This window comes from Giraffa tippelskirchi, chromosome 3 (genome assembly GCF_054371585.1).
Source record: "Giraffa tippelskirchi isolate mGirTip1 chromosome 3, T2T-mGirTip1v1.2.pri, whole genome shotgun sequence".
Classification (NCBI taxonomy): Eukaryota; Metazoa; Chordata; class Mammalia; order Artiodactyla; family Giraffidae; genus Giraffa; species Giraffa tippelskirchi.
In genome coordinates, this window is record NC_137277.1 from 11,765,210 (window position 1) to 11,995,306 (window position 230,097).

General features: G+C 52.4%; 12 protein-coding genes, 3 long non-coding RNA genes and 1 pseudogene across 90 annotated transcripts; 8 read left to right on the top strand and 8 right to left on the bottom strand.

Annotated features, from left to right (window-relative positions):
• Positions 1–37,029: 37,029 nt before the first annotated feature.
• On the bottom strand, positions 37,030–39,876 carry ACTG1 (actin gamma 1). 7 transcript variants are annotated; one of them, XR_014078715.1, is made up of 6 exons: positions 39,787–39,876; positions 39,002–39,370; positions 38,284–38,722; positions 37,995–38,176; positions 37,550–37,906; positions 37,030–37,396 (listed from the first exon to the last, which is right to left on the bottom strand). XR_014078715.1 is itself a non-coding variant. In XM_081576212.1 (5 exons), the coding sequence occupies exons 2-5, from the start codon at positions 39,362–39,364 to the stop codon at positions 37,763–37,765; spliced, it is 1,128 nt and encodes a 375-aa protein (XP_081432338.1). In that variant the 5' UTR covers positions 39,365–39,370; positions 39,787–39,876; the 3' UTR covers positions 37,030–37,762. The 7 variants fall into 7 exon arrangements, 4 of the variants coding, with proteins under 4 accessions (XP_081432338.1, XP_081432340.1, XP_081432341.1 ...); XR_014078717.1 differs by having other exon boundaries at positions 39,655–39,876; XR_014078716.1 differs by having other exon boundaries at positions 39,650–39,876.
• Positions 39,877–40,138: 262 nt separating this feature from the next.
• Positions 40,139–56,803, top strand: LOC145541015 (uncharacterized). Its single transcript, XR_014078718.1, has 2 exons — positions 40,139–42,597; positions 50,019–56,803. It is a non-coding gene; the product is annotated as an uncharacterized LOC145541015 (long non-coding RNA).
• A 251-nt stretch (positions 56,804–57,054) lies between these two features.
• Positions 57,055–63,270, top strand: FSCN2 (fascin actin-bundling protein 2, retinal). 2 transcript variants are annotated; one of them, XM_081576218.1, is made up of 5 exons: positions 57,055–58,232; positions 61,734–61,890; positions 62,274–62,395; positions 62,742–62,909; positions 63,027–63,270. In XM_081576218.1, exons 1-5 carry the CDS (start codon positions 57,407–57,409, stop codon positions 63,230–63,232), a joined length of 1,479 nt encoding a protein of 492 aa, XP_081432344.1. In that variant the 5' UTR covers positions 57,055–57,406; the 3' UTR covers positions 63,233–63,270. The 2 variants fall into 2 exon arrangements, with proteins under 2 accessions (XP_081432344.1, XP_081432343.1); XM_081576217.1 differs by having other exon boundaries at positions 57,407–58,232; positions 62,274–62,436; positions 62,714–62,909.
• A 1,939-nt stretch (positions 63,271–65,209) lies between these two features.
• FAAP100 (FA core complex associated protein 100) lies at positions 65,210–74,879 on the bottom strand. 4 transcript variants are annotated; one of them, XM_081576221.1, is made up of 10 exons: positions 74,659–74,879; positions 74,338–74,456; positions 72,889–73,850; positions 71,516–71,672; positions 70,206–70,969; positions 69,976–70,112; positions 68,639–68,755; positions 66,741–66,770; positions 66,224–66,361; positions 65,210–65,872 (listed from the first exon to the last, which is right to left on the bottom strand). In XM_081576221.1, exons 1-9 carry the CDS (start codon positions 74,821–74,823, stop codon positions 66,230–66,232), a joined length of 2,583 nt encoding a protein of 860 aa, XP_081432347.1. In that variant the 5' UTR covers positions 74,824–74,879; the 3' UTR covers positions 65,210–65,872; positions 66,224–66,229. The 4 variants fall into 4 exon arrangements, with proteins under 4 accessions (XP_081432347.1, XP_081432348.1, XP_081432345.1 ...); XM_081576222.1 differs by having other exon boundaries at positions 65,210–65,875; XM_081576219.1 differs by having other exon boundaries at positions 66,741–66,827.
• Positions 74,880–77,623: 2,744 nt separating this feature from the next.
• Positions 77,624–131,587, bottom strand: NPLOC4 (NPL4 homolog, ubiquitin recognition factor). 2 transcript variants are annotated; one of them, XM_081576277.1, is made up of 17 exons: positions 131,403–131,587; positions 127,594–127,674; positions 121,490–121,602; positions 117,204–117,380; positions 115,695–115,743; positions 114,887–114,981; positions 113,095–113,218; positions 112,050–112,229; positions 109,249–109,335; positions 107,223–107,294; positions 103,180–103,306; positions 98,866–99,026; positions 88,818–88,889; positions 86,026–86,121; positions 84,795–84,911; positions 83,319–83,421; positions 77,624–79,938 (listed from the first exon to the last, which is right to left on the bottom strand). In XM_081576277.1, exons 1-17 carry the CDS (start codon positions 131,415–131,417, stop codon positions 79,781–79,783), a joined length of 1,827 nt encoding a protein of 608 aa, XP_081432403.1. In that variant the 5' UTR covers positions 131,418–131,587; the 3' UTR covers positions 77,624–79,780. The 2 variants fall into 2 exon arrangements, with proteins under 2 accessions (XP_081432403.1, XP_081432402.1); XM_081576276.1 differs by having other exon boundaries at positions 98,866–99,041.
• A 115-nt stretch (positions 131,588–131,702) lies between these two features.
• On the top strand, positions 131,703–133,981 carry LOC145541032 (uncharacterized). The gene is made up of 3 exons (XR_014078725.1): positions 131,703–131,799; positions 132,146–132,312; positions 132,413–133,981. It is a non-coding gene; the product is annotated as an uncharacterized LOC145541032 (long non-coding RNA).
• Positions 133,982–136,674: 2,693 nt separating this feature from the next.
• On the top strand, positions 136,675–141,955 carry TSPAN10 (tetraspanin 10). Its single transcript, XM_081576278.1, has 3 exons — positions 136,675–137,121; positions 138,309–138,901; positions 140,984–141,955. The coding sequence occupies exons 1-3, from the start codon at positions 137,086–137,088 to the stop codon at positions 141,444–141,446; spliced, it is 1,092 nt and encodes a 363-aa protein (XP_081432404.1). The 5' UTR covers positions 136,675–137,085; the 3' UTR covers positions 141,447–141,955.
• A 673-nt stretch (positions 141,956–142,628) lies between these two features.
• On the bottom strand, positions 142,629–148,034 carry PDE6G (phosphodiesterase 6G). 5 transcript variants are annotated; one of them, XM_081576300.1, is made up of 4 exons: positions 147,924–148,034; positions 144,169–144,412; positions 143,675–143,715; positions 142,629–143,214 (listed from the first exon to the last, which is right to left on the bottom strand). In XM_081576300.1, exons 2-4 carry the CDS (start codon positions 144,312–144,314, stop codon positions 143,138–143,140), a joined length of 264 nt encoding a protein of 87 aa, XP_081432426.1. In that variant the 5' UTR covers positions 144,315–144,412; positions 147,924–148,034; the 3' UTR covers positions 142,629–143,137. The 5 variants fall into 5 exon arrangements, with proteins under 5 accessions (XP_081432426.1, XP_081432425.1, XP_081432423.1 ...); XM_081576299.1 differs by having other exon boundaries at positions 144,169–144,429; XM_081576297.1 differs by lacking the exon at positions 147,924–148,034 and adding an exon at positions 145,837–146,573 and having other exon boundaries at positions 144,169–144,429.
• OXLD1 (oxidoreductase like domain containing 1) lies at positions 147,461–148,921 on the bottom strand. The gene is made up of 2 exons (XM_081576294.1): positions 148,845–148,921; positions 147,461–148,034 (listed from the first exon to the last, which is right to left on the bottom strand). The coding sequence occupies exons 1-2, from the start codon at positions 148,902–148,904 to the stop codon at positions 147,633–147,635; spliced, it is 462 nt and encodes a 153-aa protein (XP_081432420.1). The 5' UTR covers positions 148,905–148,921; the 3' UTR covers positions 147,461–147,632.
• A 125-nt stretch (positions 148,922–149,046) lies between these two features.
• Positions 149,047–158,299, top strand: CCDC137 (coiled-coil domain containing 137). The gene is made up of 6 exons (XM_081576279.1): positions 149,047–149,224; positions 149,614–149,747; positions 151,340–151,559; positions 156,509–156,591; positions 156,712–156,791; positions 156,967–158,299. The coding sequence occupies exons 1-6, from the start codon at positions 149,088–149,090 to the stop codon at positions 157,186–157,188; spliced, it is 876 nt and encodes a 291-aa protein (XP_081432405.1). The 5' UTR covers positions 149,047–149,087; the 3' UTR covers positions 157,189–158,299.
• An 8,337-nt stretch (positions 158,300–166,636) lies between these two features.
• Positions 166,637–173,571, bottom strand: ARL16 (ARF like GTPase 16). Of its 9 annotated transcripts, none has more exons than XM_081576293.1 (5): positions 173,153–173,571; positions 172,428–172,543; positions 169,402–169,515; positions 168,710–168,825; positions 166,637–168,550 (listed from the first exon to the last, which is right to left on the bottom strand). In XM_081576293.1, exons 3-5 carry the CDS (start codon positions 169,447–169,449, stop codon positions 168,379–168,381), a joined length of 336 nt encoding a protein of 111 aa, XP_081432419.1. In that variant the 5' UTR covers positions 169,450–169,515; positions 172,428–172,543; positions 173,153–173,571; the 3' UTR covers positions 166,637–168,378. The 9 variants fall into 9 exon arrangements, with proteins under 9 accessions (XP_081432419.1, XP_081432413.1, XP_081432412.1 ...); XM_081576287.1 differs by adding an exon at positions 169,980–170,036 and having other exon boundaries at positions 170,338–173,571; XM_081576286.1 differs by adding an exon at positions 169,980–170,036 and having other exon boundaries at positions 168,695–168,825; positions 170,338–173,571.
• On the top strand, positions 170,516–183,749 carry HGS (hepatocyte growth factor-regulated tyrosine kinase substrate). Of its 50 annotated transcripts, none has more exons than XM_081576223.1 (22): positions 170,516–170,629; positions 172,142–172,226; positions 172,551–172,626; positions 172,983–173,075; positions 174,691–174,814; positions 175,926–175,978; positions 176,369–176,437; positions 177,092–177,216; positions 178,160–178,238; positions 178,305–178,403; positions 178,490–178,632; positions 179,142–179,226; positions 179,304–179,444; positions 179,539–179,598; positions 180,066–180,276; positions 180,665–180,837; positions 180,914–181,054; positions 181,137–181,314; positions 182,008–182,141; positions 182,217–182,336; positions 182,518–182,607; positions 183,062–183,749. In XM_081576223.1, exons 1-22 carry the CDS (start codon positions 170,593–170,595, stop codon positions 183,170–183,172), a joined length of 2,427 nt encoding a protein of 808 aa, XP_081432349.1. In that variant the 5' UTR covers positions 170,516–170,592; the 3' UTR covers positions 183,173–183,749. The 50 variants fall into 50 exon arrangements, with proteins under 50 accessions (XP_081432349.1, XP_081432357.1, XP_081432363.1 ...); XM_081576231.1 differs by having other exon boundaries at positions 178,490–178,585; positions 179,188–179,226; positions 180,063–180,276; positions 180,914–181,058; XM_081576237.1 differs by having other exon boundaries at positions 178,490–178,585; positions 179,188–179,226; positions 180,063–180,276; positions 180,914–181,058; positions 182,232–182,336.
• LOC145541031 (uncharacterized) lies at positions 176,816–185,090 on the bottom strand. Of its 2 annotated transcripts, none has more exons than XR_014078724.1 (2): positions 184,856–185,090; positions 176,816–181,894 (listed from the first exon to the last, which is right to left on the bottom strand). It is a non-coding gene; the product is annotated as an uncharacterized LOC145541031 (long non-coding RNA). The 2 variants fall into 2 exon arrangements; XR_014078723.1 differs by having other exon boundaries at positions 181,377–181,894; positions 184,895–185,090.
• On the top strand, positions 185,073–189,026 carry MRPL12 (mitochondrial ribosomal protein L12). Its single transcript, XM_081576284.1, has 5 exons — positions 185,073–185,277; positions 185,883–186,069; positions 186,243–186,326; positions 188,402–188,536; positions 188,634–189,026. Exons 1-5 carry the CDS (start codon positions 185,204–185,206, stop codon positions 188,748–188,750), a joined length of 597 nt encoding a protein of 198 aa, XP_081432410.1. The 5' UTR covers positions 185,073–185,203; the 3' UTR covers positions 188,751–189,026.
• A 3,156-nt stretch (positions 189,027–192,182) lies between these two features.
• On the top strand, positions 192,183–199,342 carry SLC25A10 (solute carrier family 25 member 10). Of its 3 annotated transcripts, XM_081576283.1 has the most exons (12): positions 192,183–192,478; positions 192,613–192,805; positions 194,384–194,503; positions 195,049–195,163; positions 195,243–195,291; positions 195,524–195,565; positions 196,416–196,459; positions 196,601–196,671; positions 196,919–197,011; positions 197,295–197,372; positions 197,916–197,972; positions 198,063–199,342. In XM_081576283.1, the coding sequence occupies exons 2-12, from the start codon at positions 192,722–192,724 to the stop codon at positions 198,162–198,164; spliced, it is 855 nt and encodes a 284-aa protein (XP_081432409.1). In that variant the 5' UTR covers positions 192,183–192,478; positions 192,613–192,721; the 3' UTR covers positions 198,165–199,342. The 3 variants fall into 3 exon arrangements, with proteins under 3 accessions (XP_081432409.1, XP_081432406.1, XP_081432408.1); XM_081576280.1 differs by lacking the exon at positions 192,613–192,805 and having other exon boundaries at positions 196,919–197,030; positions 197,287–197,372; XM_081576282.1 differs by lacking the exon at positions 192,613–192,805.
• Positions 199,077–218,478, bottom strand: LOC145542945 (large ribosomal subunit protein uL1 pseudogene; annotated as a pseudogene).
• Between the last annotated feature and the right edge of the window lie 11,619 nt (positions 218,479–230,097).

Below are 230,097 nucleotides of genomic sequence, written 5' to 3' on the forward strand. Positions count from 1 at the left end.
GTACAGGCATGGGAGAAAAGGTGGTCCCCAAAGTGGAGAGGAGGGGTCTGGGCAGACCGGACAGCAGACGCTCTCCTCGTGGAAGGCATGAATTTACTCATTTGACAAATATTTTCAGCTATGCAGGAGTTACACTCAAACAGCAGTCCTGATTGTTCAATGGATGGTTGGCCACCATCAGGGCCTGGAGGATGTTGGGCAAGGGTACATCTCAATGTGCACCACCACCACCACCCCCACCCCGACCCAGAGAGCTCCGCTCAGTGAGGCTGCAGCCCTGAGGGCCCCCAGGAACCCTACCTAGGGGGTGCTGTTTTCCCTCCAACTCTAAGACCTCCTGGGGAGGACCCCTTCAGCTGAAACTGGGACCCCGATGAGGGGAGCTCAGGTCAGGGCAGAGAAGTGTGGGTAGTGGGGCTGTGACCCCCTCAGGGGTGTCAGGAGCTGCGGGCCATTCGCACAAGTGCACACACACACTGCCAGCCCATCCACTCTGGGGCTACCCCAGGCCAGCCCTGATCACGCCCTGTTCCCCTTTCTCATTTCCTCCACTGGATGATTCAGTCAGAGAGAGCAGACCCCTCCCTGGGGTGCAGAAGGCCCAAGGCCGCGTGACCAGCCAGGTGTGACAGGTGAGGCCTGACAAGTTCTTCCCTCGGGCTGGTCCAAGCCCATCAAGGAAGGTGATGAGAACAGGGCTCCTGAGCAGGAGGCCTGGGGCCACAAGAAGTTGGGACAATCAGTCCGAGCTCCTGGCTCAGCCATGCCTGAAGGCAGACAACCTAGCCCTTAGATTCACCGAGTACATGAGTCAGCAGCCCCTACTCTGTGCAGGGGCAGGTTTCCAGCTGCTCAGGAGGGAAGCCCAATTCCAAGGGCTGCAGCAGGGAGAGGAGAGGGCAAGCCCAGAGGAGGCCTTGGGGACCAGGATGAGCAGCAAAAGGGGTCTGAGCAGGGGAGTGCTAGCTGCTCACGGTTTCTGGCTTAGAGACCCTCCATAGTCGGGGGAAGGGGGGACTGGGGGAAGCAGGCAGAGACTCCTGTGGGCCTGAAAGTGCCTTTGGTTATGTGCTGGGGCAGAGTCCAGGCAGGACCATGGCAGGGAACAGGGAGGTGAGGAACATGGCTGGCTGGTGGCCAGGAGGTACAGAGGGGCAGAAGGAATAGCTGGACTGTGGCCAAGGCCAGAGCCTGAGTGCAGGACAGGTCTGCACTGTCTGCTGGACGATGGGACACACAGAAGTCTCTAGGCAGAGTCCGAAATCAGATTGAGACCCCTCCCTCTGCAACCCCACAGTCAGAGAGACTCAACCAGCACCTGGGGGAGACACCAGCAACCTGGAGAAAGACTCTAAGGGACTGGGGCTGGGACAGGAGTTCAGGCTTGGGCTAGAGGGTGAGGGGGCCCTGAAGACCCGAAACCTGGGAGGGCTGCCAATGGGCACAGGAACATGGGCCGGTGGGGGTGAGCTGGGAGGCAGGTGACTATGGCGACATAGGTGAGGACCACAGCGGACTAGGTGAGCCCCCGAGGGTCCGTCCCCAGCAGCCCTACTTTCTTCTCCCCTCCCCCAACCCCTCCCTCTTCCTGCCTTAACTCCGTGCGGCTCTTGCCTTCTAGAACCTCCTGCCCTCCAGAACAGGACCTGGCAAGGGACGGGGTGGGGGTGGGGGCACATGAGGGGCTGCAGAGCCCCAAGGGTTAAACATGCGAGACTGCACTTGGATCAAGACAAACGAGCCATTATGTGAAATGCTGAAGCAAGATAAGTGATGGCACTGGGTGAGTGAGATCAATAAAAGTGATGTTTTATCAGGTAGAAATGACAACCCAGCTGATCACAATTTGTTTTTAATACCACAAACTAATTGGGGACAGGTGCTTTAATTGTTCTTGCCCAGCTGGGGCAAGGTGGCTGGGGGCTGGGTGGGGAGCAGACCCAGGCCAGGGACAGGGGAGCTCGGCTCTGTGGCCTAGCCATCGAGGGATCATCCAGGCACTCAGCCAGCCAGAGGCCAGTGGCCCGTCAGGCTCTTAGAGGCCTCCCGAGTCTGTGCAGCTTCGAGAGGCCCTGCCAGGCGTGGAGGGACCCACCCCTGGGGCCCCTGGGTGAGGAAGTGGACCAAGGCGGCACCAAGAAGGGTGACCCTAAGGGCTCCCTTGGCTCCCAGAGAGAAGCTGGGGTCTTGACCTCCATCCTTCCTGCCACCCACCCTCTGGCGCCACCCCCTCCCCTTCCCCAGCACTCCCCATGATAAGCCAGCACCTCTCCCAAGCCATTTCTGCTCTGAAAGTCAGGCCACCTGCTGCGACCCAGGACAGTGACAGGAACAGGGCTGCTGGTGCACAAGCTCCAGGCAGACAGGCTGGGGATCATCAAGGTGAGCCCCCACCCAGTGCCCCCGGGGCCAGAGGGCGACCCGCAGGGGCACTCAGAGGCCAGAGTGGCTCAGGCCTCCGGAGAGAAGGATGAGTGGAGGTGGGCCAGGCGGGGTGGCCGGTGGGAGTGCAGCCCAGGACCGCAGAGTCCTCGTCTGTGAAACGGCGTCCCAGACTCTTGCCAACTGAGGAGCTCGGGGGGGGGGGGTTGGCGGGGGCTGGCGAGGGATGTCTGGACCCACAGGTGGGCCAGGGTCGTTTCCATGGGCCACACGCCACTGCCCAGGTAGGAAGGGACTGACCGACAGAGCCCTGGGCTGAGCTCCTCACACTGCGCAGCATGCCTCCACCTCTACACCCTCCCTGCTAGAAGTGAAAGGGCTCCGAATGTGGGGACACGCACAGGCCCAGGCTGGACACGGTGGAGAGGGATTCCACGCCCCTGTCTGCCTCAGGGGCCTGGCTTTGCCCTGCCTGGCGATGCCTCAGGACCTAGGAAGCTGCCCCAGCTTCTCCATCCAGGGGGCCCCTGGCCTGCCCAGCGGCTCAGCTGGGCATTGATGAGGCTTCCTGCTGGGTACACTGGGGGTGCTACCTGCCCTTCCCCAACAAATATTCACGGGGCCACCTAGGTGTCAAGTATGTATCCCCCTGCTGCCCCAGAGGGGATGTCAGGTGGGTCCCCAAAGCCACACCTCCCTCCCTCCACACTAGCCTGGGGCCCTAGGGCCCCCATGCAGCCCCTGGCCCAGCCCTGAGGATGGGAGGAGTGTGGAGCTGCTGGGGCCAGCGCTCTCGGACAGAGGACCCGAGGAAGAGAACTGGGGTGAGCAGAGGAGGGTGTTCTAAGTAGTGTCCTGGGGCAGGGGTGGCAATATTCCTCCTTCCCTTCTGCCCCTCTTCCCCCTATTAGCTGCCCCTTCCCCAAGCCCCAGCTCCCAGAACTGAGCCAGTCAGGAGTGTGGCTCATCCGTCAAGCTCTGTGTCCTCCTGAGGCCAGCCCAGGCCCCCAGGAAAGTCTCCACCAGGCCTGCCGGGGTCTAGCCCATGGGAGCTATGGGGCTGGATGGGGTGCCGTGGGCCCTGATGGACAGTGCTGGAGCCCCTCCCTTCACCCTCCTCACCAGGAGCCCAGACCAGCTCTGGTGGGAACAGAACAGTTACTCAAGGCACAGAAGAGTCGGCCACACCTAGCCAGCCTGGTCAGCACGGCGAGAGGCCACTGCAAAACACGGGAATCAAGGCCGTACACCGAACCGTCCGGGGTGGGCAGGCCACGGTTCCATGACTGCACATTCTGCTATTTTGACACCCCTTCCTCAGAGGCTCCCATCCCCACTTCACACCCTTAAGAGACCTAGGAGGGCCCAATTCGGGCATCAAGAGGACAGGCTGGCCTCCAAACTGCCCTCTTGTGTGTCGTGCCATATTGAAGAGATAGAGCCTGGAGCCAACGCTCTCTGGGCATTTACATCAATTCTGAAGTTCAGACACATTTCAACTACTATTCAGCCTACTCAAATCTCCAGGGCTGGGGACAAGGCCCTCCCCAGCATTTAGACAGAAAGAGCAGCCAAAGAACTGTTCTGTTACTTTGCTGAAGGAGAATGAGTCTCTCAGAGCCCAGAGAAAGGCTTGGAACAAGCTCACCACACAGCTGTGGGCACCTGACGCCACTGCAGAGCTTGGAAAAGCTTTTCTTAGGTTCAAGCCTGGAAAAGATTTTATTTTCTTAGGTTCCGAGTTCCCCTAACAGTGTCCTTTGCCCCCTTCCACTGCTTAGACTGAGCTTTCAGGCGCCCTCTATCTCAAGCCACCCCAACCTCAGGGTCAGCGGGGCCTACTCGAATGAGTATTTCCAGCCTGACTCTGCGGGACTCCCTAGGCAGACTGCATCCATCTTCAGAGAAAAAACAGGACTGACCCAGCACCCTAGGCTTGCCAGGCCAACACCTACTGTTCAGGGAAAACCTTCACCAGTCCTATCTCCCTCAGCGGAGAAGGACAAGGGCTCCTGGTGACACAGAGCTGGCAGGGAAGGAGGCAATGCCTCCCGCCCTTCCCAAACATCCTAGAATCTTCCATCCCACCCATCAGAGAAGGACACGGCCTACATCTTTTCTCACCTCCCGCAGATGTGATCTGTTCCTGGCAGGAACACAACTTGTTTCCATTTGTCTGCTTACCCAACCATCCGTCTATTATTTCAACAAGTATGTGCTGAAGGCCTACTGCGTGCTGGGCAGTGTGCCAGGCACCACGATACAACATGGAGGGGATGACACAAAGTGCTCGCCCTCTGAGAGCTTGAGCCAGGCGGGAAGAAGGCTGGCACAGAAACCATGGCATCCAGCAAACCCAGAAGCTGTGCACAGGGCACCAGGCGGGGAGCACAAAGCAGCTGCAGGCTGAAAAATCCAGGTCAAGGACCTGATGGGAGGGAGGGGAGCTCCTCTCCCAGGAAACCCAGTCCCTGACAGAAGCACTTCTAGGGGCATCCACAGCTGCTTCCTTTAACTGGTTTAATCTGAAGAAAAATGTTTCAGCTGAAGAAGCTTTCAGAGGAAGGCTGAACTAGGGCTTTGCTGGGTAGGAACCATCTTCCACTGGCCTCACCTTGAAAAACAGCAATGCGGAGAACAACTCGAGACCTGAGTTCTCAGCCCTGGGGCAGACTGGCCCTGAGGCCAGCAGGAACTCGGCTCTTTCTGAGCCTGGGAGTGAAGACTGGGGCTCCACTGAGAAAAACTGCTCCAGATGCCAGTGGGGTGAGCTAAACCTGAGGCCTTCCACAGCCCCTCTGCCCTAAGGTTCCCAGCAGTCGGGAGCCTCAAGCTCCCCAACCCTTCCCGCAGTGATGGAATGGTCCAGAGGCCTCCTCAACAATTTGGTTTGCTGAGAGGGGAAAGTCAAAACCACCCTTTTTATTTGGGAGGTTTTGAACAAGTTTAAGATCTTGCCCCTTGTCAGGAAATCTGTTTTCACTTATAAGAAACAGACTCAGGGGCCGGCGGTAAGCAGTGGAGTGTCAGGAGACTCCGCACTGACAGGGTAATTATATTTTTCTCTACTGGGCCTTCAGACGACCCCTCAGATCCTGGGCAAAACACCCCAGGCCTGGGGTTCCCCGAGGTCCCTGCAGTGGCTCCCTTCTTGGTGCCTGCTGGAAGCGGGTGTGGAGGGACTCTGCCGGAAGAGGACACGAGCCCAACGCCAAGGACAAGACAGCACCGGAGCAGCCTCTGCTGAGGCCATCAAAATTTCCGTGGGATCAGCAGGGAAACCACACCACCCCAGCCCTGCGGGACTCCCTCCTAAGGCCTCCCTCCTTTGGCCAAAGTGGAAATGCCAAAGCCCTTGAAGCCTGCCCAAGGCCAATGTCCCGGTGCTCCAGAAGCCACTGACCCAGCAGAAAGAGCCTCCTCTATAGTACATGACCAAGACGACCCAACCAGGGAAAGCCACAGCCGGAAGAAGCCATACTGGCAGCCAGGCCTTACTCTAGTCATATAACCTCAGCCTAGCCAATCAGAGTGCCTCTCCCACAGTGATTGGTTTTGGAGTGTGCATGTGACCCAAGCTGAGCCAATCAGGGCCTGCTCCTGGGATTCTCAGGAGAGCTGGAGATGTGAGCATAGCCTTGCTTTAAAAGCTAGGTTGGGGGGGGGCGGGGGGGAGGAAAAAATAAAATAAAAGCTAGGTGGGATGCATGAGCTGCAGGTGAAGGTGAACCCTGTATCTCCTGGCCTGGATCTGCTCACCAGATAACATACAGGACGCCCAGTTTAATTCGACTTTCGGATAAACAACAAATAATTTTTAGTGTAAGTATGGTCCATGGTAATAGGGATATACTAAAAATTATTCAGTGTCTGAGATTTAAATTTAACCTAATATCCTGGGACTCCCCTGGCAGTCCAGTGGTTAAAACTCCACGCTTTCTCTGCAAGAGGGGAGATTTCAATCTCTGGTCAGCAAACTAAGATCCACATGCCATGTGGGATATAATAAAATAAAATAATAAATTTAACCCAACATCCTATATTTATTTGCTACTGTGGGGCGATGGTTTGAACTTGAAACCCAACTGGTGCTCCCAACACAAACTGGGTGCTCCCCAGCCCACCTGGCCATAAACAGGTGTATCCAGCAGCTTTTTATCATGGGACAGGAAGGGTACACACTGAAGAGGCCAAGCAAACCCTGAAGGCACAGAAAGCCACTGGAGCCTGCTCCTGCTGAAAACCTAGTTCTGGCTTGGAGCAGGGGGAAGGGCAGGAAACTGCTCTCCAGCCCAAATGAGGGGCTGATGCCAGGGTTGGGGGGTGTGCTGGAACTAAGAGGGCCAGCTCTCAGGTCCTCTCCTTTCTGCCTGTGTTCCTATCCAACACCAAGGGTACACTGATCATCCAGAGCTTGGCCACCTGCCTCCGGTCCTGCCTTGCCTCCTATGCCCTGAGAAGATGGCGTCTGGAGGGAGGGTGGTTATGGCTGCTCCTGTGTCCTGCTTAACAATTAGGAAGACAGCCTTGGGCATTTCAAAGAAGGGAGTGATGGGGGCTTCATGGTCTTGAGCCTCCTTCACCAGATGGTGGAAATCTGGAAAGTTCTCAGCAGGGTCTGCTTCTCTTGGCCTATCTCCCAACTACAAGTCCTTGGATAAGCCACTTGCCTCCCTGAGACCTAGGTTCCCTGTCTGTGAAAATAAGATGAAATGTGAGGACAGTTCATTGGTAGAGACTCCAGCATGTTCTGTGTACCCCATGGCCTCTGAGCTGCTGGGCCTAAGCAATGACACTATTTACAGAGAAGGACAGAGACAAAAGGTCATTTGTTGCCTTCAGCATCATCTCTTCGTTTCCAGTTACCAACAGGGGCAGAGAATGTGTTGCCCCAATATGTCTTCCCCTTTTTCCTCAGTAATAGAACCACAACTTATAACTGACCACCTGACTATCCAGAGTTAAGATCGCATTTCCCAGCTTCCCTTGCAGCTATTCCAAGTTCTGGCCAGTGAGTGTGAACAGCAACATCATGTGCAATGGGAAGTGTCCTTAACACAGGGGCTGTGCTCTTCTTTGTCCCTTCTCCTATCCTGCTTGTTAGAATGTACATGATGGCTGGTGCTTGAGCAGCCATCTTGGATCATGAGGAAGATTCCATATTTGAGAATAGTAGAGCAACAAGACAGGAGAAGGAGCCTGGGTTCCTGATGACTGTGGAGCCTCCAAAGCTGCTCTGGAGGCTTTTTGTAAAATGTTTCTCTTGTTTAAGTCACTGTTATTTTGGAGTTTCTGTGGACATTAAATCTAATCCTCACTGAGTGTTGGATCTTGCTCCGTCTACCCCCAGTCTCTCAGGCTCTCCTTTCCTTGCTGCTTGTCTGTCGTTGTTGAGGACTTCCACTTTCACCTCCTGCCATTCTGCTGGGACACCTCTTTTAAGAGTCCCTGGAGCAATGTGACCTCTAATGTGGTTCATTCTCAGTCCTGATGTCACTGCCAGGTCAGGCCCTCTCACAACACAAAGCGCTCATCACAGTCTACAATTATGTATTTATTGTGGATTTCCTTGATTGCCTGCTTCCCAGGACTGTCATTAATGTGAGAGCAGGATCCCTGCCTGTGTGGGTTTACCATTATGTCCCTGCACCAGCTCAGGGCCTGGGCACAGGTGTGCACCAGTTGGGTGCTGGCCCTGCTGACACCACTGTGCCCCCCAATCCTCCTCCTCGGCTCCACAGCCCCTCCTTCTCCCCACCCTCCTCCTTTGCCCTCCATAGCTTTCCTTGCTCTGCACAGTCCTGACCTCCAAGGCACAGGGCCTTCCAGCTATCCACACCACCACATTTCAGTTTCTGAGTTCTGGTTTCAGACGTGAGGAAAGAATTGACTCTAGAACCCCAGAAGCAGCTCCAGGGCTTGCTGGCCATGCAGCTTCACTTCTCAGACCCTCCGCCCACTCCTGTCCCGTAAATGAGGATAACACCACCCCCACCCAGGTAAGCATCCTATTCACAGGGACATTAGGAAGATTGGGAGGTGGGACGTGTTCCTCCAGCCCCCAATGGCTAACGGTAAAAGACAGACAATCTTAAATGCTGATACAGGCATGGGGCCACCAGAACTCACCCACACTGCCAATAAGAAAAGCAGTCAGAATTGCCATTTGGAGAACTAGTGGTATCTACTAAAGCTAACATTGCCTCTTCAGCAACCCGACTGCCAGGCACAAACTCAGAAGACATGCACTAGAATGTCTGTGGTGGCACTCTGTAAATTTTGGAGATAACTTGCACGTCCATTAACAGGACACTGCGTGAATAAACTGGCATGCCCATACAACAGAATACAACCAGGTGATGCTAAAGAACACAGCTCAGACATATGTAGCAAGGGAGGAATCACACAGCTTATGTTAGGAAAGAGGACAGCCTCAGGAGAGGCAGTGTGGCTCCATTAATAGGAATGTAAAGATCAGGCAAAAGTAATCTCTAGGGAGACGTTTCTGGGGTCTGGGATGAGAGGTGGCACCAGGGAGACACTGCAGGGGCGATTATCTGGGTGGGATGGTGGCTGCATGGTGAACACAAATGGAAACTCCATCCACCTTTAAACCTGAGATCGGTGCTCTGCCTCAGGATTTTTAGATGATTCTTTCTTTTGGCTGCATCACTCAACATAAACAACTTCCCCAACCAGAGATCGAACCTGTGCCACCTGCAGTGGAAGCATGGAGTCTTAACCATTGGCTCAACAGGGAAATCCATAGATGAACTTTTAAAACAAGGAGGTGTGGTCCAGGGACACAGAACATGGGTTCACAGGAAAGTCTTGTCACTGAAACCCCAGACCAGCTCTTGTTGCTCCTCCTCTCTCCCTATTTCTGTTCAGGACTCACTGGCCTCCTGCCCTCTGGGCTCTGCCAATTCCCCAGCCAAACCCCACACTCCCTGCAGCCATGTGCTTCTGTGCTCTCACACTCCTTCTGATTCATTCTCTCTCTTTGACCTTGACAGGCACCACCACCCTGGCCTCCCTGGCCTTCAGTCAGAACTGTTCTGACAGCGCTAAGGGCACCTGCACATCCCAACCCTGCAAGCCAGAAGGTGCTCTTAAGGATACGTCCTCCCCACCCCTGAGTAGCATTCCGTCCACCTGCCCTGGATTCCTTCCTTCCTCCCCCTCTGGAGGGAGGATCCAGGTCTGAAATTGGCACTCTTGATTCCAGGCCATCACATCCCAACTTCTGATCTCGGCCGAGTCAGGGATGGGAAATTGGTCATCTTATGTGCCAGCTGCAATTGATTAGAGGATTGCCTGGAGAATGTACTGAGAAGGATTCTGAGGCCACCTTGGGCTCTGCAGGAAAGAGTGGTTGATGGATGAATGACACCTACTACATGTGATGGAAGAACGCAAGGCCACCTTGCTTCCCTGAGGGCCACCTTCACTCTACAACCCCCACGGCCCCCAGACAGGCTCCCCAAATCCCGCCAAACCCAATGCCACCTCCCTGACTACAACGAATGATTATAATGACAGCTCACGTGTATTTATTGAGCCCATAATTACCACGTGCAAGACTGTGCTAAGCACATCACATACAGTCTCTTTCAACCTGCCCAATAATCCTGTTATTACCACCATATGACAGGTGGGGAACTGAGGTGGGGTACCTGGCCCAGGCCCCCTGACTCCCATGTAGTGGGGTGCACACACAGCCAGACTTCCCAGAACCACATCCTTGGATCCTGAAGTTTCACCTCTGTGCCCTTTGCCTTTTTTCACCTTCTACAGTGCTCCAACGCCTACCTGTCCTTCCAAGCCACCTAAAGCGCCACCTCCTTCCCTCATCTCCCCTCCCCAAACTTTTCAGGGGTCCTTGGCTCAGGCTGCCTCATCCTGAACTTGTTCTGGCTGTACTTGTTGGACCACGAACTTCACACCTGGAACACATCCTTCCCTCCTTGGAGCCTCCTGGGGCTGAGACCTGGCCAGGCAGAGAAAGGCCCCCTGAAAAGATGTGTTAAGTGAGTAAACACCCCTTGTCTCAGAGCAAAGCCTGTCAGACCATGCCAAGACAAAATGCAAAGGTCTGTCCACCCTCACTAGAGGGTGTGCTGAGCACTGTGGATGGAGGCAGGCATATGAAGAGACAACAGTGAGCAAGACCAGTCCCTGACCCTGGGACTTATGGTCCCAACGGTGCCCTGTGACAGCCGCTTAATGAAAAGAGAGCATCAGGGAGGGCTTCCTGAAGGAGGCACTTGAACTGTGTGGCCCACGTGCACGGACAAGCATGCTCTGCACCCACTGTTCTGCCCCTGTGTTCGACTCACTGCTTGCATATTGCTTCCCACTCCTGAAGAAGCTTGGACTGCACCAGAGAGGAAGGCCGAACCCCGCCCCACTCATTTCTCAACAACCTCAGCATAGGAGTGTGCAAGGGTTTCACTTACATCCTATGTCACTGACTACAAAACAAAACAGCAGTGTTTCTGAGATGCTTTTATTCACACTTCCCAACAGGTGCTGGACACCTCTCCATTTCCCTGCCCCAGCTGCCCTGCCTTGTGGCCTGAGGCTGACCTGTGAGTGCCCGTGTTAATTGGAATTCAGCCAAAAAAGAGCCTGCAGATGAGAGGCGCAGGCAGGAGGAAAGTGAGGTCAGTATGTATATCACCTGGCTCTTCCCAGCCAGTCGCTGTGTCCCTCCCTCCAAGGTCGGAGCTCCTACTGGATGGGCCTCTCCTGTGGCTACAGCTCCCCTTTGTTGCTGGCCTTGGGCGGCACCATCTCTCCTTTAATTCATTCATTTTCCATTTATTCAACTCTCCTCAAATACTCTGTCTGAGGGTGCCATAAAAATGTAAGACCACGTCAATTGCCCATAAAGAACATTCCTGTATGTTCCACTTGGAGTAGCTTGGAGGGGAGACTAATGGAAACTAGGGGGAGGCTAGCCTCCAAGCCTCCCCTGGGGCCACCAATGTTCGTGTCCCCAGGATAACAGTAGAAGGTGTCAATAACTGACTCAATCGATATGTGAATTGATCCCGCCTGGCCCCTCCACCACCCAACAGCAGATTGCCTATTCCTTCCTTCCATCCGATCCGCTTCAGCCTCCACGGCCAAGCCCAGATGGCATGCTTCTTCCTTCTTCGTCCCCTGAGGTCAGGAGAGTACAGCGGTGAGTGGCTCAAGCCCCCAGGGAAGGTGAGGACCTGCGGCCGAGCAGCGGAGTCAGAAAACCGGGTCTCCAGGGGCTTCCGCCCTAACAGGCTAGGTGGCTTTGAAGCTGTCACTTCACTCCACGTGTGCAAAGGGGGCAACCACGACCCTAACCCTGCACAGCAGATGACCTAGAAGATGGTACAGCGCTTTGCGTGCAAAGGGCACTCGGGGACCCTCGGGGCGGTGGGGGTCCTCAGGGTTGGGGTCCTTGAGACGGCGCCAGTCGCTGTACGGTCTCCCCGTCACACCCAACTATAAGTACGCAGCCCGCCGCGGCCAGAGTACAGCGGCGCACGCCGCCCCACGTGGGGCCGCACGGGCTCGCGGCCCCGGCGCCCGATTGGTCTTCGTGCAGCCAATCAGAGGGCGTCGTTGACAGAGGCCTCGCCAATTGGCTGCGGGGAGTCGGCCAGGGAGGGGCGGGGCCTCCTTTTGTTCTTTCCTCCGCTGCACCGCGAGCCCCGCCTTCTGGGCCCCGCCTCCGGGGTCCCCTACCGCTCGCCTTCCACCGTTGCGCGTACCCCTACCGCAGGGCGCAGGTTGGGGCCACTGGGGAGCTGCAGGCTGCGGCCGAAGACCCTACGAAGTGGCTGCTCCCGGGCCGGCCCCCCCTCCAGTCCCCTTTCCAACCACCCTCCCCCCAACTTGCTCACACACAGGAGAAAGAACCCTCAGCCTGAAACGCGGCCTGGCCTGCGCTGGGGCTGACCTTGGACAAGCCCTTTCAGTTCTATCCCTCAGTTCCCTTACCCTTGCTTTCTCCCTGTATCCTAGGTCTTGTGGACAAGAAGAACCCATAAAAAAATGAGCTCAGGCTCCTTCTAAAATATACCCAGTGAGTGATAGAAAGTCTCTTGATTTTTCCTGAGGGGAAGTTTGCCGAGGAGAGGAGACCAAGTGTCCGGATGTTGCTAACCTGAGACCGTTTTCAGAGTGACAGTCTTCTCCTAATCAGAGGGGATGGGTGGGGGATGGGGCAAAAGCCCCTGCCTCAGCCTGGCCAGCTGTGCAAACTCTCCCTAAATCATCTCCCTCTTCCATCACTTCACAGTGGCCTCCCTCTGGGGTGGAAAGTGGTGGCCCCAGGAGCCAGAGGCCCTTGCAGGGAGAGAGGGCTCTGGGCTGGGTTTAGGGGTCAGGGGTCCAGGTCTGGTCCTTTTCCCTCCCAGCCCACCACCTTCCCCCAGAAACTCCCTGGAGGCATTTCCCAGTGAGATGGTGGCTACATACAAATCTCAGAAGGTAGTCAGGCTGCAGTACTGGCCTGGCTATGGACACAGGGCTCCCAAGCTCTAGACTCCCTCCCACTCGGAGATCCCCTGTGCCCCTTCCCCACCCACTGGGAACCCAGAGTCTCAGCTCCTTTCCTTCCATGAGGTCAACCAAGAAGACCACTGAGACAACAGGAAGTACAGGGCCCCTGCAAGGGAGGAAGTCAGGCCCCAGGGACTCCTCAGCACCCACTCCAACCCCCATTGACCTGGAAAAGCCCCCAAACCACTGCTGATGGAGCCCTAATCGTAGCTCAGGGACAGCAGCTTGACAAACACAGGAGTCACCTCTGAGATCACCTGCCTAGACCTAGGAGCCTGTAAAAAATGTAATTCCCTGAGACAGACTGGAATCTGATCCGTGTTCAGAATGCCTCCACATGTCATCAGTGGAGGAGCCCCTCAGCTATCGTGTGTGACTCCTTGGTTCTGGTGTGCTGGGCCAACCACTCCAGCTCCCAGCAAGCATCATGGGGTTCAGAGGCCTCCCCTGCAGCCTGGCTGTAGTGGCCCTGGAAGGACTTCCAGTCTCAGGGCCTTGGCAGGTGTCTGCTGGCTCCCTGGGGGTGGGGTGCTGGGAGCCTGACATCTGCGGAGTGTTTTTACTGTTGGACAAATTGAATCAATTAAACAGGCCCCATCAGGGTGGCCGGGAGCCCAGTGAATGGGAAGGAGCGGGGAGCAGAGCCAAGGGGGCAACACAGCCTGTCTGTGGGAGCATCTCGCCAGCAAGGTTCACGGTGAAGAGGCAGGTGGAACGTACCCCATTCCTGGCTGTTTGGGGGCAGGGACCCTCTATGCTGACCACAGAGAAGGAAGGTCCTGGGGCAAAAGCCAGCCAGGGGTGCTGGGGCAATTTACAAGGGGTGACCCATTTCTCTGCCCAGAATGCAGACCTTCTGGGCTTCTCAGCCATCTGCCCTACAGATCCTTGGGGGCACCTCCTCAACATCGCAGACTCCTTTCAGTGGCATTTTGTTGCACTCACATGGAGGCCTGCGGAAGCTGGAGGCTCCACCCAAGAAAGAGGAGGATGCCTAGGGAGGTTGGAGGAGCCAGCGGAGGGAAAAGGAAACAGACTTTGGAGGTGATAGCGAGGACCAGTCATCCACCTGGAGCGGAAACCTCCCCTTGGGCAGGCCCAGAATGATTTAGGGGCTGGCTGCTTTGTGACCCAACTGACCCAGGGCTGGCCACTGCTTGGGAGGCCAAGCAGCTGCCGGAGCATCCCACTACCAGCCCTGCATCCAGTTCCTCGACTCTAGCCACCTTCTCAAATGCCCTTCCCCCCGAGTCCTGAGTCCTGGGGCAGTGGTGTCTCCTGAGGCTGCAGCTGCAGGGTGGTGACAGGGTTTCTGTGAGTTGGGCCAAGATTTCCCTCCCTCCCCCAGCTGCCACCCTGGCACAGGCTCTCTCCAGAGTACCTTTGCTCTGCTCTTAGATGCCATGGTGGTGATGATGTCACTATCACCCTGGACAGCCAGACGTCTGTCCCTTGATGTCAAATGACTGTTATTGGGCCACCTGAGGCAGACGGCGTCTCATCAGCAGCTTCCATGGAAGACAGAGCGGTTAGCGGGAGACCTCCATGGGGCAGAGGCTGAGAAAGGACACTGACCAGTGTCTGGGCCGGGGACTGGCTGAGGGTCCCACTTCCAGAAGTTACCCTGGGACCAGGGTCATTTCACTGGGAAATGAAGAGGAGACCCTTGCAGCTGCCACAGCCCCAGGCCAGGGCCACCAGTGTGATAATTTCACTGTGGATGCTGTCCTTTCCTGGCGAGGCCACTGGGACCCAGTCTGAATCCCCAGGAGTTGTTCTAACCAGAAGTCCTGCCAGGGGAGGAGACACAGGGAGGGCCGGGAGAGGGCGGCAGTCCATGTCTTGGTTCTTGCTTTCATGTCACCTGCTGAGGACCCCCAGACTCAGACCCCCCACCTCCCTCATGGGTCGAGTTTTGAGGCATGGAGGTGTTGAGTATGGGCCACAGGGACCCCAGAGGGATGCCAGGTCTTGGTCATCTAGTGCCTTGTCTTAAGGGAAGTGAGTGTTCAGATTATCTGGCAGGCACCCCCTTCAGGAGGTGGGATTAGTGCAGGTTTGCTTGCAGAGGAGCAGCTAACAGGCAGGCACGGGGTCCTGAGAGGAAGGAACTGCGTTTGCTTTCTCCACTGAGCCTTTGCGGCATTTTCGCCCCCGACCTTCACCAGCTGCAGTGCAGTCTCAGAGCGGGAAGTCGCCGCCCGCCCGCTCCCAGCCTTGGTTCTACCGTCCTGACGTGAACCAGGAGATCAACCTCCTTCGCCGCCGAGGGCTCAGTGGTGGAGGGAGGGGGAAGCCAGCGGCCGGCAGGAGCGATGCTGGGGCGCCCTCCAGCGGCTGCGGCAGGGACGACGGCAGGCCTGTGGACCCGAAGAGCAGGCGGGGGGGCGGGGGGGCGCACCGGTTGTAGGGGATCCAGCCTGAATCCAGCCTGGGGACCCTCTCGGGGCCCCGTATTCTTGACTGGATCTCAGATACCTTAGGAACCAAAAAGGGAGCTGCCCCGTGAGACACTCTGCTCCTCGCAGCTCACCAGGTGGAGTGAATAGTAGCACACACACCAGGTAAAGCATCGGGTATTAGCCACACCCACCTCCTCAGGAGTAATCAATACCTCCAAACTCAAATCCTGCCACACCCAGGCCCAGAGCACTTTGAGAGCAGAGATGGCAGATACTGTTTCGAATATAACTCGCAGACCCCATACAATTTGCCCCTTTAAAGTGTACAATTCCATAGTTTGGGGATATTACCTCATTAATTTTTTAAATTGTGGTAAATATATATAACAAGATCTGTCATTTTAAAACCATTATCAAGTATACAGGTCAATGGCATTTAGTACATTCTCAGTGTTCTGTAACCACCACCACCATCCATTTCCTGAGCTTTCGCATTATCCCAGAGAGAAACTCTGTACCAACTAAGCAATAACTCTTCATTCTTCCCTATCTCATAATCTCTAATCTACTGTCTGCCTCTCTGAATTTGCCAAGATTAGGTGTTTCATGTGACTTAAGTCATACAATACTTGTGCTTTTATGTCTGGCTTGAGTCACTTCCCTGATGGCTCAGATGGTAAAGAATCGGCCTGCAATGCAGGAGACCTAGGTTCGATCCCTATTCTGGAAGATCCCCCGAAGAAGAGAATGGCTGCCCACTCCAGTATTCTTGCCTGGAGAATTTCCATGGACAGAAGAGCCTGGTGGGCTACAGTCCATGGGGTCACAAAGAGTCGAACAGAACTGAGCGACTTTCACATACTATTCAGTATGTCACTCAGCATAATGTCTTCAATATCCATCCATGTTCCATGTCCATCCAGTGTGTGTCAGAACTTCATTCCTTCTCATGGCTGAATAGTATTCCTTTATATGGATAAACCATATTATATCCATTCATTTGTTGATGGACCTTTTCCCTACTGTGATCATGTTACAAGGTACATTGACTTACAAGTATTTGTTCGAGCCACTGCTCAAGAGGAGTGTGTACCTAGAAGTGAAAGGAAATCTATCTTTAGCTCTTTGAGGATGTACAAATTGTTTTACCTAAGGCTGCACCAGCACTGTACGAGGGCTCAAATTTCTCTACAATCTCACCAACACTTGTTACTTTCATCATCATTAAACGAATTTTTTAAAGTAATATTTTCTTCTTTAAAATTATTTATCTTTGGTTGCACTGAATCTTCATTGCTGCACTCCAGCTTTCTCTAGTTCTGGAGAGTGGGGACTACTCTCTAGTTGTGGTGCATGGGCTTCTCATTGTGGTGGCTTCTTATTGCAGAGCATGAGTTCTAGGGGCACGGGCTTCAGTAGCTGCAGCACAGGGGCTCAGTAGTTATGGCTCTCAGGCCTAGAGTGTGTAGGCTTCAGTAGTTGTAGCATGCAGGCTCTGTAGTTGTGGTGCGTGGGCTTAATTGATCCTCAATATGTGGAATCTTCCCGCACCAGGGATCAAACCCATGTCCCCTGCATTGGCAAGCGGATTATTATCCACTGCGCCACCAGTAAAGTCCTAAAGTAACATTTTCAATACAAAACATATCTGTTGAAACTAACTTATAAGCCGGCTTCCCAGGTCGCTCAGTGGTAAAGAATCCCCCTGCCGATGCCAGTTCAAACCCTGGGTCAGGAAGATTCCCCTGGAGAAGAAAATGTCAATCCACTCTAATATTCTTGCCTGGGAAATCTCATAGACAGACGAGCCTGGCAGATTAAACAATTTATAAGCTACAGAGAAGAAAAAGTTTGTATTCATCTCCAACTCCACCACCTAGAAAAGACCGGGTAATCTGTGGTGACACTGTTGGTTTTTGGAAATATCTCGTCTACTAATTTTCTAAGGCCCAGGGCAACCCCCGGGCAGCAGTGGGTGGGGCGGGGGCTTCACGTTGAGCAGATTTCGGTTCTGTGCACAGGTCCATTATTTGCGGGGGGGGTGGGGGGGCGACAAGAATCGCGGGCTCGCTCGCAGCCTCACTTCCCTTACTGAAGGGCGGCAGAGGAAGGTTAACGAGAGACCCCAGGAACCACGCAGCAGGCCCCAATCAGACCCGCCACCCGGGCCCTACCGCCATCCCCCCAGCGGCTGGGCGCTCCGAGAGCCGAGCGCCCATTGGCCAAGAGCGCGGTCGCCCGGGCCAATCACAGAGGCGGTTTCCCGGCGCCCAATGCAAGCGCACTGCAGCGGGCGCATGCGCGCTGGGCCTTGCGCGCGGCCCCGCCCCCGCCGCTCGGGGGCTCGCCGCAGTGAGCCCCTGGGTTCTGGGGGGGTGCTTCTCGCGCCTCGTGCGAACGAGTTCTCCCTCCCGGCTTTGGTCCCGGGGAGCGCCAGCAGGGAATCCCGCAGATGCGCCGTCCCTCCCCAGTCGTGCGGAGCCCCTGCCCTGACCGATGGTCGGTGCTCGCCCGCCCTCTCCGAGGCCCCGTAACCCACGCATCCCCCGGTGCCTCCAACTAGGACCGGGAAGTGAAAGCCCCTATTGCCGCAGAACTGTCGTTATTGTAAGAGAATAAACGCTTCAGTACAAAAGGGAGACGCAGAATTTATGAGATGGCCCCCTCAGAGCCCGTGGGCGACATCTGGCTGCGAGAGGGGTCCCTTTATCCGTAGACAAAGGAGCCCCTGGGCCCGCGAGGCCGCAGCGGCGGGGGTCCCTGTCAGCCCTGCGTGCGGTCGCAGGGAGGCCGCACTTGGGAGTGGCGAGGGCTCTCGGTGGCCGATCGCGTCCCAGCACCCCCGTCCCGACTTCAGGCGGGCCTTCCCCCACCCCCGCGTCGGGCTGCCCCTCCTGCCCTTTCCCCCTTCTCCCCTCCTCCCTTTCCTCCCTCCCCTCGCCCTGCCCCGCAGCAGAGGGGCAAGGTTAAAAGAAAAGGCTTCAGGAGAATTTTCATTAAGTCATCTCTGCTTCGGGGAATAACTAATAGAATCAAGGACGGCCGCGACCCCGCCTCTCTTCTGGGGAGATAACTTATCACGGGTTCTGAAGGGCCTTAGGGGGAATCAGGGCTCTTCCTGGACAGAATCTTGTCCCTTCCCTGGGGGAGCCTGGCCCCTGGACGACCCCCGCCCCCTCCCTACCCGTCTGGCCGGATCGCTCAGCGGGACGGACGGAGGGTGCTGCAGCTTCCGCCCCAGGCCAGCGCAGGTGGCCGAGGCGGGGCTCTGCACAAAGGCCGCAGGGATCGAAGGCCTCAGCCCCTCGCATGTGACCGGCCCCTAGATGACCGAGATTGAGGCCCCAGCGCAGCCCCCAGGAGGCAGGCCAGGCCTGCAGCATCTCCAGAAAGGAGAATGGGCTGAATGACAGGGCTGGTGAGCAGGTGCTGTCCCCCACTCCCTCCTGGGAACAGACAGGGGTGGCAGGGCTGGCAGCAACTCGCCCCTGTGCACAGTGCCCCCCACCCCCCAGCTGCAAGGACATGTGACTGGGTAAAACCCATCACCGCCATCTCCCTACCCTTCCTGTCACCAGGCATGGGCCTTTGCTCCCCAAGAGCTTCCTGGGTATGGATCAGAAACCCCAACTCCCAGAGAGGAGGGAGAACAGAGCAGACCAGGAGGTCCTCCCAAGGGCCTGTGGACCCAGTGCTGGGTGAGATCTGCCTCAATCTCCTTAGACCCCTCTAAGTCACTCTGTTTTCAGCTGTCCACTCAGCCCTGAGAGAACCGGCTGCCCTGCTAATCTGAACTCCCTGCTGAGTCCATCAGCATCTCATGACCCCAGACTCCCGATAATTTCTCCCTATAGTTCCTGGAATTCACCAAGGCCTGCACTCACCCCCAAGGCCTTCGCACTGTCCATCTCTCTTTGCCTCTCCATCTCCTCCTTTTAATCTTTGTTCAAATGTTGTCTCCTCAGAGGGCTCTCCTCTAACCCCCTACTTAAAATTTTCACCTCCACCCCAGTCCCTGTGCCCTCTGTCCCAGTCCCAGCTTTGCTTCTCTGTAGCTAGCGTCTGCCTCCAATGCACGACAGTTTCCTTGTTTTAAGAGTGTGTTTCTCCCTACTAGAATGTGAGTTCTTTCTGCCATTGTGTTTCCAGCTATATCCTGCCTGGCCCCCAGGAGGCCCTCTCTAAGTATTCGTTGACAATAAAATAGTGAATATAAATCCAAAAAATCTGCAGACCACCTTTCAGATCAAGGCTGACCCTCCTCCAGCTACACATCAGAGCTGTGGCAATAGGCCAGGCCACTGTGTATTACATACTTGAAGAAACATTAGCGATAACATTCTCGACACAGCAGAGAGTCTTTATTAACCATCGAGGAGAAACAGCAGTATTTCAATGGAAAATAGGCAACAGTTATGATAAAGACATTCCACGAAGGCCCCAACAAATGAAAAGAAGCTTCAACCCTCCAAAAATTAGACATGCACATTCAAACAGCCAGGAGGTGTCATTTTTCACCTACCAGACTGGCCAACATTTCAGCATTTCAGGGTGGTCGTATGTAGCTGGTGTTGATGGGATGTGGGGGGGGGGGGGTTGGGGGAAGCCCACAGTAGGAAGGAGGAGGAAGGAGCTGTGCTCAGGCCCCAAAGAGTAACCACACAGGAGAGTCTGGCCTGGCCGCAGGGTAGCCAGTGAGACCTTCCCCAGGACAGAAGGGCATCCACCGCTTACTCCTTCTCATCTCTTCCCCAGTGACATTGTATTTGATGTTCCCAGACACCGGCTGGAAGGACACACGCCTCTTGGCCTGGCCAGTAGATGCCAAGACTGAGTGTTGGCTGTGTTCACAACCTCAGTGAAGGGACCCCCGGGCACCATGTGGTTGGTGTGAGGCTGCCAGAACAGCCCTAGAAATGCTTATTAAAGAGCCTATAAATCACACGGCTCCATCCACCTCCCCACTCCCTCCCTTCCATGTTGCTGCCTGACATTTTTTATATTGATGCATTTAATTTATCTTTAAAAATGGGCCAGACTGCTTGTTTGATTTCCACAGAGGCCTTGTGGGGCAGAGAGCAGACAAATTATCTCCTGACCCTGGATGTCTGATGTAATGCGTCCCGGGCACTGAACGCTCAGTCCCCTTCTCCTGCATGCTCCTCACTTTGGCTCTGAGCTACTCCCCATGCTTTGACATCAGAGCCGGTGCTGTCCTTGGCAGCTGGCTCATTCCCCCATAGCTGTGGACACCTATAAAGTTCAGGAGACCCCTGCCAGGTGGCAGTCCTGGCCCAGGCCTCTCTTGTCCATGCCTCCCAGGGATATGGGAACTCGAAGCCAGGGAAGGGCTGGCGAGTGCTGACCCCTCCTTGGGCCTGACAAGGCTGCAGGGACACTTTGGATTATTCCTTTGCCTGAATCATCAAGACAGACTAGATCCATGAGCATCACAAAAAGGGATTTGTGTGCAGCCAATGAATATTTTCAGCAAAAAGAAATCTAGAGAAGGAATCCAAGGAAATTCTTTGTCAACGCTGGACAGGCTGAGGCCATCTGAGCCTGTAGAATGTCCCAAGAAAGGATTCCGGAAGAAAGCCAGCAGAAAAGCCTCAACCTGTTTCAGGTGGACTAAAGACATCTTAAGAATAAAGCTGGCTGGTTAGCTTTTTACATAAACACATAGGGAATTCCCTGTGGTCCAGTGGCTAGGACTCCACACTTCCACTGGAGAACTAAGATCCCACAAGCTGCGTGGTGTGGCCAAAAAAAAAACCAAAACAACAAAACAAAACTCATAGATGGGCAGACACGTAACAGCAGCTGTGACTGCCTCCATGGCCCCACCTCCAGGTCCTCAAGCCCCCAGCCCCCGCTCAGACTGGACCAGGGCGGGTCTTGTGGCCAGCAGAGGAGGGCAGAGCAACGGCACTTCTGAGAGCAGGTTGTGAGACCATGGCTCTCTCCATCACCTCCCCCTTCCAGCAAGGAACACAGGCTCTTGCCAACAGCCACGTGAGCCAGTTCCCGTTGAGTCTTCAGAAACCATGATCCCAGCCCACAGCTTGGCCACAACCTTGTGGGAGACCCTGAGTCAGGACCACCCAAGGAGGCTGCTTCCTGACCTTCGGATATGGTTGTTTTAAGATGCCGAGTTTTGGGACAGTTGGTTACACAAGAGAGAGGACCCACCTGCCCCCAAAAGCAGCAGACGGGACAGACAGAGCCTAGCATCCTTGATGAGCTGGTTATGAAAACAGAAGAGGAGGGAAGGGAAGCCTGTAGCTACACGGTTTTCCTTTCCTGACAAAGGACAGAGGGTATAGCCTGGATTTGGGGTCAGAGCCCTGGCTGGAGCCCTGCAAGTCCCCATCCCTGGGGGCTACTGGGCAGCTCTATGGTCAGCTCTCCATCCTGGCATTCTTGCACATGGAGTTCCTTCCGCCCAGAAAGTTCTCAGCCTTCCTGTGCCCTGCAAGTCCCTGCCCCTGCCCACCTTCCAGGGAGGTCATACCTGCACAGGCATTCCCTCCCCACCGTGGAGTCAGGCACCCCCTGCAGCAGGCATTACCCAAGTTCAAGGACCTGCTTGAACCGAACCAGGCATCCAGTGGGTGCTTAATAAATGTTACTGACTCGGGGCAGGCAGCCTCAATTTTCAGTCTGTTTTACATCAGAAGGAGAGGGTGTTGAAGGGGATAATAGCACTTAAACAGGTTAGCACAATAGTCCCCACAGCACTGCAAGGTAGGTACTCCAACGCTACCATAGAGACTGAGGCTCAGAGAGGCCTAGGAACTCACCTAAGATCACACAGCTGGCTCAGAGCTGGGATTCAGGTACTCAGACTGGCACTGAAGCCATGCTCCTAACTCCTGCCTTTGCTGCTTCCTGCCTGTTGGGGTGGCCTCCCACCATCTGTGGCCCCCACATTAGCCACCATGCATTTAGGGCTCAGGTTCAGCCCGGTGATTTCAGGTTAGGTAATCTCTCTCTCTAGGATGGTAGTCAGAGTGATGGGGAAGCACTAACACACGTGTCATCACGATGGGGTAGATTATAACCACAACCGGTGGCATCAACCACCTTTTCCAAAGAGGAGAATATGTGAATCCTGGCCCAGTCATCCCTACAAAGAACATTTAATAATCTAGGGAGATGCTTAGGTTAAAATGGTAAATGAAAAGAGCAGATAAGCCTGTGGTTGTCTTGGCAAAGTCTGATAAAGTATTATTTACTGAAATCAAGAAACCAGCTACACAGGCCTGCCTGATTTGCCCCCACATTTTTTTTTTTTTGGCAACAAAGCATGTGAGATCTTAATTCCCTGATCAGTGATCAAACCCAAGGCCACTGCATTGGGAGCATGGAATCTTAACCACTGGACTGTCAGGGAAATCCCAAGACTTGCCCGATTGAACTTAGTTGGCAGAATGATTTGGAAATTTGGAAGAGTCTCCACATTTTTTCTTTGTATTTATTCTTTTTTTTAAATCCAGGTGTAGTTGCTTTACAATATTGTGTTCGTACAATGAAGCGATTGGGAAAGACTGAAGGCAGGAGGAGAAGGGGATGACAGAGGATGAGATGGTTGGATGGCATCACTGACTCAATGGACATGAGTTTGAGAAAACTCCAGGCGTTGGTGAAGGACAGGAAAGCCTGGCCTGTTGCAGTCCATGGGGTCTCAAAGAGTCGCACACCACTGAACGACTGAACAACAATGAAGCGAATCAGCTATATGTATACTTACACTCCCTCCCTCTTGGACCTTCCCTGTCAACTAAGTCTCCAGATTTAAACAGAAATTTCCCCATGAAAATTAGGGAAAGTCTTAAAATGCAAATACCCTTGAAGAAAGCTCGAGGTTGGTTGGCCAAGAGCTTTGAGGAAGTGAGCATTTCCAGACAAGTTCACAATGATGCATAAATAAGAAAGCCCATCACTGTGTTATGTGAATTAGTAAGATCTTAAAGCCACCTCAGTAGCCATCAGTAGAGAGGTAGTTCAGTTCAGTTAAGTCGCTCAGTCGTGTCCGACTCTTTGCAACCCCAGGCTTCCCTGTCCATCATCAACTCCTGGAGTTTTGTCAAACTCATGTCCATCGAGTTGGTGATGCCATTCAACCATCTCATCCTCTGTCGTCCCCTTCTCCTCCCGTCTTCAATCTTTCCCAGCATCAGGGTCTTTTCCAATGAGTCAGTTCTTCGCATCAGGTGGCCAAAGTGTTGCACTTTCAGCTTCAGCATCAGTCCTTCCAATGAATGTTCAAGACTGATTTCCTTTAGGATTGACTGGTTGGATCTCCTTGCAGTCCAAGGGACTTTCAAGAGTCTTCTCCAACACCACAGTTCAAAAGCATCAATTCTTCGGCCAGCACTCAGCTTTCTTTATAGTCCAACTCTCACATCCATACATGACTACTGGAAAAACCATAACCTTGACTAGACAGACTTTTGTTGGCAAAGTAATGTCTCTGCTTTTTAATATGCTGTCGAGGTTGGTCATAGCTTTTCTTCCAAAGAGCAAGCATCTTTTAATTTCAAGCCTGCAATCACCACCTGCAGTGATTTTGGAGCCCCCCAAAATAAGGCCTCTCACTGTTTCCACTGTTTCCCCATCTATTTGCCATGAAGTGATGGGACTGGATGCCATGATCTTAGTTTTTTGAATGTTGAGTTTAAGTCAGCTTTTTCACTCTCCTCTTTCATTTTCATCAAGAGGCTCTTTAGTTCTTCTTCCCTTTCTGCCATAAGGGTGGTGTCATCTGCATATCTGAGGTTATTGATATTTCTCTTGGCAATCTTGATTCCAGATTGTGCTTCATCCAGCTCAGCATTTCACATGATGTACTCTGCATATAAATTAAATAAGTAGGGTGACAATATATAGCCTCGACCTACTCCTTTCCTGATTTGGAACCAGTCTATTGTTCCATGTCCAGTTCTAACTGCTTCCTGACCTGCATACAGATTTCTCAGGAGGCAGGTGAGGTGTTCTAGCATTTCCATCTCTTGAAGAATTTTCCACAGTTTGTTGTGATCCACACAGTCAAAGGCTTTGGCATAGTCAATAAAGGAGAAGTAGATGTTTTTCTGGAACTCTCTTGCTTTTTTGATGATCCAGCGGATGTTGGCAATTTGATCTCTGGTTCCTCTGCCTTTTGTAAATCCAGGTTGAACATCTGGAATTTCATGGTTCACGTACAGTTGAAGCCTGGCTTGGAGAATTTTGAGCATTACTTTGCTAGCCTGTGAGATGAGTCTAATTGTGCAGTAGTTTGAACATTCAGTGCCAAACAATGCCAAAGAGAGGTTGTTAACTAATGATAAATTTCCACAGAAGAATACTACATAGCCATGAAGAAGGTACATTCAAACATATAGACGTGGAAAGATGTCACTAGCATGTCAGTAAAAGAAAAATCAGATCATGGAAGAATATAACCTTTATGCATAAAAATATGTCAATATATATATTATAAAACATAGGATAGACTTCTACTTTTGGCTATCATGGGATAATTTGGTATGGGATTTGCTCTTCTGCCATAAATGACTAGAAAACTGGAAAGAAAAAATATGAGGCAACTATTTTTAGACATTGGACAGTAGGCATTCCAGGACTGTGATCCCTAAGGGAAGAGAAACATCAGATGTGAGCCCTACAATTATCTTGTCTTTCTGTCTAGAGGTACTTTCTGGACTGAGGCACACAACACAGAGGTCATATGAGCTGAGACCCAGAGACTGGAGTTTGGAGCTGCTGAAATGTTTGGCATTTGCAAAGCAGAGTGTCTAAGGAGGTGGCTGCGCAGAGAACGAGCTCTGGAAATCTACATAGGGGTCCTCTTAATTATAAATTTTAAACTGTGCATGTGGACTGGAAACCCCATGAGACTCAGCAAAGAACAGCTCCCAGAGAGCTGTGAAGCTGAACCATTCCCAGAGCTCCAGACCAAGACACATGTGGGTTCCCAACAGACCTCATTAAGCATCCAAGGCACTTCACAGAGATCCTGTAAGAGTTACACCAGGAGTAGCGCTAAACCAGAATCAAAGGCTAATCTAGATTCAGCCTAACAAAGCTTTAAAATTGCCTCCAAAAGATCAAACTTCTCTGCAAGTAAGTCAACTTCCTATGGGAATAAAATTCAACACTCTAAAAAAAAAGGACAATAAAATCCAGAGATTCAATAATGTAACACTTACGATGTCTAACATTGGATGAAAAACCACTAGACATGTAGAAGCAGGGAAATGTGATGCATACCAGAGAAAAATCAGTCAACAGAAACAGGCCGAGATATGAGATGGCAGAATTAGCAGACAGGGGTTTTAAAATAGATGTTACCTATTCGTTCACAAATGTAAAACAAAACATGAACATAATACAGAGAATGAGATGATCTAAAAGAAACCAAATGGAACTTCTAAGGCTGAAAACTACAGTATTTAAAATTAAGAATGAATCCCATGGGAACTTCCCTGGGGGTCCAGTGGCTACAACTCAGTGCTCCCCATGCTGGGGGCCCAGATTCAATCCCTAGTCAGGGAACTAGATCCCACAGGTCACAACTAAGACCCAGTGCAGCCAAATAAATAAAATGAAATTTAAAAAAAAAGAAGAATGAATCACATGGACTTAACAGCAGATAAACAAAACAAAATACCAAAGACCTGGAGGATACAATAGGAACTATCCAAACTAAATCACAGAGAGGGAAAAACACAATATATCAACATTTTGGGGATGCAGCTAAAATAGTGATTAGAGGATATATATAGTTTTAAATGTTTATATTTTTAAAAGAAGTCCCCAAATCAATGATCTTTGCTTTTGTCTTAAAACATAGAAAAGAGAAGATTAAATCTGAAATGGAAGGACAAAGAAAATAGGAAAAATCAATGAAAATGACATAGAAAATGAATATCCAGGAGAGAAAAATCACTGAAAGCAAAAACTAGTTCTTTGGGGACTTCCGTGGTGGTCCAGTGGTCAAGAATCCGCCTGCCGGTGCAGTGGACACAAGTTCAATTCCCGATCTGGGAAGATCCCACAAACTGCAGGGGAACTAAGCCTGTGTGCCACAACTACTGAAGCCTGTGCGCCCGAGATGCCATGCTCCACCAAAGAGAAGCCGTCGCAGTGAGAAGCCAGCCTACTCCAACCAAGAGCAGCCCCTGCTTACCGAAACTAAAAAAAGACCATGGATAGCAACAAAGACCCAGGGCAGCCGAAAATAAATAAAAATTTAAAAAGCTTTTTAAAAAGCTAGTTCTTTGAGAACTTTAATAACTTTGATAAAACTTAAGCTATCCTATTAAGGGCTGAATTGTGTCCCCCCACAAATTCATCTATTGAAGTCCTAACCCCTAAGACTTCAGCATGTGATTGTATTTGGAAATAAGGAGCTTTAAAGAGCTCATTTAACTTATATGCAGAGTACATCGTGAGAAACGCTGGGCTGGATGAAGCACAAGCTGGAATCAAGATTGCTGGGAGAAATAACAATAACTTCAGATATGCAGATGACACCACCCTTATGGCAGAAAGGGAAGAAGAACTAAAGAGCCTCTTGATGAAAGTGAAAGTGGAGAGTGAAAAAGTTGGTTTAAAGCCCAACATTCAGAAAACAAAGATCATGGCATCTGGTCCCATCACTTCATGGCAAATAGATGGAGAAACAGTGAGAGACTTTATCTTTTGGGGTTCCAAAATCACTGCAGATGGTGACTGCAGCCATGAAATAAAAATACACTTACTCCTTGGAAGAAAAGTTATGATCGACCTCGACAGCATATTAAAAAGCAGAGACATTACTTTGCCAACAAAGGTCCATCTAGTCAAAGCTATGGTTTTTCCAGTAGTCATGTATGGATATGAGAGTTGGACTATAAAGAAATCTGAGTGCTGGCCGAAGAATTGATGCTTTTGAACTGTGGTGTTGGAGAAGACTCTTGAAAGTCCCTTGGACTGCAGGCAGATCCAACCAGTCAATCCTAAAAGAAATCAGTCCTGAATATTCATTGGAAGGACTGATGTTGAAACTGAAACTCTAATACTTTGGCCACCTGATGTGAAGAGCTGACTCATTTGAAAAGACCCTGATGCTGGGAAAGATTGAAGATGGGAGGAGAAGGGGATGACAGAGGATGATGGTTGGATGGCATCACTGACTCAATGGACATCAGTTTGAGTAGGCTCCAGGAGTTGGTGATGGACAGGGAGGCCTGGCGTGCTGCAGTCCATGGGGTTGAAAAGAGTCGGACACGACTGAGCGACTGAACTGAACTGAACTGAAAGAGGTAGTTTAGCTAAAATTAGGTCATGTAGACGGGCCCTAATCCAACATGACTGGTGTCCTTATGAGAAGAGATAAAGACAGACACACCTACAAAGGACAATCCAGTGAGGACACAGGGAGGGAAAGGACCATCTACTCACCTAAGAGAGTGGCCTCCGGAGAAACAGCCCTGCCAGCACCCTGATCTCATTCTGTTAGCCTCCCGAATTGTGAAAAAAGAAATATTTGTTGGTTAAGCCCCGTGGTCTGTGGTATCATGTTATGGCAGTCCTAACAAATTAATAAAAGTGATCAAGAAAAAAAAAAGAAAAATCACAAACCCTGACACCAAAAGTTGGTAAAGATACTACAAGAAAAGAATACTGCATACACACAAATATCACTTAAAAACACAGATGTAGAAACACTTAACATACTAGCAAACTAAATCAACAATATACAGAAGAATCATGACAAAGTAGGGTTTATGCCCAGGAATACAAGATTGGTTTAACACTCAACAATCAATCACTGTAATTCACCATGATAACAGAATAAAGGGGAAAAACAGAAGATCTCAATGAGGCAGAAGCATCATTTGACAAAATTCAACACCCACTTCTGATTTAAAAAAAAAAATCATGGGACTTCCCTGGTGAGCCAGTGGTTAATATTTCATGCTCTCAATACAGGGGGCATGGTTTGACCCCTAGTTGGGGAACTAAGACTCTGCAAGACATACAGTGCAGCCTAAAAAAAAAAAAAAGCCTCGTATCAAAATAAAAATAGAAGGGAAATTCCTGAACCTGATAAAGAGTATCTGTGAAAAACCCACAGCTGACCACACTGAATGACGAAAGACTGAGAGCTTTCTCTCTAAGATAAGGAGCTATTCTTATCACGCCTGTTCAGTCTGTTGAATTATCATACTGGAGATGCTAGCCAGTACAATCAGACAAAAAAAAAAATCATTAAAAGCAAAAATATCTGAAAGCAAAAATAAATAAATAAAGCGTTCCTTATTTATGACCAGAATCTGGTCATGTGTGTAGGACACCTACTTCTGGAATTAACAAGAGAATTAGCAAGATCTCAGGATGCCAGACCAGATGCAAAAATCATTTGTCACTGTTTCTCTCACTAGCGGTGAGCAACTGGAAAGTGAAAAGAACCAGATCATTCACAAGTATAGCCCAGAACATCAAATACCTAAGAGTAAATTAGAGCTATGTAATACCCATCAACTGAAAACTATAAAATCTTACTGAGAGAAATAAAAGAAGACCTAAATAGATGGAGGGAAAGAAAACACTATTTGGAGGACTCAGTATTGTTAAGATGTTGATTCTTCTCAAACTGAACTATAGATTTAATGCAGCCCTAATCAAAATCCCAGAAGGCTTTTGTTTATAGAAAATGACAACCTGATTCTAAAATGGATATGGAATGCAAAGAACTTAGAGCAGCCAAAGCAATTTTAAGAAAAAAGAATGAGGTTGGAGGACATACACCACTTGATTTCAAGACAATGTAAAGCTGAAGTAATCAAGAGAGTTTGCTCCAAGGAGGATGTATGTATAGGTCAGTGGGACAAGGTAAAGAGGTCAGAAGTAGACCCACCCAGATAGTCAGTTGATTTCTGACACATATCAAGAGAATTTAATAAAGAAAGGAAAATCCTTTCAACAAATGGTGCTGGAACAACTGGATATCTCTGAGGGAAAAAATGAACTCTTGCCTTACATCATTCACCAGTGATCAACATTTTTTTTTTCCCCCCACAGCATGGCTTGCAGGAACTTAATTCCCTGACCAGGGATGGAACCTCAGGCCATGGCAGTGAAAGCACCGAGTTCCAACTAATGGACTGCCAGAGAATTCCCACACAATAATCAACTTTATATGAATCATAGATCTCAATGTAAAAGTTAGAACCGTAGAACTGCTGGGGAAAAAAAAGTAGAAAAAAATCTTGATGGCCTTACAGTAGGATGTAAAAAACACTAATGATAAAAGGAAAATTGGTAGAAGCTCCTTGGTGGCCTAGTGGTTATGAGTCTGGGCTTTCACTGCCGTGGCCCGAGTTCAATCCCTGATTGGGAACTGAGATCCTGCAAGTCACACAGTGCAGCTAAAAATGAAAAAGGAAAAATGGGTAATAAGATGTCAACAAAACTTGAGCGTTCTATTCTTCAAAGTACACTGTTAAAAAATGAAACAGCAAGTTATAGAATGAGATAAAGTACTTGCAACATATGCATCTGATAAATTATTAGTGTCCAAATAGACAAAGAACCCTTACCACTCAATAATAATAAAAAGACCAACAACTCAATAAATATGGGCAAAAGAATAGACTATATACTTCAGAAGAGAAGACATAGAATAGGCCAATAAACACATAAAGAGATGCTCAACATTATTATTTATTAGGAAAATGCAAATTAAGACCACATTATGAGACCACTAACATCTAACAAATGACTAAAATTTGAAAACATTGACAACACCGAATGCTGGCGAGCATGTGGAGCAACAGAAATTCTCTTTCATTGCCAGCAGGAAATTCAGAATGGTACAGCCACTTTGGGAAACAAGTTGGCCATTTCTTACAAGGACTTCCCTGATAGCTCAGTTGGTAAAGAATCCGCCTGCAATTCAGGAGACCCTGGTTCGATTCCTGGGTCAGGAAGATCCACTGGAGAAGGGATAGGCTACCCACTCCAGTATTCTTGGGCTTCCCTTGTGGCTCAGCTGGTAAAGAATCTGCCTGCAATTCAGGAGACCTGGGATCAGTCCCTGGGTTGGGAAGATACTCTGGAGAAGGGAAAGGCTATGAGCTCCGGTGTTCTGGCCTGGAGAATTCCATGGACTGTATAGCCCATGGGGTCGTAAAGAGCTGGACATGACTGAGCAACTTTCATTTCACTTTGGTTCATTTCTTACAGAGATAAACACAATCTTAACATACAATCCAGCAGTTATACTCCTAGGATTTTTGCCCAATGGATCTGAAAACTTATGTCCACACAAAAATCTCCAAAAAAAATGTTTATTGCAGCTTTATTCATAATTACCAAAATCTGGAAACAAGCAAGATGTCTTTCAATAGGGGAATGGAAGTCTTCCCTGGTGGCTCAATGGTAAAGAATCTGCCTGCCAAAACAGGAGACACGGATTCAATCCCTGATCCAGGAAGATCCCACATGCCTTGGAGCAACTAAGCCCCAGAGCCACAGCTGTTAAGCCTGTGCTCTAGAGTCTGGGAGCTGCAACTACTGAGCCCATGGGCCACAACTACTGAAGCCCTTGAGCCCGAGCTCTGCAACAAGAGAAGCCACCACTAGAGAGTGGCCCCACTGGCCACAATTAGAGAAAAGCTGGCACAGCAGTGAAGACCCAGCACAGCCAAAAATAAATATATAAATAAGCAAATTAATAAAATTATTTTTAAAAAACATTTAGGAAATCAAGGGACCCCAGGAAGGCAGGCAGAATGCGCCAAAAGAAGGTAACTATTACAAATGAATGAAACTGACTCACTAAAGCGGGTGGGGGAAAGGTACTGACCTAAGTAACTCTGGGAATGTGAGGATCCCTAAGACTAAAGGCAAAAGAACAGTACATAGCCCCATACTGTAGTTGGTAAAGTCGTTTCGTGCTGGTACTGGTTAATTCTGAAATGCTGTACAGCAAGACCTATTTTTTTGAGCTTCAGTTTATTGCACAGTTTTTAGAAATCAAAGGTTTGTGGCAATTCTACCTTGAGCAAGTCTGTTGGCCCCACTTTCCCAACAGCATTTGCTCCCTTCATGTCTCTGTGTCACATTTTGGTAATTCTCATGATATTTCAAACTTTTTCATTATTATCATATGTGTTACAGTGACCTATGATCTTTGATCATATGTGTTACATTTGTGTTACAGTGACCTATGATCTTGTGATCTACTACAACTCACTAACGGCTCAAATGATAGTTAGCATTTTTTAGCAATAAAGTATTATTTTAATTGAGGTACATACATTTTTTTTTTAGACAATGCTATTGCACACTTAAGACTTCCCTGGTGGCTCAGATGGTAAAGAATATGCCTGCAGTGCAGGAGACCTGGGTTCAATCTCTAGGTCGGGAAGATCCCTGGAGATGGGAATGACTACCCACTCCAGTATACTTGCCTGGAGAATTCCATGGACAGAGGAGTCTGGCGGGCAGAGTCGGATAAGACTGAGTGACTAACATATTTCACACTTAATAACTACAGTATAATGTAAACATGTTTTTAAAGATGTTTTTGATGTGGGCCATTTTTTAAGTCTTTATTGAATTTGTTACAATATTGCTTCTTTTTTAAGTTTTGTTTTTTTGGCCATGAGGCATGTGGGATCTTAGCTCTCCAACCAGGGATTGAACATGTACCCCTGTACTGGAAGGCAAAGTCTTAACCACTGGACTGCTAGGGAAGTCCTAAACATAACTATTATATGCACCAGGAAAAAAAAAATTCATGTGACTGACTTTATTGCAATATTCGCTTTATTTGGTGGCCTGGACCTGTGATATCTCCGTTCTGCCTATACATAAACACTGGAATTGATGATTAAATGAATGTATGGTGGATGCTGGGGCTTCCCTGGTAGCTCAGCTGGTAAAGAATCCGCCTGCAATGCAGGAGACCCCGGTTTGATTTTGGGGTCAGGAAGATCCCCTGGAGAAGGGATAGGCTACCCACTCCAGTATTCTTGGGCTTCCCTGGTGGCTCAGATGGTAAAGAATCCATCAGCAATGTGGGAGACCTGGATTTGATCCCTGGGTTGGGAAGATCCCCTGGAGGAGGGCTTGGCAACCCACTCCAGTATTCTTACCTGGAGAAACCCCTGGACAGAGGAGCCTGGTGGGCTACGGTCCATGGGGTCACAAAGAGTTGGACACGACTGAGCAGTCGCTCCGACTAAGCACAGCACAGCATGATGGATGCTGGAATCCAGGTTTCTCATTGTTAGAGTAACAGTTTACAGATAAATGAAGGCAGAAGAGTAGACTGATCCAATGGTAATGATTCGAGTTGGAGACATCGGTAGGAACTCATGCTTAACTTAACATAGATACAGATGGTTTTATATATATTACGTGTGCACACCAAATCCAGTGTCATGAAGCTTTTGGCCTGTTCTTTTTTTAATTAATTTATTTTAATTGGAGGCTAATTACTTCACAATATTGTAGAGTGGTTTTTGCCATACACCGACAAGAATCAGCCATGGGTATACATGTGTTCCCCATGCTGAACCCCCCTCCCACCTCACTCCCCATCCCATCCCTCAGCATCATCCCAGTGCACCAGCCCTGAGCACCCTGTCTCATGCATAGAACCTGGGCTGGTGATCTGTTTCACATATGTGTCCTGTTCTCTCCTAAGAGTTGTGTAGTTTTAGGTTTTACATGTAGGTTCTTAATCCATTTTGAGTTAATCTTTGTATATGGTGTGAGGAAAGGGTCCAACTTCATTCTGTTGCATGTGAAGATCCTGTTTTCACAGCACCATTTGTTGAAAGGAATATACTTTCTCCATTGAATGGTCTTAGCAACCCTGTCGAAAATCATTTGGCCATATATGGGAGGATAGATTTCTGGGCTCTTCCCATTGGTTTATGTCTGTCTTTATGCATGCCAGGACCAACCACACTGTTTTGATTACTTGTGCTTTGTAGTTAAGTTTGGAAACCAGAAAGTATTTATCCTCCAGCTCTGTGCTTTTTCAGGATTGTTTTGGCTATGCAAGGTGCTTGAGATTCTATGCTAATTTTAGGATGGATTTTTCTATTTCTTAAAAAAAAATGTCATTGGGATTTTGGTAGGAATTGCATTGAATCTGTAGATTGTTTTGGGTAATATTGACAATTTAACAGTATTGTCTTCCAATCCATGAACATGGGATGTTTTTGTGTCTTCTTTCATTTCTTTAAGCAATGTTTAGTAGCTTTCATTGGACACATCTTTCATCTCCTTGGGGAAAGCAATTCCTAAGTATTTTATTCTTTTTAGTGCTATTGTAAAAAGGATAAATTTTATATATTGTGTATATTTACCATCATTTAAAAACAAAAACACCTCACAGACCAGCGGGAGAGACAGATAACACAGGCATTGAAGTGGTAGGATAGGTGTACAAGGGGTGGGACAGGGCTGTGCAGGGATATCATGGTACAGATGCACAGGTCGTGCACTGCACACCTCTAGGGGTAGCCACTCATATATACAGTGATGCTGTATCAGACAGCTGAGGCTTCATTATTCTGCATAACCAGCGATTCTGTAATTTTACCAACTTACAGCAATAAGGATTTGTTTCTTGCTCAAGCTCTATGTCCGAACATGTTAGTGCTAATGATGTCTCTCAGGCCTCCAGGCTGATGCAGAAGACCCTCTTTGGAACACTGTGGTCCCAGAGCAGAGGGAAAAGAGAGCAGGTCCACCCTACATAGGTTCCTCCAGTCCCTTCACTATTTCATTGTCTAAAAACGTGTCCATGGTCAAACTCACCATCAGCGGGGTAGGAAGTGGAACAGATCCCAGAGAAGGGCAGCCTCTGAACCCTACACTGAGACAGGTACCCCTGGAGGGCACCCCCTAAGGCCTCAGCAAGAAGCTGAAAGAGGAAAGGGAACTTCCATCAGGAAAAAAATCTGAATGGCCACTGGTCTACAGGGGTGGAGTCTGCAGACCAGCAGAGCTGTGAGGGGCTGTGGGGCCCCAGGGGCTCTGTGTGCAGCAGGCAGCCCGAGCCGGGTGGCTCACGTGCCTCTCTGGAAGAACACCCCATGGAGAGTTCTCCAGGGCCGAAGTTTGGTGCCTCTAACCAGAAAAGGGTCCTGGTAAGCCACAATCTCTAAGTCATCAGAGACTAGTCTTTCCAGTGTGAATCCTTCCAGTTCCCTCCTTAAAACATTTTCTGTCCTCTACTCAAATACTGACCATTCATGATAAAAGGGCCTCGAACTTGAAATTGCTCCAACAAACACAACATCCACCTCTTGCTGGGGGATGCTAATTTTGAGTGGGCGTCATCACTGACCGTCCACCAGGCACATGGACAGGCTCCTCGCACCGCAAGAAGGCTGGGCACCCACAAACCTCCTGCGTCACTTGGTGTCCTCCCCCTGTCTCAGCATCAGGACACCAGGGGCCCTGGGGAAGAAGAGCCCCAAGGGTTCAGCTCACAGATTTCCCCAGGACATGTGTTTCTCTGAGGAGGCAGCCCTTCCAGAGGCTTCCATTCATTAAGCTAACTGGCATTAAGGCATCAGTCTTTGAGGTTTTCTTGCCTTCCCTAAGTGGCCCATCTGAATGCTTTTCTGCATTCTGCATCTGCAGTCCTTCCGTGGTCTGGATATTTATATATATACACATATATATATATTTTTAATTAGCCTTTATGTCTTTTTAAATATTTATTTGGCTGCATCTGGTCTTAGCTGTGGCTTGCAGGTTCAGTAGCTTCGTGGCATGTAGGACCTTAGTTTCCAGACCAGGGATCAAACCCCCATCCCCTACATTGGCCTGCAGATCTGTGCTCTGCAGATTTATCCTGTTTTCCACTTCCAAGATGCTGCATCCCAAGTGTCTGCTGGCTTTGTTAATGACGGTTTCCCTTGAAGAGCTCCTTTTTCTTTCTGTAGAAGTGGGGAGAGCTGGGACTTCCCTGGCAGTCCAGTGGTTAAGAATCTGCCTTCCAGTGGAGGGGATGCGGGCTCAATCCCTGGCCAGGGAACTAAGATCCCACATGCCAAGGGGTAACTAAGACCATGCACCGCAACTAGAGGGAAGCCCATGTGACACAACTAAAACCTGATGCAGCCAAAAAAAGAGACAGAGACGGAGAAGTGAGCAGAGCTGTCCACCTCTTGCTTTGGTTTGAGCAAATTGTGTCAAAAGTCATAGTGACTAGTTGATCTTTTCCTCCAGCTTCCTCTCCTGTGCAAAGCGTAGCATTTTGCTGTACTCTGTAGGCAGAGCTGACAAAGGTGAGATTTTCCAGAGGCTGGAGGAGGGCCTCCCTCTGGCGTGAAGTCTCTTTTCACAGACGGCACCGTGCTGAGCTCTCCAACAGGTCCAGCCAGACAACTGCACCAGAGGCCAAACTCTCCCGCCATGCTCCTTCCTCCAGTGGGTAGTGATTGGGTTTGACATCCGGTAGCGTCCCCAGAGTGCCACAAAGAAAGGCCAGTGTCTTCTGTGCTGCAGAAATCTTGCTATACTCCTCAAGAGCAGAAGGGCAGGCTGACATGTGCCCCTTCCATGCATGGGGATGGTGGCTGGCCTCCACGTGGAGCAAGCACTGTTTTCCAGTTTGTGGAGAGGACGGAGACTGGGAGTGGAGAGCCATGTTCACTGGGCCCAATGCAAGGAAGGGTTTATGGAGCTGGGATTGTGGTCACCCAGGCAGCCACCTTTCTCCTCCCCCACTCACCTGAGTCTGGTCTATCCTGTTCCCTGAATCCAATCAGGCTTCAAATCAGATTCTCTTGTTTTTAAAGTGGAATGCTGCCCAGGGCAAAAGCAAGTAATTTCTGACCCATCACTGTGTTCCATGAGTGGTCACAGGGTTGCTGTAAGCAAGCGGATAGGAGCCAAGCAGTTGGAGGTCTGGGCTTGGCAGGGTCCACATTGTTTCCAAAAAAAGCCTTATCTCCTTCAGTCATTTGTCCTTAGGGCCCGTTGCTCCTGACCCAGTCTAACAAGGCCTCCCTCCCCCGGACCTGGAAGCCCCTCCCCAACTAAGCTAGAAAACCCTACCAGCCCCCATGCGTTGAAACTTGCTTCCCAACAGCCAAGGCATGAGATCTCCTGATACCTAAACCATGTTCTTCCAAACCCTTAGCTTTTCCTATCTAGTGAAGTTTAGGTCTGATGCAACTTGCCAAGTTTGAAAATCTGAAATAGCTGTGGAAGACTCTGCCTACCCTTAGGGAAAACTTTGGAACGTTAAGTCAAGGAATCTCGAGCCTGTGAGTCAAGTTCACCCGACCAGGTGACCCTTATCAGCAGATTGAAGGTCCCACAGCTCAGCCATCAGGCTCTAATCAACCCCATGGCTGCTTCACTAACAAGAGCACACACCACCACCCCACCACTACCTGTGTGCCGAGAAAGCCACGCCCTTCATGCCTCTATGGCAGCACAACTTTTATACCAAAGTATAAGACGCCCTCCTCCCAGCCCCCTTGGGGGCTAGTCCCATTCAAGCCTTCCTTTCCTTGGAAGCCCAATCTGACGCAGACTCTAGATGCTCACTAGGGTTCCTGTTCACCTCTCCTTCGGGAGAAACCAGTTTTTGTTGCCCAATTTGAGCTTGAGAATGTTACACCCCCACACAACGCACAACTCCCCATTGATCAAACAGAAGGCACTGTTTACTGTAGCACTTTTATTTCCTCACAATGACGCGTTGCTGGGGCCTAATGTTCTCACATGACAGTAGAAAATCAAAGTCTGTTGTCATCTCTTAAAAGAATTGAGAATTGCGTACAAAAACCTTACATAAATTAAAAGGATGAATAAATTTACAGGTGTGAACGCAAACTGTTTCCAACTCAAGGCAAGTAACAACCCACGGTGTTCCGGTGGGAAATCTTCAGTAAGAAAGGAATGCAGGTCCTAAGGCTTGGACCTTCCCAACCCCGTGTTAAGACCGGCCAAGACAGAAATGACAACTGTTTCAGGACTCTTGCCAGCCTCTAGAGAAATCCTGGAATAGGCAGCTCTGACACATTAATACCCTGCACAGACTGAGAGACTCGCCGTCTCCTAGATTCTTATCAAGCCATTGGATTTCTCTTCCATAAACATTCTCACCTCAGCTACAAAGGTGAGAGCGCCACATGTAACTAGGGGTTTAAATCAAAGATATGCACAGGGTATTAAACATATACCAAGGTAAGAGTTAACTTGAATACAAGGTCAAAATCAGCAACAAGTTCTATAATCCAGTGCTGATATCAGATACAAGCTTCAAGGACAAATTTCTTTTCAAAGGCTTATTCCAGTTTCATGAGGCTAGCATGAGGTGTATACATTTGCCAGGGCAAATTTATACTTCTGAATTAACTCATGCAGCAAATGCTACGCATCTGCTCGCAGTCCGTTTAGAAGCATTTGCGGTGGACAATGGAGGGGCCAGACTCGTCGTACTCCTGCTTGCTGATCCACATCTGCTGGAAGGTGGACAGGGAGGCCAGGATGGAGCCTCCGATCCACACCGAGTACTTGCGCTCGGGAGGAGCAATGATCTGCAACGACAAAAACGGGGCTTTAGTGGGTGACACCAGCTTAGCCGCAAGGCCCCTGGGCCCAAGGCCACAGCTGCCTCTGCCTCACCTTGATCTTCATCGTGCTTGGAGCCAGCGCAGTGATCTCCTTCTGCATCCTGTCAGCGATGCCAGGGTACATGGTGGTCCCACCAGACAGCACCGTGTTGGCATACAGGTCCTTTCGGATGTCCACGTCACACTTCATGATGGAGTTGAAGGTGGTCTCGTGGATGCCACAGGACTCCATACCTAAGAGACAAAGTTCACCCTCAGAGATCGCACGTGCAAGGTGAAAAGCACCTTGACCCTCGACAGCCTCAAAGAGAAGAAAGTCATGCTGCCTGCTGGACACCTACCCAGGAAGGACGGCTGGAAGAGCGCCTCGGGACACCGGAACCGCTCGTTGCCAATGGTGATCACCTGACCATCGGGCAGCTCATAGCTCTTCTCCAAGGAGGAGGAGGACGCAGCAGTAGCCATCTCCTGCTCGAAGTCCAGGGCGACGTAGCAGAGCTTCTCCTTGATGTCACGCACAATTTCCCGCTCGGCTGTGGTGGTAAAGCTGTAACCACGTTCCGTGAGGATCTTCATGAGGTAGTCTGTCAGGTCCCGGCCAGCCAGGTCCAGACGCAAGATGGCGTGGGGGAGGGCGTACCCCTCGTAGATGGGCACTGTGTGGGTGACCCCGTCCCCAGAGTCCATGACAATACCAGTGGTGCGGCCAGAGGCGTACAGAGACAGCACAGCCTGGATGGCCACATACATGGCAGGAGTGTTGAAAGTCTCAAACATGATCTGCAGGAGACAAAAGACTCCTTAGTCAAAGGAAGGGACTCGGGGCCACCCCATGCTCTCACACCATGCCAGCATGCCACAAATGTGATGTGTGGAGAAAAGAAAAGGAAGCAGGCAGAAACACAAATAAGAAACCTTGAGACTTCAGGGAGGAAATGCCAGGAGAAGAACAGAACCCTAGAAATATTGAAAGAAATACTTGAATTTCAGAAAACAAAACTGAACATGAAATGACTTGTGAAATAGATGCAATGGCTCAACCCACCCGGCTGTGCTTACCTGGGTCATCTTCTCACGGTTGGCCTTAGGGTTCAGAGGGGCCTCCGTCAGCAGCACGGGGTGCTCCTCGGGGGCCACACGCAGCTCGTTGTAGAAGGTGTGGTGCCAGATCTTCTCCATGTCGTCCCAGTTGGTGACGATGCCGTGCTCGATGGGGTACTTCAGGGTCAGGATGCCACGCTTGCTCTGGGCCTCGTCACCCACGTAGCTGTCCTTCTGCCCCATGCCCACCATCACGCCCTGGTGTCGGGGACGCCCAACGATGGACGGGAACACGGCCCGGGGGGCGTCATCCCCAGCAAAGCCAGCTTTGCACATGCCAGAACCATTGTCGATGACGAGGGCGGCAATTTCTTCTTCCATGGCGATCTATTCAAAGATGGGACCCACTCAGGCGCGCCCTGACGCTCAGAGAACGGCCCCGGCAAAGGCCCTCCCCGCGAGGCGTTCCACCTCCCCCGACCCGGCTGTAGAGTAACCGCCTGGAACCGCGGCCGGCTTTTATGTAACGCCCCCTCCCCCGTCGCTCCGCAGAGGGGAGACCGAGGGCTCGCAATACTGCCGCCCGGACTCGCCCAGCCCCCTCATCCAGCAGCACACCCGCTGCGCCCTCCGAGAACCAGCTGGGGCGCCTCCCAGCCCACTTACCCCACCCCGCCCCGCCCGACCACCCTTTGTTCCCGGGGTCGGGTTGGCCGGGCCTCGGGGGCCGGGAGTTGAAAAAGGAACTGCGAAGGGGTGCGGGAGCCCAGATACGGGCAGGCCGCCTCGGCCTGGTCGCTTACCGACGGAGGAAACGGGCCGCGGGGCGCGGAAGAGCGAGCAAAGAAAAGCGGGAGGACACGGAACGCGGGCCGGCTGCGGCGAGTGAGACCTTCCGCGGCCTCCCCCGCCAGTATTTAAGCGAAGCGGGGCGCGCGCGCGAGCCGGTGGCGCGCGCGGCCCCAGAACATGTCCATATATGGCGATCTTTCCGAACGCCGGGCGCCCATTGGCCCGCCCGAGAGGGGCACGTGGGGCCCTGCGCCCGGTCCCGCCCCCCGCCCGCACCGCCCCCAACCGCCCCGCCCGCGCTGCCCCCGGGCGCCCGAGACCCCCAGAATGAGACCCCGCGCTGACCGGCGCGCGGGCGGAATGGGTGGGGTGGGCCCCCCCGGGGGGCTGCAGGGGTGGTCGCAGAGGAGGCCGGGGAGCTGACCTGGGGGCCCCGCCCCGGGACTGTCGCGCGCCGTGGGGGAGGGCCCGGCTGCACCCCGAAACTGCCGGGCCCGGGACTGGGCGGCACCCGGAGCAGGGTGTGGACCCGCGGCCTGGCCGCGCCGGTGGGCTTTACTCCCCGCGCCCCCTTTAATCTTCCCCTCCTAGGCTCTGCAGGCTATCAAGGCGGGTTCCCGGCACCGGGCTGGGGGAGGGGAGGGTGGTGGTCCTGGCCGGCCTCCCTTGCGGCACTGTGGGCCCCGTGTTCCAGGGGAGTCCTGGGGAGCCGTGACCTCGACCCTGCCTGGATGGGACGGAGCCGCTCGTCCCCCACCGCAGCCACGACCGCGTAGGCCTCAGCGCCGGAGTTGGGGCGCCATGGTCCCTGACAGTACAGAGACTGGCCCGGTTCTACCACACCCAACGCATCCTGCCCCTCAAACCGCAGGCCCTATTGTCCCCAGGCGGGGGCTCCACTCTGGGTTTGGGGTCACCCTGTCCCCTCTGGGGAGGGGGTGGAGCTTTGTTTCATTTTAGTGACCTTTGAGCGTTGTAGGGAAACTGAGGCAGGGAAGAAGTCTTGACTGCCTAACCGGTCAAATCCCCCGCTAAACTTGAAGGTGGCATCCTCTCTTCTGTTTAAGTGTGTGTGTGTGTGTGTGTGTGTGAAGTGTGTGCATCCTCTCTTCTGTTTAAGTGTGTGTGTGTGAAGTGTGTGTGTGTGTGTGTACAGTCGCTCAGTCGTGTCCCACTGCTGGACCCCTGCTGCCCTGGGGCTGTGGTTTTCCCGGGTACAGGGCGCGCCCTTTCTCCCAGGAGCTGGCACTTGTCACCTCTGGCAGGGTCCTGATGACCACCTCTGCCGCCAGTATTTGGGTTATGTCCAGAGGGAACTAGGTGCCATGGTTTCCTTGGACTTGTAAGTTTCAGGATTGCTCAGTAATGAATGAAAACATCACAGGAGACATGGGGAAGAGCACTGGCCAAGAGGGATGGCAATGGTGCCAGGCAGAGTGAGTCTGGGGACTCGTCCAAGGTCCAGGTGCTCTGGGCTGGTGTCTGATGAGGGGTGGGGCCGAGCGCCCCAAAGAGCTGGGCAAGGTCTGGTGTCTAGCTGGTGTCCACATCTACCTTTGCGCTAGGCAGGTAAAGCAGTCACCCAGATGCCAAAGCTATGCTTATGGCCACCCTTGCTGCCAGGCCTAGCTGGATTCCCGACTCCCGAGACTTTGCAGGGGCGCAGGGCAAGGCTGCTTTCCATCAGGTGTGTGTTCCACCCAAGGGAGAACCTGGGCTAAGTCTCCCTCCAGAAAAACCCACCCTTACAGGCGCCCCTGGGCACAACCACGGGGCCTTCAATCCCCAGGTGGGGGAGTAAGTGTGTGAAGATGACTGCAATACTTGGGGGGGGGGCATCCCAAGATGTCACACATGGCAAGTGGGAAGTTTCCAGTAACGTCCAAGGCGTCGCGCCCAGTGTCCGCCTACCCTGCATTCCAGTCAGGCTCTCTGGTCTGCGGGGGCCTACCCTCCCCAGACTCCAGTTCCCTCCGGCACTCCTTTGTCTGGTGCGCCCGGGCTGCTTCGTAGGACAGATGGAGAGGGGGCGGAGGCCGTTGGAACTCTGTCCCCTTTCCCCCGCTGCCATCTTCCCCACTTTGCAAGGGCGCTGGATGCACAAGCCTTTGGTCGTGGGGGGAAGTGGGGCCGGGCCTGGGTTCCCGGGGGCTCCCACCCTAGGCAGCCAGCCCCCCACCCGCAGGGCAGGCCGGCGGCGGAGGGGAAGGAGCGCTCTCAGCCGGCCTGGCGCGGGGTGGGATGAGCTGGGGGAGCAGCTTCCACTTCCGCGGCTGTGTCACCCGGCGCGGGGGTGGGGGGGGTCAAGGTGCGGCCGCAGGTGCGCAGGTGGGGGGACGGCGGCGCGCAGCGCGGCCATATTTGGCCATTTCGGCGCCGCCGGAGCCCCGCCCGCCGCCCGGGAAGCCGCAGCCCGGGCAGCCCCGTCCCCGCCCGCCGCCGGCCCTGAGTCACCGGCCGGGCGGGGGGCGGAAGTAACGGACTAGGGGCTCCGGGCGCGCTCCTCGCCTTATTTAGTCAAGGAGGCCGCGGATTGGCCGGCGAGACAAAGGGGCGGTGGCGGGCGGCCGGGGCGGAGGCGAGGCGGCCCCGGCGCCTTCGAGGGGGCGGAGAGGGGGGCCCGCCGCCGCTCCCACTCTGTCCGCGGGTGCGCGAGACCCCGCCGCCCCGCATCACACCCGGCCGCGAGAGTGAAGGCTGAGGGTGCGCGTGTCCCCAGAGGTCAGGTGGCGGGAGTGGGGGGTGGGGAAGCGGAGCTGGAGATTTGGCAATGTGTAGAGGAGGCGACCCCTCGCCTGGGAAGCACCCCCCCGGAACCAGGAGTAAGTGGACGCTGCGGGTCCAGGGACCGAGCCCCCCAAAAAGAGAGACCTCCAAGCCCTGCGCAGGGGGTTGGGGAACGCCGCATTCTGTGCTGTGATTTTTCTGTTTTGCAACTGTCAGTGCGAGGCCTCGCCCAAGGTCATCTCAGGGCTGTGCTCATGGAATCGCAAGGCCGCCCCCTCCTCCCTCAAGATGGAGAGGCCCAGGAATCCCTTGGGAGGGGACCACACGAATGTGGCAGTCCCTGGCTCGGGTGAGCAGGGAGGCCCTGGGAGGAGCGAGAGACAGCAGCTGCACTTCTGCCCAGAAACGGGTGTGTCCTTACATCGTGAGGAAAGAAGGGGGGGGGGGGTCAGAGAAATGATGTGATTTTTTTTTTTTTTTAATTCGGTGCTGGGTTTGGTGGATTTATCGTGTGCTTGCTGCATCTCGTATCATCTTGCGGCCATTTAACAGCTGAGAAGACACTGGTGCAGGGAGGTGGCATCACCTTGCAAGGAAGTGTGGCCTGACTGACTTAGCCCCAGGCCTCCCCAGCCCAGGGGCACTGCCAGGCAACCCCAGCTCAGGGTTCTTTTCCTTCCCCCTGACAGCCACACCAGCCTGTCAGTCTCTCTGCTCCAGCCTCCAGGGATCCTTCGCAGGATCAGGGTCACCTCTGCACCTGATAGCCTGACCTGCAGCCCATCAGCCCACCCCTGCCTCCCGCCTCTCGCCATCTCCCACTAGCCAGTTACTTGCCAGGCAGTGTAGGGACTTGGTAATGAGTCCCCCTTTCTGCCTTTTTCTCTGCCACTCCACCTGCCAGGAATGCCTTTCTTTCCCTTCCCCCCAAATGCAACGTGGGATCCTGAGTTGGATCCTTGAACAGAAAAAAAGAAGACAGTAGTGGAAGAACCGGTGAAATCTGAGCAAAGTCTGAAGTTTAATGAATTAAGTACCAGTCAATCTCTCAGTACGACAGTTGTACCATGACTTGTGTAAGATGTTAACATTAGGGGAAACCAGGTGGAAAGTCTGCAGAAATGCTAATACTGACTTTGGGGCATCTGTGTCAGTCTAAAATTATCTCATAATAAGAACTTCATGTTTAAAATGCCAAGGAGGACTTCCCTGGTGGTCCAATGGTTAAGACTCTGCTTCCACTGAAGGGGGCACAAGTTCAATCCCTGGACAGGACACGTAGGGAAGTTCTGCATGCCGCAGTGTGGCCAAAAAAAAATCCAAGGAAAACCACAGAGTTTCCCTACCCTCAGCTCACTGTCCTGTTCTCCTAGGCTTGTGGGTCAAATGCAAGATCAGTGTTCTATCTCATAAAGCCTTCTCTCCAGGGTGTTGAGCTGGCTCCCACGGCAGCAGGCACAGCCCCTGGAGTGGTTCTGTCTGTTTGGAACAAGGGTCCCCAGACTGCCCTGGTAAGCAAAGTCAGGTTCCTGTTGGCTTGGCCTGCCTACCTCTGAGTTTCAGATCAATGAACAGAGTCAGGCCACATACTTCTGTCTCTGGTCTAGGTGTCTAGAGGGGTTTGTTCTCCTCCTGGCACTTTACAGACAGGCACGGAAAGTCCAGCTGTCCCAAGGCACCCCAGGAGCCTGGGGCTCCAGCCCCAAGCCCTGTGAAGCCTCCATGGTGGCCAAATGCTTGGGCATTCAGGCATTGGTGAGTTGTCAGGTGCTGTATGCTCAGCCCTGCCGTTTGTCCTGTGCCAGGATGCAATGGGCCAGGCCTCTTCATGTGTCATCCAGTCATTGCTACATGAGGCAGGTAAACTTAGGGTCACAGGGTGTTCCCCCCCCCGGTGAACTTGGGGGGTCAGGTACACAGAGACACCAGGCCAGGGCTTCACTGCTCTGGCAGTGGAGAGCTCCAGGTATCTTACAGGCCCTGCTGGAGTTTCTGCGAGGTTCCCATCTCACTATGATGCAATGGGAACCAAGGAGGCCCTTAGAAGAGTACAGGGCTGGGAGTCAGGACCTGAGTTCTGGGTCTCAATTTCTGTAGAGAAGATGGGCCAGTCGATGTGGGTGATGTGTGACCCACCAGAGGCTCTGAGCCTGGTGGCCCTCCTGCACTGGACATAGGTCTGGGAACAGGATGCCCCTAGATGGCCCAGTGAACTTTCCCCAAGCCTCACCACTGAGGTTTTCCAGACCTCTGGCCTTGATGTCCCCAGGCATTCAGTTTTCTTTGATGAGTAAGATGTACTCACTCAGCACCTCCATGTGTCAGAGCTGAGATTTCCCGGAGCAGCGGTCTCCACACTCTGCTTCCAACGGCACACCCCCAGGCCTCACTCCCCTGGGCCTCCAGGGCCAGTGACACCGCTCTCTACACCACTGAGCAACCTACTGGCCTGGCATGGAGGTCCAAAAATGGTCACAGTCTGCTCTTCACCTTTGCTTGCACACACACCAAGAGCACACTTTGCCCACCCGTGTGAACTCTGCTCACTGTGGTTAGGGCTTTTCATGCCTGCACAGTTCTTACTCTTGGTGAGCTGTGTCCACAGATTGCCAAAAGGAACCGAGGATTATAAGAATTCTGGGCTTCCAGCTGCTTCATGATAGCCCTACCTCAACATGTGGCTAAAGACAGAAACCAGAGTGCCTGCCAGACCATAGCACTCTGCACATCCCGATCCTGTGTCTGTCCAGTCCGGCTGCCAGCCTTCTGCTTCCCTCCAATTAATGTTATAAATCTCATCACCCTGCCCCCCATGCTACTCACTGCCTGGAGATAGAAATTCAGCCCCTTACCCTGTTGCTGGGGGCTCTCATGGTAAGCTCTGGTTGACCCCTCCACCCCCTCACCTCACACACCTCTCACTCACAGCCCTCCAGCCCAGGATCAGCATCTGCCCAGAAGGATTCTCCCATTGGCTGCTGCCTCTGCAGGCCTCGAGGTCATCCCCTGGCGTGGGGACAAGTCCCCACCTCCCACCTGAATGCTTGTTATTCAGTTTGTCCCCGCCCTTGGCCCCAGAGTGTGATTCTCCTGGCAAGGTGCAGCCCGTGTCCCCTGGTTCCTATACATGGGAGGGAAGAAGGAATGGAGGGGGAGGGTTTCCAGCCAGCCCTGCCGGAGGGAAGGGCCTTCCCTGAGAGTCAGAAGGGGGACAGGGGAGCGGCTGTTCAAGATATGGCTCTAGAGCTGAGAGGGAAGGGAGACCCAATGCCTCACTGCCCCCAGGAACCCTCTTCCAGCACCGCAGCTGGTAGGCGCATGGGGCTGCTGGCAACAAGGGTGGGGCCCGTCTCCTGCACTTCTCGCTCTGGTCCCAGGCTGCGGGGAGCTCGCCCAGCCAGCCGAATTCTCTTGAGCTGGACTAGGTCAGAACTGTCGCGACAGGTGTCCCCGCCCCCGGGACACCTGGCGCCACAAGGAAGACCGGGAGACGGATCAGGGCAAAACACAGGGAGGAGGCCGCTGCTCTGGTGCTGTCTGCTCCCCGCCACTGCTCCAAAGGCTGCAGCTGGGGTGCGCAGAGTGGCGCGGGGCGAGGCCAGGGCCGAGGTCGAGTCGGTTCCGGACAGGTCACCCGGGCCTTCGCTGCACCCCCCTTCCTAGGCTCGGACTTCCCAGGGAAGCCGCGCTCCGGGGGCGGGGCCTATAGAGCTCAGCCCCGCCCAGTCCGGGCTCTCGCTGGCCGGGCCCAGGGCCGCTTGTCCTAATTTGGTCTCGGGGCGGTTCCCAGGCCTCGAGTCCTAGCGTGCCCCTCGCCGTCCCCCGGCTCGCCTCCACCTCCGGAAGCCTGACCCCAGCCCCAGCACCGGCTTTCCCTGGGCCCTTTGGGGTCAGCGCCGGAGTCCTGGGAGAAGCTAGGTCCAGCGGGCGGCGGAGAGAGTGCGGAAGAGGCTGCCGCCGAAGCAGCGCCAACTGGGCCCGGAAGCCTGGGGCGCCCTGCCACCCACGGCCATTCTGCGCCCCGTCTGTTCGCGGGTTTCAGATCTGGGGCCTCCCCTTCACCGCTCAACCCGCATCTCCACAACGGGTTGCGAGAAGGGCACCGCACGCAGGGCCCTGCAGACTGGAGAGGTGGGCGCAGTGCCCGCACGCAACACGCACCTCTCTCGATCAGGCACCGGCTGGGTGCGGGTCATCCCCTGTAAGCGGCGAGTTTGGAGGCTTGGGCCAGGAGATGGCGCTCTGGCCGGTCGCGGCGGCACGGAGCGTCCAGCTCTAAAGCGGGCCACTGTCATTCCCAGGTGGGCCGCCAGGTGGATCCCGCTATCGCGGCTAAGTGTCCCGGGTCGGGCGAGGAGTCGGCGAGTCGGGGCCGCACCTGTCAGCCCCACCCCAACCCTCCACCGGGCTGGCTCGGGCCTCCTGCACAACCCCGGCAGCCATTGACCTGGGCTGGGGAGGTCGCTGTCGGTGGCGGCTGAGTCACTGCCGCCCGAGGGTGACAGGGAGCGGCTTGGGAGTGGCCGGTGACCTCAGTTGGTACTGACGCAGGGAGACAAGGTGGGATTGGGGTCAGCCTGCACCCAGGGCAACAGAAGAAGGGAGGGCCAGGGCCACCCCTATGTCCCTGTACCTTCTGTTCAGGGAGCAGACAGCACCCACAGAGGAACCCCAAAGCTAGGGCAGACCCTGGGCCTGAGTATGTCTGTTGAATACACAGCTGGTTTAGATGGCAGCTGCCATACTGACTGCTCACTGGACATGCTGGGTTATTTCAGCAGCTAGGCCACCTAGGCAGATGGCCATAGATAACCAGTTCAGAGAGAAGGAGGAGGCTCAGAGAGGCTGACGTTGGTTTGAGGACACAGCAGGATTGGAGGGATGGGACTCTGAGCCCCTCCCTCAACTACACACATCTTGCTGGCATGGGCAGACCAGGATTGGGGGGCGAAGGGGTGTGTGTTCAAACCACTTCTCCAGAAGCCAGGCAAGGGCTGTCAGCTCTGGGGCTAGGTCATTTGGGGTTAGGTTAGCCCCAGGAAGGTGGGAATGGGAGCTGATGGAGGTGCAGCCTCTAGAGAACCTGGAGTGCCACGCCAGGGCAACTGCAAGACCCAGAATGCCCTAGGGTGGGTGGGTGGGTGGGTAGGGAGTCAAGGGCAGACTCACGAGGTCTCCCTGAAAGTGGATAGGTGGAGGGCAGAGAGAGCCAGGTTGGGGTCAGGTCATTCCTGGAGAAGGACAGAGGATGCCCATGGGCAGGTGGCCAGAGTGGCACCTCTGCCTCCCTGGGTGGCAGGTGAGTCACCCTACCTGTGTGTCCACCAGGGCCTGTGTGAGTGAATTGTCTCAGGAAGCCAGCCCCCAGAAACAGCCTTGACCCACAGGAGCCGGCCAAGTTTAGCAGTACTGAGCAGGCTCATAGACCCACTCCTGCTCACAGCATTTTCTTCCCCACTTTGCCCAGACACAGACTGAGTGTGGGGCTGGGAAGGGGCAGGCCTGGGGCCTGTAAGTAGGAGCAAGTTGGCATATCTGCAGGTGCCTGTGTCTTACCTACCTGGGAAAAAGGGAGGGAGTTTCAAGATGAAAATGTTTCCTCAGATTTTTTGGATGAACGCTCAGCATGCAGGATCTTAGTTACCTGTTAGTTGCTCAGTCAGGTCTGATTCTTTGTAACCTCACAGACTGTAGCCCGCCAGGCTCCTCTGTTCATGGAATTCTCCAGGCAAGAATACTGGAGTGGGTTGCCATTCCCTTCTCCAGGGGATCTTCCCAATCCAGAGATCAAACCCAGGTCTCCCGTATTGCAGGCAGATTCTTTACCACCTGAGCCACAAGGGAAGCCCAAGAATACTAGAGTGGTTTGCCATGACCTTCTCCAGGGGATCTTCCTGAACCAGAGATCGAACCCACATCTCTTATATTTCCTGTATTGGCAAGTGGGTTCTTTACCACTTTTCCACCTGGGAAGCCCTAGTTCCCTGACTAGGGATCAAGCCCGCGCCCCCTGCATGAAAGGACGGACTCTTTTCCACTGGATGGCCAGGGAAGTGCTGTGTTCCTTTAGGCTTTGAAGGCTTGACTCCCTGGCTCTTCCTACTACTGCTCTTGGGATATGGTTGTCATTTGAGCCCCAACCCAGAGTCCATGGTTTTTTGTGTTTCTCCACAAGAGTTTGTTGGGCTTCCCAGGTGGCACTAGTGGTAAAGAACCTCCCCGCCAATGCAGGAGACTAAGAAACATGGGTTCGATCCCTGGGTCAGAAAGATCCCCTGGAGGAGGGCATGGCAACCCACTCCAGTATTCTTGCTTGGAGAATCCCATGAACAGAGAAGCCTGGGAGCCTGGTGGGTAGCAAAGAGTAGAACACGACTGAAGTAGCTTAGCATGCATGCACAAGAGTTTAGGCTTTCCCCTTTTTTCCAGCTGGTCTGAGATTTCTGGGGTACTGGTACTGAAGACTTCTCTTTTTTGTCTTGGCCATTACTAAGCCCTAGGCCCTCAGCGTCCTTCAGTTCTTGGGAATTTTCTCATGTTATTTCTTTCATATTTTCCTTCTTTCCTGTTTTATTTTTTCTTTTCTTTGGTTTGGGGTTTTCTATTAATAGGCTGGTCATACCTCCTGGTTGAATCTTTTAATAGTCCTATTTTTTCTTCTATCTCTTTATTCTTTTTAACTTCCTGTAATGTTTTTTTTCATTGGAAAAGACCCTAATGCTGGGAAGGATTGGGGGCAGGAGGAGAAGGGGACGACAGAAGATGAGATGGCTGGATGGCATCACCGACTCGATGGACATGGGTTTGGGTAGCCTCCGGGAGTTGGTGATAGACAGGGAGGCCTGGAGTGCTGCGATTCGTGGGGTGGCAAAGAGTCGGACACGACTGAGCAACTGAACTGAACTGAACTGAATGTTTTTTTTTACTTCTTCTGACCCTGCAGTGGAATTTAATTTTATTTATTTATTTTAGTTACACTGTACAGCATTTGGATCTTAGTTCCCTGACCAGGCATTGAACCCATGCCCCCTGCAGTGGAAGCGTGAATTCTTAACCACTGGACCTCCAGGGAAGTCCCTACAGTGGATTTAAAATCAGTTATTGTGGTTTAAAAAAATTTTTTGAGACACTTTCAGACTTACTAATTTTTTTTTTTACCATTTGTCACACTTGTCTTATTTTCTTTTTATTTTTCTCTTTTAATTTCTAAACTATTTGGGAGTTGGTCTTGAACATTCTGACATTTACTCCTTAATATTTCAGTTTCTTTTTCCTAACAACAGGGACATTGTCTTATATAACCACAGTACAGCAGCCAAAATCAGGCAGTTTCACATCAATATGACACAGTTCATCTAATCTGCAATCTAAATTTCAGTGATGACAGTTGTCCCAATAATGTCCTACACAGAATTTTTTCCTGACCTAATCCAGGATCTGTATTGCATTTAGTTATCCTACTTTATGACACACTTAATCCCCAGGGCCTCACTCCTGTTCTCTGTACCATTTATAGCATATCACCTATAGGTGAGAAGATTTTTATCAGAAGCAGACCAGCACTAATGCCTTGAGCTGAGTGGCGTGGCACGGTCCCCATGGGAACCATTTGATGAAGGTGCCCATGTGCAGAGCCTGTTTGACTGTAGGACCAGGCAATGAACCATTTCTGCTTTGGCCCAGAAGTCAGAGATGGAGTTTAGTCCTTTTTGGATCCCCAGCAAGGTTTCTGGCACACAGTAGGTACTTAATAAGTGCCTGTGATTGTTGGACATGAAGTGTCTGATTCTTTCATGATGGCCTGAGCCTCTGCAGATAGATTTGGCCTTGGCATGGGTGTTTGGCTGAGAAAAGAAGAGAAGCTAAAGGCAAAGGAGAAAAGGAAAGATACCCCCATTTGAATGCAGAGTTCCAAAGAATAGCAAGGAGAGATAAGAAAGTCTTCCTCAGTAATCAATGCAAAGAAATACAGGGAAACAATAGAATGGGAAAGTCTAGAGATCTGTTCAAGAAGATAGAGATACCAATGGAACATTTCACGCAAAGATGGGCACAGTAAAGGACAGAAATGGTATGGACCTAAACAGAAGCAGAAAATATTACAAAGATGTGGCAAGAATTCACAGAAGAACTATACAAAAAAGATCTTCATGACCAGATAACCATGATGGTGTGATCAGTCACCTAGAGCCAGACATCCTGGAATGTGAAGTCAAGTGGGCCTTAGGAAGCATCATTACGAACAAAGGTAATGGAGGTGATGGAATTCCAGTTGAGCTATTTTAAATCCTAAAAGATGATGCTGTCAAAGTGTTGCACTCAATATGCCAACAAATTTGGAAAACTCAGCAGTGACCACAGGACTGGAAAAGTTTTCATTTTTCATTCCAATCCCAAAGAAAGGCAATGCTAAAGAATGTTCAAACTACCGCACAACTGCACTCATCTCACACACTAGCAAACTAATGCTTAAAATTCTCCAAGCCAGCCTTCACCAGTACGTGAACCGTGAACTTCCAGATGTTCAAGCTGGTTTTAGAAAAGGCAGAGGAACCAGAGATCATATTGCCAACATTTGTTGGATCATTGAAAAAGCAAGAGAGTTCCAGAAAAACATCTACTTCTGCTTTATTGACTCCGCCAAAGCCTTTGACAGTGTGGGTCACAACAAACTGTGGAAAATTCTTCAAGAGATGGGAATACCAGACCACCTGACCTGCCTCCTGAGAAATCTGTATGCAGGTCAAGAAGCAACAGTTAGAATTGGACATGGAACAACAGACTGGTTCCAAATAGGAAAAGGAGTACGTCAAGGCTGTATATTGTCACCCTGCTTATTTAACTTATATGCAGAGCACATCATGAGAAACGCTGGGCTGGATGAAGCACAAGCTGGAATCAAGATTGCCGGGAGAAGTATCAATAACCTTAGATATGCAGATGACACCACCCTTATGGCAGAAAGCGAAGAAGAACAAAAGAGCCTCTTGATGAAAATGAAAGAGGAGAGTGAAAAAGCTGGCTTAAAACTCAACATTCAGAAAACCAAAATCATGGCATCTGGTCCATCACTTCATGGCAAATAGATAGGGAAACAATGGAAACAGTGAGAGACTTTATTTTTTGGGCTCCGAAATCACTGCAGATGGTGAGTGCAGCCATGAAATTAAAAGATGCTTGCTCCTGGAAGAAAAGCTATGACCAACATGGACAGCATATTAAAAAGTAGAGACATTACTTTGCCAACAAAGGTCCATCTAGTCAAAGCTATGGTTTTTCCAGTAGTCATGTATGGATGTGAGAGTTGGACTATAAAGAAAGCTGAGCACCAAAGAATTGATGCTTTTGAATTGTGGTATTGGAGAAGACTCTTGAGTCCCTTGGACTGCAGAGAGATCCAACCAGTCCATCCTAAAGGAAATCGGTCCTGAATATTCATTGGAAGGACTGATGCTGAAGCTGAAACTCCAATACTTTGGCCACTGATGCAAAGAACTGACTCATTTGAAAAGACCCTGATGCTGGGAAAGATTGAAGGCAGGAGAAGGGTATGACAGAGGATGAGCTGATTGGATGGCATCACCGACTCGATGGATATGAGTTTGAGCAAGCTCCAGGAGTTGGTGATCGACAGGGAAGCCTGGTGTGCTGCAGTCCGTGGGGTCGCAAAGAGTCAGACACAACCGAGCGACTGAACTGAACTGAACTGGGTGTCTGTGTGTCTGTCTGTGTGCAGGCATCTGTGTGTGTTTTTGTGTGAAGGTGCACCCAGGCAGAGTCTGGGCAGAGGCTTCTGTGGTCACCTGCAGAATTGGGAGCTCCTAACTGTCCATGCCAAGTATTGACACACCTTGGGCACCGGTGTGTCTGGAAGCCCAAGTGGCCAGTAAGTAGTCATATTTTGATGAAGCTGACCTGGTCCTCACTCAGTCCCATACAGCCAGGACTCACTCAGATAATGTGAGTGCTCCTCTTATCCCAAGAATGTGCAAAGGTCCTGAGGTGTGGGTGCTGGAAGATCGCCCAGTGGTCATTGCCTTCAATCCTGTCCTTGTGGTCCCTTCGGAAACTTTTGGCCTTGCTGGAGCCCAGAGGCCTCTGGTCTCTCCTTCCCCTCTCCTGCCAGATATAGCCCTCATCTCTCCTCTCCCCAGCCCCCCACCTTATGGCTTTACAAGAGATAAAAGCCAGGAGATTCACCAACTTCGTACCCTGACAGCCCCAAGTGGGGGGTCTCCCCAGCCCAGCCAGTAGGTCTCTGCTTCAAGTGGAACTGTCACGATGGTGTGTGTGTGGGTGCATGTACGTGTGTGTGTTTGTGTGTATGTAGATGAGGGTCTTGGGAGGAGGGGTCGGTGGGGGAGGTGAGGGGTCTTGAGAGATGGTGGTGGGTAGAGCAGGCCAGGCAACCCTAGTGTTTGCTTTACGTGGAACAGGCTGGGCACCCCCAGTGTTTGCCCACACAGTGCAGTCTGAGATGAGGGCGCCCCCTCCCTTCTGCCCTGCTGAGGGGAGCTGTCACCCTAAACCGCCAGCAGGCCTCCAGTAAACCAACCTAGGCCCCCGCCCGCCCGTGTAAGTGGAACTGCAGGCCAGCGGAGAGCTCCGCCATGAAAAAATCATGAGGACACCAAGCTGTGGGCCTGTTTCAGGAACAATGTAGGAGGCTGGGCCCTGGGCGCCTGCCAAGCTGGACCCCGGAAGCAGGTGATGGGCCCAGGAGTAAGGAAATCAAGGCCTCAGGCTGTGCCCAGTGCCACCTGGACCACCAGGGCGGCTCTCACCTTGCGGGGCCAAGGAGTCTGGGGCAGAGGGTTAAGGAGGGATGGCAGGGGCCTGGCCATGGGAGGGATGGTGTCCTTGGGGTGGGGTGGGACAAGAACACCACCCAGGACATCGGCTGGTCAAGGCCTGGGGCTGAGGCTCTGGGGTCAGGTGTCGGGCATCTCCTCTGTTCCCAGAGACTCACTGCCCTGTGGGAACGGGCCTCCTGCCATTGCTCAGTGCAGGGGGCCAAGATCTGATTTGGGAAAAGTGTGACTGTGGAGGTCCCTCAGCCGGTGGGGCTGCCCTGGCCTCCATCCTGGGCCATTTCGCAGTTTCCAGGGCTCCAGGCCAGCTGAGGCAGGGAGGGCCCCCTCCCTCAGCCTGCACACACACAGCACCTGTGCCAGCTCACACCACCAGCATCAGCGTTGCCCGGGCACCGAGCCTGGTGCACGCGCTGGTTGCCATGGCAGCAGGCAGCGTGCTGGCAGGAACCTAAGCTGGGCTCTAGCATCGAGGGCTGGCTGTCTAGACGTGCAGAGGTGGGGGTGCTTTCCCTGGTAGCCCCAGAGGGGCCTGACTGGGGGGAATGGGAAGGGGGTTCCTCCAAATGGCCAGGACTGCCCAATCCCCAGCATTCCAGGAAAGGAACAGTTTCCTGAGAGCTGCAGGGTGGATGTTAGGGGTCTAGGGGGCTTCAAGGCCCTCTCTGCTCCTGGTCCCACCTGGACACTAAGGGAGGCAGGAGGCCAAGGATCGGCCCCACCCTTGTCTGCTGGGGGCGTCTGACAGCTGAGGCCACTCCCACCTTCCGGGCCCAGCTGTGGCCCAAAGGGCCCATCTGGCTGTGTCCATCCACAAATGGCCACTCCCAGTAGTAGGAGCCAGAGGCATAGCTCGTCTCAGGAAACGGCGCCTCCTCCAGTCAAACATATTAAAGTTGGTGTGTTAGGTGGCCTGACATCTATGCCCAGGCCTGGTTGCAGTTGCAGATGCCAGCTCAGGGCGGTGGGCACACATTGGGTTCATGCCTCCAACCCCTGGGAAGGGACGGGTTCAGGTTCAGAAGTGAGCAGGGCAAGTGAATGGGGCTCCCAGAGTGGCAGGGACCTTGGATGTCCTAGAACGCAGGCTGGACAGGGCAGTGGTGGGCACATTTATGGGTGGCTGTGTGGACAAGTTCTGGCAGGGGGCATGGGGTTCTGTGGGAAGGGTGCTCCTCATTGCCTGCGGATGCTGCCACGGTGTGAGAGGCGCACCTGAAACAAACTCCCTTATGCCACGCACAGTCTGGTCACCCTGCTGGGCAGCCCCAAGGGGGTTCTGAGGCTGGGATCCAGAGTAGCGTCTCCAGGCTGGGGCTGACCCAGCGGGTGGCCATGGCTCACTCTGCCCAATTCCTGCCTGTGTGTACTTACACACACACACACACACACACACACACACAGGCCCAGACTTGCAGGCATCCTGCCCCACCTATCAGCAGATGCTGGGCCCATCACACAGGAACCCCCACATCAAACATTCACAGGCACTTATTAAGTACCTACTGTGTGCCAGAGCCTTACAGGGGATCCAGAAAGGAACCATGACCCTAGCAGGCAGCTGGGCGAGGCCCTGAGATCCTGAGGCGGGGAGGGAGGGAGGGAGGAGGGACCATCTGTGCAACCCCCCTCCCTCCAAGGAAGCCTGTGCTGGAAGGCTCGCCTCTCAGAGCCCACCGGCCGCCCCCCACAAGGCCTGAAACGCCACCCGGTGGCTCACGCCCCTGGATCAGTGCCGGGGAGGCCCACCCACCCTACTTGGGGCTGTGGGGCCCGAGAATTGAGAGGCCACGGGCACTTCTGGCTCTGCTGCTGAGAGGCTGCCTGGCGGCTGGGCGTCCTCCCACAGGGCACGTGATGCCCATGAGCGCCCTGCCAGCACCAGTCAGCGCTAATGAGGCCGTCATGCTAATCGGGCCCATCCGGGCTCCTTCAGAAGGCTGGCTGGGAGTTGGGAGTGCAAGGAGAGAACAGTGCCCATGCCTGCGGTGTTCACAGGAACTGAAGTGCAGACAGCTTCACGGCTGGTACCTCCAAACCAGGACATTTCCCTGGCATCAAGCAATGGGCAATGCAGTCCCCTGGGAACGGGGGGGGGATTTTGTGTGGGCATCATCTCTACGGAGGGGGTGCAACCCCACACTGCATCTCCCTACCGTGGGGTGCCTGGCACACAGTCAGTCGGTGTCCCATAAACCCCTGTGGACCACAGAGGTGGACAACACTAGCCAAGACCAGTTCCTCGCTCAGTATGCACCATGCTGGTCATACCAGGTCAGGTCTCCTGGTCTCTTGCTCAGTGTCTGCACGTGCCGGGGGAGGTCACTGCCCGGGATCGGGAGCATGGAGGAATGACTCCCGAGCCGTGTGCCCATCCGCCCCACCCACCTCCTGGGACCTCCGCATGCCCAACCCAAGGCCCCTTCATTCTGTTGGACCCCCACATGGCCTTGAAAGGGATGGAGGGGTGATGCCTGGAGCATCAAGGGCAAGACTGGGGAGGCCAAGGCTGGAAGTGCCCTGTGGTGCTCATTCCTGGTCCCCAGGGAGGCCTGAGGGTCACACGCTGTGATGAGGAAGAAGACACCAAGGCTGGCCCGGGCCCAGGGCAGGTGGCTCTGGTTTCACTACTTGGCTCCTGGCCCTTGAGGCAGGTGCAAGAGACAGACAGGCAGGGCAAAGCTGAGCAGGCCCACCACAGCCCCCTAAGACAGCCTCCTCAGGCTCAGGGTTTGGGGAGGTACAACAGGGTGGGACCCCAGAGACTGAGCTGGGAGGTACCGGGGTCAGAGGTAGCCAGCTGTGGCTTCTCCTAGCCTGCTGCCCTCATCCTTCTGCTGGGAAGGCTTTGCCCTATGTGATCGTGGGACCCCATAAAGACCCCACAGTCAGGCCAGTCACTCTATGCAGTGTGAGTGGCAGTTCAGGGGTCCCCAGGGCCACCCATCAAGGCTGGCTTCACCAGAGCCCACCCATGGCAGACAGAGCAACCTCATGGACCCTAAGAGTTGCTCAGGGTACAGGAGTCGGGTCCGAGCCTGGCCCTGTGACCCCAAGTCCAACGGCCTGCCACCTCCTCTTGCTCCCTGGGATGACGCCTGCTCCACATGTGTGCTCCCAGGTCACCCTCCTGCTGTGCAGCCCGTGAGGCAGGCGTGACTGTCTCCATCACACAGCTGCCACCTCAGCCCAAACCGAGGGCCCTTCCCCCAGGGCCTAGCAAAGCCAGGCTGCCTGGCCAGTGTGAATCCGGCTGAGCAGCTGCCTCTTCACACCTGGCTGCAATCTGGGTGCCATGAGCACCAGGATAGGGGGGTTGCCTGGCCCGCCCACTGGCACTGACAGCCCTGCCTGCCACTTTCCCAGCTACAGGTCACCCTTGGGAAGCACCAGACTTAGGGCTGCAGGCTGTGACCCAGGGGCTGCTGAGGAGGACAGTGCAAGGCTCGGCCGCAGCCGCCCCTGTAGCAGCAAGGAATCAGAGAAGCGGTAACTGGATCTGGCGGCCAAGGGTGGAGGGCTGCGATCGGGTTGCGGCCACATGCAAGTTTTCCACCAGGCAGCTTTCTCTACCTTGGGAAAGAGCTGGGCTGGGCTGGCGAGTCTGTGCAGTGGGTCTGGGGGCCCGGAGGTGGGGGGCAAGGAGAGAGGCCAAGACGTGGGGCTGGGTGTCCAGAGGGCGGGGCACAGTACCGGAGCCAGGCCCAGGCAGCCACCAGCGAGCACAAGGAGGTGGTCAGCCCTGCGGCGAGTGGCTCTCTCCAGCCCCGCCGGCCCTGGGCTCTGGCCCCTGGGCAGTCCGGGAGTGGCTGAAATCCAAGCTGGGGTAACGAAAGGCTGCCGCTGTTCCTAAGCCGGCACGGCTCTGATCCGCCCTCCCACCCGCCCTCTGCTGCCCGCTGGCCATGTAAGAGCTGCCCGGGCCCGCCACTGCTGGTCAGAGGCAGCATCTGAGCGGGCAGCGGGTCCATGACGCCAGCCGGGCCTCGAGGCCGCGGGCCAAAGACGAGCCGGGCCTCTAGGAGACCTCAGGGGCCGTGAGCACAGAGAGAGCTTCCTGGGCCCCTCTCGGGGACCTCAGCCAGGCCCAAAGATGCCCACCAATGGCCTGCACCAGGTGCTGAAAATCCAGTTTGGCCTCGTCAATGACACTGACCGCTACCTGACGGCCGAGAGCTTTGGCTTCAAGGTCAACGCCTCGGCACCCAGCCTCAAGCGGAAGCAGATGTGGGTGCTAGAGCCGGACCCAGGGGAGGGCACTGCTGTGCTGTTTCGCAGCAGCCACCTGGGCCGTTACCTGTCGGCTGAGGAGGACGGGCGTGTGGCCTGCGAGGCGGAGCGGCCGGGTCGTGACTGCCGCTTCTTGGTCCTGCCGCAGCCCGACGGGCGCTGGGTGCTGCAGTCAGAGCCGCACGGCCGCTTCTTCGGCGGCACCGAGGACCAGCTGTCCTGCTTCGCCACGGCCATCACCCCAGCCGAGTTGTGGACGGTGCACCTGGCCATCCACCCGCAGGCCCACCTGCTGAGCGTGAGCCGGAGGCGCTATGCACACCTGTGCCCGCAGGAGGACGAGATCGCAACGGACAGCAACACACCGTGGGGTGTGGACGCGCTCATCACACTCATCTTCCAGAACCGGCAGTACTGCCTCAAGTCCTGCGACAGCCGCTACCTGCGCAGCGACGGCCGCCTCGTCTGGGAGCCCGAGGCTCGCACCCGCTACACACTCGAGTTCAAGGAGGGCAAGCTGGCCTTCAAGGACTGCGATGGCCGCTACCTGGCACCCGTGGGCCCCGCGGGCACGCTCAGGGCAGGCCGCAACACACGGCCTGGCAAGGACGAGCTCTTCGACCTGGAGGAGAGTCACCCGCAGGTGGTGCTGGTGGCCGCCAACCACCGCTACGTGTCCGTGCGGCAAGGTAACGGGGGTGTGGGGCCAGTCACGCTGTGCGTGCGTGTGTGTGTGTGTGTGTGTGTGTGTGTGTGGAGGGTCCTGTAGTGAGTGGCTCTGGGTTGAGGGGTGAGAATACGCTTGTAGTAGCACACAGTGTGAGTGAGTGGACTGTAAGCCATGTATGGGGTACTTGCTGAGCCTTGGGCCTGCTGGACAGCTGCTGAATGCAGGATGGGCAGCACCCAGCTGGAGGTGGTTGAGGCCCAGGCTCGCTGCAATGAGGGGCAGAAGGGCAGGCCCCATCCACACCGGGCTGCCCTCTGCCCGCCCTTCCCCTTTTCTTCCATCACCCCACTTCTGAACTTTAAAGGAAATTGGGGCTGTGACCAAGGGCAGGGAAAGCAGGCAGCAGGAATGGAGTGGGGAGGGGTCCTGGGGGCCCTTCCAGTCCAGGGAGATGCAAGCGGTCCCTCCAGGGCCTGGACTCCTTGGTGGGGAGACACTCTCTCTGCTCAGCAGGTGTCGCGTGGCTCCCCCCAAGTCCCCGATCATTGGTCACCTGCTTCATGTGACCAGCGGGCCCTTCTATACATGATCACCTGCCTGTGGGGTGAACATGGGCAGCTCCTACTTCCCCTTGAGGAAAGTGAGGTCCCAGAGTGGCTCCATGCTGCTTGGGTTCCTGGCTCTGTGCACCCAGAAGGGGTGGGTGTACCCGGACCTGGCTCACTGCCACCACCTGGTCCCAGCCCTGAGCACATAGGGGGGTGGCCCAGCTGTGGCTCCAGCGGCCTGTCGTTTGGATCTTCAAGGCCAGTGCAGAGTAGGGACTGGCATTCAGCAAACACCCCTGAGCCCTTGTGGCGTGTGGTTGGGTCCTGGGGCGTGAGGGAGGACAGACAGCCCCTGTCTTTCCCATCACAGGTCCTACTGTCCGGCCACACCGCTTTCTGGCCTTGACTGAGGCCCATATGCTTGGTTTGCCAGTAAAAGGCAGGCAGCATTGGGGAAAGCTTTCTCTGTGAGTCAAAGGAGATGCTGGATACAAAGCATTTGTCCATGTTCAGCTTGTGAGTGAGACAAGTGGTAGTGGGGATGGTGGTGATGCTGGTGGTGGTAGAAGTGGTGGTGGTGATGGTAAGGGTGCCATGGTGACAGAGATGGTGCTGGTGGTCCTGCTAGTGATGGTGATGGTATCAGTGGTGATGGAGATGATGACAGTGATGGTGATGATGATGGTGGTGGTGAGCGGGGGATGGTAGCTGTATAAACCATTTTTCATTCTCTGGATTACCCTGCATCTGACCTGATCCTTTTGATGGGGGAATTCCCCCACAGAGGAACAGATGCACCCCTGCCCCGCTGTGAGGCCAGAGGTACCCACACTCACCTCCCTGCTTTCCTTGCAATAAGCCTGAGGGCATCAGACCTGGCCCTGAGATGTTCCGATGTTGACTTTGGTAACCAATGATTCAAGGAAGCGGAATGTGGCATCTTAAGCTGAGGGAGCAGGGGGATGTTGCCACTAGGTTTTGAGGCAGCTGGAGTGGCAGCTTCTGTGGAGTGGACTGGTGGTCCCTTGGTCCCTGTCATTTTGCTGGCCAGGCAGCCCCCAAACTTGTCTCCTTCCCCCAGGGTGTTTGTGAGCAAATTGGCTTCTCCTGCTGATTTTTTTCTTCTTCCCCAACCTCCATCAGCCAGAGTCTGCTTGTTTCTGCTATGCCCACTGCCAGCCCTCACTGATGTGGCATTGCTGCCAGGTTGCCCAACAAGCAGTGTTTGGTGCTGCAAGTAACAATGGCTGCTTATTGGCTTAAGCCACGAGGACGCTAATATCTTGCCTAAGTGGAGTTCTGGAGGCACAGGGGTGGTGGGGTCCCAAGCAGGCATCACATCCAGCTCAGTGGCATCACCAAAGTCCTCCGCTCTTTCCTCTTCGAGGAACTACTCTCCCAGGACAGCTCTGACCTCAGACTGGTGCCCCTGTGGTCACAAGACGGCTGCTGCTATTCTGGACCTCACATCCAAACGGAACAAAGTCCAAAGGAAAGAGGGGCACTGGCTCTTCTTGTGGCTTTGCAGAAGTTGAGAATAGGTCTCCTATAAATGCTCTCAGACACCCCTTCTTGCTCACACATCCACCACTTGATCAGTCCCTCCTGGGACAGTAGGGTCCATGCTCTTTGCCGGCACCAGCCAGGACTCCATGAGACCCTGCTGCTGCAAGATTGGGGTCCCAGGAGCAGCTGGCTGTGTGAGACGGAGCCTCTGGGCTGTATCCTGTCTGGAGGGGGTGTGTGGAAGGTGATGCTGGGGACACCAAGAGGCTTGATTTTGGAGATGGGGGTGGAAAACTTGCAGCCACAGCCTCAGACCCCTGGCTTCCCTCCTCCCTTTAGTACCTGTCAGATGGCTCCCTCACCTTCTCAGGTCCTGCTTCAGGAAGGCCGTCCCTGGCCAAAACCCCAGCAACCATGGGCACTGGACATACCAGTTTTGTTGTCCACCGCTCCCCATGGGCCAGTGTCTGGAGAACAAGAGCCACTGTTTTGTTACTGCTGATCACAGGCTGGGGGCAGCAGGAGCTCACTTTGTGCAGTACTGCTGATGGGATGGTGGGGTTGGCAAGGAGAAGGGGTCATTTTCTTGGGGTCTGAGCAGTGATCTGTGTAAGAAGGGAGACAAACTCCAGTCTGGGGGACAAAGAGGACAAAGCCATGGGCCCCCCCTCTCCAGTCTGGGCCCTGCCTGCTGCCCCACTTCCTTCCCAGGGGGCGGGGCAGGACAGGATGTGGCCCTGACCCTTCAGCCCTGATGGGGGTATGCTCCACTCCCTTCTGCTCTGCTCGCTGGAGCTGTTGGGGCTCAGCCTCAGGAGAACTCTGTGATCTGCCAGTTGCAATGGAACAAGGACATGGTTTATGGGAAGATACCAGGGAAACTCCACTGCCTTACTGCTCCTCCCCACCCTGGTCACAGATGCCCCATTCATCTCCCTCCCAAGCAAAGTCCCAAGTAGCTTTGCCCTCCCTCTGGGGTCCTGGGAGACCACACACATGTGCATGAGGGGCTGAGGAGGTGACAGGGGGCCAGTCCCTGCTCAGTGCCCAGGAGCAGACCCCAGGCCCCCTGTGTCCTGAGCCATGCTAGGGAAGGACAGGGACCCTGCTGTGTCCACCCAGCGGCTTAGGAAGGAGTTATAAATAGAGGCTGCTGTAAGTCCTGGGTCCAGAGAGCAGGAGCAAGCAGATTACCTGCTGATTAGCTGAGGCAAGGGATTTGGCCGCACGGAAGCGCCTGGCTCTTCGGGCTCTGTTGGGAACCCGGCCTCTAGGAAGCGGTGTGTGTGTGTCCACAATGCGCCTGCACGGCGCTGGGGCAGAACTCCAAATCTTCTCAAGTGCAAAGGGTTCTAGATGAGACCCCTTCTGACTTCAGGGATGCCCCAAGAGCATGCCTCCCCATCCCTCTGCTCCCCACCCCACCCAGGGTGAGGCGTGAGGGGCTTCCCATCTCCTCCCTCCAGGGGTCAATGTCTCAGCCAACCAAGATGAAGAACTGGATCACGAGACCTTCCTGATGCAAATTGACCAGGAGACAAAGAAGTGCACCTTCTATTCCAGCACTGGGGGCTACTGGACCCTGGTCACCCATGGGGGCATCCAGGCCACAGCTACACAAGTGTGAGTGCACCATCCTCACCTCTGTGACCCCCTTCATCTCCACTAACACCAGCATCGCCACGTCCACCATTACCATCACCTCCTCTACATGCACCACCTCCATTGCCGTCACCACCACCTCCTCCACCATCACCACCACCATCATCATCTCCATTTCCACTACCACCTGCATCACCACCTCCACCTCAACCATGGGGACCACATAGCCGTCCAACCAGGGAAGAAGGCTGCTAGCACGCGGGGCAGCTCTTCATGGTGATGGGCGTAGCAGTGGAAGTCAAGTGTCTTGGGTGGGTGGTACTGGACTTGAAGGGGGTGGGGAGGTCTGACCCTGAGTCCCCATGTCCTGCTCCTCTGAGGGGACCTTGACCTGCCCCTTCCAGTTCTGAGAACACCATGTTTGAGATGGAGTGGCGGGGCCGACGAGTGGCCCTCAAGGCCAGTAATGGGCGTTATGTGTGCATGAAGAAGAATGGGCAGCTGGCGGCCATCAGCGATTTTGTGGGTGAGCACACCCCTCCTGCCCTGGGGAGCCTGGGGCTGGGTGCTCTGCCTGGGGACAGTGCCAGCTCAGAGCCCCTGTCTCCACCCAGGGCTGGGCCCTCTCCCTCCCCATGGAGCTGCTGCTGTCCACGCGACAAGAGTCATACTCGCTAGTCTAGGCCATTGCTCTTGACATGGGTGGGGTGGGGGGGCTCAGATCCAGAGCACCCCGATCACTGCTGCACTTCTGGGCAACCAGGGGCTCACATAAGCGGTGGGGAGATCCAGGCGCACAAGCGGGGCGGGTCCCGGCCTGGCGCTCTCGCGGGGCTGCGGGAAGGCCCCTCAAGCCCCTGACTCGCCAGCAGGGGAGGACGAGGAGTTCACGCTCAAGCTCATCAACCGGCCCATCCTGGTCCTGCGCGGCCTGGACGGCTTCGTCTGCCACCGGCGTGGCTCCAACCAGCTGGACACCAACCGCTCGGTCTACGACGTGTTCCACCTGAGCTTCAGCGACGGCGCCTACCAGATCCGAGGTGCGGGGGGACGGGGCTGGGGCGCAGCGGGAGGGGCGGGGGCCCAGAGAGAGTGTGCTGTGCCGAGCCCGGATGGGGGAGCGAATCGCCCGCCGACCCCTCTCTGCCCCACCCCAGGCCGCAGCGGCGGGTTCTGGCACACGGGCAGCCACGGCAGCGTGTGCAGCGACGGCGAGCGCGCCGAGGACTTCCTGTTTGAGTTCCGGGAGCGCGGCCGCCTGGCCATCCGGGCCCGGAGCGGCAAGTACCTGCGCGGCGGCGCCTCGGGGCTGCTGCGCGCGGACGCGGACGCGCCGGCCGGGGTCGCGCTCTGGGAATACTGAGCACCGCCCGTCTGTCCCCTATTAAACCGTGTCTGTGACCAGCGGCTCGCGGGTCAGTGGCGCCGCTAGGGGTGGGTGGGGAAGGGTTCGCACCGGCCCGCCGCAGGCTCGCTGGGCCTTGGGATTCCTGCGATGGTCACTCGACACTCCGCCATCCCTTATGCCCAGAAAATCCAAGGTTGGCGCTTGTCCAGCCAATTGAACGTCCCAAGACCCCTTCCTGGACTGCCAGTCCCCGGCCGGACTTCTTTTGTCTGCATCACTCCTTTGCACATATCTCCTCCCCGAGCTCAGGGGTGGGGGATGGGGGTGGGGGGTGGGGGAAGAGGACCCCCACTCTACCGACGGGGATGGGAGTGGGACAGTTGGGAGGAGCCTCCTCCCAGGCCCCATTAAGTCAGGTAAGTTAGAGGGTCTTCACGGTCTTCACAGAGCACATCACTGCTCCCTTCCCCAGGGGCAGGGTCTTAGGGAATCCTGGAAGCACCCTATGGGAGAAGTGCCCTCCACCCCTCCCAGACAGGGTTATGTGCAGCCAGCTCCGGGGCAGAGGGCTCTTCTCAGCCTGTGCTCTCGCCTGCTGCCACCCAGCCCCACCCAGTGTAGGAAGGGTGGACCACCAGGACAAGGCCCATGGTTCACCCACAGGTCTCCCCAACCCAGCTGGCACCCAAAACACCCCAGTCGCCAAGGACCCCCACCCAGGCCAATGCTTTTTGGAGGTGCTGGGTAACCTGGACCGCGGGAGGCGGGAGTGGGGTGGGAGGCGTGCCCCCTGGGATTGGCCTAGGCCTTGAGGACTGGGGTGATGGAGGGCTGGGGGGACAGCCTGAGCAAAAGTAGGGGGAGTCCACAGACCTCACCGACCCTTCCCCTCAACCCACACCCTCTCCCACCCTGGGCAGCCCCCACTCTTGTCGGGGGCCTGAAGTGCCCCTTCCAGTGACTCTGGCCAGTGTGAGGCGCTTTGGGAAAGGGGGGCAGGTGGGACTCCTCTCCAGGGCCCCCCTTTGGCTGGCTCCCTGCCTCACTGCTTCCCCTCACCTTAGGGATGAAGAGCTGGGTCCCAAGGGGGCCAATAGGTCAAGGTGGGCTCTGACAGATACTGGCCCAGAGGGGACGAGGGGACTGCCCTGCATGCGGTCTGCACTGCCCCCTGGTGGTGTGGGGGACAGGAGGGTTGCCTGCTGGGCACCCTTGGCACCCACGTTCAAGTGCTCTAGTGGGTGCCAAGGAGGGTCTCCTGTTTGCTGACCTTGGTCGGACAGGGTACATGGCCTCAGACACGCTGAATGGAGTCTGTGTAGCCCAGGGCAGTGGCTGGAAACGGGAGGCAGGGAAGAGGGCTAGGGGGTCCCTGTGGGCTGGCCTGCCCACTTCCTTCTCCCCTGGGAGGTGACAGGAAGATGACCCTCAGAAACAGCCACTAAGGGGTGCAGGCCCTTCCCTGGTTGGGCCACAGCTCCCCTCCAGGCTGCGTAAGGACCACCCAAGCCAGCAGGGGCAGGAGGCCAACTGCTTGCTCATCCTTAAAGGCAACTGTTACACTACTCCCAGCACACAGGGGGACAGGAGGAACAGGACAGTACTAGGTGGGCGGACCCCCCTCCCCGTCCTCCCTCCTGCCCTTCTGGAAGAACACTCCAGTGCTGGGTCTGTGTGATGACCCCAGACCCCAACTTGGAGCACACCACTGCCCCCTCCCTCAATGGAGGATGATGAGGAGGTGGCTGTGGTCCTCCTGGGGAGGGGCCCTCATGACCTGAATGGCCCTGCAGGGACCACTTCACCCCAGTGTCTGAGGATTCCCACTGGCCTGGGGGCCCCAGAGAGGCCAGTTCAAGGCTCATCTGGGGAGTGCAGTGGCCACCAGCCTTGGCGGGGGCTTGGAGCTGTGGTGAGCCCAGGAATCCAGGTCAAAGCTGCCACCAGACCAAAGGGGGGGGAGGCATAAAAAACAGCCCAGGACAAGGCAGAGCAACAGAAGGGGTCATTTTTTGAGGCGAGGTGCCTCGCAGGCCCTGTATGCACAGCAGGAGAGCACCGTGTGAAGTCCAGGGGGAGAGCCACCCTCCCCCAAAGCACCGGAGCCACCCCGGGGCTGCTGTCTGCCCCGAGGGACTCTTGGAAACAACGCACAGTGCTGGGCGCTGGGTGTGGCCCCGGCCAGAGGCACCTAGTTGTTGAGTGTTGTGGCCACAGGGCACCTGCAGGAAAACCCCCCCGCCACCCCGAGTCTTTGTGCTTTGGTCACAGGGAGCACCCTCCCACCTGGTGACCCCAGTAACTGCAGAGAAGCAGAACCAAGGCACCCAGAGCGGGTCAGCTGTGCAGGCGTGGACAGTGCTGGACAAGAGGTCTGTGGGAAGGCGAGTGGTGCTGCTAAGAGGGGCAGCCCCAGGCTCTGGGCACCGTGGTGGGAGCCAGACAACCGCTGAAATGCACCCGCCTAAGTCTCAACCCCAAAGCCCCGTCTGTGGGGCCCCCGCAGACTGCGAGGGCAGCAGCGATCCTGCTCTGGAGTCTAGACCCCACGGCCAGGCCTGACTTCTGAGCGGAGTGACGTCGATGATCCAGCCCCGACGTTCTGGGTGGGTAGCGGCCCAGCGGTGTTGAGGTTGAATGTGGAGGCCGTGGCAGCTGCTGGAAGAAAGGAAGGAGTGATGTGGGAGGCCGAGCAGGCCCCCACCCAGCGGGGTCACGGATCGCCTGGCTATCCTGACACAGCAGCTACATGACCCGCCTCCTCTGAGCACACCCACCCTGGGGGGCATCGGGCGGCCATGTTGGGGGGCCGGCTGCATTCACCCCAGACCTTCCCCAGCTGTAACCAGGCCCAGAGTGCCTCCTAGGTCAGGAGCCAGGTTTTCTCCATAAAACCACGGAGGTACTTTGAGCTGTCAAGGGTTCAGAGGCCGGGAAGGCCCTGGGAAGGGTGGGGTGGGGGTTTGGGGAGGGGGCTCCCAGTGTCCCGGGCAGGGCAGGGCCCACCTGGCATCACAGCAGGAGGAGGCTGGGGCTGCGGAGTCGCCTGTACACCTGCAGCAGCCTCTGGGCGGTGGCGCAGGAGCTGGCTTCGTCCTCCGTGCACAGCCGGTCCCGCAGCGTCTGCACCTCCCGCAGCAGCGTCTACAGGAAGGGACAGGTGGCGACAAGCTAGGGGCCACCTTCCTACCAGGCATGTCAGCGGGCCCCTCCGAGGCGGAGGGACACCCACCACTCAGATCCCACCCAGGCTGTGTGATGACCCCTCGGGACAGGAGGCGTGGCTGGGCTGAGGGGAGACCCCATCTCCAGGGGACAGGAATGTCCTGGCCAAGGTGGGACAGCGTGATCGTGCCCACTCTGCTCTCACCTCGCCCCTGCAACAGGAGCCCAGAACCGACTCTGGGCTGAGCGGACTGGGAAGTGCCGCCAAGCTGGGCAACACCCAGGTGCTTGTGTGTGTGACCCCAGTGGAGCCCCAACGGGTGGAAGGTTCAGGGCACTGACCCCTGAAGGGCCTCACCTCATGGTTGGCCTGCATCTGGTGGAGATACTGCAGGCGGAGATCAGGCGGGCTGGAGCCCCGGGCGGCCTGCTCCACCACCAGCCTCTGGGGGGATACAAGGGGTAAGTGGCTGGAGAGGGCGCCCCTCCCGTGTGTCCCCAGAGCCCAAGGCTCCTGGCACCAGCCCGCAGAGCCAGGCAGCCCTCCCTGCTCACTGAGACATCCATCAGGCCTCCCTGCCTCACCCCCAGTTAATCTCTGCTCCACTCGAGCCCCAGCCTGATTCCCAGGGAGGATGCTCCCAGATGGATCCACGCAGCAAGGCCCCCACTGGTCTCTGGGGCAAAACACTGAGAAGAGACCCCAACACCCTGAGAGGCAGCAGCAAGTGCCACCAGAAGCAGAAACTACACATCTGACAAGGTCTCCCAAATTCTGAGCAGCCAAGTGAGTGAAGAACATCCTGTCATAGGTGCACGATGCGGCAGACAGAGGGCAGAGGTCTGCAGCCCACGAGAAGATTCCCATCAGGGGAGTGCCCGCAGCACTCCATTAGGGGCTGACTCATGCCTCCCAGATTCACACACGCAAGGTCCAGCCCCCAGCACCTTAGGTGATGGTGTTTGGAGAGAGAGGATCTTCACAGATAATCAGGTTAAAATAAGATCAGGTGGGTGGGCCTTAATCCCACAGGACTGGTGTCCTTCTAAAAAGAGATTGGGACACGGACATGCCAAGGGATGACCCCATGAGGACCTGGGAAGGAGTCGGCTGTCCACACACCCAGGAGAGAGGCCTTGGAAAGAATCACCCTGCAGACACCTGGATCCCGGCCTCCGAACTGAACTCACTGTGTCCCGTCCGTGGCACCTGGTCACTTGGTCCTGGCAGCCCTGGGACACTAACTCCCCTTCTTGCGGGAAGTCTGGTCAGCACGCTCCCCACACCCCCAGTTTCTCACTAACTGTCCACCTCTCAGCTGCTGCGCTCAGCAGGTCTGCAGATGGCCCTGCACGTTTCAGGCCCGGGGAGAGCAACTACGTGGCACCCTCTAGGATGGAGGGGTGGGAGCTCCACTCTGGGGACAGGAGGACAGACTCCTGAGCCCGGGCGTGAAGCTATGGCTGCAGCCACGGCAGGGCCGTCACATCACGGCTGAGGGGGACCTCTGGTCAGGGCTTGGCCCCCAGGCTTGCCTGGGCACACCGTTGGGTCTATTAATTGAACAGCAGCCTCTGATCCCTGCTGGAACTCGGACTGCAGCTCTCCGACTCGCGGGGTCTGGGGTGGGGCCTGGGCATGCGCACTGGTAGGTTCTCAGGTGAGGCTGACACAGAGCCCACACGTAAGGAAAAGCGTGGGAATCGGCTGATAGCTGCCAACCCAGACCGCTCTGTGCAGCCGAGGCCACGCACACACTCAAAACAGGCAGGAGAGGGGCCACCCGGCCCTGGGCCCACCCAAGGGCACCAGCTCACAGATTGGCGGGCACAAAGACCTCCGCTCAGATCCTGGAGTCGCGGCCCCAGTAGCCCCACAAATCATCGAAGCAGCAGTGAGTGGCCCCCAGGGTTGTGTGTGTGTGAGGGGCTGGCTGCCAACTCTCGCTTTCTTGGCAAAGACATGGAGGCCCCGACGAGCAGACACCTTATCTCAGGACCCGAGCTGGACCTCTCCACACTACTGAATAGAGGAGATTTCATGCTGACAAGTCACAGGTGGACGGTCTCCCTATAACCACGTGTGCTCACGGGCCACTGGGGGCTACTGCCAGGAGGGTGAGAGACAAGTCCCCCACCACCTCCCAACTGGCCACAGCTCATCTGCAACCCCAGGCAGGAAGCCAAGCCACCAGGGTCCTGTGTCCCCACCACCCCAGAGAGACTTCCCAGGCAAGCCCATGAGGGCCAACAGACCTGCAAACGCCCGACGATGGCGTGGTGTGCCCTGCACATGTTGGCTAGAGAGGAGCTCTCCACCTGTATCTCCATGGCCTGGATGGGGCCCGCTGGGCACAGGTCGGTGACGGTCACCTGCAACACACAAGGAGCCCCATTGGCTGTCTATAGCCTTGCCTGGCCCAAGGGCAGCTTGGCCTGTGGGAACATCTGAGCTGGCTGAGGCACGTGAGGCCTGGGCTGCCCCTCCACATCTCATCGTGGGCAAAGCTCGATCTCCACAGCCAGCATGAGTTTCCACCTGAAGAACGAGCTAGCCAAGCAACACCAAAGCTGCTCATCTGGAAACATCCGTTCAAGAAGAGCCCTGTTCCCTCTGCGTCCAGGTGTGTGGCACTCATGCCAGAGGCAGTGATGGCTGCGGCTGCACCACCAAGGAGAGCCCATGCCCCAACCCCTCCAGGGCCCACCCTATGCATCCCGAGTCACCCGACAGGTTGTTAAAAAACAGGGAGGGGAAAAAACCAAACAAACAAACAAACAGGGAGGGGGCTGGGCAACGGAGATCTCTGCCCAGTGCCCTCCAGCCAAAGATAAAACCTGGCAAAGATGGGTGACAGCAAGGCAAGACCCCAGGGACCTTAGGAAGGATGCTGTCCCTGGAAGCTCTTCCTTCTGGGACTGTGGGATGGCTGGGCACCCTGTCCTCTCCACCACCAGGTCCCCAGGATACCCGACCTTGATGCTGCCTAGCCTGGGTGGACCTGAAAGGGCCGTCTAGTGGGCAGCCTCCACCCACCACCCTCAGAGGGGTGTGCCGGGTCACACAGGATGCTCTGCCACAGCCACCAATGCTGCGGCACGAGGGTCAGCTGGATGTGACCCCGAGGCCGCCAGGAGGGTCTCCAGAAGGACGGTGTGTGCAATGTGGCCAGAGGACTAAGCCCCACTTCAGTGTCTCAGCGGCCCCTGGCCAGGGTGTCTGTGACAGGGCCCAGCACCCTGGGGCTCTGGGGGCTGCATGGCTCAGGGGCTGGAGGGCTTGTGCTGCTGCTGGGGGTACAAGTGAGTTTTTCAGGCCACTGTGAACTCCAGCTGGAGGCAGGGCCAGGGCCACGTGTGGGGAGCGCTGGACAGGGTGGCCCTCATGGAGACCTGGCTGGGAGGCCATTGCAGCTTCCAGCCCTACGAAGGCTGCCCCATCACAGCCCGCCTCTCGGATGTGGGTGCGTCAGACTCCTCCGGAAGGTGGGCCCCAGAATCGATTCCTCTCCAGTGGCCCAGACGCCCCACTCAGAACTGCTGCTGTCGAGGCCAACGTCCCCCCCAGGGCAGGAGAGCTGACCCCTGCTTGCCTCTCGGATGATGAGGTGGACATCGGTGCCATCGGGGGCCACTCCCTGGACAGAGGACAGTGCCTGGGCCCTCACGATGTCCGCAGCAGTGTTCTCGGCGAGGAGCCACTGCAGGGTGGCACAGCCCAGGGACACGCCTGGAGGAGAGAGGTGCGCCAGTGAGGCTGGCCAGATTCCAGGGGAGGGAGGAAGGGCCCTGAGGCTGCCCGAAGCCAGTCAGTGCCACCAACCTGCGTGACTGTCCCCTAAAGCAGCCCTGAGCAGCTCTGCCGACACCTTGATGGTGGCCACCGATGGGGGCAGGTACTTGGCCCGCAGGGACTCGGGTCCTGCCGGCTGGCTGCCTGGCACGCGGCAAGTTCCCAGGAAGGTGTGGATGGGGTCCCTGGCAGGGCCCAGGGCCTGTGTGTGGGGCACGCCCAGGCTGGGGAAGCGCAGGCCCTGCAGCATGTCCACCGTGTGCTCACTCAGGGGCAGGCACACGCCATCCTGCTCGGGCAGGACAACGGGGGTGCACTCGGCCGAAGGGGGGTCCTTGAAAGGGTCCCGGGGGGCAAGGGCCCTGCCCACAACCTCCCGGAGGCTGTAGAAGAGCGCGCAAGACACGGTCACGGGCAGGTCGAGGGCACCGTCCTCGCTGGGGCCCAGGGGCAGCGTCACCTCGCGCCGACCGCCGGGGCCGAGCTGGTCCACGGGGATGGTGTAGGTGACAGCTGAGCCAGCTGAGTCCAGGTCTAAGGCCTGGGAGCTGCGGAGCACCTGGACACACAGGGCCCAGCCCCGGTCCAGGCTGAAGCCGCTGCTGTTCTCCAGCAGGCAGGTGGCCATCAGCACGTCCTGCAGCTGCAGGCGGCTCCAGGCGGTGCTGATGGTGCAGGAGATGGGCCGAGGACCCTCCCGGCTCGACAGCAGGGCGCAGCTCACGTTCATGGCTTCATTGAGGCAGGTCAGGGCCTTGTCCCGCTGGTCAACTGCCTTCTTCAGAGAAGACACTCTGGAAACAGACGTGGCTGCTAAGACCCAGACCTCACTCCTCCTTAGCATAAGGTGAGAAGCCTATGCCTCAGGAGCTCCCATCCTCACGCGACTGTCTAACCCAACCCTTCTCTCCAGCAATGAGAGAAGAGAGGGTGGAGGATGGAGCTGGGGCAGCCTGGACTTGGTGGCCTGGCCTCGCCTCCTGGGCTCACAGAGCCTGAACACCCATCCTGGCCACTAGGCCAGGAGGTGCCCATGGTGGGGCTGGCCACCCCTGCTGTGCTCCCTGACGTGTTCCAAGTTGGCCTAGATGCTCCTCTGCAGAGCCACCGTGGACAGCCCAGAGGGTGGCATGCACCCCGGAAATGGTCCTAAACCACAGGGGCCTGGCATCCGCGCTGGTCTTTAGTATCACCTTTGACCAGGCACCGCGACGTCTGGGGCAATCTTGGGGGTCAGAGGCAAAGTCACAGGCCCTGTCCGGACCAGTACCAGTGCCAACACCTTGGACACCTCCCAGACGCCATGCCAGCCTCAGCCCGGGCCGCAGCCCACTGCTCACCTCTCAGACACGGTGCCAATTCCAGACAACAGCTGCTTAATTTTCTGGCCAGCCTTTGCCGAGGTCACTCTGGAGGACTGAGGTGCCTCAGCATGTGGGTCCAGGCGGCAGATCATCAGCCGGCCTTTGGCAGACAGGGCCAGGAGCTCGGCACCCCCTGCAGAAGACACGCAGGGCCTGGGTGGCGGGCAGGGAGGGGCACACAGCTGGGAACATTCAGCAATTTCCGGACTCAGATACGTGTTGGCAGAACACCAATGCACCCATGAGGAAAAGAGGGTCCTAGGGATATCCTCGAGGAGCCCGCGGTGCATCCTGGGCTGGGCTCATGCTGTGAGGGGCCTCCCTGGGAGGGGGTCAGCCAGCAGAGGCGTCACCTTGTACATGGACTAAAAGGGACCAGATGAGGGCTGTTGAATTAGCAGGGTGCATGCCCCCTTCAACAGCCTCTGCCCTGAACAGAGCTGCTCTGAGATTTTCTAAGAGAAGTGAGTGCTACGCAGGCCCAGGCCTCTTCCACTGACCAGTCTGCACTTGCCGGGGCCTTTCTGGAAGCCTGCTGCCTCCCCAGCAGCGTTCTGCCTCCATTCCCACTCCTGGGCACCAGGAGCTCCCTGGGAAACAGGTTCCATCTCCTGCGACCCACTGGTTCTGCAGGTCCAGTACCACTGAGGCCCTGAGCTCTGCCCAGAGGTGTGGCTCCCCCATTCCCTGCTACAGGCAGTCCTCTTTCCCTGTGGGAGACAGCAGTTTCTTCCCTTCGAAAGCATTTCTTTCCCGTCGAGTATAGTCCACGGCGGGCCTTACAGTGCACTCATGGGCCATCTTAAGGGGAATATACGGTGGGGGGAGGGCGGCTGTACCCCTGCCCCCAGCACTGGGCAGACACGGCTGAAACCCTCTCCAGCTCTGTCTGGGGAGAACACACACATTAGAGCTCAGGGATGCCCCCTCCCTGCCCCCCCGCCTTCAGTGCAGAGTGGGCTCCTTGGAGGCCACTTGGTAAGTGGAACAAACGTTTTCCAGCCTTCAGGAGAAACATAAAGGTTTGACCTGAACCAGTTTGAGTTTCCCTTGGACAACCTGCCACGTGAGACCTGTCATGGGAAAATGCTCTTACCAGGGGGCGCCCAGGGGCAGACTCTACCCAGGCAGAGGAGCAGAAATCCCACCCCCAAACCCACACAGGACCCCAAGACCAGCATCAACCATGAGGCTGTGCCGGCGGAGGGTCGGGCTGCCTGGGGCAGTTTTAAGGAGAGTAGGAATGAGGCAGGGAGAGGAAGACGGCCAGTTCACAGGGAGGAGATGCCAGGGTGGGGGCTCCACACACCCCGCGGCTTTGGTTTTGAGCTTTCGGCCGTGGCTCATACCTTCAGGCGCACTCGATGACACACAGAGAGTGACGAGGCTGCAGACACCCAAATTGTCTGGATACAGTAGAGGGGGCAGGCTTCCTGGGGCCCCATCACGCTCCGTGGGGTCCAAGGGGGAACCCTCCTGAGCCAGGTCGACTACGCGGAGGCCCGCGGAGGTGCTGTGGTACACGTGGCTGCTCTTGTCGCAGGCCGCACAGAGCACGGGCCCCGGGACGCTGTACTCCCGCAGCTCAGGCACCAGGTGCCCTGCCTCGTCCCAGCTGGCCTTGATGGCCAGCGTCCGGCCGTGGTGACCAAGGGCCACCAGGCAGTCGCACTGTACGTCTTCCATGTCCTCGGCCAGCGGCTCTGTCCTCAAGGCGCCAATGAAGACGACAGGCTCCTCCAGGTGATGGAGGATCTTGACAAGGGCTTTCGGATCACCCGGGGCTGATGCGGAGGTGACCAGGGTCTTGATGATCACACAGCAGAGCTGGCCATCGGGAAGCCCACAGAGGACCACGGGTGACTCCAGGAGGGCGGCATCGGCTCCAAAGAGTAGCCCAAAGAGGGCCCCCTCCAGTGTGACACCCCCAGAGCTCCATGAGTGGCCGAGTGGATTCCTGGAGCCTGGTGGTGATGCACAGCACAGCACTGGGAGGAAGCGGGGGGCTGCAGGCTCCCCCCGGCTCCCAGCTGGGGGGGTGCAGGTGGACAACTCCACCTCACCAATCTGGCTTCCGGGCCTGGGGTCCTCCCCTGGAGAGGGACGCTCAAACAGCTGCATCTTCCACTGGCTGGGGCCCAGTGCCAAGGTGACGAGCGCGTCATCAAGGACGGTGAAGGCATGCAGCGAGGCGTCCGGGAGCACACAGGAGTCTGGGTCCACGGGGATCACAGGGACAGGGGGCTCACCGACCTGCCCATCCTCACTGTCCTGGTCGTCCCCGCCATCCTCCTCGTCTCGGCTCACAGACCTTCAAGAACCCAGGGAACTGTCGGTTACAGTGCTCACAGGCTCCCTTCAGGACAGCCTGCCACCGACATGACTGGTGTGGGGTCTGCACAGGGAGCGATCTCAGAGGCCACCACCAGGGAGCAGCTGGCATGCCACAGTGCCTCCCACCTGCTCCAGGGAATGCTCTGCTTCCCCCACCCCGGTCACCCAGGGACACATGCATAATAGCATGTATCAAGGCTTCCAGAAATGGGGTTTGGACAGAAAATTCTCATCAATGCGGAACTGTCAGGCCCCCGAGTCCTCACCTGTGGTGAGTGCTCATTCTGAACCCAGTCCAGAGGTGACCAGACCATATAGGTCACAGGGGCAGTGTTTGAGGACGATAGGGAAGTACTACCACTCAGAGACAGTGACAAGCCCATCTGAGGACATGTCAGCCTCAACCCAGGAGAGGCCAGTGAGCGCCCAACCCAAAGGAGTGCCCGCCAGCGACCAAGCCTCACCTGGTCATCTGGTCCAAAGACAAGCAATAGATGCCGCTCCGGGCGCACAGGACATAGAGCACCTTACGAAGGGCCAGGAGCTCCAGGTGCCACACCTGACCGGGAAACTTGTACACGGCCTGGACGACCGGGGAGAAGGGCAGCGTTGGGTCAGGGGCGTGGGGGCTCAGGCGAAGTAGAGGACAAACTCCTCAAATACGCCGGCCGCTCCGAACATCCACGCCCGGCCCCGCCCCCTCCAAGGCCCCGGACCCCATCCCGCCCCAGCCCCCATCCCCCAGCCCCCAGTCCCGGCCCCTCCCCGGTGTGCCCGGTGCTCACGATCAGCAGCCGCCCCTCCCGGTCATAGACGTAGACCAGCTCGCTCCCGGTGGACAGGAAGATCTCCGCCCCGTGGCACAGCACGCGAGGCTTGCCCGCCGCCAGGCCCCCGAGAGGGCAGCAGAAGCCCGCCAGGTATTCGACCTGCGGCCTGGGGCCGGCCATCGTGAGATCGTCCTGGAGCCCTGCCACCGGCGGGGGCTCGGCCTCGCGGCGCGGGAGCCGGGGGGCGGGGCCCTGCGCTTTACGGCCGCCCAGGTCGTAGCGCGGCCTCCGCCGTACGGCGGGGGCGGGGGCGGTGCGGGGGCGGTGCGGGGCGGGGCCGGGGGCGGGGCCGCTGCGCGCTGAGTTTCGGGGGCGTCTCAGCGGGAGCCGGGCCCTCACGCCGCTGGGATAAAGCTATCGCAGACAGAGCAGTATGGCAAAGGGCCAACGTGTTTAAAGCCAAACGCGGGAAGCACAAGGGCCTGGCCTCTTCACTCCTCTCCACTCGGGGGCTCCACTGGACCCGCCTGAAGTCGAAGGGCCGGGCAGGCTTCCGAACCCGGGCTAGTACATGGGCTCCCCCAGGGCGACCAACCCTCAGAGCACGTCTTCTCCCAGCGGACAGTCTGCTCCTAACTAAAGCGACTGTCTAGCATTTTGGGGTTGGGTCTGTGAAGTCCAGGAGGGGGCGGGCAGCGCCAGGTCTTGACCCTTTCGCAGCCGGGGTCTCTTCCTTCTGAGCTACTGAGCCACATCCACGCCTAACCCGTTCCCAGGACACTGCCGCCTCTGAACCTAACAGGGACAGAAGGGTCTCTTCCTTCAATGCTTGAACTCTCTGTGGATGTGTTGGTTTGACTGGACAGTGGGGAAAAGGGGTAAGCCAGAGGAATTCTGGGTTGAGGGCATAAGACCATAAAGAAAAAAAAAAAGAAAAAAAAAAAAGACCATAAAGAAAATCACTGGTTAGGCCTTGGGGCGGGGGGGGCGGTACAGCTCACCAGCAGTCCATCCTGGTGGTCAGGGTGAAGACAGGGCAAGACACCTTCTCCCTAACCCTATCCTCCACGGCTTTGGGGAAAGGTCTGATCAGATGGCCCAAGAGTTCTCTGAATAGAGACTGAGATCAGAGTGACACTGAAAGATGCCTACAGATAGGTCAGTTACACTCCTCTCAAGGCCAAACATCTATGAATGAAAGAGGCATCTGCATGGGGCGGGGGGCGGGGGGGGCGGCCAGGTGTGGCCCGACAGGCCAAGTTGAAGGGGCCCAGCAGCCAAGTGTTTTCTAGGCTTGAGTTAAGCCGACCTCACCAAGGCTGGTGTACCTACCGAAACAAGAAACCAGTGGCACAAGTTCTAATCCCCCTTGCTGAGGTTGGTGCTCAACCCCCGGGGCAGTGGACAGCCACTGTGCTTCTGGGTTGGACCCAGCATGAGTGCACCATCTGCAGTCTGTCCTTTGCCCTAAGACCAGCTCCTGCTTGGCTTTTGGAATTAGAAGTGAGATGTTCCTCTCCACATACCACTCTGAATTCCTCCTCTACCCACCCCCCCAACCCCCACCCGAGTGCAACGTCTTCTTGGCTTGTGTTATGACCACCAATCCTTGTGGGTGATGTGCCCATACCAATTGCTACTCTGATCCTCCCAGACTTCCAACACCAAGGGAACTACACTGAGATTGTCCCAGAGAAAATGACCATGTGGGCAAGTGGACTGCGAGGAGATGGGCTAAGCCAGCCAGGCCCCACCACCCTGCTTCAGCCCCAACTGGCCAGGCACTGTGAAGTTGGTCACTGCTCTGCCCCACTCCCTTCGGCTCTGGGGGGCTAGCAGGCTTCTGGCCCCAAACCCAGGCAAACCCCACACTCTTGTGATGCAAGGATTTATGGCCATCAACAGTATATCCTGAACAGTGAGGGGTCCCTAAATGCTGATCGCCCTGGAGGGTAGACATGAGCAAGGGGCTTAGCCAGCTCAGGGGTGATGCAGAGGCAGAGGCCCCTCATGTGGGTGTCCCCGGAAGGCCTGTGGCAGGAGGTGAGACAGCAGAGCATGCTGTGGACAGTCAGTGGTCTCTATGCCACCTGTGGACGTTGTATCATCTTCCAAGGACAAACTACTGAGAGACAGCATTGTGGGTGGGGAGAGACAGGACACAGCATGTACAGGTAGTGCCAATCACTTCTCATAGCAACACAGAATGCCATGTTGAACGTGCCAAGAAAGGGGGTGGCAGGACCCTGAGTTCTATTTCCAAGCAGTACCCTCCATTTGCTTGATTTTGAGGGGAGGGGGATATTCCAGAACCTCATCACTTCATAGAACCAACAAGGTCAGCAGCCTGAGCCATGCAGAGGGCAGGACACTACTAGTAAAAGCAGGCAAACTCAGGGACAGGACTGGAGCTGGGAGCTGAGGCCACTCACCCCAGTCCAGAAGCTAAGCTGGGCCTGCCTCACCCTAGGGCCCCTTGGACATCAGTGGTGGCGTTTCTTATATACGTGTTCAAGGAACAGTGAGACAGTGGCCAAAGAACAGCTGGCTGTAAGGCGTGTGTGAAGGCTGTCACTCCACAAGTAATTCAGGCCAGGCAGCATATCCCCTCCAAGCCTTGCTCCCCCCGCATCTGTGCAAGTTCGCAGGCTTCTGGGCTTTGTCATTCACCTGCTGCCTGGCTGCCTGCACCTGACCCACCAAAGGCCAGGAGCAGCCACATGGCTGACGGAGGGAAGGGTGCAGGAAAGGTACAGAGGGAGGCCAGGCTCTGCTCTTCCCATGAACATCACGCTGGGAGCACAGGGCCGAGGAGCCTGGGCAGGAGGGGTTCTCTATCCTTCATACTCTATAAACACATCAGCAGAGGACAGTGACGTGTGGAGAGGACAGTCATCAAGTCACCCAACAAGGTAGGCAGGTCAAGAATCAGGGCAGGGAGAGGCCTCAGGGCCCAGGAAGGACAAACAGGGCGCTGGCAGTCGCTTCAGGTGCTTTTATTGGTTCACTTGCAGGGCTGGAGTCCAGGCAATGCTACTGCAAACCCAACCGACACACACCTGCAAGCCCCAAGTGGGAGCACAGGGAGCAGACTGGTCAGTGGAGGCTGGGCAGCCAGTCACCCTTCACTGAGTTACAGTGCCTGGTGGCATGAGAGGGTGTGTCCACATGAGGGCAGGTAGGATGCAGGTGGGGCTGGGGGCCCCCTCCCTTTTGTCAAAGGAGATGGCTAAGCTGCCTGGGCCTGAGTCTGCTGGCAGGGTGCCCCCGCTCCTTATGCTGACCCCTGACTGTCTTTGGACAATAAAGTGCATTACTGAACAAAGAGTGACTCAAAACCAGAAGCAGAGAAATCACAACACTTTTTCTTTAGCTAAAAGACAGAAAGAAATGAACTATGCAGATGCCAGAACTTCAGGGTGAGCAGGATATTGGTCGAAGAGAAGGTAAAGACCAGAACAAGTAGAGAAGGAACGGCTGGGGCCGCGAGGTCTGAGGTCAGCGCACTCCTGCTCTCCCTGCAGACTCACGTCTGATCAAAGGAGCAGGCAACTTGGGCCAGAATGTGCTCCCAGCTTTCTGGCAGGCGGCCACAGATGAGCTGGGGAAACGGGGCTCTGTGCCTCGTGCCCCCTAGAATAGGCCCAACTCACTGGCCACTTGAGTGTCCTATGCCAGGTCAACCCGGAGGTGCCAGGCACATCCCTGCCACAAGTGAACACAACACCCAAGTGTACTCTGTTCGCAGGCCAAGGGCGAGGGAGGGTCACATAGATTTGCGTCCCGCCCTAGGACAGAGACATGCAGTCCTCAAGCAGCCTGTGTCTGGGTCCACCTCTCCTGGGGATGGGTGCAGTGCAGCTCAGAGATACGGGTTTTTTAAGGCAAAGAGGCATCAGGATGTCCACAGCTTCTGGGGAAGGGCCAGACTGGAACCCAGCCGTAGAAGAAATGAGGGACCCTAGAGCACGTGCAAGGTCTGACCACAACCTTTGTCCTGGGATGGCCTGGACCCACACCTCAGCACAGCACCCACTTTCCGACGACCCAGCAGCAGCTCCACAGCCCTCTACAACCAGGTTCCTACTCCCTGACCTGGCTTGTAATGTGGCCATGTCAGAGGCCAGGGTCTAGGCAGGACAACAGGAAGGAATGGTGTGGGGACAAAGGGGACCAGAGCTTCTGGCCCTGCCTGGGGCCACTCAGCTCACCCCACGCAGACCTGGTCAAGTGTTGCCTGCCCGAGGGGCTGCCTGCTCAGTAGGGGACACCACCAGGCTCCTGCTCGGTCCTGGGTCTGCAGCTGTGCCAGCCGTGTGGCCTGGCAGGGAAGTCTCAGGCACTGAGGTTCATTTGTGAGGAGACCTGACTGTGGGTCCCCCGTCCACTCACCCAGGCTGCACACACCTCCAGGGACTCATTAAAGGAGGGACGAAGGTGGAAACTAGTCTCTCTCACTCCCCTTTTATGCAGTTTTTATCTTAAAAAATAATAAATAAAAGTCTTCTGGGCAGGAATTACTGATTAACTGTTATTACAACCAAAGCAGACTTTAAAATCCCCCATGGCTGCCGGGTGGGAGCAGGAAAGGGCAGGCAGCAGATTCACCTGCAGACCAGGCGGACGGGAGGCCATGAGCCTGTGGCCACGCATTTCCACTGCATGACAGCTACCGGAAGGGGAAGAGGTGGACCTCACAGGCAGGGTCTGTCCCAGAGCATCAGGGTAGAGAGGTCACCAAGAGCTCCCAACCAAAAACATGGGAGGGGCAGGAACAAAAAGCATCCAAGGAAGGAAAAAAGAAAGCTGGATGGTGGCAGCAAGCCCTCCCACCCCCTCGATTCCAGCTGATGATTCAGAGGCACCTAGTCCTTCTACCACAGTGGGGGCTGCTGCGGGGCGGCCGGGTGAGGCCACACCGTGCCTCCACCAGGAGACTGGTTTTAGCCCACAGAGCACCAGCCTGGCTCCCTCTCTCCAAAGGAAGCCTGGTGCTGAGAAGCTTCCTGGGTCAGAGACTCCAGGGCAGCCACCCCCGCCTTGCCTTCAGGGCTGCTGAGGTGGGGCACGGTCACAACAACCTTGGCTTCCGAGAGGGCTGGGGTGGGCCCAGTCCCCCCAGCAGGGCCCGGGAGCCCTAGGTTCTGGGGAGGCTGCACATTTCGCAGTGGCCGGTGCCCGGCTGGTTCATGAAGGTACAGTGCTGACAGGCCCACATGGCGGACGAGGCGGCGTGTGTGGAGCCCCCGACAGCTCCGTACTCGTGGAGGCCCGGAAGCTGCACACCAACTGTGCCTGTGGGGCAGGAAGAGAAGCAGTATTCATCCATTCTACACAGGGAAGCTGTCCCACCCCGTCTGAGAGTTCTGCAAGGCTGCTTATCAGGACAGAAGTGGACTCAAAAGCAAGTGCCATGGGCGTGGACAAATGCGGCTTGAGAGCCCCCACCTTGGGTCCCCTGCTCTCACACAGAACCCTACTAAGGAAAGCTGCTGTCTGCTGAGCAGAAAGCTGCTGGCTGTGGCCACTCACACATCTGCCCACCGCCCCCGCCCAGCTGCTGTGTCAGTGGCTCCTTCCTTTTCACTGCTGAGCAGCAGTACATGGTATGAAGAGCATCTCTGGTTATCTGTCTCCCTCCTGATGCACACTTGGGTCATTGCCAGTTTTAAACTATTGTGAACAAAGCTGCCACGAATATTCTTAACGCAAATCTTAGTGTGGCTCTGTGTCTGTCTATCTCTTGGGTAGCAGTGGGCTGGCTGGGTTACCCTTACCAGGGCGTGGGAGAGCTCCAGCTGCTCCGCGCGTGTGTGAGCACGCCATGCAGCCAGTGTCTGCATCTCAGTCACTCTCACAACATGTAATGATAGCTTAATTTCCACTCTTCTGAGGACTGATGGTGACCTTACTGAAGCTCTTTTTGTGGAACATCTTCCATGGCTTATCTTCTCTTAGTCTGTGCCTTGCCTTTTCAAGTTTTTGACAACATTTCTTGATGAGCCCAAGTGTTTCATTCTGATAAAGTCCACCTGACCAATCTTTTAGTCAGAGTTTTTCTCTGTCCTACCTTCAAGATCCTGAACATATTCAACTTTTTTTTTTTTAACATATATCTTTATAGTTGCCGACCTTACCATTAGGTCTATCAGCCTGTGACAGACCTAATGTCCCAGCCTGTGCTGATTTTTTGTGTCTTTGATTTTTTAAAAAAATCTTTAGCTTCTCCTGTTGCAGCACACAGGCTCAGTTGCTGCGGCTTGCCAGATCTAGAGCTCATGGGCTTCAGTATTTGTGGCACACAGGCTGTTGCTCCATAGCATGTGGAGTCTTCCTAAATCAGGGATTAAACCCTGTGTCCCCTGCACTGGCAGGCAGATTCTTAGCCACTACCACCAGGGAAGTCCTGTGTTGATTTTTATATATGGGGTGTATTGCAGAAGTCCAAGTTCATTTTACCCACACAGATACCATTTGCTTCGACATGTTTTCCTAAAAAGGGTATATCTCCTCATGTAATCGTCCAGGTGCCTTGTTATCACCCAATTCTCAACTCTCCATCTGGCCCATCAGCCTATTTATTCTCATGCCAACAGCACCCTGTTTTAACCATGGCAGCCTTACTATTGAAAACAGGCAGTCCATGTCCTCCAGCTTCATTTTTTTTTTTAATATTTATTTATTTGGCTGCACCAGGTCTTAGTTGTGGCACGTGGGACCTTCAATTTTCCTTGCAGCATACAGAATCTTTAGTTGCGGCATGCTAACTCTTAGCTGCAGCATGTGAGTTCTAGTTCTCTGACCAGGGATCGAACTCGGACCCTCTGCACTGGGAATGCAGAGTCTTAGCCACTGGACCACCAAGAAGTCTCCATTCTTCTTTTTTCATGTTTGTTTTCTAGGTCCTCTGCACCCCCAGACAAATTTTAAAACTTTTCCCCCCTCCCTTCCCTTGCAAAATAAATGTCTATGGGGAATGATGATTGAGATTGTACCAATTAATTTTGGGAAAACTGAAATCTTAGAAATATCTTGCCTTCCAGTCCAGAACAATGGTATTTCTTCACTATCTATTTAGCTCTTCTTCTGGCAAAGTGTTAGTTTTCAGCAAAGAGCTCTTACATGGCATCAGTGGACTGTGTCACAAGATCTCTCACGTTCTGTGACTCTGCATCTGCAAAGGGTACTCCACTGCTAATTTATGTTACCAACCCCTGTGCAGTGAGCAGAGTTCCATGAGTAGTGTCTGTTGACAGCATTTGACAACCACGCAGCACGTTTTAGCAAAGTGACAGGCGCTTTCCCGACAGAGGCTCCAGGCAGTGGGTCCAGACCACATCATCCTGCTGCTGCGAGACTGATGCTTGACATAGGTTTGGGTTTCTTCCCACCCTAAGTATGAGGCGTGGAGCCAATGGGACCCAGCTCCTATGGGGTCACTAGCTTTTGATTAGTTTCTAGTGAGGATGGCAAGGCATACCACATGCTCAGACTGAATCCTTTCCTGATCTAGTTTTCTTTTCTCCCAACTGGGCTAGTGCTTATCTAGGAAAACCTCTCGGTCAAGCCATCCTCCTTTCCCAGCTTCCCCATGTGCTCTTTCTGGAGCTCTCTTTAGAGAGAGGGCTCTGAACCACTAAAGCTGCTGCAGTCAATGTTCCTGTGTGAGGCATCTGATGAATAACACCAGGGGCTGGGAGAGCCCAGTACGTGGGAGAGCTGGACCAGGAGCTGAGACCCTGGCCAGCACCTCACACTGTCCACCCAAGGACATGAGGCCATGGGCTTCGCTGTAGGAATTTGGTGACAACAATGGGTCCTCTGTTTCAGAACATGAGGACAAGAAGTAGATGGCATGTCCAGCCCTTTTACTGGTTGGCTGTCAGAATCATATAAAAAGAAAACTTAAACAGAAGAGCAACACAATGAATACTAAGGCTCCTTGACCCCTGAACTTCCAGGTACTCAGTATAGAGAAAGTAAAAACCCCACCGGGCTTCCCGTGGCTTGGGTCCCACTGAGGGTTTCCTGACTAATTTTGGCTCAAGTATCTGCCCTCCAGATTGAGAAAATGTTTAAACACTTTTTAATATGTACTTTCAGGTGTGTTTTCAGGGGGCATTGCAGTTCTTCTCAAAGGCACGGGGAAAAGGGCCGCCAGAGTCACCACCCTCTCGAGCTCTTGGCGAGGGCGCTGGGAGTGTGGGGGCAGCTCCCAAGGCTGATGGATAGAGGCTCTCAGTCTGGAGACACAAGATCCCCTAATTCTATTCTCTCTTTTCCTCCTCCTCCACCAAGAATACTCTGAGGATTGATGGGGAAAGGGGAAAAGAAAAGCCTGAGGAGCCCAAAAGCTCTCTGCACTCAGCACTTAGGTGAGTGTGAAGTTCCTATTCACCTAAAACAATGACTTTCAAACTACTCCTAAGATGCTTAAAGAATCATGTACAAAAATCTATGGAACTGTGTACCCAAGATGTGTGGCCTTTACACATATGTTACAGTGATAAAAACATCTGTGGGCCCCAGCAAAGGTCTGTCTGTGCTTGTTCCACTGCCCATGATACCATTAGGATACATCTGAGGTCAGGTTTCCAGGGCCCAGGAAGAAGTACTGGGGCCTGAAAGAAGTCCGAGCCCTGGTCACGGGGGTTGCAGGAGGGGAGGACACTTACTGCAGAGCTGCTCAATGGTGGCCCATTGCTCAGACTTCTTCCAGGTCTGGGCAAGCTCCTCGTTTCTGGTCCTCACAGCCTCTAGCAATAAGCTGATGCTGTCCTGCAAGAAGCCAGAAAGGAAGGTTCCAACTCGCTTCACTGACAGTGGACAGACTTGCTCACAAGTTTTTCCTCCCCAATATCAAGACACACTTAAGGGGGAATTGTGAAAATCTCCCAGGCTGTCACATGAAACACAAAACAACACACACTTAGTCTATAAAGACAAGTGCTAAATTAAGCTAAAATTTAAATTCTTCCCGGAGAGCCCCAAGGTGACCACTGTGCTGCTCTCTCTCCTGGGCTGACTGTGCTCCACCCGCTAGGTAGTCTCAGCTCACAGGCCTTCTCCCGAGGGCCTGGGCACATGGGCAGGAGCCCCGAGGCCATGAGGCCCACCCTCATCCCTCCCGCCTCCCCCAGTCCTCTGTCTTCTTCATCACGTCTATATCTCAGTGCGCTTTGCAACCTAGAACGCCAGGGTAAAAGTGCAGAGAACTAAATAGCTTTTATAATGAGAAACTTACAAAGCCTTCCAGGGCCTCTCAGGTAGTACCTTCAGAAAATGCTTCCTAACAGGTGACTGCAACAACAGCACACAGTTTCCAGTGAGAAGGCCCTAAGCTTTTACCACCTTCCCAACCAGACAGGCAGCAGCTGAGCCTGGGACTGGAGCTGCAACTCTCTGGGCTAAACAGGGAAGGCAAAGCTAGTGTGAAGCCTCAGATGCCCAGTGTCAAGTACCACAAGTGAGTAGTTTGGACAAAAACAAATACAAGATCAACCCAGCAGGACATAAGAATAGCTACAGAAAAGCAGCGGGAGGAAGGGGCCTCGCCCTTCTACTCTGTCTCCTTGTAGAAATGCGTTTCCTTGGGTCTCAGGCAGAAAAAGGGCCAAAGTAAAAGGACAGCCACGATACAACCCATGCAAGAGGCTTCCTGACTGGACCCGCTGCTCCTGTGCTGCTCAGAAAGCAGCTGCCATCTGTAACACTTCGCCCTCGTCTCCCCACAAAACATGTCTTAAAAATGCCAACTGTGCAGCTATGCGCCCGGGGCCTGGATGCTGGCCAACATTCTGGGCCAAGGCGATAAACCAGAGCTGATTCAGGAGAAGGGGAGATCAGGAAGCAGCAGAGGCTGGGATTCTCAAACTGTTCCAACAGGAATTTTTTAATTGTTGATCTCTAATGCTCCCCCTAGAAGGACAGAGAGCTAAGTGGCCTCTGCATCCCATATGATTTGTCCTCCATCTTGGAGGGCAGACACTTTCGAACAAGCTGTTCTAGTGCAAACTCTAAAACTGAAAAAGTCACCTATCAAGGCCCTTGTGCAAAGCTACTGCCCACACGACAGGTTAAAGGGCCTTTAGCTGCTCCAGTGCTGCCCAGAGTGCTCCAGTCTTAGGACAGGAAGCCCACCTGGCTCATACCTGCAGAGGCATGACGTCGTTGGTGACCAGGAATAGCAGGAGGTGGAAATCCGAGATAGTGTCCAGGAACACAGATGAGGTGTTCTGGGACAAGTAGGTGGCCAGGCTGTGGAAATCCTAGAGGGCCAGGTATGGGGGGGAGACAGACACAAGCACCGGTTGGTCCCAGGTCAGAGTCGGAGGAGAGCCACTGTCCTACAAAAACGGGACTAAGCACACTGAACGCTGAGGGATGGCGCATCCCCTCTCCTTCTAGAACCATTTACTGGGAGCCAGGGACAAGAGGAACGCAGCTGTAGAGGAAAACTTCCAGGAAAACACTCTTAGTACATCTGACTTATGGAAAAGTATAAGCAACATGTCTGTGAAACTGACCCAGCTGTGACACATTCAAACTCACCTCTGGGGAGGAGTGGGAAGGGCCACCATGGGGCTGCGAGAAGCCCTGTCTGTCCGGGTGCATTGTTGACCAGGGCAGCACGGTAGTGAGGAACAGGAACTGGGGCAGAGGGATGGGGGGATTATACGACACTAACACTTTCAAGAGGCCTGAAGCAGGAGATTCAAGGGTGCTGCCCTAGTCAGTGGCTCCGCTCCTCCACCAGCACCTGGGCAGGTGGGCAGCGAGGAAACCAAAGTATCAGAGAGGCCCTGGACACAAGTCACTGCTTCAGAAGAAACTCTCAATGCAGACATTCTTTAACCAGGACCCTTTCTGCAGTGCCTGTGATCAACTTGGGATGTGTGTTCACAGGCCACTAACATGAGGACAAGGCAGTCATGGCAGTTCTGACTGGCCTGATATGCAGCTGAGAGCCAAGGCCCCATGGCTCGGATGGTGCCAGAGAAACGTGGCAAGGTGATGAGGTAGGGGGCAGAGCACATAGCAAAGTGAGACACTGCCACGAAAGACAGCGCTTACCAACAATCAATAACCTTGCTAGGAGAGGACATGAAGTGACCAATAAAACAGGCCCCCTGAGAATGGTCCTTCTGCCAAATCCACAGGCCTGAGGACTTAGAGGGATTTGTCTCTATGCTCATCCACTGCCCCTGCCCTGGAGAGGGCTCATGCGATCAGCAGTATCTTAGAAAAAAGCCTAACCAGGCTTTGTCACAAGAACAAATGAGGAGAGTCAGAAACCTTGATACTTTCTGGAAAAACAATAGTGACACTAGATAAACAAGCAGCAGTGACTTTAAATTATGTTTCTAAAGACAAAGAGCTTACCTGTGTCTCACCCAATACATCCCGGTTTTCAATAGGAAATGGATTTTGTGAAATAGAAAAAGTATAAACTGGATCCTTGGGGAAAGTTGTCGTGATCTAATGAACAAAAACACAAACCCATGATAAATTAATTGTGTCGTAAACAGGGATGTGGGCCCTGAGCACACCAATCCTTGGAGTCCCGAGCTGCTCACAGCAGCAAAGTCCTAACTATTCTACCCTGAAGGGAATGCTTAGCTCTCAGGACAGCCCCTAAATGAAAATTCTGAAACTCTGACTCTCAGAGGCAAATAAAGAATCATTTTTCATATCTGGTAAGACTGTGATACCTGTGGGCAGTTTCCTGACTCCATCTCCACTGGGACAGCCTCTCGGCTGCTCTCCCGCTGCCGAGGGGGAGCTACAGGGTGGGCCACGGGAGAGAGCAGAGGCATGAGTGCCAACTCAGGAGCCAACTCTGTTCCCACCACCATGTCTGGAGGGCAAGTGCAGAACCAGTTCCTGATGGTTTTGAAAGCCACGGTGCCCTCCAGCGAGCTGACTGAGGCCCCTTCCAATTCCCAGGCACCACTCCGTGGAGCCAGGGCATGACCAGGCAGGAAGAAAAGCAAGGCCAGGGAGATGCAGACATGGCTCTCCCCTGAAGATGGCTGGAGTCAGGAGCTCGAATCCAAAGGGAAGCCGAAGCCCTGCAGTGGCTCAGACGTGCTTCAGAAATGACAGAGGGCATTTAAAATTCAGAATCAATAGAAGCTGCAGGGACAGTGGCAAATGTGCAAAAATCAATACAAATACAGTTTCTCATTCCTCCTGGCAGGTGCCCCTTCCCCCAAACGCACCCAAGTGTGCACCACCATCAGCCATCTTTTGGTTGACGCAGCTCTTCCTCTGCAGTATGACACTAGCAGCAGCAGATTACACCTCGTCCAGATTTAGCACAGCTATTCTGGTTCCTTCGGGACTATTTCTAAAGAATGAAAATGTGGCTCTGGCCTGTTTTCTGCATCAGTGAAGGCAGCGAGCTGTGCCAGGCTGGCTGGCCCAGGACCCGCTGTGCCCGTGCCAGCGCTGTGACAGTGAGCTGAGCCGTCAGCAACTCCTTCACTCGAGCCCTGCTGGCCTTTTATGGATGAGACCACATGGCCTCGGGGAACAGGGTGTGAACTCAGCACAGCGCCAAGTCCTACTGTGAGGCCTCGCTTGGTTCATCTGAGAGATACGGAGACAGGAGAGCCCATGCCTCCTAAGGCTGCGTGAGAATCAAGTATGCCCAGACATGTGGAGCCCGCAGAATGGGCAGCACACAGGGCTCAGTCTCAGCTGCTGTCAGGATTCTAGAGATGGTGGAAGGGCCACATCACTGCAGAGACAAGGCCTGTGGCGGGCTCACGCCCCTCCTTTTGGAAGGCAGACACAGGAGTGGACCGGCAACAACAGAAGACCCACTAGTAAGTAAATGTGGAATTAAGGGAAGTATTTGTTAGACCTGTAACTGTCCCTTGGAGAACTTCAGAGCCAAGTTCACACGGCAGTCTGACTATCCCAGAAGCCCAGGGGAGAGGCTGCGGGGTGTCAAGCACTTTATTTTGTGCTCAAACCCTCTCCCCACCCAGCCTGCCTGGCTGACACCCCCCACATGCGGAGCACCTCCACAGAAGGCCCGAACGGCCACTTGGTCACGAGGCTTATTTAAAGCCGTTGAATGTGCTGATCAGGTGGGGGTCTGGGGCTGGGTGAGGAGTGAGCACATCTGTCTGGGCACCTGCTCCAACCTCCTTCCACAGGAAGAGAGCACTTGAGTATCACAGGGTGGAATGCTTCCCCATCAACCAAACGCTACTCCAAATAGCACTAAGGCAAGAGCTTAGCTCCTTCGTGAAAACAAACGGGTGGGGAGGCCACTGGGAAAGAAGACCTCAGGAAGCTGGCTTTAAATCACGCAGACTCCTCCTAAGTGTATGCTCCATCAATCTGTTTTCATCTTAATTACACCCTAGGTAGTCTAAAAAGCAGATGCCTTTATGGCCTAGGTAATAAATATGTTCTCGGGAGCTGTCAGTTGGAATGGAGCGTTGGCGGGCTCAGCTCACAGGGACCCGCTGCTCCAAATGCAATGATACTTTACAGCCTGAATCACATGCCCGTCCTAGTCCAAATGCGGCCTGAATTCATTCTGGCAGGCAGCAGTTAGGTAATGAGCCTCCTCCCATACCCTGTGGACAGAGCGCTGACTGTAGCAAATGCATCAGGCTCTGGTCCTGCAGCATGCGCTGCCCTCTGCATGCGACCACATCTCCGTGGGTGGAGCATGCCTCCAGAAAGGAGCTGAGGCTTGGAGTATGTGTGCCAGTACCAGGTGCCTTCTTGGCTCGAGTGCCCTCTCAGAGACCATGCTGTGCCTGCACTCAAGGGCAGAGTCACGGCTGTATCCCCTAAGGATCGACTTGCAGCAGCCCACCATGAGCCCGGCTGTGGCAGCCAAACTGTGGCCAGGGCAGAACCTGCGCACAGAGCCAGGGAGAGGCTCGCTGGCCTCCGGGGCTGCTTGGCCTAGTCGGCGGTCCTCTGCTGCACTGCAGGTTGGAAGAAGTTAACCCCTTAAGCTGTTTTTAAGGAAATAAAAACCGAAAAGCCCTTAAGGTTTCTAGCTTTTCAGGGATGCCAGGAGCTCAGTGACTCCAACATCTCCGGGTGCCTGTTCTGTCCAGGTAGAGGAGCAGGTGTTCGAGTGGTGCCCTCTCAAGGCCTCCCCCAGCCGTCCTGACCTCCGCAGGGAGATGACACACACTTACGTCTATGATCAGATACTCCACAGGCAGGGGGCGGGCCAGCTGGGTGATCTCGTTGCCAAACTTGTCTATGTCCTGAAACAGGAGACAAAGGTCCAGGGTGTGAGTGCTGACTTGTGATGGGTTTTCCGTCCACATGCTTGTCTCACTTCTTAAATTACTACAATTCCTGTTGAAGTGTATGAAAAGCAGAGAGGAAAATGTGCACATTTTTGTAATGGCTCCACCTCCCACCATTTCTTGGAGGCCACGACTCAAGAAAGTAGACTTACTCTTGGTCACAGGGGTCTCCGCCCCCCAGCCTGGTGCTGAAGCTGTGGGAGACAGACCCCAGCTCCCTTGGGGACAGGTTCCTGGAAACAATCCCCCTCAGGCCACATCTGTGCCCCCTCCTTCTCTATAAGCTCTCCCAGTCTCACACCTGAATGCTAACTCTTAACAACCTCCCTCACACCTTTGAAAACCCAACTTCATGGAAATTCAATCCTTACACATTAACAAAATAAACACACACACACACACACACACACACACACACGAGTACACATACTACTACACAGACATGGAAAACCCCACCACCAATCTGTCAAAGTCTAAACTTGTTTTGCTTTGTCAGATGCACAGAACATAAAGTTTAATTATGGGGAAAAATGGCCAGCATATGTTCATTAATCATAAAATGACAATTAGATCTGATTTATGTCAAACATGCCGAGTTCAAACAGAGCTCTTGAAATAACTTCATAAGAACCAACGCTTTTCATTAAAGATTCTGCAAGAGAGGGTCATATTTTCTATCTAACTCATCACTTAACATTATATAAATCATTCACTGAGTCAATATATAAATTATACATCCATAATTTCCAATTACTGGATCTTACATAAAAGTTTATGTTTATTAAAGCTCTCAGACCCTAATGGATGCCAAGCAGACCTCCCTGGGGTGTGCAGGTGACTCAGCGCCACCCCAGCACATCATACCTTTCAGGGATGTCAGAGGCCCATGCCGTCTTTTGAGACAACGTTCACAGGCTGTCCTACGTTAAACCAAGTCTGTTCTCCTAACGAGAAGTCTAGGGGCTCCATGAGGCCCTGTTCCTTTTTTTTTTTTTCCAGATATTAAACTCTTTGGTCCACAGCACATCTCAGATTACCCACACCATCTCTACCTTTTCCCTGTTCACAACCCAGAGAGCTGCTAGCAAGCACGTGCCCCTCTGCCCTTCCAGCAAATGGTTCAAACACATCTAGCCAGCCACACAGGGAGTAAGAGCACCAGCAGAGGACAGGTTCCTGGAAACAAGGCCCACTCTGTCTGCCTGCCCTCCTCGGAGGCGGGAATCCTATCCCTCCCACCTGGGCAAGAGCCCTTGGTCTTTCTGCATGCTTGTTGCTGCAGCACAGAGAGCATGCCTGGCTTTCTGTGGCTCTACCAGCTTTGACACTGGCAGCTCAGGATATGAGCCTCGCTGAACAGGTCCTGGGCCCCAAAAGTGGTAGTTTTTCAATGGAGGAAACATGGTAGGAGGTGGGAATCAAACCCAATCAAACTACATCACCATTTCCAAAAATACATGCTTGCCCCTACAAGAATCAACCTGCAACAACTCACACACAATCAGCCCGTCTGGAATTCATCTGCAAATCTAATTAAGCTCTAATATGCAGAGACATTTTCACAGCACCTGTTCGCTTTAATCTTTCCCTCTAGGGATGTTTTTTGCTAAATGCCCCCCTCTTTTTTGTGTGTCATGCTATTCTCTTTCAAATTTAACTACCCCACTGTACCCTTCTGCTCCCCAAGAAAATAAAGGTGCTGCATCCCCCTCTCTTCCCTGGAGGAAAAGCAAGTACCTTCTATCTCTCCCCCATGCTTTCACTCAAATGTTTTTGCCAACCAAGCCCTAGCCCCACACACCATTTTAAAAGGCAATTACTTTTTATGGGCGTTAGCAAATGTCAGGCAGAATACACTAGGAAGAAGACATCTTAATTCTAAGTTTGGCAGCCACCAAAGTGTCAGCAGTTCTATCTCCACCTGGAGCAAGACACTGGGAGAGTCAGAAATCGAGGTCCCTGACGCCTTGCTACCTACCATCAGTCACGTCTAGAAACGTCAACGAGAAATCCAGGGATCTCTGTCTTTGTTAGCTCAAAGGCAAGCAGGCTTTGTGCCAGGACAACAGCATAGTCCACTGACTGGGTGGCACCAGCTTGCTTTGGAAAAGGTGAATGAAATCCTTAATGTATTGCTTTTTTCCTTAAAGAACTGGCAAGAAAACAGTAAGTGAAACTAGCAGCTTGATCTGAGACTTCACAGGATAAAGCAAGAAAAAACAACATTCTCAGGACAAAGTCTCTTTTAAAAGTCACCATTTAGGAAACAGTCCAGTTGATAAGCACCTAAAGAGCACTTGTTAGAAGCAGAAGACCAACAGAGCCTGGTCCAGGCTTGACAGTGTGCGCGTGCAACCAGCGGGCCCCAGAGCACGCGGAGGGCACAAAGAGGTATGAGGACAAGCTGCTCTGCCCGAGATCTAACAGCCAGGAGGGGCAGAGGGCAGGTGGGAGAGCAGGCGAGTCCACTTCAGACTCCGGATCTCCTCCGCAGCCCTGCCACCAAGGGTGTGGACATCCAGCTCCATTTCCACCCTCGTGGGGGTCTGACCACAGACTTGTCATCTCCAGCTCAACAGAAAGAATGAAAGCCAAGCTCACAGGTCTCAGAGACCACAAAATCCTTCTCCCTCGACTGGGATGTTGTACTCGTATGTTGTTGTTCAGTTTCTTCTCTTGTTGGCTATTTCTTGGTTCCTTGATACATTTTCCTGAATAATGCTGGTGGCAAACATCTCCTGTGATGAAAACATTCATTTAGCATTAATTCCCTGGTAGTCCGGTTGTTAGGACTTGGTGCTTTCACTGCCAGGACTCAGGTTCAATCCCTAGTTGGGGAACTAAGATCCTGCAAGCCAAGTGGCACAGCCAAAAATAAAAGAAATTTTTAAAAATAAATGGGCAAAAAATAAAACATTTGCTTAAAAAAGTCTTGCCCTAACAAATATAAAGCTGTATTATGAAACTACAATAAATAGATAAATAATGGATAAACATTACAAATCTCAATGCAAAATTAAATCAAAAAGCACTAAAAGAAAATATAAGTAAACAGACAGCTTTAAGTAAAGTAAAGAATTACTTTCTAAGTATGATGACAAAAGCAGGAATTACAATGAAAAAAGATTAAGGTTTCTCTGAATCAGAAAATGTTAGAACTTCCTCTGTATGTAAAGTTAAAGAAATGATACATATGACAAAGGATTTACGTATAAAGACCCCTCATAAACGAATGAAAAATGATGAATCGCTTTACAAATACCTCAGGGCACAAAGAGGCAATTCAGAGAAAACGGCAAGGCACACAAGAGACTTGGGACAGAGTGAGTGCAGAGCATGGGGTCCCGAGAGCAGGGCCCAGGCAGGCAAATGGACGAGCACAGGGCTGGCCTGCAGCACAGCCGGCGTGGGTAAACTGTAACCTTCTCGGGGGAACTTTGGGAGACCACATGAAACCCCTGAAATATAGGTTAACCTCTGACAAAACAACGCTGGTGGTTTGCTCGGAATGTTCCAAGTAACTCAGCGCACACACGGAGTGAGCTCCAAGATGAGTCACAAAGCACGGCTAGTCAGTGCCAGATGCTAGGACAAACCATGTTGGGCTGACGACAGGGGGGTAAATGATGGGTGGGACAGAGTGGACTCCACAGGCCCCCAGAGAGCACCGGTCCCCTCCACAGCCTCGACACCCCAGCTGCCTGTGTGCTCTCTCCTCCCCACTGCAGCCACCTGTCAGCTCTTCCAGCTCATTGCTGAGCCCACAACCCCCTCAAAGCCAGGAGAACCCACCTTGCCACCCCCCTGCCTGGGCAGCCACCTAAAAGCAGCATTCCCTGGGGTCTCTAAGACCCTCTTTGTCCACTGAACAGTCCACCTTCTCTCCTCTACTTCCAGGGCTTTAATCTGTAGTTCTCGGCAGATAACCCTGAAGAGGCACTCTTGGTTGGCACCTCTTGCCTTCCTTCCTGTCCCACCGCATGCAAATTCAAAACATGGGCACTGGGACCCCCTCCCCACACCCTCCTCTCACCACTACTCATCAAGGTTTATAACTCCAGCACCTCCACTCACCTAAACCAGAGACCCACTTCCATCCTGGCCTCCCTGTGCAAGGCCCACAGGGATCTCAGCTCCAGGACACCCTCTCCATCCCTAAAGACCAGGGAGAGTGGACACATGTCACCTGGACTGCGGCACCAGCATTCTCTGCACTGGGCCCCAGACTCTGAATCCAGAATGAATCCCCCACACCAGGTGCTCCCTCCCCGCAGCCTGGCCTTCAGCTCCTCCTGCCACACCTCACATTGCAGGCCCATCTCACATCTCTCTCCAGCTGCCCCTCCTGGATCAGCCACTGATCAGCATTTGACACTCAGGTGGCTACAATGGCCTCCTGCCTCCAGATCCCTCTTCTTGCCACACCCAGCAAGAACATTCCAGAACCACCTTCCATCTTTCTTTCTATGGCTTCTCACTGCCCACCAGCCATCATATGCACACTCCAGCTAGATTGAACCTGGGTCCCCTGGATGCACCATGTCCTCTGGACACGTGGCACCCAAATGGGCTTCCTCCCCACCTGGCTAACTTCCTCGCCACACCAGACACCTCAACAGCCCCCAACACACCGCTCAGGAGGAAAGGACGAGTGTGTCCGCTCACCACTATAGCCCCAGGGCCTGGCGAGGCACCCGGCACCCTAGCCATGACTGGACTGAATGCAGAGCCTACAGTTCCGTGGGCGAGGCCTTGTCAACGTCCACACATCCGTGTGAGCTTGGGGGTGCTGGAAGGACAGTGACGGCAGGTGCTGGGGTGTCTAGTTTCTTATTAACCTGTAAAGTCTGATTTTTTATAACAAACACACATTTGATTTCACGTTAATAAAATGCTCTGTGAGAGAACATTTAGAAGGCTTGCACCTCTGATGCACACAACCTCCACCTCAGCGTCCGGCTGCCCGGCCCTGAGCGTCCCCTCGCCAGCTGCCCACCTCCTCGCTCCACAACCCTCCTCTATGTGCACCTCTCCCCACCGACAGAAGGTGCTCCCCAGCCATTCTTTCACTGGCTCCACAGCGCTTCCCAGGACAAACAGATCAGAGCTGCAGACAAAGGTGGACCCTCAAGCTTTCCAGCCCTGTCCTCTGTGTGAACGCACATACAAATATGTGTACATACATGCACCAACATCTACAGGTGTGCCTTTAAAACACAAAAGTGAATTGGGATTTTTACTATATATACAGATACATTTTATTTTTTAAATATATTTATTCACTGAGCTGCACCAGGTCTTAGTTGTGGCATGTGGGATCTAGTTCCCTGGCCAGAGATCAAACCCAGGCCCCCTGCATTGAGAGCACAGTCTTAGCTGCTAGACCACCAGAGAAGTCCCAAACAGATACATTTTAAATTTTACATCATGAGTTTTATCGCATATCTTCACATAATTTTCAAACAAACATCTTTAGTGACCACAGAATATCCCACCATATAGATGTATTACAATTTAATGTTCCTGTTACTAGACTTTTAAATTGCTTTAAGTTTTTGTTACCACAGATAACACCATGATGAACAGCCCTAGACAAACACGAGTATGTGTCATGTTTACAAGGTATATTTTAAATCAACCCCAAAGCCCACAGGAGGACTAAAAGGATTACTTAAATGTTTGCTTTCATAGGTCTCTTTGCTCAAACTGATATTTTCCTGAAATGTATGAGAAATGAGTGTCTCAACTCCTACAGGGCAATAAACAATTCTGAGAAGCCCTTCTAGCCTGCTCTCACTAAGGGGAAAGTAAGCAATCTAAGAAAACAGCAGCATGATTAAGGAAATAATATGTTCCATGACAAAAGGGAGCTCTCTTCTTAAGGGGAGGAAACTTACAACAAGACGTGGAAATAAAAAGCAAATGTCCAGCATGATAAAGGGTACAAAGAAACAAAACACAAAAAAGCCCCACAGCAAACTCAGTTAATGATGAAATCCTGAAAACACATCCTTTACAGTTAAAAACCAGACAAAAGCACTGGTTACTCAACACTTCCAAAAGCCCTAGCCAGCACGAGGAGCCAAAACGAAGGGAAGAATCATCACTCCTGCATAATGCAGAGAACCCAGAACACATGTACAAATTAGAGGAACAAGTAACAGAGAGCTGAAGTGCCAAGCTGGCGCTTACTGCAGTGTGTAGAAACTATAACGTACCTAGGAACAATCTAACAAACAACGGACAAAACTTTCAAGGAAAAAAATCCTAACTTTCTGAGAGACGTCAAAGAACCAGAAACAAAGGGCAGTATCACCTGTGTGTGTGTGTGTCTGTGTGAGAGAGAATCACATCTGGGTGAAACCTGCAGGCTGGTCCTGAAGTCTACAGGAAGCAGGGGAGGGTCAGGAACAGTCCGGGCTTGGGGAGATAAGCAGGGCAGGGCTGCAACGGATCAGGGAAGAGTCAAGTTACAGTGACTCTGGACAGTGTGGTACTGGTGCTGGCTGAGCAACACCGGCCAGGGGACAGAAGGGAGGACAGAGGTGAGGCCACAATCACGGAGACGACTGGTAATGCAGTAGCACCACAGATCAACAGAGAAAGACAGTTTTCCCAGTAAATGGTGTTCAGACAGAATATGGCTACAATAAATTAAGAAGAAAACTGGGCCCCTACCTCAGAACACACATTTGAAGCAATCCTAGGTGGACTAAAAACTCAAAACCACCAACCTTAGAGAAAAGATAACAGATTTTCTTTATGATTCAAAATGCCAAACCGTAGAAAGCTGACCACATGGAAATGTCAGCTTTCTGCTTCAATGACACCACAGGAGAGAAGAGGCAGAGGTGTCACATTCCTGACAAGGTTAGAGGCAGGGAGAAAAAGACTGAACCACTCAGGGAGGAAGAGCAAACAGATACAACCAGCACATCACAGGAGACAGGACGGAGCCAACAAATGAAGAAAAAGGAGCCTGGCCTCACTTATAATCAGGATGGCACGATGACAGCTCAAGAAAACACCCCATGGACGTCTGAATGGTGAGCAGGACTCGGGCCGAGGCTGTGGAGTACGGTGGTTCGTGAGGCATTCTGCTCACAATGGACTCGTGCCAAGGCAACACAATGGCCACACACCTGGGAGGTCTGAGGCTGCTCCAGGGTAAGTGAACATGGCCTAGCTTGGAGGACACAAGAGCACAGTTTTGGGTCTACTGTGTGCAGTAACATGTAAAACTCACAACACCTGGTTTAGGAAAACACATGTAGGAGGTAAAACTAGAAGAAAAGCAAGGAAGTCATACTGCACTCTCTCTGGAAGGAGACAGGAAGACCCAACAACTTCAGAGGCCACAGGAATGTTCCAGTTCTTAATTCTGGGGATTGGTATTTCTGCTTTTACTTCTTAAACATGTTTTATAAATAATCTTTCATATCTACTCAGTATTTAATTTTTAAAATTCTGGGAAAAGAAAGAGATGGCAGCCTGATGACCTTGGAGCAAGGTGTCCACACACATTGAGCGTGCCGGGCTTCACAGGTCTCTGCAGCGAACAGGGAACGGCTTTCCATGAGGACACCGGACCCCATCACTGCCCCCAGACTGGCAAGCTGTCTCCAAAAGGCTGAGGACCGCAGCTAGCAGGACCACCAGGTCTTACAGTCTAAAAGTGAGTCATCTTGCATTCCAAAATGTACCATACAAACATATCTTGTTAGACAGGAACTTTTGGGGAAAAGCTCAAACCTTTACAGTGGTTCCCAGCATGGTATGATTTTGATGTGTGAAATGTTTGATGATGGTTTAAAAGTATTTCTTCAGAGTACCTGATGCACACATAATTTGTGTAAGGGCAAAATCTATGTTATCAAGCCACAAAGTGTTACCGACCACCACAGGAGAGAAGAGACAACAGAATTCTTAATCAAGACTCTTTGGAAATGTTTCCTTTCAAGAATGATATGGAGAAAGAACCCTTTCTCAGAGCTCTTTACTGTCCCACAAATCTGAGGGGACGCCTGAGCGAGCCATCACAGGCCAGCCTCACTGTGTCTCTCCATTGCCACCAGCCGAAAGGAGCAGATACACCATCGAGGCCTGTCTGCTCAGCGAGCATTTCTTGACAGGCTGCTACAGAGTAAAGACAGGTTGCTTGCTACCATACTGACTCGGCCTTCCTGGCACAGTGATAATCCCTGCCCCCACTACCCTCAGACCATGCAGAAACTCAGATTCAGAAGTAGAAGACAGACCTTCATTCCAAAGAGCTGAGGAGGAGACCAGGGGCAGGGACAAGACCCTCAGGCCCTCACACTTTTCCTTTGCACATCACCCACTGCCACAGATGCCCACAGTAAGAAAGATTCAGTTTCAGACGGTCTCAGCCCCACTTCTAATCCCTGAAGAGGTGAAGTCTTTGTCATAATCATGTAGTGTCTAGCCTTCAAGTCACCACCAGAATGAGGCCCTGGAGCCTGTCAGCTCTGGGCGCTCTTCTGGGTGTCTGACATGTCCCACAGGTAGTAGGGTGTCCTTAGCACTGAATGCCATTCAGCAATGAAAAGAATGAAGCATTGCAGACTGCAGGCATGGATGAACAATAAGACACTGTAAGGGGTGAAAAGTCAGTCACAAAAGACCACACACTGTAGGATTCCATCAAGGAAACCAAAGAAAGCAAATCAGTGGTTGTCAGGAGTTGGGAGGACTGGGGTGTAATTGCTCAACGATGCAGGGCTTCTTTTTTGGGGACAAAACTATTCTAAAATTAGATGGTGGTGATGGCTATGCAACCCTGCAAATATCCTAAGAGCCCCTGAACTGGGCACTTCAAATCAGTGAACTGTGTGATGTGCATCTCAATAAAGCTATTTAAAAATACAGCCTTGTTGGAAAAATAAAAATAAAACAATGACTAGACACTAAACAGTGCACACACTGATACAAAAAAGAATGCTGAAGGAATCAAATCATTTTAAAGAACCTGGATCATCACTCTTTCTGGGTTTTCATTGCTTGCCTATTTTTGGTTCCAGGCTCCTTCTGCCAGCAAGTCTTTGTGGCCTAAGTGCAGTGAGACCACGAGCAGAACTGTGAACCTAGAACTCGTCACATGGTGAAAACATCCTTCAGCAATGGAGACGAAGTACTTCTCAGACATATGAAAGCAGCCCTGCACCACAAGAAATAAAGGGTCCTCCAGGCAGAGCAGTGCCGGATGGAAACCGGAGTTTGCCCAGGACGAGGAACAGGCAGGGTGCCAGACTGTGACCATGAACAACTCCCACGAGGACAGGAACCAGGTCACTAGCACCCAGGGAAGCACCCAACGCTGACTGTCCAAACCAGATCACAGCTTTCTTTCTTTTTTGGGAGGGGGCAGGGGTGTGGCACGCCACATAGCACACAGGACCTCAGTTCCCGGACCAGGGAGGGAACCTGTGTCCCCTGTAGTGGAAGCCCCAAGTCTTAATCACTGGACCGCCAGGTAAGTCCCCAGAGTTGTCAATAAAAGTCATTTTTATAGCTTTCACAGGAAACAGATTTAGAAATGGATGACTGGGTCTCCTCAGAAGAACCTCACTTCTGCCAGGCAGCTCCAACCTTCACTCCTGCTGAGGCCCACAGGCACCAATTCTTCTTTTCAGAAACTGAAATAGTCTGTGCTGCAATGGTCTCACTTGTTATGCACCCCAACCCCAGTGCGCAGCATCCCCACTTCTGCTTATAAGCCCTAACACCACACAAGCCTGAGTAGTTAAAAAAAGTCCTGGAAATGCTACAGATTCCTTATCCACAAGCTGGCCTCTAGATGACCATGGTGGACCCATGGCCAGAATGCACCAAAATTAGTAAAGTCCAGGACAGGTCAGCGTCCACACTGCTCTCCATCCACTTATCTCTTCTGGTACCATCGCATTTTTACCTTATAAAACACATCAGGCACGTACTGCTCGCTGCTGGACTCCTTGGCATAGCCGAGCTCAGGGGCATCCTTGCAGGGCAGCAGGCACTCATCTCGGACCAGCGCCATGCACTGATTGGACACCTGGTACCCTTCAAAGTGGACCTGGTTGTCGGGGCCACCTGCAAGAGAAAGACCTTCAGTGAGAATCCACTGGAGGATGTTCAAACAAGGGTCATTCTTCATCTCAGATCTGCAGAAGCAACTCCCACGTATGTGTCTTGGGTAGAATCAAAAACGTTCGACTGCAGCTTCACGAGAGCTATGGGCACAAAGCCTTGAACACAGGCTGTGCAAACGCCATTGCAGCTCCTAAAACAGGCCAACCAGTGACATGCTCTCTCAGAACTGGAGGCATGACTGTTAAACTTTCTCTAACACCCATCCAAAAGCACGCTTGGGCTCCTGGATTTCAGTAACACAGGGATGTGAACAACAGAGCCCCATGTTCCAGCAAATTCCATTCTTGAGTGAATGCAGGGAGACAGATGGGAGTGAATGGGAGAAGAGAGAAACTTTTCCCAGCAAATATAACACTAGTTATCTGCACAGTGCAAAGGGCAGCCCTGACCTCAGACACCTGGACAGTCAGCATATCTGGGAGGCAGATGTGGACCCTGCCACAGTACTTAGAAGGCCACTCTCCCTGCGCCGAGCCCTGCCCTCCACTCTAACCTTGCTCAGGTCCTACTCCATAGAAACCTGCAGCAGGGTTACAGTTCGAGACGAGGGTAAAACCCATGGAGGAGGTCAGGCAGGACCAATCATTCGGCTGTCTTCCTCCCCTGCAGAATCAGGGTCACACTCTGACAACTGCAATAGCTTTGGAGAATTAAAAAAAAAAGCTCTCAATGTCTCTAACTTAGTTTCTTTTATAAAAGCAGAGTAAGGTACCGATCAAGGAACAGGTATTTTATCTATCTGGTTTTCAAACATTTACCAGAAGGCAGACCTTATGGCCAGGCAATCAAACATGTGAAGGATGGGGCACAGCCATCCTCCAAGTGACAAGCAGGGGCTTATGTCGGCTTGACTCTGCACACCAGAGGCCAATAGCAGCTGGTTTCCAAATGCTGCGTCACGCTGGGCTCCAAAGGCTGGTGGACATCCAAGCTTAGCATCTTCTCTCTGACCCTCAACTCTCACACTTGGGGGAGGTGGCCAGGCCTGGGCAATGACAGCTAACTAAAGTCAAGGCAACAAACACAAGGCACATGACCCTCCAGGGCAATCTGGGGAATGAATGTCACAGCCCCATGAGTGATCTCTGACACTTTGGATAACCACTGTCCATAGCCACCCCCCGAGAAAGGGAGAGAAATTATGCATCTGAGCATCTCACAGCACTACCAAGGACAACTCAGCCCAGATCTGAAAGGACTCTAACTGCAGATCTTATTATAAGTGATTTACTACCTTACAGTTTTAAAACCTGTCAGTAAAGTGCCAATTTCAGAGGCAAAAATTCCATGGACAATCTAATTTCCAAATTCCCAACAACAGGTATGACTCAATAACTCAAAGTACAGGCAGCTCCTGAGTTGGAAACTATTTATAATTCTAAACATGTACCAGTTCTTTGGGTTCATCAAATAATTCCCCATAGAAACAGTAATTAAAGGGGTTAGGTTACCATGGGAGCCCATGGAAGCCTAAAGCAACAGTGCTCATGAGGAGCAGTTCTGAAATCTGTGGAGGTGATTTTTGTTTTTCTTAACGAAGTGGGGCAGAGTGGGGTGGGAGCTGCCAGTTTTAGCAGGCTAGAGTCAAAGGTGCCGGACATCCTGCTGTGTTCAGGGGAGTCCCTCATGACAAAGAACCGCTCCACATCACACCTGGCCTTGAAATGTCCTATGCCCACTCCTGTAGGCAAAACCCGTATTTGTGGGGACCTAGGATTAGAATCAACTGCATTTTATACACAACCACAGAAATAAACGCTCATAGCTTTAACAGCATATCATCTATGAACAGGATACCGTACAAGCTGAGGAAGGGCCCTGCCTGGCTCAGAGCTCTATGGAGGGCTGCTGAGTCAATGTCTAGGAACCATGTCACTGATGCCTGCACAGGGCCTGCCCACAAGGCTGGCAGCCCTCCACAGTGCTGTCCTCAGCAAGTATCAGTCCCCAAGCACTTGCTGGCTCATGGAGTATATTCTCTTATTACATATTCCTTCACTATTATTTTTCCTAAATGTTACAGTCATCCTATGACTCTGCTTTCTTTTTAGAATCAGGTATGTAGGCTGGTACATTATCTATGAACTTTACTTTCTGGATAGTAAAGACGTGTCATGAATGTACTAAAGAGCAGGTATCAGGTCTGACAGGTTTGAGAACCATGAGCCTAAATGCCTAGACCCAGAATCTCAGCCTAAATGAAGCGAGTGGGGGTTTATGTGATGTAGGGAGTAGAAAGAGAACACTTTCCTCCCCTGTGTCATACAGAAAGCTGGCTGGCAAAATTCTGATAATTTACAACCTGTCTCTTCTCTGTTCTCCCCCTTGGCTCCTGCTGCCCTGAGTGTTCTCATCACAATAGGTTCCCTGCCCCATGAGGCCCTGGTAAAAGGACTCTATACTACAGAATTAGTGCTTTCACTAATCCCTGTCCAAACTCCCATCCACTTCCTTAAGCACTTGACCCCATTAATTCACGTTAACATGTGAACGATGCTGCCATAGCCTCTCATGCCCAAAAGTACATTCATTTCAAAGAGAAGGTGCTTGTCACTCTAAATGGATCTCAAATCAAATGGATCTTAAAAATTCAGACAGCATGAAAGATGTTTTCCTTCATGGTTCCCATGGCAGTGGTAACAGGCTCAACTGGGATTAATAGGGGATATAGTTACTTATGGAAAAGGAAATGGCAACCCACTCAAGTATTCTTGCCTGGAAAATTCCATGGATAGAGGAGCCTGGCGGGCTACAGTCCATGGGGTAGTAAAGAGTTGGACACGACTGAGTACATATTTACTTACATGCTTTAGGATGTTTGTAAACTGGGTTTTTAAACTAGAAGAAGTGTGGTAACCATGAACAAACTGGATTATCTATCACCTCTGTGATGGAAGAACTCAAGGCTTCACAGGATCAAGGTTAGTGTTTAATAAACTGACCAAAGAGACTGTTTTTATGAGTTGGTTTTCCAAGTTTCAAATTCCTACTCCTTTTGAACCACATGGTCTTATACTTGGCTTTTTTCTAGGACAGCATCTCAAGTGTATTACAGAAGATTTGGTGGCACTTTTTTACAGGCCATAATCTTTTATTACTATGTGTTGATGATGTATGGGCTTCCCTTGTGGCTCAGCTGGTAAAGAATCTGCCTGCAGTGTGGGAGACCTGGATTTGATCCCTGGGTTGGGAAGATCCCTTGGAAAAGGAAAGGCTACCCACTCCAGTATTCTGGCCTAGAGAATTCCATGGTTTGCATAGTCCATGGGGTCATAAAGAGTTGCACATGACTGAGCGACCTTCACATTCATGACGTATATTTAACATGTAATACAACAGACACAATATCACAAACACACTCATCACTCCCAATAAAAGCTTTATGGAAAAGGTTTCTTAAAATGACACTTCCACTCATAAATAAACAAGTAACAGGAACAGTAAATTTCTTTTCTCTTACTTAACCAGAGCCATCCTTGGTTACTGGAAAGGGGCAAAGGCAGCCTAGAACTCAGATCCAGAACCAAGAGAACCTGGACTAAGGCTAAGAGAGTGCACTAGAGGAGGGCTAAACTGACGTCACGATTCTAGTATGAATAGTTTTGGGCAATGCTGAGTTCAGGATTTCTGCCACAAAGCAGAAAGAAGAATTTCATGTCTCACAGGCTCATTAAGAAAATCTATTGTAACTACGTTAAGAATGCAGGGCTTTTCTGGTTGCTCAGTAGTAAAGAATCCACCTGCCAATGCAGGAGATCCAAGTTTGATCCCTAGGTCGGGAAGATCCCCTGAAGAGGGAAATGGCAACCCACTCCAGTACTCTTGCCTGAGAAAATCCCATGGCAGAGGAGCCTGGTGGGGTTACAGGCCACAGGGTTGCAGAATCAGACATGACTTGGTGACTAAAACAACAACTGGGTAGCAGAGCAGGCTAAACACAGACTTGACGCGATTTAATCCTTTCCTTCCTGTATCCATTCAGGCCTGGTACCAGGGTGAGGCAAAAAAAAAAGCCTAAAAAAGAATGCAAAGAGGAACAAAACCTATTGACAAGGTAGTAATGGTTATAATGTAACTCTGCCTCCATTTATACCTGTAGCCACTGCAGTAACAAACTTGGATCCAAAATGTCCATCTGGAGATAGGCGACATATGTTGGGATGCTTATTTTGGAAGTCTCCTGCAGTGATACATTCTTCTGAACTCAGGAAATAGGTGTCCTAAGAAAAGAAAACCAGCATATCAAGTTCTACAGCATCATGTCAAAATATGCTTCTATTTCTTCTTTAGAAAATATTAAGAACTAAACTATGACATGTCACAAACTACAGTGAAACAAGTAGCTACACTTCCTGTTACCAACCCCTCACAGAAAACCACTTGTAACCAGTAAGGCCAGAAGCACAAGGCAATTTACCTCATGGGCTGACCTATGAAGTTCAGTTGAGTTCAGTTCAGTCGCTCAGTCGTGTCCGACTCTCTGCGACCCCATGAATTGCAACACGCCAGGCCTCTGTCCATCACCAACTCCCGGAGTCTACCCAAACCCATGTTCATTGAGTCGGTGATGCCATCCAACGATCTCATCCTCTGTCGTCCCCTTCACCTCCCGCCCCCAATCCTACCCAGCATTAGGGTCTTTTCCAATGAGTCAACCCTTCGCATGAGGTGGCCAAAGTATTGGAGCTTCAGCTTCAACATCAGATCTTCCAATGAACACCCAGGATTCATCTCTTTTAGGATGGATTGATTGGATCTCCTTGCAGTCCAAGGGACTCTCAAGAGTCTTCTCCAACACCACAGTTCAAAAGCATCAATTCTTCGGCGCTCAGCTTTCTTCACCGTCCAACTCTCACATCCATACATGACCACTGGAAAAACCATAGCCTTGACTAGACGGACTTTTGTTGGCAAAGTAATGTCTCTGCTTTTAAACATGCTATCTAGGTTGGCCATAACCTTCCTTCCAAGCAGTAAGTGTCTTTTAATTTCATGGCTGCAGTCACCATCAGCAGTGATTCTGGAGCCCAAAAAAGTAAAGTCTGACACTCTTTCCACTGTTTCCCCATCTATTTCCCATGGTGTGATGGGACCAGATGCCATAATCTTAGTTTTCTGAACGTTGAGCTTTAAGCCAACTTTTTCACTCTCCTCCTTCACCTTCATCAAGAGGCTCTTTAGTTCTTCTTCACTTTCTGCCATAAGGGTGGTGTCATCTGCATATCTGAGATTATTGATATTTCTCCCGGCAATCTTGATTCCAGCTTGTGTTTCTTCCAGCCCAGCGTTTCTCATGATGTACTCTGCATAGAAGTTAAATAAGCAGGGTGACAATATACAGCCTTGACGTACTCCTTTTCCTATTTGGAACCAGTCTGTTGTTCCATGTCCAGTTCTAACTGTTGCTTCCTGACCTGCATACAGGTTTCTCAAGAGACAGGTCAGATGGTCTGGTACTCCCATCTCTTTCAGAATTTTCCACAGTTTATCGTGATCCACACAGTCAAAGGCTTTGGCATAGTCAATAAAGCAGAAATAGATGTTTTTCTGGAACTCTCTGGCTTTTTTGATGATCCAGCGGATATTGGCAATTTGATCTCTGGTTCCTCTGCCTTTTCTAAAACCAGCTTGAACATCTGGAAGTTCACGGTTCACGTATTGCTGAAGCCTGGCTTGGAGAATTTTGAGCATTACTTTACTAGCATGTGAGATGAGTGCAATTGTGCGGTAGTTCGAGCATTCTTTGTCATTGCCTTTCTTTGGGATTGGAACGAAGACTGACCTCTTCCAGTCCTGTGGCCACTGCTGAGTTTTCCAAATTTGCTGGCATATCGAGTGCAGCACTTTCACAGCATCACCTTTGAGGATTTGAAATAGCTCGACTGGAATTCCATCACCTCCACTAGCTTTGTTCGTAATGATGCTTTCTAAGGCCCACTCGACTTCACATTCCAGGATGTCTGGCTCTAGGTGAGTGATCACACCATCGTGATTATCTGGGTCGTGAAGATCTTTTTTGTACAGTTCTTCTGTGTATTCTTGCCACCTCTTCTTAATATCTTCTGCTTCTGTTAGGTCCATACCATTTCTGTCCTTTATCGAGCCTATCTTTGCATGAAATGTTCCTTTGGTATCTCTAATTTTCTTGAAGAGGTCTCTAGTCTTTCCCAATCTGTTGTTTTCCTCTATTTGTTTGCACTAATCGCTGAGGAAGGCTTTCTTATCTCTCCTTGCTATTCTTTGGAACTCTGCATTCAGATGAGAATATCTTTTCTTTTCTCCTTTGCTTTTTGCTTCTCTTCTCTTCCCAGCTATCTGTAAGGCCTCCTCAGACAGCCATTTTGCTTTCTTGCATTTCTTTTCCATGGGGATTTTCTTGATCCCTGTCTCTTGTACAATGTCACGAACCTCTGTCCATAGTTCATCAGGCACTCTGTCTATCAGGTCTAGTCCCTTAAATCTATTTGTCACTTCCACTGTATACTCATAAGGGATTTGATCTAGGTCATACCTGAATGGTCTAGTGGTTTTCCCTATTTTCTTCAATTTAAGTCTGAATTTGGCAATAAGCAGTTCATGATCTGAGCCACAGTCTGTTCCTGGTCTTGTTTTTGCTGACTGTATAGAGCTTCTCCATCTTTGGCTACAAAGAATATAATCAATCTGATTTCGGTGTTGACCATCTGGTGATGTCCACGTGTAGGGTCTTCTCTTGTGTTGTTGGAATAGGGTGTTTGCTATTACCAGTGCGTTCTCGTGGCAAAACTCTATTAGCCTTTGCCCTGCTTCATTCTGTACTCCAAGGCCAAACTTGCCTGTTACGCCAGGTGTTTCTTGACTTCCTACTTTTGCATTCCAGTCCCCTATAATGAAAAGGACATCTTTTTTGGGTGTTAGTTCTAGAAGGTCTTGTAGGTCTTCATAGAACCGTTCAACTTCAGCTTCTTCGGCGTTACTGGTCGGGGCATAGACTTGGATTACCGTGATATTGAATGGTTTGCCTTGGAAACGAACAGAGATCATTCTGTCGTTTTTGAGATTGCATCCAAGTACTGCATTTTGGACTCTTTTGTTGACCATGATGGCTACTCCATTTCTTCTAAGGGATTCTTGCCCACAGTAGTAGATATAATTGGCATCTGAGTTGAATTCACCCATTCTAGTCCATCTTAGTTCGCTGATTCCTAGAATGTCAACGTTCACTCTTGCCATCTCCTGTTTGACCACTTCCAGTCTGCCTTGATTCATGGACCTAACATTCCAGGTTCCTATGCAATATTGCTCTTTACAGCATCGGACTTTGCGTCTATCACCAGTCGCATCCACAGTTGGGTATTGTTTTTGCTTTGGCTCCATCCCATCATTCTTTCTGGAGTTATTTCTCCACTGATCTCCATTAGCATATTGGGCACCTACTGACCTGGGGAGTTCATCTTTCAGTGTCCTATCCTTTTGCCTTTTCATACTGTTCATGGGGTTCTCAAGGCAAGAATACTGAAGTGGTTTGCCATGCCCTTCTCCAGTGGACTAGGCGGCCGAGAGGGGCTAGGCCGGGCCGGGGGTCGGGGGCGGTGGCCGACAGGGGCTAGGCCGGGCCAGGGGCTGGGGCCGGCGGCAGCGGCGGTGGCGGTGGCGGCGGCAAGAGGAATTACCCAAGGCCCAAGGTAAGAGAAACCCAAGTAAGACGGTAAGTGTTGCGAGAGGGCATCAGAGGGCAGACACACTAAAACTAAAACTACAGAACACTAGCTAATCTGATCACACGGACCACAGCCTTGTCTGTCTCAATGAAACTAAGCCATGCCGTGTGGGGCCACCCAAGACGGATGGGTCATGGTGGAGAGGTCTGACAGATTGTGGTCCACTGGAGAAGGGCATGGCAAACCACTTCAGTATTCTTGCCTTGAGAACCCCATGAACAGTATGAAAAGACCTATGAAAGGCAGGGCTCTATAAAGATAAGGAGGGTTTTGATTTCCAAGACAGAATGAACAGACTCAGCTTTAATTTATCAAGAACAATGTGTTGAAAATAATGTGGTCTAAAAACGTAAGCTGTGCAGAGATGCCCAAGAGTGCAGCCCAGAGCTGGTCTGTAACAAGGTCCCGCCAAGCAAACATCCCTGCCCCATCTCACCTTATTTCGACTGTATCGAACTGTACCCTTCCGAGTATCTTCTGAGACAAGGTCTGTAAATATCCAGCCAACCTGCATAACAGAGAAAAATACCTTCTGAGTCTCTCCCTGAAACAGGTGACGAATGCCTTCTAGCTTCTGCCCAGAGAGAAGACTCCTGGGAGTCAGTCCTGTCTTTCTAGGTGAGTCAGCTCCTCAGCTAAGCCATTGTCCAAACCAGGGCTCTCAAACAGTGCTCAGCTGACACTGGCTGTCCTCCCCCTGATGCTGCCAGGTGGAGATGAGGGCAAAGGAGCAAAGCTCATTTATGTGTTAGAAACTAAGACTCAGCACCACCTCTGGGCCCAGCACTGTGCTAGGTGCAGGGGACCCTGGGGTGGACAAAACTAACAGAATATCAGTGAAAAGGGAATTGGCACTCTGGAGAGAAGGAGAAACAACGAACAACCAAATAAAGACAGTGCCACTTCAGATGCTAGGGCTTTCTCCCTAAGACAAGAGGACATACTCCCTAGAGAATGCACTTAAAAGAAAAAACACAACAGAGACTTCACCCAGCTGCTCCTCTGAGCTCCAGTGCAGGGCTGAAGGAGGCATCTGAGGGTACAGGGATCTGAAACGCCAATCCCAGACCTCGGCACGGTCAGCCTCCCTGGCATGTCCTGCTACAGCAACAGTACCTGTCCATGTGCTCTGTGAACCCTGGCCCTGCTGTGCCCATGAACCTCACAGCTGGTTACCATTCCTGAACCAGAACCTGGCTGGGAGGTTGAAGAGCGGTGATGGAATTCAGACACACACCCATTTCTATCCTTCAAAGAAGTGATCTGGTGCCTGTGACCCTCTCCAGAACAACCCTGACATGAAACTCCTCAACTGCATCTCCTGCAGACATGACCAGCCAAATCAAGAGACTTTCATTTTCTTTAAAAATGCCCAAATGAACAAAACCCCCAAGGAGGATGGCAATGGAGAAAATGAGACTTTAGGGATAAATGTAATTTAACATTAAACAAAACAGAATCAAAATCAAGCTGAGATAAGGGCTAAGGACTAGTGTTTGGAGAAAGGCATTTAAGTAATTTTAAGATCTTCTACTCTATCATGAACCAAACATTTATAACAGTAACAGGTTAAAAAAAAAAACACTGATTTCTCTTTTCAACACGAGAAACTTTCAGAATTTAAACCAAAATATGCCCTTAAATCATGATACTGACTCCTTGTTAGAAACAACAAGAGCTTTTTTCTTAAAATGATGCAGGAACTTTGCTCCATAGCATTCCTGGGTTGTAAGGCACATTTCCAGTCTTCCCCCATTTATCTGTATGGAGTCTATTTCTCTCTGTCTAAATTGATTAGGAAACAAAGGATAAAACTTACATAGCTATTAATAGTGAATTTCTAAGATGTGTTCAAATTCACATTTCAACATTATCTATAAAAAGTCATCTTTATAGTTCCTAGGAACTCTACCAAAGATGTGAGATAAACTAGACAAACAGATTCAAAAAGAAAACCCTCCGTCTTCTACCTGCCCAGAAAACTAGCAAGGCTTATATGCTCAGATGCCTCAATTACAAACAGGAGGGTCAATGAGGACCAAAGAGGAACCACCAGAATCTCCAAGTGCAGGGGACAGAAAATGATCAGTGCAGACTGACACGTGAAGGGAGAGCTCAGACCCAGAAGGATGTACCTTAGCAGGCAGGTGGGACACAGAGCCTGGCATCAGGTCCCCTGCAACAGAAGTAGGGGTCTTGCTCCTGCTGCTTCCTTCCTGGCCCACTTTGAGGCAATCCGCAAGAAGTATGTCTGGTGGATTTACATATAACAGTCCCTACACTGGCATCCTTTTTTAGGCACCCAATAAACACAAGCAAGGCTTCAAAACATGCAGGGCCTGCATCTGACCTTGAGCAGCTGGGAGTTCAGTCCCAGATCAGGCCTGGCCAAGTGACCCACCTAGATGTCCCCAACACAGAGCCCAGGTCCTCACTCAAGGACAAAAAAAATGTCTCAGTACCTTCCTCAGGCCAAGTTTGGCAGCAATTTCATCAACCACCTCGGCCTTTGGGTCTTCAAGAAGCTCCAAGCTATTCTGTGTACCAATCTGTGAGGTGTTAAAAAGAGAAGATGGATTTGGAGGAGGGGTTCAGAAAAGCAGCAAGCAGCTCTGCTCCATTTCTGGTCGGTTGTCACAAAGGAGCACCAATCTCCCTTGCCAAAAAGGAGATTTTCGGCAGCAAAAATGCTCAACCAGATACACAAGCCAAGCCCTCCAGGCTCTTTCCTTCTAGGGCTCGGCTTTGCTTTTAATCAAGAGTCAGAGAACACGAAAAGGCAATATTCAGGCTGGTTCACGTTAGCAGCTCCACATGAAACGTGTGGTTGTTCAGGACTAGAGAAGGCTCTCTACACCTTAAGGTTCCTTTGTTTGGAAAAGAAGTTAGTTTCAAAACTCCCCTGGATAAATAGTTTAACTCCAAGTAAGCTTGGCTAGATTAGGCAAGGTTAGAGTTGCAAAGTAACCTTCATTCCCAGAAAACAGCCTTGGAAAATCTGCACACAACTTCTACAGGGACAGTGCTTAGCTTCACGGGCAAGGCAGAGTGAGAGAGCACAAAATATAAACACACTCTAAGCCAACAAAAGGGCACCTGAAATGGGTATCCTGTTGACTGGTGAGGAGAGTGCTCAGCTTGGGGCAGTGAGAGGCTTGGGCTGGCTCACATGCAACCTACACTGGCCATAGGACCCCACTTCTTGCAGTAGACAAAGCTTGCTGAAATCTTTAATCTGCACCAAAATGCAGCTCATAGGTTAAGCATCATACTGACCAGAAGACATGGCTATGAAACAGGAAAGTGAAGGTAATTCTAAATTGAGTTATGCTAATTGAGTATATCCTTGTAAATTAGTCAAACCCTGGCAAAATAACAAAAGAACTTTATGTTGCTGGGTATGACCCATATGGAGATGATTAATACCTCCAGAGCACAGGTCAAAGCACAAACTCAGAACAAACCTAAGGATTTTTGTTTCATGACATGTGGCATCATGAGCTTCAACTTCTAATGAGCTGAAGGTTATTAGAGGTCAAATGTTTCAACCTCCAGGATCCCCAATTTGGGAGCTCTGATGATGCTGTTAGTAGTTTCAACCCCAAAGGCTTCTGATCCCATTTTTTGTTCAATCATACTCTTAACAGAACTGTTAAAATACTTCATGAAAGGGCTCTCCTCAAAGCTGAACTGGAACATCATGTGCTTCCAAAAGCAGATCCCGCTCACGGAGCACATTGAGCACCTGAACGGTTGGACAAGCAGGGTCTCTGGGTGAGCACCTACTGCCATCTTCCATGTCTTTGCAAGTGAACCATCACAGAAGGCCTGGTTCAACACTTCCTCTGTGGCTTTCAATAAATAACAAGAATGTCAAGGGGGTAGATGACACACAATCTGTATAAATACACCCAGGGAAGAAATGGTATCTCTACAGGAGCCACACACCTGCACAGGCCACAAGGCCTGCAGTTCCAGACCCTGGTTTATTAAAAAAAGAAGTAAACCAGTCACGGCAAGATCTCCAGAACATAGCACAAGGTGACACACATGTGTATGGCATGAAGCCCACTAGAGATAAAGGAGAAGACAGTAGTATCTATGTACCCACTTATACTAAAAAAAAAAAAAAAAAAAAAAAAAAATCAAACTTTACAGATCTAAGCCAAAAATTGTTTAAAGTGAGGGCTACCTGTAGGGGAGGGAGGAAATCAGATAAAAGGGAAGACGTTGTTTGTAGATCTCACTTGGCAAACGTGCAAATTTTTTTCTTTTTTAAAATAAAAAATTTCAGGCATACAACCAAGTTTAAAGAATCAGTAGTGAACACCTATATACCCACCACCTAATTCAGCCTCATATTTACTATGTTCCATTTGTTCCTCTGTTCATGCCTCAGTGCATTGCATTTTTGTGTTTTTGCGTCACAGTAACCTGCAGGAACAAGACTCTCTCCTAACTATCTCAACACATCATAAACCAGGATGCAATACAGTTCCAGTCTTCACTCTTGTAGTAAACTTATTATATATAATAAAATAATATAAATATACTACATATATATTACACAACCATATAAAAGTTTTACATAATTGTACAAACTTAAACACATATATATAAAACCAATCCCTAAATACTGAAAATAAAATGAATATAAATGTTGGTTATAACCTGTTGGTGACATAATCATACAGAGAAGATCTTCCAGGTGACTTTAAACACAGAAACCAACTGCTGAACCCTAGTGGGATATACCCTCCCCTTCCACCTAAACAATTCTAAACTGTTTTCAGTCCTACACTGATGGTAATCTTCATACTGTTATTAAGTTACACGTGTGGCGTAAGATAAAGAACTAGAGTAATTTTGTGACTCTAACTTTATAATTCCTAGGATAGGTGATTGTAGGCATGGGCAGAAGAGATAGAGAATCAGAAGACAGCAACTTTATGACACTTTTGGGGGAACTGACAAAAGTGGAATAAGATGGCAGATTAGATCGCTATCAAAGCTCAACTTACTTAAATTGCTCAATGCACTTGTTATATAAGAATGTGTCCTTATTCTTTGGAAACATACACTGAAATATTTAGGGGTTATGGTCTTACTCACCAAATGTTCTTTTTGAGTGTGTTTGAGTGTCTACAGACTGTGGCAAATGATTCAGTAAGAAAAGCAACAAGCAATCTGAAAAAAGCATCCCATAGAGCAGTCAAAACAAAGCAATAGAGACCCACAGACTGTAAATCCTGTTCACGTCTACCTGAGGAGGCTCATAAATTGCAGCTACTTCAGCCCTGATACCAAGAGGAATGTCTTTGTGCTCCGTGTACCGTCCATACAAGTACCCGAAGTGCTGGTTCCCCGTCTTCCTCCAGAAGTCAAGGAAGCGGTCAGCAACTGTATGATTCTCAAACATGATGTTGTCCACATGTCTGTATTTCTGTAGAGTTAACAATAACAGGTTAAATTCAAACACTCAATAAAAAATAATTGATTCTTTTAGCACAAGACTTTAAGAATGTGCTCTGCCCTTAAGACTACTTCAGATTTTAGTGGGCAGAAGGGGTAAGGGTGGGATTCCTCAATAAATTAATTCAAATTAATCTCACTGGGGGACATCCCTAGCGGTCCAGTGGTTAAGACTCTTCACTTCCACTGCAAGGGGGAGTGTTCGATCCCACACAGCATGGCCAAAAAAAAAAAACCTTACTGAGATTTCATCTAAAATGCAGGTTTTCACATTTTCTAAGTCAAAAAGTTTTCAAAAAGAAATTAAGACAGAAAGAAAGAAAAAAGAGAACTAGAGGGATGGATGGAAGGAAGGAGAGAAAGAAAAGGAGAAAGGTTCTCAGTCAAGGAGGCCATGGAATTCTAAGCAGCTAACATGGGCTGGCAGCAGCAAGGGAAAGATGAGGTGAGCTATTCGTGGAGGGCTTGACAATAAGAGGGGAAAAGGCCAGAATAACTACACAAAGTTTTCCCTGAGCTCCCTCTTGAGCCCAGACTCCTTCCTGAGCACAGTTCCCTTCTTAACCTGGCTTGGAAAGATGTCCTGAGCTGGTCCCAGGACAGTTCTGTTCATAGTTGAGCCTTAGCCAACTTCCAGAGCCACAGGTTCTTAAAAGGCAAAGTCACAACCACTGAGCATTTTAAACAGTCACCAAGAAAATTTTGCCTCCACACAAGCCAACAAGACAGAAAACTGAAGGCTCCCCTCTATGCTTGAAGGAGTTAGAGATCTTTCCTCAGCCATGAACACAAATATACTGCTTTCTGCACCCAGATGGACACAGCCAACATCTCACCTGTCTGTTCAGCGTGATGGCACTTGGCTGGCACTTAGTACAGATGCCGTTAGGCCATGGAAGGTGTCCCTCACACCCTGATTTAATCTTGCAACTGATGTTCTCCAGAGCAACAAATTTCCCCCTGAACAAGAAAATGCAACTTAATTAAACATTACAATGGTGAAAAGTTTAGCAGGAGGCTGGAAATAAAATGTAAGATATCTTACACTTCCTGAACAGGGTTCTCAGGAGCTAAGCACATGGTAGCAACAGCAGGGAAAATGTGCTAGAATTCTAGCTTCTGTCCTGTACACTTAAGACTGTACAGGATTCAGAATTATTTCTGACAAAAACAGTTCGTTTTCACTATCACTAACATCTATGAAGATTTTCAAGAGTACTGCTGAATATATAGATTTAACCTATGCCTCTGAGAGAAAATGAAACTCTTTTTAAATTTCATTGACTTAACAGAAATATTTAAGTAATGAGTCTAGTACTTAAGATTTCTGTACAAAATTCTTATCCATAGAAAAAACATGATTAGGATACATAACAAAGATATCGCCACTCTGCTTTTGGTCAGTGAGGATGTCCTGGGCCCCACTATGGACCTGAGGGTGAGCCTGCACAACTGACTGCAACCTCCGTCGCTTTCCTGTTCACAAACGGCCCAGTGATCAGCACTGTCCCCACAAGCCAGCAGCATCATGAAAATGATGGCACTTGGGAAGCAAGGGTTACCACCAAGCCTGCGTGTTAACGACAGCAACAAGCAAGCCCTTGACCTAGACTGACAAAAGGCCAGCAGACCTCAGCATACTCATGCTCTGGTCCAGACAGCTTCAGAGCTTACCCTACGGACAAAGCAAGAATAGGCTTCTGGTGGGATTTTTTTTTCCTGGTCTAACATTTTTTAAAAGTCATTTCAGGATGTCAGCAGGCTGTCAGAGAAAAACTACAAGCAGGCGAACATGAAATTCTTCGTGAAATGTTGCTGACTTGGATTCAGCCACCATCTCCTCTTGATGCATGGGTAGGAATCATAAAATCCCAGTAAGAAGTCCGTTCCTTTTTGGTGAGGTGAACACATCAGCAGGATGGGGCTGCACGGCAAGGACTTGATATAATTCAGAAGAAATCAAAGTGCTCTCAGCTGGCACTGTCACAGCTGCTCTCTAAGAGCCAGCCGGCCCCACTGCCCACCTGCATCCCTGGTGCCCGCCTGGCCGAGCCTGCAGACAGCAACGCTGAGGCACCAGAGGCCAAGCCAGGGATGACACCCTACCTCGGCCTTACTATGGCTGTGAAGTTGAGCTGCTAACGAGGCAGGCTCCAGGACAAAGGGCTGACAGGGGCTGTGAAACAGGGGAGCCAAGAGGACTGGGGGGAGGTGGTTCAGGTTTTCCAAAAAGCAAAGGGAAGGTGGGCTCAGACTCCACAGACACAAGACTGGCCACTGCCATGCCTCATCTCATCCATCTTCACAAACAACTAGCTGCCAGGACACCACACACCTGAGAGAAGGTTGCCAAGGTACCCCCGGGCTCCACAGTGGCCACCACTAGCCTGGCCTCTGCCCATGCACTGGGCACTGCAGACTACAGCAGGCACCAGAGTCTCCACCCACTTGTTTCCTCTTCTAGAATCAGGACAAGATTCACAAATTCAAACAATGCACGCCCAGACTTTGATCTTTACTTCTCTCACTCATACGCCAAGGGGCTTTAAGCCACGTGTGCAAGTGACAGAAAATGAACTTCTGCGCCTCAAAGCCAACGGCTGCCACCCCCACATTCGAGCTGCTTACTTGTCGGCCCCTCCGGTCAGCTTCCGGATGTAGGCGTGGAAGGACATGTGCTTCACGGGAGGCTCCAGGTGGTTTAGATAGTCCTCGTCAAACGGCTGCCAAAACACAGGCAACAGAGTCACGTGCCTGCACCAGGGTCACGGCCGCAGCCTCTGCCTGCCCAGCCCTGAGGCAGGTGGGCAGCGAGGGAGAACTGGTGCTGGGTCCTCACTATTGTTCTAGGTCAGAACCAAGTTCTTCTCTGGGTACTAGTTAGCTTTTCAAGACTGAAATGAATCTCTATTAAATAGAAAATGATCTAAGTCAAGTAAGTATCAAGTAACTTTTGCTAAAAAAAAAAAAAAGCCACAAGATGAAGCAAGAGGAGCCTCACGAAGAAAATCAGGTTGGCCTTCCTGCCGTAAATTCAGTGTTAACCAGTCACAAGTCAGCATTATTATGGTAACTCTCAATCTCACCAGGACAAATCAGTTAGAGACATGAGATTCAGGACAAAGTAAATCAAAACGATCATGAACACGAAAACCGCCAGGCCCAGCTTTGTGTCAGGTTTTAAAAGGATTGTCCAGGGAACCCAGTGTAAATGCTGCCCCTTTATCACAGCAATACCCTGTCCCAGCTGTTCATAATCCACCCAGAAGGTCACTCCCATAAATAAAGGCTCATCCTCTCAGTGCAGCCTGCACTAGGGGGACTATGAGGCCCAGGGCAATAAATAGGTAAGTTCCTTGAACCACTCCGACCCAGCCCAGGGACTTAGAGGAAGTGTGGAGACGGCTCTGGGAACTCACTCTGCGTGGACTCTCACCTCGAGAGGAACGCAGTGCACGCACTTCCCCAGAGGCCCATGCCGGCACCTAGAGCGAAGGGAAGAGAAACGCACAGTGTCAGCACCTGCTCTTCCGCCTCCTTGCATGCTGATACTCACAATGCACGTCACACCTAATGAAATGCTGCCCCATCCACGTGACATTATCTGAAATGATACATAGTGAAGAGCTTCTAACAGTTTAATGTTTTGGTGTGTATTAAAAACTACTGACCTGTGCATTAAATCTGTGATTCCATGGATATTAACTGCTTAAAATGACACAAACTAAAAGCAAAAGTGAATGAATTTAAAATCAATTTAAATAAAAATGTTAGGTCAAGACTTAGAAAGTTGGTATGTGGATGTGGCAAAAACCCTGAGAATGGTACATAAATAGCTCAAGTGTGGAAAACACCCACTCTGCGCGCGTATTTTGGAAAAAAGGATGAAAAGATCACTTGGCTCTGTGGGTTTCAGTCTGCACAGGGTAGGTCAGTGGGGATGTGCTAGGGTGGCGAGGGTGCTGACAGGCGCAGTCACAGCACTGTCCACATGGGGTGAGAACTCTCAGGTGCACCTCGTTCTGTATTTCAGAGCAAAAAGGGCCTGGATCTCCCAGCAGGCAGGCTCTTCCAACTGATGCACATGGAGGCACATGAACTCTGAAAAAGATTTCTAATGAGGCCTCACAAACACTGATCAGGGTAGGAGCCACCCTGCGTCCCTGGGAGGAATGCAAATACGGGCGGAGAGCTGACTGATGGCCACAGCCACAGAGTGGTTCCATGCCAACTGCATCTCAGCAGTCTCTGGGGCCCTCTGAGATATACAAGTTCCTAATGCAGCATGTTGAATTCCAATATCTCAATGTCATGCTTGCAGAGTGATGCAGTTACACACTCCACTGCAGAGACAACCTTCACTCAGTTTTCCATCAGAGTGTGAACTCGGATGTTTCTAACCAATCTCCTTAAAAAGAACAGCAAAAAATCTAAAATAAACAAATGTACACAAGCATAAGCATTTCACACAATCCTCAGTGAAAAGTGAACATTTCGAAGGGAGCAGCACCTTTAGCAAATGAAACGTTTCCTAGAAGAACGGAAAGAGCCTGAGTACGGAAGGTTGAGCTTCGTCCACGAGAATTAAACAAGACAATGTGAGTGAGGACCTGTGCCAGCAGGTGCCAGGGTACCACTCCCTCCACCCTGTCACACTTGCTAAAGCCCACTCCGCATGTGCCTCCAGGTATTTCAGGGGCACACCACAGACAGCACTTGGTTTAAAGCTCCTCCCTTCTTTCAAATCTCTTAGTTCTCACCACTTTAAAACTTTTAAAATACATGTGGAGCACAGTTTGAGATTCACAATGAGAAAAAGCTCACAGAAAAACTTCAGTGAGATGTAAGTTGAAAACAGATGGTCAAACTCGAAACTTACATTTCTTCATCAGGACACATTACAGACATTTCACTTGACTGACCCTGTGGCCCCGAGGGCACTTACAGCTGTGGGTCGCGGCTCCTGTAGATCTTCCCATCCTGCCTGCTGAGGTACTGGTCAATCTCATCTTCCACCACGTTGGGAGCACCACAGGCCTTCAACCCCTGTGGGGCCGACGTCTCCATCTCAGATGATGGTCCCGCAAGGTTCGAGGGAAATAGGAACAACAGATCTCCATGCCTGTTCAAACAATAAATGTAAGTTGAGGCTGTCTTCCTTTCTTCACAACCTGAGCTGCACAGAAGATCAACTCATGTGAAAACCTCTGACACCTGCAAACAGCCAACACCAACCACCCCAACGGCCTAGACAGCAAGGCTTCCAATTTTAAGAGAGTAGAGTGCTCCTTTCCTGTCTCCCCTGTGCCTCTTCACGTTATCAAGGTCAGCAACAGGCTCTCTGGACTGAAACATAACTTCCTTACAACCACACTGCAGGACCTATGCTGCACAAGCACAGACACACCTAGTGCCACAAAGAAGACACACAATCTCAGCAGACACTGGAGCAGCACAGCCTCTACCCTCCTCCTCCTCCTCTGCTTGGCACCCACTTCCCCTCATTCCTTCCTTGGCCCTCTCTTTAGCTCCCTCATTTACCTCCCTGGGGCCCATCCTTCCACTTCTTTCTTTACATTCACACACGTGTCTGTAACATGCACGTCACTAATGTACAAACTTGAGATTATTAGATACATACTTTCTGCATTTACTGTTCTCACACAATCCCTCCAACGATGGTCTACCTCTAGTCAACGTTCTGCAGTGAAGCCACTCCATAATACACTTCGCTGCTCCCGCATGACAGGCAAGGCACCTGAGAGACCTGCCACCACCATGCCACCAAGAGATGGCACGGTCTCCCGGCCACAGGGCAGATTTCCCAGAGAGGGTACATTAGACTTCAGGAGTTTTATTTGTTCTTAAAGCTGCTGATGTACTGCTTTCTACAAAGGCTGCCATGATTCACACTGCAAAGGGCAATATTTGGTTTTCGATCATTTTCAATATGAACAGCGTCCTTTCCCCATCAGACCCACTGCAGACTTCAGCAGAGCCTGACTGCCGACCTACCACCATGCCTGAGGCCAGTGAACAGTCCCACCTGGGAGCACTGCGGGTCCTGAGACAATCAGACAACCCCTGTCTGGGAGGAAAAGCTGTAGCACCACCACTGGGTAAGTATTTCCTTGCTCTCAACAAGAGGCACATGCAGGAAGTAAGACTGGAAGCACAGCCTGCAGCCTCCAACCAACAAACGGAGACAACCAGAACAGGCGCCTCAGCCAGGACAGGGAGGCTGGGCTGCAGCTCTTCAATGGGTGTGCTCGCCCCTCTTCTTCCTCTCACAATTTAGGGTGATAAGACCGTCAACTTATAATCGAAGATGTCTATGTCTAACAGCAAATGAGATATTCCTAAACATCCTCCAGCTTCAGGATACTTGGCTCAACTGCTCCATCAGTTTTAACAAACACATTCTAAAATGTACTGTGGAGCTCTAAAGAAAGAACTCCCAAGGGTCCAAAAACCCAGAGCAGCTCAAACAAGAAGAGTGAGGGAACCTATGGCCAGCCCACAACGGGAACCCTGAGGTTGGCTTATAGTCGTTCTCTGGGCAACAGAAATGAGGCCTTGAGCCTGCCTGCCCAAAGTGCGTTGCTGAGCCTGAAATGCCACACAGAGCCAGATGTCTGAAGATGTCTCAATAGCTGCGAAAAAACCTACCAGTTGACAAAACAGATCAAGGAGAAATCCTATCTGCTGCCATCCACTATGCTGTAGGCAAAACTGCCTGCGAGTATGAACGCAAAGGCCTGCTCTTGCAAGCATCTAGGGTACAATTAGGGATGCTACTTGGTTCAGGAAACCAAAGACAGAAATTAACTTGAGTGCTGAGCCCACAACGCCCCCTTGTGCTTACAGAAACAAATGCTTCTCAGTAGCAAAGCCAACAACCCCAGATCCTTCAGGGCCCCTAACACCAAGTTTGGCCAAATACAAGCTTTCAAGAAAAGGTCACCAAATGTACAAGAGAAACAAACCACCAGGACCAGGAGAGGGCAGGAAACAATCAACAGATTTAGATAGCCAAAGACTTCAGATGTGGAATTTAAGACAAAGAATATATACTTATGTATGGAATGTCAGCTGGAAATGGAATGAAAAATGTGAGCAACAAGAGGCCATCTGCAATGACCAGGGGCTCCGAGAGTGGGCAAAGGGGCCGCAGACTTAGCAGCTCTTCCCAAATCCCCTGCTTAGAACAGGCTAGACAACACCAGCAACAGTGCAACAGGATCCTCACAAACCCTAAACACACTCAGGAGAGACAGACTCCAGACACCTCAGGACCCGAGAGGGAAGCACCAGGTGTGTGACAGGCCAAGGTAGAACCCCAAGGAACCCAGCAGTCTTCACTGGAAGCCTGGGGGCCAGCATGAGAGCAGAGCAGGAGCCGGGAAGAAGCCCCTGTGAGCACATGAGCTAACAGCCAGGGCTGAAAGAAATCAAATAGAAAAAAGTTAAAAATGTCATCACTGAAATAATAGAGAGACTGAAGGAGAGATAATATTTAAAGAGATAATGGGGAAGAATTCTCTAGACCTCATCTGCAGATACAGAAAACACATTTTACATCAGGTAGAATTACACAAAGCAACTAACAAATCATCGAGTCCACACCTGGGCAGGTCAAACAGAAACCACAGGACCCCAAGACCAACAGAAGATCTTTAAAGCAGCCAGGAGGGAAAAAAAGAACCTACAAATGAATAAGAAAATTAGAATAGCCAGTTGAATTGTGAAAATGGCAACAAAGGCAGTGGAGTGAGACCCACAAGGAGCTCTGGGTGACCGACTCTTACAGACGTGGTCAGGTAACTCTCGAGCAGTGACAGGACGTGGTTCTCAAGTTTGCGCTCATGCTGCTCAGCAAGCATCACAACTATCACTGAAAAGACGCGCTCTAGGATCACCCAGAAAGACACACCCTCCAAGTGTGACTGCACCTCAGGTGAACAGCTTTGCCTCAAGGGTGTTTCACTCTGCAGCCCCCCTTTCCTGGCGTCCAGCCATCAGAATAGCTCTGAGACACAGAGCTGCCACTTCCACGGTGCTTGTCCTGTGCAGGGACCAGACAACCATGTGGAGGAGGCGCAAGCCCCCTACTCCTCAACAGACAAGGGTGGAGGGGCCCAGTGAGATTGGATGACTATTCAGGCACACAGCCAGGAGTAGTGGTGTGAGTCCAAACCCGAGTAACACCCACCAGAAGTGATTCTCAAGATGCAGAAACCCTTGGCAAGCTGGGAGGAAAGACAGCCCTCATTCACTGGAAACAAATATACACAGGACAAGGCTTTACATCATCACAGTGGCAGGCAATGAGCAGGTGCCCAACAAGTATCCGTTGAAGAACAAATAAATTCATGTTAAAATTGCATTTTCCCCCCAAAATATACTAATTGTGAATCTAAAATGGACCACACAGATTGCCAAGACAGCCTATTATTCTGACTGGTAAAAGGCACACAGCAAAGTACCAACAAAGCCCAGCCAAACCCTCACTAGTGGTCACAGCAGCCAGGCTACCTGTAACCCAAATAGGAGAATTCCCTGCTCACTACCTAAGGACAGCAAAGACCTGAAGGGTTCTGCTCACTGATATGTGAACAGGTGTGCCCACACAGCTCAGACAGGGGTCGGCAAACCTTTCCTATAAAGGGCCAGACAGTAAAATATTTTTGGCTTTGCAGACCAGACAGCCTGTCACAATCACTCAGCCCTGCCCTTGGAGCATGAAAACATATAAACGAATGGACATGGCTGTGCTCCCATAAAACTAAAAATACAGAACAGGTCTCTGTACCCAAGAAACTCCTTCTGACATTACCCATCAATTCTAAGGCATTCCAGGGGTCTTGCCAGCAAGAAATACAACACAGACCTACCAAGCAGGTCTCAAGGCAGAACTACACACAGAGCTACATTCAAGGTCCTTCTCTGCAGTGAAGCAGCTGAGTGTGCAGTTGCACACACACTATAACTCCTCCTCTGTGACGCACATCCCTGAATTCTGCAAGTCAAACACATCGGCTCAACAGTAACTGTAGATTCGGCATGGCTGCCAAACACCTGGCAAGCAGCACGGTCACCTGCACTCTGGTCCACATTCAAGACTGTAATCACAGTAGCAGAAGGAAATGGGGGAGAACTCAGTGACTTCAGGCGGGTAACTAGTGCCAGCATGCCCTCCCCACTCCCCGCCTTCACCTCTCGGGCACTCACTTGATCTTCAGCAGGTTGAGGGATTTGTTAGATGACGCTGTTATTTCTCCAGTCTTGTTTCTATTGATGTAAACTGAGAAGCCATTATTTTGGAAGCCAAACTCCTTTGCGACCTAAAACAAGCCCCAAACAACAGAGACTTAATAAAATATTTAAGGGAATTCCCTGATGGTCCAGTGGTTAGGACTCTGACATTTTACTGTTAAGAACCTGGGTCCAATACCTGTTTGGAGAACTAAAACCCCACAAGTCACACAGCACAGCAAGTAACATACCAAAATATTTAAGTCTCACTACTCTGATCACATATATACATCAGACATTCCTAGTGAGTTTAGAAACTGCTCCTCATTAAACAAATTCCTCTTGTTATTTTGTTCTCTTACAAGGAAACTCGAGTCTGGGGCCAAGACATGGAGCTCAACTCTTAGGGTCATCTGAGACAGGGAATTTTGGCAGAGAAACAGAAATGATAAAATAGAATCAAATGGAAATTCTACAACTGAAATAGAAAATTCACTGGATGGGCTTATCATCAGAAGGGAAATGACAGAAGCAAAATAAAAAAAAAAAAAAAAAAACAAAGTCAATTAAAGATGGGTTAATAGAGACTATACAATCTACAGATAGACACTGGAAAGAATTGAACAGAGACTTAGGGAACCTCCGGAGCAACAGCAAATGATTCTCAGGAGAAGAGAGTAAGGCTAGGACTGAAAAATATTTGAAGAAAGAATGGCCAAAACCCTTAAATTTGATGAAAAACATACGAGTAACAAATCCAGGAAGTTCAGCAAAACCAAAATAGGATAAATAAAGAGAAAACTATGCCTGGGCACATTGTCATCACACCGCTAAAAACCAAAGATCAATGGAGACCAGCAGACAATGGAACAACATCTTTAAAGTGCTGAGGCAGGAATAAAAATCTGTCAACTCAGAATTCTCCATCTGGAGAAAATACCCTTCAAATACAAGGGCAAAATGAAAACATTCTCAAGTTGACAAGACCTAAGGGCATCTGTTGCCCACAGCCTCCACCACAATAAATGCCAGAGGATGTTCTTCAGGCTGAACACCAGACAGAAACTCAGAAGCAAGGGACACACAAAGACAAGAATTCCAAATCACACAACAGGAAATCATCACAGAATAACCATGAGAATCCTGAGAGAGCAACAATGCTGGTCAGAAACAGGACCAGGTACTTTCTTGGCACTCCAGAGGTTAAGATTCCATGCTCCCAACACAGAGGGCATGGGTTCAATCCCTGGTCAGGGCCTAAGATCCCGCATGCTGCGCAGTGTGGCCAAAGACAAAGAAACAGACAAGATTAAAGACTTTGATGTTTTTCTGAAACAGTGATAAACTGAAATTAACAAATTGTGGCATTTTATCTGTTCTGCAAAACCATACTGTTTTTCTATGGACAGAGCACTGCAAGTTACTGGCAAGAATAAGAAAGAACTCTTGCACCAGGAACATCAGCTGTGTGAGTTAGGATAGCACCCCTGGGATGTAAGGCAATCTCTGAAGTGGTGCAGGGTATTGTGTGGGCAGCCCTGTGGGCAGAGGGAAATCCCTATGACCACATGACTGAGATCTGTGCTTTCTATCAGGACTGAGAGCAGCAGTATTTTCAAATACAATAGCCAGCAACACTACTTCACACATGCTGAATCCCACTTTTGGGAGATGCATAAATATATACATACGAGGTTCTATATGGTGCTCCTGTGAAAATAACTGCTTCTGCGAACTCTCTGAATTCTTTATCTAAAGCTACAGAAATCTAACACAAGGCATTAAGCATTTAAAAAACAAAAAATCTTAGCAGAGTCTTATAAGAGCACAGTTAAAATCTTAAAAACTGGGACTCTGCTGTCAGTCCAGTGGTTAAGACTCTGCCTTCCAACGCAGAGGGCACACGTCCCCAGTAGAAGAACTAAGATCCCACATGCCACGCAGTGCAGCCAGGGAAAAAAACTTAAAAACTTTATTTCACACCTGAGATAATCTTGATGTGTGACTATTGTAATAAAACCAGAAACATGGTACTGTGTAAGATGAACACAAATGTTTATAATGGAAGGTAACAAAAAAGAATACATGGCATGATTCCATTTAAGTTCAAAAACAGCCAAAACTAAAATTTAGGGTTTAGGAACACATACTGAGGTGGTAAAACACAGAAAAGTGGGGAAGCAGCTCCCATCAAGTCAGGAGAGGGGTGACAGGGTAAGGAAGTGGGAAGGCTGACCAATGGTTCCTGGAGGCTGGCACTGCCCCAACCCAGACCTGGGTATTTGCTTCATCATCAGTCTTTTTGATTGTTCACATTTTTCAAGCATTTCTTAGCAGGTACTTTAATTCACAGGCAAAAAAAATGTGTAAGTATTATAAAGAGAGGACAGAGTCACTTGCTGCTGAGAGGTGAGTTACGAAAGGACTGAGGGAAATTTCCTAACAATCCAGCAGTTAGGACTCTGCGTTTTCATGGCTGAGGGTGCACATTTGATCCCTGGTTGGGGAACTAAGATCCCACAAGCCACTAGGTTCTATATGGTGCTCCTGTGAAAATAACTGCAGCCAAAAAAAAAAAGGATAGAGGTAGGATCTGAGGTGATTCAGTAAGGGCCCTTTCAGGGAAGTGACAGCAGCAGAAGCAAACCCCTGGATCCTGGAGATGAGGAAAGACGACACCAAGCAAGACAGCCAGAAGAACCCATCCTGGAGGGGTTTATGGTCTAATGATTCACAGAGAAGGAATTCTTCAGTGAGAAGCATTAGATGGTCCCAAAGGAACCAGTGATTCAAGATTCTATGAGAGATTTTCATCGCAAGACGTCTCATCACACTTGCAAAATCAATTTCCTTAGAGAGCATAAGGCCACGTATTAAATCAGGATCAAGGGTATCAAGTGTCGGGATGGGAAGTTGGAGCCAACAAAGTTCAGTGGTTAACATATACTTTTCAGGCAAGTTTGTGAGCCAACAGGAAGGCCATTTCAAAGCCCACTTATAGGGCACAAATGCACAGCCAAGTTATTAATTATCAAAAATCAGTATGAGTCCACTTATGTGACACACCTGGAGGAGTCAGATTCAGAGACAGAATGTAGGGTGGTTACCAGAGCTGAAGGGGAGGCAGGGAGAGGAAGTTTGTGTTTAATGGGAACAGAGTTTCAGTGTGGGAAGATGAAGAAATTCTGGAGATGGACGGTGGTGATGGCTGTACAACACTATGAATGTACTTAACGCTACTGAACTATACACTTAAGACATGGTTTGCATGGCAAATTTTATGTTATTTTTCTTATCACAGTAAAAAAAAAAAGATACAAATCTACATTTGTTGACATATGTCCATAACCTATTGTGAAGTGAAAACAGCAGGTTACAAATGATCACAAGGTGAGATGTGAATTTCTCTACAATGGGTGCATCTTACTTCTGCCTGCAGGGCAGGAGGGTTGACATATGGGTCACTGCCTGGACTCGTGTAACTTGTCACCCAGATAGCTCAACAACCATCACCCCTCAACAGTGCCATCAATCAATCAATTCAATGATCAATCAAGGAGCAAACAGGGATCTCCGTTGTTGAGCCTTGTTGGTGAGGTGGAGAACACCCTAGCACCAGCACCTGAAACACAGGTGTCGGTGGCTGGCTCACTGATCTTCCTGACAGGGCAAACAGTGACCCCTTCAATAAGACATAACATGGTCACTTGAATCAAAAAATGGTTGAGGAAGGTTGGACTCTGAATGTGAGGTCACAGGGAGAGCCTATACAATTAATTTCAGTTGGATTTTCCTCTTTACGAATGCATAATACACGATTAAAATACATTATTTCCAAATCAGCCTTAAAAAAGCACTTTACGTATAAAGTAAAATGCAGGCATGCCAGTTTTTTTCTTTTTTTGTGCTAAGTTGCTTCAGTCATGTCTGACTCTTTGTGATCCTATGGACTGTAGCCCACCAGGCTTCTCTGTCCATAAGATTCTCCAGGCAAGAGTACCAGGGTAGGTTGCCAATTCCTTCTCCATTTTTTTCTTTAGTGATCCATAAATGTTTCTCCTTAACCTCAGATTTGAAATACAGCAGTAGTATAGTACGATTCTATTTTGGTGAAAGTACGTGTACATGCATACACAGGAGTGTGTGTGCACATATGCCTGCACATGTGTACACATAAAGATATGCTACAGTAACAGTTATTTCTGGCTAGTAAAAATTGAGTTATTTTTATTGCTTCTTTATACTTTCCTGTATTGTTTGAGGGTTTTATAATTAATCCATATTATCTGCATAATCAGAGGAAAGGATTTTCACTTGGGGGGAAACATCTCAGCCTAATAAATGTGTTTGAGTATTCCCAAGCAAATTTCTCCTAAGCAATGACTACAGTGGTAATAATGGCTTCAGAAATTAGGTCAACACTAAACTGCACCTCCCTGACTCCACTCACATCCAGTGACAGCTATCGTGTCTATATTTCCTATGCAAGGCAATGAGTAAATACCCAGAGGGAATACTAGGATTTCAGGAATACTTCTGAGGCAAATAAAAGTCAGAATAATCCTATATTTTTAGGCTTCTCTTAAATCATTTGAATTTAACCTAACAACTCTATATTTGATGCCAAGCACAAAAGCCTCAAGTTAAAAACAAAATTCTATCTCTACATGGTTACTACAGATGTAAGAAATTTTCATATTAACAAAGACTCGGAAAAGTAAAGAACAACTGTAGGCAGTCTTCTTAATCTCACGTTTACCCCCACAACTGCCCAAGCAATAGCTACTTAATGCTTCATCTCTGTCTCAGACGATCTCTCAAGAACTCAAGCTTTTAGGGTATCCCAGCACCATCACCAGGAGTGAGCTGACAATGGTCAGCTGCTACTAAAAAAACAAAGAGTTAAATATTAAAGTGGAGTAGGAAATGGCAACCCACTCCATTATTCTCGCCTGGAAAATTCCATGGCAGGCTACAGTCCATGGGGTCACAAACAGCTGGACATGACTGAGCGACTAGCTACACACGCAGGATATTAAACAGTCCTTAAAGACACAGAGATTCTCTTTTCTGCTGTCTACTGCACCTGGTATTTTTTCTTTCATTCTTGTAAATATGGTCGCTTAAGCAGCACTGTTGGAATCAGAATAGAAACTACTTTTCAGAAACCAAACTTCTGAGGTAAGTGCTATGACTTCCTTAACAGATCACGGTGTAATCCTCAGCAAATCTCCTTATTCCCTGGACTTCAATTTCCATCTTTGTGAAAACAAAAAGATCAGACTACATGACACTGAAAATTCCCCCTGGCTTTAACAGTCTGTGACCTTTTGTTTTTTTTTGTTTATGAAAAATGATTTTTATCATTACAAAAGTAATAGCTGCCTACAACAAATTCAAATAATAAAGAATGTATAAAGTAGAGGTTGGCAAATTTTCTCTGTAAAGAGCCAGGCAGTAAATATTTTCAGCTTTCAGGCCATACAATCTGTCACAACTACTCAGCTCTGCCCCTGGAGCTCAAAAGCAGCCAGACAGTACATAAGTCAATGAACGCGGCTGTGTTCCAATGAAAACAGGCGGCCTGCCACGAGCCATGCTTTGCCGACCTCTAGAATGAAGCATCAAGCAGAAGCCACTCTCCTTCCTTTGGCCCCCCTTTCCAGAGTATCCATTTAAGGTCTGGCTTATGCTCTTTCAAACCACCTTCTCACATCACAGATGTGTATATGGAGCTTTACTTTTTTTAAGAAAAAGGTGGGATCATTCTACACGTTAATAATTCCCCTTTGCTGGATGATTCAAGTTCTTCGCTCTGATTTTTCACCCACAAATATTCCTCCTGTGAAATCCTTTTACACTGACCTTTGGGCCCGTGGTCCTGCAATGGTAAGCAGTGGTCAGCTGTGACACATCTGATCCTGTATCAGTCCCACCAATCATGACAGAGAAAACCAATGCAAGAGACTAAACTTGAGAAGGGGGAGGAATCAAGAAAATGAAGGAAAGAGAAAAGGTACAGACTAGGAAGGGAACAACAGTGGAGGATGAAGAAAGGTCAATACTCAAGCCACAGGTACCTTTTTCAAAAACGTTGCAGCCGTTTCTCTCTTTGTTGCCGTGATCCGCTTCACCCCATCTGGGGACTGGACACGTATTATCTGTGGTAAATGAAACAAGGTGGTTACTGTGCAGACTTGGAAGGTCCTGACCTATTACTGAAACTTACACCTGCAGTCTCTAAGCATACGGGTCACTGAAACTTAAGAGTCAAACTTCACCTTTCCCCTTGTGTATTGTAACCCAATGTTTCTAGAAGATGGAGCAGAGGTCTGAGAGTCATCAGCACAGGGGAGGATATCCTGAAAGGGCTGCCCTAATAGTCAACTCGTATCATTTCACGCAGAAAAATACAGCTTCAATTTTTTAAAAATTTATTTGGCAACACCACGTGGCTTATGGAATTTTAGTTCCCCAACTAGGGCTTGAACCCATACCCTCAGCAGCGAAAGTGCAAAGTCCCAACCTCTGGACCACCAGGGAATTCCCACAACCTCAATTTTTAACCATTATTTATAAAGAATATATCTTAAAAACCAACATTTTTCTCTTCAGGTTTACACAAATTTTTTTTTAATCAGCAGGAAAAAAGACCAAGAATCATGAACAACTAAGTTGTTTAAAAAAACATCTTTGTTCTCAGATCCATACAGATTACTTTTAAAAGATCACAGGGAATTCAATGTGGAACTCCCTAGCAGACTAGTGAGGGTTAGGACCCGCAGTAAAAGCCAAGGGTACAGGTTCGATTCCTGGTTAGAAACTAAGATCCCCGCAAGCCATGAGGCCAAAATAGAAAAAAAACTAAAAATATAAAAGGATTGCAGGAAATCTAATTTGTTATTTACTTTCAATAAAAATAATAAAAGAAAAGAAATAAGATATTTAATACCATGGTAAACTTGTCAGGGTTTTAATTTTAAATACATGTATTTTCATGGCTAGTCATGAAATGGTTGTCAGTCTAGAAGACAGCTGGACAGAGCAGCACTTTCTAGACCTGATTTTCACCGATAGAAGCCCAGTGAAGGTGAGCTGTTGTGTCCAGGCCAACCATCCAAGGTCTTGCCTCAATGGGGAGCATGAAATGGCATCCCCTGCCACCAGCAAGACAGAGGATGTTCCAACCACCTGAGGGATGGGAGGAGCCACGAACAGAATATGCCAGGAAGTACTCATGTTCTTCCTCTCAGCAACACTGCACTGTACATTGTATTCAAAACAACACTATACAGATGAGAAATGTCATAAGCAATTGTTTTTGAAAGGCTTTCATTGATACAGGACAAAACGCCACAATCGCTTTCGATCTGGTCGATTTTATCAAACAATTTAAGAATGTAGGGACTTCCCTGGTGGTTCAGTGGCCAAGACTCTGGGTCCCAACGTAGGGGGCCGGCGTTCGATTCCTGGTCAGGGGACTAGATCCCACATGCCACAACTAAGATTCTGTGCAGCCAAATAAACAAATATTCTCTAAATAATAATAATTTAGATTTTCCTAAATTATTCCTAAATTTCTAAAAAATAGCTTGCCTCTGTCTTTCTCTGTTTTGGTTTTTTCGGCCATACCTCTCAGCATGCGGAACTTTCCCAACCAGGCATCAAACCCCTACCCCTGCAGGGGAAGCAAGGAGTCCTGTCTCAACTACTGGACTACCAGAGTCCTTTCTCATTTTCTAGTAACTTGTGTGTGTGTGTGTGTGTGTGTGTGTGTGTGTTCAGTCGTGTCTGACTCTGCAACCCCATGAACTGCAACCCGCCAGGCTCCTCTGTTCATGGAATTTTCCAGGCAAGAATACCAGAGCAGGTTGCAAATTCCTACTCCAGAGGATCTTCCTGACCCAGGGATCGAATAACTTTTGCTTAACTGAAAAGGTTTTGCACCCATATTGTATTCAATTTTAAGATTTTGTTTTGAATAGTCCTTATGAAACCCTAATTGCTAAGAGTGTATTTTCTTTATTTTTGTTTCTCAATAACATCTGTTTAACTTTCTCACTCATCTATGTGTACCACAAACAAAAACTCTTTTGACTTTTGATTTCTAGTATACTCTAGATTCAACATCTAGAAAAATGTTTTAATACACAGCCTGGACATGCGGTAACCTCCCACTTATTTGTTTCTGCAATCTGCCTCCAATACTGAGGCAGGTTAAGAAGTAAAGAGCCCTGCTTCTCTTTGAGGGATATAGTGACTGTGGCTTTGAATGTTCACTTAGGACCAAGAGTATGACACTCTACTCCTTGAGGAGTTAAAGGTCAGGATTACATGTTTCTGGAGAGTTCCAAAGCTTAAGAAGTTATTCTACTTGTTCCTTTACAACAAGACACAGCAGTCGAGGTTTCCAAGCTAAGCTCAGTATTTAACTCCAAAAGACAAACATAACTTACACTGAGGGAAGTTACGGCCTGGCCTTTGACACAGGCTATAAAGTAAAATATACAAGAAAAGACAAACCAGGCAACAGAGACACATTAACTTCTTGATAACTTAGGTCTCCCTATTTATAAGAAAGTGAGCCCAGAATACTTACTGGGGGAGTCAAAGAATGAGTGAGATAAAAATCAAGTTATTCCACAGAAATTTTTAGAAGACTTCTTCTAAATAAGGAAATAAACTTTTGCAATAAATTTCAAAGGATGATGTTTCAATTCCTCACCATGTTGAGAAATTCAGCAAGAGATCCATGCTATCAACTAGAGCTTTGCCTTATACACAGATACAAAAGTGGCTTTCTCTGAAACAACTCACTCATCCACAGGTATTTCAATTCAGTTAAAAATACTACAGTAAAGAGAAAGTCTGGAAGCATATATGAGTGCTAACTCAACCTATTTCTAGGATGAGTTACCAACAATCGGTGGTAAGTCTTATTTTAAAACGAGTTAGTTGCTCATTTCTCTTGGGCCATTTATTCCCGCTGCTCATCTCTAGGCTGGGAAACACGGAGAAGGCGCCAGGGCCCCTGAATAGACAGCAGAATTAGGACTCACTAGAGGAAAAGCCTGAAAGTCCCAGAGCTGGAGGTTCCTGCAGCCCTGACCATCCAGAGAGAATTAGTGCTATTCCCAACACTGGCAAAACTGTTCGAGGCCCTCCCAAGGCCAAGTTCTGGACATGACTTGCCACCCATACTGCTTTCGCTTCCCCTAGGAAATTCCAAGTGGTCCTTAAAGTTAACCAAAAAATTCTTCTGTCCAGCTGGTCTGTTGGGGTTTTCCGGCCACACTGACTTCTGAGAGGAACTTTTCTCAAGTTAGGGGATGGCCAGTTTTTTTCTGATTTTCACTTAAAAAAAAAAAACACACAAAACTTTAAGGGGACGTGTGTTAATCTCTAACTTCAAAACGAGATCTTTTAACATCCCTTTACAGACAGGTAGCTGTCAAGGTCTCCTTGCCATCCGGCAGTCCACCGTCTCCCTTCTTCGCAGCTTCCTCTAGCGGGGGGGGGGTCCCCATTTGTAGAAAATGCTCTTTCAGTGACCTGTGACAAGGCACTCACTGGGGCGACGGCAGGAGGCAGGAAAGACGGACAGGAGGCGAGGAGGGGTCGTAGCTCCCGGCAACCCGAAGCCCCTCTTCTAGGCGCGCCCGGCGAGACCCCGCGACCAGGGAATAGAGAGGCCGGCACAGCCCACACCCTCTGACCGCTCGGCCTCCCACTCCAGCCGGGGACGGGAGGAGCTGAGGAGAGGAGGTCGGGAGCCCAGCCGGCTGGCCGGCCCAGGAGGAGGAGGGCGGGCCGCTGCGCCTCTCCGCAGGCCGCGCCGGCAAATATGCTGCCTCATCCCGGCGCCCTCCCGCCCGGCCGCCCGACTCACGATGCTCTCGGCCATGGTGGCCGCTCCCGAGTCCGGACTCGAGCCCCGGGCTGCCGCCGCCTGCCGCCCCAAGGGCCTCGCAGCCCCGACCCCGGCCTCAGCCCCGGCCCCGGCCTCCCGCCGCCGCCGCCACCGCCGCTCCAGCTTCGCCGCCCGGCCGCCACCGCCGCGACGTCCTGTGCCTCAGCCGACGCGCTCCCCAGGCCGCGCGGCCGCGCAACCAGGTTCCGGCCCCGCAATCAGGTTCCGGCCCCACCAACGGCCCGCGCCTGCGCAGGGCGTCCCCGCGCTGGGCTCTGCGTGGAGGGGCGCCCCCCGCTGGCCACGCGGTGGAGAGACGCTGCCCTGCAGCCCAGATAGAAGCATCGGAGCGCATCTCATCTACGGACGGAGATCGGTGGGCTCGAATTGGGCGCCTTGCTGGTCACACGGAAATTCTATTCTAAGTGTGTTAGGGAGGTCTTTGGGGCGGTGAGAGTGGAGGAAGCATGCTCTGTGTAATATTGTAGGATTCTTCTAGAAACTGAATGGAGAATAGTGAAGGAGGTGAATCGGGGAGACCCTTGAGGAGACTGAGGCTTTATTTCAGAGGGCATAACACGGTGGCCATGAGGGGGCTGGACGCGGGACAAACATTGGCGGAAGAGTTGATAGGGTTGCTCCTGTCAAGGGGCAAGATGTGTGGTTTTTATCCTGCTGACACTCACCCTGCTTTCTCACCCTGTCCTGCTCTTCTTGTACAGGACGGCCTCTTTTTGCTTCTCATATAACCGACTGTATCCCTTACACAGAAGGACAAGATTGCATCCTGGTGGTGACGTCTCCTAGTGTGGTCACGTCCAAGCATTGACAGACATGCTGTTCTACTCTACACCGCTTACCTTTTCATCTCTATTGTGTGACTGTGAAGGTATTACGTTAATGTTTTAAAGTTATATTAGTAGTTGTATCTTTGGGGCTGCCATGACAAAATACCACAGACTGAGTGGCTTAAATTTATTTTCCCACAGTTCTGGAGGCCGGAAGTCGGAGATCAGGCTCGGTTTCTTCTGAGGCGTCGCTCCTTGGCTTGCGGCTTCCGTCTTCGTCCTCTGTCTTCCCTCTGCACGAGTGCATCCCTGGTGTCTCTCTGTGCCCCACTTTCCTTTTCTTGTAAGGACATTAGAGGAGGGCCCACCTTAATGGCCTGATTTTCAGTTAACTACCTCTTTAAAGGCCTTACCTTCAAAGTCTCATTCTAAAGCACTGAGGTTGGGACTTCAACATAGAAATTTAGGGGGGGAGGACACAGTTCAACCCATAACAGTGGTGGTAACTACACTTTCATCCAAAGGCTACCCAATATCAGAACAGGGCTGAGATGGAGCCAGAGGTGACAGCCGTCTTCCTGAAAGCCTGCTTTGAAGCCTGATGCAGTAACTGATGAGGCCGGGTGTGTCCCCTGTGAGGAAGAAATGAGCTGCACTGGGCCTGACCTCTAGCTCCCGTCCTATTCCTGACCTTCTGCCCATAACACAGCAGCCTGAGTGGTCCTTTTGTCAGATTGGATGCACGTTACTCAACACCTGTCATCTCCTCATCTCACTTGGAGAAAAATCTGAAGACAGCTATCCTTCTTCAGACTTTCCAGGCTTGTTCCCACCTAAGGTACTACATGTACCCGAAACGCTCTTCCTGCACGTCAGCCTGGCATGTGACGAGGGCACTGCCCAGACCCCCACTCAGGGCCAAAGCTGCTGGCAGTGCTGGCTGAGCTCCCCTTTGGCGACTTGGCTTACTCCAGATCACAGTCCCTTCCCCCAGGCAGCTCATGCCCAGTAACAGCAATGGTTAGCAAGCCCCAGCCCCATGTCTCAGTCTGGGACAACTCTGCAGGCCAGCCCAGCTGCGAGGATCCCTGAGGCCTTTACTGGGGCTGTCTGATTGCTCACCTTCTCCCTCTGCCTGTGCCATGCTGCTTCCATAGCAGGTCCGGATCCTGAGACACCCCCAGGTGGCCTTCCTGAAGTCATCCTCACAGGGGTCTTGCCCCAAGAAAATCCATGAGGCTCATTCCCTCTCTTCCTTCAGCTTCTTCTCAGTCCTCTTTTTCTTTTCCTTTTTTTTTTTAATCTTACAAATATTTATTTATTTGGCTGCACTGAGTCTCAGTTGCAGCACCAGGGATATTAGATCCTGGCATGCCAGGATCTTTAGTTGCAGCATGTAAACTCTTTACTTGTAGCATGTGAAATCTAGTTCCCTGATCAGAGATCGAACCTGGGCCCCCTGCATTGAGAGCACGGAGTCTTAGCCTCTTGACCTCCAGGGAAGTCCCTCTTTTCTTTTTTTAAATTGAGATGACATTCACAGAACATACAGTTAACCATTCTAAAGGGAAAAACTCACTGTCCTTTAGTGCATTCCCAATGTTGAACAATCACTTTCTCTATCTAGTCCTAAAGTTTTTATCAACCCCTGAAGGAAACCTCACACTCATTCAGCCGTGGCTGCCATTTCCCCCTTCCCCAGCCACTGGCAACCACTAATCTACCTTCTGTCCCTATGGCTTTACCTATTCTACAAGTGGAATCATACAATATGTGGACTTTTGTGTCTGACTTCTTTCACTGAGAATGTTTTCAAGATTCATCCATATTGTAGCCTGTGTTAGAGCTTCTTTCTATTTTATGGCTGAGTATTGTAGGCTTCCTGGTGGCTCAGTGGTAAAGTATCTGCCTGCAATGCAGGAGCTGCAGGAGATACAGGTTTGATTGCTGGGTTGGGAAGATCCCCTGGAGGAGGGCATGGCAACCCACTCCAGTATTCTTGCCTGGAGAATCCTATGGACAGAGGAGCCTGGTGAGCTACAGTCCATAGGGTCACAAAGAGTCAGACATGACTGAAGCAACTAAATACACATGCACACATATTCCATGGCATGTATGGAGCATTTTGTTTGTCCATTCTTCACTGATGGACACCTGCGTTGTTTCCACCTTTTGGCTGCTATGATCCTGTATATCTGTGTATTTGTTTGAGTCCCTGTTTTCAATACTTTTGGGTGTATACCTAGGAACCAGACCCTCACAGTGAGGCCTCCCTGATCACCTTATACAAGACAACATCACCACTATTTCCTTTCCTTGCTTCATGACACTCGTGACCATATAAAACAGCACATATTTGCTTGTTTCTCTACATACTCTCTGACTTCCCCTGTACTTGAATGTAAGCTCCTAATGATGGGGGATCATCAACTTTCGTCCCTACTGTACTGCAGAGCTCTGTACTGCAGACCAGTCCCTGACAGAGAATGAACCCCGTGTCAATCATTTGTGCTCACAATACTGCTGTGTAACGAACCCTCCCAAAATTCAGTGGCTTAACACTCAGCTGGCCCTCTGCCAGAGTTTAGGCTGGGCTCCAAGGAGTAGTCATTATGGGAGCAGCTAGTGAGGAACCCGAAGCAAAAACACAGGTAGAAGCTTCCCTGGTGGCTCAGTGGTAAAGAATCCACCTGCCAATGCAGGAGACATGGGTTTGATCCCTGGTCTGGGAAGATCTGAGGAGCAGCTAAGCCCGTGTGCCACAACTGTTGACCCTGTGTTCTAGAGCCTGGGAACCGCAACTGCTGTGGCTTCACGTGTCCTAGACCCTGTGCTCCTTGCAACAAGAGAAAGTGAAAGTGAAAATCGCTCAGTCGTGTCTGACTCTTTGTGACCCCATGGACTATACAGTCCATGGAATTCTCTAGACCAGAATACTGGAGTGGGTTGCCTTTCCCTTTTCCAGGGGATTTTCCCAACCCAGGGATCAAACTCAGTTCTCCCGCATTGCAGGCAAATTCTTTACCAGCTGAGCCACCAGGGAAGCCCAAGAATACTAGAGTGGGTAGCCTATCGCTTCTCCGAGGGATCTTCCTGACCCAGGAATGGAACCGGGGTCTCCTGCATTGCAGGTGGATTCTTTACCAACTGAGCTATCAGGGAATCCCTTGCAACAAGAGAAGCCACTGCAATGAGAAGCCTGCATACCACGACTAGGGAGTAGCCCTTGCTTGCTGCAACTGGAGAAAAGCCCACACAGCAACAAAGACCCAGAGCAGCAAAGAATAAATAATATATATAGAGAGATTTTAAAAGAACACAGATAAACAAAGCAAATAAAAATGAAAAGCGCTGCCTGGGCCATACTAGTCTGGAATTGGACACCTAAAGGAGATTTCAGGGGATGTCATAGGTCAGGGCACATGAGTGCCAGGCTGATCAGGGCCCAGCAAGCAGCCCATGTGGCTGGATTGTAAAGTGGTGAGTGAGGAAGGAAAAGAGATGGGCTAAAACATCAAACAGAAGAAGCTGAGAAAGGGAGTGGGGAGCACGATGGAGACAGGACAGGGCACACAAATCCCCCCAGAGACCACCCTTTCTCCTGCCATGCAAACGTGTTTGCAGAGGGGCTCCTGGCAGCCTCTGTTTTCCACGATCCCAGGGCCCCGGCAGCCAACAGCAGCATCCACACACATCATAGTCTCATGCACTCCATAAGCTGGACTCAGGAGGTGTGGAAGTTCATGCCCAAGGTTTTGCAGAGTTGGTGGGGGGTAGGGTCCCGCTCTGAGCCAGTCTTCCCACTGCATCCAAGCAAGGCAGCAGGGCAAGAAGGAAGACGATGCAGGCTCAGGGAGCCTGGAGCACACCTCTGTCTGTTCTGTGCTGCGTGGCCAGTGTCCTTCCAAGCTCTAGGGCCCAATAGTGACCTTGACAAAGTCCTGCTGCTGAGAAACTCAGAGGGTGAGGGATCCCGGGTACCTCAAAACCAAGAAGGATGTAATTTACCCAGTGAAGTGTGAAAATAAAAAGGCACTTCAAACGTACATACATACATTTGTATATAATTATGGGCTTCCCTGGTGACTCAGATGGTAAAAAATCTGCCTGTGATGCAGGAGATTAGACTTTAATCCCTAGGTCAGGAAGATCCCTTGGAGAAGGGAAAGGCTCTGTACTCCAATATTCTTGCCTAGAGAATCCCATGAACAAAGGAGCCTGCCGGGCTACAGTCTATGGGGTCGCAAAGAGTCGGATACAACTGAAGTGACTAGGCATACACACACACACACAATTATATGTATGTATTTATATACTTCTGTATATAATTATGTTGTTCAGTCGCTAAGTTGTGTGCAACCCCATGAATTGCAGCACACCAGGCTTCCCTGTCCTTTACTATCTCCCGGAGTTTGCTCAAACCCATATTCATTTTATATATATATATAATTTCTTCCTTTCAGTAAATAAATCAGAGGATAAACTGGCATTTAGCTGTGGGCTGGTCTCCCAGGCTATTACTGGGGCCCAGGATCTGATCCTCCAGCTGAGCTGAGGGGCAGCACTGAATCTGCCAGGCTGTCCACACTGGGACCCTCTGGCGACGATCACGAGGCCAGCCCTCTGACAGCTCCCACGTCATGTCTGCAGAGAGCAAGGCCAAGAATCTGGGCTCGGGAAGAAGAATTCTCTGCCTCTTGACAAGCAGAGGCTGTGTTAAGCCCTAAAATATGACTCCTCACATGATCCGGTCGTGACCACGGCATCCCAGTGGGGCTCACAGCTCACAGGGTGGCCGGGGCCACAGGCAACACCAGGCCTGTTGTCCCAGCCGGAGAAGCCAGCGGGTTCCAGCACACTTATCCTGGTGGAGGATGGAGGAGGGGGAAAGGAGCCCCCTGCTGTCCCAGGTAAGCAATGCTGTGGCGACTGCCAGGGTTGGAGGTGTTCTCTCCCCCCAACCCCACCCAGAGCCCTGCTGTGTACTGTGGAGGTGGATGCCCCGCTGCTAAGATTGGGGTGGGGCTTTACTAATCAGGTGCCTTAACCACCCCCAGCACCCTGTTCCGACCCTGAAAGGTGACCCAGCCTTGCCCTTGTGTTTAACATGGTGTGGGGTGCATCCACACCCCAAGGATAGCACACACTCAGGGACCATCACCCATCGGGGCACCCTCACATTTTCCCTGCCCCCCTACCTGTGACCCATCCCCCATTTGCCTTCTCACCTCCCTGTTGCCCCCTGCCTAAGGCAGCCATCCACTCAGCCCCGTATGGCCCCTAGACAAGAGATCTGGCGGGTCTCCCTGTGGATCTGGGTGATGGGAGGGTGGGCTCTGGCTCGGGGCAGAAGAGGCTGAAGGCCAACGTCGTTGGCAACTTGTCCTTTTGCTCTTACTGACGTTGGCAACTTGTCCTTTTGCTCTTACTGACTTGTCGAGGTCTGGGGGATACTGATCAATAACCCTTCTTTCCTCTGCTCTGATGTGGTCAGATAGGTGGGGAGTGATGGGCTCATTTCTTCCTGGGAAACCGGGGACCCTGCCCAGGCCTAGGGTCTTAGCTTCCTCATTCTTCCTGCAACCAGACTTCAAGAGCCTGCTGCCTCTTCCCCTGCAGAGAGTGGGCAGAAGCCCTCCCACACCTGCTTGCTGGTGGAGGGGCTGGGGAGCAAGCAGAACTGAGGTGGAGACTGTCCGTCAAGGGACAAAGTTCCATCGATGAAACTAGCAGAGCTTCCCCCAACCTCATGATCAGTGATTCAGGCCTCTGTTGGGGAACCGAGAAGAGGGTGGGCCCCCCAACTTTCAGCACCCCGTTATTCTTCTCCTGGGCAAGGCCAGGGCCCCCAAACTTGGCTGAGTGTCCTCCTGGAGGGCAAGGTGGAGTCTTTGGGAGGCCCTGCACCCCACAGAGCCCTGGTCTCCTGGCCGCACCCATGTCCCCAGGCTTCTAGGGTCTCTGAGCGCCCCCTTCCACCTCTGCCGTCCAGCTTCCTCACCCTGCAGGCTCTGACCCTGCTCCCAGCTGAGTGTCACAGGGTCTGAGTGAAGGGGGTCGCACCAGTGAGAACTCCTTGTTCCTCCTTCTTCTGCAGGAGGCTGGGGGTCAGGAACCACCCCTTGCCGGGAGCAGCCCCCTCACTTCCAGTCGCCCAGGACCAGCTCCCTGGGAGGACCCGGCCTGGAGGACAGGCCTTGGGGGGTTCCTGGCCTGCTTGCTGCCCTCAGAAAGCAGCTGCCTCAAGTGCCTACTCTTCCTGTCCAACTTCCTCTTCTCCCTGCTCAGCCTGCTGGTCCTGGCCATCGGGCTCTGGGGCCTGGCTGTCAAGGGGTCTCTGGGGAGTAGTTGGGGGTCTCCCCTGCCCGCAGACCCCATGCTGGGGCTGGTGCTGGGCGGGCTGGCGGTCAGCGCGGTGAGCTTGGCGGGCTGCCTGGGTGCCTTCTGCGAGAACGTCTTTCTGCTGCGCTGCTTCTCCGGGGGCGTCCTTGCCTTCCTGGTGCTGGAGGCCATGGTGGGGGCCCTGGTGGTGGCCTTCTGGGGCCGGTTACAGGATGGCCTGGAGCACGTCCTGCGCCTGGCTATCACCCACTACCAAGACAACCCAGACCTGTGCTTCCTCATCGACCAAGTCCAGCTGGGGCTGCAGTGCTGCGGGGCGGCCTCCTACCAGGACTGGCAGCGGAACCTGTGAGTCCTGGAGCCCACGAGGGAGGAGGGCAGCCCCACGGTGGCCGGCAGGGTCCCTGGGGCTGGAGAGGAGGTGGGCCACACTCACATGCCCATACTCACTTGTACACACACTCACCTGTACAGGCTCTTCACCTATACACACTCACACATGTGCACATGCTCATGCAGGCACATTTGCACATGTACACGCTCGAGCTGCACACGTGGTCATGCAGGGATGTTAATGGAGAAACTCATTTAGCAGATGTAGAAAATCACGTTTGGAGATTGTCGTTTTGTTTTGTTTTTCCAGTAAGGACATCATACAAGATATCTCAGTGTCAATTGAAAATAACTTTTAGGTTAATCTAGCTTCCCTTGTGGCTCAGCTGGTAAAGAATCCACCTGCAATGTGGGAGACTTGGGTTCGATCCCTGGGTTGGGAAGATCCCCTGGAGAAGAGAAAGGCTACTCACTCCAGTACTCTGGCCTGGAGAATTCCATGGACTGTGTAGTCCTGCTGCTGCTGCTAAGTCGCTTCAGTCGTGTCCGACTCTGTGCGACCCCATAGATGGCAGCCCACCAGGCTCCCCCATCCCCGGGATTCTCCAGGCAAGAACACTGGAGTGGGTTGCCATTTCCTTCTCCAATGTACGAAAGTGAAAAGTGAAAGTGAAGTCGCTCAGTCGTGTCCGACTCCTCGCGATCCCACGGACTGCAGCCTACCAGGCTGCTCCATCCATGGGATTTTCCAGGCAAGAGTACTGGAGTGGCGCGCCATCGCCTTGTGTAGTCCATGGGGTCGCAAAGAGTCGGACTCGACTGAGTGATTTTCACTTTCACTTTTCGCTTTAGGTTAATCCAGGACATCCCTCTAGACTATGACTCCACAGTTCTCCCTCTACTATGTGTGTATGTATGTGTACATGTGTGTGTGTTTAGAGTCACATGGAGACTCGAGAACCAGCCATTTGTACCCAAGAGTCCCTGAGACGTGCCAAACCCTTCCTTCTGAGTACGAGGCACCCTAGAAGCACTCGCAAGGCTTGCTCTCACTGGGTGGCCATGTGTGACTTTGGGTTGGTGGCAGCCCTTTCTGATGTTGTTATGTCACCCAGCCTACAGGTCTCCAAGCCCCAGCCTTAGTGAAGCCCACTCTTCGAGGAGACGAGACTGTGCCTGTATGGGGCGGGGGGCGGTGAGGGATGAGCCTGCAGCTCACAGGGCCCTGAACGCTTTGACTAGATGCCTAGTCAAAGCCAGGGGCACCTGAGGGCTGCCTGAAGCAGGTGATAAGAGTGACACTCCCTCCAGGCCCTGTGAGCTCCTCCCAAGCCTCCTGTCCCTTGTCACTGTCCAGTGTGTGGCCCCTCACGCCCACACCACAACCCACTGACCCCTACAGAAACCTCTGCCAGTCCTCAAGCCACCTTCTCCGTCTCCAACCCTGATGCTCAGACCAACTCAGCAGCATCTGTGGGGTGAGGCCGTCTTCCTTCCAGCCCCCATCAAATGCTGGCCTGCCTCCAACTGTCTTGCCCAGTGTGTGCCTTCTAGCCAAGAAGCATGTGCAGAGGCCTACCTGCTGCAGGATGAATTATAGAGAACTGGGTAGTGTGTGTGTGTGTGTGTGTGTGTGTTTGTGTGCAAGTGTGCATGTGTGTGCCTCTATACATGCATGCCAGTGTGGATTCATGCTGGATGTATACGTGTGTGCATTCATGCCTCTGTGCTTGCAGGCATGCACACGTGCACACGTGCATGCCTGCATGCCTATGCATGTGTGTGGCCATGGAAGTTTGGAGGTGGGTAGGAGACATTCTGGGAAGCTCAGTGGTAAAGAATCTGCCTGCCAATACAGGAGACACAAGTTCAGTCCCTGGGTAGGAAAGATCCCCTGGAGAAGGAAATGGCTACCCACTCCAGTATTCTTGCCTGGAGAATCCCATGGACAGAGGAGCCTGGCGGGCTACAGTCCATGGGATTCCAAAAGAGCTGAACATGACTTTAGCGACTAAGCAACCACAAACAAAGAGAGTTCACACTGGGGTCCCGGACCAGGGGACCTGCTCTCCAGACTGACACTGTGCACCCTTGCAGGTACTTTAACTGCAGCTCCCCCGGGGTCCAGGCCTGCAGCCTTCCTGCCTCCTGCTGCATCGACCCCTGGGAAGGCGGAGCCTCTGTCAACGACCAGTGCGGCTTCGGGGCCCTGGGCCTGGATGAGGACACAGCCCGGAGGGTGGTGTATCTGGAGGGCTGTGGCCCCCCACTCCTCCGGTGGCTGCGCAGTAATATGCGGACTTTGGGCGGCTATACCATCGCGGTCGTGCTGGTCCAGGGGGTGGAGCTCCTGCTGGCCATCCAGCTGGTGAGGGCCCTGACTGTCCACAAGGGGACAGCAGGGAGTGGGGGCCTGTCCATAGGAACCCCAGACCCGGTGTCCCGCCCTCTGCCAAACTGGTCCTGGGCTGACCAGCAGTGGGGGCAAAAGACCAGGATACGAGGATGGGGTCTGGGGCTGCAGGCCTCCCCTCCCCTCCCAGGGCAGATGTCAGAATAACCTGCCTGGTTGCTTAGGGACACACACCCTTGACCCCTAGGCCACCTCTGCCTACTGACTTCCAGCTTCCCAGGGTTCCCTTTCCCTCACACTGCCCACATGCTTGCAAACACTGCTGTTCCAAGTGTAAGCTGAGCTCGACGACAGCCTGGCCAGCATCTGCCTCCCGCAGAGGGTGCCAGGCAAAGCCACCTGGCCAGCAGGAGGAGTGGGAGGCGAGAACTGGATGAAATCCTGCTGCCAAGCCCCCAGATATGAACTTCACCTTGACCCTCACTTCCAATTTTCACCTCTGACCTCCACTTCAACCGCCTCCAAGTCCCACCTCCAAGCCCAGCCTACAAAGCCCCATTTCTTCACCATAGCCTGGCACCTGCCCTCTTCTGGGGCCATCTCCCCCTTTCCTGTCCATTAAGGCCCAGGCCTCTCCCTCTGGAATCTTTTGGGGGTGGGTGGGTGTAAGTTTTATTGAGATGTATCACTCATACAGTAAATTGCACCAACCTTAAGTGGGCAGCGTGAGGCTTCTTACTTACCTACACGCCTGTGGGCCCACTACCAGTACCAGGTCTAGCTCCAGCCCCAGCAGGGTTCTTCGTCCCCTCCCCAAGGTCACCCCTGTCGGAACTTTGTTACCTTCGGTTCGCTTGGCTTTTTCTGACCTTCACATAGACGGGATCACAGGAGCCCCCTTCTCGAGAGTCACTCTCCAATCACTGCTGTGTAAACAGAGCCCCACGTCCGTGTGGACATGCACTTAGGCAGTTTCCAGAAGATGACTGCCACTAGGGACAGTTTCGTGCAGGTCTGTGTATGTATGACAGCGTGCCCCGCTGTGGGGTCAGGAGTGGAATTGCAGAGTTGCTGGTGGGCATCTGTCCGGCTTTAGTGGACACTAAGGGTGGGCAGGGGGACCCAGTTTCCCTGCACCTGTCTCCTCACTTGTGGGGAGCAAACAGGCTTCCCCTCCCCCTGACCCAAGCTCCCGTCCCTGCAGTACGTGAGGCTGCCTGCCTTGCCCCAATCCAGCCTTCAGGAGCCTTCTCAGCACCTGATGTGTTTCCTCCCCAGCCTGGCCGAGGCCCCGCCATCCCTGCCACCTGCGCCTGCGCCATCCACTCCTACTGAACAGACCCTACCCTCGGGCCCTGCCCCCACTGACGATACACCCCAGACCAGTGGTGGGGAGCACGGCTAACTTTATTTGAAACAGGACAGCGAGCATGAGCCACATTGGAAAGTACAAGCTTCCTACTGGTGTGACCAGTCCAGGGGGTTCTCATTCTCTGATGCCTGCAGGACTCCCACCATCCACCTGCCAGCCCTACGGCCTCAACTGGGAAAGGCTAGTGAGGGGAGCCCGTCCTAACCCCTAGACAGGCAGGCCAGGAGGCGGGGTGTGGCAGACACCACTGCGAGGCCTGCTCTAGCTTTCCAGCCTGGGGAGAGGGTCTGTGGACCGTGTTTCCAGAAGTTAAGCAGGGCCTGGCTGCCCCGAGAGGGTGTCCTGAAGGGAGGTGGTGGGCTCCTGGTAACTAGCGTCCAGGAGGCTTGAGGTTGCTGCCCTGTGAGGGTCTCCAGACACAATCCAGACACTCTGGACCTCTCAGGGGGACAGCCCTCCTCAAAGGAATCTTAAAGGGGGTCAGAGCGGGCAGTGGAGTGGAGGGGCCGATGGTGGGGGTCCGGGGCTAGATGATGCCGTACTGGGCCAGCTCGTGCAGCTCCAGGTGGTTGAAGGCCTCCCACGGGCAGATGACAGTGATGTCTGCAGGACAAGTGGGCAGTAGGTTGAGGGTCCCATGGCCCCTGGTGCCACCATGCCCTCCAGGCCCTGTTGTCCACACCCCAGTGGTGAGAGTACAAGGTCCTTGGGTGTAGAGCCCTCCTCTTAGGACACACCACCTTTGGGGGGTGTCGAATGGGTGCCCTGCCCAGGAAGAGAGTGGGTGCAGCAGGCCTGGAGGAGGCAGGGAGGAAGGTGGGCCTTGCTGCTGGTGAGGGGGTGTTGGGGTGGGGACAGCAAGAGCTTTGTTCCTTCCAGCCCCTCCAAGCACCCACTGAGTAGGAATGACCTCACTCAGGTGGTGTCTGAAGCTTGCAGTCGGGAAAGGGAATGAAGCACAGCTAGGGGGGAGGTGCCCTCTGCCTGGGGTGGGGGGCTGGGCCCCGGGCACTCTTGGGGGTGGGCAAGTCGGGGGGACCTAGGTGGACACTCGTTGTCATACCTGTTCCCAGGCCTTCCATTCCGGGGATGTCATCACCAAACCTGCAGGTACACAGCAGTCAGGGCCGGTGGCCAGGAGGAGAGGAAGGTGGGGTGCGTGCACTTGAGTGCAGGTTCCTGGGGACGTGATGTGTCTGAGTGTGTCCTGGGTGTGTACAGATGGGGCTGCGTGTGCGGAGACGCACATCAGCTAGTGGGGTGCTGGTGGAGTGTCTGGGTGGCGGTGTGGGTGGGTGTGCTTTCCAGACCTTTCAGCAATAACAGCTAAAAAGGACCCCCCTCCCTGTCCCCAGGGAATGGGGACCCTGAGACAGGCCAGCTCAGGCCCCTGAGAACCGCCCCACCCGCTTAGGAGGATGGGATCGCCTTCCACCAAGAAAGGGTGGCTGAGGCCCCACCCAGTCCTCCACCCGCAGTGCAGCCCCCCTCCCTCCTGTACAGCTGGTGGGCCCTCCACCCCCCTCTCAGAGCCACCCCTCCCACAGCTCTGCTTACCCTTGGACACCTTTCTTGGGGGGCTTGCTCTTGAACTGCCTGGTTTGCCGCTGCTTAAATTTCGGGGGCCCTTTCCTGGGAGTGACGGGTCCCCCCATTACCCTGGTGGCCGACCGGATCTCGGCCTTGGGTGGCTCCAGGTTCATGGCCAGGTTGGCAGAGATCCCGCAGCGACCTTCAGCTTCTGGACTCCCTCACGCTCTGGGCCCTCCTGCTTCCGACCCTCCTCGCAGGTCTCAGCTCCCTGGAGCAGAGGAAACCCTGCAATATGAGACCCACTGGTCCTCAGTAGGACTTGGACAGCAATCCCCTGACCCGGGGAGCCTCTGCCAACTGCACCTGGGGCCCATCTGAGGACCAGGCAAGGGGTTAGAGTGCTGGGTGGTCCCCAGGTGCACCCTCCTTATGGCTTCCCCCTTACGCATTCCCCATCCCAATCTCTGGGGTGGAACACTCAGCCTCATTTATGGTGGCATGTTGGGCACCCAGTGGTGCCTAAAAGTAGCCTGAGAAATGGGAGGGCAAGGGAGGGGCCTGTGTCACAATGAAACCCCCAACCAGGCTGTGTAGCCTTGGCTCCAGCAGTGTCTTCCCTCTGCTGGTAAACACAACCTGCCACCCACCACCACTCGCTAGGTGCCAGCATCACCTGCTGGTGTCCCTGAACTCACAGCACAGGGTGGCCTCCCTTCCTCCTCTCCCCTGGAGCCTCCCCCTGGATGCCCTAAGCCCTGGTGACCTTGGCAAGGGAAAGCTCACCTTCCTTTAAGCCTATTAGCACCAGAGGGAGACTCTAATCTCTCAGGAAACACTGTGAGTCCAGAAGGTTCTGGGGCTAAGCACATGACGCAGCCAGGAGCTGTTACCCTGGCACTGGATGCCCCAGGCACCACCTCTTGGGGCCCCTTTTCTTGTCCCCCATTTGTGGGCTGCAATGCCTGACTCCCATCTGGGGCCACTGCCCGCTGCCTGCTAGAGTTTAAGGGCTGAGACAAGGGAGGCAAGGACAGGTGATTCTATCAAGACCAGCGAGGAAGGCCTGGCCATGAATACCGGGGCACCCAGGGTTGGATGGGCCCCGCAGTGGACGTGCCCTCCCTAAGTTTTGGCCTCTGTGCTGGGACCAGCATCAGCCTGAGAGGAACTGGGGATCAGGGGCCAGATCTACACTGGGTCCAAGGTGGGCAGCAGCAGGTCTGGTGGCCCTGGGAGTTCAATCCCCACGACATCCACTCCTCACGGCTCAGGCACTGTAGGCCCAGCCAGACCCTTCCCCAGTTCCAGGCCATAGGCCTAGTGTGGGCAGTTCTGAGACCTGATGGAGCTCCAACCATCAGATGCTGTCCCCATGGAAACCGCTGCCCGAGCTGCCCTGGCCCCGGCCTGGCCTGTGGCTTGTGCCTTTAGGTTGGCTGAGTGTGTGTGGCCTGAGGCTCCGAGACCATTGCTAGCCTGGGGGACAGCCTGCACCACCACCTGACACGGGGAGCAGAGGACGTGATAGGCTGGGCATCTTCTCTGAACAGGGCAGTGGGTGGCCTCCCATAGACCCAGACCTCAGGATGGTGGTGAAAAGCCCCCCAGCTCCCCACCCTCTGGGCAGATACCCGCTAACACCCTTAGGTAAGTGGCCATCAGGAAAGGCAACTTGGGAAGGTCGCTACTCACCAAGTTCTGGGGCAGCAGGTCTCAGGGGACCATGGCTGTGAGTGGCAGGCCTCCCTCAGCAGGGTGCTGGCTGGGCATTTATCCTGGAGCTGGGTAAGCTGATTAGGACTGTGCCTGACACCACACTAATGAGATTGTGGGGTTGGGTAGCACTACAGAGGATTCCCCGAGACAGGGGAAGGGGCTTAGGTGCAATCAAGGGAAGGACAAGCTGGGGACAGGGTCAGGGCAGGCAAGGGATATATGATCATGAACAACCATCCTCTCCTGAAGCCTCTTGTTTTAAAAAAAATATTTGTTTGCTGTGCTGAGTCTTAGTTGTGGCATGCGAGATCTGTAGCTGCAGCACGGGAACACTTAGCTGTGGCATGTGGGATCTAGTTCCCAGATCAGGGATTGAACCTAGGGCCTCTGCATTGGAAGTATGGAGTCTTAATCCCTGGACCACCAGGGAAGTTTCTGAAGCTGCTCATTTTTGAAGCAAAGGCCTGTCTCTGCCTTCAGTCCTGACTGCTGAGGAACCCCTTTCTGCCCCCCAAAGCCATGTAGCCTGGTCCTGATCCACTTCTTTGGCCTCACCTCTCATCCCTCCCTCTTGCTCTGCGCTCTAAGGAACTCCTTCCACCCTTGGGCCTTTGTACCTGCTGTTCCCACTGGGTGGTGCATTTTCTACATCTCTCCCCTTCCCCTAGCTTCCTCCTCCTGGGACTTCACAAAGATCAATCCCAGGTTCATATACACATAGAAAATTTTTCCTTTTTTTTCCCCATAAAATAAAAAAATAAAATGTTTTATTGAGAAAAATACAGTAAACTTCTTCCTACATCTCTGAGATTAACTACCTCCATGTTGTAGACCTCTTCAGGGGCCTCAGGCCCATTAAGTTCTGCTGTGCTTTTATCTCCAGGGAAATCTCTTCCTGGGCCATTTTCAAATCTGAGGACATGATTGAAGTAGATGCTCTCTGACATAAAGTGTAACAAACATGTATTGCTACTATTATGCTTCTCTGAAAAAACCAAAACTGATTCTGGATGACATCATTAGCTGGCCAAGACAGCTGGCACCTCTGGGTGTATCCTCAGGCATGAGCACCGCAGCATGTCTTGTGGCTGTGTGGTTTCATTCTTTTGTCCACAATGCTGGCTTTACATTGAAGGCCTCTACCTGGGAAGGCCTGTTTTATCAGCTCAACTCCTTCGTGAAGTCGGATCGCAACCCTAGCTTTCCTCTTAAATGAGGAGATAAAACAGGCATAAATTCGTTTAACCCTGTCCATCTAGGCCACTGGTATCAGAGCTTGGAAGTCTGCAGTTGGATGGATGGGACACTTCCCAGGCCATCTGTGGGCATTTGTGCCCACCAGTGCTTTGCTAACGGCCACCTCACAGGACCAGATGGTCCTCCCTTTGCCGCACCACTGACAGTAACCAGAGCTGACCTGTGGGTGAGACTTCTGGGATGCTGGGACATGGAAGGGGGCCCCTGGGGTCATTGTCATTTGAATAGTCAAGGAAACAGGTTTATTTTCACCTTCACAGATTGGTGAAGGTTGTAGGTGCCCTGTGGACATATGATGATATGACATAAGCCTACAGATGATGACACAAAAGCCTGCTGTCTAACCACCACAGAGAATGTATTTATTCTCAGGCAAAGTCAATAAACAACTCTTCCTACTCCTGTCGACACCAGCCGCACGAAGGGGCCGTGGATAAAGGTGGCGGTGTGGGATCCTGAGGAGGAGTGTGTCGGGGTGAGGGCGCCTGGGGGGTGAGGGTGCCTGGCCAGGTGGCTCAGCCTCCACTCCTAATGCGGAGCTGGATCTCCATCCGGAGGAAGGCCTTGAGGTTCTCATCAGTTACGTGCTCCTCCAGGGCAGCCAGGGCCCGCTCCCCGCCGTCTTGGTAGTGCTGCAGCAGTGCATCTGCGTACTCCACCCACACACAATTGGGGCAGCCGCTCATGCAGCAGTTGGTGGGCGGTTGGAGCTCAGGTGGCGGTGGGTACAGGGGTCCTGAGGGGCCCCCACCTGGCAGGGAGGACTTGGGCTGCCCAGTGCCCGCTGCACCTGCTTGGGACCCCACCTCCACATGGTTCTTCCCAAACTCTCTGTGGGCTTCACGGACTTGGATCCTGCGAAGATGGCTGCCGCCTCCAGGAAGCTTTTGACACCAGTCCCAGCTGGACAGTGGTCCCTAAGGATGCAGATAAGCACATGAGCCTCTAGGAAGCTGGTAAGGCCCCGCGTGCCTCCTGCTCTGGGCAGACTTGGGCTTCCTGTCACTGGCAGGAGACTCCATGTCTTTCTCAGCTTCCTTAATTCCTGCATGACCTTAGACAACTCACTTCGTCTTTAGACTCAGTTTCCCATTTGCAAAAGGGACCTGACGCTTGGGATGAGGATGACCCATAAGTTCATGAGAGGGGCTGGGTTCAAGGCCTGGCACTAGGCAGGCACTCCAGCAGATAGTGAGTGGAGAAACTGTACCTCCAGCTAAGATGCCTTTGCCTGGTGGTCAGGACTGTGGTGAAGGTGGAGGCTTGTGAGCTCCAGCCCAAACAGTCACCTCTCCCTCTCCAGCCAGTACTGCCACATTTCCCTCCCGTGACCATCCTGACTAATCGCATCAGCCCTTCATCCCTCTTCCTCTGTCCCAGGAGAAGCCCAAGCCATTCCCAAGGTCCAGGGGACAGCCTTCTCCCCACCTGGAACCCCTACCCTGGCCCCTTGCTCTGTCTCCAGGGCACTGAACACGGGCCCAAACTTTATTTCTCTAACTTCTCCAGCGAGGAGCATCAGCTCTTATTCACTGAGGTTTCCCCAAAGGCCTTCCATACAGCAGCAGTTCAACAGGTACTGGACGGGGAGCGGGGAACGAGCTCAGAACCCCCCGGCATTACTCTGAGGTCTGATCAGCGGCCGGAAGAGTGGGGCTCCTCGGCCCCTATAGGACCCAGCCTCCCGAACACATCCCGTCCCCGTCCCCGTCCCTGCTAGTACTTGCCACGCCGTGGGTAGCGGCAACCACCGCCCGGCCTCCCCCTGCTACCCTCCGCAGCAGCATTGCCCGCGGTCTGGCTCACTGCGCACGCGCCCCAGGCGGCCGCGAAAGGCGGCCTTCCTGGCCAATCCCGACCCATCAGGGAGCTGCATAGCGTCAATGGGCGCAGGAAGCGGAAGTGGCAGGCGTAGGCAGGACCGCGCAGGAGTGCGGAAGTGGGTTCTCCTGTGAACCCCGTGTTTGCAGATGGCTGGACTCCGGCGCGGAGCTGCGGCGGCGGTGCCGGCGGGAACTGCGGGGTTTGGGAGACCAGGGCGACCGCAGGGCCGGAGGAAGAAAGAGTTGGGAAAGCAGCGCTCGGCGCCACGGCCGGGACCGCGCAGGTGGGTGCGGATCTCACCGCCCTGAAGACTCCTCGGCGCCCCTCCGCATGCCGGGCACAGCTCGCTGCCGGGTCCGGGCGGTGGGCGTCCCGGAGGGTCAGCGGGGTGGGCAGAGGCGTGACGGAGTCTCCGGTGTGGCACATGTCCCCTTTCGGGCGCCGTCTTTGCCATCCTGGACGAGGTCAGGTCCTCCTACTCAGGGTCCTGTGGGAAACCGGTCCAGGGACATCTCTGAGCAGGCTAGGACGAGGTCGTGCTCCCTTGACCGACACGCACGACAGCGGCCAGGTTGGCCTGCGAAGTTTCATTTTCCAGGCTGAGCTTCGGTTTCTCTGATTCTGTTTATGCTCAACTTGAGACCTGTCTCACCCCCGTGTTCTCCTTCACAGCAAAGAAAAGAAGAAAGTGAATTGCAAGCCCAAGAACCAGGATGAACAGGAAATTCCTTTCCGGCTTCGAGAGATTATGAGGAGCCGGCAGGAGATGAAAAATCCTATCAGTAACAAGAAGAGGAAGAAAGAGGGTAACTGCAGGCCTATGCTGGGTGGCCATAAAGCCTTGTGTGTTTGAATCCACTTAATTGCACAAGTATTCAGTGGCGTTTCAGGCAGAAGCAATCTACCAGGACCCGACAGGTCAGACAGTGCAGGAGCGTGTGGAGGGCTGACTGAAGGCTGGTGTCACCAGGGCCAGAGCGGTGGGTGGCAGCAGGTGACAAGGTGATTTCAGATGAGGCTCCAAAAGGAGCCCCTGGGGCTTCATTGGCTAAGATGAAATTGTTGATTTCTACCACTGCCTCCCAAGAGTAGTGGAGATACATCAGAGGGGATGGTCAATTCAGATTTACTTGAAGTAAAAGGTTGCAATGTAAGGATTGAGGGGTTGAGAGGACACTGCAGGCCATCAATACTATGATGATGGTTCCTTGGACTAGAGTGCAGAAGTCATGGTGGAGAGAAGTGGATGGTTTCCGGAGGTTATGGAGTGAATTGATCAGACCCCCTGGGAAGCTCATCCTCCCCACCCCGCCCCTTTCCCCAAGGCCAGGTAGGGTGCCCACCTGTCAGCCTCTCCGTGGATGCTGGGGGAATCAGGTCCAGAGTGTTTGTGTTTCATGTACACATATAGGTGTATGTGTTCCTAAACATGACACTGATTTTGCAGCAATACTATTTTGTTATTTCTTTGTAAACCTTAGTCTTTTTTTTTTTTTTGGCTGCACCAGGTCTTAGTTGTTGCATGTGGGGTCTGGTTTCCCTGACCAGGGATTGAACCTACATCCCCTAGTTTGGGAGTGCAGAATCTCAGCCAGTCGACCACCACAGAAGTCCCAAACCTCAGTCTTTTTTATTGGGGGTTAGATGGCTGCCAAATCAATAGTGAAGTAAAGAATTGAGGAAGCAGAGGGGTAGAGGAGGACACTGACCCAGATGGATAATGGCACATTCTGAGCCATGCCCTATACAGTTAGCACTTTGGGGGGTTTAAATTATTTTTAAAAATATAAACTTACGTACTTGGTTAAATCAGTTCTGAAAGGTATGAGGTGAGGCGTTTCTGAATCCTGTTCCCGCTCCCTAAAAGAAACCACTGTTCATCTTCTTTTTTACCTTCCCAGGGGAAATGTTATGCATATTTTCACATGTTAGTATTATGCACATTTCACATTTCATATATTAGTAAAAGCTATACTTACATTCTATATATTGTTTGGTGTCCTGGGTTTTCCCTTCCAGTGGATTTTGTAGATCTTTCCACGCCCTTCTCCATAACTCTACGAAGCTCTCTTCAGCAGTTGTGCAGTGACACCTCTGGATGAACATAAGGGGATTCATTTAGCCTTTCACCTAGTGATGGACACTTAAGGTCACGTCACTTTTTTCACGTGAGCTGCAGAGGACATCTTTGATATGTGCCAGTGAGCTGTGGGGATGCCACCCCAGGGTGCCCCCAGCTGGCATCTTAAGAGATTGTTTAGTTCCCACGTGAGCCTGCTCTTCCCTTCTTGCGGCCTAGGGAGGGGAGATGAACATGGGCGACCAGCCCAGCACCACCCATTTCCCGCGCCCCCCCGCCTTCATCACTCTCCTCTCTGAGGTTTCCCTTTGTCCTCAGCCCAGGCGGCCTTTAGTAATACATTGGAGAAGGAAGCAAAGGGAGTGGAACCGGACATTGCTGTACCCAAGTTTAACCAGAGGAAGTGGGAGTCCAACAGGGCCTATGTCCGGCGCATGGAACAGGAGGCCCAGCACGTGCTGTTCCTCAGCAAGAACCAGGCCAACCGGCAGCCCGAGGTGCAGGCGGCTCCCAAGAAGAAGTCAGAGCGGAAGAAAGCGTGAGTAGGGGCTGGAGGGCTGGGAGGCAAGGCAGTGGGGTTCCTCGAATGTCCTCTACATGGACAGCATCTTGTCACCAAGGGGCACCCTCCCCACCCCGTGATTCAGAGCAAGCAGGACCTGGTGTCGGGGTGTTTTTCTCTGCACCTCAACCTGTTGACCTAGGAGGCTCTGAACCCACAGAACTCTGAAGGCCTACCTTTGTCTGTGCCTCTCTGTGGAAAGCATCAAGGGATACAGGAACCAAGCGAGGGCTAGCTGTCCCCTCCAGACCAGCTGTTGTAGGGAAGTAGAAAAAGGGTGAGGCTCCTTCCCAGCAGGGCCTGCAAGCCACCAGGGGGACTGCCTGCCTCACACAAGTCAGTTTCCAGGATTGACCTTTCAGTTCAGTTCAGTTCAGTCGCTCAGTCGTGTCTGACTCTTTGCGACCCCATGAATTGCAGCACGCCAGGCCTCTCTGTCCATCACCAACTCCCGGAGTCTACCCAAACCCATGTCCATCGAGTCGGTGATGCCATCCAACCATCTCATCCTCTGTCGTCCCCTTCTCCTCCCGCCCCAATCCTACCCAACATCAGGATCTTTTCCAATGAGTCAACCCTTCGCATGAGGTGGCCAAAGTATTGGAGTTTCAGCTTCAACATCAGACCATCCAATGAACACCCAGGATTGATCTCTTTTAGGATGGATTGATTGGATCTCCTTGCAGTCCAAGGGACTCTCAAGAGTCTTCTTCAACACCACAGTTCAAAAGCATCAATTCTGCGGCTCTCAGCTTTCTTCACCGTCCAACTCTCACATCCATACATGACCACTGGAAAAACCATAGCCTTGACTAGACGGACTTTTGTTGGCAAAGTAATGTCTCTGCTTTTCAATATGCTATCTAGGTTGGCCATAACCTTCCTTCCAAGGAGTAAGCGTCTTTTAATTTCATGGCTGCAGTCACCATCAGCAGTGATTCTGGAGCCCAAAAAAATAAAGTCTGACACTGTTTCCACTGTTTCCCCATCTATTTCTGATGAAGTGATGGGACCAGATGCCATCATCTTAGTTTTCTGAACGTTGAGCTTTAAGCCAACTTTTTCACTCTCCTCCTTCACCTTCATCAAGAGGCTCTTTAGTTCTTCTTCACTTTCTGCCATAAGGGTGGTGTCATCTGCATATCTGAGGTTATTGATATTTCTCCCAGCAATCTTGATTCCAGCTTGTGTTTCTTCCAGCCCAGCGTTTCTCATGATGTACTCCTTATAGAAGTTAAATAAGCAGGGTGACAATATACAGCCTTGACGTACTCCTTTTCCTATTTGGAACCAGTCTGTTGTTCCATGTCCAGTTCTAACTGTTGCTTCCTGACCTGCATACAGGTTTCTCAAGAGACAGGTCAGATGGTCTGGTATTCCCATCTCTTTCAGAATTTTCCACAGTTTATCGTGATCCACACAGTCAAAGGCTTTGGCATAGTCAATAAAGCAGAAATAGATGTTTTTCTGGAACTCTCTTGCTTTTTCAATGATCCAGCGGATATTGGCAATTTGATCTCTGGTTCCTCTGCCTTTTCTAAATCCAGCTTGAACATCTGGAAGTTCACGGTTCACGTATTGCTGAAGCCTGGCTTGGAGAATTTTGAGCATTACTTTACTAGCATGTGAGATGAGTGCAATTGTGCGGTAGTTCGAGCATTCTTTGTCATTGCCTTTCTTTGGGATTGGAACGAAGACTGACCTCTTCCAGTCCTGTGGCCACTGCTGAGTTTTCCAAATTTGCTGGCATATTGAGTGCAGCACTTTCACAGCATCACCTTTGAGGATTTGAAATAGCTCGACTGGAATTCCATCACCTCCACTAGCTTTGTTCGTAGTGATGCTTTCTAAGGCCCACTGGAGTTCACATTCCAGGATGTCTGGCTCTAGGTGAGTGATCGCACCATCGTGATTATCTGGGTCGTGAAGATCTTTTTTGTACAGTTCTTCTGTGTATTCTTGCCACCTCTTCTTAATATCTTCTGCCTCTGTCAGGCCCATACCATTTCTGTCCTTTATCGAGCCTATCTTTGCATGAAATGTTCCTTTGGTATCTCTAATTTTCTTGAAGAGATCTCTAGTCTTTCCCAATCTGTTGTTTTCCTCTATTTCTTTGCACTAATCGCTGAGGAAGGCTTTCTTATCGCTCCTTGCTATTCTTTGGAACTCTGCATTCAGATGGGAATATCTTTCCTTTTCTCCTTTGCTTTTCGCTTCTCTTCTCTTCCCAGCTATCTGTAAGGCCTCAGACAGCCATTTTGCTTTTTTGCATTTCTTTTCCATGGGGATTTTCTTGATCCCTGTCTCCTGTACAATGTCACGAACCTCTGTCCATAGTTCATCAGGCACTCTGTCCATCAGGTCTAGTCCCTTAAATCTATCTGTCACTTCCACTGTATACTCATAAGGGATTTGATCTAGGTCATACCTAAATGGTCTAGTGGTTTTCCCTACTTTCTTCAATTTAAGTCTGAATTTGGCAATAAGCAGTTCATGATCTGAGCCACAGTCTGCTCCTGGTCTTGTTTTTGCTGACTGTATAGAGCTTCTCCATCTTTGGCTGCAAAGAATATAATCAATCTGATTTCGGTGTTGACCATCTGGTGATGTCCACATGTAGAGTCTTCTCTTGTGTTGCTGGAATAGGGTGTTTGCTATTACCAGTGCGTTCTCGTGGCAAAACTCTATTAGCCTTTGCCCTGCTTCATTCTGTACTCCAAGGCCAAACTTGCCTGTTACGCCAGGTGTTTCTTGACTTCCTACTTTTGCATTCCAGTCCCCTATAATGAAAAGGACATCTTTTTTGGGTGTTAGTTCTAGAAGGTCTTGTAGGTCTTCATAGAATCGTTCAACTTCAGCTTCTTCGGCGTTACTGGTCGGGGCATAGACTTGGATTACCGTGATATTGAATGGTTTGCCTTGGAAACGAACAGAGATCATTCTATCATTTTTGAGATTGCATCCAAGTACTGCATTTTGGACTCTTTTGTTGACCATGATGGCTACTCCATTTCTTCTAAGGGATTCTTGCCCACAGTAGTAGATATAATTGGCATCTGAGTTGAATTTACCCATTCCAGTCCATCTTAGTTCGCTGATTCCTAGAATGTCGACGTTCACTCTTGCCATCTCCTGTTTGACCACTTCCAATTTGCCTTGATTCATGGACCTAACATTCCAGGTTCCTATGCAATATTGCTCTTTACAGCATCGGACTTTGCGTCTATCACCAGTCGCATCCACAGTTGGGTATCGTTTTTACTTTGGCTCCATCCCATCATTCTTTCTGGAGTTATTTCTCCACTGATCTCCATTAGCATATTAGGCACCTACTGACCTGGGGAGTTCATCTTTCAGTGTCCTATCCTTTTGCCTTTTCATACTGTTCATGGGGTTCTCAAGGCAAGAATACTGAAGTGGTTTGCCATGCCCTTCTCCAGTGGACCACAATCTGTTAGACCTCTTCACCATGACCCATCCGTCTTGGGTGGCCCCATACGGCATGGCTTAGTTTCATTGAGATAGACAAGGCTGTGGTCCGTGTGATCAGATTAGCTAGTTTTCTGTAATTCTAGTTTCAGTGTGTCTGCCCTCTGATGCCCTCTCGCAACATTTACCGTCTTACTTGGGTTTCTCTTACCTTGGGCCTTGGGTAATTCCTTTCTCGCCGCCGCCGCCGGCCCCCAGCCCCCGGCCCGGCCTAGCCCCTGTCAGCCGCGACCCCAGCCCCCGGCCCGGCCTAGCCCCTCTCAGCCGCCGCTCCTGGCCCCCGGCCCGGCCTAGCCCCTCTCAGCCGCCGCTCCCGGCCCCCGGCCCGGCCTCACTCCTCTCGGCCATGCTTCTGCACCGAGCCGTCGCAGCCGCCTCGCTTCAAAAAGATTTTTTTTACAGCTCCAAAAAGATTTCAGAGCCTGTAGCTGTGTCATTCACACAAGTTCTTTGACCCCTCAGACTCAGCTTCCTGGTGGAGATACTGGCACCAGGAGGAAGCCCACCACCAAGCTGCCCATCCCTACTCTCCGCCCTGGAGAAGTCTGGGGCACAAGCTATATGCCACCTTCCTGAGCCTGTGGGTGGGGGCTGGGGCAGTGGTTTCAGCAAACAAATGCCTTTTGAGATGCATTTCTGCCTCTGCAGAAACTTTCGTCATGAACCAAGCCAGGATTTCATCAGAAATTTCTCTAAAAGCGGGGACTTCCTGTTTGGCCCAGTGCTGCCACTGTAGGGGGCGTGAGTTCCATCCCTGCTTGGGGGGACTGAGATCCTGCATGTCTTGTGTCGTGGCCTTAATTTAAAAAGAAAGAAAAAAAGAAATTTCCCCAAAGCTGTAAAAGTTACATTGTTTTCAGCTTTGCGGAGTTTCTCCATGTCCACTTTCTTATAGTACATGTACTCATATTAGCCAATGAGAATTACATCACACAAAACCTATCCCAGGTACCAGCAAAAGCCACAGTGATCTCCAGCACTCATTGGACACTGATTCCAGTAACGGTAAGGAGCCGCATCACACATGCTACTGTGCGGGGCCCTTGAGACACCACAGCAGCACGGCTGATGCTTGGGGCAGGTGATTCTCTGGCGTGCAGGCTGTCCCATGCCCTGTAGGACAGTGAGCACCTTACCCGGCCTCCACCCAAGAGGTGCCAAGAGCACCCCTCCCCACACACACACACCGACAACCCAGGACATCTCGAGACATTGTCACATGGCTCCAGGGGTACGGATGCTGAGGACTCTTGACTTGGAGCTTTGGGAGGGTCTGCTGGGTTCTCGAGCGCTCTCTGTGGGTCGTGAGGTTTGGAGGCAGCCACCTGGGGTATGCCGTGGATCATCCCTCGTGGGCAGGGGTGACCTCTGCCTCATCCCAAGTCCAGTGAACTGAGGGTTCAGGAGTTAAGAGCAGCACTGTGCTCTCTTCCCAGGTTCCAGAAGCGGCGACTGGACAAGGCCCGGCAGAGGAGGGAGGAGAAGGCAGCAGAGAGGCTAGAGCAGGAGCTGCTCCAAGGTAGCTTTTCCGGAAGCAGTTGTGTCGGGGTCAGTGGGTGGGCTAACAGTGGCTGTGGGTGCCAGGGCTGCAGGGCTTGTGTGGGCCGCAGGCCTCAGCTGTGCTCCTCTGCCCCTCCAGACACGGTGAAGTTTGGTGAGGTCGCGCTGCAGCCCCCAGAGCTGACCGCCAAGCCCAGGATGAGCGTGAGTAGGGACCAGGTAAGCAGGGGTTCAGGGAGTTGCCCTTTTTGCCCCTTGATGCTGCCGGGTCCAGGGCACACAGGAGAGTGCCATGTTCTCATGGACTGACTTTTGGACTTTTGGACTGACCTAGACCCTTCCTTAACCTCCCCTCCTCAGCCTGTGCCTCAGCCTCCCTCTCTCTTTTCTTCAGCCTGGCAAGAAATCACTGATGCTGAAGAAGCTTTTAAGCCCTGGCGGTGTGTCCCAGCCTCTGACCACCTCGATGGCCAGACAGAGGATCGTGGCGGAGGAGAGGGAGCGGGCTGTGAAAGCCTACAGGGCGCTAAGGAGACTGCAGCAGCAACCACAGGGGACTCAGTCGCCACAGCCACCCCACCTCCCTCCCGGGAAGAAGCCAGAGATGCAGCTGTGATAACGAGGGACCAGAGCTGCTGCACCTGGGCTGGAGCTGGACAAGCAGATGACCTACAGTCTTAGAGTCGTTTCCCAGGACATATCCTGGGACTCAGGTTGGGGAGTGGGCTCCTGTTTTTTCTCCCTAGAGACTGCTCTTTCAGGAGGGACCATCCACTGGACCCATATCTCGCACAGAGCATCGTCTGTCTCCTGAGCCCCCATAGATGGAGCCACCACCTGGGTAAGATGCAGTCAGCATCGTTCCGTTGAGCCTAGCGTCACATGCAGCTTTGTTCTGAACACACAGGTCCAGCCTGAGACACAACCCAGGGCCACTTTAGAGAGGGCCAATCCCGTAATCCTGTCCCTAAATGCCAGTGAATTGTAGACACTGCTGACTCGATAAGCGAGGCTCTACCGGATTCGACAGAGCCACACGGCTGGAGCCAGAGCCAGACAGCAGGCTGGTGTGGGGCAGGGGCAGGGGGTCAGCATCTAGGCCACTTAGACCACTGTCATCACGGTCCCCGCAGGGCAGGTGGAGTCACCCCAGCTTATGTTGGGGTGTGAAGACTGAGCCACCTGCACCGAGGTTGGGGAAGCTGAGTCCTTATATCATCAGGATCTCTGGGGAGGACACGGAGGGGCTCTCCAACAGGTCCAGAGTGGCTAGACAGCAAGGACAGGAGCCCAGCCCAGGGCTCTCTTGCGATCAGAGGGGCCATGTGAGTTCCTGCTAACGGCAGGGCCTGGCAAGGTTTGAACCTCCCATGGGCGCCAAAGGAGGGAGCATCTGGGTTTATCCTCCTGCTCAGGTGTGGGATATAAGAGAGCATGGAGATGCAGCTTACAGGCTGCTAGCAGTCAAACATGGAGGGACAGGGTTAGGCTGCTCATAGCCCTGTTGGAGGATGACAGCTGCTGGGCTGCCTTGCTCTCGACAGCTCAGGCTCCTCTAGCCAGCAGAGATGGCCTGGGCAGCTCAGTGCTAGGCCTCAGTGCTGGCCAGGGCGGCCCTCGAGAATGAGTGTGAAGTGGTATGGGATCTGTTTTGCTCTTCTCCAAGTTTGTATTTTATGCAGTGAAGTTTATTTTTGAATTAAAAGATTGAAGTTCTGGAAGCTGTACCTGGAATCAGGGCTGTCACTCTCTGGGGTGTGTTTCTGCATGGGGCAGCCAGATGCTGGCTGGCTGCAGTAGCCAGGACTCACCCCCCATCACACGGCAGTTGGGGCGAGCAGCGCGTCTCTTGTTCAGTTCTGGCATCCTTCTTACAATTGGATTCTGAGACAAGCAGGGCAGTGAGAGCAAGGGGTGAGGTGGGGCCGCTGAGAAACACTGGTGTTTCCTGGACGCACTGCAAGTACGGTATGAACATGGGAATGAGGAAACAGGTCATGGTGAAGGAAGTTTGCCCTTGGTCATATGAAATGTGGAAATTATATTTCCTTAGACCCTTGGCGGAGTGCCTCTAAAAACTGGTCAAGTCGGCTCAGCTGGCTTTACCATCAGAGATGTCACCAGGCCCAACCTAACCCATCAGCGATGGTGACCAGGCTGGGGTCATCCCTCAGAGATGGGCCCCCAAGCTGGGCATCACCCCTCAGGAACAGAGCCCAGATTTTGGTCACCTCTAGAGACAGAACCCAGGTAGGATCAGCCATCAGGACATCCAGCCTGGGTTAAGGGTGTTGATTCTGAGCATGAAATAAGATCTTTGGCCAAAATGAGTTTATTGGAATCAGAATTTCAATTCAGAACAAGCTAACTGTGTGGCAAGTTGGAGGAAACAAAGGGAAGGTTAGCTTTTACTAGGTTTTAGGAGGAGTTGATGCTTTTAAGCTGTGGTGTTGGAGAAGCCTCTTGAGAGTCCCTCGAACTGCAAGGAGATCAAACCACTCAGTTCTAAAGGAAATCAATCCTGAATATTCATTGGAAGGACTGATGCTGAAGCTAAACTCCAAAACTTTGGCCACCTGATGCAAAGAACTGACTCGTTTAGATAAGACCCTGATTCTTGGAAAGATTGAAGGCAGGAAGAGAAGGGGACGACAGAGGATGAGATGGTTGGGTGGCCTCACCAACTCGATGAACATGAGTTTGAGGAAGCTCCGGAAGTTGGTGATGGACAGGGAAGCCTGGTGTGCTGTAGTCCATGGGGTTGCAAAGAGTCAGATACGACTGAGCGACTGAACTGAACTGAACTGAGGAGGAAGTTAGGAGGGCTTTGGTGTTCCATTGGCTGCAGTGAGTAGCTTGTTTCTGGGTCGGGAGGAAATCTTCCTTCTGGCTGGCCCTGTGAACTGTGGTGCTGAGGGATGCATGCGTGAGAGCCTTCCCTTCAGAGCTTCCCGACCCCATTCTGATTGAGTTTTCCTTTGCTCATTTCCACATTCCCCCCTCCCTTTTGATCTGGGTCTTTTCTTGAGAGCATCACTGATCAGTTTTAGTGGAATTGTGTTTTGTCCCTCAGTGCCAGGACCTCGCGTGGACATCGTGTGCCACATCAGAGGGAAAGTGCATAGTGATCGAAACTGAGGCCACGTTTGAGTAAGAAGGAAAGTAGGAGAAACTCTCGGCCACTTTCCCTCTTAAAATCGTATCTTGTGAAGAAGATGCGAGCATCAGCAGCATCTCAAAGCATTGAGTCAACGTCATTCTATTTAGTGTACATTTCTGCAGGGGGTTGACGAGCAACAAGTACAGAGTTTTAAAATAGGGAATTCCCTGGTGGTTCAGTGGTTAGGACTCCACAGTTTCCCTGTCAAGAGCCCAGGCTCAGTCTCCAGTTGGGGAAGTAAGATCATGCAAGCTATGCAGCATGGGAAAAAAAACAGAAACAAAAAACCAAAACTATGCAAAACAGAATGCAAAAGTAATATATGACAACTAGCTTGTATGACAGAGAAGGCAATGGCAACCCACTCCAGTACTCTTGCCTGGAAAATCCCATGGACGGAGGAGCCTGGTAGGCTGCAGTCGATGGGGTCGCTAAGGGTCCGACACGACTGAGTGACTTCACTTTCACTTTTCACTTTCATGCATTGGAGAAGGAAATGGCCACCCACTCCAGCGTTCTTGCCTGGAGAATCCCAGGGATGGGGGAGCCTGGTAGGCTGCCATCTGTGGGGTTGTACAGAGTTGGACACCACTGAAGCGACTTAGCAGCAGTAGCAGCAGCTTATATGATGGTTCTAAACTGTGACCCTAGACCTGAAGGTAGCTGAATAAATCAAAGGGCCAAGGAGAGTCAGGTGAAATTTGTGCTTGTTCCCTCATCTTGTGTAATTGAGTTTCTACTTCTCCAAAGGTGTTTATCCAAGTAATAGTAGTAGTAGTAGTATTTGCTGTCGGACAAATGCCTCCTTATTCATTAAGTATGAAATCAAAGTCTATGTGGTTGTCTAAAATTACTTTAGCTGATGAGTCAAGTGATAGTTGCTGGGCTGCACAATTTCTGATTATGTGCTCATTGACACTTACTCTGACCTAAGTTGGTTTTGCTGCTGCTGCTGCTGCTAAGTTGCTTCAGTCGTGTCCGACTCTGTGCAACCCCATAGATAGCAGCCCACCAGGCTCCTCTGTCCCTGGGATTCTCCAGGCAAGAATACTGGAGTGGGTTGCCATTTCCCTCTCCAAGGAGGTTTTGATGAGAACTGGCCAAATGGCACAGACTTGTATAGCATTTGACCAATAAAGTGGGTTCCTCAATAGCTATGAATTTCCTTTCCAATGGTGTCTGAGCCACAGAGGAGGCAGTGGCCTGGCTGTGTGGAAAAGCTTCAGTCCAATGAAAAAACATGCAAATTGTTGTTGCTGTTTGGTCATTAAGTCATGTCTGACTCTTTGCAACCTCATGGACTATAGCCCACCAGGCTCCTCTGTTCATGGGATTTCCTGGGCAAGAATACTAGAGTGGGTTGCCATTTCCTTCTCGAGAGGATCTTCCCGACCAAGGACTGGAACCTGCATCTCCAGCATAGGCAGGGTCCTTTACCACTGAGTCACCGGGGAAGCCCTGCCAATCATTACCAAGACTTATACCCATGAGATGGTGGGCAGCTCTGTGAAAGCCACTTGCCAAACCTCAAATGATCTGTCAGGCAACTTGGAGCGTCTGCGAGGGAACCATGCGGACAGTTTTCTGGATTGCATTTTTGGAATGTGACACAACCCTGGATCCAATATCTTCCCACATAATGCTGCATAATATTTGCCTGATATCGTCTGCTGAGAATTCATTACTTGGGAAAGCAACACTGAAGCCTGCACACTGGTGTTCAGATTCACAACATCCAGCACTTTAAACAGCATGTCCACCTGCCCCTTCACTTGATCACCACCAGTCTGGTGTAAGGGCATGATCTGTTCACTCCTGTTGGAAGAGCACCAAGTGTTGTGGGTTCAGTATCTTTTTTTCTTGATTTGCTGAGGTTTATTGGAGACCTCCACAATTGGGAATCAAGCTCTGAGGCAGGGACTGTTCAATAGTACTGGGGTTGAGCATTGAGAATGTAGCTGTAGTATAGAAATTCATTCCCAGTCTGGAGAGTTGTTTCTCTGAACCAATTAAGAGGAAGACTTGGAAAAACTGATTTCCTGGAGTCCCGTCACTGAGAAGTGGGAGGACACTAGAAAGATGGATTGGGTGACTGAAGATGCCCAGAGTGCTTTGGTTTCTCAAAGTTTTTCTTTCACTGTCCTGGCTTCTTACAATGATGAAGGCTGGGAGAACTTTTGCTTAGGGGACTCTTATCTGTTGAACTGAAATATTAAAGATTTTAACGTTTGGTTTTTTTTCTTTGTAGAATCATCTAGGGTGCAGGCTAATTGGTTTGCCAAGTTAACTACATCTTCAGAGGACAGTTTCCCATTTATTCTAGTTCTCTTAACCAAGATAGTCCTGGTTTGGCCTGTTAATGAACAGAGTTGAAGGCTACCCTAGTGGATTTGTTATCCATAGGGAGACCAGCATTCTCCTAAAAAACAATTTGGAATTGACTTGTGATGGTATGATTTATGTATAATATACATTTGGTCTTCATCCTCATTTCTGGCACAGAGCTCTTAAAACCCTTGGCATTTTCTGATGAGAGCAACAAAGATGTCTCTTGTTAGGTGAATGAGTTGGGTTTTGGACCCCACCTAAACATCGGGGCTGGCTGCCAAGAGAACCAACGTGATTAGAGGGTTAGAACTTTTCAGTGCCCATTACCTCCAACTGCCCAAACTCCAGGGAGGGGAGAGGGCCTGGAAGTTGAATTAATGATTCAATCAATTATAAAACCCAAAGGGCAGAGTTTAGAGAACTTTCAGGTCAGTAAACATGGCAACGTGGGGAGTGTTCACTGGAGGGGGCAAGGGAACTCTGCCCTTTCCCTATACCTTGTTCTAGGGCTCTCTTCCATCTGGCTGAGTCATTTTCTTTTATAACCTGTGATCTGGTAAGTAAACTGTGTCTCTGAGTTCTGTGAGCCACTCTAGCATATTAGTTGAACCTGAGGAGGGCAGTCCTGGGAATCTGATTTATAGCCTAGCTGTCAGTCAAGAGCAGAGGTAACAACCTGGGCTTGCAATTGGCTTCTGAGGGCAGTTGTGCGGTCTTGCACCTCATAAGGCATATAACTGCCCTTTAGGACATGCTAAATGGGAACCATTAGCATGGTGGGAAGGGTGGCTTCCCTCATCGCTGAGTCGGTAAAGAGTCTGCCTGCAGTGCAGGAGACCCGGGTTCGATCCCTGGGTCAGGAAGATCCCCTGGAGAAGGAAATGGCAGCCCACTCCAGTATTCTTGCCTGGAAAATCTTATGGACAGAGGAGCCTGGCAGGCTACAGTCCATGAGGTCGCAAGAGTTGGACACGACTTTGTGACTAAACCGAGGGTGGCTGAAAAAGACCCTGATGCTGGGGAAAGACCCTGATTCTGGGAAAGATTGAAGATGGGAGAAGGGGGCGACAGAGGATGAGATGGTTGGATGGCATCACTGACTCAATGGACATGAGTTTGAGTAAACTCTGGGAGTTGGTGATGGACAGGGAGGCCTGGTGTGCTGCAGTCCATGGGGTCGCAAAGAGTCGGACATGACTGAGCGACTGAACTGAAGAGTGGCTGAACCCAGTGTGGGGTAGAAGCTGGGGTGCCATGGTGGCCCTGTGTGGAAGGCAGGAGCCTGTGAGCACCCCCCTAGCAGCAGCTGCTGGGACTTTGGACAGGAGACCTTCCACTTGAGGGGGGTTTACCACCTTGCCGCCTGACAGTAACTGAAGCTGCCCCAGTGACCGAAGGATATAAAAGGATCTTAAGCTCCAATAGCTATGATGTCTAGGACGATGTCAGAGAAACACACTAATGTGGGTGGCAGTGCCCAGAAGGGTTCCATATAAACATGGAAGTGGAAATTGTTTACACCAGACCAAGCTGCCTGCAGAATGCAAGGAGGTTCAGGAAGCCTCTTTTCATCCAGGGTGGACCCTGGAACCACATGAGGAGGTGCTGGAGTCTACTTGGGAGTCACTTGGACAGTGCCCTACAAACCGCTCTTGACTGACCAACAAAGAGCTGTTCACTTTGTGAACGGCAGTTCCAAGTTGAATGGACAGCATTTTGTTTGGAAAGCTTCTAAGTAAAGACCAGCAAGTGGAGACTGATTGAAAAAGGTTAAAAAGGACCAGCTCGTTTGGGCTAAATTAACATGCATTTTTCCTAGCGGTGATGAAGAACTGAGCTGTAGAAGCCCCCATGTTTGAGTTTTTACTGACAGGGGTAGTGGCCAATGGCCTGGCCATATGGTCAGGCAGGAAGGCAGTGGCCTATTTAAGGATGTCCATTTGGGGCACAGTCCCATGGAAATCGATGATGACCATTTGAGGGGTGCGTTAGAGTAGGACATGTCAGTGCCTATCAGAAGAACCCCTTTCCAGGTTTGGAAGGTGACTGGAACAAAGATACCCCCATGTGCCCCCATGAGATAACTAGCTGGGTCCATGAAATCTGTGGACATGGGCACTGCAGCAACACTGATATGGGCTGAATGTAGACAAGCAGGCAGACCTCATTTTATTATGCTTCACAGATAACTTTTTTTTTTTTTAACAAATTTGTGATAACTGTATCAAGCAAGTCTATAGGTGTCATTTTTCCAAAAGCATTTGCTCACTTCATGTCTGTGTGTCACATTTTGGCAATTTTCACAATATTTCAAACTTACACACTGGGGAACTAAAATATTTGTGTGGCTGACTTTATTATGATACTTGCTTTATTGTCGTGGTCTAGAACTGGAATACACAGCATCACTTAGGTGCCTGCAGACCTCTTGCACCCTCTGAGGTCCAAAATGCTGGTAACAATTGTTCTGTCTGCCAACGTGAGACACTGAGACCATGGATGTTCATATGCCAGGTGCACTGGCGGGCAGGCCCTGAGCACAGGGGGCAGGCCAGACTGATGCCAGAAGCCCAGGGCTACAAGGGGTTCTGACATGAAGAGATGCCAACTCTGGACTGTGCTTTGCCACCCTGGTGGTAGATGCAAATGCTCAGAATACTATGAAAGAATCACAACAGAAGATTTTGCACCAGTTTGGGCAGCTGACCATCACTTCTTCTGACTAAGACACTGTAATGTCCACCGATGGACAGATATTATTCTAGATGTTTCTGTGAAGGTGTTTTTTAGATGAGATTAACATTTACATCAGTAGACTTTATGCGTAAAGCAGATTACCTTCCATAATACAGGTGGACTTCAGTTAAGACCTTAATAACAGAAAAGACTGACCTCACCTGTGCAAAGAAGGCTCTGCCAGCAGACGGCGTTCTGACTATAAACATACCATCAGCCCACTTCACCAGCCTGCTGCCCATCCTGCCGATTGTGGACTTGCCGGCCTCCACAATGACACGAGCTAGTTCCTTAAAATAAATGTCATTCTCTTTTTCTCCTGTTCTCCATGTTTGTATTAATAGATACACATAGATGCTGGATCACAGCCCCCACCCAGAGCTGTACCACCCAAAACATTTCCAGAGTGTCCACCGGTGGCCAGACTGTCCCAGTTAAGAACCATTGTATATAAATCTTTTGTTTCTTGCTGCTAGTTTGTGGTCTGCTTTATCTATGTCTTATACATTTCTTGACAGTTTACTCCTGAATATTAAAAACTATCACTTTGTGAGTTAATGTCACAATTCATTAAACTAACTTTACTGATATTTAAAAAATATTTTCTTTTACTCATTTTTAACAGGTGGGCAACTGAATTATCTTAAATATACTGTTATATATTTATATTTTATACAAGTATAATGTATACAAAAAATATATTAGTGACGGCACTAGTGTTCCAGGCCTGCTCTTAGCGTGGGGGCCAGGAGGAGGCAGTCTTTGCTATGGTCCTTGGCTGATACCTGGGGGGGCTCTTGCCCACTTACCCACCCAAACCCCCCAGCCAGTCTGGGAATGAGGACACCAGATGGCAGCATCAGCACTTTTGAGACCTCAGTACTGACTGCAGGGAGCCCTGTGGCATCCACATGGACTCTGGGGGTTCAGGGTCCATCGCGTCGACGAGCTCTGTAGGTGATTCTGAGAAAGTAGAGTGGGGAGAACACTGAGAATGGATGGGCTCCTCCGATGGCCAACCTTGGGGGATGGTGTTGGGGCCTAGTGGGACCCCAGGATTCAGCAGCTCACCCTACAACCTGGGCGAGTGGGGAGTGTGCACAGGTGGCACATTCTCCAGGGAGAATGACCAGCCCTTCACCACATTCTCAGGTTCCAGACAGCAGAACAGCTTAGAACCTTGCTCCATCCCAGAAGGGAAGATGGGTTCTGGGTAGCCAGCATGCCTTTCTGGGTCACAGTCACAAAATGGTCCCCACTGGGGCTCCAAACCTCCACCATGCCCATGTTCAGGTGTTACGAACACTGCAAAGCACTTTCCTACAGCCTCAGACCGACTCAGCCAGCCAGCGGCTCCCTCCAAAAACCAGTTATTCTCTCCTCCAGACCTCAGGAAGGCTGTCTTTAAGATTCTTCAGGATGGCTTGCCCAACCCCAGGGCCTCTTCACAGAGCATATTTACTCCATCTGAGAGCTGCTTCTCAGAGCAACTGGGGAAACAAGCAGGCTGAGGATGTAGGTCAACTTGGAGCCCAGACCCCCTCAGCCCACTCTCCTGGAGTGTGTACTGAGCCCCTTGCTTGTCCTCTCTGGGCCTGGACATCTGGCCCTGGGAACAGAGTGGGTGAGGCCAAGGTACAACCACAGGGGTGGCCAAGGCAGGCTAGTGTGAACTGTTCTTGCCCTAGAGAAACCCCAGGGTGTTGGGGCCCTGGGTCCTTACAAGGCTAATGGGGGCCATGCAGGCCTTCCAAAGGCCCTTGGAGCCCAATGAGCTAGACCACCAGCTGACAGAGGAAGGTATTGCAGGAAACTCACAACCACACTCAGAAGCAGAGGATTTCTTACCAGACTGCAGCAGGTTTAATAGCGGCCCCAAAGGTATCCCCAAGTTGTAACCCCCAGAACCTACAAAGAGGACCTGACTTGGAAAATCAATCTTTGTACGTGTGATTGTGGATTTTGAGATGAACTCAGTCTGGATTAAGGTGGGCCCTTGTTTGCGCTCAGCTGCTCAGTTGTGTCGCCTCTTTGAGACCCCATGGGCTGTAGCCTGCCAGGCTCCTCTGTCCATAGACTTTTCCAGGCAACCATACTGGAGTGGGTTGCCATTTCCTACTCCAGGGGATTGTCCTGACCCAGGGATCAAACCTGTGTCTGTTGCAATTCCTGCATTGGCAGTCTGCTTCTTTACCATTGTTACATCCTCATAAGAAAAGATCATGTGAAGACAGAGGCAGAGAATGTCCCTGGTGGTACAGTGGTAAGACTCTGCCTGCCTATGTGGGGAAGATGGATTCAATCCCTGGTCCGGGAAGATGCCACATGCCATGGAGCAACTAAGCCCGAGTGCAACAACTACGCCCTAGAAGCCTGCACCCTGGACCCCGTGCTCCGCAATAAGAGAAAAGTCAAAGTATTAGTCTCTCAGTCATGTTCAACTCTTTGGGACCTGATGGACTGTAGCCCCCAGGCTCCTCTATGCATGGAATTCTCCAGGCAAGAATATTGGAGTGGGTTGCCATTCCCTTATCCAGGGGATCCTCCCAACTCAGGGATTGAACCCAGGTCTCCTGTATTACAGGCAGGTTCTTTACCATCTGAGCCACCAGGGAAGCCCGCAACAAGAGAAGCCACCGCAACAAGAAGCCCATGCGCTGCAAGGCAGAATAGCCCCAGCTCTCTGCAACTAGAGAAAGCCCTCACGCAGCAACAAAGATGCAGCACAACTAAAAAAATTAATAATAAAAAATGAAAAAAGACAGAGTCAGGGATTCAAGTCCAGCAAGCCACAAGCCAAGGACACCATGCAGCAACAGCAGCAAGGAATGGGTTCTCCCTTGCAGTCTCCAAAAGGATCACCCCTGCTGATACCTCAATTTCAGACTTCTGGCTTCCAGTCCTATGACTGTCAAGTTTATGTTGCTGCAAGCCACCGTTTATAGTGCTTCATTACAGGGGCCCTAGGACACAATGCACCAAGCAATAGATGTAGGTGTTTCCTGCAAGCTCTCTTGAGAGAACACAGCGGGCCATGGGGGAACTGTGGCCTGAGGGTTTGGCCATGAGCTCACCAGCATCTCCCATATCCCATCAGAGCCTCTCTCTACCCTGGCCTACCTGTGAGACCCCTGACCACTGAGGCACCTCTGGGTAGTAAATGTTTACTGTTTCTAACCCAAAGCCTGTTTTTTCCGACCACACTGACTCATGTACCTGACGTCTGTGGGGTATCCCACCGTTAGGGCACCAAAAACTTTACAGGCTGGAGCTTGTATCACACTTGAGAGAGATCTCCTGGGGAGAGGGGAACAATTCCCCTAAAACCATCCCAGGATGGTACAGGGCACAAGCCACCTGGCAGGCCTGTCCTCCTCTCCCAACCCTGGAGCCAGAGGGCAGATATCAGGAGTTTCTGTAACCTGGGTGACTCAGTTTATCCATCACTGCAACTCAGCACAGAACCCCGTCTTCCAGGGCTTAGCCTGCTCCTATAAAAAGCAACAGACGGCCAGTGGCCCAGCAGTGCTGCCTCTGCCTTCTTGCCACAAAGCAGGCCAGCCATGCTTCTCCACCCTGCAGTCAACCATTGGTTCTGTGGGTGTCCTGGAGCCAGTGCAGCACATCTGACAAGCCAGTGCCTTTTCGGGCGCTGATTTCTGCGGTGGTGATCTTCTGCTTGGCGCAAGCAATGAGATCCGGGAGCCTGATCAACGACTTCATCTCTTCTATGGTCATGTAACAGGGCAGGTCACTGGAATGAAAGCAGCACGTATCAGAGTGGGCTGCCAGAAGCCTACCTAGCCATCACTGTACCCCTCCCACCCCACAATGAGACACCCTCTTGGCTATCCTCTACAGGAGCTCCACCCTGGGGCACACCTGCACTCCCGCTCACCTCACAGACACGTACATTTTATTGAAGAGAATCAGAACTGATGCTTCTGCAAGTTCTTCTGCCGATAGGAGACCCAGGAGCTGCACACAGGATGCCGAGAGCTGGGTGGGGTTAGAGGCATCCACCATGAACTGGAAAGAAGTGAATGGAGATTAGGGCCCCCCTGGGATGAAATACCATCCTTGCCAAATCTCTATTCACATCACAAGCATGGCTCAGGAAGAGCAAGGAAGGCTTCAGGAAAAGCAGAGGGGAGCAAGCTATGCAAGAATCACCCGTGTTATTTGTTTCCACCTACATGGAAGTCACTCTACTTGTGTAGCCATTACTTTTACAAAGAAGTGTCCCAGAATTTGGGGCATAGATCTTGCCAGGATGGGATGAACCAGGGCATACATAATTAAAACATAAAACATACAAACACACCCAGAACAATAAGACAGTGAGTGGATGACACAGTTATCTGCAGAGAAGAAATACTGTCTTCAGCAACCCTTCGGTGAGCTTTCACGTTTGCCTGGGAGCAGCAGCATTAGGGAGCAGCTGGAGTCCCAGAAGGAAGCAATTCTGGCCTGGGCCATGTTTCCTTGACTAGCATAGCTGCCTAGGAACCCAAATTCTATCCCACACAAAGTGAAACTGGGGACTAGACAACACTGAAATGGGGACTTTCTTCCCCAAAGGAAGGGCAAAAGACTAGGACCTACCAGGACAGAATGACAGTTTCCATAGTAACTGGACCAGATGGGGCCCATGCAGCCCCCCAGCTCCCGGATGGTGATCTTTTTTTGAGCCACAATGTCCGTTAAGTTGGTACCCACCTGTGGAAAAAACCGAGATGTAGAGACCACCACAAGCGCTTTCCCACTGGCATCTCCTGGAGAGCAATGTGACCAGCCCTTTACACTGCGACCTAACCACCAACATAGGTCTTCTCAAGTGTTTAGGCTCTAAGGCAGAACCCACAAGGGAGGAAGTCTAAAGATGCTCCCCGGGGTGCAGGACCCACAGGGCTGGCTGTGGCCGGGGGCACCAACACCTGCCAGAGGGATTCGCCCTGTGCGGGGAGCAGCAAACTCAATCTGACCAGTGGTGAGAGGCAGGCGGCTCCGGATGCCCTGCAACTCTGTCCTGGCGGAGCCAGGCTCACCGCGGTGACATCCACCACCTCCAGAAAGGTGTCTTGAACACACCCACCAGTCAGACCCCAGCTTCCATTTAAAGGAACCCAAAGCTCTGCTAATCGCAAGGGGACCCGCTTCTCCTAAACCTGCAGGACGCCTACCGTGGGCTGCGTCGGGGGTGGATCGCCCAGGTCGCCCTTCCCATCCCGGGAGCTCATCTGTGCAAGGCAGTCAAGGACTCTTGAGTGGGTCCAAGGAGGGCGCGCCGGCCGGACCCCGCCCCACGCCCGAGCGCCCACGACGCACCCCGCCCTGCTCGCCACCAGCGCCCCTCGGATCCCCACGCCCCTCCGGACCCCCTTGCCGCCCCCGCCTGGCGCGGAAGGATAGTCTGCAGGCGTTTCACCAACAGCGTCTTCCCCACCCCAGTGGCCCCTAGCAGGAGACACATCCCGCTTTCCGCTTCCCGCTTCCCGCTCCACTCGACACCCTTAGTCCTGTAAGCCACGCAAGGCCCACCCTCAGCTCCGCTCTCATTGGATAGACTCCGCCGCCGGGCAGCTCATTGGCTCCCGACTCTAACCGTCTCAGTAGGCGCGGTCTAATCGGCGCCCAGCGTCTGGGGCCAGCGGAAAGACCCGCCTCCCCACGGCTCGCGGGCTGGCCGGCGACGTGCGCGTGCGCGCGTCTGAGAGGCAGGCGGAAGCGGAAGTCGGGGGCGCGCCGGCCACCAGTGGAGATCGCCGCGGCGTAAGGTTGGGGTCCCGGGTCGCCATGGGGCGCGGCAGTGGCACCTTCGAGCGTCTCCTAGGTAACGCGGCTCCCGCTCCCCGGTGGGAAAGACCCCCGCCCCCAGTGCTCCCGGGCGACCGCCGCGCGACTCGGGCCCTGGGCGGGTGCGCAGGCGACGTCAGGCCCGGCGGTCCTGGGCGCAGGGCCTGGCGCCGACCGATTGAGTGAGGGTCCGCGCAGGAGACCGGCCAGGAGCTTGGGGAAGTAACTATCAGCGTCTGGCCAAGCGGGCCTCACGTCCTGAGTCACGAGAATGGATGACTCAGTGAAATAGTAAAGTCTCAGTAGACCCTCTCTCCCCGCCAAAGACCTAGGTTGCGTGGGATTTGGGAATTCTGACCCATACATGGGCCCCAAAGGATGGAGCCAGCACTGTCCTCCCTGGGACCTGCCAGCTCTTTGGAGCGCTGCTTCCCCAGGGATCCAGACCCGCGCCGTATGTCCCCACTGGGCTCCGGGAAGAAGCGCTGGGGCTAAGGAATCGAAAATTTCCTCTGTTGGGGTGGATAGCTGATCCTTCTGAACCTCCTGGAGGTCACAGGTTTTAGGAAGGAAAATCAATGTTTATGGACAAGCTCACTCTCCTTCAGGAAGCTGTTCTGTGTTTGGGACAGGCGCTCTGGGTATTGGAATTGTCAGCCTGAACCTGGCCTCCTTTTTCCTCAAACGCGATTTCGGAGGGACCTCAGATGAGGCCCCTTCGTTGCTCATTGAATTATCTGGGCTGAGGAACTCAGCTCATGAGATGGTTCAGCCCTTGAGCGATCAATCCAGGAGTCACTGTCAGATCCTTTTTGATCTGTACGACTCCAGGGACCATGGTCCTGACTGAAGTGGGAGAGCAGCCCCTGAGCCGCTCATCTGTGTGTCTGAGGCCACAGTGACATAGACTAGAGGCGGTCGTTGGAGAATCCTTCTTGGCAGGTCAGCCCTGTCTGCACTCCACAAAACCCTTGAGGCAGAGGACCTGGGTCTCTGTCGTTGGAGAATCCTTCTTGGCAGGTCAGCCCTGTCTGCACTCCACAAAACACTTGAGGCATAGGACCGGGGTCTCTGCTGTATGTCTCTCCAGCAGTGCCACAGCTGAGAGCTAAACAGGCTAAGCTTCTGAAAACCAGGGACTCTGAGGGATGAGGCAGCAGAGCTTAGTGTTGAATTCTGGCTCCACCCCAGCAAGCTGTGTGATTTCAGGCCTAGTGACTTCACCTCTCTTCACTTCTCACCTAGTTTCTTTGTCTGCAGAGAGGGTGGAAATATCCCCTAATTCTTAAGGTTGTGTGAGAATTGAGTGAGTTCACATTAAGTGTTTGGAACAACACTTGTGTGTAAAAAGCCCACAATGTCTTTCAGGAAGGACAGTGCTTTCCATGATTATTGTCAGGTGTCAGGAGGATGGTCACGTAGTTTTCCGTTTGGTCCAGATGTCTAAAATGGGAAGGGGGCAATTCCTTCTGCCTGTTGCTGAGCTGGGGGTCCAGCTAAGGGATCACCCAGCAGGATGAGCCTCTGTAATGGTGCATTTCTGCCTTAGACAAAGCGACCAGCCAGCTTCTTCTGGAGACTGACTGGGAGTCCATCCTCCAGATCTGTGACCTGATCCGCCAGGGGGACACACAGTAAGTGCTCCCTCGGAAGCAGTGGGGTGGCTGCACCGTGGACTGGGGTTGCTTGGTGCCCACTCATCTTCCAAGATCCTGCCCTGATGAAAGCTGAGCATGTTAGGCCCCAGTGGAGGACTGTGTGGTCTGTACTAGGGCTCTTGAAATCTTGGGACAGTTAAAGGACTTTCTCTGTACAATTTGGGAGTACATGGTTACCTGGTTTGCCTAGGGGGTCTCAAGCACCAGATGGCCAATGGGCTTTTCCTCAGTCTGAGAAGCTGTTTTGTTCTTTTTTTTTTTTTCCGTTTGCCTTTACCAACGCCTTTTTTTTTCTGTCAGGGCGAAATATGCAGTGAGTTCCATCAAGAAGAAAGTTAACGACAAGAATCCCCATGTGGCCTTGTACGCCCTAGAGGTAATCAGACCCTGGACTCCAGTCGGCCCTGGTCGGGGTGGCAGTGATGGGCACACCGCCAGCAGTGGAGGCACCAGGGACAGAGGGCTGGGCTGGGCTGGGAGCAGTGCCTCCGCTGTTCCGCCTGAGGCTGACTCCAGTGTCTGTCCTTGGTGATAAAACATGGATTTAGAAGGAGCAGGTGTAGCCCTGGCTGCTGCTTGCCTTGGAGACTGCTCTGTGGGCTTTCCTATTCAGCTGGGTGGTCTGAGGGCCCTGTTGAGGCCCTCTTTCTTGTGGGGAAGGTGGACCTGTCCAGGAGGGGGAGTTCCTGCCCTGACCAGCAGCTTAAGTCTTCCCCTCCCTGGGGTCTGCAGGTAATGGAGTCTGTGGTGAAGAACTGTGGCCAGACAGTCCATGACGAGGTGGCGAACAAGCAGACCATGGAGGAGCTGAAGGAGCTGCTGAAGGTGGGTGCTCTGCAGGGAGCAAAGAGGCCTGTGCGGGGGTGTGACACCCTGAGGGCTTCTTGGGGCTTTGCTGGTACCTGTGTCAGAAACAGTGCCAAGGGCTGGAGGCAAGTGTTTATCATCCCTGCCTGGAGAGGTCAGGCCTTCCCGGAAGCTAGCCAGGGCTGCATCTGGGGGTGCGGAGGTGACCTCACTCCTCCTGCTAGGTGAAGAAGACTTCCTGGGGGGCAGGAGCTGAGTCTTGAAGGGCAGGGTATGCTCACTGAGCAGCAGAGAAGGTGGAGAGGGACAGTGTGCGTGTGGCCACGGGCAGAGCATGTGAGTGGAGACCTGGGGTCCCCGAAAGACTTGCGTAGAGCAGGGAGGCACGTGAGTTTGATGTGTTTGTGGAGGCAGAGCTGGGGAATGGCAACAGAGAAGGGATGCCAGAGCAGTGGGCAACTCGCCCCCCTGCCCCACCCGCCAAGGCAGAGGAGGGAACGTCCTCCAGGACCTCAAAGGGTCATCCGAGCAGGGCAGGTTCGCTGCCCGCCTGTAGGGATTGTGATGTGGCTGGTGACAGCAGGAGGTTGTATGATGTAGAGTGGGGTGGTGCAGCCATTCTTGGGGGTGAAGGGCATCCCACAGAGCTGAAGCCATCCTAGGTGGCAACCTAGGAGCACAGCTCCGGCACCAACTCCACCGCCACTGAGGCCTGGGCCTGTTGGGCGCCTATGGGCCTCGAAGCCCGGAGCCTATCTGAGGCTGAGCTGACAGTGGGACTTTTCCAAAGCCCTGACTGGAGGCTTGGCCAGCCCCTCCTCTGTCCTGGGTAACAGAGGAAGAATTAGAACCTGCCCTCCTTGTGTGGGCATGACCGTGTCCTGTTCACACGGCACGGGGTCTGAGTCTTTGGAGGGCCGGGGCTACCTGGAGAGGGGTCCGCTGACTGGACCCAGATTACAAAAAGAGCAGGAAATCTGGCATGTGAGCTGTGGTGGGTGTCTCCTCGAAGCAACTTTCTCAACCCACCGTCCTGAGCATTGTGTGTGTACATCGTCAAGAGATCTCTAAAGATGGGGCCGGTTGTGCTTTAATCTGCTGGAGGTGGTGGCTTTGTATGTGGGGAACTTTCTGGAGCCATTGGTCCCACCTGTCCGGGCTGCCTATGACTGGAAGGAGGGAGCTGGCTGACCGTGCATCGACACCCTCAGCCCAGGCTTGGTTGGCTCTGCCTGTTGGAGGCTGGCCTTAGCCAGCCCCAGAGTGGGTCACAGGCTGAGGGGCTCCCTAGGTGGTCAGGGCCCTGGCGGGCACAGGGGTGAGATGGGGAGAGACAGATGGTGATGGGACAGTAGGGGTGAGAGAGCCTTCACTTCAGGGATTCCCCAGGTTCTCCCAGGTGGTTAGAGACCAGTGCAGGCCCTGAGTCGACAGACAGGAGGAATGGATTTGTCTTTGGGGACGGGGTTCCCGGAGGAGGCCTGGTTCTGGGGGGTGGGTCCCTACATAGCCCCAGTGCCCTACTTGGGGGACTGGCCCCACCGCCTGTAGGCGTCTTGCCAGCTGCTTTCTTGTTCTAAGGTATCTCTTTGGCACCTCCATTTCCTCATCTTGCTGCTTCTTTTGCCTACAGAGGCAGGTGGAAGTAAACGTGCGGAACAAGATCCTGTACCTGATTCAGGCCTGGGCCCACGCCTTCCGGAACGAGCCCAAGTACAAGGTGGTCCAAGACACGTACCAAATCATGAAGGTGGAAGGTGAGTCACGGGGGTCGGGGCGAGAAGGTCCAGTCCCAGGCTTGGGATGCACCATCAGGAATTGGGCTGCCCTGCACCAGGTGGGCCCAAGGGAGGGTGTGCTGAGGGTGGCACTGTGCTCTGAGCACAGGGGACTTGGAGAGACTTAAGCGGGATTGTGGCAGCTGAGGCAGGCTTCTTCAGGCCCATTGTGTGTTCCTCCCTGTTGTTGTGGCGCTTGTGGAGAGATGTTAGGGTTCTGGCAAGGAGAGTGGTGGATTCAGGCCACGTTTGGAAGATTTCTTGGTGCTCTCACCAGGTGTGGGTGAGAGGGCAGGCTGGGTCCTCTCCTACCTGTGCCGCACAGTAGGGCCAGGTCTTCTGACCCCAAGATGAGCCACGGAGTGGGAGCATGGGCAGTGCCTGTTGGTTGCAGGGTGGGCAGGACTGTGCAGACACTGTGCGATGAAGGACCCATCCAGGTCAGAAAGCTGTTCTCAGACTCTGAATTCCTGGACTTTAGACATGAGAGAGAACATCCAGAGTTTATGGAGGGAATTTCCCAGCAGTCCGCTGGTTAAGATTCTGGACTTTTCACTGCCGGGGACCCAGATTTGATCTCTAGTTGGGGAACTAAATCCCACAAGTCACACAGCATGACCAAAAAAAAAACCCAAAAACAAAGACTTACAGGATTCCAACGGGTCCATGTCTCAAAAAAAGAAAAAAAAAAAAGCTTGGGAACTCCAGTTTGAAAGCTCTGGGAAGTGTGGTTGGCTGAAATGCAGGCCAGGAGCCAGACGGGAGGCCCAGGGAAGACCCGTGAGGCCTTGATGTGGTGGGAGCAAGGCTTGGCTCTGTGTGTGGTCCCCAGGACTGAGCGGCTATGTGGAGCCACCCCAGCTGTGGGGCAGGCCAGCTGAGCTGCGCCCCAAGACGCCCTTGTGTAGTGTGAGGTCACTGTGCCTCCTGCCTGGGGCTCCAGGCCTCTTCTGCCTGCTCGGGGAGGCAGACGCCAAGAGCTGGGATGTGACCTCTGAAGGCCTCAGGGCTGATGGATAAGGACAGGTGAGGCCGAGGGCCTCACACACCAGGGCAGCGTTCAGCAGTAACAGGGGCCTCCTTTCTCCAGGACACGTCTTCCCAGAGTTCAAGGAGAGCGATGCCATGTTTGCTGCGGAGAGAGTGAGTTCACGGGGTGCTGGGTCCAGGAGTTAGGCTGCTTGCAGGAGGCAGAAGGGAGACCCTGGGATCTGGGCTTGTTGGGAGCAGGTGAGCTGGTAATTGACCTCAACACGAGAATGCTCTTTAAGTAGAATATGCAGCTTTGTCTGCAGGTTGAGAAAGGAACCTGGTTGAAGGTGCCTTAGGGCTGTGGTTCCCAGTTAAATACTTCCATGTCCCCGAAGCTGTGGGAAGTCTTGCAGTCAGGTCTCTAGAAAGAAAAGACCGTTTTGGAGGGAGAGCCTTCCTCGAGTCATGTCTGCAGTGGGTTGGCCGCAGCCCCCTGCAGCCCCTGTGGAAAGTGGGGTGGCGGGGAGGGCCGGGGCATGTGACCTGACTGCCCGTCCCCAGGCCCCCGACTGGGTGGATGCCGAGGAGTGCCACCGGTGCCGCGTGCAGTTCGGGGTCATGACCCGCAAGGTGAGTGCACCTGCCTCGGCGGGGGGAGGCAGGGCCCGGCTCCCCGCCTTGTCGGAACAGACCCCAAGCTTCCCGCTGTCATCACAAGGCCGCTGCGCCCATAGCAGCCCCTTTTTCTCTGGTCTGGGACCTGGTGGTGTGCGGAGTGAGGTCACCTGGGGTCCTTGTCCAGTGGTCAGCGCTCTCAGGCAAGGCTGCACTCCAGGGGAATGGAAACACCCCATCCCTGGGGGTTTGGGTCTGCATTGCCTTGGCCAATAGCCCCTTGGCTGAGTCTCTTCAGCTGACTTGACTTGTCTGGCTTGGACCCTCCCTCTGCTCACCGAAGCCGTGGCCACGGCTGGGGCCTGGGACATCTGAGCAGACTCCCTAGACTCATTGTCCAGCATAACTTATTTATTAGGACAGCTTATGTGTTATCTTTTGTGAACTTTTTTCCTTAATTTGACTTTTTTTCCTCAAAGCGGAGGCTACAGTTGAGAGCTTGCGAGTGTGCCCTGTTCCCCTAGCGCCTTTATGGCCTCCCAGGCTCACCTTCTGCCCACCCTGGCCTGGGAGGCCCAGCCTGGCACGTCCTGCAGCGGGGTGGTGCTGGGCAGGAGGTGGGCGTGAGGAGTGACTGACCAGGCCTCCCTGACCCACCCCGTGTCACAGCACCACTGCCGGGCGTGTGGCCAGATCTTCTGCGGCAAGTGCTCTTCCAAGTACTCCACCATCCCCAAGTTCGGCATCGAGAAGGAGGTGCGAGTGTGTGAGCCCTGCTACGAGCAGCTCAACAAGTGAGTCCCCTGGGACACTGAGTGGAGCTAGGACAGTGCCAGGCAGGGCCCCTGGGTCTCAGTTCTGCTGGTCAGTTGCTCGTGTTTGTTTATAAAGTTTTGGGAGAAGAGACGCAGGAGTTTCCTGGAGACCCCCACCCCACGACAGTGAATTGCCTTTCTGCAGCCCCATTGATTTCATCATACATATACACACACACACACAGACCCCAGGCCTGTGTGCCCACACACACCTTGTATCCTGAACCAGTCAAGAGGGAGCCGCAGGCGCCCTGTCCCTCTCCCCTCGACTCCCATGTGCGCTTCCCAAGGGGGACTTTTCCCCATGAGACTGCTGTTAGCAGTTGAGTTGGGGCATTTGACATCAGTGTAGTTAGTCCCTGTTCAGGGTTCCCAAGTCCCAGTAACATCCCATGGTGGTTCTGTCCTGTCAGGACCTGGCCACCTCCTCAGCTCTCTAACCTGGTGAGTTTCAGCCTCTTTGTCTTTTGTGACAAGGACATCTCTGAGGGGTCTAGGCTGTTGATGCACATCTCTGGGTTTGGATCCAAGGTTTCCTTGTGACAGTCAGGCCCTGTGTGGCTGGCCCAGGAGCCCGTGTTGTCCATCTTCCCAGCATCCGTGATGGGATCTGATCTCCTGGGGAAGTGGTATCTGTAGGCCACTCCACTGGGAGGTCCTTTTCTGTGGAAAGCTGCAGCATGGAAGGTGTTTGAGCCCCATTTTCAGGAAGGGGGCTGTCGTTTAGGCCAGTGACTTGCCCAGGGCCCTGCAGCCCAGGGGTGATAGCTGGTTCGAGGGTCCAGCTTTTCTCTGGAGTTTGGTCTGTGGAACCCCCATCTTCCTTCCCTGGGGGTGTCAGAGGGAAGCCCTAGGCTGTGTCTAAGAACACATTGGGGTGGGATACAGCGCCCGGTGACACACGGCATCCTGTCTCCTCCAGGAAAGCGGAGGGAAAAGCGGCCTCGACGACGGAGCTGCCCCCGGAGTACCTGACCAGCCCGCTGTCTCAGCAGTCGCAGGTACTGCCCGGGCCTCTGGGGGCACCTTGACCCTTGGCCCTGCTAACCCTGTCCTGTCATCCTCAGCTGCCCCCCAAAAGGGATGAGACAGCCCTTCAGGAAGAGGAGGAGCTGCAGCTGGCCCTGGCCCTGTCTCAGTCGGAGGCCGAGGAGAAGGAGCGGATGGTGAGCAAGGGGCAGCCTTGCTGAGTCGGGGTGCCCACGGAAGTGTGGAGTGCACCTTGGACACCCTCCTCCTGGTTCTCCCACAGAGGCAGAAGTCGGCCTATACCGCGTACCCCAAAGCGGAACCCACACCCGTGGCCTCCTCAGCACCCCCCGCCAGCAGCCTATATTCTTCGCCTGTGGTGAGCCTGCCCTTCAGCTCAGCCCCACTGGCTTGGACCCCCTTCCTGTGGGGTGGGGCGGCGGGGGGAACAGGCGACTGTGCCTCAGCAGGGATGCTTGAGTCTCCTGGGCAGGGGCAGAGTGCAGCCTGGTGCCCACAGGTCTCAGCTCCCTGGTTGGGACCCCGGTGGAGCAGAGGACAGTGCAAGGGCTGGAGGCCTCACTGTCGAGACCCTGGTCTCTTCCATACCCCCCCGAGCGGGACACCTTGGGTGAAAAGTGCTCTGTTTTTCTAGCCTCCCATGGGGCCATCACAGGTCTGTGTGCTGAAGGTGGACCCAGTTCTCTCTGTAAAAAGGTGTCAGGTTGGGTAGAGGTTTAGAAAGTTATTTGCAAACTCTGCAGGGCACTGTGGCTAGAGCTGAGAGAAGCCCTGCCAGTTGCCCACCCATCCTTGTGGTCCGTGGGAGGGCTGGTGGGGCAGCACCCCGCATCCCATCTATGGTTACGGAGCCCCTTGGCGCTCGGAAAGACTGGCCAGTCTGCAGGGTCTACTCTTACGGCTATATCATCCAGGCCTCTCTTCGGCCTGTGGCCTCTCACATCCACCATGTCTCCCCAGAACTCGTCGGCGCCTCTGGCTGAGGACATTGATCCTGAGGTGAGGATACCCCAAGTGTGGCACTTTCCCCTCGCTGCCTCCTGGCCCTTGCAAGTGACTCCCTCTTGGCTGTGCAGCTTGCGCGGTACCTGAACCGGAACTACTGGGAGAAGAAGCAGGAGGAGGCTCGGAAGAGCCCCACGCCGTCCGCGCCAGTGCCTCTGACAGAGCCCATGGCCCAGCCTGGGGAGGGACACACAATCCCTGCCAACGTGGAGGTAAGGGGCCACTCTCAGGCTTCGGACTGTGGTCCCTTGGGAGAGGGACACCAGGATAGGCAGAGATGGAGTCTCACTGTCTGGTCTCTTCCAGACTTCCCTCCCAGAGACAGACCCTCAGTCTGTAACTGCAGCTGGAGCCGCCTTTAGTGAGGTAAGCCATGACTGCGTCCTCGGGCTGGGGGCAGACTTGGCCTCCCAGCGTGCTGAGCGCCAGGCTCACAGTGACTTCCCAGAGGTGGGCTTGTTGCCGCTTACAGCTCTCTGTTGAACATCTCTGGGTTGGCTGTGGGCCCTGCTCAGCTCCTTGCTATCTACCCCAAACAGGTTGGAATATTCTGGGACTTTGCACTTTGGTGCCCAGTGGAGTAAGAGGCCAGGGCCAGGACAGCTTCGTCTCAGCCACACTGTGCCTGTGGGCAAAAGCCGAGTCTCCCTGGGCCTCCATTTCCTCCCTTGTGAACCAGGTGCTGAGGGCACCTCTTGCAGACCCCCAGGGGGACCCAGTCAATCGTGCAGCAAGCTCAGAGCTCAACACCTGGCTCAGCCAGACAGGGACCCTGCCCCAACTCAGGCTGGGGGTGTGGGAAGTGCTCAGGCAGATTCCCTGTGCCCCAGCAGCAGTACCAGAATGGGGAGTCAGAGGAGAGCCACGCGCAGTTCCTGAAGGCCCTGCAGAACGCCGTCACCACCTTCGTCAACCGCATGAAGAGCAACCATGTGCGGGGCCGCAGCATCACCAATGACTCGGCCGTGCTGTCCCTCTTCCAGTCCATCAACACCATGCACCCCCAGCTGCTGGAGCTGCTCAACCAGCTGGATGAGCGCAGGCGTATGTGATACGTGCACCCTCCCAGGTGTCCCTCCAGGGCCTTGGGGGGCTCCCATCAGGGGCCTGCCACACCTGCTAGGGGCAGTGGGTACCTTCTGGGCAGGCATTATTGTGCTTGGGGTGGTGTGGGCAGGGCTGCCCCGAGGGACCTTGGGCTCTGCATGAGGGAGTCCCAGTGGCAGGTGTCCCACTGATCACAGTGAGCTGGAGGGAATGTGTATGTGTGTGTATGTGCGTCCACCCACCCAGGAGCCCCTATGCCAGCTGCACCCTGTAGACAGGCGCTCAGCTGGGCCCTGCCATTTCCCAAGCCAGGGCAGTGCCCCACCGCTGGGCAGCTCGTGTTCCAGCCAGTGCCAAGGCCCCCCACCTCGCTCCCTCCCCACAGTGTACTACGAGGGACTGCAGGACAAGCTGGCGCAGATCCGTGATGCCCGGGGGGCGCTGAGCGCCCTGCGGGAGGAGCACCGGGAGAAGCTTCGCCGCGCGGCTGAGGAGGCCGAGCGCCAGCGCCAGATCCAGCTGGCCCAGAAGCTGGAGATCATGCGGCAGAAGAAGCAGGTGCGGTGGCGGCGGCCTGTCCTGGCCGTGGGGTGCTGGGGACAGCCGGCCCTGACGCCTGCCTCGTGGCCCACAGGAGTACTTGGAGGTGCAGCGGCAGCTGGCCATCCAGCGCCTGCAGGAGCAGGAGAAGGAGCGGCAGATGCGCCTGGAGCAGCAGAAGCAGACCATCCAGATGCGGGCCCAGATGCCAGCTTTCTCCCTGCCCTATGCCCAGGCATGTACCCACCACACACCCCAGTCCCTCCGGGCACCCTGGTGACAGAGAAGTGCCCTGAAAGCTGTCTCTCTGTCTTCAGCTCCAGGCTGTGCCTGCGGCGGGGGGCGTGCTGTACCAGCCCTCTGGCCCGGCGAGTTTCGCAGGCACCTTCAGCCCGGCCGGCTCGGTGGAGGGCTCGCCCATGCACACCATGTACATGAGTCAGCCGGCCCCGGCCGCCAGTGGCCCCTACCCCAGCATGCCAGCAGCCGCAGCAGGTAACGGAGTGGGGTGGGGCGGGAGGGTGGGGGGCCAAAAGCCAAGACAAGCCCCAGACCACTACCCTTTCCTTCTTTTATTGTTATTTTGGTGTGATCCCAAACTTACAGAACAGTCAGCAGAGCAGTGCACAGCGTTTTTCAGAGTCACACTCTCTCCCCACACTCACCGTCTCTTCTGACCCAATTTAGGGGGAGTGGCGGGTGTGACACCCTTTACTACTAGAGGCCTCAGTGCGTTTGCTAAACCAGGATGCTCCCCAGGGCCTGGGCACAGGTGCCAGACGAAGAGCCTTGAGGCCCTGGTGTGACTGCATCCATGGCCCGCTCAGCACTCACACGGCGCCAGGGCCTCATTTGTGCCAAAAGGAAACCCGTCACATGTTTACCTGTACTCCCTGTTTCACCCTCTTTAATATAGAACATTCCTCGGTCTGCCGTGGGGTTCTGTGACACTGACTTCCCAAAGACAGCTGGCATGTCGTCTTGCAGGCCACCTCTCATCTGGGCTGTGACTAGTCTTCTGAGAGTGTGACATTCTGTGGGTCCTTTCCTGTCTTTGTTGATTTCACTTACTATCCTGTGAGAATGTGAAACAAAATTATTTCCATAAGTCACAAGGAAAAGGGAAACTCAAACCCCTGTCTCCTGCCCCATCCTCAGAGTTCTGAGCTCTCTCCTCTTTGCCTGCAGATCCCAGCATGGTGAGCGCTTACATGTACCCAGCAGGGGCGGCTGGTGCACAGGCAGCCCCGCAGGGCCCCACAGGGCCCACCACCAGCCCAGCCTACTCATCATACCAGCCTACTCCCACCCAGGGCTATCAGGTAGGTGGAGAGGCCGCGCCTTCCCTACAAGACCCCTGGGCCCAGCTATCTCCCATTGCCCTCTCTCCTCCACAGAACGTGGCCTCCCAGGCCCCACAGAGCCTACCAGCCATCTCCCAGCCCCCGCAGTCTGGTACTATGGGCTACATGGGGAGCCAGTCAGTGTCCATGGGCTACCAGCCTTACAGCATGCAGGTGAGAGGCTGTTGGGGGGCATCAGATGGAAGGAGCAGGGCCCCTGGGGGTGGGAGCATGCTGGGCAGGCTCCACGCTCTGCTCACTGCCCCATGTCCCCTCCACTGCTTCTCCTTGATGGTTGGCATTTACCTGGTTACAGAACTGCTCTCTTAGCATGGGGCTGTTTCATTGTCCACAGAATCTCATGCCGACCCTCCCCGGCCAAGACACACCTCTGCCGCCCCCACAGCAACCCTATATCTCAGGGCAGCAGCCCGTGTACCAGCAGGTGAGCCTCTCCTGGGACCACCGTGGGTCATGACAGGGGACAGGCTTCACTCTGGACACCCCCCCCTGCAGTGGGGCTGCCCTGGGAAGTGCAGCCGGCATGGGCCAGGACTGCTGCTCTTCAGGCAGGACCAGGACAGACATGTAGCAATAGCTGTTGGGTGTCAAAACCATATGTCTACTTAAAAGCCCAAGATCCCGTCTACTCAGTTCCAGAGACATGAAGCCAGAATGCCTGGGGAGTAGAAGCCTGTCTCTGCTGGGGACAGGAAGAGGACAGGGAGTCCATAACGAGTGGAGGAAGGGAAGGAGTCAGGAACGTGGGCTTGAGGGGCCTAAGTACTGGGGCAAGGCTGGTTTGTGGAGTGTTCTGGAGAGGAGCTGGTAGAGGATGGGGAGGCTGGGGCCTGCAGCGGGAGGACAGACCACTGGCCTGTGTGTCCCCCCCCCCGCAGATGGCGCCCTCCAGCGGCCCTCCTCAGCAGCAGCCCCCAGTGGCCCAGCAGCCCCCAGCACAGGGCCAGCCAGCACAGGGCAGCGAAGCCCAGCTCATCTCGTTTGACTGACCCCGGCTGGGAGCGTCCCATCTAGAGTAACACTACGGTTCTCCAAAACCACCGCCTCCATCTCTAACTAGCATCATCTTCCCGCCTCGCTCTCTCCCCTCTGCGTGGGCGGGGTGGCCCTTCACTCCGGCCCTCCTCCATCTTTGTCCTTGCCTGCCAGCTCCTGGTCCCCCTAGGCCCCATCCTTGTCCCTGTCTCCTTGAGTTGGTGTCTGACTCCATTCCCCAGGGCTGGGCCTCGGGGAGGAGGGTGGAAGGGAAGGACCTTCCCTGAGAGGAAGCCCCCAGCCGAGTATGTCGGGTTCTGTGAGGGCTGGCCAGAGTGGGGTCTCTGCCCTACACAGCTCATGCCCTCCCATCCCCCACCCGGGAGACCTTGGGGCCATGGTCTGTGACTAGCGTGAGTGCTCCCCAGAGTTCTCCAGCATGGCCCCCCAGCCTGTCAGCAGGGATGCTCCTGGCCCTCACGGGAAGGGTGGGGCCTGTCTCCAGCTTCTCTGCTTCTGAGCTGCCATCTTATCCAGTGCCCTGAGTAGACGGAATGGAACAGCGATAATAAAAATGTCTTTCAACAAGTACCAGGGTGTCGACTCAAAGGGAAATTGCTGGGCAGCTGCTTCAGTTCTGGTCAGGTGTGTGGGTGCCTCCTCACAGGCCAGCTGCCCCTCACCCCAGGCCCAGCTCCACAGGATTCTCAACTGGTGCACGCTACTTGGCCTTGAGATCGGTTGTCTTCCTCCCTGAGACTGAGCACCGAGGACCTGTGCCCTCTCCACCCAGCTGCCCTGATTCCTGGGCCCCAGTATGGGGCCTGGGCTCTAGTCTGAATCTGCACTGTCAGAACTGTAGCCTAGAAGAAAATGTTTATGACAACACAGATTCACGGCCTCTCACATCCAGGGTTCAGAACATTTCATAAACTAAGTGTGCAAACCTCTTGGGTGACTCCCCTTGTTAGCTCTTCTATGAAGCAATGCAGTAGTTTAATGGACTCAGAGCTCAGGTCAAAAGCAGGGCCAGGATCACAGAGGTGCTGGGCAGAGGGAAGCCCAGCCTTCGACCTAAAGTCAGGAGTGTTCTCCCTGGGCTCTTAGAAAATCACCTATGGTATCTAGGACAGGAGAGGGGTATGTCCCCTGCTGCATTTAAGGAGCAAAGGCCCTAGGACCCGAAGGACTGGGGACAGCCCATGTGCCAGATATTTGAGAGCTGAACTAGGAGGCAAGAGTACAGAGGATTCGGGCAGCTGGAGACAAGAGTCTAGGCTTACAAATTCTCCCAGGACCCCATCCTCGACCCCTTCCGGGCTCAATCACAACCCTTAGCAAACGCTGCAACCAGTTTCTAGCTCGCGGAGGGCGGCGGCCAGGACGGAAGGACCATATATGTTCCCAAGCTGGCCCGCAAGGCAGCCGTTTAGATACAGAAGGAGGCCGAGGAGAAGGCGGCCCAGAGGGTGGGGGAGCTCCTCCCGCCAGGTGACTACAGGCCACGGGCGGCTGGGCCCCCAGAAAGGGCCTTAAGAGTTAGGGCACTGGGGATGCCCGGCTTGCCCTGCGGCAGCGCAAACGCCACACACCCGGACTCTGCTGCAGGTGTCCCTGTGCCGTTCAACAGGGCCAGGTTCCTGCCCGTTGTCCCTAGTGGATCGAGGGCCCAGTCCGCCTCCCCGATTCGTACGAACCCCGGCGCCGGGTCTCGGCCTTCTCTCGGCTTCACTCACCCCTCGGCGGGAAGGGCCCAGATCAGCCGCCGTCGGGCCACCGCCCCCTCAACGAAGCTCTGCGCCTGCGCCGCCCGTTGATTTTTGCATAATCTCGCGGAGCGAGAGGAGGCAAGTCGAGTTGAGGCTAGAGCGTCCTCCCCCGGTTTGTATGCGCAGCCGTCCGGGAGGCTAGAGCGTACTACCCAACTCTATGCTCGGTAGTCCTGACGGCTAGAGTGTCCTCCCCAGCTCTTATGTCTGGTGGCCCCGGCGGCTAGAGCGTCCCGCCTACTAGGATCCGCGTGTGACCTTCTCTCCTGTGGAGCGATGCTGCCGTCGGCCACAAGCCTTCTACGGGGGCCGTGTCTCGGGCTTCGAGCTGCTGCGCTTCGCGTCGCCAGGTACTGCGGGCCGCTGAGGGCCGGACAGGCTGATAGGATGGGGCCCTTGGCCCGGCACTGAGGGTGCACGTTGGGGCGGCGTCCGCGGGCTAGGGGCTTCCCCCGACTCGGCGAATCCCTACGTGGATGGTAGGCACGGGGTCCCCACTTAGCGATCCCCTAACCTCACGGGACGCCGATAGTTCTGGGGTGGCCCCGGATGACCTTGGACCGGTCCATGCCTTTCTCTGGGCCTCAGTTTCCCCGGCAGCACAGTGACGTGGTAGGACTCCCATGAGTTGATCTGGCGTTCTACTGCCGGGGACCCCAGGTACTGAAAGTTTGCGCGGCAAAATGCATTCAGGTAATTGCTTTACGTCCATGGGCTCGTAGAGTTCATCCAAACCGGAAACGTCGTGTCTGCAAATAGTAATGTGGGTTTCCAAGGCCCTTTGAAGAATATATAAAGTGGCTGGGAAATCCCTTTTGTTATCCACGCGGTCCCTGGAGTCTGAGAACCTGGGTTGGGACCAAGGAGCTAGATCTTCTGAGCTCATGGCACCTACCTGCCTGGCCCATGTCACCTGCCTGTGCTAGGCTGACGACTCTGTTTTAATGGGGTTCAGGCAACAGGTACCTCACGTCTGCGCTGTGCGGCTTATGAGATGCAGCAGCCATCGAAGGGGGGAGGCCCTCACTGGTGCCCCCCTGGATAACGCCCCCAAGGAGTACCCCCCCAAGATCCAGCAGCTGGTCCAGGACATTGCCAGCCTCACGCTGCTGGAGATCTCCGACCTCAACGAGCTCCTGAAGGTATCAGTGCTCAGGCTGGGCAGGGAGCTCTGGGGCCCCTTGCTGGGATATTTGGGAGTATGGTAAATTATCCAAAGTGTGCTCCATAAATGCAAGGACCTTGCCAGGCATGTTCCTGAGCATGTCTGGGTGTGACAACTAGCTCCTGAAATTACCCTTCTTTGTCCCTGCAGAAAACACTGAAGATCCAAGATGTCGGGTTGATGCCGATGGGTGGCATGGTGCCTGGGGCTTCCCCTGCCCCAGCAGCCCCGGAGGTGAGCTCAGGCTGAGGCATAAAAAGGTGTTTCTCTGGTGTCCAGCTGATATCTTGCCTCACCTCACATGGCCGAGTTTCTCTCCTCATCTCTCATCTTGGTCCTGCATCAACCAGGCACAGCCTGCGGGTCTGTGAGCTTTCTGGCTGTGGGCACCCCTGCAGCCTCGCTGGCACCTCCTCCCTGCCAAGACTATGCAGGTTCCTGCCCATATGAAGACCATGTTTGTGGTGGAGGGGAACAGCCAAAGGCAAGGAAACAAGAAAAAAAGAAATTGTATCAAACAGAAAGGGAAAAGAGTAAGGAAGAAACTCTTAAGGGAGGGAGAGGGTTACAGTTTCAAGAAAGGCTGCAGGGAAGGTGACTGAGGAAAGGCTTGAGGAGCTGAGGATGAGAGGGAGGCAGTGGGATGGCAGGGCCATGGAAATCTTGGATTTATCCACAAGGAGAAATAGCAGTTATTTCAATTATTGATATATGCATCTCCCAGCCTCAGAAATCATAAAGGTTTTGCCGTGTTTGCCTCACCTGTTCTTTGAAGCTTGAGGCAGATTTCTGATCTCTTCTGCCTCGTGTGTTCCACCATCCATCTCTGAAAGCACCAGTGTTTCCTCACATTACCAGGAGCTGTTTGCACAACAAATGCAATTAGCAGGGTTTCCTACCCCAGCCTCTTCAAGTTTTGCTAATAGTTCCAGACTTTTTTTTTTAATAGTTTTTTATTTATTAGTCTTAGTTGCAGCACGCAGGATCTTCTTTTCTGTTGTTGAGGCAGGAGGGCTTCGTTGCCCCGAGCCATGCGGGATCTTAGTCCCCTGACCAGGAATCATACCCTTGTCCTCTGCATTGGAAGGCATATTCTTTAATCGCTGGACCACCAGGGAAGTTCCATTTCCAGACTTTTTTTTTTTAATATTTATTTTTGTTTTTGGTTGCACAAGATGTTTGTTGCTACTTGCAGGCTTTCTCTAGTTGTGGAGAACGAGGGCTACTCTCTAGTTGTGGTGCACTGGCTTCTCACTGTGGTCGCTTCTCTTGTTGGTGGAGCACAGGCTCTAGAGTGCAGGCTCAGTAGTTGTGGTGCATGGGCATAGTTATTCCAAAGCATGTGGAATCTTCCCTGACCAGGGATCGAACCCATGTCCCCTGCATTGGCAGGTGGATTTTTATCCACTGTAGCACCAGGAACGTCCCAGACTTTCTTTAAAACAGTTGGTTTACTCAAATCCAAATGAGGTCTGTGTGTTGCATGGTTGTTGGGTTTCTCAAGCCTCTTAAATCTGGGTGGCTGCCCTCAACCCCCTTCCCCCAGCCATCACCTACTGAGGAAACCAGGTCAGGGGTCCTGCGGAGCGTTCCACATCCCACGTGTGTCTGTTAGTGCCACCAGCCTTGTCCACACTCCTCCCCACACCATGAACTGGAAGCTGACTATACAGGCTAAACATCTGGGGCAAGGAGAGAGAGAATTAGTGTGTCACTTGTCTAAACTGGAGCACTTTTAAGAATAAAGGGGGTACTGTTAATAATTAGGCAGCAGACCCAAAGTAGAACTACCCCAGGCTGTTGACCTATGTGGTCCCTGCTATAGGGGTGCTGTAGTTTTCATCACTGGAGCTCTGTCATGCCCAGTTGTCCCATTGTTGGTCACCTGGTGGAGCTGAAGCTGGTTGTAAATTTGTCATCAGTATGTTACCTTGGGCTTGGCTGATGACTACATCAGCACTGCTTTTCTGTAGTGTTATTTTATCTGCAAAGCACTTATGGTGTCATTTTTCCTTGTCTCAAAAGTTAGAATTTTTAAAGGACAAGGAAACTAGAGTGCTGGGTGGTGGGGGCAGAAGTTAGTTTTAGAGCAGCATCTGGAGAGATGGAATGGATCAGGCAAGGAAAGCACCCAATTTGGCAGCCTAAGCCCGCCTGTCTCACTGTGGCCTCCTGGCAAAATTGTAAGTTTTGTCAGGCAGCCTGCCTGGGTCTTGCCTTTGGGTTACAGGACAGGGTGGCCTGGGAATGAATCTGCTTCACCCCGTCCTTTCTCACCTTGCCACCCACTTCTTCCCTCCCTCCCCCAGGCAGTAGAGGAAGATGTCCCCAAACAAAAAGAACGGACACATTTCACTGTCCGCTTGACAGAGGCAAAGCCCGTGGACAAGGTGAAACTGATCAAGGAGATCAAGAACTATGTCCAGGGCATCAACCTCGTCCAGGTGAGGTTCCGTGTACTGCACAGCCCTCTCCCGCTGTCACTCACAGCTATCAGGCTGGCCCAGGCCCAGGTCGGGTTCTGACTTTACTTTCTGGTAGGCAAAGAAGCTGGTGGAATCCCTGCCTCAGGAAATCAAAGCCAACGTGGCCAAGGCCGAGGCCGAGAAGATCAAGGCGGCCCTAGAAGCAGTGGGCGGCACCGTGGTTCTAGAGTAGCCACCCAGGAGACTGTGGACAGGGTTTCCCGGCCCTGAGTGGGGCTCTGCCTGCTTTGCGCCCAGCACCCAGGCTCAGTGGATGGAGCAGCCTTGGAGCAGAACTGGGTATCCGCACCACGAGGCCAACTCTGTTCTGGGACAGATGGCTGGACCTGCTGAGATGGGGAGGGAGGGGCAGCCACTGACTGTGCAGGCCCAGGGAGAAGGACTGTAGAAACTACCAGGAGTGTACACTCCTCCCTGTGGCTACTGGAAAAAATGCATTGTCCAGGCACTGTGTGTGGAGTCGTGTGTGTCAGTTGGGCACCACGTGCAGCGGGCTGTCCTCTTGAGATCCCAACGCAGACTTGTCCTGCTTGTGGGGGTGGAAGCTCCTGCATGGCTGGCACTAAATCTTCACCTGGGAGCTGGTTGGGGCACCTTTGGAACTCCTTGTCTTTAAGTATTGGTGGTCTTTAACAGCAAATACAGACCTGGGCAGGTGAGACTGAGGTGTGTACCATAGGTGGGGCACAGAAGGCAAGAGGGTGTGCTTTGCAAGCCTACAGCAGTTGGGGGTGTCAGCTGCTCCCTTAGAGGGGCTCAGGGAGCTTTGTCATAGAGCCAGGGGTTTGGTAAGAAGAGGTGACCTGGTGTCAGAGTGACGTTTACAGATGGGAGTGACCACCCAAGCTTGCAGGCTCTGCCTAGTGCCCCCTTTCTCCAAGGACCCTTGGCTTCCTTCTCCTGGGGAAGCGCCATCACTGGCCCATGGCAGGAGGCCTCTGGTGCTGATGGCAGGCAGCTGCAGAGCTTTTTGAGTATCCACTCTGGGGAGGCCCATAGTTCCTGTGACTCATGGGGACCCAGCCCCTCTGGCCTGGGTCTTCAGGTCCCACCTGGAGCCCCCTCCTTTGGTTTGTGGGACCAGAAGGGGACATACGGTCTGGGAGTGCTACCTTCTGGGTTAGATGGCTCAGGATAGGCCCAGGAGCTGCCAGGCTCCCAGATGGACGTGCCCAGCAACCCCCACACCACCTAGGGATCCTCCACAAGGACATGCTTCCAGCTAGCCATCATTGCAGGAAGAGTCCCAGGAGACAGGAGGTGGCCCCCTGACTGGAGAGCCCCACTAGCCAAGCCTGGGGCCCATGAAGTTAACAATTGGCCAGCAGCAGATCTCTGGGTGTGCCTTCACTTAGCAGAGGGGACAGCTGGCTACCTGGGGCTAAGTGTGGGCTGCTGATCTACCTTTTCCTAGGGGCAGGGAGTGGTCCAGGCTCAGGGTCACCCCTCAGCCCAGGCCTGTGTAGTCACACCCCACCTACCACCCTGTGGGTGATCTTTGAAGGCTGCTTATCCGCTGAGCTCCTTCATCTTTTCCAGGGCAGCTAGGGTGATGGCATGGGCTCCCTTCACCCCACCCGCCAAGGATGGGCCACTCTGTTCTTGGTATTATTGCTGAAGGTGTCTACCCACGCGACCATCAGGCCCAACTCCTCCCGCATTGCTTACAACAGACAGGATGCTGCCATGGTGCTCCCACCTGACCTCAAAGTCCTGTCTGAAGGCACTGAAGATCCTGGGCCTCCCCTTCCCAGGCAGCTCTCTGTCCCAGACCTCCTGATCCTTCCAGCTCCCCCTGACCTGCTCCAGCCTGTGGTGGCCCTAAGGTGTCGCAGACCTGGAAATAGGTTGGATGTGCCGCTGGGGATCACCTTGGGTCCTTGGAGCCCCTTAGGCCTGGTGTTGGGAGGTGGGTCTGCTGGGCATCCTGAGTCGCCCTGCTGGCACCCACAGAAGAACTTACAAGATCCCTTCAGAGCCTGGTAGGAGTTGGCCTTTGTGCAGGCTCATGAGATGATCACAGAGGACACAGCAGTGGGAGAACCAGAGCTGGCCATGTGCTTCTCATCCCATAGACACCCCCCGCCTCCTCCTCCCTGCCAATTCCAGGGACCCTGACATATGCCAGGCCACCCACATAGCTGCATCCTCCCTGCTTGGAAACCAAGAGAAAGTGTGTAAATGCTGCAGCACAGACACCAGATCCCAAAACACGTTGCCCAGAGTCCCCATCCCTTCAGATTTATGCACAAGTGTTTGGGATCTTTTTGAAAATTTGGGATCTTTTTGAGTTCCTTTACCTATAGTTTGCAAAATCCACCTTTTTCTAAAAAGGGTGCCCCACTCTTGGGGCATTCCTGTTTTTCCCAAGATTTCTCCCATACTTCCATCTGCCTTTTCAGCACATCTCTACCATTGGCCCCATCCCTGGCTCCTTGGCAATTCTGGGCTGGAAATCTCTGCAGCCAGCTATTCACCCTCCCAACTGATGGCAGAGGGCAGAGGCCTCCAATGGTTCTAGAAGGCAGTTTTCCTTAGTTTCCAGGAGGCCGCTTTAGGCAAATAGCAGGGTTTGCTCTGGCACCTTTTGTGACAGAGAATCCCTGTTTGCTTAGGCTAGGCTGGGCTGGACTTGTTATTCCTGGTGCCCGGTGGGTCCAGGGGCCAAGATTTGCTTCCCTGGTGTCCCTCACCCTTGTCCCTTGGGGTGGGGACTGCAGTGGCTAAGCTGGGACAACAGGACATGGGGCCTTTACTAGTGCAGGGGTCTCTGGCTCTGCCTCCCCTGAAATCCATGGAGCCCCGTCCAAAAGCGGCCCTGGGGACCCAGATTTCTCTGCCCCGCAGGCGCTCCTTCTGGCTAGCAGCGCACCTGCGCTTCCAGTTTGCTGGAAGGTGCGCGTCTCCTGCTCCGGCTAGGCCAGGACATTTTGTTGACTACCGCCTCCCAGGAGCCTGAGGTCTCAGGCCCAGAATCCCCATCCTGTGCCGCCTTCAAGGTAGCTGCCTGGGGGCTGTCTGGTCAGAGCTGGCTTCTAAGGCTGGGCGTTCGGGAGGGATGGATAGGCGGGGCGGCTAGTCTCCGAATTGCCTGTAATCCGCAGGTTGGCCCCACGGAGGTTTTCCGCTACCCCTAGCAGCGGTACGTATCCGGGGCCTGCGCCGCGGGAGTGAAACCGGGTGCAAGTTCGGGGCCGCGGCAGGGGCAGGGCGCTTATGGGAGGCAGGCCTCTAGGAGGGATGGGGGCTGGCCGAGCGCCCAGGCTACTCAGGCCGTGACCTTTGCAGACGTGCCTTAGGCGCCGGGGCCGCCCCGTGGGCTGGCCGGCCCAGAATAGGGGAGGCCGCAGGTCCCAGAGAGGAGCGAGGAAGGTCCAGCTAGCAGGCTTCCTGCGGTCCGGCCAGTGGGGGTGGGGTCCACCCACTGAGGGGGTCCCACTAAGGGGGGGTCCCACTGAGTCGCCTCCACTGGGGCGGCTCGGTTGACCCCACCGCGCTAGCCTACCGAGCCGCGGCCGCTTTAAGGCTCGGGACCCACCCTCGGACTTGGGGGCGGGGTCTCGCAGACCCCGCCCCTTAGCTCCCGCCCCCGGGCCGCGCGGGTGCATTGGTTGTCGGCGGCTAGGGCGGCCGGCGAACCTTTGAACGTGCGGCGGGCGGCTGCGAGGACCGGGCCGGATTGGGCCAGGTCGGGCCCGGGAGGGGCTGGAGCGGGGCTGGGCCGGCGTCTGGGTTTCACAGGCTGGGTCAGGGCCGGTACCTGCGCTCCTTGGCAGCGGCGGCAGCGGCGGCGGCGGCTCCCGGGCCATGGCGGACGAGGCGCGCGTGTCGCGCTGGTACTTCGGTGGGCTGGCGTCATGCGGGGCCGCCTGCTGCACGCACCCGCTGGACCTGCTCAAGGTGAGCACGGCGTGGGGAGGGCCTCGGGCCGCGCTGTCGCCCCCGCCTGGAGGCCCTGCGTGGAATGGGCGGCAGAGGTGCCCCTTGGCCCCAGCTCTGCTGCCTGTGTGACCTTGGGCTGGTCTCCCTCCCAGCTCTCCTGAGGGTGGTTCTCTGTGAACGCAGCTGTCGGCACCCCGGCAGGACCACGCGCTCCCTCTGCCTAGTGGGTGCCCACCAAACACACCGGTAGACGGAGGAGGGATGTGGCCGGCACCCCTGCTTTGGGCTACTTCCTCCTGGGAGGTGGATGAGCATCTGGAAGCCACGATCCCAGCCTGCGTGCAGGTCCTGCCCAATGAGGGTGATTGTTTCTTCCATCGAGAAGCAATCACACTCTTTCTACATTTTTTTAAAAAAAAAATGCGTATGGGGCAGAATAAAACAGAGTTTCTTTGTCTCTGAGGCAGACCAGTTTTTTGCTGCTTTCTCACCACAAACAACAAAGAAAGGCCAGAAACTCAAAGCATATTTTGGCAAGTGGGCCCTGGGCCATGGTACCTGGGCTATGGTCTTGCGGAGGCTGTTGGCAAGAGCGGTCACTTGGCCATCCCCTTCCTTACTCCCACCCAGAGCAGCCTGAAACCCACGCTGACCCCCTTGGAAGGATTGGCACCTGTGTTCTGGGCTGACCCAACCATCCCTCAAGCTTCGACCTGGCCACCAGGAAAGGCAGGATTAGTAGACGTTGGGGGTGGGGCTGAAACTGGCAGCCCCTCCAGCATTTCAGAGATCTGGGAGAGTCCTGTGTGGCTCCTGGTAGCCGCCAGGGCCTGTGACGTGGCCTGGCCGAGCAGGGCCAGGTATTAAGGTGCTTTTGGTCTGTAGGCAGAGGAAACCTTTCTCATGCCTGCTTTGTTTTACTTTCTAGGTGCCCATGCAGGTCCCTGTGCCCTCCTCCCCCCTCCCCCCTCCCCCATCACAGGCCCTGGAGGATCAGACTGACTGTCTGCCCGGAGGTAGAAACAGCTTTCAAGGACTCTTGGAGCCTTCTCTGGCCCCAGGCCAGCCTTTTCCCTTGTCCAAGGCTCCTTTGGGCGTCACTGCCCCTTGCCCTACCCCCAGGTGTTATTTTGCTGCAGCGTGGGGGTGGGAGTCTGGGAAGTGGCTGGCCACAGGAATGTGGCCGCCCTCTGGCCCAGGGAGCACATGGCCTTGGGCTGGGCTGCAGCAGGCAGTGTGGGCAGCCATAGAGTTTTTAATCTCTCGGCGTTGTCTTTGGGAAAAAAAAGTATCTTAAAGCTCCTTGATCTCTGCCCTTGCCCCACGCCTTGGCTGAACCCTCACAGTGGCTTCTTGCTTGCACAGGGTGCTGCTGCGTGGCCACCCTGCCCCCAGGCTCCAGGCCCTAGGTTCCCAGCTCACAGCCGAGAGAGACTAAGGCAGCAGAGTCAGTAACTTGCCCCAGCGTGTCCAGTCAGGACGTGTAGGACCTGAGAGTGTGGTGCAAGAATGGACTTGGAAATGCCCCTCCCTCTGGGTGCCCCATGGAGCCCCACCCACCTCTCCCGAGTCCCCTGTTTCCTCAGGACATCTCTGAGTCCCTTAATTCTGTCCCTCTGCAGAGGCTACCAAGTGGGGCTCTAGAGTCTCCCAGTGCCCTCATCTAAAGGATGGGGCTGATGACTCCGCCCCAGGGCAGCTAGAATTGCGCTCCCATATTGGCTGGCGTTGTCTCCCGTGAGGTGATGGCCTGGAACAGAGCTTGGCGCCAGACGCCCCTGCTGGTGCCTTAGGGGGCTTCAGTTTCCTGTCTCTCAGTATGGGTGCTGGTAGCACTTGTGGCAAAGGGCTTCAGAGCAGAGCTGGCCGGGGCAGGCTCCAGGTGGGGTGCAGCTCTGAGCCGGTGGGACCCCTCCCCCACAGGTGCACCTGCAGACGCAGCAGGAGGTGAAGCTGCGCATGACGGGCATGGCGCTGCAGGTGGTGCGCTCTGACGGCGTCCTGGCGCTCTACAATGGCCTGAGCGCCTCCCTGTGCAGACAGGTACCTCTGGGGGGCCCCATCTCCCAGGGTAGGGAGTGGGTGGGGGCTTACGGCCAGTGATCCCTTAGATCTTGATCCCAGAGCCCACTGTCAGCCCACGGAGGCAGAGGGGTTGCTGGCCTCCCTCCTGCCCACCGTAGATGCCCTTTGGCCTGGAAGCTACTCTCTCATTCTCAAGACTGCTTACAAGAACAGAACTACAAGGCCTGGGGGACCAGCAGCCCCCCGGGGTGGGCACAGGGCATGGCTTTGGCTTTGCGCAGTCAGCCCTGCTGGCACAGCTGGCCCGAAACCTACACCTACAGATGGGGAAACTGAGGCTTGCAGGGATGTGGTGAGGGGTGAGGAGGGTGTGGGGCCTGGACTCAGCCAGCCCCAGGTTTTTGAATTGTCTCAGCTGCTTGCTGGCTGTGTGGCCTCTGGAAGGTTCCTGGGTGTCCCTGTGGCCCACATGATGATGTCTGTGCACCGGAGGGCCAAGGATGTGGGGTTGCCCAGCGCCATCCTTCCTCCTGCACCCTCTGAGCTGGGCCCCTTCTCCCCAGATGACCTACTCCCTGACTCGGTTTGCCATCTACGAGACCGTGCGGGACCAGGTGACCAAGGGCAGTGAGGGCCCCCTGCCCTTCTACAAGAAGGTCTTGCTGGGCTCCATCAGCGGTGAGCAGCCGGGAGGGAGGGGGTGGTGCAGGTGAGGCAGGAGGCATTGCCAGTGGTCATGTGTTGGCTGTTGTGCCAGGTTGCATCGGCGGCTTTGTGGGGACCCCTGCGGACATGGTCAACGTCAGGTCAGTGTGGCCGTGAGGCCAGGGTCTTGCTGTCCCCCGGCGGGGCCAGGTTGGCTCACTAGGGTCTCAGTGTGTTCAGCCTAGAACATGTCGCTCAGATCTTGGGGTCCAGGGCTCTGGAGGGTGGTGCTGAGCCTGTGGTGGGCAGCCCTGGGCGGAGCCAGCTGCTCACTCCCGCTGGGGTCTGTGGGGTGTTTGGCCCTGACCCCCTGAACTCTCTGCTCGTTTTCAGGATGCAGAATGACATGAAGCTACCCCAGAATCAGCGCCGAAAGTGAGTCGCATGGTGTGCCCAGGGGTTTGGGGGCCAGGGCTGAGAAGACCCCTGAGCAGCTCTGCGGGACCCAGTGGGGACTCCCACAGGTTACCACACCTGTGGGGTCACGTGGAGCAATGGGGCGGCTGGTGGATGTTGGAAACATACATTGTGAGTGTCTGTTCTGGAATCCCAAGGGGGCTTGCAGCATCTCTGGGTCCTACCCCTGTGGGAGGACCCAGGGTTGGGGGCCGGACTGGGAGGTGGGCAGGGGCTGGTCACTCTCTGCTCCCTCTTGCACCTGTACATGCTTCACAGAGGGTAAGTTAGAAGCTTAAGTGGTCTTCAAAAGGGTTTGGGAGCTGGGTGGTTGTTTCTGTGATAAAAACATCGTATTCTATGAGATCTAAGACGCCGTGGGTTCTGAGGCCTTGTTTATGGACAGACACTGTAGTTAAACCCTGGGCACCAGCATCAGCCAGTTCAGGGAGAAGTGTGGCCCCAGGCGATCCCATTGTCCACTCTCTGGCCGGAGCATAGGCCATGGGGAGGGCAGGCTGAGTAGGTTGGGAAGGGGACCTGGCAGGGCGTCCCATCCTCCTGCCCTCAGTAACAGCCTGCAGGCATGACCAGCCTCGGAGCTGGCAGCTCCCCAGCGAGGGGTTTTCCTGTGGAACGTGGGGGATCTTCAGGCCCTGAGGTCCCCTGAGCAGAGACCACTCTGAGCTCTCAGAAAAGGCTGATGTCCTCTGGCCCTGTGATGCTTTGGGTTCCTCCTGGCCTCTGATGGGGGCATGGCTCTTCGTGGGGAGGACCTTCCTGTGGGAGCCTGTGGTCAGGGAGAGCCTCACTCTTTGTCCCCCGGCAGCTATGCCCACGCCCTGGACGGCCTGTACCGTGTGGCCCGAGAAGGTAAGACAGGAGATGGGGGCCTGGGGCAGCCTCCAGGTGGGACCCAGTAGTGGGCCTGGAGAGAGTCCTGTCAAGGATTTGGGGGGAGGTTGGTGGGGGGGCTTCGGGCTGGGCACCCAACCTCTCCCCTTCCCTCGACAGAGGGTCTGAAGAAGCTGTTCTCAGGCGCAACCATGGCGTCCAGTCGAGGGATGTTGGTCACCGTGGGCCAGGTAGGACTTCGACTTGGGGTGGCACTGTCAGGCAGCATCTGGGGGTCGGGGGCCTGGAAGGGGCACTAACACGTTGGGCTGCGGAGCTGGGCTCAGGCAGGTCTGGGCTTCGTCTGTCCGCCCCAGTGTGGTGCCCGTAGATGACCCACAGAGCAGGTACTTGGTCAGTCCAGCTGGTGTCATTGCGGGCCCCATCTGCTTTCCCCTGAGCTGTCCCTTGTGTCCTGACCATCCCATTTCCTAACAGCTGTCCTGCTATGACCAAGCCAAGCAGCTGGTCCTCAGTACGGGCTACTTGTCCGACAGCATCTTCACTCACTTTATCGCCAGCTTCATTGCGGTGAGTAGTGGGGAGTCCCTGACCAGCCTTGGCAGCTGGGGGCGCCTGGGCGGAGCAAGGGCTCAGAATGGTGGGAGGCTTTGGCGAGGGTGGTGGCTGCCCCTCTCGGGCTCTGTATTAGTGGGAGGAGCCCACGGATCCCCAGAGCCCAGGCTGGGACTGTTCCTGTTGTCCCCATGGCCCTGGGGACACCTCCTGGGGGTCCATATGGGCCTGTGAAGGGGAGGTAAGGGGTGCCCACCTGCCCTCCTGGCAGACCCATTGGTGACAACTTGCCCTCCAGGGTGGATGTGCCACATTCCTGTGCCAGCCCCTGGATGTGCTGAAGACCCGGCTGATGAATGCCAAGGGCGAATATCGGGTGAGTGGGGTCCCCGCCCTGCTGCTGCCAGGTGAGCCTGTGTCCCTGGGCTGGGGTACAGACAAGGCTGTGTCCCTCCCAGTTGCCATCAGGCCTGCAGCCGCCTGGGCCCCGAGTGTATTTGTAAGTCAGGTTCTTTGACATGGTAACAGAGGCAGCCTGGTCACAGCAGGGCGGCAGGTCCAGCGCCTGAGGCCAAACACCTGTCCGGGGCTCCCTCCATTACTCATGGTATCCTCTGTGTCTGTGGCAGCCGCGCAGGAACCATGGGTGCCTGGCGGGCCAGCCTGGCCCTGGTGTGCTTTTAAATTCTAGTTCTGCCTGGCTAACGGGCGAGGGCAGCCCTTGACCTTTGTGCCCACCAGCCCTACCCCCCCGTGTTTACCTTTGAACTTTCAGGCCTGCTGCTCTGCACACTTACGCCCACTATCAGTGTGACTAGCTACTGGCACTGGTGGTGGTGGTGGGGTGAGGTTGTGGGCGTTCCTGCCTTTCAAGAAGCAGCTTTCTATTTTATTTCATTATTTTGTGTTTTTTTTGCAGGGTGTTCTGCACTGTGCCATGGAGACAGCGAAGCTGGGGCCACTGGCCTTTTACAAGGTTCGGCAGGGGTGGGGCCGGGGCAAGGGGTGTAGGGTGGGGAGCTGTTCCTCCAGGGCTGTCTTCATACTCCCCTCCTTTCTCCCGCAGGGCCTCGTGCCTGCTGGCATCCGCCTCATGCCGCACACCGTGCTCACGTTCGTGTTTCTGGAACAGCTTCGCAAGCACTTTGGCATCAAAGTGCCATCCTGATGTGGTGGTGGGAGCAGCTGGGTCATGCCCAGCCCCCAGCACTGGTTTATTCCAGAGTCCCAGAGGGTTGGCAGCTGAGCACTGCCCTGAGCCCAGCACCTGCCCACTGTGCTCCGGCCCCCTCCTCCCTGGCCCAGGACCCCCACCCCGGCCTGCCTGGCCAGCCCAGTGACCGTTGTCCCCTCCCGAGCTGCTGGCTTCACCTCCACCTCCCGCTGCCACTGCTGACTCTCCCGACCTGGTGTCTGGCAGCGCCCTGTGCACAGCAGTGACTCCCTCGGAGGGTCTGGGCCCCGGGTTGGGTTTTCTCTCCCCAGTAGGCAGTTAACCCTGCAGTTGGGAGGGGTGGGCTATCCAAGCTTTTAGGATCTGGGGTCTCCAGCCCCTGAAGTCTCTTCCTTTCATGAAGCCCAGGGCCCCCAGCAGGTCCCACTGAGGAGCCGGGCGGCAGAGTAGGGGGTGTGAACCCCCAGCACCGCTCATCAAATGACTGTGCACCTGCACTTTCCTCCCAGGAGAGGGACCATAGCTTTCACGACGTTCTTTAAGGTAGCTGTGCCCCACAGCTGCCAGGGCAGGACAGAATGAGTACCCAGGAGGAAGGGCCTGCGTGTGACCCTCAGGCACCCCACCCACCCCTCCTGGTCCAGCCCACCCCACTGGCTTTAGCAAGTGAAAGTCGCTCAGTCACGTCCGACTCTTGGCGACCCCATGGACTATACAGTCCATGGAATTCTCCAGGCCAGAATGCAGGAGTGGGTAGCCGTTCCCTTCTCCAGGGGATCTTCCCAACCCAGGGATCGAACCCAGGTCTCCTGCATTGCAGGTGGATTCTTGATCAGCTGAGCCACCAGGGAAGCCCAGCTTTAACAGTTAGTTTCACCAAAACTTTTCAGCACCAGGAGGCGGCTGCTATCTTCGGGGAGTGTGCAGTGACCCCTCGGGGCTCCCTGAGCGGGAGTGGCACGCCCATGGGGCTGTCTGCACAGTGGTCACCTGCAAGGCCTCCAGTAGCCGGTCAGCCAGAATGCCCAAAGCAGCCTGCAAATGAGGCTGGGGGCTGCATCCGTTGGCCTCCCCCAGTCACGTGGGCACTGTGCCACTACCCCGCACCCCCAGCAAGTGGCCAGGGGTCACATATCGCCCTGCAGGGATGTTAATAAAGGACGGTGAAGTGCTGAGTCTTGTTCTGCATCCAGGCCCCTAACTAGTCTGCCTCGTGGTCAGAGCCTGTGAGATCCTCCTTTGCACCTTCCAAAAAGGTCTCTAGGGTTTATGGACAGGCAGGGCCCAAAGCAGGGGAGAAGCCACAGCTCTGACTGGATACACTGGGATGGCCTGTGGGCAGAGGGCTAGGGGAAGAGCAGGGCACGGGGCTGGTTGAGGGACTGGTCAGTGTTGCAGTCCTGGATCCAGGTCACTGTGGACCCCCCACCCAGGGCTGTCCCTTCCCACCAGTCACCTGCCACTACAAGCCCCCCAAGACAGAGTTCCTGTGGTGGGGGCAGGGGGGCGGTGCTGCTGCCTGGTCTCCCTGGAGGTGCCCCTTGAGTCAGAGCCCTGGCCTTTTGGATGCTGGCCTATCGTCCAGCAAACCCAGATGGGGCTGGCAGACCCAGGTTCTGTGGGCTACAGACCCTCAGGCTGGGGCAGGAGCTAGTGTGAACACAACCTGTGACCTTTTGCTGTCCTGGGACAGGTGGAAGCTGCCCCAGGGCTCCTGCCGCCCTAGTCAGGAAAGAACAGATACACCCCAGGTGGTTCAGACATCAGTGCCTCTGACACCCTTGCCACGAAGCAAGGATACTTGTGGAGCATTTCAAGCAGAATTTTTAAGTCGTGGTTATGGTTGCATAACTCTGTAACCTGAAAATCACTGTATTTCAACAAAGCTGTTACTTAAACAACAAACCACCCATATGCCCACCCGAGCCTCTGCTGCTGCTGCTAAGTCGCTTCAGTCGGGTCCAACTCTGTGCAACCCCATAGACGGCAGCCCACCAGGCTCCGCCGTCCCCGGGATTCTCCAGGCAAGAATACTGGAGTGGGTTGCCATTTCCTTCTCCAGTGCATGAAAGGGAAAAGTGAAAGTGAAGTCGCTCAGTCGCATCCAACTCTTAGCGACCCCATGGACTAGAGCCTACCAGGCTCCTCCGTCCGTGGGATTTTCCAGGTAAGAATACTGGAGTGGGGTGCCATCCTCAGCAGTGAGTTTTCACCAGGCCTGTGTTCTCCAAGCCCTACAGACCCTTTGCCACCACTGGATTATTTGGAAGCAAATGTCAGATGTCCTGTCATTTATAGGTAAGTACTTCACAAGTCTCTGAAAACGGTCTTTAAGAAATTCTAACATGACTACAATAATAATTCATTATACATAAAATGGCCCATGTTACCATCATCACATTTCCTGGGTTACCACGTGCATGTCATTAAGTAGTTGGTTTTGTTTGAATCAAGTCTAGCTGAGATCTACTCATGTCTGTTATGGCCCACGTCCCCTCCTGCTCCTCTCCGCGAGATAAGCCAGGTCCTGGATCCAGTTGCTTCTCCTGTCTGATTTGGCCCCTTCCTCTGTGAATTTCCTAAAACTGGCAGAGAGACCTGGATTACAGTCACATTTGTGGGTGACGGTGCTGGGTGTGGAGTGCAGTTTCCACTGCAGTGTTTGGGCACGAAGCAGCCATCGGCCTGGAAGCACACGTGGCTGCGGGCCAGACTTCCTGAGCCCTGGGCTGGCAGACAGGCGAGCATGAAGCACCCAGAGCCTCACAGAATGGCCGGTCTGGTGTCCCAGCACCCCGGCTGTAGTCTCACTGAGGTGGTTGGAACCCAGAGCCCAGGAAGTAAAGACGGAGGGGCGGGGACACATGACTGGTCGTGGGGCAGGCTGCCACTTCTCTCAGACCCCTGGCAAGTTGAAAACAGCAAATCTCAGAAACGTTGGCCACACAGGGCCACATTCTTTGCCGTTAAAGCTGCTTTGATTTGAAGCATTGGGATCCTCTTACTTCCCTGCAAGAGTGTTCAGGCAGCCTGGGAAGAAGGCATTTCACCAGCCTCTTCCCAGCCCAGCCAGCTTACGTGGCGCTTCTTAGACCAATGTCAGGGGACGAAGGGCCCCATGTGGTTTGGGGGGGGTACTGCAGGGCGGGGTGCAAAGGGTAGTGAAGAGATGCAGTGTTTACTGTGGGCCGTCGGGGAGGGCTTCAGGCACAGTACCTGCCCACCTGCCCTGGAGGGGCCCAGCTTCCTGGATGGGGGCACAGAGGGGGAAAATGAGGCAGGCCAGGGAAAGCAGGAAAATTGGGGCAAGTCAGGGATGAGGCCCTTCCCCAGGGAGTTCTCCACCTGTGTTGGCTCAGAACCAGCCTGAGAAGGCGAGCAAAATAGGAGCAGCCCCACCTGCGGGTCACCTGATTCCAGGTAAGGAAGTGATGGATTTCACGCTGGCAAGGAAGCAAGCTCAGCATTTCATGATTCAATCTCCACCTTTCTTCCTTAAAGAAAGACCATAGTTCACAAAAAGTTACACAACAGGAGCCCATTGTCAAGAAGTTTCAGCAAGGGTGGCAAGACAAGGCAGCAGGGAAAGACGCCTTTTCGACAACAAGACATCCACACGCAGAGTGAGCGTGGACCCTCCCACACACAGGCAAACGTTCCTCAAAATGAACCACACAGCTGAAACTATAAAATGTGTAGAAATGAATGAAGACCACGCAAACGAGAACAAGCAAGGCTGTGTGCTCCGCTTGCTCTAGCGGGGAGGCAGCCCCCTCACTTGCATGTTGGCAAAGCCTCACAGACGGGCAGAGGAGGGGGTGGCTTCATCATGAGATGGGGGCTCAGGTGGGCCCCAAGTGGGAGCTGTGGGCTTGGGGAAGCTGTTGGGGGGCTGACTGGAGGTGCTGCAACCCCTGTGGTTCGTTAGGGGAGCCTACTTGGCTTTCTGGTTGGTCCTGAGTTGGAAGCGGAGGCAGAAATTAGGGAAGCTGGCAGTTATTGGCCAAGTTTGGGCCTATTGCTACAGCGGCTTAGAAACACTTGGCCATGAAGAAACGCACAGGAATCTTCAGAGCAGCGTTTTACTCATTACAACGAACAGGTGGAAACAACCCAAACGGCCGTCATCTGATGAGCAGATAAGTCAAATGTGGTCTATTTGTATAATGCAATACTATTTGGCCATAAAAGGGAGTGAAACGCTGCCACGCTACAGCATAGATGAAACCTGAAAACACGCTGAGTGGAAGAAATCAGTCACTAAAGACCACGTATTATTATGTGATTCCAGCTACACTCCATAGAGTCGCAAAGAGACATGACTGAGCAACTATCACTTTCACTTTTTCATTTGTATGAAGGGTTTAGAACAGGCCAATCCAGAGACAGGAAGTATTGGGTTGGCCAAAAAGTTCATTCAGGTTTTCCTGCCCGATCTTATGGAAAAACCAGAATGAACTTGCTGGCCAACCCAATAGATGAGTGGGTGCCAGGAGCTAGGATGGGGTAGAGTGGGGTGTAGTGGGGTGGGGAAATTGGGAGTCACTACAGATGAAGACAGATTTCTTTTGGGGGTTATGGAAATGTTTCAAATGTAGTAGTATAGGATGGTTGCACAATTCTATGAATAATACTAAAAATCATTGACTTGTACACTTTATTTTTTTAAATATTTATTTAGCCATGCCAGGTCTTCATTTTGGCATGTGGGATCTAGTTCCCTGAACAAGGATCGAATCTGCACATCCCTGCATTGGGAGCATGGAGTCTTAGCCACTGGACCACCCAGGAAGCCCCTGGAATTGTACACTTTTAGTGGAGGCATTGTATGGTATATGGTGACTAAAATTTTATCTCCTTGACCAAACTCTAGCCAGGCTTGTCTCAAAGCCTGCTTCTGCATCAGGCCTAGAAAGACTTGGTTTCTGACAGCTCAAACTGTATCCCAGGGGCAACTCCAGCCCCGCTTAGAGCGCCCACCTGAGGCTGGACATCTCGGGCCTCTGTGAGAACACAGAGGCTCGCTTTGGACAAGTGCTGTTAAGGAATCAGATGGAGTCTCCCAGCCTCCTGCCTGCTTTATAACTGTCTGCTGCCTAACTCCATTGCCTGAGCTCTCAGCCCTCCTGATTCCCATATCCTCACTTTAAAATGCTGATTAGAACCTGTCCTTTGCACTTCAGCATCTGGCTGTATTGATCTCTGTTGTCTCTCTTGACACGTCAGACTGTGTCTCAGTGAGGTTGTCTGGTGCTCCATCCAGCAGGCTCCATCTCTGGGTCAGGAAGATTCCCTGGAGGAGGGCATACATGGAAATGCCGGTCTTCCAGTATTCTTGCCTGAAGAATCCCATGGACAGAGGAGCCTGGTGGGCTACAGTCCATGGGGTCACAAAGAGTCAGACGCAACTGCAGTGACTTAGCGCTCATGCACGCAAGGAACACATTAAATGAGGACTGCCGTGTGGTGCCTATAGGGGCAGCAGTGGTGAGAGTGCCACACTGATGTGATGGACGCTGGGGACTCTGGGGACGGGAGGGCATCTTGGTGATGTGCACACTCCTAAGTACCTGTCCTGCTCCAGCCCAGTTGATCCAGCCCTTGGTGTAATTCTGGATCCTGGGATGAGGCTGCTGGCATTGGGGGCAGCTGGAGATGAGGTTCAAATCTTGCAATCAGCCCAAAGGAGCGCAGAGGGCCAGACGGAGCAGGTAGGAGTGGTGGTGTGGAAAGGGAGCTGACCTCCACCAGCCGACCCGGGGACGAGGCTGGGCCGTCCACGTCTCCCCTGCCTTACCCCCTTGTTACTGAAACTGGTCAGTCTGTGTGTTTATAAATAGTTGTTTCAAGTAACCCATGCACCACAGTACAAATTTGCACACCCAGCAGGGTTTTCGGGGGACAGATTACTTCCTTCTAGCCAAACCCGGGCCCTGACCTCTTCCCAGAAGAACAACCACAACTGCTAGGTCTTGGGTATTTTCCCCACTCTGCTTGAATTTAACAGGGAAAAAAAAAAAGAAAAACGGAAGTGAGGTGGAGGAAATGCCAGTCTTCAGAAAGTATTTATTTTCCACCAGGGATACTAGTTCCCCAAAGAGGATGGAAACACCAAGAAAGTGGAGTCACGCGGTTTTGTTCCCCTCCTACTTCCCTCCTTCTGACACCACCCGCTCCCCCACCTCCTAATTGCTGACAAGCTGGAGGGACCGGAAGGCAGTGGAAGGCACCCAATACAGCACTCAGGGGCCCAGGACCACCTCTGCGAGGCCAGTCTGAGCTCGGCTCCCACAGCTGCCCTCGCATCTCCAGGGGTTGGGCAGCAGTCTGCCTGGACCACCCAACCCGGGAGGTGGAGGGGGGCGGTGTGTATACAGCTTGTCCTCATGGCCACATTGCCGTCCTACTGGTGCTACAAGTCGGGAGTCTGTCCTGAGAGCTCAGACTCATGCTCTGTGGCCAGCAGGACCCCTTCTCAGCTGATGGGAGTGGGACCCGCCCTCTCTTTACCCACACCTGTGACCCTCGAGGACGCCTATCCTGTTGTGTCCCGTCCTCACAGCCTCACTGTAACTGGGAAGAAGAATCTTATATTCTATTACAAGTTAATGGCTAAAGGAATGTTGCCTATAAGCTCAAATTATATGCAATGGCCCATCTCTGGGAACCCTACCTCCCAGGTAATGAGCATTAAGCTAAAATACCTTTGTTTGGCTCACAAGGAACATCCTGACCAGGCCCACCTGCAAATGACGGCAGGGAGAAAGAAATGAACACACCCTCTCCAGAGGTTGATGGGAACCAGGAAATGTCTGACTTTAACTCCCTTCCCATTTAATATAAAAGTAAATCTGAATTCTAACTCAGGCAAGATGGTTCTTTGTGGGGAGGGGTGAATGAGCCTGCCATCTTGGCGATTTGCTGGCTTTCCAAATAAAGTCATATTCCTTGCTCCAACAATTTGCCTCTTCATTACTGGCCTGTCAGGAGGCCAGTAGTACGGGCTTAGACTTGGTAACAACACGATAGTTTTACATCATCGAAGTCTAAACACTCAAGGCTGTGTCTTGTATATCGTTGTACAGAGGTTTTGCCTCCATTCTGTTTGTAAAAGAGCCCTGGTCTTGATTCTGCTCGAGGACACCCAGGTCCCCTCACCCTCCCTGGGGGCCTGGAGGGCCATCCAGTGTCTAGGACCGAGAGGGACTGTCCTGGCCTCCTGGAGGAGGCTGTTGAAGGCCCTGGCCCCTCCTTGGCCTCTCTAGCAATCTTCTTGCTTGTCTGGACTGCCAGGGTTTCATTTCTGGGTGGTCTTTCCCAGAAAGGCTGGGTGGGGCTGGAGGTCTGGGATCTGCTCATTACTTTGGGGCCTGAACCACAGCTTAACTCCTGTAAGCTTCCAGATGCCACCTCCCCTGTAAATGCTGACCTGATTCCCCACCCTCTCTGGGTGACAGCCTCGTTCTGAGTTGAAGCCTAAATAGTTCTTTGGCCCTGAACATCAGTAACAACCAGGATCTATTTGTCTCAGGGTCAACTTGGTAAAGTTCCCAGAGCCAGACATGCCCTTGGTCTGTATATATCAGCTCCTCCACATCCCTGCTTGGCTTCTGCTGTGCCTTTAAGAACATTCTGCCTCAGCTATAGGGTCACCTCTGACCTCTTCTCTGCCCTCCACCTTCCTGAGTCTCCCTGCTTCTAGTCTGTGGCCTTCTGTCACACCCCATGACCTCCAGCCCTTTGTTCCCTCAGCCACCCCTCCACCCCCATGGGTGTGTCCCCTCCTCTTTGAGAGCAGATGGTTTATTGGAGTGATTCCTCTAATTCTCTCTGATGCCTTTTGCCCCACTGGGTTAACTCGCCCCAGATTGAGTGTTTGGTGTGTCCCACACAGGCTGCAGACTTTCTTCTTTCCTTTCTTTTTCTGCACCCCCCCAACTTTCTTTCTTCTGTCTCTGGCACCCTGTTTGAAGGTCATTCTGCCCCTTGTCTGGCCCCTGCCTTATTTCTGGCCCCCCTGCTCTGATACAGTTCAGTCCCTGGGCTCCTGGGTGGCTGCCCTCCCTCCATCCTGGCCCAAGGCCTTCCAGGGGACCTGCCCCAAGACAGTGGAGCCAAGGGCAGAGCTACCTGGCTGCCCAGTCCCAGACTGGTGCCCAGGGTGGGGAGTTCCTGGGCAGCCTCGTGAAGCAGGGCTGTGGCCATGGACCCCCCAGAGGCTCAGGGCCTGTGTCCAGACACCGACTGCCAGGAGCAGAGGCCTCCCTGCCTTCTGTGAGTTAGTTCCTGCTGGCCAAGGTGTTCCAGCTGCTAGCCCTGGGTCTGTAGTGACACAGCTGAGATCTGGCTCCCACAAAGGAGCCAAGGGAGGCCAGTCGCTGACTCCAGGGCCTCCCAGTGGCCTCCCTGTGGTTTGGGCCTCTCACAGCACAGCTACTGGGTTCCAGAAGGACCTTCCCAAGAGCCAATGTTCCAGAAGGCCACTGGAGAGGTCTTAACTGTTTCACTGTCGTGTGATTCGTCCTAACGTGATGAACTGTGCACAATCGCGGCGCACAATTTTAGAAATTTGTGCAGGCAACACACCCTGAAACTGTCACCCCAGGCCAGATTGCAAACATTGCCCCCCAATTTTCCTCTGGCCCCTCTTTGCCCTCCCCATCCTCAATCACTGACAGGTTGTAGATGTCTAGAGATTCATTTCATGGATTTCTTATGGACTTCTATACTCTATACTCTCATATAATGAAAACACATAACATGCTCTCTTTTCGTCAGACTTCCTCGCTCAGCATAAGTGCTCTGAGATTCATATAAGTTGTTCAGGACACATCACACCAGGGACCATGCCGTTGTGTGGATGAAGCGACCTCAGTGTGCTTGTCCACTCACCCACTGATGGACAGTAGGGCTGTCTCCAGTTTGGGGATATTACAAATAAAGCAGCTATGAAAATTTGTTACAGTGTTTGTATGGACATATATGTACTTTCATTCCTCTCGGTAAAAATCACTAAGAAAATGACAAACTGTTTTCCATAGTGGTTGTACCATTTTCACCCACCGGTAGTAAAGGAATTTCAACTCCGTCCAGTGCTTGGTAGAGTCAGATTTTTTTTTTTAGCCATTTTAGTATTGTGCAGTGGGATCTCACTGTAGTTCCAACTTGCGTTTTCCTAATGACGAAATGTGTGGAGCGTCTTTCATAGGCTTATTTATTTGTTATCTATGTATTTGCTTTGGTAAGGTGTCTTTTCAACCACTTTGACCATTTTTTTTTAACAATTAAATTGCTTTCTTATTATTGAGTTTTTAAAAACATAACCTCACCAAGTAATTTCAGTTTTCTTTGTGGGAAGATTTTTATTTTATTTTATTTAAGTATCCACACTACCCCCTCCCTTTTTTTTTAGCCTCTTTGCATGGAGAATATTAGTTCCCTGACCAGGGATCGTACCCTCTCACCTCAGAAGTGAAAGCACAGAATCCTAACCACTGGACTGCTAAGAAATTCCCAAGGGAAGATTTTAAACTAACAGTTCCATTTTTAAAAGAGATCTAGGGCTATTCAGGTTATCTTCTTATTGGTGAGTTTGGCAATTTGTTTCTCAAGGCATTTGTCAAAAGTATTGGCATAGAGTTGTTCATTATATTTCCTTAATGTTCTTTTAATCACTAGATTGATTACTAATCATTCATGTTTTCTAAGTTATGCATTTAAGGCTATAAAGTTTTTCTTCTGAGACTGAATTGGGCTCTATTCCACAAGCTTTTCACCAATAGTGCTCTCTCATATTTATTATACAAAATTTTTCATTTGCTTTTTCACTCAAAAGTCAGTCATCTGAAGGCTCTTATTTTTAAAAATAAGAAAAATCCATAATTATAGCTGGAGACATCACCACCCCTCTCTCAGTAGTTGATAGAAATCTAGCAAATCAGTTGGGATGTTAAAGACTTCAATATTATCAACCAACAGAATCTAACTGGCATTTGTCAGACATTCCACCCACAAGAGCAAGACACAACTTCTTTTCACAAAGAGTTCTAATTGCCATATGCTCATGGTCACAGCAAGCCACCAGGAATCACCTGAATGTACTTTCTGCTAAAATGCCCAGGGAACATATTCCATGGTAGCCAGTAAACAAGCATCAACAGATTTAAAGGATTGAAATCATAGAAATTGTGTCTCTGACCACAGTGGAATCAAACTAGAAGTTTTCAACAGAAAGATAACAAGAAAATCCAAACACTTGGAAACAACACATGTCAAAATCATCAGCAGGTCAAAAGAGGACATCTCAAGGGAAACTACAAAATAAGTTGAACTGAATAAAAATGAAAATACAACAAATAAAATGTGAAAAATATCTGGGCAGCAACAAACACGGGGTTAGAGGGGAACTCATAGTATTAAATGCTTATATGAGAAAAGACTATATAAAAATGCATCTTTCAAATGAAAAAAAAAAGTAAGCTTCCACCTTATGAACTAGAAAAATAAGAGCAAAAATAAATCGAAAGTAAACAGAAGGAAATTCTAAAGGCAGAGACCAATTAAGTTGTAAAGAGACAAAAAAATAGAGAAAATCAATGAAACAGAATACATTTCTTTGAAAAGATAAATCAAAATGACAAACTCATAGCAAGACTGATGAATGGGGACATCACTACAGACCTTGCAGACACCAAAAGGGAGGTAAGGGAATATTACAAACAACTGTAAAGCATAATATGACAATTTAGATGAACTGGAACAAGTCCTAGAAAAAGTACAAACCACAACTTATCCAGTTTAGAATGAATCATGGGAATAGCCCCATCACTATTATGGATCCATAAGAATGGATCATGGGACTAGCTCCCAAAGGTTTGGGTCTTCCAAAGGAAGACCCAACCAGCCCGGGTGGTTTCATGGAGAATTCTACCAAACATTTAAAGAAAAATTTTACGCAATCTCATCCAGAAAACAAGAGGAGGAGATAATTCTCAATTTATTTTGTGAAGTTAGTATTGTCCAGATACCATAACCAAATAAAGACAATACAAAATAAGAAAACAGGAGACAAACTTCTCTTATTATGTAGATGCAAAAACCTACAACTAACATTATATACTTAATAGTGAAAGACTGAATACTTTCCCTGTAAATTAGAACCAGGCAAGGCTGTCCACTCTCACCATCCTTATGCAGTGTAGGATTGGATGGAGTTTCTAGCCAGTGAACAAAGGCAAGAAAATATAAGGCATTCATACATGAGAAGGAAGAAATAAAACTGCCCCTATTTCAGATGATATGACTCTCAATGTAGAAAATCCCAAGAACACTACAAAAAAAAAAAAAAAAAACCTCCTAGAACTAAATTTTCTTTTTGTGTAAAAAGATAGTTGGGATTTTTTAAAGAATGCTATATTCCTAGAAACTAAAATGTGCACTCTCCTAAATAACAGTTGGTAAAGAGATAATCACAATGGAAACTGAAAATTTTTGAATTGCCCAACAATGAAAATATGACACGTCGAAAGTTGCAACACTGAAGGGAAGCTTATAGACTTAAAAGCATTTATCACAAAACTGAAAGGATTAAAAAAAGTATCTAAGTATTCAATTTCAGCAATTACAAAAAGAGCAGAGTAAATCCCAGAGAGCAGAAGGAAGTACCAGAAAGGAAAGAAATGGAAATTGACTAACAAAAACTCAGAACTGGTACTTCAGGGGACTTCCTTGGCGGCCCAGTGGTTAAGACTCTGTGCTCCCAATTCAGGGGGTGCATGTTTGATCCTTGGTTGGGGAACAAAGATCCCACAGGTCATGCAACATAGCCAAAAGTAAATGAATAAATTAACTAATTTTAAAAACTGGTACTTTAAAAAGATGTGTCATGTCATCACACCACTAACATGTCCAACAAGGACACTGAGAAAAGACATGAATCTGCAATGAAAGAGAAAAACATATAAAAGAAATACTAGATATTGAAATTATTAGTGAATCCCACAAACAACTCGATACCAGTACATTTGAAAGGGAAAAAGAAATGGGTAATACTCTAGAAAAACACAGAGAGATGAAATATACTGGGCCCATGACTACTAGCAGGGTTCCCAGGTGGTAAAGAATCCACCTGCCAATGAGGAAGATGCAAGAGACGCAGGTTCGATCCCTGGGTGGGGAAGATCCCCTGGAGGAAAACAATGGCAACCCACTCTGGTCTTCTTGCCTGGGAAATTCCATGGACAGAGGAGCCTGGAAGGCCACAGTCTAGGGGGTCGCAAGGAGTCGGACACGACTGAGAATGCACTCGCGCACACACACACACACACACACACACGGCCGCTAGATATGCCAGCAGAACTCAGCCAGCCCCAAACGGCCAGGACTTGGCCAATACCTGCCAGCTTCCCTAATTTCTGCCCCCACTTCCGGCTCAGGACCAACCAGAGAAAGTCAAGTACACTGCTGTAACCAACCAGATGGGTTGCAGCACCTCCAGTTGGCCGCCCACAGCTTCCCCAAGCCCATAGCCCCCTCTCAGGGTGCACCTCAGCCCCCCTGAGCCCCCCTTTCACGATGGAGCTGCCCCCTTCTCTGTCTGCCTTGAATCTCTCCACATGCAAGTGAGGGGGCTACCTCCCTATCAGAGCGAGGTGAGCACATAGCCTCTCTTGTTCTCATTTATACGGTCTTTGGTTACTGCCACAATGTTTGGCCAAAACTCACACACAAGCACACCAGATATGGCTGGTTTCACAGGTGAATTTTTACTGTGATCGTGGAACAGAAAACTCCCTGTCTTAAAAATTTCAGAGACTTCCTGGCGGTCCAGTGGTTAAGACTCTCAACTTTGAGGGGGAATGAAGAGGGAGAATGGGTTTGACCTCAGATCGTGGAGGACCCCTCATGCTACATGGCACAGCCAAAAAAAAGTCTTAAAAAAATCATGGAAAGCTAGCATGATCTCAACTCCAAAATGAAAGTTAAAAGACCAATCTAATTCCTGATGGTGAATGCAGAAAACCCAAAGAAACTGTTAATAAATTAAAGTCAGCTATATAACAAAAAAATGTTATACCTCTGACCATGTTGGGCTTACAGTGGGATTTCAATGTCAGGAAACTGATGAATGTACTTCCCATTACAGGTTAAAGGAAAACAAAATCCATGATCATCTAAACAGCTGCAGAAAGAGGACTTGAGACAATTGAACACTCATTTGTGATTTTTTAAAAATCGTCTAGCAACCTAGGAGTAGAAGAACAACTTGTTGATCTGATAAACGGCATTGTCTTAAAAAGATACAGTAAAATTAAAACTCATAAATTATGGGAGGAAAGACAGATTTGATCATACAACAATTTTTGGAATTATGCATGGCAAAACATTCTATAAAGAAATACATACAAACATGCACACAACAGACCAGAGGAAACATTTGTAAAGTATATGGAAAAAAGTTCCTAATATACTAATTGCTCTCACAAATCACTAAGAAAAAACCCACCTGATAGGAAAATGGGCTAAGATTGCAAAACTTTTCTGGGCTGTAGACCCTGTACTGGGCTTCCCGGGTGGCTCAGCGGTAAAGAATCTGCTTACGATGCAGGAAACGCGGGTTCATTGGGAAGAGCCCCCAGAGCAGGGCACAGCAGCCTACTCCAGTATTCTTGCCTGGAGAACCCCCATGGACAGAGGAGCTTGGTGGGCTACAGTCCATAAGTTCACAAAGAGTCGGACACGACTGAAGTGACTGAGCACACATATGCAGACCCTGCATTAATCAGGAATCTTTTGATTACGTAGTACAGAAACCTAGTTCAAACTGATTTATGCATGGGGGAATGTACTGACTCACCTGGACATAAGGCATGACTTAATCCAGGTGTGTCATCCATCTCTCTTTCTGTTTCAGTCTGAGTTTCCTCCACATGGCTTCATTCCTGGGTAGTCTCTCCTCAAATCCTGGCCACATTGTGCCAGCTCAGCGTCTCCATGGAGGAAATGAGAGCAGACCTGGGTGACTTCTCATTGCCCCCACCTGAGCCATTTGCCTCCGTGAATCAACTTCAGCTGCCAAGGACAGGCTGGCTGGCCAAGTCTGGGTTTCTAACCTCCCCTAGACTAAGAGTGGGGAGAGAGACCCCCAAAGGGAAACCAAAATACTCTTACCAGAAAAGAGCCGAGGACTGCAGAATGTTATGCGGGCAAAAGGGAGCTCAGCCCATCCCAGTGCTATTTAGAAATTAAAACAGGTCTGGATAGCCTTTTGCTCAAAGAATGTCTTCTTCTACTGAATGATTTGAAACATCTATTGTGTGCTTTTTTTTTTCCATGAAAAAAAAAATTGTATTAGGTTTCGTAATCAATACCACAATCTATTATGTACTTTAAAACACAGAGTACTTGCCCTTCTGGTGCCTCCACACGTGGATTCTAATTAACTAATTGCATAAACGCCATGGAAGCAAAGTAGGAAAGGACTTCTGGGAGCCTGCCTGGGTCAGAGGCCCGAAGAAAAGAAGGAGGGAGGCAGGAGAGCTCCATGTGGAGAACCTGGCGCTTGCCAAACCGCTGCGGTGGGCGGGAGCCTGGGAACTGAGTCCCAGGATGGAAGCCAGTGGGTGGAGGGTGGAGGGCAGAAGGTGGGCCAACAGGGCCTTGGCTATGAGCTCAGACACTGTTAGAGGGCCTTGATCAGGGCTGTGACTGGGTCAGGTGTGGATGTTAAAGGATTCTCGGGGCTGGCAGTTCATCAATTAAATATAGAGTTACCATTGTTGTCATTGTTTAGTCGCTAAGAGTTGCTATCAAAGTGAAAGTGTTAAGTCACTCAGTCATGTCCAACTCTCTGCGACCCCATGGACTGTAACCCACCAGGCTTCTCTGTCCATGGAATGCTCCAGGCAAAAATACTGGAGTGGGTAGCCATTTCCATATTCCCGACCCAGGGATTAAACCCAATTCTCTCACATTGCAGGCAGATTCTTTCCCAGCTGAGCCACCAGGGAAGCCCTAAGAGTTATCATGTTACCTAGCAATTCCTCTTCTGGGTTTATTCCCAAGAGAAATGAAAACATGTGTCCACATGAAAGGCTGTTAAACAGGTGATCACAGCCGCCTTATCACAGTGGCCACAAGTCCCTCTGTGTATGAAGGGGTAAACAAATCGTGGTCCATCCTTTCATTAAAGAGAATGAAATCTTCACACCTGCTAAAACACAGCTACACCCTGAAGACATTAAGCTCAGTGAAAAGAGCCAGACAAATTCATAGAGACAGAGAGTGTATTAGCACTTGCCTAGGGCTGGGAGGGACAGAGGGCTATGGGCTGGGGGCTAGAAGGCAGGAGGTTTCCTTTTGAAGTGATGAAATGGTCTAAAAATTAACTGCGGTGATGGCTGCATGGCTGTGAACACAATAAAAACCACTGAACTGTACACTTCAGATGAGTGAATTATATGGTATGTGAATTATGTCTCAACAAAGCTGTTAAAACAGGGACTTCCCTGATGCCAGTGGTTAAGAATCTGCCTTCCAATGCAGGGCACGCAGGTTCCATCCTTGGTCCAGGAAGCTCCCACAGGCCACGGAGCAACTAAACCCATGAGCCCTAAAACCCACACGCCACAATGAAGAGTAGCCCCCACTTGCCACAACTACAGAGAGCCCGCGAGCAGCAACGAAGACCCAGTGCAGCCAAAAATAAAGAATAATATGTTTAAAAAAAAAAAGTCCTGGCAGGTGAGTTAGGAATGCAGAAGCTAGGTGGAGTGGGGGACCTCTCGGAAACAGATGCAGTCCACTGCTGATTCGGGCCACATACCGGGGGGAGGAGGCCACCACTCTCACAGAAGTAGCATCTTCTCACCCACAACGTGGCCCCGGGCAGAATGACAGGTAGAATCTGTGAGGCTGGGACAGAAGGAGCCCTCCACTTCCCCACCCCACCTGCCATCTGCCCAGTTGTTTTTGTTTTTTCAGTCTGTTGGGTTTGTTTTTTATTGTGAGGTAGTTCAACCCATCTCGAGTATTTTCTGACATAAATTCAATGGAAGTTTCAATCTTGCCTCTTTTTTTTTTTTTTTGGTGGAGTATGGTTTATTAAGCTGTGCCTTAGTACAGGTTGCTGGGGCTTGCCCATGGTGCTTTTAATGGACAAGGCCCTGATGTGCTGCCAACTTTTCTTGAGCAATGACACCAGGAAGTTGACAGCTAAGTGAATGTTGTACACAGCTCATCACCTGTCATCTTCACGCGGCCAATGGCCACTGCCAGACACAGCAGCTTCTTCATCTGGAACTTGATCGTGGACTTCACTTCATCAACTTCGGCCACCATGTCCCCACTGTGGGTCAGCAAGGATGAGAATTTGCCAGCCTTGTTCAGGTCTGGGCCCAGGATTCATGGGATCTGCTTAATCAGAGAGAGACCCTGAAGCCAGAAAGGCGTCATACTTCTTGCCCAGCTTCTTGACCAGTTTCTTACTCTTGTTGAGTTTCTTCAGTGCTTTGCTGTCCGTGTGGGGGATATCCAAGCCTTGGCCTTATCACAGTGCTGCTGGTCCCCCAGGACACATACTTGGGGCGAGGAGTGGACACCACAAGTGGGGCGTTAAGCCTGACAGTGCCTGGGAAGCATTTGTCCTTCTGAGGGTCATAGTTCTTCAGGCTGCTCTGAAGCTCTACCATCTCCAAACACTTCTGGTGCTTGCGCTCTTCCCAGACAGGACGCCTGCACTGCCTTATAGAGGGTGTCTCAGGAGACTGCTGCTCGTGGTTCTGTGAGCTGCGAAAACCAGAAAAGAGTTGCCGCTTTTTTTTTTTATTGGAGTATAATTGGTTTACCATATTGTATTAGTTTCTGCTCTGCTGCTGCTGCTGCTAAGTCGCTTCAGTCGTGTCCGACTCTGTGAGACCCCATAGACGGCAGCCCACCAGGCTCCACCGTCCCTGGGATTCTCCAGGCAAGAATACTGAAGTGGGTTGCCATTTCCTTCCCCAGTGCATGAAAGAGAAAAGTAAAAGTGAAGTCACTCAGTCGTGTCCGACTCTTAGCGACTCCATGGACTGTAGCCTACTAGGCTCCTCCGTCCATGGGATTTTCCAGGCAAGAGTACTGGAGTGGGGTGCCATTGCCTTCTCCGAGTTTCTGCTCTACAATGGATTGAATCAGCTATATGTATACAAACATGCCTTCCCTTTTGGACCTCCCTTCCACCACCACCCCCCATCCCACCTCTCTAGGTCATCACAGAGCACCGAGCTGAGTTCCCTGAACTATACAGAAGGTTCCCACTACTATTTTACACATGGTGGTGTATATTTGGGGCTTCCCTGGTAGCTCAGATGGTAAAGAATCGCCTGCAATGCAGGAGACCCAGCTCCAAACCCTGGGTCGGGAAGATCCCCTGGAGAAGGGAAAGGCAACCCACTTCAGTATTCTTGCCTGGAGAATTCCATGGACAGAGGAGCCTGGCGGGCTACAGTCCATGGGGTCACAAAGAGTTAGAAATGACTAAGCAACTAACACTTACACTTTTTCACTTTCAGTGTATGTATATCAATCCCAGTCTCCCAATTCATCCCCAGTTGTTTGACCCCGTCTCTGTCCCAGCTAGAAAGTCAGCCCCACGGGAGGAGGGCTGAGCGTTTTCTCTGTCTGTGTCCTTCCAGCCATGAGGTCCATCGCGACCAGGCTCAGCTGGGCTCCCTGTGGTTTGCTAAGTGAATGAATGAGTGAACAGATGAGTGAGTGGGCGAGGGAGAAAATAGATGGGAGAAGCAGCTGGGCCTGGGTGGGTCCACTCAGCAGGCTGGTTGCCAAACGGAAAGCTGGCCACTCCCTGAGTGGCCTCTGGGTGGCAGCCTGGTGACACTATGGCCAGGGGAGCTAAGAGCAGAGGTGTAGGGAGGCCCAGTGATGAGGGGGACTGCTGCCTAGCAGGAGCTAACAGGGCTCCCCTTTGCCAGGCTGCCCTCCAAGATGAAAGGATGGTGACCAAAGGAAAAGTTGGCTGGAATGTTTTCCAGGAACAACAATGGTCTAGAAAGTATTAATACAAAACTCCAAAATGCCAGGGTCTAGATCCCATTAAAGCCACCTTTCCAGGGTAAAACCCAGGGCTTTCAGAGAGAGGGCAGCGGCCTGGCCCAGGTGGAAGGAGAACTCAGGTTTCAGGGCAGGGTCTCCTCCAGACCCTCAGCCTTCCTGGAACTCGGCCAGCCTTAGGGACAGGGGATATGATCCAGGTCCATGGCCGGACAGTCCACCAGCCTCGCCAGTGCCCAGTGCAGACTACTGGACTGATGGGAGAGAGGATTCAGATATCAGAGCTTTACTCACGGAGGAGGGGGCAGGCAGGATGGGGGGCAACCCAGGAGGGCTCACAGAGTGCCATGATCAAGCCTGGAAGGGCCAGCGGGGTGACTGGGTGGAGGGCTAGCTGGGAAAGATGATGGAAGGGTGCAAGACCAGACCCTGTGGCCAGTCTGTCCCGTGGGGAGTATCTGTCTGTTCTGATGGGATTCTGCAGCAGGGGATTCCCAGCTGGTTTGGGGGCAGAGTGTGGAAAGAAAACTCTGGCTGCCTTTGGTGAATAATTTTGGGGGTGTGATGGTGGGGTTCCAGTGGAACAAGGGAGGGCTGGGAGGAGAGAGAGCTTCATAGGAAAGCCATTACCCTAGGCCCTGGGGGCACCGGACACGGGGTATGGTGAAGGGGTGCTGAGAGGGGCCTGGTCAAGTTTCCAGTGTGGTCTCCCGGGTCTTTGCATCCTCCTTTCAGCTCCAACCCCCCTCTTCTGCCCTGTGGGCGACCAGCTCCTTCCTCACATAAGCCAACTGGGCCCAGCTTTATTTTCCAGACCCTAGGAGGGTGACCGGGAAGCCCAGGACCCCAGGGGGGCTCCCTCTCTTCCAGCAGCCAACACAGAGCCCCCAGGAGGGGAACTGGAGGACTAGCCACCCTTGCCTACACTGCCACGCAGGGCCACTGCCGGGGCCACACCTGACAGCAGTGGTTAGCTATCTGGGGACACTCTGCACCCTGAGGGGGTGGGGAACCCACCTCCCACAACAGGTCCCAATGTCCAGGCTCAGCCCTGGACCCCATCGTCCCTGGAGGTCTGGTCACTGTGGGCTCTACAGGCCACCCCCTCCAGAGGGTCCACCAAGCCCCAGTGAGGGTCAGGGTCAGGCTGGACCCTAAAGCATTTTGTTTTTCCATCCATTTATCTTTCCAGCCAGCTAGTTGAGTTTCCAACAACTCACAACCAGAAACATCTTTCCTGTTTCCCAATATTAGAGTCGGAAGCAGCAGCCACGGAGACAGGGCCCCAGGGCAGGGGAACATGTCGCCACTTCCCCTCTACTGAAGACGCAGGAAGCACGCTCCCTGGGTGGGTGCCTGCAGGACGCAGCGGAGGCTGAGGGAGGAGCTGGTCGCTTGTTGGAGTTCACGGTTGTCCGTGATTCAGCTGGTGCTGGCGGCAGTCATGCCCCGGAATTAAACAGGGGTATGAACTTGCCGTATGCCTCAGGAAACTCAAACAGGGGCTCTGTATCAACCTAGAGGGGTGGAATGAGGAGGGAGATGGGAGGGAGGTTCAAAAGGGAGAGGATATATGTATACCTATGGCTGATTCATGTTGAGGTTTGACAGAAAATAACAACATTCTGTAAAGCAATTATCCTTCAATAAAAAACATAAAAAATAAATTTTTTAAAAGAGTCAAAAAAAAAAAAAAGGTATGATGTGTACGAGCCTCCCTGCATCTTAAGACTTAAAATTTTTCTCATTGTGGTAAAATACAATAAAATATAACAAGTAATAAAAATATAAAAAGAAAACCCACTTGCAGCAACCAAGACCCAGCAGAGCCAAAAACTAAAATAAATAAATAATAAATATTTTTTTAAAAAAATAGTGATGCTATGAACATGAACGTACACGTATCTGTTCAAGCCCCATATTCAGATCTTTTGGGAATATAACCAGGAGTGGACTTGCTGGATCACATGGTGATTCCATGTCTAACTTTTTAAGGAGTCTGTGTCTTAGGTCTTTAACACTCTGGACGCCCCCAGCCAACAGGGAAGTCTCATGGTTCCCTGGTGTCTTGGTCTCAGGGTCAACTAACCCTCATCTGCAGCGATGGAGATATCTGAGTGGTCTCCTCTGTCCTGGGTCAAGGCTTGGGTCTGGAGTGTCAGGGAAGGGTCACCCACCCTTGACCTTTCTAGGGGATAAAAGTGAAGCAATGCCCTCACGGGCTGCCCACCCCCACTGCCCCAGGACCCTACCCGGTCATCCGTGCCCTCATGAAATCCTCTCTCCTGAGTGCAGACTCAACTTGCCTCTAATAGAAAGTGACAAAGTGACAGGATGTCCCTTGTGAGACTGGACATTAAAGACTGGCTGCCATCTTGCTCCAGCCCTGAGGAAGGAGACGCTGTGTCCAGCCAGCACCCAGCAAAGACCTAAGGACCAGACAGCCATGTTCTGGGGGCCTGGGAGCTCCCTCCAAGGGCTTTCCTCAGTGTTCTCTGTCAGCTGCAGGCCCTCTTGCAAATACCTCCCCCCGCTCTCCTCATTTCCCCGGACTCTGTCATCCTTAGTCTCCCACAAGCCATTCCAACAGCATCTTAGGACCAAGTCCAGGTGTCCTTCCCAGGGTTTGGAAAATGCCCTTATCAATACCTTCCCCTTCCCCAGCCCAGTTCCACCACCCCCTCCAGATCCTCAATAACCACTTCCTCTTCTCCCAGGTCCTGGTGGCACATGCCTGCCTGGCCACAGCTCCCTGGAAAATGATCCATCTCTGCCCATCATCAGGCCACATGAGACTTGCCCCTCGTGATAGTCAGGGGCTTGGAGGGGAGGCAGGCGGACCTGGGGAAGGACATCTACCTGGTGATGCCTGTGTGGCCTGGACAGCAGGAGGCTGGTCTCCTCCAGCCAGGCTTGCGGCCACTTCTGCTGCCAGCAGTTTCAGGAGGTCTGAGTTCTGGGGCTGAGGGTTTCCACCCTGACACCCGATCTGGGTTGCAGGGTCCACCCTCTGCTATGGGTCCTGACATTGGCCCAGGAGACAGTAAAGCACAAACGTCCTTTCCTTTGTGGCCCCACACCTCCCTAGAATCAAGTCTTTGACCCGACTACCTGCAAACCTGCCCTCTGGCTTTAGGGACTGTGACTCTACGTACTGCGTGATGGCTCTATGAGTGTCTTGGGGCTGCCACAGCGGTTGGACAGACTGGGTGACTTGAACTACAGAGTTTTATCAACTTACAGTCTGAGGGACTTCCCTTGTGGTCCAGTAGCTAAGACTCCGAACTCCCAATGCAGGGGGGCCCAGGTTCAATCCCTGGTCCCCCATGTCACAACTAAGAGTTTGAGTGCCACATTGAAGATCACGCATGCTGCAATTAAGACCCCGTGCAGCCAAATATATATATATATATATATATATATATATATATATATATATATATATATAGTAAAATTCACAGTCTGGAGCCTGGGTGCCCAAGACCAAAGTGTACAAGGCTAGTTCCTCCTAAGACCTCTCCTGGGCATGTAGGCACTGCATTCTCCCTGTGTACTCACACGGTCGTCCCTCTGTATGTGTCTGTGTCCTAATCTCCTCTTCTTATAAGGATACAGTCAGATCGGGTTAGTGTCCACTCTGAAGGCCTCATTTTACCATAATTATCTCTGAAAAAGCCCATCTCTAAATACAGTCTCATTCCAAGGTGCTGGGGGTTAGGACTTGAACATACACATTTTGTTGTTGTTGTTGTTCAGTCGCCCAGTCGTGTCCAACTCTTTTCAACCCCATGGACTGCAGCACGCCAGGCCTCTCTGTCCTTCACCATCTCCTGGAGTTTGCCCAAGTTCCATGTTCATTGTATCAGTGATGCGGTCCAGCCATCTCATCCTCTGACGCCCTCTTCTGCCCTTGATCTTTCCCAGTATCAGGGACTTTTCCAATGAGTCGTCTGTTCTCATTAGATGACCAAAATACTGGAGCTTCAGCAACAATCTTTCCAGTGCAGTTCTTCCAGTGAATATTCAGGGTTGCTTTCCCTTAAAATTGACTAGTTTGATCTCCTTGCTGTCCAAAGGATTTTCAGGAGTCTTCTCCAGCATTATAGTTCAAAGGCATTAATTCTTTGGTGTTCTGCCTTCTTTCCAATCCAGCTCTCACAACTGTACGTGACCACTGGGAAGACCATAGCCTTGATTATATGGACCTTTGTCAGCTGAGTAATGTCTCCGCTTTTCAGCACACTGTCTAGGTTTGTCATCACTTTCCTGCCAAGAAGCAATTGTCTTCTGATTTCATGGCTGCAGTCACCATCCGCAGTGATTCTGGAGCCCAAGAAGAGGAAATCTGTCACTATTTTCACCTTTTCCACTTCTATTTGTCATGCAGTAATGGGGCCGGATGACATGATCTTAGTTTTTTTAGTATTTAGTTTTAAGTCGGCTCTTTCACTCTCCTCCTTCACCCTTATCAAGAGGCTCTTTAGTTCCTCTTCACTTTCTGCCATTATACACATTTTGGGGGGATACAACTCATCTAGAAACAGAGGGCTCTGGATCTCACTGCGACCCTGAATTGGCTGACCAGAGAGTTCTTCAAGGCTTCAGGCCGGTCGATGTCCAACCCTTAAAACTTCTGTTCCCTCCCCCACCATCTCTCTGATGCTAAAGACAAGGCTCAACCAGTGTGTCCCTGCCCACCTGTGGCTCAGGCCAGTCCACTCTAGGTGAGCAGCTGTCACAACCCCATCACCAGCCGCCTCGAGGAATGGGAATGGTGAATAAACCCCAGCTTTGTTGCTCCAGGGTTCCGTCAATTCCCACCTCTCAGAGGTTGAAGCCGTCACTCAGAGAAGCCGTTAGATTTTTTTCTGTAGGAAGTCCGTAGCATAGAGGAGCCACTGCAGGTGAGCTCTGGGGCCAGCTGGGAGAATGGGTGACAGAAGACTGGGGAAGCTAGTTAAGGAAGACCAGCTGGGCCAGCCTGTGGACCAGTCTGCACCACTGGGAGGAGACACAGCCCTGGAGGCAGACGGGAACCATCGGAGGTTGTAAGAACACGGTGTGGTGGGAAGAAGTGAGGACAATCCATAAGTGCTTATGCTTTGGGGTGAGTCTGACTCAAGCAAAATTCCAGGCTTTATTCCCTACACTCTGGCCCCCAGCCCTACAAGACCCCTCCCCATCTTTTCCAGCCCCCTTGTCACTCCCTTCTCCATTCCACTTGGCCTGGGCTCATTCTGCAGGAGCCCCTGGGTCCTGCCTCCTCCATTACCACCTCACCTGTGCTCTGCATCCCGCCCTGATGGCCCAGATGGGGGCCTGGGCTTGTTTGCCCCCCTCACTCTGGGCACCTGGATCAGGGGCCGCAGCCCCAGGGCCCCTTCCTGTTGCTCCCATTGCCCTGAGTGATTTGATTTGATTGAGCCAAGCCAGATGCTACCTAATGTGACTTTGCTCAGCCTGACAACCTTGATGGTGGCTCAGGGCAAGAGTTAGCAAGACAGGCCAGCAAGACAGAGGCCAGGACCCAGAGGGTAGGGGTCACCTGGGGAGAGAACGATGGCCATGGAGGGAGGATGCTGCACCCCTCAGTCAGCCCAGGTTGAAGACTCTGGACTGGCCGCTTGGCTTCCAGAGCCTCAAGCTCCTCATCTGTAAAATGGGAGTGGGGACCCCAGCCCTCTGGCAGGCTCAAGTTCTTCAGTAACCTTTTCTTAAAGAGGCCAGATCCTCACCACCACCCTCCAGGGAGAATTCAGAGAGGCCATGGGGGAGATGTAGAAAACAAACTTGCGCTTACCAGGGGGAAAGGAAGGAGGGGAGGATAAACTGGGAGATGGGCTTCCCTGGTGGCTGAGATGGTAAAGAATCTGCCTGCAATGGAGGAGACCCAGGTTCAATCCCTAGCTCAGGAAGATCCCACGGAGAAGGGAACGGCAACCCACTCCAGCATTCTTGCCTGGAGAAGCCCATGGACAGAGGAGCCCGACAGGCTACTGTCCATGGGGTCACAGAGTTGGACACGACTGAGCGACTAACACTTACTTACTTGGGTTGACCATATACACACTACTATATATAAAATATATAGAACCTACAGCACAGCACAGAGAACTCTACTCAATACTCTGTGAAGACCTATGTGTGTTCAGTTGTTCAATCGTGTCAACCTGTTTGTGACCCCATGGATTGTAGCCCACCAGGCTCCTCTGTCCATGGAATTTTCCAGGCAAGGTACTGGAGCAGGTTGCCATTTCCTTCTCCAGGAGATCGTCCCAGCTTGCATCTCCTGCATCTTCTGCATTGGCAGGCAGATTCTTGACCACTAGCACCACCTGAGAAGCCCTGTAAAGATCTATATGGGACAAGAATCTTTAAAAAAGTGGACATATATGTAGGTATAACTGATTCATTTGCCTGTACAGCAGAAACTAGCACCACATTGTAAATCAACATTACTCCAATTTAAAAAAAAAAAAAATTTGTTTTTTAAAGATGGCATGTGGGTGGGGATTGGCCCAGGGCCCAAATTGCAAAGGACCCGGGTGAACACTAGGAGTAAGCTGACCCTCCCAGAAGAAGGGCAGTGAATGGGGACAGGTCCTGGGTGCCCTAGAGGCTGTCTAGACTTGGGGGTGACTGTGGCTGGTTATGGTGAGCCTGGCTTCTCCCTGTTCCAGGTTCCCCCACACCTTTGAGCACACCCCCTGCCCTCTGGAGGTGGGGTCCGGGCATGGCCCATGTGCACAGTAGCCACCCCAGCCTCAGTTTATCTGGAGGTCACAGATGGAGACTGGAGGTCAGTTTGGAGTGGGGTGGTCCCTGGCAGCAGGAGGGCAGCCATGGTGTCCAACAGGCAGAGGAGGCCTGCGTGGAGGGCGAGAAGAGGCAGCCTCTGCCGGATTCACGGCTGTGCGAGTGGACAGGCTTGGAGGGGGGCTCAGGCCAGCGACCACCTGCTACCACGGCAGTGGGACCTGGGAAGACTGCTGAGACCAGAGAGCGGCAAGCTGGCAAAGTCCACTTGTAGGAGTTTCTCTTGTAATCAAAATCAAGATTAGGGAGGAGGAGCTGGCAGGTCAGAAAGGAAGGAGGATGAACACCTGGGAGGGGCCTCAGCTCAGACCCGACCCAGAAGGAAGGCTCCACTCCATTCCAGACACGTTTCCACCAACAGTGACCCAACACCTTTTTCCTTTACTGTAGGAAAATACTGGGAGATTCCTGGTGGCATCATGGTTAGGATTCTAGACTTTCACTGCTGTGGCTGGGGTTCAATCATGGTCAGGGAACTAAGATCCTGAAAATGCAGAGTCCTGAGCGCTGGACCGCTGGGGAATTCCAGCAAAAGAACGTCTTAAATCCTGCTTTACTGTCTGAGCCACCAGGGAAGCCCTAAATCCTGCTAGAGATACTAAAAAATTGGCACAATAATTTCAAACAGCAATGGGGCAATATCTAGGGAAATAACACTCTCTCATTTTAAAAAGTGAATGTGTAGTTAAAAACCTTCCTACAAAAGAGACAATCTGGACCCAGATGCTTCAGAAATGAATTCTATCAATGTCTAAGGAAGTAATAATACCAATTCTATACAGACTTCCAGAAAACAGAAGAGGGAGGCGTACCTACCAGCTCATTTTAGGAGGCCAGTATCATCTTGATACCAAAGCCAGGCAATTTTCTTATTATAAGAAAATAAAATTACACACTAAAATCCTTAATGAACACAGATGCAAAAGCTCTTCATAAAATGTCAGTAGATCTAACCCAAAAGTACATTAAAAGGAGAATATTTCATGACCAAATGAAATGTATCCCAGGAATGCAAGGTTGGTAAACATTTGAAAACCAGTATTATTCAGTACAAAAATAGAGAAAGACAAATCTCACAAAAAACCAAAGACATCTGATAAAATTCAACATCCATTCATGATTAAAAAAAAAATCTCTCAGCAAACTAGGAATGAATGGAAACATTCTCAAATTGATAAAGGGCAAGTCTGTAAAACCTATAAATAACATCATACTTAGTGGTGGAAAATTGAATGCTTTTCTCCTAACGATTGGGAATAAAGCAGGGGTATGAGCTCTGATCACTTTTGCTCAATGTTGTACTACAGGTCACAGTCTGTACAATAAGTTACCAAACAATAAATAAACAGGCACACAGATTGTAAAGGAAGAAAACATCCTTTCTTACAGACTGCACGGTCACCTGCATAGAAAAACCCAAGGAATCCACACATACAAGTAGAACTAATAAATGAGTTTAGCAAGGTCATAGGATACAAAATCAACAGACGAAAACATCAGTTGCATTTCTATACAGTAGCAATAAGCAACTGGAAACAGAAATTTTACAAAATTATCCTTCATTATAGCATCAAAAATCATGAAATACTCTTCCTAACAACAACAAAAAATATCTGTATGACCTCTGTACTGGAAATGATCAAACATTGCTGAGAGAAATTAAAGAAGACCCAAATAAAAGAAGAGATACATCTTGTTTGTGGCTTGGAAGATTCGATGTTAAGATGTGTTTTCTCCCCAACTTAATCTCAATCAAAATCTTAGTAGACTTTTTGGGTAGCAATTGACAACCTGATTTTAATATTCAAATGAAAATGCAATGAATGTATAGTACAAAAACATCTTTGAAAGAGTTGAATAAAGTTGGAGAAGTCACAGTACCCAATTTCAAGACCTGCTACAAAGCTACAGAAACCAAGAGAGTGTAGTATTGACATAAACATGGACATACAGAACAATGAAATAGAAGAGAGTTCAGAACAAGACCCACAGTAATGGCCAAGAGATTTTTTCACAAAGGTGCTGAGGTAACTCAGTGAAGAAAGAAAGTCTTTTCAGTAAATGGAGCTGGAGCAACTGGGTGCATTTGCCAAACAAACAAATGCACATTTGCACCACATGCCAGGATAGCTTACCATAAATCACAGATCCGTGTGTAAGAGCTGAAACGACAAATCTTAAAGAGAAAACATGGGAGAAAGTCTTAGCCACCTTGGATTAGGCAAAGATGTCTCAGATGGGGCACAAAAAGCACAAGTTCTGAAACAAAAATATGATATTTGGATTTCATCAAAATTAAAAACGTCTGCTCTCTGAAGAACAAATAAGAAAGTAGGAGAGCAAGTCACTGAACAGGAGAAAATATTTACAAAACGTGCATCTGGTGAAGGACTTGCATTGGAACAAATTGGAAGTGGAATGGTTAAAAAATCGGAGTCAACAATTCAAAAACCCTGAAGAGCTTGAGGGCCTAAAACGATGTGGGGCAATGCAGCTCTCCCTCAAGGCCATTGGAGATGGAGGACAGTGAATCTGCTCAGGACAAGAGCTTGGAGGTTTCTTATAAAGTCAGACATGGGCCTGGGAACCACAATCCCACCCCAAGGTATTTCCTCCGGAGAAATGAAAACATGTGTCCACATAAAGATCTGCACACAACCGTTTAGAGGAGACAAATTCACAGCGAGAACAGGACTCAGCAACAAACAGAAGGAACCACTATTACAGGCTGTATCACTGGTGGATCTCAAAAACTTTGCCATATATGAGAAGCCAGATACAAAAGACTACATATTCTATTTAAATGTATTCTTGGAAAGGCAGATCCATAGGCCCAGAAATCAGGTCGGTGATGGCCAGGGGCCTGGAGGGGGAGGATGGACTACAGGGGGTCATGAAGAAATTTGGGGGCAACAAAAAAGTCCTATATGTATTATTATAGTACCCTTTTGTACTATATGTATTGTATAGTACCCTTTTGTACTATATGTATTGTACCCTATATGTATTCTAGTACCCTTTTGTAGCCCCCCCAATGTTTTTTAAAATTTATTTATTTATTTTTGGCCACGCTGGGTCTTGATTACAGCACTCAGGATCTTTATCTTCATTGCAGCACGTGAGATCTTTAGTTGTGGCATACAAACACTTAGTTGCAGCATGTGGGATCTAATTCCCTGATCAGGTATCAAACCTGGACTCCCTGCATTGGAGGACAGAGTCTTAGCCACTGGACCATCACAGAAGTCCCTGTTTTTAATATTTTAGACCAAAAATGGGAGAGTTGAGTTTTTCCTAGGTGTTTACATGTCTAGGGGGTTCAAGTAAAGAGCTCCATTGTGATTCCCTCAAATAATAACTAAATACTCACTCCCCCACCCGGGTCAGCACGAATGCAGCCCAAAAGCATATTGCTGAGCAGAAAAACAGATATATCAGACCTGGTGTTTTAAGAACAGGCCATGGAACTGTAAATCAACTCTACTTCAACAACAACAAGGAAAAAAAAAAAAAAACCTGCCACAGATATCATGCATCATTTCTATATTTGTGCAACAGCAGTATGGAAAACTAAGGGAGAAACACCCAGTTTGGAGCAGTGGGAATTTTAGGGGGAGGGGTAGCCAAGGTCTGGGAATATCCAGGACTTTAAGAGGAAATTATCTACAGTAACCACATTCTTCACTCTATCTCCTCATCTGCCGTATTTTCTTTATCAGAACCTGACGTCACGGCAGGAACACGCAGATCTGCTGGGTTGTGTATTGTCCACCTCCCTCTCCTAAGATGTCAGCTTCCCTTGGTCTCCCAGCATCCAGGACACAGTAGGTGCTCAATCGATAGTTTGGATCGGTCTTGATTTGCTCTGTACAGCATTATCCCAACTTCCCAGCATCCCAACAAGGGCCCTAGCGCCCCCTTCCCCCGCCTCAATCCAGAAGCATCATGACCTTCTGCATTTGTACCCTAATTGTGGAAATTTTGCTGGTGGAAGGGTCAGTGGGTGACCTGGGGCTATGATTACATTTCCTTCTTGATAGAGTTTCTTGGTGTTTCTAGACGGTGCCGGCCAACAGAAATATTTTGCATCACAACGTGAACCAACGTGTCATTTCAAACATTTTGTAACCACATTTAAAAAGGAAAAGGAACTGGTGAAATGAAGGCTTCCCTGGTGGCCCAGTGGTAAATAAATTGTCTGCCAATGCAGGAGACATGTGTTCGATCTCTGGGTTGGGAAGATCCTTTGGAGTAGGAAATGGTAACTCACTCCAGTATTCTTGCCTGGGAAATCCCATAGGCAGAGGAGCCTGGCGGGCTACAGTCCATGGGGTCACAAAAGAGTCGGACACGACTTAGTGACTAAACAACAATACCTTTTATTTAACCCAATTTGTCGGAAAGAGGATTGCTTCAACATGTACCAGCACACACGATTCATGACACTTGATGTTCTATTTTTATATTAAGCTTTCAAAATCCAGTGTCTTCTTGACTGGATGGCACCCCACTCCATGCTTGGTGGCTCAAGCTCGGAGCTTCTTAAAAAGAACTGCATGGGAAGTTAAGAGTCTCTGGTGTCTGGAAATGTCCTTATTTCTGCCCTCGCAACCTGTGGCATGACTTGGAAGATGGTGGCCCTGGTGAGAGGACGTGAGGTGAGAAATCCTGTCACTGGGAATGTGGCTCCCTCAGCTGCCAGCAACAGGTCTAATGGCACGCTGAGCGGTGCCCATCTCCAGGAGACTTCTGTTCACACTCTAGAAACTTTCCATATCTTCTGTTTATTCTGATGAGTTTGAAACTTCATGAGGATGCAACATGGTTGAGTTTTTAAATCCATCAGCTGGTTTGCTGTTTTTATTGTGCCGGGTACTTGGCAGACTTATCCACTACGGAAGTTCTAGGAAGAACTTTATATTACTTCTTCACAATTGTCTTCCTCCTCCGCTGGTCTTTGTTTGGAACCTCTGTCCCTCAAGTGCCGGACCTCCGTATGGATCCTCCACCATCGCTTATCTTCTCTTTCCTAGTTTCTGTCTCTCTGATTTTTGTTCTTTCTTCTGTGAAATTTCCTCAACTCCTTTCAATCCTTCTACCAAATTTTTAGGTTTTCAGACATTATTCTGTACCTTACAAGGACTCTTTCTTGTTTTCTTCCTGTTTTCCAAAGTGCCCTCTCCTAGTCGCATGGCTGCCTTGTCTTTCCCTATCTGAGGACGATCCGTCTGAAGTTTTCTTCGGATCCCTGCATTAGCTCTTGTTTCCTCCAGTGTCCTCATTTCTTTTGGTTCTCCGTCTCTCAAGCACATCTGAGCGAGGCACCAGGATGCAGTTTGGGGCTCATTCCCTGGGGTGGGGGTAGGGCATACCTGAAACAGCTTTGGACTGTTCCCTTTTTCGATTCCTATATCCTGTGAATGGTTGAGTAAAGTCTGACAGATCCACACAATGGAATACTAAGTGCCCATGTACCATCGTGTGGAGAGGACTTCTTATGAAATGGGGAAATGCTTATGTTACCAGCTATGCTGGGATACCTAGACACAAAACTCGATCAAAAGCAATGTATTAAGGCACAGTGAAGAGATCTGAAAGGAACCACCCTGTGACGTTAACAGCCCTCTCTCGGGGGGCACCATCTCTTTTCCTTCTGCCCCCTTTTCTGCAGCTCCCAAATCCAGGATCCCTCTGCCCTGGGTTTCTACCGAGAACCACCCCGTCTGGCCACGAGCCACCCCATCTGGCCACGAACCACCCCAGCTGGCCACCTCTTTCTTGGCCACTTATCATCATCTTCCCCTCAGAACTTGAGGCTGGGGTGTCGGATTCTCCTTGCCGGCTTTGTCGCCAGTAGCAGCTCATACCACTCAGCCAAATGCCTAAACTGAGTTCTGCTGGTGTGCCCTCCAGAGCCCACAGTGCAGACAGACGGAACAGCCTTCCTGAGGCTGCAGAGGGCAGCCCCCAGCCCCCCGCCTGCCCTGGCACATGGGAGCCAGCACATCTCCAAGGTGCCAACGGGACCCTCAGGGACTCAGTGGTGGACAGGCCCTTTCCTCAGTCCCCAGACCTCCAACACTCCGTGGGAAGGCCCAGCCCCCTTAGTTCCCAGTTTCTGGTCTATTTATGTCTTATGAATTCAGTTATGTAAATAAAGGTGGCCCAGCCCAGGGAGGGGCCCTCACCCCCATCTGTTCCCTCTCCCTCTGCCTTCTGCTCCCCACTGTGTCCACACATTTCAGGTATGCCCCCCCACCCCCATATCATACACTCTACATTTATTCTTTCTCACCTCTTCCTGCTAGAACCCAACTGGGGCCACGCAGAACCTCCCCCCAGACTGCTGGGCCTCCACCCAACTGAAACATCCTCAGGAAAATAAGGTTCAGAGGGCCTCTCTGAAGATCACACAGCAGGGATGACCTTCCCAGCTCCTCAGGTTAATCCCACCTCTAGGAAGAACCTCTAGTTTCTCCCCTGAGCCTCACAGCCACCCAGAGTGGTGGCAGGTACCCAGCTCACAGTGAGGCAGGAGCCCACCAAGGTCACAAGCAAGATTCTACCTACTCAGATCAGTGTGGTCCATATGGGTGCCCCACCCCCAGAGAGGTGGGAGGAGAGCTGGAAGACAGGTGCAAGGGAAGGGGAGAAGAGCGTGGAGGATGGTGGTCTTTGGGGACCCGTCTCAGAAAGCTCCCCTCCCCCAGCACCTGCACCCAGCACTTGCACAGTCAGCCCTATGCAAGCAGAGCTAGACTTTCTGACTTTTGCCTCTGACCTTTGCCTTCTGGCCATTGCCTGAACCAAAACAGGCTGCTCTGGGGGCAGGGTTCCAGGTGGGCTGGTAAGAATGGGGGTCTGGAGGGCACCCTCGTAATACTCCTCCATCCTGAGCCTTCAGACAGTGGCAGGGCAGGTGTGTAGAGGTCAGGTTACCAAGCACCGACTACCTGTGGGCATGTCACAGGGTGCTGGGACCAGCTTCAGCTCTGCTCTGGGGGCTGGAGGGTGGGGGAGCCATGGGTAGAGGAGAACCACATGTTCCAATGTCCCCCCGCCC

Bases quoted from the DNA above. Each gene is read 5' to 3' on its own strand.
- OXLD1 (XM_081576294.1), bottom strand. From the start codon at position 148,904: ATGCTGCTGCGGAGGGTAGCAGGGGGAGGCCGGGCGGTGGTTGCCGCT. The intron at 148,035-148,844 runs GCAAGTACTAGC...CTGCATCCTTAG, and splicing joins TTGCCGCTACCCACGGCGTG to GGACCACTGTCCAGCTGGGA.
- FAAP100 (XM_081576219.1), bottom strand. From the start codon at position 74,823: ATGGCCGGCCCCAGGCCGCAGGTCGAATACCTGGCGGGCTTCTGCTGC. The intron at 74,457-74,658 runs GTGAGCACCGGG...CCGGTCGTCCAG, and splicing joins GGGAGGGGCGGCTGCTGATC to GCCGTGTACAAGTTTCCCGG. The intron at 70,113-70,205 runs GTTGGTGGCACT...TCTCTCCTCCAG, and splicing joins TTTAGGGGACAGTCACGCAG to GCGTGTCCCTGGGCTGTGCC.
- ACTG1 (XM_081576212.1), bottom strand. From the start codon at position 39,364: ATGGAAGAAGAAATTGCCGCCCTCGTCATCGACAATGGTTCTGGCATG. The intron at 38,723-39,001 runs GTAAGCACAGCC...TGTCTCCTGCAG, and splicing joins ACCGTGAGAAGATGACCCAG to ATCATGTTTGAGACTTTCAA. The intron at 37,907-37,994 runs GTGAGGCAGAGG...TTGTCGTTGCAG, and splicing joins CAAGCACGATGAAGATCAAG to ATCATTGCTCCTCCCGAGCG.
- NPLOC4 (XM_081576276.1), bottom strand. The intron at 103,307-107,222 runs GTGAGATGGGGC...TTCTTTTCTTAG, and splicing joins TTCGATACAGTCGAAATAAG to GACACCTATTTCCTGAGTTC. The intron at 83,422-84,794 runs GTATGAGCCAGG...GGCTTCTTGCAG, and splicing joins ACGACGTCATGCCTCTGCAG to GACAGCATCAGCTTATTGCT.
- TSPAN10 (XM_081576278.1), top strand. From the start codon at position 137,086: ATGGAGGAGGGGGAAAGGAGCCCCCTGCTGTCCCAG. The intron at 137,122-138,308 runs GTAAGCAATGCT...CTTCTTCTGCAG, and splicing joins GGAGCCCCCTGCTGTCCCAG to GAGGCTGGGGGTCAGGAACC. The intron at 138,902-140,983 runs GTGAGTCCTGGA...GCACCCTTGCAG, and splicing joins CAGGACTGGCAGCGGAACCT to GTACTTTAACTGCAGCTCCC.
- MRPL12 (XM_081576284.1), top strand. From the start codon at position 185,204: ATGCTGCCGTCGGCCACAAGCCTTCTACGGGGGCCGTGTCTCGGGCTT. The intron at 185,278-185,882 runs GTACTGCGGGCC...AATGGGGTTCAG, and splicing joins GCTGCGCTTCGCGTCGCCAG to GCAACAGGTACCTCACGTCT. The intron at 186,327-188,401 runs GTGAGCTCAGGC...TCCCTCCCCCAG, and splicing joins CTGCCCCAGCAGCCCCGGAG to GCAGTAGAGGAAGATGTCCC.
- SLC25A10 (XM_081576280.1), top strand. From the start codon at position 192,386: ATGGCGGACGAGGCGCGCGTGTCGCGCTGGTACTTCGGTGGGCTGGCG. The intron at 196,460-196,600 runs GTAAGACAGGAG...TTCCCTCGACAG, and splicing joins GTACCGTGTGGCCCGAGAAG to AGGGTCTGAAGAAGCTGTTC. The intron at 197,373-197,915 runs GTGAGTGGGGTC...TTTTTTTTGCAG, and splicing joins ATGCCAAGGGCGAATATCGG to GGTGTTCTGCACTGTGCCAT.
- PDE6G (XM_081576300.1), bottom strand. From the start codon at position 144,314: ATGAACCTGGAGCCACCCAAGGCCGAGATCCGGTCGGCCACCAGGGTA. The intron at 143,716-144,168 runs GTAAGCAGAGCT...GTGTACCTGCAG, and splicing joins CCCAAGAAAGGTGTCCAAGG to GTTTGGTGATGACATCCCCG. The intron at 143,215-143,674 runs GTATGACAACGA...CTTGTCCTGCAG, and splicing joins AATGGAAGGCCTGGGAACAG to ACATCACTGTCATCTGCCCG.
- CCDC137 (XM_081576279.1), top strand. From the start codon at position 149,088: ATGGCTGGACTCCGGCGCGGAGCTGCGGCGGCGGTGCCGGCGGGAACT. The intron at 149,225-149,613 runs GTGGGTGCGGAT...TCTCCTTCACAG, and splicing joins CCACGGCCGGGACCGCGCAG to CAAAGAAAAGAAGAAAGTGA. The intron at 156,792-156,966 runs GTAAGCAGGGGT...TCTTTTCTTCAG, and splicing joins TGAGCGTGAGTAGGGACCAG to CCTGGCAAGAAATCACTGAT.
- ARL16 (XM_081576285.1), bottom strand. From the start codon at position 170,269: ATGTGTCTCCTGCTAGGGGCCACTGGGGTGGGGAAGACGCTGTTGGTG. The intron at 169,516-169,979 runs GTAGGCGTCCTG...TTTTTTCCACAG, and splicing joins CACCCCCGACGCAGCCCACG to GTGGGTACCAACTTAACGGA. The intron at 168,551-168,709 runs GTACGTGTCTGT...CTTTCATTCCAG, and splicing joins CTGATTCTCTTCAATAAAAT to TGACCTGCCCTGTTACATGA.
- FSCN2 (XM_081576217.1), top strand. From the start codon at position 57,407: ATGCCCACCAATGGCCTGCACCAGGTGCTGAAAATCCAGTTTGGCCTC. The intron at 58,233-61,733 runs GTAACGGGGGTG...TCCTCCCTCCAG, and splicing joins CTACGTGTCCGTGCGGCAAG to GGGTCAATGTCTCAGCCAAC. The intron at 61,891-62,273 runs GTGAGTGCACCA...TGCCCCTTCCAG, and splicing joins CAGGCCACAGCTACACAAGT to TTCTGAGAACACCATGTTTG.
- HGS (XM_081576223.1), top strand. From the start codon at position 170,593: ATGGGGCGCGGCAGTGGCACCTTCGAGCGTCTCCTAG. The intron at 178,404-178,489 runs GTGAGCAAGGGG...GTTCTCCCACAG, and splicing joins CCGAGGAGAAGGAGCGGATG to AGGCAGAAGTCGGCCTATAC. The intron at 180,277-180,664 runs GTATGTGATACG...CCCTCCCCACAG, and splicing joins CCAGCTGGATGAGCGCAGGC to TGTACTACGAGGGACTGCAG.